Source organism: Acanthochromis polyacanthus, chromosome 6, assembly GCF_021347895.1.
Source record: "Acanthochromis polyacanthus isolate Apoly-LR-REF ecotype Palm Island chromosome 6, KAUST_Apoly_ChrSc, whole genome shotgun sequence".
Taxonomy (NCBI): Eukaryota; Metazoa; Chordata; class Actinopteri; family Pomacentridae; genus Acanthochromis; species Acanthochromis polyacanthus.
In genome coordinates, this window is record NC_067118.1 from 11,597,982 (window position 1) to 11,842,967 (window position 244,986).

The 244,986-nt window shown below is 39.8% G+C and overlaps 1 protein-coding gene across 1 annotated transcript; it reads left to right on the plus strand.

Moving 5' to 3' along the window:
* Positions 1–2,659: 2,659 nt before the first annotated feature.
* On the plus strand, positions 2,660–241,159 carry celsr3 (cadherin, EGF LAG seven-pass G-type receptor 3). Its single transcript, XM_051949438.1, is given in 38 exon segments — positions 2,660–8,642; positions 49,402–49,745; positions 53,019–53,307; positions 85,334–85,556; positions 88,962–89,077; positions 90,323–90,411; positions 90,692–90,706; positions 91,103–91,260; positions 95,937–96,100; positions 98,213–98,338; positions 101,666–101,779; positions 101,782–101,830; positions 103,035–103,224; positions 110,623–110,733; positions 110,933–111,101; positions 133,183–133,324; positions 135,740–135,860; positions 142,549–142,732; positions 153,162–153,263; positions 153,378–153,472; positions 158,043–158,252; positions 167,842–168,040; positions 175,749–175,940; positions 176,015–176,201; positions 187,566–187,733; positions 199,256–199,382; positions 200,552–200,758; positions 204,059–204,233; positions 206,952–207,064; positions 210,438–210,517; positions 217,567–217,693; positions 217,772–217,891; positions 223,962–224,059; positions 225,570–225,661; positions 227,958–228,131; positions 233,012–233,206; positions 234,616–235,636; positions 235,807–241,159. Coding segments are annotated over 38 exon segments (11,817 nt in total). The 5' UTR covers positions 2,660–3,139; the 3' UTR covers positions 235,835–241,159.
* The last annotated feature ends 3,827 nt before the right edge of the window (positions 241,160–244,986 follow it).

Genomic DNA, 244,986 nt, shown 5'->3' on the forward strand with positions numbered 1-244,986 from the left:
TTTGTGGATAACCCAGTACTGTGTTTATTATATTATTTAAGGTTAGAACCAAGGTGTAGTATTTCCACATCAGGTGATTTATGAGATGGCAAATGGTGAAGTTCTTGACATTGAAGTGCCTGGCTTCAGCTTTAACTGACATGGCAGCATATCGTTTTCATCTTTCTCTTGTCATCAGTGACTTCATTTGGATAAAACTGCATTATACGGTGTTTTAAGGTGGACTTCTCATAGTTGCCGGTTGAAAGACAGTCTCTATATTGGTCACACAATGAGATCTTTGTCCTTTAAAGTCAAACCTGATCAAACTCTTGATGAACTTGGTGTTTGTGAATTTACCACCAGTTTTCCAGCTTGAAACTATTTGTGCACAGCTGGCTACATTTAAACCCTTTCCAACTGAAAATGATGGAAATTAGATTTTTAAAACATTTTTTTTCGAAGTTGGAAAAGAAAACATTTTACAAGCTGTATTTAGATTTTTGTTCAGTGTGTGCCTACGTTCTCAACTGCGGTCTGGTCAGATCAGATCCACTTTGATCTGAACTTTTGCTGTTCAACTATTTGAGTTATTCTTTGAATACCGTATTTTTTCTTATATTTAGCATGTGTGAACTGGTACCTTGAATTTCCCCCCAAAAATGTCCTTTATTTGCTATGTAATTTCTGGAAATAATTGCCACCAGAATTAAAACAAGACAGAAAAAAAAGCAATCTTATGTGCGTCTTTATTGACACAGTTACTTTTAAAAAAAAATCATTTGCCACATTTTTGATACTTGGGACCTGTGTCAGTATGTGCCATTTTACTTAAGGAAAATGTGCTTTTCTCAAGTTGTCCATCAAATTAAACATTTTTAAAAAAAAAAAAGTCAGTTTATAAAGGTGTTGGGGTTCAATATTCAGCCCTGGTTCCTCAAATATAACACTTAAACCTGACTTCAGCCCCAGTTTAACAGTCAAAGTTAGTTAAACAAACCCAAAACAACAAGAATAACCTTAAAGAAAGTGAGAAATATGAGAAAGTCCTCAGTTTGCAGGATTTTCCCTAATCTTTCCATCACTGTGAGGACATTTTCTCCTCCTAAATGCCAGAGAAACCTATCAGACAACACCAGACATATGAGAGACAGAGCAGGAACACTGGATGGATGTGGATGTGTGTATGGATGCTCGGTCACGCAGCTCCGGGCCTCAGACTCAACTTCTCCTTCAGCCTCTCCGTTCGTCCCTGGCTGACATTACTTGTGTATCTCCTCCCATCATCCACGGGAAGGAATCATATTCAATTGAGCCGTGTCATTAGAAAAAAACTACCTCACCCTACCCCCATATTCCAATAAGGAATCAGGAAATAGCTCTGTCCATTTACCCATGCTCTAATTAGTGTTAAATTAGGTTGATTGAGTGCATGTGCAAACACAATAATCCTATAATACATTTTTTTGTAGGAAACTACAGCAAATACACAAATCTCTGAGGGATTGTGTGTGTGTGTGTGTGTGTGTGTTTGCACGTGCGCATGTATGTGTGTGTGTGAATTACTCATCGGTGATAATAAGGGAAATGACGTCACTTTTGCCAGAGCTAACTGGAGAGCTCAGCTTTATGCACGGGGTTAACATCAGAAATGGAAGTCTAGAAAAAAAAAAAGGAAAACCAGAGTCTCATCCATCATACATCATATTAAACTAAAATGTTTCATCACAGCTGACTTGCAATCCTGATATTTTTTGTTTTTCTCACTTTCTGTCAGTTTTATCAGTTGATCTAATTCGTATTTTTATTTCATATCTATCTATCTATCTATCTATCTATCTATCTATCTATCTATCTATCTATCTATCTATCTATCTATCTATCTATCTATCTATCTATCTATCTATCTATCTATCTATCTATATGCAGTGCCCTCCATAATTATTGGCACCCCTGGTTAAGATGTGTTAAAAGCCTTAACATAAACTCAATTTTTATTGCAGAAGCATACTCTCACATTGAAAATTGCAGAAAAACGTATTATAGGAGAAGATTAGGTGCTGTTTTGTTGGCCAAAGGGGATTGTATAAAGTCTTAATATCAAGGGTGCTAATAATTGTGTCACACATGATTTGATGTAAAAGAATTATTTCTTAATGTGCGATTTTTTTCCCCACTGAATAAATGCACTTGAATTAAAGTTTGGATTGTGGTCCTATATTATTTAGAAAAAAAATGAATTAATTAGAAGCTAAAGAGCACATCTTAGCCAATAATTATGGAGGGCGTTGTATACACACACACACACACACACACACACAAATATATATATATATATATATATATATATATATATATATATATATATATATATATATATATGTCAAGTCTTGAAATGACCAGGATTCCTGGGTGTGAATCTCACCTTGGTGAGAATAGTGAATGGTGGATAAATAAGGTGAAAACGGTGTGATTGTGTAAGATACAGGCTATCCACCGCCTCCCCTCCTCTCCAACCTCCAGCTGTGGATATGGCGGCCGTCACGGGTGTAACAGCCCTGCGCACCGGAGTCAACCATTATGAGAGAGAGGGGGAGGGAGGGGGAGAGAGAGAGAGAGAGAGCGAGAGAGAGAGAGAGAGTAAGGGAGGGAGGGAGAGAGATGCAAGCAATAGGGGAGGGGTGGAAAAACGGAGAGAGGAGGAGAGCGTGATTGTGTGAGTGTTGGATGGATGGATAGTGCTACAGGAGCGCGCACACACATGCACAGAGGCAAACGCACACACTCCGTGAAGGATAGTGTGTGTGAGGCAGCCAGCCAGTCAGTCGGTGCGAGTGTGTGAGCCATGTTGGATGTGAATGAACGGGAGGAGAGATGCTGCCGTTGCCGCGCCGCTCCTAACGCTCAGACCTCCAGCTCCACGGACCACAGCGGGTAGATGCCAACTCTCCAGGCCGACAGAGAGACGGGGGAGCCTGGGGGAAGGTGTCGGGCGGTGCTGGCGGCCCTGGAACTGGCCACCTAGCCGGTAAGAGGGGGAGAGAGAGAAGTAACGAAGAGGAGAAGAAGACAGGAAAGAAGGAAGGCGAGAAAGAGGGAGAATAGGCAGAGGTGGAAGAGGGAGAAAGGAGGAGGAGATACAGAGAAAGGAAGAGACTAAATGGCTGCACCGCTACCGGGCTTCACCCCGCTCCTGCTCTCTTCTCTGGCACTCCACCTGCTTCTCCTCGGCCCTTTGTTCGCCTTCGCCCCGGGGACGGTGAATACAGGAGGGGCTTCCAACAGATGGACCCCGGGCCTCTGCTACCGAGACGCCGGTAAAGTGAGCCAGCAGCAGCAGTGCGAGGAGACAGGGGAGTCGCCGAAGGGCAGCTGGAATCTATGCCCAAGCAGGTGGACCGTAGTGCGAATACAGACTGAGGGATGCTGTGGAGTGCAGCGTACAGGAGGATATCAGACGGATGGTGCGAGGGGGACACGGGAAAAAAGACTGAAAGGAGTCGGGACGTTTTGGAAGAGTGCAGGCGGTCCACTGGCTCCATCACTGCCGCCGTCTCCACCTCATCCTCTCCATCCCGGATTTAGGAGCAGGTCCGATGGCGGCGCGGGAATGAAGGAGAGAGGAGGGCTGGGGAGGAGGAGGAGGAGAAGGAGGAAGGGCGTTGTTTCACCTCCCGCTTCACCTGCTTTCACCTCCTCGCCGGCTCAGAACGGCAAGAAAAGGGCAGTACAAAGGACTAGAACGTGCGCGCAATGGTGGCCGGCGTCGAGGCCACACCTCGCCAAACGTGGTGCCGCTGGAGCCTTTGTGCACTCCTCTGGTCTGCGCGGGGCACCCGGAAGTGAGGGGGGAAAGGTGTGGGAGAGGGGCCGTGAGGTGAGGCGAGGGTCATTTGCAACACGGGTCTCCTCGACATCCGGCCAAATCCACCGGCCAAGCTCCGACAAACGAGCCCTCTCCCCAGCCAACAAACCCCTACCTGGCCCCCTTCCAACCTGCAGCCGTCCTCTGTCTGGATATGTTTCACCACAAGCTGATGCTACAAACTACACCTTCAAACCCAGCCTCATCCTCAGCAACACCTTACATTCTATCCCTGCATCCAAACTGGACTGCATATATCATTTTTCAACCTCTGATAAAATCCATCAACAACCGGTTTTAAGGAAGGAGGTTTGGGAAGCTGGCGTGGACAGGAGCGCTGGTAATTATTCTCATTTGGGCAGGCACAATGTTATCGATCCCAGCAGCAGCAACTGCATCAGAGAGGGAGGTGATGATAGCTGGTTTCCTGGGTGCGTTAGGAACACAGAGAATGACAGAGTGGCGAGGGCTTGGGGAGGTGATGGGGAGGGCAGGGTCGCGTGCAGATGTGCCAGGGCGCATCTTGGGTTTTGGTTACCACCTCTGCGTAATGCAGCGTCTAACCATGCCAGAAATATGGATAAGAGGAGGGCTGAGAGCAGAGAGATAAAGGGTGGGAGAGGAGGAAGGGTGAAGCAAGGCAACAAACACATTCATTTATCTAATTACGCGGATAATGATTTGTCCTTTCCGATTCTGACGCTCTTATGTAGCTCTTTTAATGAGCTTCCGCAGGGGAAATCAGTACCAGCGACCAGGGGCCAAACCCGGGGAGAGCGCAGGGAGGCTCCCGATGGTGGTTTGGACAGAAGAGAAACGGGGAATGGACATTTAGGCGAGTTTATGGTCCCCGAGGGAGGCGTAGCTCAGAAGAATCTCCTCATCCAATTTCCCCTCAGTAGCATGGCGGAGACACGCAGCCAACAGTTTATATCCAACAAAAACGCCATTTCCGAAATCCTAGCAGAATATTCTGGCCCGGCGCTCAGTCCGCCCACTCAGACACAAACAGACGATTACGCACAGAGTGGAAAACTCTCCACAGCGCTCCGTGCTTCTGCAGAAAAAATAGAAGCAACTTTAGAGAGGGAGTCTGCCAGTGACTCAGTCTTTTTTTTGTCTGCTAAGTTTCCTGTTGCATCTCCGCGTCCTCTCACGCAGTCTGATCCGATTACAGAAACGCATCTCTCCTTTTCCTCACAAATTAACCTGACCGGATGGCAGCACGACTCCCCACTACACTCACACTCCTCTACTGAGGACGTGATTTCAGCACAGCGGACAGCTCCGATTGTGCTATTGTGGAGCAAATTCAACAGCAACGGTAATAATAACAACAACCAGGAGGAGGGAGAGGAGGAAATGAAGGGCTACAGCCGTGAATCTGAAACCCAGAAATCGCCTTGGCACGGTCAGACAAGACAGGGAGATGTGTGGGACAATGGCGCGCTGCAAGACACGGTCCCCGCAGCTGACAGCGTCTCTACCGACTGTGGAAGGGACAGTAGCGCGCGTATGCAATTAAAATCCGGTAAGCAAGTGCCATTAGAGTCCGGAGGTGTTAGACATCCAGATAGGCAGATGGGGGAGAGGGACGCGGGGAGGGAGGGAGAGGGCTCCGAGGGGCCCGCTGATGCTGCCGAGGCTGTTGCTGCTGCTTGGGGAGGAAAATTACAGGTGGGGGAGGGCGAGGGAGAGGCGCGGCTGACAGTGGGGAGAGAGGAGGAAGAGGGAATAACAAAGCAGGCAGTGGAGAGAGAGACAGACGGAGGGAAGGGTCAAGATGGGGGCAGCAGCAGCAGCAGCACCACAACCATCATCACACAGCCAGATAGCAAAATAGGGAAGAAAGAGGATGAAAGTCATGAGGGGGGTGAGGGAGGAGGGGAGGAGGGGGAGGAGAGGCACAGTTCAAGGGGAGAGAGGAGCCTGGAACGCCTGATAATGCCACCAGGTGATGAAACCTCACAGGGAGAAAGGGAGGTTTTGATGCCTCGATCCAGACGTGCAGCCAACAGACACCCGCACTTTTCCCTGTATAACTACCAAGTGCAAGTAGCTGAGAACCAGCCGCCCAGCACGTCCGTCATCCTTATGTCCGCCTCAGACTCAGACGCTGGGGATGCAGGCAGGGTTAGCTACAGCATGGCCCCTCTGATGAATAGCAGATCCTCAGATTACTTCCACATCCACCCAGACACAGGCCTCATCACCACCACTCAGGTTCTGGACCGAGAGCACATGGACCTGCATTACTTCCGGGTCACAGCGACCGATTATGGCTCTCCTCGCCTCTCCGGCACCACGATGGTCGCCATTACTGTTGCAGACAGGAACGATCATTCTCCCATATTCGAGCAGTCAGAGTACAGGGAGACCATCAGAGAGAACGTGGAGGAAGGTTATCCCATCCTGCAGCTGAGAGCAACAGACTCGGATTCCCCCTCAAACGCTAATATTCGTTACCGATTTGTGGGCGACACAGCTGTGATTGCACGAGCAGCCTTTGAGATCGACCCTCGCTCTGGTCTCATTACGACTAGAGGATTGGTGGACCGTGAAACAAATGAGCACTACACGCTTCAGGTGGAGGCCAGCGACCAGGGGAAGGATCCTGGGCCGCGATCCGCTACTGTTAAAGTTTTCATCACTGTGTTGGATGAAAACGACAACGTGCCACAGTTCAGTGAAAAGCGCTATGTGGTGGCAGTGAAGGAGGATGTGCGGCCTCACTCTGAGATCTTGCAAGTTAGCGCCACCGACCGGGACAAGGACAGTAACGCCGCTGTTCACTATAATATCATCAGTGGAAACAGCCGTGGACAGTTTTCCATTGACAGCGTCACCGGTGAGATCCAGGTGGTGGCGCCGCTGGACTACGAGGCCGAACGAGAGTACACACTCCGGGTTCGAGCACAGGACAACGGGCGACCTCCTCTCTCCAACAACACTGGGATTGTCAGCGTGCAAGTCACAGATGTGAATGACAACCCACCTATCTTTGTCTCCACACCATTTCAAGCATCTGTGCTCGAAAGCGCCCCAGTTGGAAGCTCCATCCTCCACATCCAGGCCATTGATACAGATTCTGGTGATAACGCCCGGTTGGAGTACAGGTTAACTGGCACCAGCTCTGACACTCCATTCGTCATCAATTCTGCAACAGGGTGGGTTACTGTCAGCTCCATTCTTGACAGAGAGTCTGTAGAGCACTATTTCTTTGGTGTGGAGGCCAGAGATTATGGCATGCCGCCTCTTTCTGCTACAGCCAGCGTTACTATAACAGTGATGGATGTTAATGACAACCGCCCAGAGTTCCTCCAGAAGGAGTACTATGCTCGGCTAAATGAGGATGCAGCGGTGGGCACCAGTGTGGTGACGGTCACGGCTGTGGATCGAGATGTCAACAGTGCGGTCACCTATCAGATAACAGGTGGAAACACCAGAAACCGCTTTGCTATCAGCACAGCAGGAGGGGCCGGACTTCTCTCCTTAGCGCTGCCTCTGGACTACAAACAGGAGCGACGTTATGTTCTCACCGTCACTGCCTCGGACCGGACGCTGCATGACACTTGTCAGGTGCATATCAACATTACAGATGCCAACACGCATCGGCCGGTCTTCCAAAGCGCCCACTACTCTGTCAGCGTGAACGAGGACCGACCGCCTGGCAGCACTGTGGTTGTGATCAGTGCCACTGATGATGATGTCGGTGAAAATGCTCGAATCACTTACTTCCTTGAGGACAATATCCCACAGTTCCGCATTGATCCAGCCACAGGGGCTATAACACTCCTAGCCGAGCTGGACTACGAGGACCAGATGACCTACACATTGGCTATAACAGCTAAAGACAACGGAATACCACAGAAATCAGACACAACATATGTAGAGGTGAATGTGAATGATGTGAATGATAATGCACCTCAGTTTCTTAGTCCGAGGTATCAGGGAACAGTGAGTGAAGATGCTCCTCCATTCACCAGTGTCCTCCAAATCTCCGCCACTGACCGTGACGCCCACGCCAATGGTCGGGTTCAGTACACCTTCCAAAATGGTGAAGATGGAGATGGAGATTTTACCATCGAACCTACATCTGGTATTGTCCGAACTGTTCGACGTTTGGACCGTGAGAGCGTCCCGTTCTATGAACTCACTGCCTACGCTGTGGATCGAGGTGTTCCCCCTCAGCGAACCCCAGTCCACATCCAGGTGACAGTCCTGGATGTCAACGACAATGCCCCCGTCTTCCCTGCTGATGACTTCGAGGTTCTGGTGAAGGAAAACAGCGTTGTTGGCTCCGTGGTCGCCCAGATCACAGCCACCGACCCGGATGAGGGTGCCAACGCTCAGATTATGTACCAAATTGTTGAGGGGAACATCCCTGAGATCTTTCAGATGGACATTTTCTCAGGAGAGCTCACTTCGCTCATTGATCTCGACTATGAGGCCCGAAACGAGTACGTCATCGTAGTCCAGGCCACGTCTGCACCTCTGGTCAGCCGGGCCACCATCCGGATCCGACTGGTGGACCAGAACGACAACCGGCCGACCCTGCAAGACTTTCAAATCATCTTCAACAACTTTGTATCCAACCGGTCCAACAGTTTCCCCAGCGGGGTGATTGGGAGGGTCCCCGCCCACGATCCGGATGTGTCAGACAGGCTGTACTACACCATCGACAGGGGCAACGAGCTTCACCTGCTGCTGCTGAATCACACCAGCGGAGAGATCCGGCTGAGCCGAAAACTGGATAACAACAGGCCGCTGGTGGCTCCCATGCTGATCACCGTCACAGGTAAGAGACCATGCAGGGGAAAAATGTGGGGGAAAGATGGGAGGAAGCGAGGTAAGGAGGGAGGGAGTGTTTAGTCAGTTTAAACTCCCCTTTAGCTTTATTCAGTGTAACAAATGCTGTGAAGATAAGGACTCCCAACACTGCAAGGTTGTATGTTAGTTTCTGTGAAGGAGCTCTGTGCCTTGCTTCTTGCATTTTCCTTTAGTATCATGCTCTTTAAAGAAAAAGTTTGATTCTGAAGCTGAATGTGCGTACAGGTTGTGCTGATTGACTGAGTGGGAGGGAGACAAAGCAAGAAAGTTTTGATTGTTTTCTGTATATTTTTAAACTGTACATATTTGTGAGAGACATAAAAGCAGTGGCAGAGCTGTTTTCAATTTATATTTACCTGAAAGCACATGAGATGACGAGGCTTATGCTAGAGTTGAAGAGGTGAGAGGTGTGTGAGAAAATGTGTGCTGTATCTTTCAGAAAACATGACAGAGTGGAGACAAAGTGTTTGGAGAATTAGATTGTATGAATGTTTGAAGGCGTTTCTCTTGTTGTCAGATAGCTGGTGACATGTACTAATTCAGACATTGCATTGTTTTGCATTATTGCCCTGCAGTTTATGAGATGCAAGCAGCTGGTGTAAAATATGTCATTTTTTGGGTGTGTTACATCCCCTAGAACTAGGGGATGAATAGAGGAGTAGCAAATATACAGAAAACCAGGTAAAGAGGCAGGAGAACTGATTGTGTAGCAGAAGAATTATTTATTTTGCAAAAAGGAAACAAAACCAAGATTCAATACAAAGTGAGCTTATTAACACAAAGCCGCTCCAAAATCAAAGCACCACACTTTTGATTCTAGCAGAACGCAAGACACCAACACGGCACACTAGCTGCTGATCTGGCCCACTGGCAAAGATGAGATTAGGTTGGCTTGGCTTTTCACTGTCTGTTTGTGAGATAGCTGTAGGTGTACCTGGCCACTCCCACCAGGGGTAACCTGAGAAATAAAATAAAGAGGGGAGAGAAAAGGTTAATGGTATTTCTTTAATTATTTGAAATCTTTTTATCAGGGAAACAGGAAAGTGCATAACTCTCCCTGACAGAAATATCCAATGAAATTACTTTTTTATAGTCATGCATTTCCTGATGAAACAGGACAGTAAGAGTTCGCTTTAAAGATATTTCACATTTCAGAATCAATTGTCACCTTCTTTAACTCATTTTGTGGCTCAAAGTTCAAATTGCATTTAAGCTGGTTTTTAGATGATGCAACCACACAGGACTTTTATTTTTTTCCTGTCTACAGCTCCCTGCTTTGGGATTTCAAATCCATTCTTGTTAAAAGCTTTTCAGGCTTCTTTGCTGTCACTGATCAAAGCCTGAGAAACCAAATAAGCAAAAGAGGGAGAAAAAATGAGTTCAGCGTTATTGCTTTGAAGACCTGGCTGGTAGTGTTGGTCTTCTGTCAGAAAGCTTTAGCGCCAGCCGGGGAGTGTGTGTGACCCGCTACCCTATTTACACTGTTCTTAAACGAGCTCCACTGCCGATGATGTCAGCTTTTGTATATTCGCTTTGGTGTCATTTTGGATGATCGAGTGGGGAAAGAACTGAGCGAGCGCGGAAAGAAGTGACTGAGTGATCAATGGAGAGAGTGAGTTAAAGAGAAAGAGACTGACAAATGAGCAGACGGGAAACAACAAATAAGTGGGGGAGGAAGCAATGGAGTGAGTGAGTAAGAGAATGAACGAGTGAGGGTAAGTGGAAGTGACTGAGTGGAGAAGTGAGAAGTTGTAGAATCAGAAAATGAGAAAGTAGCGGGGCAGTTAAGTGAATGAATCGATGAAAGAATTGACGAGTGAAAAATGGTGAAATGAGAGAGTGCATACAGAGAAAAGTTTGCATATAACACAAGAAATAACTTATAATGAATTAAAATGAACATTGAATGAGTGAGTTGATTAAAGAAAAAGAGACTGACAAATGAGCAGATGAGAAAAGCAAATGGGTGAGTAAATAAGATGCTAAATTAATTGGTAAGAACTTGCAGAGTCATGTCAATGAGGAAGTAACAGAGTAGGGACGTGAGTTAATGAGACACTGATAAGACAAGTGAACAAGTGAGTGAAAAATGGTGACGTGAGATACAAAACAAATGCACGAGTGACAGAAAAGTGAAGGATTGAGTGAACAAAATGTAACTGAAATAATGCATAAATGTAAATATGCATACATCACAAGAAATAACTCAGATGAACAGTGAAGGAGTGATCCCCGAGTTAGTGAATCAAAAACAAAGAGCCGGATAAATGAGTGAGTGAGCAAGAGAATGAACGAGTGAGGGTGAATGAAAAAGACAGAGTAGACAGATGAGTGAAATGTGTGAGTGACTGAAAAGTGAAGGAATGAATAAGTGAATAAAATTTCAAAATTCAAATGCATGGATGTAAATGTGTCCACATATAGCAAGTGAAGGAATGCGATGAATTAAAAATAAACAGTGAATTTGAGGCGTGCACAGTGGATTGGTGGTTAGCACTTTTTGCCTTGCAGCTAGAAGATCCCTGGTGGCATGGCAGTAAATGAGAAAGTAGCAGAGTAGGGACATGAATGAAAGAGAAATTGACAAGTGAACAAGTTAGTAAATAATAAAATGAGAGTACATACAAATATTTGACAGAACAAATTCACAAGTGACTGAAAAGTGAAGGAATGATTGAGTGAACACAAATTAAATTGAACAAATGCGTGTCTAAATGTGTGCATATATAGCAAGTGAGCTAATTTGTAATCAATTAAAATGAACGAGGAAATGAGTAATAGGAAAAAAAAAATATATATATATATATATATGTATATGATACTATTCAAAAGTTAAGGTCGCTTAATCACTTAGAATTGTCCATTGTTGTGTGTGTGTGTGTGTGTGTGTGTGTGTGTGTGTGTGTGTGTGTGTGTGTGTGTGTGTGTGTGTGTGTGTGTGTGTGTGTTTGTGAGTGTGTGTGTGTGCACGCATATACCTCAGACAGTATGCATATATATCATGTGTCTCCATGTGCATCTCTAAATGCATTCAGCTTGGTTGAACCCGATGTGTGGATTCATTTCCAATTTTCTCACTCTTTCTCTCACACTATGAAACTCCTCTACCCTCTCTCTCCCTCTTCTTCCCATTGCTCCAGGATTTGACAGTTATGAGATTATAATGAAACAACAGTCAGCCGGAGTCGGGCTTGGAGCAAAGCTGTCACTTTCATTGTGTGCAGTGTGTTATCTGTTACCCAGCCGTCCCTCCACAAACCCCTCACTTCCTTCTTCTTCCTCTCCTTTATTCTACCCATCTTCAGATGGATAAATGAACTGATTCTTCCTCTTTTAATCCCTTTGCTCCTTCTCAGTTTTCTTCCTCTTTTCCTCACCTTTTCCCATCCCTCTACCACACCTCTATTTGTCTACCTTTCCCTTTTTTTCCATTCAATAATCAATCCTCCTCTTCTTCAGCTCCTCCCGTAATCCTTCCACTTTTCTCCTGGGCTGTTTTTCCTCCATAGCATCTTCTTTTCAACCCCTCTGCTCTTTTTCCTGCTTTCTTCTCTCAATATTTCCTCCTCCTTGTGTGTGTCTGACTGTGTTGTGTGTTTCTGCAGGCATGTGCATGGCTGATTTGTATGTAAGTGCACGTTTGAACAATGTTTTCTTGTAGCACAAAGATTTTTCCATGCGTTCGTGCTTCTGCATTATTTGTGCTAGTAGTTTGTGTGTGTTTGTAAGTTAGTGTGTGTTTTTGTGTTCTCTCAGGTGGCTCAAAGTGTCGCACTTCAGGGTGTATTTGCATCTTCTCAGTGAATTATATCTGTGCATGCCAGAGAGTGCTGGGACACCTCTCTTACTCTTTCACTCTGTCTGTCTTTGCCTCCCATTTTATTTCCACTTTCTCCTCCTCTATCTCTTCTTCTCTTTTCATTTTATCTGTGATATTTCATCTCAGGCTGCTGATTCTTGTATTTATGTTGCAACAGAGATAAAAAACCAGCCTCCACGCTCTTGTTTCCAGTAGTTTTCAGCACACACACATGCATAAAAACTGGCTTCGGGGTTAGCTGATTGAGGCGGTAGTGGTGCCGTTTTGGCAACTCGAACAGCATCAGCTCAAGGTGCCCTTGAGCAAAGTACTAACCCCACAACCACTCCAGTAGCCAGCAGCTGAGGTTGTGATTGTACCGGCCAACTCCCAGTGGTGGATGTGTGTAGCAGCGTGAATGCAGAGCAGAGCTTTTGCTGGAACATGTGCCGAACTAGAGCAGACTGTGTAAATGAGGGTTGAAACAAAGACACCGTGGAGCAGACGTGTCAGAAAGGCTTCGTCCGCAGGTATAAATAATGAAAGATGACTGAATTCCATTTCAGTTTCAGGGTCTTACTTTTGTGCTTGCTGGCTCACTGTCACACTGTGAAGCCTTATTGTAATACTAGAATGCAAACAAGTCATTGTTGTCCATCTTTTCTTTAATATTGACAAATTCTTCTAGGTTGAAATCATCTTAACATAGACCCACCTGTGCAACAGTGTGTCTGCTTGGTCAGTTGAAGGAAGAACAAAGGCACTGCTAGCTGTAAAACACACCCATGGATATGAAGAAACATCAGCATTCAGTTGGAGATGTCTTTGTGTCCACTTGAATCTAAATTTTTGTTAACCACTGTCCTCCAAATTCTAAGAAAAATATCTGGCTCTCTGGCTAAAAGATCGACTGGGCAGTCTGTATATGGGGTTTATTTGAATGTTTTCCATTTGGGAAAAAACACATTTTTGCTCCATTAATCAAATTTAAGAGCACTGAGACTATCAAACTGTAGCAGTGTTTAACACAATAAATTATGAAATACTAGCATTCAGTTGGAGATGTCTTTGTGTCCACTTGAATCTACATTTGGTTTGTCTCCACCAAATTCTTAGTAAATATCTGGCTCTCTGGCTCTCTGGCTAAAAGATCCACTGGGTAGTTCATTTATGGGGTTTATTTGAATGTTTTCCATTAAGGAAAAAAACACATTTTTGCTACTAGAATCAAATTCAAGAGCAGTGACACTGTCAGATTGTAGCGGTGTTTAACACAATAAATTATGAAATACTAGCATTCAGTTGGAGATGTCCACTTGAATCTGAGATTGTTATTCACTCTCCTCTTACATTTGGTTTGTCTTCACCAAATTCTAAGAAAAATATCTGGCTCACTGGTTAAGAACTCCACTGAATAGTTCATATACAGGGTTTAACTTTTTCCACTAAAAATATCACACTTCTGCTGCTGGAACTAAATTAAAGACTCCACAGTGTCAAATATGGTGATTTATTGACACAATCAGAGGTGAAAGTAGTTTTAAATTCTTGCCGGAACTATTAGTAATAGTTCTGGACCGTTCCGGCTTACTTTCACCCCATTCCGTTGATGTAAACCATTGTAAATCCTGTTGAAAGTTTTTCAGCCAATCACAAGAACGTGTGGAATTTCAGGTGTAATTTATTGCTCGCCCCGTCCTGGAGGAAGCGGCGCTTATTGACGTCTATTGAATAGTTGTGGAAAATATCCCATTGCAATAAATCAAGCGCACCTATTTGCTATTGGCTGCTACTGGCCATAACAATCGCTGTGTTACGAAAGTAGACACGCATGCGCACTCACGTACTGCTGAGTGAACTCCGGTTGATATCTATGGATAGCAGGCAGCCAGGCGGCGTACCGGCATACCCATAGATACCATTGGAAGAGCGGCGTACCGCCACCAGATCTTTTCCCGGAACTGCGTTCCGCCACCAGATCCTTTGCCAGTAGGCAGTTCCGGACCGTTCCGGCTTACTTTCACCCCTGGACACAATAGATATGTAAGATTATTAGTTGATTTGTGAGTTACTGGTTTGAAATGGGGCTGCACAGTGTTGTAGTGGTTAACACTTTCGCCTTGCAGCAAGAAGATCCCGGTTCAAATCCCAGGCTGGGCCTGGGATATTTCTGCATAGAGTTTGCATGTTCTCCCTGTGCATGTGTGGCTTTTCTCCGGGCACTCTGGCTTCCTCCCACAGTCCAAAAATATACTGAGGTTAATTGATCACTCTACATTGCCCGTAGGTGTGAATGTGAGTGTGATTGTTTGTCTGTATATGTAGCCCTGCAACAGACTAGCGACCTGTCCAGGGTGTCCCCTGCCTTCGCCCGAGTCAGCTGGGATAGGCTCCAGCCCCCCGCGACCCTAGTGAGGATAAAGCGGTGCATAAAGAATGGATGGATGGATGGTTTGAAATGTCACTTTTGTACATTTTGTGGACATTAAAAAACACAAGCATTTTTCTCTTGCTTTTGGATTGATCACCACCAAATTCCAACGAAAATATCTGGCTTGCTGGCTAACCATTTCACTGGTTTATTTGAACTTTCTCCACTTAAAACAGAAGATTTATGCTGCATATCAACATTTTTATGAAGATTTTTATTAATTTAGTGTTATAAAGTTGATTAAGTTAAATTAAAGACTGCAGAGTGTCAAACATGGTGGTTTATTGACACCATAGATATGTTAGACTACTAGTTTATGAGCTGGGTTGTCACTTTAAGCAATATACCTCCACTGAGTAATCCGTATACAGTTTTTATAACCTTTTCTGCTGAAAACGGCACAGTTCTGCTGCTGGAAGCAAATTTCAAAGTGCTGAGATGGAAGTATACACTCTAAATGCTTTAAGACCAAAGCAATGAGCTAAAAGGGGCTAAAAAGCTCAGTAGAGCTCAGGACTTGGTGATCATCGTTGTTCCTTTTTTTGTTTAGTATGAAGATTTTAATACATTTAGTTTTAAAAAGTTGATTAAGTTAAATGAAGGGCTTAATTGTGGCAAATTATGGTGGTGTATTAACGCAGGACTACTAATTTCTTTGTGAGTTGTCAATCTGAGCAGTCACTGTTGTGCATTCTGTAGATATGAAGGAGCGTCCTCCATATCTCTTAGTTTTAAACATTTGGACTGGTCTACACCGAATTCTAAGAAAGACATCTGGCTTGCTGACTAAAAAATCCCCTATGTAGTAATGGAAAGGGCACACTTTTGCTGCTGGAAACAATTTTAAGACTACTGACACTGAATTTATACACTCAGTATCCTGTAAAAACCCAAACAATGAGCTAAAAGAGGCTAAAAAGTCAGTGATCATTTTTAGCGTGTTTGTGTCATTTCATCACAGTGAAGATTTTGATTAGTTCAGTTGTAAAATGATAATTAAATCAAATAAGGACTATAGCATGTCAAATTATGGTGGTGTCTTGACAGAGCCAATTATGTAAGATTGGTGGTTTATTTGTCAGTTGCTGGTCTGAGCAGTCAATCTCATCCAGTTTGTGTGGTACAGATACTACAGTACGGCATTAATCAATACACGAGGGCTTTTAATAAACTGATTTGACAGTTGACCCAGTAGATCAGTGGTCAGGGTGGATCCCATGAGGGTGACAATGTCATCAACAGTGAGTCCCTGGTTTTAATGCCTGTCATTCCTTTGCATTCTAGCATCTATCTGTGCTCCTTATATCAAAATAAAAGCAAAATGCCAAGCTGAAGGTTTGATGAAGAGCTGTTGAAAACATAACAAGACACAAAAATAATAATAAAAAATAAATTAGGCATCTCTTGGTGGTTTTATGTATTTGCTCAGAGGAGGTTTTTCGCCAGGCTATGATGCCGTTTTGCATGTCTCTGACTCTTGTGCTTCTGTAGCTCACTGCAAAACTCAAAATCTTACCAAGTCTGTTTGTCTTATTTTTAGTCAAAGTGTCTCATCCCACTTGATTTAAGACAAATTCACTTAAAAAATGACATTTCAGCAAGATAGAGGGACTTGCTTTAAGCCAATGCATCTAAAATATCTTGTTAAGTCGAACAATCTTGAAATTATCTTGTTTTGAGTTGAATTTTATAAGAAAACTCAAAATAAGTTTAACCCTTGTGTTGTCCTGCGGGTTAGACTGACCCGTTTTGAAGTTTGAATATTTGGGAAAAAAAATATTTTCACAGTAAACTTCACAATTTCAACATTTTTGGAAAATCTTTGAACATTTTTTGGTGGAAAAAAGAAATGTAAAAAATGTTTCTTTAAGAACATTCACATAAAAATCAACCAAAATCCACCAAATTTTGCTGGACTTGGTTAAATTTTTTTGTGAATGTTCTTAAAAAAATAGAAGTTTCAATGATATATATGTAGTTACGTTAGATATATTTAGGATTTTTTGGTAGATTTTTACCCATTTTTTGAAAATATATACAAGAATTTCCTTGCCAAATTAGGGAGATTTTTTAAAATGAAACTTTTAAGAGAAACCATTAAAGAATTATTGGAATTTTCTTCCTGAAAATTTTGCAAATTTTCAGAAATTTGTTGAATTTTTTTGCTGATTTTTGGGATTTTTTTCAGACAAGGAAACAATATTTTTTGGTGCCGTAAATGAAGACAACAGGAGGGTTAAGACACCTAAGCTTGACAATCCTGGTAAAATATAGCTTAAAATAAGTTTCCCGATCTAATTTTAAGATTGCAATATTCTCAATATCACATCTTATTTCAAGAAATCTTACCAAGTCATTTTCACATGTTCTCTTGTCAGATTTTTTTTCACTTATTTCAAGGTAAAAGTTTCTTAAAATAAATTTTTTTTGTTTTGAGTCAAGAATAGGCATTTTTTCCAGTGCTGCACAGCTGCTGTGGTTTCATCCCTGTTAGGCTTCAGAACGATCTCCTTTGGAGTCTGTTGGGTGGTCGGTAGTGTGGTGGGAAAGTGGTTTGCAGCAGTAGTCTCGGGGACACATATGAGGGCCTGCAGGAGTTCAGTGCGTAAATACCCACCACAAATACCTCCTGAAGACTAGGGAGGAGTCCATTTAGGTTCTATTTGAGGCAGTTAGAGGGACGGAGCCACGGTAACAAGTCGGCTGTTTTAGCTGCAGAGGTTTTGCAATTAGAGAACAGTTGTGTTAATCAGGTTTGCATCAGTTTGTTTAGTAGGTGACAGGCGACCTGTCCAGGATGTCCCCTGCCTTCACCCGAGTCAGCTGGGATAGGCTCCAGCCCCCCTGCGACCCTAGTGAGGATAAAGCGGTGTATAGAGAATGGATGGATGGATGGATGTTTAGTAGGTCTGTTTGGTTCACGAATTCTGTCGAGGCTAGTTTATAGACTAGACTCCTGAGTCTCCTGCTGATAGTGAAGCTGCTCAGAGGAGCTCAACTTTAACATTTGAGCAGCGTGGGAGGTTACTGTTGTTACAAGTTGAACTTAAAAAACAAGCTGGAGGAGCGCATGTTAAGCCTGAGTTCTGCTGGTGTCGTGGGTCAGACTCCTGGGGTTCGTCTGGTCCTTCACAATCATTTGATGTGTCCACTTGTCTGTATTTGGTTCCTCAGTTTTGTGAATGAGATCCTGATGTGTTTTTTTCTCTGTTGGAGCATGTGGCTGAGACCAGAGGCTGGTCAGACGCTGAGAAGACGTTACTCCTGCAGCGTATTCTGACAGGTATGGCCCAGGAGGCCTATTATGCTCTCAGTGTGGCAGACAGTAAGGTCTATGCTTCGATCAAAGTGGCTGTTGTAAAAACGTATGAGTTAGTACCTGAGGGCTACAGACAGAGGTTCAGATCTTGGGAGAAGTTGGGTCGCCAGACTCACCTGGAATTTGCCAGAGAGGCAAATTGCCTGCCAGAGAGACGACTCATTTTAATTGATGGTGTTCTTCACTGAATGTTCGTACATACAGTGGTTTGTGTGACTGAATAATCCTGGAGCGGTTTAAAGACTCAGTTCCTCTTCAGATTGCAGTCTATATTGGTGAACATAAGGTGAGGACAGCAGAGGAAGCAGCGACTCTAGCCGACGATTATGTGCTAACACATTGACTTGACTACAACACTGAGGACGGTAGTAAATATCAGTCAGCAGGTCAGATTGCAACCAGTAAAATAGAATATATATTGGCAGGAGATTGCATGCAAGCAGCATTAGAACCAATAAAATTAAGGTTGTTAAACATTTGAAATGAAGCAAAAACTTATGTGCAGCTTGTGTGCATATTTTAGTGCATCGTCAAACATAAAGCCCACGGGCCAAAACCGGCCCGTCATGGGGTCCAACCTGACTCGTGGGACGACTTTGCAAAGTGTGAAAATAACTAAGACGACATTACCTACAGTTTTTCAATAAAAGTAACTGCTATTTTAAATTTGTCAACTGTACTGCCACAACCTTTATGTATATTTATGCATAAATTTCATAAATTTACAAGGCAGAAGTATAACTTAACCTTCCTAGTAAATAGTTTCCATTTAGTTTGTTTGGTGATCAGGATTACTGCACAGATGTGGAAAACTAATGTAAATTTAAAATAATTTCTAGCTCTTGACAAGTTGTTTTGATCATAAAGTAAAATACCATACTGGTTAGTTCCAGATACCTGTAATAAATGTTTTGTGCCTTGTAGATACACTGTGATCTGTAAGTTGTTATGTGTAAATGATAAACTGAGGTACAATATTGTTACCTCTGCCAAGGAGGTTATGTGACACCTGGCGTTTGTGTGTCCATCTGTCTGTCTGCCTGTCTGTCTGTCTGTCTGTTAGCAAGATAACTAGGGCTGAGTACCGAACTTCGGTTCTTTAATGGCACCGACCGAAATGTTTCGGTACTAATGAGTATCGAAATAAGCCTCGTCTTTCGGTTCCATGTTCCGGTACTTATCACGTGATTATGATAAAGCAAACCTGTGACTGGCTGTAACATTACACGTGATTGCGGCAAGCCGGAAAAAAGCATGCTGCCCGTTCACAGACAGGTTTCACGTTAGGTACATTGAATTTACTGCAGTTGTTTAGCATGTCGTCGAAGTGGGAAAAGATGCCTCTGAGGTCTAAAACGTGGCTCTACTTTTGTAAAATGGACGCTGTAACAGGAGAACCTGTCTGCGGCTCTGCTCAGCACAATAACCACGGCAGTTCGGCCAATGCAGACAAAGTCTTTTATTCACCACACCGTCTCAATGTAAATAAAACAGTCTCTCTTCCTTGCCCGGCGCTACACCGGACCTCGTCCGGTAAACAGTCTCAACGTCCGCCGGTTCTCCTCCGGTAAACAGTCTCAGCGTCAGCCGGATCTCCACAGGATCTCGTTCGATAAGCTGCCCGCTCCACCGGACCTCGTCCTGTCCGCTGTCCTCCGCTCGTCCGTTCCCCCGTCCTCTCTGTCCGTCTGTCTTTTGTCCTCTGCTTCAGTCTGTCACTGCCGAGAGAATCAGGTGAGTCTAATTGGTGCCAGCTGCGCTAATTAACCTGACGCTGGTTCCACACACTCTCCTCCACACCTCTCCCCTCTGCAGCTGAGCTCTCCCACGCCCATCGCCACAGACGCCAATAGTGCGCGGTGCAGTATATGCCAAAGCGGGTGGTAAACTCCATCTAAGGCTAAATACCGGCATGAGACCGATAGTCGACAAGTACCTTAAGGGAAAGTTGACAAGAACTTTGAAGAGAGAGTTCAAGAGGGTGTGAAACCGTTAAGAGGTAAACGGGTGGGGTCCGCGCAGTCCGCCCGGGAGATTCAACTCGGCGGGCCAGGGGCGGCCGCTCGGTGCGGGAGGATCCCCTCGCGGGACCTCTCACCGGGTGCGGGCCGTCCCCCGCCTGGCGCATTTCCTCCGCGGCGGTGCGCCGCGACCGGCTCCGGGTCGGCCAGGAAGGGTCCGGGGCCGAAGGTGGCTCAGAATGTACTGAACTGTACATTGCTTGCAAATGTTCTTTTGCACTGGAAATCACTGGAAAATTAAACTCAAGATGTGAAAAGTAATGTGTAATGCAATTTTCATTCTGTTAGAGTATATATTGTAAAACTGGTATCGAAAAAAGTATCGTTTAGGAACCGGTATCGAAGTGAAGGTATCGGAATTGGTACCGGTATCGAAACTTTTAGATTGATACCCAGCCCTAAAGATAACCCAAAAACGCCTGGGCAGATTCACCTGAAATTTTGAGGGGATGTAGACTATGGTAAGAGGAAGAGCTGATTTAATTTTGGTGGCAATCCGGAAAGGATCCTGGATTCTGGATCACTTTGAATTTTTTTTGTATGTTTTAGTACAGTGATTCTGAACCATTGGGCCGCGGCCCACCAATGGGCCTCTAGCACAGACCAGTGGGCTGCAAAAAACTTTCAGTTCTGCACATGTGGGCTTGGAGAGGGCCGCAGGACCGCAATACAGCTTCCCACCACTTGGTGGCAGTGAGACGTCAGCCAGTTGTTTACACACCCCAAAAGGAGCGACAGTAGAAGAGGTTAAGTCATGGGTCAACTACGAAGGTCTCGGCAGCATTATGGAGAAGTTTATGAAACGAAAAAATGAGGATAAGTGAAGTCAACCTATCATCAAAAACAAAATGTGTGCGCAAGTATAACCCAGACTTTATTAAGTTCGGCTTCGTGAATGGAGGTAGCGAGGCAGAGCCGAGGGCGCAGTGTGTGGAGTGTTGGCTTACGCTATCAAACGAAGCACTGAAGCCTTCAAAATTAAGGCGGCACCTGGAAATGAAACACGCACAACTAGTTGGAAAGCCGATGGATTTTTTTTAAGAGAAAAGAGCTTGGGCTACAGATGCAGAAAAAATCTATCATGTCGCTGACTGGCAGTGCTAAGTGTGCTTTAAAAGCCAGCTACCTCGTAGCCAGACGTGTGGCACAGAGTAAGAAGGCGTTCACCATCGCAGAGGAATTGGTTCTGCTTGCCGCTGTGGACATGTGCCGTGAGATGATCGGGGAGGCTGCTACAAAGAAGCTGATGACTATTCCACTCTCAAACGACACAATGAGTCAACGTATTGCTGACATGGCCTCCGACGTACAACATAAGCTTCTGGAGAGAATAAAAACTAGCCCATGTTTCTCTTTGCAGCTAGAGGAGTCCACTGATGTAACAAATGCAGCACTGCTATTGGTTTTTGTTCGCTAATGCTGGGACAGCAGTTTGCAAGAAGACATGCTCTTTTGTGGAGAGCTACCAACCCGAACTACAGCTGAGGAATGTTTGCGCTGCATGGATAACTACTTCATGGAGAACGGCCTGGACTGGCAAAACTGTGTTGGGGTGTGCAGTGATGGTGCAGCGTCAATGACTGGTAGACACCGAGGCGTCATCAAGCAGATACTTGAGCGTGCGCCAGAAGCTAAATGGACCCACAGTTTTCTCCACTGTGAAAGCCTTGCAGCAAAAAGGATGTCACCAGAGTTCCAGGAGGTGATGGATGTAAGTGTGAAAACTATCAACATCATAAAAAATAATGCTGTTACCTCCAGATGTTTTGCTAAGCTTTGTGAGGGCTTGGACGCAGATCATGTCCAGCTGCTCTATCACAGTGAAGTGAGATGGCTCTCAAGAGGGCTCGTCCTCAAGCGTTTGTTTGAGATGAAGAATGAGGTTTTATCTTTCCTCACTGGGAAAAAAATCTCCCCTTGCACATTACTATACCAACACCAAGTTCACAGCTAAACTTGCCTAGCTCTGTGACATTTTGTCACACATGAACCAACTGAACATCTCACTTCAAGGGAGAAATAGCAACATATTTTTTGTTGTAGACAAAGTTCAAGCTTTCAGGAGGAAACTTGCTTTGTGGTTTAAACGGACCCAGGAAGAGAGAATGGACATGTTTCCACTTTTGTCTGACATTTTGGAAAACTCTCCTCAGGTGAACGTCAGTCAATCCTTCAGCACCTCACACAACTGGCAGAGAAATTTGATTAATACTTTCCACAAGATCCCAGAGAGGGACACGTGGGTTGTGGACCCATTTTCAGTGGATCCCACTTTAAATGATGTTGCCTTACCCTCACATCTGGAATCACAGCTTCTGGAAGTTTCCACTGATAGCACTCTGAAGGGGCAGTGGGACAAACCGGACCTAGGCTACTTCTGGATTGTTGTTCCAAAGGAGTACCCCATTCTGGCACTGAGGGCTTTGAAACTCCTTCTCCCATTCACAACTACATACCTGTGTGAATTAGGGTTCTCCATTGTGGCCACAACCAAGACCAAAGCTCGAAACAGACTAAGAACATCATTGGAGGCTACCCTGAGAGTGAGCCTTTCCCCTATTCCACCCAGACTGGATCTGATCATGTCTGAGAGGCAGGCCCAAGTCTCTCATTGAGAGGTGAAGATGAAATGGGAGTTGTAGCATGTTAAACTGGACTGTTGTGACTGTTGTTATTGATCATTTGTCACAGATTTGAAGAGCAACTTCTAGTTCTGCCGTGCAAAAATGAAGACTGCTAAATTGTCAAATTCATCAGCAGGTTACAATATTTTAATTTGCACTTTATTTTTTATTTGCAGTTTGTTTATTTAATTTGAAAGCTTTCTTATAATTTATTTATTTATTTTGGTACAACAGAATTTTATTTTTCAGAATTTCTCTTCAGTTTTTTAGTCAGTCGAAATCTAAAAGTTTGGCTTGGAGCCATTTGCTGTTTTAGCAATTTGAATTGTTATAATTGCAATAATTGCAATGTTGTATGTGCAGGTTCATACACTTGACTATAAGTAAATGTCTTTGAGATGATTGCAGTGTATAAGATTATTTATTATCCCCCGCCTCCACGAAGTGGAAAAGGGGGATATAGGTTTGGCCTCCGTCCGTCCGTCCGTCCATCCGTGCGTCCGTCCGTCCGTCCGTCCGTCCGTCCGTGCGTCCGTCCGACATGAAAGGGACAGCTTTTCTCGGAAACTATTACAGCTAGGATTACGAAATTTAGTGTGTAGCTTCACACCATGGACACCTTGATCAAGTTCGAAAATGAGACCTGTGCGATAATATTTAACAGAGTTATGGCCCTTGATCACTATTTTGGATATAGACTCATAGACATCACATGTTGCGGGGGATATTGATGACCATGTCGTCTTGTTTCACAAGGTTTTAACTTGTTAAACTATAAAGCAACTTGATTTAGTTATTGATTACAAATCGAACCAAGACTCAGATGAATTACAATGAAAGTGCTAGTATTTGGATGGGTCCCGGGTCACCGGTCAAAATTGGGCCCAGAGGTTAAAAAGGTTAAGAACCCCTGTTTTAGTATGTGGTCCAAAATATGACAAAAACATCATAGGTTAGTATGTCGTCCAACAAATTGGAACGAGGTGTCCAGATAACTCAACTGGTTAAGAAGGTGATTTGTAAACAGAACTGTGTCAGACACGCAGGTTTGATTCCAGCTCATGGTCCTTTACTGCATGGGTTTCCTGTTTTCCTCTCTATCCTTGGCGGAGGTCTGCACTCTCTGAGTGCTTTTCTAGTTGAAACTGCACTTATTCTTCCTAAGAAATTTCAGTTTGTTCATAATGTTTTGTAAAAAGATAGTTCATTAAAAGTGAGCATCTTCAGAATATACTTTTTTGCACCAAAACAAAGGAAAAGTTGAAGTTATTTATAGGTTATTATGCTGTGATTTTAATGGTCACTTGAGATCAGATTGGGCTGCATGTGGCCCATGAACTAAATGAGTTCGACACGGCTGTTTTAGTGGATAGAATACTGAAAATATGCAAATCGGTTCTATTTTTTAGAGATTAATGGGTCTTCTGGGTCTTCAGATGGCAGATGAGAATAAAGTTCCATCATCTACTGTATCACACATCAGTGCACCGTGAATTCACTTACAGTAGGTCAGTGCACTGATGTCGACTGGGATATTCTGGGTGAACACGCTAATGCTTCCTCTGCAGAGAAACTGTTGCGTTTCCATGTGGGTCAGCAGAGAAAGGTCACCACCCAGGAGCATATACACTCTGAATTATGCTCATTTTCTATAATGACACGTTTTTTTTTTTTTAACCTGATTTAACAAGCGTGGAGGTGAATTTATTCAACGGTAGAGTCGTCATTTTTCTCCTATTCCATCCTTGCTGTTGATTCTCTGGTTAATAGCTGCCACTTTTTCTATTCTATGACGCTCCTTTTGTAGTGAAACAAGAGAATTTCATTTCAGAAATGAGGCAGGAGAAATTAACACCACTTTTAATGTCATGTTGTGATGAAAACACAGTTTGTCCCCTGAGCTCCAGGGATGCCCCAGAGGTTTAGCTTCATGACCCTCACCAAAGGGGCTTTTACACAACAGGACTTCTAAAGGCTCTGTATGTGTGTTTGTAATTTATACAGAGAATGTAAAAGCCAATATATTTAGCAATCTGCTGACTGTTTTTTGTGACTAATAAACAAAAACAAAGTAGGTTTTACTAGTTTTTCTAATCAAAGGAGTTTTAAATTCTTAGTATTTGTCCACCTGGGCAAAGAGTTCACATCTCATACATTGGAGCAGGACGAACAGACTCCAAGAAACACAAAACATCCATAAACCAAGTCATTTGTAATTATTTATTTCAACAAGTGTCTATCCTGCAGGTGTTTTGTAATGGATTTGCTTGTCTATGCAGTTGTTCTGTGTGTCTTTATGTCACTTTGTGTTCATTTTACATCTGTTTGTGGTCGTTTTATGCCACTTTGTGTTCATTTTACATCTTTGTAGGCACTATACATCTCTTTGTGGTCATTTTGTGTGACTTTATCCTTATTTTTATGTCACTTTGTTGTTCTTTTTGTGTCTTGGGTTCTTGTGCTGATGGGTCTGTGCCTTATAGACCCATTGTGGCCCAATGATCCATGACTGTCGCTTTCAGACATGATTGAATGATGTGGTATGAAGTAATTCTTTCCTAGCTCAACAGTATTACTTCCTCCTCTGACACACCCAGTGTGAACATCAAGTTATGCAGAGTTTCCTTGGTGTGCTGTTTTTCTTCACAAGCTGCAGATGATAACTTTTAACCCACCAAATCTTCACATTGAAAAAAGAAAAACACAGCATGAAAGTGAACCAGACTGGCTCAAACTTGAAGCAGCAGCAATACACAGCACTTGCAACAGCTCACTTAGCGACCACAATGACGTACATAGCCTATACAGTTCATGCTAACCGACCACAATGTAGCAGCCATACAATAGAGGAACTTTCACTAACCCATTAAAATCCATTAGACGCACTTTCTCCATCTTCTTCCTGTCCAGTTCTCGATGCATCCGCCACCCCGTCACAAGCTAAATGGTTCAAGTGTAGGTTTGTGGAGTTGGACACATTTTCCACATAGCAGGTAGCTCTGGTGGGTAATTAGAGTTCATGGTCCCAACACTGAATCTTTGACCACTAGAGGTTTTTATTTATAAATGAGAACTTATTTGTCCTCTTTTTCAGGTTTAGTTCAGCGTTAGATGTGTTGAATTTGGTCAGGAAGTGATCATTTCTGCATCAGAATTGGGGCATTTGGATCTGACAAGGATCCAATGTCTGTATAGGAACATTTATGTGATTTATGCAGCAGCTTTAACTCAAAGAAGGATGGATGGGTCGCTTCATCACCATCACATAGTTCCTGATAATTTCAGGCCCATGTTGAGAGGAAAGCATGCCGTTATTCAGCTCAAAATGACATCTGCTATTTTATGCAAATAGCTAAAATAATGTATTTTTCCTCTGTAGAATGAGTGGACAGTCAAATGCACAGATAAGGTGTCTGTTTCCCAGGTTTTTTTTAAACATTATTTGGCCTCAGTTCTCTTTAAAATCCAGTCTGAGTTACTTATCCAGCTGTTTGCATTTACATCTGGGAGCTGCCCTCTATAAGTAAAGTCCATTTGATAAGTCTGTATCTCTTTGTTAGCAGTGTGGTTCGAATAGCTACTGGAAAGTGGTGATTAATAAGGCATAATGTGTGTGTATTCCACTTAAATATCTCAAATATGGTCATTTAATTATATTGAAGACAAAAAGGTCTTCAATAAGCAATTGTCCAGAACACAACTGAAGAGTCACATTTTAAGGTCAAAATAGCTGTATTTCAACCTTTTTGTCAAAAAAAAGTCAAACTGACCACCAAATATTTGGTAGATAAGATTCACTGCATGAACCCCAAGTAGTTTCAGGAATTTTTTTTTCGCATTTTTATTCACTGTTGGCTGAGTTTTCATTGCAATATAAAGTCCTGCACCTCTATGGAAACAGAACAACCATGGCTAGATGTAGAAATAAGTCAGAAATGTTTTTATGTTATAAAAAAAATAATTTATTTTGCAAAAATCTGAAAAAAAAAATGTAATCAACATGTAAAAAATGGTTCCAAGAACCCCCAGTTGTTATAAATACTGGGGAAAAATGGCAGCATTGTGTAGATAAATAGATATTTTACTGCTTCTCTCTTTTGTCTCTTTCTATACTTGTCCCCGGTATGCTCTGTGTCACATTTCTGAGTCAACAGACTGCTATATTTGAACCTTTTTATAATAGAAAATGAAAACCGTTTTTGGTAAATATTTAACATTGATTGATGTTGTATATGTTGGCTCACATACAGATGTGGTTTTTCTTTACACAATTCCTGAAGTGCAAGTAGTTTCTGTATTTTGTCACTGATGTATTTTCTCATTTTTCACCTCAATATAAAGCCATGCAGCTATATAGAAACAACACAACCATAGTTATGAGAGAGAACCCAAAAATATCTTTGTGCAATATTATAATAGCATGAATCCTTAAAATATTCAAATTTTCTGATGATTTACTTAGCAAAATTTGAAAACACAAGCTTTTTTCAATTACCCACAGGTGTTATCAGCACAGAGGGAAAATGGTAGCTTTACATAATACAGATATTTTACTTCTTTCCTTTTTTATTTCTTTTGATACTTGTCCGCTATCTGCTGTTTGTCACATTTTTTAGTCAACAAACTGCTGTATTTTAACCTTTTTATTGAGGAAAAGTTGAACTCTTACGTCCAGAACTTTGATATTTGGAGTTTTTGCTCACGTACAGACTTAATTTTCCATTACATACTGCCAATAAAACGGGTAATGCTATGTTATTCAAGAAGGCTCCTGACCAATGATAGGAAGAGGCCTGGGGCCAAAATACAACTTGCTCTGTAAGCAAAGTTTCTTTTAAAATACGGAATGATAATTGCTTTTCTGGCTCTTGAAAGAAAATACGGAACACTAAACACATAAGTGCCTGGTGGACACTAAGGCCTACAGTGTTTACTAACCTCTCAGACATTTAAGAGCCAGACGCTGAAGAGCAAATGGAAATGTAAGTGTTTACGAACAGCATCTTAATGGTTTGTTTGTGCTGGTCGGAGGCTAAATGAGAGGAGACTCAGGCCCAAGCAACCACTGGAGAGGAGTAAGATGTACAGAGCAGGGAACATACGGGAAAAGATCGCTAACGACTGGAACTTCACTGCTATGTTTAGCGATGTATCATCAATAAATCATTACCTCATTAGCTTGATTACATTAACATGATTACTGTAAACAAAGAAGATCACTGCATAGATGGAAGCTGGACGGCCAACCAGTTCATTTTACATGTGTTTCTGGTTATTTTATGTCTCTGTGGTCATTTTATGGTTTGTTGTTGTCATTTTACATCTCTCTATGTAATTTCATGACTTTTTGTGACCATTTTACAACCACTTCTGCTCATTTTTATTCGGTTTGTGGATATTTCATGTCTTTATAGCCAATTTAGATATCTTTATGTTAATTTAACTGCTTATTGTGTTCATTTGCCAGTGCTTTGTGGTCATGTTATATCTCTTTGTGGTCAATAAACCTCTATTTTACATTTTTTGTGGTTATTTTGTGTCTCTTTGTGGTCATTTTATCTCTTGTTGCAGTCATTTTCTGTCTTTTTGTTGTCATATTACATCTCTATGTAATTTCATGACTAGTGGTCATTTTACAACCATTTTTGTTCATCTTAAGACTGTTTGTGGATTTTTCGTGTCTTTGTAGAAAAATTAGAGGTCTTTATGTTAATTTAACAGCTTATTGTGTTAATTTACCAGTGCTTTACAGTGATTTATATCTCTTTGTGGTCATTTTATATCTCTTTGTGGTTATGTTATCCCGCTTTGTGGTCATCAAACTTCTATTTGTGGTCACTTTACCACATATTGCACCTATTTGCCATTTATCTGAATTCACATGCAGCTTTTATCACATGGTGCGTCATAATTAATCATAATCATAATAACAGCTGATTTTTCTTTTTTTTCTTTTTCAGTGAGAAACAATTGCAAAATGCTTAAAAATGAAACACACTGCCAATTCTGTGAACTGCTGCTCCTTTTATATGATAGTTTGTTAAGTGCCGGTGTTCTCTCTTTTTTGGGCCTTTTTAGGTTGACTGCATTTTGAGTTTGGTTTCATTATTTTTGGATAATTCTGCATTTAGTCTGAGTATCCTCAGGTACATTTCAAATCTGTTTTTGTTTTTCTGAGAGGTTGGTTTTGGATTGGAAACCCTGGTGTCCTGATATATTATTTGATGTGCTTCTGTTTCTTCTTTTGATCTAGGATTTTGCATTTCCTGAGAAATCCGTACGCTGCAACCGTCTTTGTCCTGTAGGGACAAGAGTCGAAGTCCTGCATAAAAATGTGATTTAAGTCAGAGGTGCTGTGTTTAACTAAAGGACTGATTATCTGGTGTTACCTACAAATTTTTGGTTTTGGCTCCTATCTGTTTTTCCCCCGCCATGCAGGGAGGCAGGAACTGGGTGTTTGCGTTCTCATGTTGATTTTGTGTATCATTTGTCGTTTGATTTGCAGAATAATTGAAAAGCCAGACTCGTAACAATGTTGCGATGATAGCAGCAGTTGTGCACATTGCTGCCACAGATAGGAAGCCATAGCACTGATTATAATGTTGGAATTCTGAGACACATTCTTGTCGCACTGGTGATAAATTTTGCCGAAATACAGCTGCAGGAAACAAAGCATCGTTTCTCCAATTTTCTTCCAAAACTTTAATACTCAGAGGATGGATTCCAACAGATTTGTCTGTCAAGACTGTAATTCATGCAATATACAGCAGAGAGAAATCCACAAGGGGAAAAACAAAACAAAAATAAAAGCATGCAGATGGATTATTTTAGAAAAAGTACCAACATAGGAAAATTCAAGATTTCATTCAAGAACTTTGCCATACACAGAGCAGAGACATAGTGGTTACCCTGAGTGATGAAATTCTCATTTTGCAAACTCCCGTCACATAACTGAAACAAATAAAATGAGATTAGATAAAAATGAAAGAAGAAATAATAATAATAATGAAATAAAATAAAAAATAGGTACAAATAAATTATGTGTGCAAATATTGGCAATACTGCAGTACTGTCATATGTAAACAGTAAAGGGATGTGTGTAAAATATTGCTATTTCTAGTTATTGCAGGTGAGTCGGTCATTTAGTAGCCTGATGGCCTATGGATAAAAACAGTTTTTTAGTCTGGTGGTCCTTGCTTTCACACTCATGTAGCATCTGCCAGACAGCAGAAGTGTGAAAAGTGTGTGCTGTGGATGGGTGTGGATCTTGGTGATCCTGTGGGCTCTCTTTGTGACTCGGGTGGTGTAAATGTCTTGTAGTAGGGGGAAGGCTGCTCCACAGATGAACTGTGCTGTGTTAATGACAGGCTGGAGAGCCTTCCTGCCCTTAGTGCTGCAGTTCTCATACCATACGGTGAAGGAAGTGGTCAGGACACTCTCCACTGTGGATCTGTAAAAGTTGCTGAGAAGTTTGGAGGATAATCCAAATTTCCTCAGCTTCCTTAGGAAGAAGAGTCTCTGTTGAGCATTCTTGATAATCTGTTGTGTGTTGTGAGTCCAGGAGAGGTCCTCGTTGATGAGAGTGCCGAGGAATTTGAAGGTCCTCACCCTCTTCACTTGAGTCCCATTGATATTGATCATTTTGCATTTTTTTTGGCTATTTTTTCTTACTTTCTGACCACCTTATGACTTTTTGTAGCCATTTTACCACGGCTTGTGCAGCTGCTGTGCTGCATTTAAACTCGGAGACGGATTTGATGAGTCTGTTGGATTCTTTTTAAAGATATAGGCACATTATGTGCCTCTTTCTTAGGTAAACTGGGGCTCTTGCATGAACAGTGGATCTTCTGTGTTCCACATTTCTGAATACTGAGTCCTAGTTTGCACATGAAGTCTACTTTTCTTTTTATTTTCAGAGTGATATGTAATGGGGCGTGTTGGAAAATACTATTTAAGAAGTAAATTCCTGCATGTAAAATCCAACTTGAGTATAATTGAGTAGAATTACATAAGTTTTAGCAGCAACATTTAGTTTAAGTATTCTACGCTAGTTACTGCTGCAGATTCAGCTAGTCTGAAGTATTTTATGTACAGTTATCTATACAGGGGGAGTAAATAAATACGAAAAATGGTTGTATGTGCTACAGGAAATGTTGGAAGGAAACACAAATTTATTTTAGATTTTTGAGCTTTTTCTTAAGGCTTGGAATTTTTTTTTATTCAAATGAAACCATGTGAGGTGTTCAGAAGAAAAGAAAAATCACTATTTAGTGGAGCTGTTAACAACTCATAGACATTAAACACTTGTGTTTATGCAATTGATCATTAAGTAAGTGGTAATTGCCAATACGTTTGAGTCTAATGGGTCCATGTAGTTTGTTGGTTAAACATAATTTTTGTAGAAGTTGGAGTAACTTAATAAGATTGATGCAAACTGTTGCATTCATTTATTGTTCAATCAAAAGGACTATTGAAACAGTAGTCGTACTGATGTTGCACATCTGAATTTTGCACATTGCTGAATATATATGAAAAAGCTAACGGCCTAAAATACTGCAAGAATTACATAAAATTGCAGAAAACGTATGTAAACGTGTAGATTCAGTAAATAAATACAAGGTGCAAAAGGTGTAAATATTCCCAGTTAATGTTAATGTAACAGTGGGAAAAATAATAGTGAGTAAATTAAATTAAATTGTTTTGAATTGGTAGTAAGCACTCAGGTCCAGGCAGTTAGTGCATAAAACTACGTCGTTGCTGCTGCTATACGCAGCTGCTAACCAATGTCACGTCTGCTTGATAGAGGGTCACTGTGGATTTGTTTCATAAGTACAATGGTGTGTGTGAATGCGATATGGGCTAAAAGTGACATTTACATGCGAGCAGGCTTTTTATGTCTGTGGAAGTTAAGTGTCTCGGGTTTAATGTAACGGATTAGTGCTTCTGTTTGGTTTAAATCATTATGTTGCTGCTGCTGTGTATGTGTGTGTGTGTGTGTGTGTTCTTGTACTTGCTACATGGTGAGTACCATTTTCTGCATTTAACTATCAAAGTGAGGACATTTTTACAAAGTGAGGACATTTTGGCCGGTCCTCACTTTGAAACAGCCATGTTTGAGGGTGAAGACTTGTTTTTAGAGAACAGGTATGAATTGAGGTTTGGTTAGGGTTAGGGTAAGGATTAAGTTTAGGCAATCAGTTGTGATGGTTAAGGTTAGGGTAAGGCTCTAGGAAATGCATTACGCCTATGGATGTCCTCACTAAGATAGAAGTACAAACGTGTGTGTGTGTGTGTGTGTGTGTGTGTGTGTGTGTGTGTGTGTGTGTGTGTGTGTGTGTGTGTGTGTGTGTGTGTGTGTGTGTATTGGTGTTGCTCTACTTTACACCGAGTATAATGAGTGCCCAGACCTCAAGGGTAGAAAAGGCTTTAACAAACAGAGCGCAGAAATCAGTAGTCAAGCCAGCGCCTGGATGTTTGTAGGTTGTAATGATGCGTACACGCTATTGTTAATGCTTGTGTTATTTTACCGGCAATAATGTATGCCCTGTTAAAAAAAGGGCAGCTTTACTATGTAGATGCTTTGCTACTTATGTTTTTGATTTGTTTCCATACTTGTCTCCGATCTGCTTTGTGGAAACACGGCCTGCAGTTCATCCAATATGCCTCAGAATTTTTGTCATGTGACTGTTGGTCGCAGCTAAATCAATAATAGCTTAACTTTTGTGCAGAGGACCATAGAAGTGTTGTGTTTTTACAGAATCTGGATTGAGCAATGGCTTTATTTTTGGCTATTTTTAAGATGAGACTTGTAGAACTAGGTTAGTTTTGATGAAATTGAACAATTTTAACCTCTGATTTCCTGCAGGAGTAGTTTAAGGACTGTTGGTATGTTGAAATTGAAGTTGGGATTAATGTATGACCTGTACAAAAAAAGAGAACAAAATAAACAAAGCCAGCTTGACATACAATATTCTCCTATTTCGATTTTTGATTTGTTTCCATATTTGTCTCCAATCTGCTTTGTGGAAACACAGCCTGTTCAGCCACAAAGTCTCAGAATTGTTGTTGCAGAAGAAAAAAAAAAAGAATTGTTGTTGCAACTATTGGTCACATCTGGGGCTGCAGCTAATGATTATTTTAGTAATCAAGTATTCTAGTGATTATTCTGGCAATTAATCGAGTAATCGCATTCTGCACTTGGAATTATTATAGGCCTATATATAATTATACAATGATGAGCAGTCTTGGCGGAATACTGAGCTGTCTGCATGCCGGTATGGACTCAAATGCAGCTGGATCTTAAAGCTGCTGTCCGGAGTTTGAATCGTAGCGTCTCCCAAAACACTGTTGGTCCCTCCCTCCCTCTGATTTCGCCCCTTTATTTGTGCACGCGCGCAGTACCTGAGAGAAGTGCCCGGAGTGCTGCAGCGTCTTGCCTGTTTTGCTGTTTTCCACTCTTCTACATTTAGTACATTTAGTAAATAATATAGGAATTACGTTAAAATGCTGTATTGAGTCTAACTTGTCCTAATACCAAAATAACATGAATCTGCTAGGACGAACGAGTAAAGTTTCAATATGTGATTACACTCGTGTATCCCTCTCGATGACGTTGTTTATCAAACTTAGTGCATTTACGCGTGTATATGTGTTAGATTGTTTATTTATTTCTATCTAGAGTTCAGAATTGCATGACTCCTCTGACGAAGAGTATGTCCCAGACGCCCCAACATCTTCCTCCAGAGGTCGGGCATCTAAACGAAGCCGTCAGGCGGGCTATGGAGGCCGTGGTCGGAGAGCGACGCGAGCACCCCGAGCCAAAAAACGTCCTGCAGTCTCTTGGCCTGACAAGCCGTGGGATTGGTAACTTTTCTGGAAGTTGCTGAGCCCTGATGCTCTCTCCTCCACAAGCAAAACAAATGTGCGCGCGGTTGCGTAGTGCGTAGCTCGCCCACCTCTGCATGGGCTTGCTTGCTGTGCGCGTAACCGTTGATTGACAGCATGACAAAGCTGAAGCTCGAACTTGATTGGTCGGCAGCGACCGGCGCTTTTTGGAATAACATGGGGGTCTATGAGAGGAAGGCGGAGCTCAGGAATAAATTTTCATATCGCGTTATACTAACATTATATTATAGTATCGAACTAGACTAACACATTTGAGCTTTGTTAAAAAATGATACATAAATTGAAAACAAACGGAAACTCCGGACAGCAGCTTTAACGTCTTTCTAAGACCCGCACCCACTCTACTTCCTGTTGGCTACTGATATTTGTTTGGTTGAGAGTAAAGGCCGCCTTCCCCTCATTCCATTGGTAGAGGAACTCGATTGACAATGCAGACTTCTCTTCTTTTTTTTTTTCGAACCGGAATTCCGGTACGGTGCCTGAATACTTACAGAAACCATACAGTGAAGGTACGTGTCCACTATATGCGTTTTTCCTGCATGTACACGCACTGCATGTGAAAATTGCACGCACGTTTTGCGGTCACTAGCGGTTCACAACATTGTCACATGACAGCGCTGGAGCGACAGCGGGCCACTACGTGGTCATGTGACTGAGCTTTCAGCTTGACAGTCAAACGCGTCGGATAAACACAGCGGCTCGACCGCAAACTTTCTTTTTTATTTCAAAAACACTTCATGGAAAAGTATTTCTGTAAGCATTTGAGGCGAGAAATATACTGTGCAGTAGTTGAATCTGTCCTTTTGTTTTAGTTCACCGACACCTCGTTTAGACGAGCGTGTAGACCGCGGGCTGGTTGGGCACTCCTGACATAAACAATAGAAAACAGGGCTCGTTAAAATAGAAGTGTCAAGTCAAATTTAAGGACCCAGTTTGTATTGAATGAAGCCTGGGTCCGACCTTGGACCGCGGTCCCCCATTTCATGACCTGGGGTCTAGCATGTACTTGATTTAATGAATCCTCGATTCAGAGACCTTTGCCTCCAGGAATTTCAGTAATCGAATTACTCGAGTAACTCCAGGAATCCTTTCAGCCCTAGTCACATCTAAGTTAAAAATAACTCAACAGCTGTGCAGAGGACCGTAACATTTTTGACTTTTTGCAGAATCTAGATTGAATAATGGGTTTACTTATGACTATTTTTAAAATAAGACTTGTAGGACTTGTTCAGCTGAAAAGTCCAGGAATTTTTGTTGCATAGTTGTTGGCCACACCCAGTCAGTATAGGCCTTTCAGTTGTGCTGAAGAAAGTAGGATTTTTTTGTTTTTTACAGAATCTGGGTTGACCAAACGTTGTCTTTTCAAATGAGACATGTAGAATAAAGTGATTTTAAGTTCAGATTTTTATTATTATTATTATTATTATTGTCAATTTATTTAAAAAGGGACCGTGTACAATGTTAAACATAAATGTTACTATCTGATGTATTGCACCAGAGTTAGCTTTAAACTAATTTTCATCTGCAGTCCCTTTTTGGTTGAATGCGTGAGTAGGAATATTGCTAAGTTGAAATTGAAGGTGCTATTTACCGGCACTAATGTACCGGGAATACTAGTGCTACTACTATACAAACTATAGATATTTGCTGCTTACATATTTGGACTTGTTTTCATATTTTCCTTGTTCTGTGTTAACAGCTAAAAAGTCCTTGTTTTTTTTGTCATGCCCCCACTTGGGTCAGTAATGGCTCAACAGTTGTGGTGAGAAACAGAATATTTTTATTTTTTACAGAATATGGGTAGGGGATATGGGTCATTTTTGGTTATTTTTTTAAGTGTGACATGTAGAATTGGTTGGTTTTTATGAAATATCATGATTTTAATCTCAGATTTGGTTACATTTCCAAATGCATGAGTTGTTCAGGGAAGCTGAATTATTGTATAGCCCATCTCTCTCTTTTCAAGTATTCATTTTTTCACTTGTATATCTGTAATGTCGATACGGCTTTGTCTGTTCTTACTTTCTCTTGGAGCAGTGAAGTCATTATTTTCAGGTGACTGTTCAGACTCGTCTGTGGCTCCAGTAACAGCGTTATGTTGTCTTTGTTCAGCAGCTGTTTATTTATTTATTCTGCTGACCTGGGGCACCTTACATAGCAGAAATTGCCTCCCGACTTTTAAAAATGTAGCCTGCTCTCATATTTTATTAGGGGTTCTTTTTTTGAGGTTGGCAAACACAGAGGAGAGACAGGCAAAGGCCAGACAAAGGGATGTGACAACCCAGTGTGAAATGGGATTTAAACCCTTGTGATTGTGAATGCACGAACTGCAAAGTAATGGGCTGAATGCTCAGTGTTTAGTGTGTTTCTGAGCAGCGACATGCAGTTTTCTTGGATGCAAATCCAATTTTACTGTTTTTTTAGTTTTGCACGCTAGTTGTAACTAGGGCTGGACATGAATATCCAAATATTTATTTTAACCACTAACCCTGGCAGTGTTCGCCTTTCACACACAGACCCACAATGAATAACAAAAAGAAACATGGATTGTTGAGCATATATGCCCCACTATCCACCATGCAAAGTTCCAGTTTTTAAAATGACACTTGAATGTCAGATATTTACTCACTGAGGACTCATTTTTCACTGCAGCTTAAAGTCCTACACTTCTATAAAAACAGCACAACCATGGCTAGAAGTATAGAGAACACAGAAATGTCTTTGTGCAATGACATAATGCCAAAAGTCCTAGTTTCCTTTTTTAAATGTATGCTGATTTTCTTTGATTATTTACTGCAACAATGGAATCAACATGTTCAACATGTTTTCAAGTGCCCACAGATGTTGCCAATACTGAAAAAAATGCCAGCTTTACAAACTGTAGATATTTTATTGTTTACATTTTAAATATATTTCTATACTGCTCTGTGTAAACACTTCCTGGAGTTTAGTTGAGAAGTCTCAGATTTTTTTTTGTGATGTGACTGTTTAAAAAAATTGCACTTGAATGATTGTTGGGATGTTCATAACTTAAGCCACTGAACCTCAAGTAGTTTCTGGGTGTTTCTTTGCTCCTGACACATTTTTACTCACTGTGTACTCAATGTTCACTGCAATATAAAATCCTGCATCTCTATAAAAACATTACAACCATGGCTAGAAGTAAAGAGAACTAAAAAATGTCTTTGTGCAATGACGTAATGCCATGAATTATAATATTTTTCTAAAAATGAACTAGACGAGCCCTCAGTAGAGGGCAGAACCACGCCCATGCATGATACTCTATCAATTTTGATCACCCTACATATATCCCTTCCTACTTGATCTGCTGACCTGTAACTCCACAACTGAGCAGGGGACCTTAGACTGATCGTCAGTGCCAAGTTTGATGATCCTGACTTCAGCACTTGCAGAGATATCTGACTGGACGTACACACACACATACATACTTATGCAGCCAGATACCCAAGCGAATGCAGTAACCCCAGTGACGTACGTCAGGCGTGGTTAATGATGATTTTCTTTGATTATTTACTAAAAAAAATAAATCAGCATGTCCAGCAAGTGCGCACAGGTGTTACCAATACTGAAAAAAATACCAACTTTCCAAACTATAGATATTGTATTGCTTACATTTTTAATATATTTCTATAAAGTCTCACATTTTTTTGTGAGGTGACTGCTCATCACATCCGAGTTAGTCAAAACTTCACAATTTTTTGTATTTTACAAGATTTATTTGGAGCAAATGATTTAGTTTTGGGCATTTTTTTTTCAAATGAGACATACAATAAAATGGTTTTGATGAAATATGATCATTTTGTTCCATATATAAATTAGATATGGCAATTTTTCCCCAAAGCATGTGTAGTTCAAGAACTGTTTCTCGGTCTGAAAAATGAAGTAACTTTGGTGCTATTTAAAGAAGACATGCCTTTCAAACCCAGCTAGTTAACTGGTATTAATGGGCAAAGACATAAAACCGTTTCAAAAAATAACTGATTGCTTTTTTTCCTCAGGTATCAGACTCAAATTAAACAATTTCATAATTTTTTTCAGAAAAATGGTCGGTTTTTTATTTAATATTCTTTTTTTTGTCTCAATGACATTCTCAGGAATGACTTGAAGTACGTCCAAAATTACTGAAAAATGGTACAAAATGAATCAAAACTTGTGCAAAAAGACTCAAGATTTGTGTAAAATGACTTCAGGTTTTTCCAGTATACCTCAAAATTGGTGCAAAAGGCCTCAACATTGTCCAATATGACTCAAAATATGTGTGAAGTTACTCAAAATTTTTACAAATTAAGTTAAATTTTGTCCATAATGACACAAAATCTTCCAGAAATGAAATTTTTCAGAAATTATTCCAAAACTTGCCAAAATGACATTTGTCCAAACAGACTCAAAAAATATCCAATATGATTCATCACTGGTGGAATATGACTCAAAAATTCCCCCAAATTTCTTATTTCAAATTTCAAATGTTTTTTAATTCCTCTCTTTCTCTGCCTGTTTCACTAATTTCTGCAAGACAACATACAGCCTCCTGCATGCTTATTCTTTTAACCACCTTAAAATCAAACTATAAAACTAGAAACGCGTGTTGTGTAACCACTTCTACATTATGTGTGTGTTTTGTGAAGTTACCGAAGCCTTTTTAAATCCCAGAACTTTCCCCTCACAGACGAGGCGAGCATATCTCCAAACTTTTGGCTGCTTTTTGCTGTGACTTTCCGGCTTTCTCCCCCTTAAAGTAAAATGCCAGGGCTGTGCTTTGTGACCCATCCTGCTGCCCTATGTTGCAGCTTTAAAAAAAATAATAATCAAAAAACACCTTTCTGGGGTTGCTTTCAGTTCCAGCTGTGGGGTTCAATTGTATGCTACTTTGCAGACTATTTCCGTCTGGATTTCCAGGGAAGTGAGCTTGGGATGCTCTGACATTCAAAAGGCTTTGAGTGTGGTATTAGTCAAGCTACCTGCTGCAGAGAGATAGCACTGAACTCCTTCAACCCTTTGAAACGCCGGGGACCGTACAACCCACAAAGCGTCTTAGAGCTGCGGCACCGATCGGAGGCCGGCCTCTCTTTCACGGTGATGCTGGTGTGCACGCATTGGGGGGAGCTCGCCTGCGATTCCAAATCAGTCTTTATTCTTGGAGTCTTTATGCGTGCCAGCCCCAAGCTCTCCTCCCTCTTTGAAAAGGGGGGAGAAAACGTTGGCTCAAAGCCCACAGGAGCCGTGAAAGCATCTCGAAGTTGTTGTTTACGAAATGCTTTTGTTTTCCCAGTGGTGCTAAACACACCAAAAATAACCTTCCATTTGTAGAGTTTTAGCGTTTTTGGAGGTCATCAATGTTTTATTGTTTCCGTGCACACCAACGTGGAAATGGCATGAAGATGGGATGATGCATTAATTATGACTTCCTCAGGGAAAAAACAATCACCTTTACCCACCTCTCACCAAAAACTAATTTAGAATTCCTCCGTGGCCTTGATAGTCCGCTGATGGTCCTGATGCTGCAGAATTAAGTGCTGCAAATGAAAAGGTTTGATCCGAAATGGCACATCGGTGTCGCAGAGATATGAGGAGTCTGTTGACTGACAAAATGATTGACACCTAAGAGTCTCATAAGCTATCTTAGAAACTCAAAAGACAGTTAGTGACTTATGTCCTTGGGTGATAAAATGGCAGTTTTATTTACAGATATCCCCTCAGATTGATGAGTTTCTGCTGCATGTGTTTAAGCTTTTCCTTGAGTGTCACTTAAATCAGTTAGAAATGAATGTCTTCAGTGTGAATTTACAATCTGAGGTGCCAGTTTTTCACTTCAGTAGTTTTTTTGCAAATCTGCTCTCAAGTAGGAATAAAAATCTCCATTTTAGTGACCTGAAATGCTGTTTATGTGTGGATAAGAGACTCCAAATGTAAAAATGAAATGTCTGTTGTGTAAAATATCTGTTTTAATGTTCAGATGAGTTGCAAAGTTGAAACCTAAAGGATAAACTTGAGGCAAAGTAAAGAGTTCCTGCACACATTCTCTCACTTTTTAGTATCTTTGGTTTGTTGAGCTTTTAGAAAAATGTGCTTTTTGTTTCTTTTATGCCCCAGTTGACTCACCCCTTGAGTGACAGAACTAGAAAAAACAGTTGCACAAGAATTTTCAACAAAAGCTTTTACTTTTTCACAGGTTTATTAATCACAACATTTTAGCAGAGCTGTAATTAGCCTATTAGATCATACCTGTGCATAATTTGTAGCTGACCACAGAGAAAAAGATGCTTTGTTCTGGTCTTAGTGTGCAGAATTTTGTTTTTGTTTCTAAGAGCCCTGTAATGTTAAATTTCTCCTTTGTGAGATTAATAAAGTCTATCTTATCTTATCTTAGCTTTATTGCTTAGTAATAACCATTCGAAGGATTCAAAGGTTTTATTGTCATATGCAGCAAATTGTGCAGTAAAATACTTTGTTTTGTGTCTCCATTTGGTGCCTGATTGATCTATTTACACTTAAATACATTCATTCAGACACACAGAACACTCACATCTGGTGCAAAAATGTTGAACTGAGGTGCAGCTGCAGTGCATTTTGACTTGTTTTCTTTTCTATTTCTAGAAAAGGCAGAACAATAGCTGGTACTAATACAAATGTACATTAAATTATCTTTACTGCAGCCGTAAGAGTAAGGAAGGGACAATTGAGACAATTTACTGTTTTTATGTGCATTTACCACATTTACTGTCAGATTATAATGGTTGCTTGGGGCAACACATACCTCCAAAAGGCGATAAAATCACAGCCAAGTTTAAAACCATTGAGGAAAACAGGTGCTAATGCTTTTGAGTGCCATTTCTCATGTTTTGCCTGTTATGTGACATGTTGAGTTGTCAGATGTTCTTCTTTGAATGTCGCTGGGAACCACTGAGAGGGATTCCCAGGAGGCTTGGGGGAAATTTTCAGTGTGTCTGAGGAAATTGTGTATTTTTTTCTTATCAGAAGATCATGTGCAGGAGGCTATAACGTCCCTGTTGCACACAAAACAGTGTGTCAACAAATAAAATACAATTGATCAAGACTTCCAGGAAGTCTTGGGGCTCCAGGAATTCAACAACTGTGGAACAAAGTGGCAAAAATAACACATAATTTAATTCTAGTTTATTAAATGTCACATGTAATCTAATTTCTGGAATCGGATCATTGTAGTGCATCTGTCCATACAGTCGATATGCTGTCATTTTGAAGCCATATGGGTGCTCTAGAGCAGTGGAGAACTAGCAGAAACTTGTTATCCCAAACAGGACCCAACTGTTGAAAGGTCAAATGCTTAATTACATCTCTTTTAGAGAGAACAATTTGTCTCATGTTTCCTCCATCAAAGAGCTGTTTGAGGTTTAAAGCTTGAGGTTTTATGGTTAAAGGAACATTTTATGTTTGCTTTCTTGATGAGGGTTGGATTAAAGCACTCTTGTACGACATAAAAACTTTGTTTGAAACCAGGACACAACAGAGTGAACAAACACAGATATCACTTACTATTTAGTGAGCTTTCTTTGGATATTGAACAGAATCTTTATGCTTGTCATGGTCTTGAGTTTTGTTCTGTTTATTTCCTGTTTTGACGTTCCCTGCCCTTGTGTGTCTGTTGTTGTTTCATTTCTTCCCTTTGTCCCTGTTTCCCTCCTCTTTAATTGCACTCATTGGTGTCACCTGTTTCTCATCTCCCCAGTCAGGCTTAAGTGCACAAATAGTTACAGTTGTGTATTTTGGTTCTGTCTTCATCAATTTGTCCTGTTTGATTTTCTTTGTTTGTGGTTTGCATTTTGTTGGGTTTTCTTCCACTAGGTTTATGTTTATTGCATTGGTGTTTTGGTTTTCTCTGGGTTAGTTACCTTTATTATTCGCTTAGACCTTTAGTTTGGATTTTTCAGTTGTCTTTTGTTTGCCTCCCACCTTTTATCAACAACTGTAGTTTGATTGGTGTCATTGTTTGCACCTGCCTTCCTTCCTGAAATCGCTCTGAAGTGTTAAATTAGCATACAGACATGGTAGTAGTATAAATATTCTTCTGTACTGTCATCGAGAAAGCAAGTAAATGTACTTCAGATAGTTAAGTTATGTTGCATTAATATTACTATTACCTGAGATTAGATTATAAAGATTCCCTTCAGGCATGTTCAACAATATATAAATGTATTCAGCTTTGACAAATGAAAGCATGTGTTCAAGATTTTTTTTTTTCAGAAAAATGTTCAGTTGTTTGAAATGCTTAATTCTAAACATCTGCTTGACAGGGAGTGGTCACGTATGGAACCAGGTGCAGAAGAAATAAATAGTGGGTAAAGAAACAAAGGGCAGCTGGCAATCCAGGGCAAATTAAGTCCATGGGTGAAGAAACTAATACAAAAAACATGAAAACATGAAAACTGGCTGGCAGGAGACAGACAAGATTCAAAAACTAAACTCACAAACCAAAATCTGAAGTCTTTCCCTCATGTTCCTCACATGAGGGAAAACCTGATGATTAACAGGGATGGGGGATACCATGAAACGCACAGATATATACAGATTCACAGACAAATGTACGCCGATCATCACATAACTCCGCCACGTTAATTGGAGGAGTAATAAACTGAGCAACACCCAATACTGTGACCCTATGCCTCCTCAATCCAACCCTGGCTCACAAAAATTACATCCCAATAGAACTAAACTGCATTTACGACTTGAAAGAAACAGATTTTCCCCATGACCAGTTAGAGAATGATGTACTAGGAAATAGGAAACGTAGTTTTCACCCAAAAGTCTGGGAGGATAATTATTCTTGGAGTTAGGTTTCATTGTCATTTGCTGTTTGGTCAGGTTTAGGGACCAAAACTTGTTGGTTAGGATTATTAAAACACATGGTTTTAGTTTAAGTACAACCCTTTTACTGCATGTTTGAAGCTTTTACTTCATTTTCTGGATGGATATTAGATTCTTGTCTAACATAACAGGTTGGCTGAAAAGTAAAAGCAAAAGAAATGCAATAAAATAAATGAAAAAGATATGTTTATTTGGAATGTATTTGTGATACGTCACAAACAAATAGGATTCCTGAAAATGTTATTATAAATGCAGTTTAACACTTCAGAAATGTCATTTACTTCAGTATTTTACCTGTGTCATTGTATTGCTTCTAATTTTTCTATCCCAGTCTGACTTATTTTTGTTTTTATTAAAATATAATGCTTAAGCCTTGTTGCTTTTCTATTTGACACAATATTTATTCTTATGAGGAAAATCTCGCTGATGTCGCACAGACAAATCCTGAATCTATAAATATGCAAATAATTCCCAAAGTTGAATTACCAAAAGCAAAATCCCCTCTGTTTGACTAATATGGGGCTAAAATTTAAAGTGTGTAAGTTACCAGTTGGACCAGGACTGGCCTCTAAACTGGTTGTATGTCAAAAATGCTTGTAGGTTGACAAATTACACTGTAAACACACATCGTTCTGCACTGTGATGGTTCTAAGTGTGTGTGTTTGAGAGAAAATGAGAGATTGGGTCCCACTCCAGCAGATTATCTCGGGTCTTTTCACGGATCCCCGTCTCATTTCAATGACAATGGCAGATCAGTGTCAATTAGTGCTGCTGCTTTTACGTTGTGATCCAGAAGGTTGATAGTAAAGCTGGCTTTTAGCCTCACAATACATGGTTACATTTAATTACTGCACCTAATGCGTCAAGTCTACTGTCTGTCTGTTGTATATGTGTGTGTGTATATATATATAAGCATACACACACACACACACACACACACACACACACACACACACACACACACACACACACACACATATATATATATATATATGTCAGGGTTGAGACTGCGATTTGGTAGAGTTGGAGTCTCTACCAGTAGAGATTGCGATTGGAGTCTCTACCAGTAGAAACTCCAATTCAGTTCAAGTTGCATTGCCTACTGGTGCAGCTCTGAACTAAAGTCACACTTCAGTTTGAAACCAAAAATATCAATATTTAATGGCATTTCTGGTTTGCGTCCACTTGATTCTAGTATAATTGTTCTTGGTTATTGATAAGATAAATAGCATAATAGCACTGTATGCAGGTGTCGGATGTTTCCTTTCAAACTGTTGTGGTGACATTATTCCATGAATGGCTTTTACTTATGATATCTAAACATCCTCACTTTGAACTAGGTGAGCTGCTCAAGAATTATACAGTGAGACCACGCCTATTGGAAATAACATATAGTGCTATTATGCTATTTATCTTATCAATAACCAAGAACAATTATACTAGAATCAAGTGGACGCAAACCAGAAATGCCATTAAATATTGATATTTTTGGTTTCAAACTGAAGTGTGACTTTAGTTCAGAGCTGCACCAGTAGGCAATGCAACTTGAACTGAATTGGAGTTTCTACTGGTAGAGATTACAATTGCAATCTCTACTGGTAGAGACTCCAACTCTACCAAATCGCAGTCTCTACCCTGACATATATATATATATATATATATATATATATATATATATATATATGCTTATTCATAGATGCATGCCCAGTGTATTCTCAGTATTCTCAATATTTTTCATTAGAATGTTCCCTAAAGATTTTGTGGTTTCCTTTCCTGCCCCCTTCATAATGTCAGTCCTCCCTCTGGCTGTTCATTTATTATGATGGCTTCTAGATATGACTCTCTCTCTCTTTCTCTGTGTGTGTGTGTGTGTGTGTGTGTGTGTGTGTGTGTGTGTGTGTGTGTGTGTGTGTGTGTGTGTGTGTGTGTGTGTGTGTGTGTGTGTGTGTGTGTACGTGTGTGTGTATGTTGGAGGTCAGTGGGGAGTGAAGCTCCTCATAATCCGGTAATCAAACCAGCTGCCACCAAACCCAACCCCCAGCCTACATACCTCGTCTTCCCTCTCAGCCTCCTTCCAAATCCTCCATTTTTTCAGTTTCTTGATTTCTGTCAACATCTTCCTGTTTTTATGATATATTCTGACACTCTCAGGCCTCCCTTCCTTCCTTTCTATGTATTATCCTTCATCTTTTTCTTCTTTAAACACTTAAATTTTAAATAGAGGGATTCATTTTTATCACCGCCTAAACAACAGAAAAGAATTTACCAATCAGTAAAATCAGTATGTGATTTAAAGTAACACCTTAATAGCAATACAGTTTTTGTCTTACTTGTGTAACTTTAAGGTCAGATAATATAAATAATAGCAATAATATTAATTACCATATATAAAAAGACAACAACGTGGACATTATTTATAGTTTTGGCTTGTTTTGTTTCAATAAAAAAATCTAAATTAATACTTTCTTTCCTGTGATTTTCCTAGATATTATCTAAAAAAAATTTAGCTGTTACTTTACAGGAAAAGTATGTAAAGTAACAGTTGAAAAAATATTTAGCATTTTTTATACTTTTTCTCCTCAGTTATTTGCAAATGTTTGTAAAATATCAATATTGTTTGGCTGATTTAAATACAGTTGAAATAGTGTAATTTTTCAGTCAAACATTGTTTGTCATTGTCAACAATTTTGGCATGTTTTCTTCCACTGAACATGTAACTTATGTAACTTAATAATTCTTCTCCCCTACTTATATCTGAATTTATTAGATATTATCTATGATTTATGGAAACAGGGAAAATCTGTAAAATAACAGGTGAAAAAATGATTTGCTATTTTTCACCTCTAAATATAGATTTTTTTAAATTATTGGCAGATATTTGTAAAATAACATTTTTCTTGATTTAAATACAGTAAAAATGATGTAATTGTTGGGCACCTGGATGGCTCAATGGGTTAAGCGGGTGACCCAGGGGCCTCCCCAACGCAGTGGCCTAGTTTTGATTCCTGCTTGCGGTGCTTTGCTGCATGTCTTCCCCCCCGTTCTTTCTTCCTTTCCTGTCTGTCTCTACTGCATGAAAAAATGTATTTTTTCATGTGGACATTGTTTTTTTTTGTTTTTTTGTAATTCAAATCTTTATTTAAGCACATGTAGTAACAGCTCAAAGTGGTACATCATACAAAATGCAGAAAAGGAAAGAAAAACCAGGAGGGCCTCCGCCATAGGGATACATTTTCTAAAGTTCAGGTAGATCCTGTCAAAAGGAATTTAACAGCAGGAAGGCAGTAAAGCAGATAAGTAGAAAATATAAACAAATAATACAGTAGTAAATATATATATATATATATTGTACAGATAAAAAATAATCCGGTACTAATGACAACAAGAATAATAAAATTTAAAAAAAAAAAAGGTGAGGTAGACAAACATTGCTTCAGGCGGGTCTCACCATCACGGCTCTAGTTAGAAGTGAGATGTTCCATGAAACCACCCCAAGCCCCCAGTTCCACATGACCTTTACCCCTTATCCTCACTAACGTAACCTCATAGGATGTGGTCTCACCATAGACTGTATATATAGTGGACGTAGCATCTGGCTCCAGAATTGAAGCCAACTCGGAAGTGTCAAAAACTTGCAATATCACGCCGTCCGCTAGGGTTGGCTCCAAAAAGCTTTTGCTCCATAGACCCCAATTCATTTTTGGAAAAAATAAAATTTGACAGACTGATGTTCTACAGCTCAGGATTTTTTTCCCGTTAGTTTTCATGGTCAAAATGAGAGATCAGGTGGCCGATCTTAAAATAAATCAATACTGAATTTTAAATAAATCGTTGAAGTTGGCGGAGCCAGGGGGCGTGGCTATACTTGATTGACAGTCCCATTGACTGGTCCTACCCCGAGTTGCTCTCCGGTCCAGCCTGTTTGATGACGCTTTTTACGTCACTGGCTCTTTACGTCACTGGCTCCAAAAAATCCAAAATGGCGACCAGGAAGTAGCAAAATCCGGGCTTCATTTTCTCGGCGTTGAAACCAACGGGTGACATCTGAAATCTGAATGAAATCTGTCAAACAATACTTAAAAAATGAAAACAGTAATGAATTTATTTACTTTTTAATCCTTAATATACCTATTTTTTCTTTCAATTAATGGCAAATACCTGTAAAATAACATTAGTTTTTGCTCATGTAAATGTAGTAAAAAAAAAGTGTAATGTACAGTCATCCATTGATTTTTCATGGGACATTATTTATAGTTTTGACCTTTTTTTTTTTTTTTTTTTTACTATTGGTTCACTGGTAAATTAATACTCTGTCTTACTGATTTTTTTTGTCTGTTTTTGTTTTTTTCTTTCTCTTCCTCTTCTTTTCCATGTATTTTTTCTTATTGTAACACTATAATTTTACATTGAAGGAATCTTTTTATCTAACATGAACAGTCACTATGTTATTTGCAGTAAAACCTAAATGTCTTGTTTTGTTGGTTCCTTCATTATTATTAATGACTGTCTTTTCTGGCTTCACAGTTGTCTCTTTGCAGTTTTTAATAAACCTCCTTCACACTCCGTTGCCTCTATGTTCCTTTCTTTCACCCCTCACCCTCCATCCATGACTGTCATGCTCTGTTCTTTCTTTCTTCATGTAATTCTTTCCTTATTATTTGCATCAGGTCCACTCGTGTTGCTTTTTTCCTCCTACTTTTATTCTCTTCGTATCTCCTGTCTCATCCTGGTGGTGCCTCCTCACACCGCGGTTGTGTGCATTCTTTTATGGCTTTATCATCCAGCTTGTGGATCCAGATTGCTTTATTGTGCTGTATTTGTATCCAGAGTAAATGAAACCTATTTCTTGTCCGTGGATGGAGCAGATGTTGTCATATTTGTGGGGGGTTGTGACCTGCTGCGATCCATATGAACTCATTCAGTGGGCCTCTGAGAGGAAACAGCAGCAGTGGTATGTTGGATTTGTCAGAGATGATGTTTCTCTCTTGTTCAGTCTCATCCATGAGGCTGGAAAACAAATTACCCTCTCACAAAACCCATATAGATTTAAGAGGATCAATTTTGTCTTTCTTACTGTAACATATGATTAAAGAATTGCATCATCCTTGGGAGCCATTGTGAAGTGGATTTCAGAAAAAAACTTATTTTTTTTCTTTTATTTTCAGCCTGGTGACACATGATGACTAAACTCTGAGAGTCCACAGTCATGCACATTCCCCTGTGAGGCTTTAGGCAGCTAAACGCTTATGTTAGCATGCTAGGATGCTAATTATGACGATGCTAGCATGCTGATGCTTACCAAGTGCACCATCTTAGTTCTGCATTTTAACATTTGCTGTGTTGTTTTTGCCCTGATTTTGGCACATGAAAAATCCGACGTTCACCAAAGTCGGCAGCCTTCTTGTAGTGGAAAAATACAAAATGATGTTATGAAATCTGCATAAAAACATGCATGCAGCTGCTTTTATGACAGATATAACTCAGTTAAATCACACATGCATTCAGAAGAAGCACTTGCATGGCTAAAATCCATTCATTCTGTCCACAAAAGAATGAAGTGTGTCTTGGTAAAAAACAATAAATAGAAAAAAAACACTGATATTGAGCTGTCTGCAAACTGGCAGCGCATAATGTTCGCTGTCATCGTGCTTTTTGCTCCTGGCAGCTAAAGCATGACAAATGTTTTAATTTGATTGCTTTATTTACTGATTACACAGTTGGTGAAGCTGCGGAGAAGAATTGATTTTGATTAAATATTTAAGGCGACAAAGTCTTGGATGGGAAAATTTGACACAGCAAACTGAACTGTTGTGTTAGCTTTTAAACAAGTGTCTGTTTGGTGTAAACAAATTGTATTTAACTGACTGGGTTTGCTATGCTAATATGTACATTAATATTGCTGTTGGTCTTGGTGCTCCAAGTTAGTCCTATGTGTATTTTTAAGTAATAGTTTTGATCATTTAATGCTGTTTCATCTGATTTTGGATTTAAAAATGTGCATCTAGATAGTTTTTTTTAATAGATTTCCTTCATAAATGTATTATTTAAATCTTATTTTTTTAGTTGAGATGACTATTATAGACTCATTTTTTGGATTTTATTTTAGAATTATTACAATCACTCACATTAAAGGGTAAATATTCCACTGTTACTCAATATAAACACAACTTTTGTTGCACTAAGACTATACTAAATCCAACAAAACTAGTGACAAAAACATATTTGACTGCTGGTTGTGTTTTTTTTGTTTGTTTGGGTTTTTTTGTTTGTTTTTTGATATTCCCAGGAGGCGTTTTGACTTTTAACTGCCTGCAGCATGAGTTTGTTCACTTCAGTGACAAAATAATGAATTTAAAAGCAGCGTCAGATGTACCATGTTGTGTTCTTTTTCAAACACAAAGCGGTTTTGAAAGAGATTTGGGGTATTTTTTTTTGGTATTTATTCCTCACTTGTATTTAGATGTATGTGTACAATGTGTTGTAACATGGAGAAAGCTACACTACTGCATATAAGCTGCATATCTCCTGACATGATGATGACCTTCTCACCTTTATTCTCTGGCTTCTTTTCATTTATCTTTGTCCCTTTATGTTGCTGTCTCGACTGTTTTCTGTTTATCGCTGCCCTTCCTCACCCTTTATCTTTTTGCTTTACCTGTTCTGACTCTTTTTTTTTATCACTTTCTTTATCTCCTGACGCTTCGTTTTATTTGCTAACCAGTTAATTTACCTATTTTGTCCTCCGCTCTCTTCTTTAAATCCTCAGACGGCGTTCACAGTATCTCAGCCCAATGTGTTCTCCGTGTCCTCATCATCACCGAGGACATGCTGGGCAGCAGCGTCACCGTCCGCCTCCAGAACATGTCCCAGGAGCACTTCCTGTCGCCGCTGCTGGGTAACTTCCTGGAGGGCGTGTCGGCCGTGCTGTCAGTGCCCGTCGAGGACGTCTTCATTTTTAACATCCAGCCGGACCTGGACGCAGCTCCAGGAGGGATTCTGAACGTCAGCTTCTCGGCCGCTCTGCCAGGTGGACACTTTTTCCCCTCTGAGGCTCTGGAGGAACAGCTGTACCTGAACAGGCCAAGGCTAACGTCACTAACGCAGATGGAGGTTGGTCCACGTACAAAACACACTCACACATGTAGAAATCAGTCTTTTTGGTGCTTCATTTTGGTGTAACTACACTGTAAAAACACTGAATTCTGGCAGAAGGATTTATGAACTATACAGTTTCTGTCAAAAGTTTGGACACACCTTCTCATTCAGTGCTTTATTTGTATTATTTTCTACTTTGTAGATTAATATTGAAGACCTCAAAACTATAAAAGAATACTTATGGAATTATGTTGTAAACAAATACGTTTTAATATGCAGTATTAATCTTAAATAAAAACCATTGACTGAGAAGGTGTGTCCAAACTTGTGACTGACAGTGTACATTAAAAACATTAGCAATATTGTAGAAACAGTTTCTGTGATTTTGCTATATATTATCTGTAGCTTAGAAAAACTCTAAAACGATAGTTGAAAAAATAATTTCTTTTTTTCAATCCTTAATAATGTAATATTATTTTAATACAAATGAATGTTTCACTTTTCATTTTATTAATGGCAAGTATCTGGAAAATAACAATATTTTTGCTGATTTAACCCTGTAAAACCCAGTTTTACAAAAATACATCAGTTTTATTTCCTTTTGTATTATTAGTTTTTATTATTTATTATTTATTTTTATTATATATATCTAAATATATATAGATATGAAGAGTTCATTTGAAAAAACAGGTAACTCCGTTTTATAAATTTTCAGAAAACTAATTTTTTATTGTTTACTTCAGATAATAATAATAACACTAATAATTTATTTTTTCTCTATTTTGTCATGTATTTTTCTACTGAATCAAATCCACTCAACTTCAGTTTGATTGATATTATCTCAAGTAAACAATAAAAAATGAGTTTTCTGAAAATGTATCAAAACAGAGTTATCTGTTTTTGCAGATGAACTCTTCATATATATGTATATAGATATATGTCAGGGTAGAGACTGCGATTTGGTAGAATTGGAGTTTCTACCAGTAGAGATTGCGATTGGAGTCTCTACCAGTAGAGTTTGCGATTGTAATCTCTACCAGTAGAGATGGAACTTTTAATCTAACCCCTGCCCTGACCCCTGACCCTAACCTTAACTGACCCTGACCTTTTAATCTAACCCCTGCCCTGACCCCTGACCCTAACCTTAAAAGTCTAACCTTAGCCCTGACAAATCTCTACTGGTAAGATTGGAGTTTCTACTGGTAGAGATTGCGATCACAGGGTTAAATACAATAGAACAAAGTAATGTGACCATCAACTATTAAAAGAATGAATTAGTTAAAATAAGTTTTGGACTTTTTTGGTTAACATGTAAATGATTTCCTTTAGTTGTCAGATTTTTTTTTTTATATTTACTAACATAAAAAGCAAAAAACTATATAAAACAAAGAAAGTTGAAAAAATTGATTTTCACTTTACAATCTTTAATATAAATTTTTTTCCAGATAAATGTCAATATTTTTGTTGTCTTAAATACAGTGAATTTCATGGTCGGACGGTAAAGAATTTTTTTTGTGAATGCATTTTGCTCAAATAATGCAAAGAGACTTGTGCTTCAAGGCAGTCATCTGAGCATATTCCATGTGAACTGATAATAATACAATACAGATGAGCACCCATATGGCTTCATGCAACGATACACAGATATGATCGCTGAACGTTCTCATGCATGAAATCATGCCTGGATACAGCATACGCATCACTTACATACATGTTTAAACAATCCCCGAGCATCTCGACAAACAGATGAGGAGAGCTGAAACCAGAAGGAGAAAAGATTTATGAAGGGGTGTGAAAGTGCACGCGGTGTGAATCCTGTGTGTATATATGCAGGAGCTGTCATAAAAACACATGAATCTATATGCTCTTACTGTCAATGGGAATAAATCTGAACCAATGACCCAAACAGCAAACAACAGCAGTAAATCATCATTTCTGGAGAGGTGTTTTTACAAAGCAAAGCAGCACAAATTTTTCAGGCGAGTGAATGAAGATGGATATCTGGACAATGACTCTGTACTGTCACCAAACTAATTCAGTCAAAAAATCTATAATCAATTACTTTATCTTTGGCACCCTTTATTCAGACCTACTTTTTAAACTCTTATATGTGTGAGACAGTAATATTTGGAGGCCAGTCAGTACTTTTTTGTCATCCTAAATCTTTTGTCTCATCTGGATTATGATGATTTGACAGCAAGTGGACGATGTCGACACAGATTTTGGATTGGAATTGAGGTGTACCCTACTAATAGAGATTTGATTTTCTGAGGCTACATCTTCCCGTCTTTCTATATCTGATTGTCTGCAAATGTATTACTACGACATGGTTATATAAGCATGATGAGGTTTTAGCATTAGCACGGTACCATGTAACTATGGTTCTAAAATGATCCTGCTGACATGCTAAAAGGCTTGTGCCATGTGAATGTAGATCCAGCTGAACAATAGACTGTATTTATAGATGTAGATTTCAAGCCGAAACTTTTCAAAGCTCAGTACGGTGACTTCAATTGTCGATATCTCAGCTCTGCCTGACTCCTCTTCACTCCAGAATAATTGAAAAATGAAGCAACGATGTGGAGTGTGAGTAAATGGTAGTCAAGCCATGCAAGCATCTTTTTTTCTGGACTGTCCTGTAATGGCACTCATCAGTTATTTAAAGTAACATCACCCTCAATTCTGCATAATTTTAACCATTAATATGATTTAAATGTGTGACTGAATGAATACATTAGCCATAGAAAGCAAAACTGTTTATGTATCATGGTGTAATTGTGTTTTTTCTGCTGTAAAGTTGGTCATTATAACATGGAGGTCAATGGCGACTGATTCATTTCTAAAGGCGGCCTCAAGTGGCCCTTTGAGGAACTGCAACTGCTTTTTTTTTACTGTTTCTTTTTTCCTCCGCTTCCTTCATTGTCCCTAATTTTGTAGAATTTCTCTTTAAAGATGTGAAAATATACGCACATTATAAGCGAAATAGGTTGCTTAACTTGCTAGTCAAATTTGAATGGACTCATAATGGAGTATAGCCTTATGTGCTTTTATGGCATGGCTTACTGGAACTACTAAACAGAAAAGAGAAATTCAAAATGTTAGTAGTGCTTTCACTGCTCTGACACATCAATGCTATGAAGTTTCTGCTATAGTGAGAGGATAATGAAAGAGATAGTCTGTGAGAAAATATGCTGAACAAAGACACCTAGCGCCACAGAAGCTGATCCGACTGGGGAAAATTCTTCACGACGAGCTGCATGTTTCATCTTTTCCCTCCTGTCACTACAGGTTCTGCCGTTTGACGACAATGTGTGCTTGCGGGAGCCCTGCCAGAACTACATGAAGTGCATCTCGGTGCTGCGCTTCAACAGCTCAGCCCCCTTCATCTCCTCGCCCTCCATCTTGTTCCGGCCCATCCACCCCATTGCCGGCCTTCGCTGCCGCTGCCCCGTGGGTTTCACGGGCGATTACTGTGAGACGGAGATCAACCTGTGCTACTCCAACCCCTGCCTGAACGGAGGAGTCTGTGCCCGCAGAGAGGGAGGATACACCTGCATCTGCCGGGAAGACTACACCGGTGAGTGGGGAGGAGAGAGAGGTGTTTGTTTGGCTTTGGTCAGGATGAGCTGGCATAAAATCTTGCCAGTTCAGCTGATTTTGTTGTGTTCATATGGATGTGTGTATCTAAGAAGTGGTAAAAATTGCAGTAAACACAAATGAAGAATAAATCTTACTGAATTCACCAATATTATGGATGGATCATTAGGTTGAAGAGCCATATTTCAGGCTAAAACTAATAGAAATAACCCTCATGTAACTGGATGTGTCCTCTGTCTTTCTAGTTGGCTCACTCTATACTTGCCTTACAGTCGGCTTTAACATTGACCTTTTCAGTGCACCTTGTGACAACATTTACATCTTAGATGTAAAACCTTCAGGCACTTGGGAGCTATTGTGCAAGTTAAAATGTCAGCACTAAAGTGGCCTTATGGTATCACACAGCTTAAATAGGATTGTTTAAATCTGCTTAAAAGTGTGGTCAATACTATCTTAAATTATTAAACACAGATGCAAAATGTGTCAAGTTAAAATGATGTGAAGTTGTCAATGCAGTTGTCACAAAGGTGGAAATTGGCTATAGAGACCAAAACCAGGCTTTAAAGATGTTTCTTTCTGCTGTAAATTTAGACCTTGTAACATTGAAGTCTATGAGGACTGACTGGTTTTGGAGGCAGCCTCAAGTGGCCATTTGAGAACCTGGAGCTGTGCATCTGTTTTAATTAAGCAGCACTTTGATGTGACAACGTTTGCAGCTTTGGTGTAAAACCTTCAGGCACTTTGGAGCTATTGTGCAGATTAAAATGTAATGTGGCCCTATGCTGTCAGAGTTTAAACAGGAGCCTTTAAAGCTACTTGAAAGTGAGATCAATGCTATCTTTAATTATTAAACACAGTCAAGTTAAATCAATGCAAACATTTCAGTTTTATACATATTTCTAAGTTCTGTAATCCAGCTTTATCTACAGTGACTGCATTGGATAGAATCAAAGGAAAAGTAGAAGCCAAAAAGTCAAAAAATATACATAGTATTAGAATATTTATCAATTATTATTCATTTTTACACCTCCAGTTGTATCTTGTCATGGGCTTCAATCTGAATTTTTCTGAAATTTTACTTCTATCTCAGAGAGCTGTTACTTTTTAACCCCGTAAAACTCAAAACTTGGTTTGAAAATCGCATTATCTTTAACAAGAAAAGCACTCAGAGAGTGCAGTACTCTGGCAAGGCTGTTCAGTTGACCTATCATGTGTCTAAACTTAGAAGCATCTAGCTGGAATTGGGACAAGCTCTTACGGTGTTTCCTGAAGAAAGGAGTGAAGGACAGAAAAAGGTGAATTTGTGTTCAAAATAAGGCTGACGGTTGAATGTAAATTAAGGCTTTGTGAAACACCAGAAGTTTCACCATTGTCTGGCTGAGGTTTGCTACATTGCATGACCTAAATATGTCGAGGGCGGCAGGAATTGATGGGACTAAGAAACACCCCACAGTTTAATCAATTGTTCCTTGTATATTTCCAACAGATAAATCACAGTCAATTTGTAGTAGGTAGGTAGTAGTAGATCGTCAGTAGGTAAATGACACAGTGTTCACGTCATGGTTACAGAAGTGCGGTGCGGGCAGCTTTATCTTGCAATGGGAAATCCTTAACAAAGTCATGGATCCAGACTATAAGCCACATCACTGCCAAAATCTAGTCACTTGGCCCTTGTGTCACTTCTGACTTTCCCTGAAAATTTCATCCAAGTCCGTTTTTGAATAATGTTTCACACAGACAGACAGACAGACAGATTCACAGATTCATAGAAAAACTGGATGCCGATCGTCACATACACACGTGGACAAAATTGTTGGTACCCCTCAGTTAAAGAAGGAAAAACCCACAATTCTCACTGAAATCACTTGAAACTCACAAAAGTAACAATAAATAAAAATTGATTGAAAATTAAATAATCAAAATCAGCCATCACTTTTGAATTGTTGATTAACATAATTATTTAAAAAAACAAACTAATGAAATAGGGCTGGACAAAAATGATGGTACCCATAACTTAATATTTTGTTGCACAACCTTTTGAGGCAATCACTGCAATTAAACGATTTCTGTATTTGTCAATGAGCGTTCTGCAGCTGTCAACAGGTATTTTGGCCCACTCCTCATGAGCAAACAGCTCCAGTTGTCTCAGGTTTGATGGGTGTCTTCTCCAAATGGCATGTTTCAGCTCCTTCCACATATGTTCAATGGGATTCAGATCTGGGCTCATAGAAGGCCACTTTAGAATAGTCCAACGCTTTTCTCTCAGCCATTCTTGGGTGTTTTTGGCTGTGTGTTTTGGATCGTTGTCCTGTTGGAAGACCCATGACCTGCGACTGAGACCAAGCTTTCTGACACTAGGCAGCACATTTCTCTCCAGAATGCCTTGATAGTCTTCAGATTTCATCGTACCTTGCACGCTTTCAAGACACCCTGTGCCAGATGCAGCAAAGCAGCCCCAAAACATTACTGAGCCTCCTCCATGTTTCACCGTAGGGACAGTGTTCTTTTCTTCGTATGCTTGGTTTTTGAGTCTATGAACATAGAGTTGATGTGCCTTACCAAAAAGCTCCAGTTTGGTCTCATCTGTCCAAAGGACATTCTCCCAGAAGCTTTGTGGCTTGTCAACATGCATTTTTGCAAATTTCAGTCTCGCTTTTTTATGAGTTTTTTTCAGCAGTGGTGTCCTCCTTGGTCGTCTCCCATGAAGTCCACTTTGGCTCAAACAACGACGAATGGTGCGATCTGACACTGATGTACCTTGGCCTTGGAGTTCACCTTTAATTTCTTTGGAGGTTGCTCTGGGCTCTTTGGATACAATTCGAACGATCCGTCTCTTCAATTTGTCATCAATTTTCCTCTTGCGGCCACGTCCAGGGAGGTTGGCTACTGTCCCGTGGGTCTTGAACTTCTGAATAATATGAGCCACTGTTGTCACAGGAACTTCAAGCTGTTTAGAGATGGTCTTATAGCCTTTACCTTTAAGATGTTTGTCTATAATTTTTTTTCGGATGTCCTGGGACAATTCTCTCCTTCACTTTCTGTTGTCCATGTTCAGTGTGGTACACACCTTTTCACCAAACAGCAGGGTGACTACTTGTCTCCCTTTAAATAGGCAGACTGACTGATTATGAGTTTGGAAACACCTGTAATGTCAATTAAATGACACACCTGAGTTAATCATGTCACTCTGGTCAAATAGTTTTCAATCTTTTATAGAGGTACCATCATTTTTGTCCAGGCCTGTTTCATTAGTTTGTTTTTTTTAAATAATTATGTTAATCAACAATTCAAAAGTAATGGCTGTTTTTGATTATTTAATTTTCAATAAATTTTTATTTATTGTTACTTTTGTGAGTTTCAAGTGATTTCAGTGAGAATTGTGGGTTTTTCCTTCTTTAACTGAGGGGTACCAACAATTTTGTCCACGTGTGTAACTCCGCTGTTCCTTGGCGGAGTAATAAAAATCACCAAATTACACCTTTTATCTGAACTAGAAAGTGTAAAAACAGAAAGAATCATTGTGTTTTGGGGTTTTTTGAGCTATTTACCCATGACGTGCCTTTTTAACTCTTCAATTCAATTTTATTTATATAGCGCCAATGACAGGTCAGATTGTCTCAAGAAGCTTTACAGAACCCATTTGTCAGTAAAATTATCCAAACCTAAGCTTAAAAATGTGATTTTTCATCAAAAACACTTCATTCTGCTTGTTTCATGTAAACATTTGCAGAAAATAAAGTATTTGCACTAACCAGATACTGTAAAAAACAAAACGGTTGCACTCATCTCTGCAACTGTGAAGCTATTAGTGACTCAACCACAACCAAGAGTCACATGGCAAAAATTCAGGGACTTTTTGGCTGAACTGCAGTGTTTACACAGAGCAGATAGGAGACAAGTATGGAAACAAATGAGAAATGAAAGTAGTCAGTCTATCAATATGTCATTTTTTCATTACTCGTAAAACTTGTGGACTCTTGGAAAAATGTTTAGTCCTAAATTTTAATTTTTGATAAAATTAATAATCACTCAACTTAATTTTTCCCATTTTTGTTGAGTTATGGCATTATAACTGTGTTGCACTGCACAGAAGATATGTTTGACATCTCTCTGCTTCTAGTTATGGTTGCGGTGTTTCCATAGAGGTGCAGAAGCATAAAATACCCAGACACTGCTTGGAGTTCAGAGGGTTAAAAGTGGATGTTTATGATTCAGGTATTTGTGATGATAAATTAGATTGGTTATTGGTATGTTTGTGTTAGGTAAGCATTTGAAATGGAAAAAAAGACGATGCTGCATGTGCAGTTTTCTATGTTTCGTGTTTGTGTCGTAATGTAGTCTTTAACTCTACCCCTGTATACTGAAACTGTCAGTGCTTTGTTGATATCCCATGTTGACCTCTCATTTGATCCGCTCTCACTTTTGTCGTGTCGAGCAGAACAACATGAAAGAACACATCCTGCCACCTGGGACAGCTTCATCTTTCTCCATTCTGCTGGTTACTTTCACACACACATGCATCCACACAAAACAACCAACTCCTCCGCCGCCACCAAAACCCCCTGATCTTTTTTTAATTTGTTACCTTTCTTACTCAACTTTACCCAATACCCCAGACTCATTTCAGACGGTCTGCCCTTTTTATTCCATCCCTCCACACCGCAGCATCACTCCAGTTATTGAGTCGATGCAGGAGAGCAGAGATGTCGTGAATGTCAGCATTCGTGCATCTATCTGGGGGATATTTCCACGTTGCCTTTTATTTCGAATCAAAAGCGAGCTCGGGGAGTGAAGTTATTCTTTCATAAGAGAGGCAGAGTGTTTTCCAGACTCCTGAGACAGATGGAAAGAGAGATAAGGAGGAAATGAGCAGCGGAGAAATGGTGGTAGAAGGAAAGCAGAGACTGAGTGGGAGGGAGATAAAAAGTAGAGTGTGATTGGAAAGTGAAAGAGCGAGTCGGGAAAGTTTAGGTAATAGAGAGAAGTGTGACAAATAGAATGAAAATATGTAGGAGAAGAGGGTGTAAAATCACAATGAGGAAGAAAGTCATTGATAATAAAGGATTCCCTTCAGATCGCTGGATTTAGGGTGAAAAATTAATGAAAAACTTAGAGAAATCTTTGCTCATGAATACAAAACAGTGATCTTAGATCTCAATGTGACGCATTTTCACCAATGGCTGATTTACCATTAATATCCTGAGTGACCAATGCTAGTTACTTGACTGGTTAGCTGGACCTTTTAGATTAAAACATATACAATAATGGTGCAGCCACCGTGGTTTTAGCTAGGATGGTGAATGACGTGTCTCTGATCGCATATTTAAATCAATATCTGTGATTCAGCAAAAATAAAAAATAAAAAATAGGTGATTTTCCAGGAATGAGGTAGGAAACAAAACAATGGAGGTTAGGTTTTAACAAGAACAACAACTACAACAGCTGCTTTGACTGTAACTACAACTATAACAGCAATATCAAAACAAACTTTATTTCTATAACTTCACCTTTGAAATTATAGAAGTAACTTCAAAGGTGAAGTTATTTGAAGTCGCACACGGGGGAGTGCAAAGATGGCACTAAGATGGCAATCCCCTGTGTGCGATGTTGTGTAGCTCTCTGAGTCAAGTTATAATGGACAAATGTGTAATACTCTCACGATGTGCAATAAATATTTTATAGATTGTTGTGTTTTTTTAATCTATTTATGCTAACGTCTGTATTTAACTTTCATTTATTTAAACTTTAGTGTGAGTTATTTCAGGGTTCTTGTTTCTTTTTAATTGTTGCTAAACTATTATTATTTTGACTTGGAGTTACGTACAAGAATTCCAATGTACCTGTACTGTGATGTACCTGTGCAAATGGCAATAAATTCTATTCTATTCTATTCAAAACTGGAGTTACTACGTGCTTTACAGAACATTAAAGAAAAAAACAACAATAAAACATTTTTAAAAAGACAGTACAACCTTAGTAAAGACTGTGCAAACCTTAAGAAGACCAATGAAAGAATAAACTTTTATAAAAATGAAAGTAACCGAGCTGTTCTAAAAGTTAAGGGGAGCTTGTTCTAGATTATCGGGACTAAAACAGTAAAAGCACAGTCCTACTTAGTTTTAAACCTGAAGCATGAGACTTTTAACAGTACCTGATTCTTAGATCTCAAGGATCGAGGTGCAGAATATGATGCTTAAAGGTCAGAAATGTGGAATGGAACCACACTGTTCAGTGTTTTAAAAGTAATCAACAGAATCTTAAACTGAATTCTATAATGAACAGGATTATCATTGTTGATAGTCCAGACAAGAGAGAATGAGGGCATCTATAGTATGCTCATTGATGATTCTGGGAAGAACTGATTTGATCTTTGCAGTGAGTTGTTGTCTTAATAAAACTGAGATCAAAAATTATTACCAGATACTTGTTGCTGGTATTATATTGGTTGATAGTGGTCCAATGTGTGCGGTGATATTGTGGGAAACAAGGAAGATGGGTGAACAAACAAAAGGCAGTTGGTGATGTGGGAAAAATAAGTCCACAACGGAAGAATGAAATCCAAAAGAACCGAATCCAAACAATTCTAAAGACAACTTTAATCAAAAACTTACTTGAACAAGATAGACGTGTACAAACCAGAGACGGCTGGTGGTCCAGGAAAAGTATTTCCATTACAGAAAAATGAAATCCAAAGCAAAAACTGAATCCAAAAGTAAAGTAAAGATACGGGGCCTGAGCAAACAGGCAGGTGTATTTGAGGTTGGCAGACAGGTGGAAAACAGGAAGGTAATCCATGAGAAAAGATGGGAATGAAAACTAAATACACAAACCAGATGCAGGCAAGGAGAGTAGCAACAGGATGAAGTGACAAAAGACAGTGAAAGATGCAAGGTTATTTATCCACAGACGACTGATTTATGAGACAAGACACAGCTGACACTGATTATGATGACCAAAAGAGGAAGAAAGCAGTCAAAGGGAGGATGTTAAACAACAGGAGACACATGCGGGCTGTGTTCGAAACCCTCCGCTCATTCCCTCCTCCCTGTCTAGGGACCTAAAAAGTGACCTATTTACAAAGCTTGCCAGCTGAAGTAACACTTTTTGACACTACTCGAGTCTCGGAGCGATTAATTACATCACCGCTGTCGCTCAATTAAAACATATCAGATCAATGCCAGCTATGGTAATGAACCGAACTGCATTTTTGTGATAAATTCATATTATGTTGTATATGTGCATTTTCCTAAATTTAGAAATGAAAGGCATTTTTTCTTTGTGTTGATACATTGTTCTTTTTCTTTTGAACATGTTGTGATTTATTATTTTAATTTTAATATTTCTGTTACATAACTCATGGATTTGTGTTATGCCTCTTGTCAAACATACATACATACACACACATATAGAAAAGATATATTATCTAGAAACAAAGCAAAATTTGTCTTAACACTATAAATGAATCAGAAATCCATTGAAATACCACCAACCCTCAGTTTGCCATTGGTACATCGGCTGTACATTATTTTTCTCGGTGCAGTGTGGGGAAACTTTGACTGCACCCTTAGGATTTAACAACTGTAACTTGACAATCAGACAACACTACAAAATGACTGACTTCTGACACAACCGAAGACAATGATATTTACAAAATAAAACAAGAAATAACTGACGAAAATTCAAGATCACAACGCACAGGAGTAGGTACCTTTATTCTCCTCTCAGAATGACGATAAAGTTGCTTCTGTGCACAAATGTTTGGACATCGTCTATGTTGCATTTTTAGCCATAACTATTATGTGGTCACATAAATTCTGAAAAACATTTAGTTTCACTCATTTTGCATATTGCGGCATGCAATGTACCTGCTAACACTTTGAATGTATGCTGGTCTTAAAACAGAAAATGGCAAAGCAGATTCATAGGAGACAAAAGGACGAGAGAATAAATGAAAGGAATGAGAAAAATGAGTGACATATGGTACAGAGAAGGTCGAGACAAAGATGGAGGGAAAGTAATGAGCAGAGATAGCTGTAACAGCAATATGAGAGATGAGGGAGGTGGATGACTTCACAGGGAATAACATGGGAGGAGGGCTGCAAGGGGAAAACTGAGAGAGAAGTAGGGGATGAGAGGGGAGAGATGGAGCGAAAGGAAATCAGACAGGTTCTGGTTTAATCGTTGTTGTGCTTTTCCTGCGTAGGCGTCAGGTGTTGCGGTGTCTCGTCGACGCCCCTGGGTTAGTGGTAGGAAGAAGAGGAAAGACGATGAATAAATGGGGACGAATTGATTCTGCAACACATAGAAATCTCCTGACGTCTCTCAACCAAGTTCGCTCTATCCCTCAATTTTTTCCATATTTTTTTCCATCCAGCCCGCCTTTATCCCTCTCCTCTATGAGCTCTTTGTGGCTTTGAATTGATTTTCCTTTCTGAAACTCTATGGATCCCTCCCACAGATGGGAGCTAAGCCCAGGGTTTTGACCCAGACTGAAAACTTTCTTTCTCAACCAAGGGAGGAATGTTTTTTGCAGCTTCTGACAGATCTGATTCAGGCTGTTTCTTTGAGGGCCTTGCACAAGGTGTTTCCATCCAGGTAAAATTGGATCTTCACCTCCTTTGCTTGTAAGACAAAGTCAGGCTTTATTACATGTAACTTCAGGCTAAATCCTCTCCACATTTCACTTTGAAGGAGGGTTTTTACAGCTGGCACAACTCTAGATGCTAACACTGCAAAGATAATGGCGTGAAAAAATGCATCTACAGGTGGCATGCACTGTTCAACTCCCCAGTGTTAGTCCAGGCTTTAAATCAAATTCTCCAGTGTGTTACAGTCCATAATAGATCAGTTTTTGCTTCATTCACCATGAAAAGCAATTTAAGGTATTGATGTTGTGTTAGGGGACTTCTGACTGACCAGTGCTACGGAACTGTTAATGTGGCAGTGGACTTTCTGAGCGGGAATAGCAGCAAAAACTGAGTAATTTCTCATTTATTATTGGTCCTGCTGCAGCTATGACTCATTTTTAGAAGGACCCTAAAGCCTGCTCAACAATTTTATTATTTACACCTGAGGTTTCTTTACTGTGACATCCCAGCATGTCTCCTGTGAAAACCAAACATTTAAGGCTTTGCATTTGCAATCGTATTTTGAGGTTAAGGTTAATTCAGTTCCCCACTGGTGTTCCTGTGACTCACTGTGGCAAACTAAAGGAAATAAAACAGCTCTAGAGCAAAGTCCAAATAATAAACTGGAACCATAAATGTAAATTTTGAAGCATCTGGACAAACAGAATCATGAAGTACTGAAGCATCCAGATAGATATCACTAAAAATACTGCCAACAAATGAGTGCATCTTTACAACAGTAACATCTTCCTTTCCTTTAATAATAACCTTTAATTACACTACCGTTCAAAAGTGTGGGATCACCCAGGCAATTTCATATTTTCCATGAAAACTCACACTTATATTCATGTGCTAACATCAGGGTTTTCTAATGATCAGTTATAATCTTATTAGTTGCTCCATTATTTACTGGCTACAGAACAGCTTCAAATTTGTACATGTACATGATATCCACCACTTTGGTTTTTGTGTCTCTGCTGTGTGGAATCAATTCAATCAATCAGTGTAACTCTTTCAACTCCATGCAGTTTGTGGGGGTTCCTTGTGGGCTCATTTGTTGTTGCAATATAAAGTCCTGCACCTCTATGGAAACAGCACAACCATGGGATCACAAACTAAAAAAACTTATGGTTGATTTTTTTCATTATTTATTTTACAACGTTTGAAAAGCTGAACAACATTTGAATCCCAGAATCAACTTGTAAAACAAGTTTACAAGTGCCTACAAGTGTTACTGATATTAGAAAAAAAAAATTTCTACATCCATCCATCCATTATTTATACACTGCTTTATCCTCATTAGGGTCGTGGGGGGCTGGAGTCTAGGACTACATATAGAGACAAACAGTCACACTCACATTCACACCTACGGATAATTCAGAATTACAAATTAACCTCAGCATGTTTCTGGACTGTGGGAAGAAGCCGGAGTACCTGCAGAAAACCCACACATGCACAGGGAGAACATGCAAACTCCATGCCGAAAGAGCCCGGGAAAGCCAGGACACGAACTAGGGATCTTCTCGGTGCAAGACAACAGTGCTAACAACTGAGCCACTGTGACACCCCAGCATTCTAAATACTACAAATAATTTTACTACTTACATTTTTAATCCGTGTCCATATGTGGACACAACTGTTTACACAACCTGCAGTTCAACCCAGTTCAGCCTTAAAGTCCGAGATTTTTTTTATCACCTGACTAATATTCACAGCTGAGTCACTAATGGATTCATGGTTTTGATAAGATGTGGAAATTTTTCATTATTTATTTATTTTTACAGAATTTGGTTAGAGCAATCATGTAATTTTTGGTGATTTTTTTTCTATGGCACATTTAGTAGAAGTCATTTTTGTGAATTATCACAACTTTAAGCTTCAATCTGATTAAGTTTCCTGATGGAATAGCTTGTCATATGTGATTAATTTAGAAAGTTGAAAATTCTAAATTATTAATCCTTTGTTTTTGTTTGTGGATCTGGTAAATTGATCATTTCTGTGATTCGGAAAGTAAAGCAGTGTTCTTAAACTAAAAAAGTAAAAATAAATTGAAATGTTTGAACTAATTATTTGCATTAAAGAAGCCTGTTTTTCCAAAGGGACTCACTTTAGAGTTTATCGAATGTAGCAAGGAAATCATATTCCCTCCTCCTGGTGTGAAGCTAAACTCCACCGAAGCTTTGCTCTCATATTCATAAAAATTTCAATATTCCTAACTGCGTGCGCTCACTTCTTTGACAAACATGCTAAGCTTGCAGCGCGAACAAGAATGTGCAACATTTATTAACTCTCAAAACAAGGAAAAGACCTCAGTGGTGTAAAGAAAAGTTCCCTGTGGACAGTGAATCCTAAAGCTGGAGATAACAGTAGGCAGAGAGAAAGGATATCTGATCGTTCTGACAAACTTAGAAGTAATTCAGACTCAGAATTGATATAGAGAAATGCACATTATGCAGATTATAGTAAGATATAATTCAGGGAGGATTCGCCTCAGAGAGCTACAGAGAGGAGATGAGAGACAGACGGAATGCTGGATGGATGCAAACTAAATTAGTTTGTGAGGAGATAAAAAGGGGAGTGGTGAGCAGAGAGGACAGATAGAAATGAAATCTGCTGCTTGTTGTGAAGTGATTTGTACTTCACACTGAGAGACAGAGAGGCAGTAGGCCAAGGTGGGATTAGTTTTAGATGCGATAAATCAGATCGGCGTGCTGCACCGAGAAATTTAATCCAGCTGATAGGTTGGGGGAAACGGATCACAGACAAAGAGCAAATTAGCAGCGAGAAGCTTGTGAAGAACAACGCTTAAAGTGAGTTTCAGCTCTTTGAAGGAGGGGGTTTGAAAGTTAGAAGTAGAGAGGAGTGGGAAGAGCGACGACATTTAGTGAACTGCACAGAGACTGAATTGGTTTGGTTAAGAAGAGAGAATGAAGTGCAGAGTGAATTAGTTCGGGGAATGAGATGAAGGAGGTGGGTGATGAACATGGGAAAAGAGGTGATTAAATTTTTGGGGGGTTAGACAAACAGGAAATTATAGAGGCACTATAAAAAAGATATGAATCAAAGTCAAAGATAAATTCCAAAGACCTGCAGGGAGGGAAAGAAAAGGGAACACGTATATAGAAATTGAGAATGTGTTTTGGTTGACTTTGAGAGTTTGTGAGAAAATATGAGTGACATGTCCCTGATATGCATGCAGCAATTCTACAATTTCATTTAGCAGACATTTTTATCCAAGGCAACATACATTTGAGAGTAGATACAACACAAGCAAGGATCTAGTCTGGATGCTTTTTTTTAATCCATGGATTGTCTTTCTTTAGAGCTTTACAGTAAATTTTAACTGAATTCTGCTGCCTCATCAGTGTGCCTCATAAAAGAAGTAAAAATCCCTAATTGTTTTGTACATTTAAGATCAGAGAACATAAAAAAAGAGCATGAATTATTTGGAACCATGGAACTTGGTGCGTTCATTTGGTTTCTTCGTGTGATTTACAGATTTTTACTTGAGATTTCATGAACTGAATCATAATGCACCAACTCATTTTAGTTGCAAGTATGATCAGTAAACTTTAATTTGAAGTAACACTTGCATCAATTTGGTAAGAGGCACACTTCATCCTACTACATTTCTGCACGACTTAACTTTATTCTCAATCACCTGCAATGAAAGAAACCTATTTTTCACCTAATTGGCAACAATATGACACAGTAAGAAATAGTTCCACTTTCAAAGAGCGGCAAAGTCCATTTTAGGAGGTGCAAACTGTGATGATTTCCTAAATTTAACCAAACTGCAAATGAGAATGAAACTTACACTGGAACCATCATGTTCCTGACTTAACACAGAGCTTGAAGACTTTCCTTCTACCTAACAGCCTTGGCTGTCAGTGAGAAAATATGTTCCCTTCACAACATAAATGTAAAGTCAGCTTTGTTGCACAGTAACTTAATTTTCACGATTTTGCGGCATGCAGCATACAGCTAACCAGATTATTCGTAACATGAACACACAAATTGTTTCAAGAAGAGGAGCTCTGCTATAGCTACTCAATAAAAAAAAAAACTTTAAAAAAAGGTTAACCCGTTGAACTTCAGTGTCCCGCCGGCGGTACACCTACTAATTTGCATAGGAATTTCAAGAATGTCCGACGGCTGCAAACGCGATTATACAAACACTATACGCCGATGGAAAGCTTAGATTCTCATGAATCCGCCGGCATAAACCACTTTCAGATGTGATTACCACAGCGGGTAATATAAACACATTTGTCCGACAAACAACGAATATCCATCCATCCGTTCTCTATACAGGGCTTCAACGTACACAGCGCGACTCGCATTTCCGGGTTCATTATTACACACAGATGAAAATATTCCACAAAAAACGGCCATAATCCAACCTTGGACATCCAGACGAAACAAGCCAGTAAACTATTTTGTCCAAAACATGTCTTGAAGCCGGTATATAATCCACGAATCGGTCGTTTTCAAGGAAATGCACCTCGCGATGCGCGTCCAATATTCCCTGTATTTCTTGTCATATTTTTTATTTACAAATAGAATATTAGCGATTTTTTGTACTGAAAATGGCTGGAATTGACTGCAGCTTTTAACCCTGAGTGATGCAAATAAAATTGCAAATTTCTTCCTTCCCTTGGTCACAAAAACATGCCTGTGACAGGTCCTGCTGTTGATAGTTGAATGCCTGCATCCATTTCAAAGTTATAACTGTTAAAATCATCCATCCATTATCTATACACTGCTTAATCCTCATTAGGGTCATGGGGGGACTGGAGCTTTTCCCAGCTGATTTAGGATGAAGGCAGGGAACACTCTGGACAGTTCACCAGTCCATCACAGGACTACTTTTAGAGACAATCAGTCACACTCGCATTCACAGCTACGGACAATTTAGAGTTACCAGTCAACCTCAGCATGTTTTTGAACTGTGGTAGGAAGCCAGAGTACCTGAAGAAAACCCATGCTGCACAGGGAGAACATGCAAACTCCATGCAGAAAGATCAGGAAGGCCGGGACGTGAACCAGGGATCTTTTAGCTGCAAGGCAAAAGTGCTAGCAACCAAGCTACTGTGCAGCCCTTGTTAAACCCACACATATGAAACAAAACACGCTATCCCCATGCCTTCAAAAAAAAACTTGTATCATATGTTTCTGAAAAAATATATTGTGGGCACTGAAAACTTTAATTCATGATGCCAGGGCCAAAAATCCCTTTTCATTTTTGGGGGGGACAGTAAACAGTAAAATTTCAGAGAGTAATTCCTGGGGGGAGATGAAAAAAATTGCTCTCTCCCTCTCTCTCTCCTGCTCCTTTGGAACTTGCCTTGCAGGGTTGAGCCCTTAGCATCTTATTAAAAGTAATAATAGCAGTTATAGCATTGTTCTGTCTTAGTGCATATTCTACCTGCATACAGGTTTTTCTATGTTCAACCAGCAAAATCAACAATTTTATTAGGTGGAAGATGGAAATGATACACTTTTATGACCATATCTAACAGAATTTCTTTGCACCCTGCTCTAATTTTCACTTTAGTCCATCAAAGTAGCTTTACAAGAAAGTGAAGCTCAAAATAAGTTAGTCATTAATTTCCTCTATAGTTTTGATTCCAAAACTATAGAGGAAATACCATCAAGAATAATCCAATAACTACTGGACTAGCTACTAGCCTACAAAAATATTAAAAATCTTCAAAATCTGAATATCTCTATAGAAACAAATCTAATGTCAGTAAAATATAAATTGGGCTTATATCTGACATTAATATCCTGACAGACGTTTTTGAAAATCCTGTCATCTATATTTCCTTCCCTCTTTTCCCTCATCTATTTGAGCCTGTTAACGATCATAAGCTAGGCTATTTTCTTACCGGCATGCTGATTTAAAAAAAAAAACCATTTACACATTAGCATAATTTCTCATCCTTTGAAAGATCATCGTGGAGTGTTGGCACATGAAGCTGCCGGTAGCCCAGCACGCTGGAAGCGGCGTGTGGACTAAACCACTTGAGGAATTAGGGGGGGGGTCATAATCTTTCAGCAATTAAAAAATATAAAGTTTTACGTTTATAATTTGCAGTGCTTGTGTTGTGCTTTTATTAAACATTATTATGTTATTATTCAATTGTTTTTGTGTGCGTACAATGATTTTTTTGGGGGACAGCTTTATGGAAGGAGGGGGACACGTCCCCTGTGCCCCCGCCCCAGGATCTCTGCCTATGCATGATGCACACAACAGTTCAAGAGTTTGGGGTCACTTAGAAATGTCCTAATTTTTAACAGAAAAGCATTTTTTTAAATTAAGATTACGTTAAATACAGTCTAGACATTGTTAATGTGGTAAATGACTATTCTAGCTGGAAACAGCTGATTTTTAATGGAAAATCTAGATAAGGGTACAGAGGAACATTTCCAGCAACCATCACTTCTGTGTTCTAATGATTCATGTTGAAATTCTAATCGATGATTAGAAAACCCTTGAACACAAAAAACTTTTGAATGCTTGTGTATAGGGGTAGTGTTTTAAGTCAAACTATGATGTTTTTCAACCAATATGTATTGTAGTCTACTAAAAGTACCAAACAGCGTCTGACTTTCAAAATAAAACATGCTGTCAACTCGGAACACACAGGACAGCTTCAGAATCCAAAGCAGCTCCTGTTACGCTCACTTACATGCCTATTTACTGGATCACACACAATGGATCATTTTGATTAACCCTCATCAGTACATGTGGCAAAACCTACTTCATCCGTACACTTGGGGTAAAGCCGTACCCCAGTAGTATTTCATCTGTTTCACATTTCTGTATCTGTCCTTTTTCTCTAGATTCATATTTTCCTAAAATGTGTGTCATCTATAGATACAAATATTAAAGAAACAATGATATTACTATTGATTACAAATGTGTATTGCTTACTATATTAGTGTAAGAACTCCTGAACTGAAATGAAACACAATGTAACTGAAGCTGTCATCACAAGAGCAACATAACGCAAACATACATAACAGATGCACAGTCTGGCTGGGGTCTGGCTGGGGTCCCCATGGACCCCAATTGATTTTTCTATTTATACACCACAAACCTGGTTGGAATCAAATAAGCTTTGGTGTATGTGATGGCAACTATGTGGGTGACAACTGCCTAAAGGGACTGAAAAATCCAACTTGTAAATTTAAAAAATGTGACAAGTTATATATACCTAGGATCCGTGGGGACCCCAGGTGTACTGATAAGTTAAACAAAAACAAATCAATGACACAGCTGAAATCTGACTGGACACTGTAAAATCATAGATTATTGTTTTGCACTTACAGGAACCACCTCGGCCATCTGTGATGAAGCAGAAAAAACTCACGCCTTTCTAAATATGTTCCCAGAGGCAGAAATAAGCCATGAAATCAGAGCGATTACTATTAAGCTAATCTAAGCTAATTATGTACTTAGCAACTTGCAACTCCTACGTAAAGCCAAGAACTTTGATGTTTTGGATTAATTCTTTTGCAGAAGCAGCGACATTTTCCAACTTCTAATCCGATGGGTGACTTAGAAAGCGGACATATTTCTATTTTATTTAATCTTTTAGATTAATGCATTTAAATTAAGCTCTTGACTATGAAAAATCAAACACGTCATTTAATAAAACTAATGAAAGAATTAATGAATTAGCCTTAGTGTTGATATGTATCGTACACAGTGTTTACCAAGAATTACACAGCTAATTATTGTGAAATTTATTACAGCACGGTCACAAGACGATTACCATTTACTGTGTAGAGAGTGGAGTAGTTTAATGTCAGCACAGAAAGGAAGAAAAAAAGACAAATGAAAACTCAAATAATTAAAGACAGATAAGACTTGGTATGCCAAGAAAAAGAGTGTCAGAGACGAGCCCTTTAGTGATAAGACGGTGGCAATATTTGAGGAAAGACTGGGGAGAGGTCGCGGAAGGTGGAATTAAGATTACTTTTCATAACGGGAAAACGGCACGGCATGTCTTCTAAAGAGAAAGAAGACATTTGAAAAAAGATAGAATGGGAATAAGAGAAGAGGTACAAATGCAAAAAAGAGAGGGTTAAACTGGAAAAGAATGTTTGTAGGGGAAAATAAAAACCTGTCTGGACAGTGGGGGAGGTAGAGAGATAATAGCATAAGATGGATGTAGAAGGCGACGTGAGTTCCAGAGGTCATTCAATAGAGTAAATTATTGTGTATGTAAGATAAAGTGTAAAGTGTCCTCCAGAGCAAGCTTGATTTTTTGGATGAGTTTTTGGAACAGATGGTGTAGGAGGAGAGAAGAGGAAACAGAGACATCTAAATACATAATAGAGTCAATTTGAAAACGTGCATGTTATATAAAGGAAATGCACTGCAGGGGACAGGATTTGCTGAGTTGAGTGGGATAAATGCATTAAACAGTGTGAGAGGAAGGAATGAGGAAGCTAAATTAGTTTTTGGGACGATAAGCCGGGGAGCAGCAGGAAGGAAAAGGGACAGAGGTGAGGGAAAAATTGTGCAAGCTGATGCACCTCCAGCCTCTTTCTGCTGTTACTTATTAATGTACACAATCTGGTTTTCCTCCTTTGAGCACAACCTCAATCTTGTCAGCTGCTTATTGAAGTAATTTGTAGTGATGCTACGACTTTCCATTTGTGCTACTTTCCCAAAGTCTAACAGAAGCATGGAATCACTTTTATTTGCCAAGTATGTGAGCACATACAAGGAATTTGACTCCGGTATTTTACAGTACCCTCTTGTACTCGACAAATAGAAAAACAAATAATAAACATAAATTATGTAACAAAAAGAAAAAAAATATATAAAAAAATACCAGCATAACTTTAACATTACGTAATAAGAAAAATTAACATAACGTAACATGACATGACATGACATGACATGACATAACATAACATAAAATAACCTAGTTTAAAGTGATCAGTGGAAATGGTGGAGCTTATGTACATTATACACAGATGTAGATAATTTTTATTTACACAATGTATACAGAATGTGTTTAGTTATAATTTTATTGTTTATAGATCTGTTTGTTGAGGTTGTGGATGTTTATGTTCATGATTCAGACTGTGACTGGTTTCAAATGTTCATCAGAGCAACAGCCTGTGGAAAGAAACTGTTCATGTGTCTGGTGGTTTTGGCGTACAGGGCTCTGTAGCGCCTGCCGGAGGGGAGGAGGTGAAACAGGTTGTCCAGGGTGTCACGGATCTGCAGTGATGTTGCCTGCCCTTTTCCTGACTCTGGACATGTACAAGTCCTGAATGGAGGGCTTGCTGGCACCGATGATTTTTTCTGCAGTCCTGACTGTCCGTTGCAGTCTGTGCCTGTCCTGCTTGGTGGCTGATCCAAACCACACAGTGATGGAAGTGCAGAGGAAGACTGGATGATGTCAGTGTAGACCTGGATCAGCAGCTCCTGTGGCAGGTTGAACTTCCTCAGTTGGCGCAGGAAGTACATCCTCTGCTGGGCCTTTTTCCTGATGGTGTCGATGTTGGACTCCCACTTCAGGTCCTGGGAGATTGTGGAACCCAGGAACCTGAAACTTTCCACAGCAGACACCGTGTTGTTGTGAATGGTGAGGGGGGCAGCACAGGGGGGCTCCTTCTGAAGTCCACTGTCATCTCCACTGTCTTGAGCGTGTTCAGCTCCAGGTTGTTCCGACCACACCAAAGGACCAGCTGTTCCACTTCTCTGTACGCAGACTCATCACCATCCCGGATGAGGCCGATGACAGTTGTGTCGTCTGCAAACTTTAAGAGCTTCACGCTTGGGTCATCTGAGGTGCAGTCGTTGGTGTAGAGGGAGAAAAGCAGTGGGGAGAGCACACACCCCTGGGGGGCGCAAGTGCTGATTGTCCGGGTGCTGGATGTGATGCTCCCCAATCTCACCTGCTGCCTCCTGTCTGTCAGGAAGTCTGTGATCCACTCACAGGTGGAGGCTGGCACAGTAAGCTGGAGAAGTTTGGAGTGGCGGATGTCCGGGATGATGGTATTAAACGCCGAACTGAAGTCCACAAACAGGATCCTTGCATAAGTCCCTGGGGAGTCAAGGTGATGCAGGATGTAGTGTAGTCCCATGTTGACTGCATCATCCACTGACCTGTTTGCCCGGTAGGCAAACATGGTTCCACACTGGCGTCCAGGTACACAAAGTGAACAATTATGGGAATTTAACAAGCACAGAGGCTTTCAGGAAGTACTTGTGCACAGTCCTCCAACAAGCCAACAGCATGTCAGCCCTCAGAGATGGAACTATATTAGGTCAAATGCTTATTGGTTCCAGGATTGGCTTGAACCAGAAAGAGAATGAGCACAATAAAATTCAGATTAAGTGGAAAACTGCACAATGAAGCAACACAAAATACCCCAAAAAACAAGAACAACAACACACACACACACACACACACACACACACACACACACACACACACACACACACACACACACACACACACACACACACACACACACACACACACAAAAGGGACACTGGCAGAAACTGGAGAAAAAAATGGAAAAAGGCAATTGCAGTTCCTCCAACTGCCACTTGAGGCTGCCTCCAAAAGTGATTCAAGCCAAATAAACCCCTACATTAAAATACACAACTTTATAGCAGAAATGGACATGTTTACAGCCTGATACAGAACCCAGTTTTGGTCCTATAGCTAATTCTCTGTTTATGAAACCTGTACAGTTGGCAAATGTTTATTTAACTCACTCATTTAAATTGTATTAAGGTTTAAAGATATGTAGAATTAACAGTGTGGCAGCTTTTAGTGACGAGTGGGTGCCTTAATGGGACAATCCATGGTCCATCTCAGCTCCACTCACACCTCACCTCTTTGCTCATTTTAGGATTTCCCAAAGTTAGGAGGAGTTTATCACTGCCAAGATGGTGACGATTGGAGCCTCCACTGTAAGGCTGCATACCAATATCCATACTTTCATACTATATAGGATACCAGAAAAAGATTTAGTACATTGCAATACATAGTGTGTCAAACGTAGTATGCCAAAAACACATCTGGTCATGACATGCTTTTTTGTGCATTCTGACCCACAATCCTCTGTGCAGTTACGGCATGTACGTCACAGTGTCATTTACGAATATAAACATGCATGACAGTTCATTTTTCACTAAATGCTGTGGAGGTCAAAGTTTGACACAATATTACAATCATGTAGTATGTCCTATTAGTATCATAGACTGTATATATAGTGGACGTAGCATCTGGCTCCAGAATTGAAGCCAACCCGGAAGTGTCAAAAACTTGCAATATCTCGCTGTCCGCTAGGGTTGGCTCCAAGAAGCTTTTGCTCCATAGACCCCAATTCATTTTTGGAAAAAATAAAATTTGATAGACTGATTTTCTACAGCTCGGGATTTTTTTCCCGTTAGTTTTCATGGTCAAAATGAGAGATCAGGTGGCCGATCTTAAAATAAATCAATACTGAATTTTAAATAAATTGTTAAAGTTGGCGGAGCCAGGGGGCGTGGGTATACTTGATGGACAGCAACAGAAGCCTCTGCGGTAAAATGTGGGCGGGATAAGAGAGTCCTCAGCCAATCCTGCCCCTAGTTGCTCTCCGGTCCAGCCTGTTTGATGACGCTTTTTACGTCACTGGCTCCAAAAAATCCAAAACGGCGACCAGGAAGTAGCAAAATCCGGGCTTCATTTTCTCGGCGTTGAAACCAACGGGTGACATCACGGTTAGTTTACGCCTGATTAGTATACATACTGCATGAAACAGTACTCACTTCACGAGGGCATCTGCCACATGTACTTAGAGTAAAAAAAGAAATGTGTGATTCTGAATGACACTGTAAGGAGTGATGTTGTAGAGGTTTTGTCCATCTTCAAACATGGTTTATGGTTCAGTTATATCAACAGTAACATGGTGCAAGTTTATACTTCTATTCTAGCACCATGTGTGATAATTTTAGCCCTGTACATCCCACAAAAGGTTTGTCTATCCTTGTATACAGTGTATGGTTCACTAAGCACTGCTTGTCAGTATTGCTCCTTAATTTTGACCCATTTTCAAAGTCTTTTGCCCAGTATGACTTCTGACTTTTGTGGGTGAAACAAAAGTACCAGCAGCTGCAAAAACATGAACAAAAGTAGGTTACATTTCCACTTGTTTCTCATGTTTTTGACACTGTCTGTCAGTGGCAGCCAACATCTACGACAGGTTGATGTGACAAAATTGACAAATTTTGCAAATTTTGACCATATGCTGTCCTGTGTTTTTGTTTCATCTCTTTGTGCTGCACAGAAACTGCTTGAGGTTCAGCTGTTTAAATTGACTGATTGAAATGACAAACCAAAGTGATGATATCATGTGCATACAAATCTCAGAGCTGCTCAGTAGCCAGTAAATAATGGACCAACTAATCAGATTACATGACATCAGCTTCCCTTTGGATGACGCATCTCAAATAAGACGAGCATGAATAGTCAGTTAGTCAAAGTCACCTGATGACAGCATCTGTATTCACGTCTGCAAGCTCTGATTTCCAGCTAAAGGTCATAGCAGCCTGTTTTCATGGGTATTGACATTCCTCCCCAAAGTGTTTTCTCTCAAAACACACGGATAACACGTTTGATTGTGTCTTATTTTTAATAACAGCAGAGGTTGTGGCCCTACTTACACCATAGTGCCTTTTAGAGAAATCATGCCTTTAGAGCACAGGCCATGTCTTCCTATTTCCTGAAATGTGCAAAGACTTTTTATTTGTCATTTAGTCGACCTGTATAATGCTAAAATGTACTGTAACCTGTAAGCTAAACACTTTCTGAATATGTTTTCTTTGCTTTTTTTTTTAGCCATGGCTTTTGTTACTTTGCAATCCTTGTTCCCAATAAACCAGAAATAGTCAAATCCATCCCTTCCACTGCACCAGATCAGGCTCAAAGACTGAGTATTTAGAACACCACTTATAATATATGGCTTAAATGCTTAAAAATTAATTAAGACATGATGCATTAATATGAAACATCACAGATATACATTGCAATAAATGAGGAGTTTTCAGACTCATTATACATCTCTCAAAATCGGTGGAACCCTTAAAGGTGTTTTTTTTTTTTTTGTGGGGGTAAAATAAAAAAAGGCAGCACCCTAACAAAAAATGCAGCAACACGAATGGAGAGGGGGAGGCAACAGGGAGTGTGTCAGCCTCTGGGGACGCACCATGTGTTGGGTGGAGGAGGGTGATGAGGCGGGAGACTGGGCGGAGCGAACTAAGATGCCGGGGTGGTTGAAGAATACTGGCTTTGATGAATAAAACATCGGCATGAATGAAGGGGTGGTGTGAATGCATTAAGCCAAGCACAGAGGAAGAAAAAAAAAGAAATGGAAAGAGAGGAACAGAGGAAGGAGAAAGGGAAAGAAAAGCATTTATATATAGACATGTAAAGTGGAGGGATAAATGGGAAAGAGTGAAAGGAAGGAAGATATAGGAAGGGGAGGGAGAAAAATAAATCAGGTGAATGAAAATAGTACTGTGCTTTTAAACAACAAGGGAAAATGTGAGTTTGAAGAGTTGGAAAGTGCTTTTAAAGTTGCTAGCATGGACTGTATTTTGGATTTTTATTTGTGGACGCATCTTTGTTGATGTGTTAGTCGTAAATATTTAATAGATAATAAATAAGAGATAAATAAAAGCTTGGCATTGAAATTGTCTCTTAAAACTCATTAAAGCATCAAAAATGAAAGTACTCACAATGCAAAATATCTTTGGTGGGAATCAAGTGTTTCTAATGTGTCCATATGGTGGTGTTTATATGCTTAAACATATCATGAGTGAAATAAAAAGCCAATGCCATGGTTGAGCATTTTCACTTTGAGACTTCAGATGATTTCATACAAAACAAACCTAAAACATCGATCCTATCAACATGGATTTTTCTGTATTGTTATTCCTCTTTAGAATCGGTTTTGGTTATTTTCTTGTTTTATTTTTTTGCTGGTAGACATATCATGAGCCAAAAAATGTTATTGTTAGTTGCAGCCCTGGTTGGACAAAAATCAATGTTTTGTGTGAAAAACTGTGATCTGAAAAGCAACTTAAAGCCGCAGAAAGAATGGCTTAAATCCTGGGAAATGTTGCTTTCCAGCAGTGGGGTGTGGGCAGGATATGCTGAGTTGTGTTTATCTGTACATGTCTTTGTTTGATTGCATGTATGCATTATTCGTCTTGCCTGCGTGGCCGTTTGTTTCCTTACTGGTGGGCTCATTAAGAGCCATCTGTGCGTGTACAACTGCGAAAGTCGTGTCTGCGTAGAGTTTTGTGTGCCTTCTCGCTATCAGACACCCGCTGCTGGTAGTAATCGCTTGACTTTTGTGTCCGTGTGAGTCTAAAGACAGAGCCCAAAGACGAATTACACACTTTATCAGTCCCTCTTAGGTTGTGTTTATGTCTCCTGTCACTGCCGGTCAGCTTAAATGTCTCGGTTAGTGGAGTGGACGCCTTCACAATGCCTGGGCGACAATAAAAAGCCTCTCGTGGAGTCAGTCTGAGATTATGTCTGCTCTGCTTTACTTCCCATAATTAGAATTAGTGCGTGTTTGTTGGGTTTTTCTGTAGTATGCAATTCGTATTCTTGATGCTATGTGTGCGGGCATTTGTTTTTCTGTTTGTCTTCCAGTTTATTTCTTCGTATTCTGTGAAATTGAATGCATGCATAATGAACTGAGCATGTGGAGGTGTATTTGTATTTGTCTCTGGTTAGGTCTCACCACACGCATAATTCATGAGTATTAATGTCTATTTATTTATTTTAATATTAATGAGAGGGTCTTTATGGTTGGGTGGCTGCAACAGACAAAGTAAGAAAAATGGTGTTGTGTTTGTGTGTGTGTGTGTGTGTATTTGCTCTGATCATTCATGCTTTCATTAAAGAATGGAGCACATTTCTGCCAGGGTATGTAAACTTATGAGCACAACTGTATATGTTTAATGTGAGAGGGGAAAGCTGGATGAGAGGAAGCTAAACAAGGATGGACAGAAGTGATAATTTCAATGTCCTTGGGACGATTGTAAGCCGAGCTGAGTGTTTGACTCCATGTGTGTCTTCAGGGTGATTCTGTGGTGTGAGAGAGTGTGGTTTGCCAGCCAAAACTGGCAGATATCAGCTGCCCCATGGCACTTTGGAGAGGGGAGTTGGTGAAGGGAAATGGGCTGACGAAAAGCAGGCTGGACAAATGAATAAACTGTGAGTGAATGACAGATGGAGAAGAGACTGGTGAGATGACTGCAAAGTATTTAAAGTGGTTTATATTTTACAAGCTCTGAATGCTTTCGCACATTATACATTATGATATGCCTTTCTAATTCTGCTGTATATGTCACAAATACACGGTAAAAATTAACAAAAATTGCTGCCAAACTAAAACTGTTAAATAAAAGTGAAATATATCCAAGTAATGTGCAAAAGTATCGTGTTTTGCATTATTTACTCATAAAATTAAGCCAGTGTAGCATCCAAAAATCTCTGCACTGCCACTGCAAGGTTAGTCTAGGTAGAGAATGGGCAACATGCCCTAAAGATTCAACAATGCATCTTTGTATTCTTAAAAAAACCTCTATGCATTATGTTGGATGAAATGAAGCATGGTGGTGGCAGCATCATGATGTGAAGCATGGTGGTGGCAGAATCATAATGTGAAGCATGGTGGTGGTGACAGCATCATGATGTGAAGCATGGTGGAGGCAGCATCATGATGTGAAGCATGGTGGTGGAGGCAGCATCATGATGTGAAGCATGGTGGTGGTGGCAGCATCATGATATGAAGCATGGTGGAGGCAGCATCATGATGTGAAGCATGGTGGTGGTGGCATCATGATGTGAAGCATGGTGGTGGTGGTGGCATCATGATGTGAAGCATGGTGGTGGTGGCATCATGATGTGAAGCATGGTGGTGGTGGCATCATGATGTGAAGCATGGTGGTGGTGGCAGCATCATGATGTGAAGCATGGTGGTGGTGGTGGCATCATGATGTGAAGCATGGTGGTGGTGGCATCATGATATGAAGCATGGTGGTGGTGGCATCATGATGTGAAGCATGGTGGTGGTGGCATCATGATATGAAGCATGGTGGAGGCAGCATCATGATGTGAAGCATGGTGGTAGCGGCATCATGATGTGAAGCATGGTGGTGGTGGCATCATGATGTGAAGCATGGTGGTGGTGGCATCATGATGTGAAGCATGGTGGTGGTGGCATCATGATGTGAAGCATGGTGGTGGTGGCATCATGATGTGAAGCATGGTGGTGGTGGCATCATGATGTGAAGCATGGTGGTGGTGGCATCATGATGTGAACCATGGTGCGGTGTGCACCATGGACAACCTATACGCATTTTGCATAGCAGGTACGCAATTTGACATCAAAATACGCTGCTACGCTCCGTCTCATTAAACTACTCAAAAAGCTGCAGACATCTGTGAGTGCTGTTAGAAATGTGGACGTGCAATACTCATACCTGACAACACGATGCAGCAGTGTAGTGGTGCAATTTCAACCATTCATCATAGAGTAGTGGAGAATAATGAGTCTGCCAAACCCTTGTTGACCCGCTCTGCCCCCACCCGCAGCAGCTGGCGGTTAAAACGGTAAAATGGTGTGTGTGTCTCTGTGTGTGTGTTTGTGTGTGTGTGTGTGTGTGTGTGCATGCGTGAGTGTAGCAAACAGACATAGCAAACAAGTTTAGCCAGTTCTTCAGTCATAATCACATTAGGACCAATGTGATTATTATTATAGAATGTCCATGCACCTTAGGTAGTTTGATATAACTTTTTTCCTATCACTACATCACAATGCACCACCACCATGCTTCACATCATAGATAGATACCTAGTTAAATAGAGATAGATAGATAGATAGATAGATAGATAGATACTTTAATAATCCCAAGAGAAATTCAAGTGTTCAGCAGTTTACATACAACAGAAAATAAAAAAAGAGGTTAGTAACATTAACAATAAAGGTTAGTATATACTCTGAAAATCTTGCTGTACAATACTATACTATAAAACAAAAATGCTCCTCAGATACTATAGAATACTAAATGAAATTAAAATTCAGTATTTACACATTTAAAGGAAATGTGATTTATGTGAATTTAGTGATTTGAAGTGACTTTGACAGGTAGTAGGAAAAAAGTACTGAACCCAGGATTACTGAATTTTGTTGCACAGTTGTTACTTTTTGCAAATTTGTATGTAATTTAGTAAAGCAGAAATGTACTGCATGAATACCATACTAAATGTTGTTTGTTGGTTGTTCATTTACAGATATTTTACTACATATTGCAAAAAAAACAGAAAAATACTGCAAAAATTCCAAAAATAGTTCTATTCTGTGAAATTTAGTTTTTTTTAATCGTCTAATCTGCATTAGAGTGTGTTTCCAACCTGACTGTGTGTGTGTTTACAGTGTTGGTGTCTCTCCCTGTTTATGACTCATGCATTTACGACTGTGGTCATAAGTTGCCCTCAAGTGTCTCCAATGTGTGGCTCAGCGTTAACGGCGTGCGAAGGATCGTCTCCGTGTGTTCATGTCTTGTGTGTGTCGGATAATATTTGCGTCCGAATGATCATGAGGAAAGGTGAAGACTTTGTGTGTTTGTATTTGTGTGTTGTTGTTAAGATGCCAGTGGGCACTTTGGCATCGTAGAGCACCACAAATAAAAGCCAGCCGAGACAGTAACATGATAAAACCCGACAGCCTCGAAGGTAGGGGCAGTGATCTTTGTGTGTTTGTATAATTGTGTGTGTGTGTGTGTGTGTGTGTGTGTGTGTGTGTGTGTGTGTGTGTGTGTGTGTGTGTGTGTGTGTGTGTGTGTGTGTGTGTGTGTGTGTGTGTGTGTGTGTGAGAGAGAGAGAGAGAGAGATTGAGAGGGAGGAAGAAAACCAAGGAAATATGAGACTGGATGTGTGTTTATGTCGGTTTGAGTTAGGAAAAAATGAGTATTGCATTCATTATTGATGTGTTTGCATTTTGGTTTGTTTATTCTGCGTCTTACTTTGTGTTTATTTGTGTGTTTGGAGCAGCAGGTTCTAAAGTGGGTCCTTAAGGATCCATCTGTCTTGAGGCGAGTTTCAAACCCTGTCTGCTCTGCTTATGTGGAGGCCACTGGGTGTGGGTGGGATTTTTTTGTTTGTGTGCAGCTGCTAAGTGTCAGACAATGTGTGTGTCCAAATACGCTCAAGGAGAGGCGAAACTGAAGAGAGAAAGTGAGCATGTGTTTGTACACACCTTTTAATGCAGAAAGAAGTGTGTGTGTGACTGTGTGTGTGTGTGTGTGTGTGTGTGTGTGTGTGTGTTGCGTGGGTGTTTCTGCCTCTCGGGACTCTCCACACTGGCAGCCAAATCAGTGTTTACTCTCTTCTGTGCATTTGTTGTTTTTTTTGTTTGTTTTTTGTTTTCCGCACAATTCTGAAGAAACAGAATCGAAAATCAGCAGGAAAACACTTTCACCCTGTTTTCTGTCCTGCACAGATGCATTTTCAAATACTACTCACCTTTATCGCTGCCAGGTGAAAGCTTGCAACTGTAATTTAGTACGGTGGTTCGTTTATTTTGTCTGAGGTTGCCCTGTGCAGAAAAATTGCTCTTACTGCTGCCGTCTCAGGAATCAACACCCCGCTGATTTCACCCTCTAATCATGGGCTGATTGATATCCAAAGATATAACATGCAGCTCTCACTTAAACCTGGGGGAAAAAACAGAGCCACTGATTTATATGTTGGAGAGGTTTCAAGACCCTCACATGAAGTAGCCTCCTTCAACACCAGCTCTTAAAATGGCTCTTAGCTGAAATAACACATCCTTTCCTGAGTGTGTCAAATGCCCTCAAAGCAGCGATGATTGTGAGTAGCTGATTGCATTTCTGAATGCAATGCTTACATATTTTCAAAGTGAAAGACACAGTCAGCCTCTCTGTCCTTTTGTTTGTGGGGTCTGATCATTTTCCCTTTGATAACTATTCATTCATCAGCTAAGCTTAGATTTTGTTTTTTTCCCCAGACTTAGCTGTGATTTTCTAAAGACAACATGCTGTTTAAATCTGTCATTTGGTTTCTTGGTTCAGAGATTTATTATATTTTTGCTAGCTTTAGCAGGCGGCATGCAGTTTTACCCAATTCTTTCTTGCAAAACTGCTCACCCTCTCTCAGGTTTTTCAAGCCTTTTTTAACGCCAGCCACAGATTTTCAGTTGGATTTTTGTCTGGACTCTCACTCTCACAGGCTGCATCAGTCTTGTCCACCAGTATTTCCTCAATACTTTGCTCCATTCATTTTACTCTCTACCTTTACAAGCCTTCCTGGGAATGCTGCTGAGAAGCATCACAGCATAAATGTCTGTGGATATACCAAAGTAATGGCTGACAAGATGACTAACAGCCTGCAGAAGCTTGACAGAGGAACTTCATTCCATTTCCAGCATGAAAACTATCCAAAGCACGCTGCCAAAATTAATCAATCAATCAATCAAGTTTATTTGTATAGCCCTTTAGAACAGCCCAAAGGGTGACCAAAATGCTTCACAGTAAAACAAAACAAAACAAAACAAAACAAGAAAATTACTTAAAAACAATACAGTAACAACACAGGACAAACAATCACACTTCCACTCACACCTACAGACAAATGTAGAATAATGCCGCTAGGCCATTTCAAACAGGAGGGTTTTGAGTTTTGATTTTAAAAAAAAACCCAGGTCAGTGATGGCGCGCATATCGGAGGGGGAAGCTTGTTCCAGAGACTGGGTGCAGCTGCAGAGAATGCCCAGCCATCCCAGAGTTTTAAGAGGAAAGCTGTCGTTAACAAACGTGATCAATAAATCAATTCTACTACTTAGGAGGACTGCTTAGTGAGAGAGTATTTATTGAAGTAAGAGGGGTAAGACGTTTGGAAGAAGACAGTTAGGACCTAGGCGAGTATTCCTCGACACCAGCGTAATTATTCTACTGAATCTTGTTAGGTAAATTCTAATAGGCAGATAGAATCTGACCCTTTAAACGGAGAGCTGGTCCTGAATTAACCTGAGGAAAGGGTTAAGGAAGGCTATACTGACCGACAAAACGCAACATTTTTGTTTTTGCTCCCATTTTTTATAAGATGAACTCAAAGATCTAAAACTTTTTCCACATACACAATATCACCATTTCTCTCAAATATTGTTCACAAATCTGTCTAAATCTGTGATAGTGAGCACTTCTCCTTTGCTGAGATAATCCATCCCACCTCACAAGTTTTCCCTATCAAGATGCTGATTAGACACCATGATTAGTGTACAGGTGTGCCTTAGACTGCCCACAATGAAAGGCCACTCTGAAAGGTGCAGTTTTATCACACAGCACAATGCCACAGATGTGGCAAGATTTGAGGAAGTGTGCAATTGGCATGCTGACAGCAGGAATGTGAACCAGAGCTGTTGCTCGTGTATTGAATGTTCATTTCTCTACCATAAGCCGTCTCCAAAGGCGTTTCAGAGAATTTGGCAGTACATCCAACCAGCCTCATAACCGCAGACCACGTGTAACCACACCAGCCCAGGACCTCCACATCCAGCATGTTCACCTCCAAGATCGTCTGAGACCAGCCACTCGGACAGCTGCTGAAACAATCGGTTTGCATAACCAAAGAATTTCTGCACAAACTGTCAGAAACCGTCTCAGAGAACCTCATCTGCATGCTCGTCGTCCTCATCGGGTCTCCACCTGACTCCAGTTCGTCGTCGTAACCGACTTGAGTGGGCAAATGCTCACATTAGATGACGTCTGGCATGTTGGAGAGGTGTTCTCTTCACGGATGAATCCCGGTTTACACTGTTCAGGGCAGATGGCAGACAGCGTGTGTGGCGTCGTGTGGGTGAGCGGTTTTCTGATGTCAATGTTGTGGATCGAGCGGCCCATGGTGGCGGTGGGGTTATAGTATGGGCAGGCGTCTGTTATGGACGAAGAACATAGGTGCATTTTATTGATGGCATTTTGAATCCACAGAGATACCGTGACAAGATCCTGAGGCCCATTGTTGTGCCATACATCCAAGAACATCACCTCATGTTGCAGCAGGATAATGCATGACCCCATGTTGCAAGGATCTGTACACAATTCTTGGAAGCTTGAAAACGTCCCAGTTCTTGCATGGCCAGCATACTCACCGGACATGTCACCCATTGAGCATGTTTGGGATGCTCTGGATCGGCGTATACGACAGTGCGTACCATTTCCCACCCATATCCAGCAACTTCGCACAGCCATTGAAGAGGAGTGGATGCAGTCACATTTTATATTTTCAATTATATGAAATATAAAATGTAGAAATCTGTTTTAATTAACTTTTTGTGAATTCTTTTCTTCACCAAATTATACTGACAATGATTTATTGTTGAAAGGCAATGAAAGGGAAATACTTCGAAGCAGGTCTAAATATTTTTAGAGACACTGTACCTGTACTTTACTTGCTGTACCGTTTTCCTGGTGTGTTTGCTAAAATATCTAGAGGTTTAAGGCTTGAGATGTTGCTGAATAATTATGAATGCTCTTTGAGTGCACTAAGCAGGTTGATTTGGGGTAAACGCTTTTAAATCATGGAAGCCACGAGGGTGTGATGAGGGAGCCAATATATGTTTCTTGAACAACTGTAAATTGATATTAAATGTTTCTTTGAAGTTGAGGTAGGACATAAAATGAGAGCACAAGAAGAGCTTTTTAACATACAGTAAATATTGCTCCAATAACTTGCATTAAAGGTGGAAAAACATTGTGTTCCACACTGACAGTACAGTCTGATTGTATCTGGTACCCTCCAAGTCTGTTTCATCATTTAACTTAAAGTATGACTTTCTTTGGCTTTATCAGTAAACTCTTAAAGTCATGTCAATATTTAATCTCAACTATAATTTAAACTGAACATGTGAATCAGAGGAATTTGAGTGGAAAGTAAAGTCCTGCCATTCTGAGCTACGCTTGGCTGCACAGCGCTGTTTGTTTTGAAGGACTTGTCAATGAGTGCAGTGAGGTCAGAGACTATGACTTTTAATTGCCTGAAATCTCTGTAAGCTGTTTAGATAGTGAGGGAAATTTTGTCCTTTTTAAGCATTTTAATACTTACGCTGCGGATGCTGAAAATGTTCATATTCATTTAGTATATGGACACTGTAAAGAAATCCCAGTTGTATAGAGAATGAATTTATGCAGTTTATTTTTTCCCTCTAATTGTATAGAAAAGTCTGCAAAGTTACAAAAATCATCTGTAAAAAATTAGCAGCTCACCAGTTATTTTATGCCAATAATCCCAAAATTACATTCATAATTTATTTGTGTTATATATGTATTGTTATTATATATGCATTATTCTTATAATTCTTATTCTTATTATTCTTGTTATTCTTATTGTTTTTTTGTAGTATTAGTATTAGTATTATTATTGTTACTTTATTCATTAATAATTGCTTGTAATTACAATATATTTACTACATTTATATGCAGTATTTTTTGCTGTCATAATTTACTGAAACAATACTTTAAATGACAATAATTATCTGTAATTAAATATTTAGCTCTTTAGATAAAGAACAATGTACAGAAAATTATATTAATATTTTTCACTGTAATTTTAAAGTCTAATTAGTGTGCCACCACACTCTCATGGCTACTTATATTTTTAGAATTTGTCCCCTTGATATTTTACTTAAGGTATGTATTAAAGTAAAACTTTTTCTTTTTTTTTTTTTTTTTAAATTTTGGTGCTGGTGTCGACTTTCTGGTGCCCACAACTCAGGTTGTAACACAGACACTATTAGTTTTTCAACTCTTCCCGGGGTCTCTGCATAATTATTCATGAATAATTGGATGATATTGTAAGCATTCTTCTGAATAAATTAAACAGAAATGTTTGGGAATCAATAGCACAGTGTCACTTTGTTTGTCTTGAGCATAACACTGCTATTTAACGATCTGGAGCATGTGTTGAACTTTTAGGTCTGTCAGTTTATTAAAGGTGTTTTAATTGCAGTAACTCTCTAACTAAAATAATAGTGTATCTCTGCAAAATATATGATGGAATTGTCTTTAAATTAGTTATTTTGCTGAGAGATTACCTTAATTTTACTGTTTTTGTGTTGCATTCGTTGCTCGTTTTGTTTTTCTTTCAGTTTTAGTTTTTCTACAGTTTATCTGTAATTCTTCTGTTTTATTGTTTTTTACTACTTTTACTATTACCGAGTCACACTACAGATGAAGTGATTGTTGGCTATGCACTTTTTTGCAACGACAATAAAAAATTAAATAATCTATATATTTAGTTTTTTTTTTTTTTGTTTCAGGTGACCGCTGTGAGTTCGACCGACGGCAGGGCAGGTGTGTTCCAGGTGTGTGCCGTAACGGAGGAACCTGTCGGGAGCTTTCAGGTGGAGGTTTCCGTTGCGAGTGTCCTGCAGGAGGCTACGAGCGTCCGTACTGCACCGTCACCGCTCGGTCCTTCCAGCCGAAATCCTTTGCCATGTTCCGGGGTCTCCGTCAGAGATTTCACCTCTCCATCTCATTAACGTGAGTGCACCGAGCAGACTTAAAATTCAGATTTTTTGTTATGATTTTATACCTTTCTGTCTCCTCTTCTTGTTCCTCCCTCTTGCCTCCTGTCTCGCAGCCTCTCAGAGATCCATAAACTCAGTTTTTGTCCTCTTAGGGAGTGTCTCTCCTCTTTGCTTTAATCTATTTATCTCATCTCCATCTCAGAGATCGGTCCTATTATTCATGCCTTCTCTCTCTTCAGCGAGAAGTGCGGTTTCTTCTCTAGCTCCTCTTTGATCCATCAATTAACCGGTTTCCCTAACATCTCATTTGCTTTCTCTCTCATTTTTATCTTACATCTGATCATGCTTTCAGTCTTGAATGTTTTAGAGAAAGGCTCCATAGGATGGTGACCTCACGATATTTCTGTAAAAACAGGTCAGAACTCCTTATTTAAAGTGATAAAGCAGCTACCAAGCTAGTCTGCTGGTGCATAAAGTTCAAATGCTCAACTTAATGCATCAAAACATAATCAAACTTTTGATGCTCAAATCCAAGCTTCCTCTCTGATTTTTGAAAAGATTCTCAAGCTTCTCTGAACATTTCAGCTAAAATTACTTTTCTTTTTCATTCTACTTCAGTTCGAAATCTCCAGATTTGATCAATAGTGCACTGACCCATTGATACACAAGAATTAACACAGTCTTTTTTTTTTTTAACTTGAACTCGATTTGCCTTAATTACTGGAGAACAAATGTGCTGCAGATGCTAAAGCAAAGGTTAGTGGTTACTTTGTCTTTCCCGTCCACCATCTTTCCCTTGCTGCTCCTTTGCCTTTTCACATGCCGAGTGGGAGATCTGAAGTGGTAGCCTAGCCGCGCTAGACAACCCACGGCAACAAATTGAATTCTCTGCCAGGGTGGGTCTAGTTACCCTCCATAAGGCTCGAAGCTGGATTCTCCTAAAACTGGCCGGACGAATCACCATGAAGTGTAGAGTCAGAAGGCGGGCGTAACGAAGTGACGACAGAGGCGCGACGATTCTGACAGAAACAACCGGCGTACAATAAACAGTTATCTTTCGACTCGGCTTTGGCCACTGCTCTTAAAGATTTGAAGCTAAAATTCAACTTGAAAGATAAACAAAGGACAGCACTGAAGTGTTTCATTGAGAAGAAAGACGTATTTGGACTTATGCCGACTTATGGCAAATCCTTAATACACCAGTTGGCTCTGCGGCTCCGCTGGATGGGAAGCTAACGGGACTTAGCCACATTCCGCCGGTGCTCTCGGAACTACGTCAGCCTATTTGTTGCGTTGATTGGTTGTATACCTACCCAATTGCTGCAGAGGGATTTGATAGACAACCTTTTAGCCCGCCTCCCTCCCTGTCGAGCTTCCCTAGACCCTTGTGCCGTCAGAAACATGGGTGTAGCGTGGCTAGGCTACTGAAGTGGTGCTTCAGAGCAGTCAGGCTGGGCAATGTCATTTAATGATAGTTGCTAAGGGGATGATGGCCACCGTCGGAACGGTTGCTACAGGACAGGACTTTACAGTATTTCTCGACAAATGACCATTGTTGGAGAGTGAAAGCACAACATGTGATTTGTTGTGTTGATTGCTGCATCAATCCGCCTGTTCACCTCACACTCCATTTTCCCCGTGAACAAGATCCCGAGACACTTGATCTCCTTCGGTCAGGGAAGCAGCTCTCCCCCAAACCCAGAGGGAGGCGTCTTCAGTATTTCACCCGTCAAACGTGAAGCACATCAGGTGAAGGGTTGCTGAGAACAGATTTATTAATAAGATTTTTGATAATTTTTCAATTATGCTTGGGTTTTGAGAGTTTAGCTTTCTAAATTCCAAGCAGTTTCACCTTTATGGAAACAGCACAACTGTGACTAGAAATTGAGAGAACTCAAACAACAGTGGGCGGATGCTTCTCCATTGGTCGGGCATGTTTGAGTGACAGGTGTCCATACCAATGACGAATCTCTCTCCAGAAGAAGCTACTTACGTGCGGGGAAGTCAGTCTTTTCTATAGTCGTATGTTTGTGCAGCTGGCGCTGCATCTGTGGTTGCAGGCGCAGACCACTACTTATTCCACCACCAGCTGCAGCTGCATTGTAGTATCCACAATACTGAATTTACTGTGAGTACAATGCCCTCAGCACACTTCATATTATAGGCTATATAAACACTGTTAAACACGTTATATTAACCCGTTGCACTTCAGTTGCGCTTCAGTGTCCCGCCCGCGGTTCACTTTGAGATCTGCATAAGCAATTTGCTAAATCCGCCCACTGTGGGATGTTTGTGTCAAAATGATTCAATCGAAAAAAACAGGCTTCAAAACTTTTTTCACTTCGATCGGAAAAAAAGGTGTTTGAATGCCAAAACAAAGTCGAAACACTCCGAACACTTTTTTATTTGCTTTGATTGAAAATAATTTTCTTGATTGAAGCTATATCTTTTGTGATTGAGTAATAAAGAAACAAACGTCCTACTCATTTTATGGCTCAAAACCAAAAATATGACTTCAATCAGAAAATATATTTTCAGTCAAATAAAAACTGAATTCAATAATGAAAACATTTCAATCAAAGAAAAACGTGTTCGAATGCATTTGTTTTTTAGTCTCAAATATTTTTTTCTATTGAGAAAACGTTTATTTCTTTGATTGAATTTTTTTATTATTATTGAAGTGACCTTTTTTTATTGAAAACATTTTTTGAGATTGAGGATGCTTTTGTTTTCATTGAGTAATAAAGAAACAAATGTCCTACCCATAATATGGCTCAAATCCAAAAATATGACTTCAATCAAAAAATGTATTTTCAACAAAAACAAAAAATTTCTATCAAAGAAAAAACGTGTTTATATGCAATTTTTTGGGTCTCAAATATTTTTTTGCGTTTGAACAAGAGTTTTCTTTGATTGAAAACGTTTTTTTTTATTGAAGTGAAGTTTTTTCTGATTGAAAACATGTTTTGCGATTGGAGCAACTTTTTTTTCGATTGAAGAATAAAGAAACAAATTTACCTCCATATATTCAATGTCTGAGCCCAGGAATTAGAAGTGCAGCAGTTGTGAGTCATGAAAATGGTGCTCTTTTTAAAATCTGGTTGCATTTACAGAGGACAATACCCTTTCTAAAGTGGACTTTTTATGCAGTTGGATTCTTTTTGTATCTTGTTGCCAGGAGGTAGCATTTGTTATCAGTGCTACAGAAAATAGACCAGGAATATGGTTTATTAACTCCAGTACAGTTTGAACACCTTTTGTTCTTCCATAATAAGCGGGAGTCTCCAGTTTTTGCTTTGCTGTGAGAAATTAGGTTTTGTATTTCCTGCTGTATCAGGGTCAAATGCCGCATTATATGAGCCAAGAGTTAATAATCTCCTCTGCAAATGTATGAGCTATGTGTCATCGTATTTTCCAGTTTTGCCACGTTGGAGAGCAGTGGTCTTCTCTTCTATAACGGACGCTTCAATGAGAAACATGACTTCATCGCTTTGGAGATCCAAGAGGGACAAGTGGTGTTCAAATACTCCACAGGTACTGCATTTCAATATTCTGCTTACACTTGTGTTCTCTGGTCCCTTGAGGGAAGCCTGTGGTTGTATAAATAGACATGATTTGACCATATGTTCCCTGCATTTGGTTGCATGTGTTTGGATGTTTTTTCAGGAACATGTGCAGCCTGTGAAAACATATTTGTCACTTGGAAAATAAAATGTATTTATCTATCTAGTTGTGGCCTCAGGGACTGAATACTGCCAGGTATGGTTCTGGTAGACACAATAATGATGACAGAGGTTTGGGGTATCTGTACTTATTGTATGTATTTGGTGCATGCTCACATATAAAGCTGGAAACACTAGGATACATAAAAGCAAAGTAAGTGTTGTGTTTGCAATCTCCTCCTTTTCTCTGCATCATAAAACATGGACATATCTGGTATTTAGGAATTCCTTATCTTTGCGAAAATATAATAGATTTTCTATTATTTCTTATGCATTTTACACAAGAGCTGCCAAAAGGCACACTGTTCAAATTTGCAAGAGCTTCTGTAAATCAGGTTATGCAACATTTTGATAGCCAAAGTTGTAGGATTACAAATATTACTGAACATATTTATGCAGAATCTTATCTTTTTTATTGCATACAGGCTGTTTGTATATCATTTCGGGGCTTTGTGATGCTTTCACAAGAAACTTTAGGGAGTTTTTTATTCTGGCAAGATCTCATTCATATGGAAAGTTTGACATTTTCAGAAGCTACAGCTTAAATTTGAGTATATTGTTGCATGTTTGCAATTGCCTTCTTTCTTATTGTCAAAAAACATGGACATATCTGGTATCACAGTATTTAGAATTTTCTCATATTTGCAAAAATAGAATTGATTTTCTTTTATTTCATGAGCTTTTTGCACAAGAGTAACTGAAAGACGCACTCTCAATAGTTGTGATGGCTGCTGTAAGTCGTGTAGGTGAAGGTATTGTGTGAAGGTTTTACAACGTTTTGATAGTTAAAGTTGCAGAATTACAAATGTTCGGGAAAGTATTTATGTAATTTTTTCTGATTTTAAACAGGGAAATATCTTAAATGTTTACTGACTGGAAAGACCCACATCTCTGTTTAACAAGTTTCGCAAGAAACTTTGGTTGGTTGTGCAAATGGTTTGAATCTTTCAGAAGCTTCAGTTTAAGTTGTTAAAAACACTAAAAGTCGATCCAATTGTATGAACTTATTGGAAGATTTACTGCATGTTTGACACAAACTCCATCCATGTGTCTGCAGGTGAGTCGTCCACTCAGGTGAGTCCCTACCTGCCTGGCGGTGTAAGCGACGGAGACTGGCACACCGTTCACATCCACTACTACAACAAGGTGGGTTCACACCTCAGTGCGTTTGTGTCTCTTAGACCGTTTTGATCTCATGTTTGATCTTCCATTTTGCGGATATCTGTTTGATGAGAGATCTTTTGAAGTGATTCCGTGCTGGTAGTTTCGTTGTTTTTTGTGCTTCTATGGATAATAGTTCCTTGTACCGACTTTGCACTTTGAGTTAAAGTGTTTTGTTGCAATTATGTGATCGTCACCATTTTATTCATGCACATTCCGCCGCTCATCTCCTTTAATTTTCTACATGTTCTTTCATGTCCCTCAGCCAGCTATACGCTATGTGAGTATGAGTGTGCATCAGGGTGCACATCCATTTCTTTACCTCTTTGTTCCTTCGTCCCTTTTCTTTTTCTGTTCTTCTTCCACCTGCAGACAGTAAGTGGAGAAGTGAGCGTGTTCGCTGTCTTCGTTTGGTCTGTTTTCTTGCCCAAATGTTGTTATTTCTTATCCCACTAACTCAAATTTTCCCCTTTTTCTTCCTAACATAATGCACAGTAGCAGTGTAAATACTCGTGTTGAACCTGTTATCTTGCTGTACTGTCTGACTGCAGTGATATAAATTTTAGATTTAGTAGAAGCTGTTATATTCCTTGCATGTCGGCTTCTGTCATGTTGTTTGTTTCATGTTTTCTGTTTCTTTGGGCTCAATCTTTTGTGCATCTGTATGTTTGTTCAGCCCAAGCGCAGTATGAGCGGTGAAGCCCAGGGTCCATCGGATGAGAAGATTGCTGTGGTGAGCGTTGATGACTGTGATACTTCCTTGTCGCTCCGCTTCGGCACGCAGCTTGGAAATTATAGCTGCGCGGCTCAGGGCAAACAGACCAGCAACAAGAAGTGAGTTCTTCTTTCTGTCAGACCTCCATCTTCTTTTATTCTCTGTGTCTTTAGTGTTTCTGTGCCTTGAAATGGGAGTCCATCAAGAATCCTGAATGGAAATCGATGCCAAAGATGGCAGTTGCATGAAAAATGTCACAATTTTCCCCTCAATACGCCAAATTCTGCGCTTTTTAACAGCCAAAGTAGAGAATACTCAGACGTGTTGCTGCACTGATGCAAATATGCTGCTGGGAAACTGTACATAAACATAGAAAACTGTTATTTTAGGGTGTGTTAGTGTTATTTTGACCAGATTTCACTTGCTCAAGATGGACTTGACTTGAAAGCAGCATATATCTAGGAAATCACCCCAAGATATCTGCTAACATACATATCTATAACGATAGCAAATTCCAGTATAATTCATTCTGGTACTAAAACAAAAGAATTAGAGAGCACTGTCACTCACATTTCTTGAAAATCTGGAATATGTCCTGCAGCATGAACCCAAATACTAAAATATACTTCAAATTGAAACGGGCTCAAACAAACCAAAATTGGAATGCAAATGATGATTAAGAAATTAGCCATAATTCTGTTCCTACAGCAAAACTGATAACAATAAAGATGCTTAGAGATATTTAAACTGTCTTCCACTCCTTAATTAACCTGGCAATAGCCAGATTAATAATTGTGTAGTACTTGATAGTACTCCACAATATCAATCTGGGACCGCTCCATGTAAATCCGTTCGGAGGAAAGAGGCCCGGATTGGACAATGCAACAGTATGTCCCGCCTCTGACAGGTTTGTTTTTAGCCAATCGCGGGATCTTCACAACGAGCGGAGCCAATTGGTAGATTAAACTCTTACCAAAACCCGTAGGTAAAAAAGCACAAACATCTTTACCATCCAGAAATGCGCAAAGCGCCTCTCGTTGTTCTTCCTTCAAAGAAGCGATAGGAGATTCAGCTAAAACTGACTTAATAGCAGCATCTACACGATCGTTGTCCTCCGTTGCCATGTTTGTTTTGATCTACTGGCGCTTGGTGTCGTCTTCACACCCGAATATCCTGCCCCACACACGAATACTGCTGCATGATTGGCCCGTGCCAACTTGGCTCTGTACGAACAGTGAATGCGGGAGCAGTGCAAGATGGTTTCTTGAGAGATTTGTGAACTCACAAATATCGTGAGAAATCAACTTGCTGGCAAGGTTACTCCTTAATGCTTTTAGTATTGTGATAAACACTCAAATCAGTTCAAATAGTAATTGTAAAAGCTTCAGTAGAAATCAACTGGACTTCTCTTGTAGATTCTTGTAGAAGATGGTTCACTTCTCATCCAAGAGGCTTCTTCAGTTCTGACAAATGGGGAGTTACCGAATTTAGTCACTCCAGGTCACATGACTAATTAATAACTATTAATGACTCAGGACCCACCTGCCTCAAGATATGAATTGTTGTTAAAGCAGGTGGTCCACCAACAACGGCAGCAATCATGGTGATGGAGCTGCCAGTTTACACAACAAAGGATGTGAATCTGACTCAAGATGTTCAAAGTCGCAATGCAGTTATTGATTAAACCTCTAAAATCTCATTCTGTGGATCAAAATGACATCTTTAATGGTGTTTCTATAAAAATACACCATTTTGCTGTCTCTAGAGTTTGCTGATCTACCCAAAAAGTCCTTGCTATTCTTTAGATTCCCTGCATGCTGCAGGTGGAGCGTGCCAGCTCACCTATATCTCTGCACTAACACCGTACAAATAATATTCTACACAACACTATGGCAAGCAGAATTTCACTGATAAACTCAGCTTTGAGGTCGAAATTCTAGTGTTTACCTCACTCATGACATCAGACTCAGAGAGGTTTTATTGCCAAGTAAATTTTCACATACAAGGAATTTCACTTGGTGTTTAAAAGCATAGTAGGAAACAGTAACATGTACAAGGTGTGCTTAAAGTCTGGGCACATAGGAAATCTTATGAACTATAGTTTTTTTCCTCTGCAGATTAACTATGGCTTTGTCAAAAGAGTTGAACTGGTATTTCTCAGTGGACGTGAAAGATGGACATATGGAAAGATAGCAGATGAATTTAATGCACGTCATCCAAGGAACATTCTACTTGGCTTTTCCTCGGTGGCAAAGGTGATTAAAAAGTTTAAAGAAACGGTCAGTGTCATGGACAACCAAATATATCTGCTGAAACTAAAGAATTCACTAGGGCTAAAATTCATGCTAGCCCCAGAAAAATCACTTCCTTAACCCTAACCCTATCTTTCATATGTCCGTCCTTCACGTCCACTGAGTAACCAGTTCAACTCTTTCTTCTTTCGATGAAGCCACATTTAATCTGTGGAAGCAAAAAAATGATAGTTAATCAGATTTCCTATGTGTCCAGGCTTTAGGGACTCCCTGTAGATTAGAAAAGTGTTGCCAGTCAGTTGGCAAGCAAAATTAGCAGTAACTGTAATCTAAGGTTTATAAATCCCAAAAAGTAATAGAGATATTTAACCAATCTGCTGGGATGTCCACATTAATCACCTGAGGATGTGCAATATTACATCATATGTGATGTAAACAAGTTGAAATGTGCATAATAATCTTATTTAAAACTGTGCATATGAAAAAACAAAGTATGATCATGTTAATAAGATGAAAAAGAAAACTTAATTTTTTACCAGAGGGGGCTTTTAAGTTTAATAATAATATTTAAGTACCATTGCTGTATAAATGTTTAGCACAATGAAACCTAAAGTGGCTTACTACTCATCTTTTGACTTATTTATGGTGGAAGAATGAAACAATTTTGTTTTGTTCCTTTGATCTCTTTTATCAGCTGTGAACAGTCATTGACCCTGAGTCTTGGCTGATGTTTGCCAGCTTCTTTGCAAAGACAGCTTTCATTAAAACACAATCTGCCACTGATGAAGGCTTAACAGATATTCAAGGCACTTTTCACTAAGCAGAAAACCAATAAAGCCGTGTAGCTGCACAGCGACCAGCTAGCAGCTGCTGGAACACTGAGGATGTTGGACTGTAAGGAGTCGAAATGTAAATCATGCAGAGTGATTGGTGGAAACATTTCTATATTCAGAGATATTGGCCTGTAGAATAAACAGACTCATTGCAGATCGTATCTCAGCATTTACAGTCAGTTCAATAACTATAATTGCTGGAAGGTATGCTTCCAAGCAGCTCGCCGTGTTGATTTTCCTGTAAGGTCTGAGTCATACTGACTTATCTTCTATATTGGATTCCCAAAATGACATGTGCATTTGCATTTCTTTAATGTTTATTTTCACTTTACTGACTGTTCAAGATGTGAAATACTGAAATTTCAAACTGAAAAGTACAGTATGTGTTGCATATGATTTAATGCAGATTTAAGTAGCCTCATCTAATAAAATCCTGCTGAAACTTTTGAAATCTGCTGGAGTTGATTTTCTAGAGGATTGATCAGGATGCTGAGGTGACTGTGGAGGAAATCTGTGGAGGCTTTAATGAGGCTTTAATATCTTTATACTGCTTCTTTCATCCTGCTTGTCTTCAGCTCATTCATCTCTTTTCATTCCTCTCTGCTCTCCAAAATATTCAAATTGTGTGTTTTCAATGTACTCCTCCATCGCGTTGTCTGCTCTGTTTGACCTTGCGAGAGTTGTGTATTTTTTTTGCGAGTCTGAACTGTGCAGCTTTGCATCTCTGTGGACACCCATATGCTCTCAGAAAGCAGCCTGTCGTGGGGCTGATGTCTGGCCTCGCCTATGAAAGCTGTAATCACGTTGGCTGTGTTCTGTCAGCGCTAAGTGAAGGCGAGAGACGAAAAGATGAGTCAAAGATGAAGGCCAAATGCTTCAACACTCTCCATCCTTTTTCATTTGTGCATTAGCAGCCTCCTCTGACTCAGTCTCCTTTTCTAATGACTGTTGATATTTGCGGTAACTTGCACTTAGTCTTTTGTTTTATCGACTCCAGCACCTTTTGTCCCCTCAATTTTGTATTCCATCAGCTTGAAACGTGTCTCCAAAGTGATCTGAAAGGGAAAAAACACTCAGTAAAACAGGATAATGCTCTCAGAATGACAGTTGTTTCTTCTTTTTCCCCACGACTGTCATTTGCTGGTTTTTCCTCCTCACATTTCCCCCCTATTTCATTCCATCTGTCTCATCATCCGGTTCCCTCTTGACACTTCCTATAACTCACGCTTAATCTCTTGTTTGTTCATCTGCCTCCCCAGCTGCAACCACATGTCACTTTCACTGTTTTTTCGTCTCCTTTTCATGCAAGCGATTCCATTTGTTGACATCCCTCCGAACACCCTACGTCTCTTCTCTCGCTCTGCCTCGTCATCCACCTTCACCTCGTCTCTCCAGACATCCACTGAAACTTGTATTTAATCTCCCGTTTGTTCATCTGCCTCTCCATCTGTCTCCTTCTTCTCAATTTCTCTCCTCGTCTGGTGTTATCCTTGAAGAAAATACATAAAATCATCATCCAGTTTCTCCTCGACATGTACTGTTATTTTCTGATTCTTGTTCCATTCGACACAAATCTCTGATGACACATTTAATTTCTGGGTTTCTTTAATCCTTTGTTCTGCATTTCCTTTCTTCCTCATCTCCATCCTTAAAGGGATAATCCTGTGTTCCTTCCTTGAATTCTTTCCTCTTTTTCCTCTCATTTCTCAGGTCTCTGGATCTGACTGGTCCGTTGTTTCTGGGCGGAGTCCCCAACGTGCCTGACAACTTCCCCTTCGGCACCAGAGAGTTCATCGGCTGCATGAAGGAGCTGCACATCGACAACAAGCCGCTGGATCTGGCTGGATTCATCGCCAACAACGGAACTCTTCCTGGTCAGCATTGCTAAACATATTTAATGTCAAATACACATAATTGGTATTTATTAAAGCACGTCTTTGGGTATTGTATGCTGTGAATTGCCTATAAAAAGGGGAAAATCTTCAGATATTTGGCCATCAGATGACTAAACCTGACACTAAAGACTGATATGCAATTAAAGCCTGGAATAATCTTAAAAACAAGATATTTTAACGATACTGAAACACCGGCTGTTATGCCTTTTGCTTTAAGATGATCAGAGTTTGATGACCGATGAGTCGGTTGAATTGTGTATAGATATGTTGTTTGAATTTGATTTCAGAAACTGTCGTCAGAGCCAGAGTGTAACGTCCCTTTATTGAGGATCTCTTTCTTTCTTTTTTTTTTTTTTACCACAGAGTGGGTGTTCATTTCAGATAGAGAGGATCTTTGTTTTGTACGACAGGGAAGGAAAGCTTTTTTGAGACAGTAGTTTTGTTCTGTACTGTTGAACCTGGAGAAACCAAAGTCTTTTTACCATTTGCCGATTACTGGCTTCAAGAAGACTTGATAAAGCTGATAAAAGGAAACCCGGCGTACGGAGTCTTTTTTGAAAGGTTCGCTGGCTGTATAGCAGCACACAGGTACATGTTGTGAGGACAGCACACCGGCTGTAATATTTAAAGTAATATCTTATAGAACACACACAAAATTTCATGTTTTCTTTGTGGTCCTGATGATGTGTATATGCCCTTTGGTATTTCAACATTTTATGCAGCTGAAATCAATTCATTAACCAATGTAACACGCAAGTGCTTTACAATTTAAAAGAAATGAAAAGAAAATGCAATAGAACAGTACAAACAACAGTCCACTCTACTTTCCTACTCCATCATCATGTTATAAATGAAGAACACATAAACACGGACTAAGGAACAGAGGAAATGCTCTTTAAATTACACATACAGGAAAGATAAGATAGGATTTTAACTCGTTACATTGTTTTAATGTCAGAGTTTCTGGCTGTGAGATAAGTTATTCTCTCTGAGCCTCAGCTTTGTCCTGGTGAGCTGTAAAAGGTTCAGATCACAGATTACTGTTTGACTCACTTACTGATTGACTATGATATTATAGTCAGAGCAGTAGTGTATATGTACACTGCTGTTCAAAAGTTTGGGGTCACCCAGGTAATTTCATGCTTTCCATGAAAACTCAAACTTTTATTCTTGTGCTAACATAAGTACACAAGGGTTTTCTAATTATCAATTAGCCTTTCAACACAACTGACTAACACATTGTACCATTATAAATCAGGAGCGATGGTTGCAAAAACAAGTACTTAAAAATCAGCTGTTTCCAACTAGAATAATAATTTACCACATTAACAATGTCCAGACTGTATTTTGATTAATTTAATGTTATCTTCATTAAAAAAAAATTATTAAAAATAAGGGCGTTTTAAATGACCCCAAACTTTGAACAGCATCCATCCATCCATCATGTATACACTGCTTAATCCTCTTTAGGTCGCAGGGGGGCTGGAGCCTATCCCAGCTGACTTGAGGGGAAGGCAGGGGACACCCTGGACAGGTCGACAGTCTGTCACAGGGCCACATATACAGACAAACAATGACACTCACATTCATACCTACAGGAAATTTAGAATAATCAATTAACCTCAGCATATTTCTGGACTGTGGAGGAAGCCGGAGTACCTTGAGAAAACCCATGAATGCACAGAGAGAACATGCAAACTCCATGCAGAAAGCTCTCGGGAAAGCTGAAATGCGAAACCAAGGATCTTCTTGCTGCAGCCAGTTACACTGTACAATGAAATTCTTACTTGCTGATGCACCAAATGTACCCAGTGCAGGAAAAACTAAAGTTATTCCAAATAAATAAGCAGACCTAAACTAACAGCAGCAGTGGTCATAAAGTGCATTGTGCAGTTGTAAACACTGGTTTGATTGAAGTGAGTATGGCAGTGGTAGAGTGATGACAGTGGTGATTAAAAGTGCATTGAGGTAAGCACTTAAATATTATGTGTGGGGATAACGTTTGGTGAGATTATGCAGCTGAAATTGAAAGCATCATGATTTATCATTGTGATTTATTTTGAAAATAAACTTCCGTATTTCTTCCTGCAGGCTGCAGCGCCAAACTGCCCTTCTGTAAGTCCAACCCCTGCCAGAATGGAGGAACCTGCAGGGTGAGCTGGGAGACTTTCTCCTGCGACTGTCCATTAGGATACGGAGGGAAGGACTGCAGCCATGGTGAGAGGCTGAATTATTCATATTCTGTGTATACCCGCAGTAGGATCAACCTTTAATAGTGTCACTTCTATCAGACCACTTTCCTGCAACAGGTGACATAACTAGCAGTTTGTGCTTTTCCTGCCGGCGCGATCAGACTGGTCATTATTTTACATAATGCAGCAAACACATGTGATCTTCTGGGACCTTTATTTGCTGCTGGTTGTTATACTAATGCCTCATTAATAAGTTGATAACTTGCCAATGTTAAAATGCTGCAGGTTACAGTTTTGAAATTATCCCTCTGAACTCCAAGCAGTTTCTGGCTATTTGTTTGCTCACTGTGGACCCATTTCACTGGAAAATAAAGTCCTGCAAGCTATATGGAAACAGAACAACTGGAAGTAGAGAGAACTCAGAAATATCATTTTTTTTCAATATAACAAATTATATCATGCAAAATAAATGAGAAAAGTGGAATTTCTTTGATTATTTATTTTACAAAATTGCAAAAAAAAAAATGGAATTGGCATGTGTGGCATGTGTTACTATTTGCATTTTTAATCTGAGCACAGCTGCCAATTCACCTGAACTTTCGTCATGTAATCTTTGGTCACAGCTGAGTCACCATGGCCTCTCTGTTGCATCAACAAAGGCAAGGATTTTTTTGTTTTTACAGAATCCTGTTGGAGTAAACAGTTCATTTTTGACAAATTTATAAATGAGACATGTAGAATAAAGTGACTGATGAATTATCACCATTTTAGGCTCACATTGGTTAATTTTTCAGTGAAACAGTTCATTACCATTGGAGAGCTGATGCAGTTATTCTTTCTATTTTATGGTTTCCTGCTTTGATATATGGTGTAATTTGGATATATTTTAAAAACTACGTGCTTTTCAAACTCACCAGTGGGTTTTGGGGTTCAGCAGTTTAACAACTTACCAGTTATAACAGGCTCAAGATAACACTTTAACCTTAATATGCTGCTTGTTGTTTAAATATTGGTTAATTTGCAGAGAACACTGCACTACATTGCAATAGTTCACATTCAGAAGTGCTTTTCATTCACACCTCAGGTCCTGAGGTCAGGACTCTGTGCAGGCCAGTCAAGTTCATCCACACCAGACTCTGTCATCCATGTCTTTTATGGACCTTGCTTGTGCACTGGTGCACAGTCATGTTGGAAGAGGAAGGGCCAGCTCCAAACTCTTCCCACAAAATTGGGAGCATGGAATTGTCCAAAATGTGTTTGGTGTGCTGAAGCATTCAGAGTTCCTTTCACTGGAAATAAGGGCCAAGCCCAGCTCTTGAAAAACAACCCCACACCATAATCCCCCCTCACCAAACTTTACACTTGGCACAATGCAGTCCGACAAGTATCGTTTTCTTGGCAACCGCCAAGCACAGACTCGTCCATCAGATTGCCAGATGGAGAAGAGCGATTGGTCACTCCAGAGAAGGCGTCTCCACTGCTCTAGAGTCCAGTGGCTGCATGCTTTACACCACTGCATCCCACGCTTTGCATTGCACTTGTGATGTATGTCTTGGATGCAGCTGCTCGGCCATGGAAACCCATTCCATGAAGCTCTCTGCTGAAGGACTGTTCTTGAGCTAATCTGAAGGCCACATGAAGTTTGAAGTCTGTTGCCATTGACTCTGCAGAATGTTGGCCACCTCTTGACACTATGTGCCTCAGCATCCGCTGACCCCACTCTGTCAGTTTACGTGGCCGACCACTTGGTTCCTGAGTTGCTGTCGTTCCCACACACTTCCACTTTCTTATTATACAGCTGACAGCTGACTGAAATATTAGGAGCGAGGAAATGTCACGACTGGATTTGTGCACAGACGGCATCCTATCACAGTTCCACGCTGGAATTCACTGAGCTCCTGAGAGCGAGCCATTCTTCACAAATGTTTGTAAAAAGCAGTGTGCATGCCTAGGTGCTTGATTTATACACCTGTGGCCATGAAGTGACCGGAACACCTGATTCGGATTATTGGATGGGTGAGCCAATACTTTTAGCAATATAGTGTAACTGAACTGAGATGAACCCGGATTGTTCCTCACACATGGGTGGACTTGCTGCAGTCCAGGTGGATTCAAGATGAGCTTTACTGTATATATGTACTGACATGTCTTGATGGCGAACACAGATGTCCAACTCTGAGGGGAAATCGGCAGCGAAAGAAATGTGCTCGCGGGATAAAACAAAGCTGTTTTTTTTTATCTTTTTAAAGGAAACGTTCTCAAGTTCATTTTGTCCTTGTTGAATCTGTCAGTACAACAGAGCAACATCCCTGAAGTGTGACATGCCACTAATTTACTTTTTAAATAAGTATTTTGGGTATTGCATGCTTTTATTTTCAAATGAGGGAATGCTGTTTCCTTTGGGGTATTTTGAGAGATCTCATTTGGTAGTTTTTTTTAAAATTCATTTGACCCAGTTCATGTCAATCTGCTCCTTTCTACCATTGTGCAGACTTGTTTATCAGACCAACTATTTTCTGTTATGCAAGGCTACAAATGTGAAGAATAGCTGTAGGTGTTCTGCCTCAGAGATAAGATTTGTCAAATTGCAGATTTATGATCTAGTGTCTTTGTCAGTTGTTTAGCTAAAACTTACACAATGATGAGTCCATGCCAGAAGCCTGGTTAGGTTGAAGCAATAAAATTGCTTGATTGGGTTAAGGAAACATTATGGTTTGGGGTAAAATGCAGCCATTTCTAAACATGTTTCTAGACATGAAGTTCTCTTTCATTTCTGAGTTCTGAAAGAGATGAATCTTCTTCCATTACATGATTGTTTTATTTTAAAGGAGCAGTCATGTTGACTTTAGACATACTTCTGATATGTCACAAACAAATATAAACAAATGTAAATAGAAACATATTTCCCCCAAATAAAATGAGAATCAAGTTTAGTGTACAGGAACAGAAGTTTGTGGCGACAACAGGGCTTCTAGCTCTCGTGAACTGGCCAGTTCACACGCTTCTGTCTGGTTTTTATCATCTTATGCAATGAAAGTAAACGGCATAACTGATAATATTGTGGTGCAAAAAGAGGACAGTGATGGTGACAGTGATATTTTTTATGAGGTAAATGTGCAGAAAATTATTTTATTTTAAATTGCTTTTTTCCCCTGACCGAGGTTGCTCACAAGCCTCAGCAGTTATGTATCTTTCCAAGTTTGCTTGTACCAATGTTAGCATCTTAGCTCTAGGCTACCAGCACACCCCTAATTAATCACATCAGAGTCCAGTGAATAGCCACACCTTGAGACTGTTCTGGATATTGCAGTATTTTGTAATTTACAGGTTTTTTTCTCACCTATCCCCTCAGTGATGCCACACCCACACCGCTTCCTGGGTAACAGCGCCCTCTGGTGGGACCTGAAGAACGATGTGACCATCTCCACACCCTGGTACCTCGGCCTGGTGTTCCGGACCAGGGCGAAAGAGGAACCCTGCTGCAGGCCCAGGCTGGGCAGTACACCAGCCTGTTGTTCCAGGGTGGCAACCAAAACAGATTCAATCATTTTTTCTATTAACACCCATAATATAGTTTGTTTGACCATTAGCATTAGCATTGGCGCAAATTATTTGAGAAAATGTTGTATGTCAAAAATGAAACTATGGTTGGGATAACTGCTGTTGTGAGAATACTGATATCATTCCAAGTGCCTTAGATAATAAAACAAACACAATACTGTATGCATTATGATAAATTTGGTGTAAAAAGGAATAAATCATTGCAGTGGAGGTGAAGAAAAATAATAATGTTGCATGAATTTAGACCCTTTGGTACAGTTTTCCTATCATGTAAAAACTCCAAGTCATACTTCATCTTGTAGAAGGTCCTGTAGCTAAGGTTACCCTTCATAATTCGACCCAAAGAACCTCAGAACTCCATTTTTGACTCTCATTGTACAACAGGACATATCGTACAGTACTATAGCAGGGTCAATGGTAACTGTGAAAATGTAAAAAAATGTCGTTCTTTAAGTCTGATTAAACATATACGCAGCTGATCATTAACTGAAGTCTAACAGATGATAATGTTTATATAAATGATAACCCAAGAGCTTACAATTAATTTATGTTCACACAGTTGCTTTTCAAATCACAAAAAGGCTCATTGGAGCTTCAAAAAACTAATTTCTCAAACTTGATTGTTTTTGCAAAATTAGAATGTTGATCCTGTGTTAGTGCCTTTTTATTTATTTTTAACATGTTTAAGATAATAAACTGGGTTTGTTCCTTTTACTTTCCTTTTATCATTGCCAAATGATAAGAGCTATATGCATGGTTATATATAGGTCGCAACATCTTATTGCAGTTTGATGCTATAAACAATTTAATCTTATTCTTTCAAGTGCTGTACATTTTAAGTCAAATCTCACCTTGTGACATAAACCGATGATGAGACTTATACTCATGCCACATTTGTTTAGTGTTTTACTAAATTATTAGCCTCTATATGAGACTAAACTTACAAAAATTCTGGTATTGTCCTTAAAATATATATGTTGTGCATGTTTGCGTTGTCAGCAGAATCTAGGCAGGAATGCAGTCAAGATATTTAATTTCACTCTCCGGCACACAAACACGCATCTAAAATCATACATTTGCAGTTTGTAGTGCATCATTTGTCTTCAGATTGACACTTTTTTACTTGTTTTGTTCCTCTGGTGTTTGGCTTCGTGTCTCTCTCAGGTGATAAATGGTCAGCTGGTGTTCTCGGTGACCCGCGGTGCGACCAGACCGGTTCGTCTGCGGCTGGATCAGGTTTCAGTGGCAGACGGCCGATGGCACGACCTCCAGCTGGAGCTGCGAGACGTTCGCAGCGGCCGCGAGACGCGATACGTCGCCACGCTGAGGCTTGACTTTGGACTCTATCAGGTAGGCTAAAAGAAACCTTAACGTAAACAGACTTAATGTCACTACCATGTAATTGTTTTGTTGATCTACCTCTTAGGAAAAAAATAGGTAAACAGTGAAGCTTTTTTTTAAATACGACACAAAAATAACTACAATAAAGATTTGCTTGAAAGAAACATAGGTAAATGAATAGAAAGAAACATAGGTAAATGAATAACTGGTTATTGACATCTTCATATCCTTTAATAGACTATTCATAGTCTGTTAAAGAAAAAAGCTTTTACATCTTCCAAAGATAATTCTGTTTTCTCAATTCAATCAGTTCTCGATTTATAGTTGTTTTTTGAAGGATTATGAAATGGAATAATAAAGTGAAAGGGGAAGACAAAAACTTATAACCTGTTTTTGTCTTCTTAATACCCCCCATTCAATTTGCATTTATATTGTTTATTGAAGTAAACTTGCACTTTTTTTACTTCAAAATATTCTCAATGTTTTTGTTTTGGTTGACTTCTAATTTTCTCCAGTAAGGACTCACTACTAAAGGCAGATGATAGAGCAGTCGTGACAATGGCAGCAAATTTAGGTTCTTCAATAGTATAAAATAGTGTAAATGTAGTTAATAATCAAAGTCTATTTGCCCAACAAGCCCTGCTGTAAGTGAATTACAAGGCTTTCATCATATCTGCTTTACTAAAACAGCAGGACTTAATTTCCATGAACAATTAATTTTCTGCTGTCTTTTTTTCTACCCAAAAGCAGATTCATAACCTTAATTGGCCGAGTGAAATTAGAAAACTCGTCTTTGTTTCTTGGTTTTGATTTAATTTGGCAGTTTGGAATCTGCAGCTACTCTGATGGAAAGCATTATTCAGTCTAATCACTAGAGATCTCACTAATTGGAATTTTGAAGCGCTAAATATGAACAGAGGCAAGATCATCTCTCTAAAATGAAGAAAATTAGTTCAGATTTTAAGGAAATCTTGAAAGTACCACATTTTTGCCTCTATTGATTTGTTACAGTTTCTTCAGGAGTTAAAGTCACATACATGTGACATATATGTGTACATTTTGATCTGTTACTTTTGGCCTCCTAAAAGATAAGTCTGAGTTTAAATTGTGGGATGAATCTTGTTTGTTATTATGTTGTCATTTCTTGCCGTTACTTTCTCTCGTCCTTTTTTTCTCCCTTGACAAACCTTCCATTTTTACTCCTGAGACAAATACTCATACAAGCACATATACAAATGTTTATAACACACACAGGTTTCCAATTATTTTTATTTCGAACACAGGGGTGGAACATATTGTTATAAATAAATAAATACATGAATAAAAATGAGTGGTTTTATATGTGCATGGGGGGTGTAGTGTGTGCATGTTTACAGCTCTATTCAGATAGGAAATTAATACATCTGTGTAAAAGGCGATAAAGGAAAGGAGAAAACAACTGTGGTGTTTCAGTTGTTCCTTCAGTCCTTAGCACTTCTCATGTTCCTTCATCCTCATGTTAGTCTCAGCTGGGATTCCCATTTCTACCACAACAACTTCCTTGTCATCCACAAATATCTCAAGTTGCTTGGCCGTATAGCTGGTTGTGGTGGACTGGTCTTTTCAGTCGTGTGTCTCATTATGCCCATGATCTCTATCCTTTAATATCAGAGCCTTTGTGCTGGCCTTCAGGTCAATTGCTCCACTTCTAGCAGAAGAGATCATGTTTCTCCCATATTGGCGTCTCTTCATTGGCTCCCTGTAAAATCCAGAGTTGAATTCAAAATTCTTCTCACATACAAAGCGCTTAATGACCTACCCCCATCATACATTAAAGACCTGATAACCCCATACCATCCCTGCAGAAAACTTCGTTCCCAGCATTCTGGCTTATTGGAGGTTCCTAGAATTTTAAAAAATAGAATGGGAGGCAGAGCCTTCAGCTACCAGGCTCCTTTCTTGTGGAACCAGCTCCCACCTTCAGTTTGAGAGGCTGATAACCTCTCTCTTTTTAAGACCAGGCTTAAAACCTTTTTATTTGTTAAGGCTTATAGTTAGGTCCTTTATTATTATTTGTTCTATTGTATTGTTGTTTGTGTTTTATTATTGCATTTCCTCCTTTTGTATTTATTCACTATGATAGCGATGTTTTAGTTGATTTTAACATCTGTATTTTATGATTGTGAAGCACTGTGAGGTGCATTCTTGTATAAACGGTGCTTTATAAATAAAGTTATTATTATAGTTATTATTATTATTATTATTATTATTATTATTATTATTATTACGAATCCTTGTCCGTAGTCACTCTTCGAGGAGATCACATTGAGGGGATTGAGGCCGATGTAGAACAGCAGCAGGGACAATGCTTCACAATGGTATATGTTGCACTCAGTGGTGGCTTGTGCAGTGGCCTTGGGTTTGGCCTTCAGTGTTGTTTTCCACAGTTGCATTGAATTTCTGATGAAGGTCGTCAGTGCCCCATTACTATTGCGTAATGGTAAGCACTCTAGTGTCCATGCATAGGGCGGTGCATTGTAGGATTTCTTGTGGTTAGTCCAGGTTTTGCACAGGTTGGTCTGCTTTATCTTAATTGAATTCAATTTTATTTATATAGCAGTAATTGCAATTCAAATTGTCTCAAGGTACTTTACAGAACCCATATGCCTGTCTTAGAGTATGGAGTGAGGGCCCTGTTGACTAGTTGATGCTTTGATCCTTCAGTATTGTTTCCAATTCCCTCCTTAGTTTTGTTGATGTGATGACTCGTTCCTGCTCCAGCTGATATGATGCCTTAGAAGACCATTCATGTTGTGGAGAAGCAGGTTATCAATCAGTAGTTTGAAGGTGTTGTACCCTTATGGGGGTCATTCACAGTCAGGATTGTCTTGCCAGTCTGGGTGGGTGCCTGTTATTAGCAGCACATTCATTGGTGCTGCCAGTTGATCATGGAATACTGTTTGCTTCTTTAGGCAGTACGAGTTGATAATGTCAGGTCCTGATGCTGATAAGCTTGAGGATTTGTGATGATGGCTGTTCTTGTTTTGGGAGGTTGCTCTAGTCTACTTTTAGGTCCATCAGCCACTTGCTGTTGGTGTTGTGTGTTGCCTCTTTTTCCGATATGTCCTTTCAGTCTTTCTAAGTCTCAGCTTGGGGGTGGATCAGTGTGCTGTTGTTGGCTTGCAGCTGAGAGGACATCCTGGTTGGGTCTTTGGAGAACAGGCCGTATTCTCTTGGCCTCTGCTCTTCTGGTGGTGTAGTCTGGTAGCCAGAGCTGTGAGTCTTTGTTTGCCAGTGTCTCGAGCTTTGCTTGTGGACATTTTGTTAGACTCACAATATACTTCTGCACCACTATTAGCCAGCTAACTTCTCTCTGGGCTATACTGGCTTCTAACCTTCTCCTTCGTGAAGGGCAGTTTGTGCATGTTGTGATTTTATACCCAAGTGCCTTCAGGATTACCAATGCAATGCCATAAATGAGTTCACTAGTTTCCATGAGGGGCTGCAAAAAGTGGTTGGTGGTTAGCGCTGTCGCCTCGTAGCTACAAAAGCCCCGGTTGGCTGCCCAGCCTGGGCTTGGGATTTTTCTGTGTGGAGTTTGCATGTTTTTCCTTTCCAGCTTCCTGCCACAGTCCACAAACATGCTGAGGTTAATTGGTGATTCTTTTTTTTAATTTAATTTAATTTTTATTGACATCAGAACATACATTCCTCGTACAGCTGGCACATGACTCAGTTTTTTTTCTTTTTTCCTCCCCCTCTGTTCTCCAAATGCAGTATCTTTACATGAATCATGACAGTCAAAAAATAAAACCAAAATACATAAATAAATAAACAGAAAACAAAAGAAAGGTAAAGATTTCCTAATTATTTTACATTAAATCAAATTAAAGAATGACCGTACCTTTCCAAGTACACAAATAGCGTTATGCCCAGGATTTTGTTGTTCTTTGCATTCCACCACACATTTTGACTGGTTAAACTAACAAAATTTTTCTGTGTTATATATAGTACAATATAATAAACAGGAACAAACATTCCAACTTCTGTAGCTATGGACTAGGGGTTTTTCCCCACAATGTACATCTCAGATAAAATCAGACCTAATCAGTTTTATGTGCTCCATCCAGTTTTCCCAGATTCTTTTAAATCTATGCAGTCTCATAGAGAAAATAAACTTTTCCATCACATATATATTGTGTATTATGTCAACCCAGTCCTCAACCCTAGGTACCTCATTCTTCATCCATTTTCTGGTAATTGCTTTTTTCTTGCAATCAGTATTATTGTTTAAATACGTTGTCCTCAAATCTTGTAAAATTTATGTCCTGTTTCCCCGGGTATAGTACTTCAAATATACATGGAAGGTCTACCTTCAGTATTTTGTCCATACAATTCTTCAGCTCATGCCAGTAGTTGCCAATGGAGGGGCAACCCCAAAATATATGGAAATGGTCTGCTATATTAGCTCCACATAATCTCCAACACTATACACTAAAAATAATTACACACTAAAAATTCCATATGTGTTCATTCATAGTGTTGATGCCTTCAGTGAGAATCTACGATGTAAATAGTCATGAAAATAAAGAAAAACTATTGAATGAGCAGGTGTGTCCAAACTTTTGACTGGTACTGCACATCAACTGCATACAACAAGTGTGATGCTTGTTTGTGCTTCACAGATCAAAAAACGCTCCCTTCAGTTTCACATATAAGGAGATGCAATGGAGAATGCCATCCACCAATTAAGAGTCCTCACACCAGAAATCATTCTAATGTTCAAGCAAAGTCCAACATGTAAATATGAACAAGTTGTAGAGGACTGATGTAAGAAAATTCCACTTTTGCAAGTTAAAAAAAATTCAAAAGTTGTAATAGCATCATTTTCTTACAGTTTTTTTATTATGTGGAAGTGCATTCTAACGTGGATTACAATTATAGTTTTGACTTGTTAAATTAATTTGCATTTTATTGTGTCATATTCAACAATTTAATATCAATGAAATTCATTTTAAAATAAGATTATGTTTTAATATTATTGAATCATCAATGCCTAATCATCTGTGGACTTTTTAAAAAATAAAACAGTAGTATATGTTTATGCCAAGACCCGCTGCTGCAATTTTGTAACATTTTCACAAAACCCTGAAAAATCCAATAAATGAAAAAGTCTAATTATTTTCTTGAAATATGTGTGTCTTTGTTTGGATGTGAATAATTTTACTCAAAATTGCTGAATTAATGGGTGGTTCTTGGGTCATTACTGTTGTAATAAAGCCTTATTGTTTGCACAACCACCATTATGAATATTTAATAACAACTCACAAACAACACAGAATTTGATATTCCAAAAATGGATTCTGCATACCCAAATCCTTCAGGAACATTACTTACACTTGGAAATGCCTTACACTTTTAAAGTAAGCTGTTTTCTGGGAAATAGAACCAGTCTACACTTTAAGTCATGATACTTTGTCTGTGCTGGTGTTCTAAAGAGTCTTATGATGTTCTTCCACTCGTGTTCTCTCCTTGATAAGGAGCAAGTTGTTCTCCACTGCTGTTCATTTATCTCTTCCCATTCATCCACTGATATGTCAATGTTTGCCTCCCTCTCCCACCTCTTTGGTTAATTGGTGATTCTAAATTGTCAGTAGGTGTGAATGTGAGTGTGCTTGTTTGCCTCTATGCGTAGTCCTATGATAGATCGATGACCCGTCCTCCCCTGTCTTCACCCTACGTCAGCTGGGATAGGCTACAGCAACCCTGCGACCCTAGTGAGGATTAAGCGGTATATAGATAATGGATGGATGGATGGATGGTTTCCATGATGGTGGTACCTGTGGCAGTGAGTAGAGCTGTGTTAACATCTGCAAGCATCTCCTCTTGTGGGACTTTGTCAGGGAGTTGGGGGAGTCACATCCAAGTTGTTCACTGTCTTTGTCAAATTTTCAACCTCAGTGGTCACACCTGTCATGACTGGTGATTGGGAATCATCTACTTGCTTGACACTGCTTTCCCGTATCAGGGTTGGCCCAGTGTGTCCTTGCTGCTCTATAGTGTTCCCATTCTGTTGAAGGCTTTCCAGCTCCAGCTTTCTGATGTTTGAGCTCTGGGCTACCAGCTGCTTCTTAGTCAGTGTGGAGGCTGCAGTTTCCCACATTTGTTTCATGTATCCTCCTTTCATTAGACCCCCTGTTATTCTCAGTCCTTGTCCATGTTTGTCTTCTAGTTGTCCACTTTTAATCAGGATATCCTCAGAATGTCTTGGTTGACAACATCTGCATAGAGCAACCAAACAACCAACATTCAGTTGTGCTCCATGGTGTATAAAAAACACTGAGCAAGGTCAGTTGACTGATCTCTTGTATCAAGGTGGCAATGGGGCAGATCCAAGTGACTTCGAACAGGGGTCACCACTGGGGCACGGGTTTTCCTGCATCCCTCCTTAGCATCAGACTCACAAAGATGCAGCCTGCTAATCGTAGTTCTTCTAATCTCCAGTGGATTATTCTGTCAGATTGTGCTGGATGATGTGCTTGATGTCTGTGTGTTTGTACAAGGTTTGAGCTGTATATAATTACGTGACAGCAACATGAAAAAGCACACACGCTTTCACAGTTCTACTATTGTCATCTTTGGCTCGGTTTAAACAAACAATTTTTTGCTTTGTTTTCATGTGTTAAATCTTAACTCATCTGCCTGCAAGTTACGTCTTTCATCTTTTTACTGTACTGTAGTTCACTAGGCTTCTCTTCAAAGTGCATCAAGTAGCACTCTGAGTAAACGGAGCTGAAAACATTTTAAAATATGAAATTATTAAACGCCATAGCTGCCAATTAAACGCTAACTGCCCCTGAAAGGGGTTTGGCACATGTGCAGCTTTTATCAGACATATTTCATCCTCTTTTTTAGTGTGCTCTGCTGCTGCTGAAACAGTGGTTTCGTATTCATGGTTCTCACAAGCTAAGTTGCCTGTCAAAATTGCTTTGCATGTGTTGACCTTCTCTACAGTGATTGCAAGTTAGTTTTCTTTTCTTTATAAAGTCAGTAAATTAGTTCCCTCCTTTTTTCCTCCCCTTTCCTCCCCCTAACCCCCATAATAACCTGAATGGAAGTTATAGAGGTTCAGAAAAAAACAGCAATATTAACAGAAATAAGAAAAGAATTTCTCCTTTGACATTACTCAAAACCCTTTGGTGCTGATGATCTTTTTATTCATTATAACTTTTTTATAACCCATTAAACCATTTAAAAAATGTACAATTTCATGTAAAAAATAATGTAGAGGTCTTCTGCTGCCACATAATGGTATTTGTAGTACTTCTTGTGTATCTCTGTCAAGGCATTAAGTTTGCATACGGCTGTTAATAACAATAATCTTTGCCCTTTCTGTCTCCACATGCCCCTCTCTTCTCTCCCTATTAGGGTACAGTGATAGTGGGAAATGAGATTCATGGCTTAAAGGTGAAACATCTGCATGTGGGAGGAGTGCTTGGCTCCGGAGAGGTTCAGAATGGGATAAAAGGATGCATACAGGTGAGGATAGATGGCTTTTAATATTGATGGATGGATGGATGGATGGATGGATGGATGGATGGATGGATGGATGGATGGATGGAGGCTTTAAATGTGATCACATATGGAATGAAAAAGAGTCAAGAAATAAGTCTGGGATTGACAGGTTTCAATAAATTAATAAAAATGCCATTGTTAAGTTACTTTTTCCCGTCTAAAGGGTGTTCGTTTGGGTGTTCGACCGGACTCTCCTGCCCTTCCTCGCCCATCCAGAGCTGTCAAAGTGGAGACTGGATGTAGTGTTGGGAACGCTTGCATCTCATCTCCTTGCCCATCACACAGCCGGTGCGCCGACCAATGGGAGCGACACACTTGTGTATGCGAACCTGGTAAGTAAACAGAAAGATGGTTTTGCTTTTTTGGTTAAAGATGCTACAACTGAGAAAATGACCAAGACCTTCTGTTGTGAAATGATACTGAACTAGACGAGCCCCCAGTAGAGGGCAGAACCATGCCCATGCATGATACTCTGTATCAATTTTGATCATCCTACGTATATCCCTTTCTACTTGATCTGCTGACCTCTAACTCCACAACTGAGCAGGGGACCTTAGACTGATCTTCAGTGCCAAGTTTGATTATCCTGACTTCAGCACTTGCAGAGATATCTGACCGGACATACCCACCCACATACATACATACTTATCCAGCCAGCCAGCCAGCCAGCCACATACCGAAGCGAATGCAGTAACCCCGCTGACATACGTCAGGCGTGGTTAGTAACATGACCACCTAATTGGAGACATGGGGTGGGACTGTTCATGAAAAATTGAATATATTGTCATCTATATACTTGCAACGTAAAGTATTACAAGCTGCAGAGAAGGATGGTTGCTGCTTGGCTGCAGTGACAATAAGGACAGTGAATGAAGTTAATGACAATGACAAATGTTTGTTAAGAGGCTGCATAATTTAAAAAAGAATGAATGTGTATGTTGTTCGTGCACCACTGATACTGTGGTGCAATGTGAATGAGGATTGCACTGATGGGTATTGCAGTAATGTAATGGAAGTCTTATGTATAGTATTCACTAAGGTAGGACCCGTAAGATGGTGTACTATTGTTGGACAGGACGAAGCTAGAAGACACTCTTGTGGAGGCTCGTAGTGGTCCCAGGGCTCCAGACTAACTGTTTTTTCTGGGAGCACAGTGGCCTCTAACTTAAAATCTTAGGAGCGCAAGCAGAAAATTTAGGGACACACACCGAACTCGACTTGCAAAAGTAAATGTTCACATTTCCTCTCATTTTCACTGTATTACTGATAACTACTTGAACAATAAATGCAGAAACTATCACTAACTATCTGTCAGTGAACTAAACCAAGGACAGATTCAGCTACTGCACAGCTTATTTCTCACCTCAAATGCTTTCAGAAATATTTTTCACTGAAGTTTTTTCAAAACAAAAAGGAAAATTTGTGGCCAAGCCGCTGTGTTTATCTGACTCATCTCCCAGACTATCAAGCAGAAAGCGCTGTCACGTCACCACGTAGTGGCCCACTGTTGCTCGAGCGCTGTCATGTGACAATGTTGTGGCCCACTAGTGTCCGCCCACCATCCGTGCCATTTTCAGATGTGGTGCGTTGCCGTGTGGGAAAATCACATCTAGTGGACAAATCGGTTGTTCGACCTGGGTACAGGGGCAAAAGGCTAATCAAACCATCTAGTAGCTGGTTCCCTCCAAAGTTTCCCTCAGAATAGCTGCCACTCAGAGTCTTGCAGTTTTATCTGATAAAGCGAATGACTCGAGGTTTTGGGGCCAAAACGATCTCAACCTATTCTCAAACTTTAAATGGGTAAGAAGCTCAGCTCGCTGGCTTGGAGCCGTGCGTGGAATGCAAGCCGCCTAGTGGGCCACTTTTGGTGAGCAGAGTTGGCGCTGTCGGATGAACTTTCTTGAATTAGGATTTGCCAGTAATCTAAGTTTGGGAAAACAAAGTATTATCAACCATTTGAAAACAGCACAACCATGGCTGGATTTGAGAGAACTCAGAAACGTATTCTGTGCAGTTTTGATGTTATAAATAATAAAAACCATTACAGCTTTCTCATTTGATTCGTTATTTTCCAAAAAAATAATAATAAATGGACTCAAATTGTACGCCATTTTTTTGAAGTGCCCACAGGTATTACCAATACTGGGAAAAAAATATCAGCTCCATGTAGTATAGATATTTTGCGACTTGCATTTTTAATTGTTTCCACTAATTGTCTTCTATCTGCTCTGTGTAATTACAGAAAAAATACGTTGAATTTTATGTGACTGTTGGTCACAGCTGAGTCACTATTGGCTTCATGGTTACGCCAAAGAATACAGAATTTTCTTGTTTTTATAGCTGTATTTTTTTTCTAAAATTTTCATTAAGACCCGTAGAATAAAGTGATTTTGAAGAGCTATTACAATTTAAAAACTTTGATCTTTAAAGTGTAGTTCAAGGCCCATCTGAAAGTTAAAAATCTGACAACTCTTTGTGTCATTTTGGGAACTGTTGTGAAGATAATACACCATTTAAACATGGATTTAGGCCCCATCCACACGAAGACAAAACGAGGTCTAAACGCATAAGTTTCTTGCCGAATCTGTGTGTCATCCACACGAAGACGGCATTTTGGGGGCCTGACAGATCATTTTTGAAACTAGGTTCCAGAGTGGAAAGATTTTGAAACGCTGTATATGCAGCTCCGTGTTTACTGGCTATCCGCTACTTTTCAGATATGCTTGCGTCATAGTTTCGTATCTTCATTGACACGCATGCGCCACACGTGGCAACGAAGCTTAGTGACCCTACTATCCCTGTTGCAGCAAAATCTCCTTCTTCTCAATCACCAACGAGTTGAACAAACAATTATTGAGGACACATTACAGCACTTTATTTACTTCCCAGCTTGGTCTCTGTTTACAACTTTTGCCGCAAGTGCGCATACCCACTGTTTTTTCTTCTGTTTGCGCATGTTTCTGTCATATCGTTACAGCGCCCCTAGAGGTCTGGCATGTGTTTTACAGCGTTTCCATGCATATCGAGTGCATTCATGTAGACGCACACATTTTCTGAGACACCTTCGTCTTTATGACGATTGTTTTTGAAACTGTTAAGCGTTTTGTCTTCATGTGGATGGGGCCTTAGGGATTTAAAGAGTTAATCAAATAACCAATTAACAAAAAAAATAAACAAAACCCAACAAGATCACAAATTTATAAAAAAATAAAATAAAAATTACATGACAGAACAAAATAATAGTTAAAGTCATATTAGTATGTAAAGGTTATATTATTACTGACAGAACTTAAGGCTTGGAACAACTGGCCATTTCTGTTAATCTTTTGACACAGCCAGGAGCAATTTTCAGTCATGCAAGTTAGATTAAAAGAACATAACTTTTGAACCAGTTAAATTTTCTTCATATTTTAAGCCCTCTGGACATTGGATGTAAAAGAAACATCCATCCATTCTCTATACGCCGCTTTATTCTAACTAGGGTCGCGACTCGCGGGGGGTGCTGGAACCTATCCCAGCTGACTCGGGCAAAGGCAGGGGACACCCTGGACAGGTCGCCAGTCTGTCGCAGGGCTACATATATAGAAAAACAATCAAACTCGCATTCACACCTACGGGCAATTTAGAGTATCCAATTAACCTTAGCATATTTTTGGACTGTGGGAGGAAGCTGGAGTGCCCAAAGAAAATCCACACATGCACAGGGAGAACATGCAAACTCCATGCAGAAAGATCCCAGGCCCACCCCGGGCTTTGAACCAGGGATCTTCTTGCTGCAAGTCAAAAGTGCTAAACACTACACCATTGTGCAGCCCATAAACAAAACATGAGAGAGGAAAAGGTGAAAGAAAGCCAGCTGACTTAGAAAGAAAGAAAAACAGGGAATAATTTTTAAAAAAGTGTCATCTGTGTAAGTGTCTGCCAATGCCCCAACTGGGTTAAACAGATATTTGGGTTCGTGTAATGAGTCTCCATCCAACTGAGACCAAAAGAAAGAGACCGACTGCAGGCTAACTTCCAAAATCTCCTTAGTAAGGTGAATATAATGAGGCAGAATTATTGTGGATGAAAAAGACATGATTAAAAGAGGAGGAGAGGAAAAGGAAGTCATGGAGAAGAGAACATACTGTATAGAGATAGAAAAAAAACAACAGGAAGATGAAAAAGAAGCAGAGGAGGAACAAAGAGACTGAAAATGTTAATGAATAATGAAGCGACTGACAGAAATAGTGTAAAATAAACACCAAGTTTTAGGGCAAGAGGAAAGAAGAAGAAAAAAAGGAGTCAGATCAAACAGCATGAAAACACTGGTAACATGTTTGTGAATTTATGTACACAGAGATGCACATAGAAGTGAGAAAAATTAACATGACAGTTGCACATGCAGCGAAAAAAAATGTGAAAGAAAGAGACAGGATGAAAATCAAGACAAAAAGATCTATATGCAAGAAAAAAAAATAGAAAAGAGAGAAATAAAGTGGCCACTTTCTGAGATTAGTGTGATATTAGATATTGATACATTTTTTTCCTTTTCTTTGCTTCTGTATCTCAAACAAGAGCTGATTTTCTCCACTCAAAACTTAAATATTTCCTCCTCAGTAAAAGCGAATTAATCTACAGGAGAATGATCCAATGCTGCGTCTGCATTATAACACAAAAGAAACAAGAAAAGTGATGGACTCCCTTTGTTGGTTTTTGTACATATTTTCTGGATGACCATAAGCAGCAACCATTTCTAGTAGGATAACGTTGCTTTTTATACCGACAAATCAGTAAAGAAAGGATGGTTTTACCTTACTGACATTTTTCAACTGACATGTCCTTTTTATTAGGTGACCGGTTTGACAGATCTGTCAGAATCTGTCAAACCGGCCACGCCCCCCGCCGTTCAGTGGTCTCCGGAGGATGGAATCCCAGGTATGTGAGAGGGTGTAGGCCTCCTCGTCCCGGTTCATGGAGCATCCTTTCTTTACTGATTTATCAGTATAAAAAACAACGTTATCCTACTATAATAAACAACATAATGAACATCTTTCAACTAGCAACCATTTCTGCAATTATTGCAAATATACACATTTCAACGTCACTTTCACTTGAGTGGTAACAACTCATTTACCATTATGCACAAGCGCAGGGTGTGATTAGACTGCCACCTCACTGCCACAAACACAGAAAAGCACATTACTAGTATTTCAGCCACAAACAGTCCTGTGAATTAAACAGCTTCGCTTTGTAAGGCAAAACAGCAAGCTCAACATAGTCTCCTTTAACTTCAATTTACTTGGTTCAAGAGTATTCAGAAGAAGGTCACATCTTGAGTCCCCATATAGTCCTTAAATTGCATTCATGACCTTTTGATCAATCTGAAAAGGGCGACTACCTAAGTTTTCAAAACAGATGGAAGTCAGATGGTGTCGTAAGGTGGAAGAGGAACCATTCAAAGCTACATTTGGCTGCTTCTTCCACCTGGTGCTGTGGGGTTTTAGGGTGATACTGAAACTTTTATTTATTAAATATCCTTGTAGGACACATTTTCATCCATAAACCATGCTTTCTACAGCAAGGCAGCAAACCATGTGTGTTTTTGTATGAAATGACTACCAATGACTTGTGATATGTTGCATATTTCATCCTTCTTGTAAACAAAACTACCTCAGCAGTCCCACCTCTGTTGCCAAACAGCCCAAATAAAATGTATCCTGTGCACAGGCAGCTAGCACAGCATCTACTTCAAGAAATTCTCAGCTTGACCAGAAAACGTCACAGGACTGTAATTGCATTACTTTTCAACATAGTCTTGTTTAACTTCAACAAACTTGGTACACTAATGTCTGGAATAAGGTTACATCTTGAGTCTCCAGATAGTTCTTCACATGCATGTATGACCTTTTCATCATTCTGAACATAGCAACAATGCAAGTTTAGGAAGCCGATAGAAGTCAGATGGTGAAGTTCAGGTCACTAACATTAGTGGAGCAACAGTTCAAAGACAAATTTGATCTTCAGTGGTCAAAAACAAAGCTGTAATCTCCTTGTTTCTTTAATTGCTTCAAACATTTGAGTTTTTGTGCTTGGTGATATTAGGTTTTATAGCAAACAGCTTCTTGTTTCTGACCCTCATATGATACAATTCTTTCTCAGCTGCAAACGGTCTTGCAAATCACAGTAGCATTCTTTTGTGGGGTGAAGCAGCAAGCAAAGGGTGCTTTTGTACTGAAATGACCACCAATGACTTGTGCTATGTTGCGCATTTCATCTGCAAATGCCTTCCTGTGAGGCCATACCACCACTTGTGCACAAGCTACTGCAACATCTATTTTCAGGAGACAAAACAAAGTTAAAGAAAAGTATTCTAAGAAAGACAAGTTGGTGAAGTGAGAGGGTGAGATTAAAGAGGAGTGAGGATGTTCAAGTTAGAAAGCCTCAGGCCTAACAGCATGAGAGAGGAAGCAGAGAGGCGCTGCTATCCCTGTAGTATCCTGCACCAACCCGCAAGCTAATGCTAACACCTTGGCTTATTAACAGGGAGGAGCACACACACACACACACACACACACACACACACACACACACACACACACACACACACACACACACACACACACACACACACACACACACACACACACACACACACTGAGCACACCCTCAAACTTAATATGCATGCACCTATTTACAGTAAACACACACAGCCTAGCGCTCATTATCATTACGTTTCATCAGCACAATGAGCATTAAAAATGAAGAGTGTTATACAATGAATGTCGCTAAGAGACAAATCAAAGTTTAATAAAAGAGAAGGAGGGGTAAAAAGAAGAAGAAGAAGAAGAGAGGTGCACTATGAATAATTCTCTTTCATGTTTGTGTTTGTGTGTTTTGGCCTGATGCTGAAACTGGCTTAATGGGTCTCTTATAACTGACAGCAGCTCTAATTGGTGCAGCACAACCTCCTAGAAATCACAAGACGTCTTCCAGTTGGCACATTAACACAAAGTTCTGCACATCTGCTTTCTTAACTCCTCATTTTCTGTATTTCTGAGTTTGCATTTGTGTGTGTTTACATGACTGTAGCTGTCAGTGGCTACAGGCAAATACGCTGCAGTGTAAACCTGAACTTAATAAGATAAATTACAGTAATGTTGATTTATGTCAGCTTAAGTTCCCTGAGCTGTTTAAAAATCAACGTGGCCACATGCAGGTTTGTAATATCTGGTTTTACTCCAGTGATGAGCCATTTATCAGAGTTTCCATCAAGATGCCTGTGATTGAAAACAGCCAACACCGGATGAATATTGCTTTAAATGGACTTTGTGAGAGAGCTGCATCATATGAGCTGCTGTTCTGGGCGCGGTTTGCAGCTGCACTATATTAAGCCTCCATCCCTCTGGGAGAAAAACAGGAGGAGAGATTTATGAGTTTCTAGCCGTATTCCTGTTTTCTAACCTACAGTATACTCCAGGGGCCTCATATATAAATCTTGCGTACGCACAAAACAGGGCTAGAAAGTGGCGTATGCCACTTTCTACGCAAAGGTTGTGATTTATAAAAACATACTTGGCGTGAGAATGTGCGCACCGGTGCGCCAACCTTGATGCTTGATGCTTGCTTATGCACAAAACAGGGCTAGGAAGTGACGTAAATCACAACCTTTGCGTAGAAAGTGGCGTACGCTGTGTACGTTGTGATTTCTAAAAACAAACTTGGCGTGAGAATGTGCGCACCGGTGCGCTAACTTTGATGCTTGCTTACGCACATTTTGGAGACAGAGGGAACGGCAGTGCCGGAGGGTGAAGTGGTGAATTGAAACCAGATTGATCTCAAACCTTTATTGTTATCACATATTAGACTTGTAGAGCCGGATAATCATAAACCCTCATTGTTGTCGATGTTCATATAGTGGGCCATTCGGCCTACGACTGTATTTGCAGAACTATGTTCATATATCAAACTTCCATCTTCAAATGATATAGAGTGGTGAGTGGCACTGATTGATTACTAATTTGGAAAAGGCATGTGACAATCAGTCCAATCGCTGATCAAGCGGATAAATAGCGGGTGACAGCCGTGCGTAATGTGGCACAATGCCGGAAGATCACGTTAACAATGGAGAGAGATTTTAGGGATGACGGGGATTTCCTGGCCCATGACGATGACTAGCTAATAAGCCGATTCAGATTCCCTAGAGCAGTACTCTTGGATCTATGTGCTGAACTGGGCCGTCTTAGACAGACCGACCCGCCGAAACCACGCCATCCCGGTACAGACACAGGAACTGACGACTCGGGGGTTTCTGGCGACACCGGCTCCTTCCAGCGGGAATTGGTCGACAGATATGTGTTTTATATGAAGAATATATGAGGTTACATTTGTTGTCTAAATCCTATCTGGGTCTGATATACAGTTAAATGATGTCCTTTAGGTCGGGGATATCACAACCATCCCTCAGCGCAATAATGCCAGCTGTTTTGGATGACATTATAAACATGACCAGTCAATACATCAGGTTTCCTTTCACTGTGGGTGAACAGGCCAACATTAAATGGCAATTTGCAGCGATGTCCGGTTTTCCAAATGTAATCGGCGTAACTGACTGCACTCATGTTGCTGTAAGGGCTCTGAATGAAAATGAACCGAAAAAATGTACATTCAATCAATGTACAAATTATTTGTACGTCGGACATGATCATAACAAATTTAGTGGCACGGTGGCCTGGGTCAACACATGATTCATTCATCCTGACGCAGAGCAGTGTGGGGAAAAGACTGCAGGCCGGCGCTGCGTAAAATGCCGTGGATGAGCAGCTTATTTATATACAGATACATTCATGAGTTACTTTGCATTGACCATTCATGGTAAAATGTGGGTGTGTTGTGGACGGAATGTGAGGTGGATCCAACTGTGCAATCTTCCAGCTGGTGTGTGATTTATTAAGAAATTGCGTGCAGCTGTGCTTACGCAGTTTTATAAATCAGGGCATACGCCCATTTCAGATTTTCGGCGTACGCAAACTTTTAGTATGGATCCTACGCAATGTTTTATAAATGAGGCTCCAGATCTTCCAGGTGCTGAATCAGGGTAAAGTTGTTCTCTATGACAAATGACTCCTCAGCTCAGAGTGTCAATTACTGATCAGGTTTGATATCAGAACCAGAAATATACAGGTAGGGCTCTGTTTTATGGCTGTATAAATGGTGCGCTGGATTTACTGGGAGTTCTCAAAGTTATTACTTAAAGGTCCATGTCTGAATTTTCTTTAAGCTCAGAGGTCTGGAAAGATTGGTGACAACAAAATAGGATTTAGTCCACTTACTTATAAGCCCAGGACAGTCAAGATAGTCAAAATACACTTGAGGCTGATGGGAGAAATGGAACTGTATGTTTGCAATCAGTTGCATCAGTCTGACAGACTCATGATTACAGACGTCCCATCTCCTGTGATTGGGTCAAACCGAGGCAGACGGCTCAGACAGTTGGTCCATATTTATTTTTAACTCAGACATATTCTTATATTGATACTAGTGGCAGAAACTCAGAGACATTCTCTCATAATTTTATACAATCTCAAATATCATGAAATATTTGCGGAAAAATCTTTTTTGTGTTTCAAAAGGTGTGGCTGCATTACACAGACAAACAAACAAACACAAATGATATTTGTTTTGTTTATTGTTTAAAAGAAAAACTAGCAAAACTAAATTCTTTACAGTTTCAAAAAACTTTTTCCACCACTGTATGTGGATTGACTAATCATTTTATATGGATACGGACTTGAGGAAGTCTTGGGATTTATGGTTTAATGAAGATAGTAAAGGTATTGTACTCATTATTTAATCTCTAATTATCAGGGACATTTTACTCAACCATCTCTGAACTGTTTGAAGCTTTTCTCCCATGAACTATGAATATTTTAAACTCTATCTGTGCGTAACTTCAAAAATGATTTTTCATTTTTAAATGGATTTCTGTTCTACTTGGATTAGACTATCTCGCAATATTTCTGTTTTTGTGGTGCAGCTTGTCTTACCTGCTCGATCAGTTATGAATTTTAACCAAAAACAACTTTCCTTTTCATTTTTGACAGAATATTTGTTATTAAAATGTATTCTGTAGTTTTAGTTTTGTGTTGTGACATGTGGTTCAGAAAATATCACAGGTTGATTCTGCATTAATGTGGGCTAAAAAAGAGTTAGCTTAAATTTGTTTTGTATTTTAACCCACCTATAATCAGAGACTGTTGGATCTACATGTCTAGTACTGCACAATATGAATCAACATGATGAGAAATAGCAGTGAAAATTTCAGGCTTGTATCTATAATAGTTTCTGAGATCTTGTCTGTCAAACAGGGGCTGCACAGCGGAGTAGTGGTTAGCACTTTTGCCTTGCAGCAAGAAGATCCCCAGTTCAAATCCCTGCCTGGGATCTTTCTGCATGGAGATTGCATGTTCTCCCTGTGCATGCATGGCTTTTCTCCGGCTTCCTCCCACAGTCCAAAACTATACTGAGGTTAATTGATTACTCTAAATTGCCCGTAGGTGTGATTGTTTGTCTGTATATGTAGCCCTGCCACAGACTGGCGACCTGTCCAGGGTGTCCCCTGCCTTCCCCCGAGTCAGCTGGGATAGACTCAGCACCCCCCCGTGACCCTAGTGAGGATAAAGCAGTGTATAGAGAATGGATGGATGGACATCAAACAGCCTCAAATTTCAGTGTGTAAAAAAATGTGCTGAATTAAATGTATTGTAATTACTTATTATTAAATTCGGAAAGTCATTTGTATGTCAATCTAAAATTTGACAAATATCTTTAGAAATGTTTATGTTTTATGCTCTAAAAACTCAAGCAAATAGAGAGGATTTGAGCAGAAACTAAAAAAAAAAAAAAAGACTTTTTGAGATGGAATGATTTTTTAATCCATTTGTCCAATATTACAGATTCTGAATTATTGATATGAGAAAAAAGTGCAAAAAATCCAATCTTTTATCATTAATAGTACATGAGATATTGTCATTCAAACAGCTTCAAACTTTACCCTTACTGAAAGTGTGCTGACAGCCTATTTGTTTTGTTCATTACACCGCCAAGGAATGGCGGAGTTATGTGATGATCGGCATACGTTTGTCTGTGAATCTGTGAATCTGTCTGTCTGTGTGAAACATTACTCAGAAACGGACCAACAGATTTGGATGAAATTTTCAGGGACGGTCAGAAATGACACAAAGACCAACTAATTAGATTATGTCACTGATGTGGCTTATAATCTGGATCCACTGATTTTTTTAAAGATTTCCCATTGTGAGATATAGGTGCCAGCACAGCGTCACTGTAACCATGACGTGAAAACTGAGTTAGTTACCTGCCGACGATCATATGATTGCAGTCCTACTACAAAATCATTCTGATTTATCCACTGGAAATCATGCAAGGACAGCAACAGCATGGAACCGTTTTCTTTCATGTTTACACGAATTTTCGAACTTTTCGGCAGCGTCTTTGTCATGTCAAGGAACCGCTTCTTAGATAACCACTTCCTGTGCCGCTGGAAAGTTACAAAATAAAACCCTATAGCATTAAAAATATGCCTTCAAAATAAAAGCATGGAGTGAATGGATATTTTAACACTAGCAAAACAAAGGCTTGCAAAAAGTAATGAACTGATCAACAGACCTTTATAAGAGTAATTTACATGCAATTTGGTATTCATACATAGCATGCAAATGCATAACACATGCCTGTGCTCAGTGCAAGGTAATTTTTTATTAAATATTTCATCCGTCAGAAATGATACGTCAACTGAGCAGCCTTGACGGAGTACTGCGCTCTGAGTGCTTTTCTAGTTCAATCTTTGATCATTTTTGTTGTTTTTGCTGGATAAAAGTTAATAACTTTTTACTGTTTTATTGGAAAGTTGAGGAGAGAACTTAAGAAACTAAGGATAGAAAGGGAAACTAAGGTGGATTCACATTAGTGTAGAAGAAGCTAAATATCAGTTAATGAAGTAACCTAAATATTAATATTGAATATGAAATTTTATAGTTTTACAACTGGAAATAATACAGTAAATATTTAGTGTAAATGAAAATTCCACCAGAAAATATGACAAACTTGGAGAATGCTTGGTCAAAATGGCCAGAATTATTCAATTTGTGATCATTTTTACTGTTTTTCTGTTTCTGTGTGAATTTTTTATTGTTTTGTTGCAATGGTGGAAAGAAAGTTTTTAAGCTAGAGATGAAAGAGAGAAATAAAAAATGAGAGAATATTTTGTCAAAATGGTTATTGCGACTAAAGCTATCAATCCATCCATTCTCTATACACCGCTTTATCCTCACTAGGGTCGCGGGGGGTGCTGGAGCCTATCTCAGCTGACTCGGGTGAAGGCAGGGGACACCCTGGACAGGTCGCCAGTCTGTGGCAGGGCGACATATACAGACAGACAATCATACTCACATTCACACCTACGGACAATTTAGAGTTATCAATTAACCTCAGCATATTTTTGGACTGTGAGAGGAAGCCGGAGTGCCCGGAGAAAAGCCATGCATGCACAGGGAGAACATGCAAACTCCATGCAGAAAGATCCCGGGAAAGCCAGGACACGAACCAGGGATCTTCTTGCTGCAAGGTGAAAGTGCTAACCACTATGACACTGTGCAGCCCTAGAAAGCAACTTAATAAGCAAAACGCTGTTTCCTGAAGCTGCTCGAGTCTTCGTGCAGAAATTAAATAAATGAAGTATAAGAGGAGAAAGAGCATTTGGTTCGGAGAAACAGAGTATCCGCTTCCTGAGATTCTAAGTTCAACATACACCCACCAAAATGACACCTTCAACCTGCCCATCAAACTGCAGAAATGTTCACCGATATTCACTGATACCCATTTTGTTGTAGTGTTGTCAATCTCACTCCACTCCAACATTTTCCCAGAATGTTCTGTTGATTTACTTACTTTTCAACAGGTCATGGCTTCAAACTGTGCACAAAAAATTGAAATGGCAAAAATGAACACATTCATGGTGGAGTTCATCAACTCCTTCTCTACGTATAGGGTACAAAGTACTTTTTATATGCCCATGAAGACTTTATTCTCTCATTAAATTACATTTCAACCTTAGCTGACCTCAAATTATGAGTAATATGTAGAATAGAGTTCAATTTTCCATCCATGTGCCACATATCGTATCCACGTATAGTATGTATAACCTGTTCACCAGTTTACATCTGAAATATCAAGAGTTGGCTATACAAATGTCACCTGGTATGACATTTTCAGTCATTTTTACCAAATACTGAGTCACACAGACAGAAATATAATATATAGACAAAAATTATTGTGAACAAACTTCTATGTTAACTTTTTGTTGTCCAATTGGAAAGATGAGGACAGAATTTAAAAATTAAGGACATATGATGGTGGATTCACTACATACTATGTCATTTTGTTACTATATGAGAACCATTTTAGCACATAGCCTTTGCAAAAATTCAAAAATATGCAAAAACTACAAAAAATATGACATGTAGATTGGCAAGAGATTGAATCATCAACATTGTGTAGACGTTAGCAGACAACCTGCTCTACCACCTTAGTCACAACCATCTCATTTATGGTAAAGCAATCAAAATATAAATATTGAACATATGACATTCTAGTTTTACAAATGGAACTAGAAAAGCACTCAGAGAGTGCAGACCTCCGCCAAGGAAAACAGGAAACCCATGCAGTAAAGGATCATGAGCTGGAATCAAAACTGTGTCTCTGACACAGTTCTGTTTATGAATCACCTTCTTAACCTGTTGAGCTCTCTGGACACCTTGTTCCAATTTGTTGGACGACATACTAACCTATGATGTTTTTGTCATATTTTGGACCACATACTAAAAAATTCAAAGTGATCCAGAATCCAGGATCCTTTCTGGATTGCCACCAAAATTAAATCAGCTCTTCCTCTTACCATAGTCTACATCCCCTCAAAATTTCATCTGAATCTGCCCAGGCGTTTTTGAGTTATCTTGCTAACAGACAGACAAACAGACGGACACACAAACGCCGGGTGTCACATAACCTCCTTGGCGGAGGTAATTAATATGCAAAACTCGTAATTACTTTGAAAATCCAGCTAGAAAATTAGACATAATTATAGAATATTTGGTCAGAATTACGATGGAGAACTTCCCTGTACGCGTCATCGTGAAGTAAGAGCCCGACATGACAACTGTTGAATTTTTAATATGCAGAACAGCGCTCTGTTTTCCATCCCTGCTCCACATATAATAACCTGTCAGTTCGCCAGCGAGCATGTTCAGCATCAAACAGCGATTATCAGAAATGCCACCCTCCTGACGCACTCCGGCTGGGTGAGCTCACTGCTAAAACAAGCCACAACTGTGTGTTACAACACTGTCATTCACTGGAACACAACATGATGCCTCCTCTGAAGGAAAATTACCACAACAACCTCTGTCGGAAAAAAAGCCTTAAAGAAGATTGCAATTTATTTCAATTTAACAGGAACTTGTACTGGATGAGGGAAACATTTCACAGTGAAAACAGAAGCTTTGTGTTGCAATCTGTGCATCACTTACATGAAAATTGAGATATATGGGCACAGAACAAGTATAAATTAAAGATTCCTCTTAGTTTAAGAAGTTCAAACAGTGATTTTAATACCACACAATGACCTGAATAATCACAAAATGTGAGGTGCACATCAGTTGTGTCCTTCGTTATCGAGATTTATTGATCTTTTTTCTATTTCTGACACAAAATGTCAATGTTTTTGAGCTCAGTGAAACAGCATCTGCTCATTAAAAAGTTATGTAGTATTGCTTTTTGCGATGTATATCCTTAAATCTTTCGGTTTTGAACCAAAAAAGTAATATTTTATTACAGTTTTCTAACATTGTATCTAACATTTTAATAATAAATCTAACATTTTAAAAAGATATATTAATATGTAACAGTAATCCTTAGCTGCAGTTTTGGCTTGTTTTAAATACTTATACTCAATATCTGACCCTAAATTACAGTTGTGTCATGTAGATGAAAAAATAGGTGAGATCCATACATGTTGTACCCTTCATAGATTGTCATAAGTATAGTTTGCATTTATTGATCATTTCCTATTTCTGGCACAAAATTTACATGTGTTTGAGCTCAATTAAACAGCATCTCTTCATTAAAATTTATGGTTACTATTTGCTCTTTTATATCCTCATATGTTTAAGTTTTGAATAATATGAAATAATAAATCTAATATTTTAAAAAAGACATGTTAATTTAAAACAGTAATCATTAACTGCAGTTTTACATAATTACTCCCAATAACCGGCCTTGGATTTCAAGTTGCAGGATATAGATGCAAAAATACAAAAAGAAAGATTCAAATGAGTTTTGTCCTTTGTGGAATGTTCATAAGCAGATTTTAAAGAGATTTATTGAACTTATCTTATTTTTGATACAAAATTCATGTGTGATCTCAATCAAACAGCATCTGTTCATTAAAATGTTACATATTTTACTTCTTGCTGTTTTATATCCTTAAATCTTTGGGTTTTGAACCAAAAAAAGATTTATTTTTACTGTTTTCTGTCATTTTATAGACAAAATTATTCTGACATTTTAAAAAGACATTAATATAGAACAGTAATCATTAACTGCAGTGTAAGCATGTTTTCGATAATTACTCAAAATATCTGACCTTGAATCCCAGTTGTGTGATGTAGATGCAAAAATACAAAAGGTGAGAGCCACACAAGTGGCACCCTTCATAGATTGTCATGATCAAATTTTAGACAGATTTATTGATTATTTCTTATTTATGACACAACATTTGCATGGTTTTTGAGCATCTATTCATTAAAGGTTATTAATATTACTTTTTGCTGTTTTACATCCTTTGGGTTTTGAAATAAAAAAGTGTTATTTTTCACTTTTTAAAATATTTTATAGCCAAAATAATAAATCTAAAATTTAAAAACGAAATATGAAGAGTTCATTTGCAAAAACAGATCACTCCGTTTTGATAAATTTTCAGAAAACTTTGTTTTTATTGTTTACTTGAGATAATATTAGTCAAACTGAAGTTGAGTGGATTTGACTCAGTAGAAAAATGCATGACAAAATAGAGAAAATAAATTATTAGTGTTATTATTATTATCTCAAGTAAACAATAAAAAAATGAGTTTTCTGAAAACGGAGTTATCAGTTTTTGCAAGTGAACTCTCCATGCTAATATATAGTATTCATTAACTGCAGTTTAAGCATGTTTTACTCTCAGTAACTAGCCTTGGATTTTAAACAGCATGATGAAACACATTAAAACCAGGTGAAACCAAAGTGAAAACTAATTTTAAAAAATGTGAAGCCATCGCAGAAAAAGTTTAAATACCTCTCTGCCGTAATAGTGCAGGAATTAGGGACAGTCAAAGCAACGACTGCACACTTGAACAGTGCTGATCGAGCCACTTCAGCACCGACACACACCTGCAGAGGTGATGAACGAAACTGGCACAGACTCAAAAAAAAGAGCATGATTATGGTATTTCATCTTTTAAGGTCCATTTTTTAATAGCAGGATTAAAGTATTGCAGCTATAACCCACAATTTAAGAACCTACTTTCATGTCAGGGTAGAAATAAATGTCATAAATCTAATAAAATCACACCCTCACTGCCTCATATGGAAAAAGAAGATGAAAATTTAAAAAAACAATATTTGTTAGTTTTTTTAGATTAATAATAATCTATATGTTCAATGATCTATTTCTTTCTGCATTTGTGTTTCTAGGTTAGTGAAATGACTTTTACATAGCTTAGCATGTTTGTCTACAGGTTGCATCAGGAAAAGGGTTGAGGTTCAGCTAAAGAGAAATGTTTTCATCCCTAAAAGGACTTTTCCTTTGCAAGGTTGGACTCAGGATTTCTTATATAGAAAACTGAGTAGAGCTGAGTTGAACTTTGTGTACTGAGTTTTTGTTCACATAAAAGCTGCAACATCTGTGCTTCCCCTGTGAGAATCTAGACAACCTACTTGTTGTACATAAAGTTGAATTCACTTGTTAAGTGATTTTTACAGCCATTTTCTCAATAAACCAAACCACTTTATTTTAATTTACAGATTATCTAGCTTACAGAAAGAAAGGAAGGAGTGATCCTTCACTAAAACCTCATGTAAAACAAACAACAAACAAAAACAGTAGAGTCATGCTGCAAGTGTAGCGGAAAAAAAGCTGAATTTTGTGTTGCTAAATTAGCAAAACTAATCAAAGTTCAGTGAGTCAGCAACATAATTTTTAAAGTGTTCAAGGGGTGTTACAGATTGGAACTTTGGTGATTTGATTTTCGTTTCCCTCACATAAGGAGGACAACCAGAAAAATCAGCAACATGTTGAAAAAACTAAATAAGTAAGGAATTGATTGTGGGATGATTGTTCATTTCACAGAGTTCAAGCTGAACTGATTCAACAACCAAAGACAAACTAGCTCAAAATGTGGATTTGTGGGGCGGTTTTCACAAATGTGTCCAAATAATATACTGTTGCTGATATTGGGGTTGAAGGTATTTGTTGTATTGATTGAATAGTATGAGAAACTGATCAATAGTCAGTCTAATACCTGCATTTGGACCTAAAAAAGCCTAATCCATTACTGTTTGTGTTAGATTTAGCATCTTTTCACCATTTTGCATTAGTATCAGACAGCCTTTTCTGTTTTTGTTGGTTGATTTCCATTGAGAAAAACCGTAACTTCGCAATCTACAGTTAGATCAGTTAGTGTGTTTGTGTTGTTGTGTGACTTTAGTGTCTTTACACGTTAGTTTAGATCCAAACCAGTGTGTTAAAAACTCCAAATTAAGACAGTTAATCAGCTCCTACAAAAAAGGTAACTTGAAAGCCTGAGTGATTCTTTGACACACGTCAGCTTTCATACATAAAGGATTTTTCTTAATTTCTGCAATTATGCGCTTGTATTTGCTTTGTGAAATGTGATTTTCTTATATTAAAGAAACTATTTCTGTATGATTTCCGCTCAACAGCACGTGCAGATTTGTGTTTCTTTCTTCTAGCGACCTGCAATAACATAAAAATGCTCACATTAACATTCACATCAACCCTGCAGTGCAAAAACAGAAAACAATACGATCTCACATTTTACCCAGAGCATTGCACCAATCAACAAAAACTCGCCTCCTGAACCGGTTCAGCTTTCAGGCTTCCTTTTTAATTTACCAGCACTGAACAGAAGGACATCTGTATAGATTGAAATGTGACCGACATGTGAGTGTGTGTGTGTGAGCAGCTTGTTGAGCTCTGAATTCCTGATGTGTGAGTTCTGCTTTCACGTCTATAGAAATCACAGAAAGCACTTTGCTTTCAATCTGGTGGCCTTGACTGCTGCTGCTTTGGACACACACAAGCCTTCCAAAGCTTCCATTTCTTTAAACATCTCTTCTGCTTATTCTGTTCTTTCTTCAAACCTACACATACTGTAATAAAAAAAAACATACACACTGGCCTTGCTTTTTCCTCCATCTTCATTTCTGTCTCATCCTCGGTTGAAAATACTTCAGGAATTACACAAACAAAAGATAAAAAGATAATCGTGGTTATTGTTTACTTTCCAGCGATTCATTTCTCAGTTTAGTCTCACCAACAAACAGGTATAGGATCGTGGAAAACACATTTGAAATGACTGCGATCCTATTTGTTCTCCCCTCTCCTTTGTTCTCCACTTCTTCACAAACACACAGTCAATCATCTGCTATCAGCCCTACACATCTTTACACTTTCACCATGGCAACTGACAGAGTGAGGCGATGGCGGCCTTGGCTGTTTTTCAAATGTTCATAATGACACTGGCCTCGTCACAACAATATGAGAAAGAAAGAAGGAAAGAACGAGATTCAAGGCGGTGAGAACAAAGAGTGGTGCATCATCGGTGTGTCTGTGTGCATCTTTTTTTCACGTTTCACAGTCAGGGTCAAGGAGTTTGTTTGGAAAAGTTCGGTCTATCAGGCAGCTTGACTCACAGCTTTACTGTAACATCAGCTTGATTTCTCCACAACCTTACATATCACTCCTTACATACTGAATAAGATGGATTGCCAGACCTCTCCCTTATCTAATAAATGTGGAAGAGAGGTCGGAACCTGTTGTCACTATTTCTGGCAGTGCAAACTGATCAAAACATTCTGGCCTTCCATCAAAATCAGTTGCTTTGACATGACCACATTTCAAACTATTTGACAAACTGTTGTTACTTTCTAGAAAATGCATTTTGATAAACTGGACTGAGGATAAACCACCAAACGTTACACAGTGGTATAGAGAGTTATTTAGGGTCCTAACATTAAAGTTGAAAAGCACTCAGAGAGCGCAGGACTCCGCCAAGGCTGCTCAGTTGACATATCATTTCCAATGGATAAAATCTTTAATAAAAAATGACTTTGCACTGAGCACAGGCATGTGTTATGCATGTGCACATTCTGTATGAATACCAAATTGCATGTAAATTACTCTTATAAAGGTCTGTTGATCCGTTCATCACTTTTGGTAAGCCTTAGTTTTGCTAGTGTTAAAAGACGTATTTTTAATGTTATGGTCTTTTATTTTATAACCATTCCAGCATCACAGGAAGTGGTTATCTAAGCGGTTCCTTGACATGACAAAGACACTGTCAAAAAGTCCGAAAATGTGCGTAAACATGAAAGAAAACGGTCTAAATATGTAGCGGGCGGCAGGAATTGATGAGACTCAGAAACACCTCACAGTTTAATTATTTCTTCCTTGTATGATTTCCAATGGATAAATCAGAGTGATTTTGTAGTAGGACCACAATCATGTGATCGTCGGCAGGTAACTGACACAGTGTTCACATCGTGGTTACAGTACACCTATATCTCACAATGGGAAATCTTTTAAAAAATCCATGGATCCAGACTATACGCCACATCAATGCCAAAATCCAAAATCTAATCAGTTGATCCTTGCATCATTTCTGACCTTTCCTTAAAATTTCATCCAAATCTGTTGGCCGGTTTTTGAGTAATGTTTCACACAGACAGACAGATTCACAGATTCACAGACAAACGTACGCCGATCATCACAAAACTCTGCCATTTCTTTGCGGAGTAATAACCTTGCCATTTTGACCAAGCGTCCTCTTCTTTTGTCATATTTTCGGGTTGGATTTTCCAAGTTTGATATTAATGTGTTATTAGCAGTTGTAAAAAAAAAAGTAAAGTAGCACTAGTCAGCCCATTTTAGTTTTGCTTTCTCTCCTTCGTCTCTAGTTAAATAAAAAAAAAAAAACTCTCTCACCATCTTTGCAACAAAGCATTAAAAAATTAACATAGACACAGCAATAACAAAAGAAAAAATTATCAGATTGAATAATCTTGCCATTTTGACTAAGCGTCCTGTAAGTTTGTCTCATTTACTAGTTGAATTTCCAGTTATAAAGCTACAATGTTTCACATTCTATATTAATATTTAGGTTGCTTTAAAAAAAAACTATGTAGCTTCTTCTACACTAATGTGGGCTCACCTCAGTTTCCTTTTCTATCCTTAATTTCTTAAATTTTCTCCCCACCTTTCCAATAAAACAGTAAAAACGTTATTTACATATACCCAGCAAAAACAGTAAAAATGATCAAATATTGAATAATCTTGCTATTTTGACCAGGTGTCCTCTCATTCTAGTTGAATTTTCCCAATGTATTGCAAATTAATGTGTTATTTCAAGTTGTAAAACCAGTATATTGGTACTCATCAGCTCGTTTTAGTTTTACTTTCTCTTTTTTGTTCTCGAGTTTAAAAGAAAAAACAACCTCTCTTCCCACCTTTGCAACAATATACTCAGCAAACGCAATACAGATAATCAAAAATTGAATAATCTTGTCATTTTGACCAAGTGTTCTCTAAGTTTGACACATTTTCAAGTTGGATTTTCAAAATAAATCAAATATTCAATGTATTATTTCCAGTTATAGAGCCAGGCCCATGCAGAGGTCTTTGGAGGGGCAGGTGCTCAAAGTTTTAGAGGGCACATGGAGCAGGAATTTGAAACACCATACAGAAACACACCCTACAATATAAATGGCTGAATTGTAGGAACCCATGTTCATGTAGCATGTACTATGGAAGCAGTGGCACTGTGGTTAAGTATTTGGACTGTTAATCAGAAGGTTGGTGGTTCAAACATTGATGTGGCCACCACCAGGCCCTTCAAATCATCTTCATTACTTATTTTGAAGTTGAATTTAGATCACCATTAGACACTGGACAGTTTAACTGTGACTATTCTTCTTGGAGTCCTTGCTTTTAAAATTTGTACCTTTTCAAGACACGTACTGTATAGCCATGAATTTGCTCCATGGTGCTGATTGATAGTCTTCCCTTAATTATTCGTAGTGCTCATAATAAAGTTAAAAAAATACAGAAATAGTTTTAGTTCACCGTCAGGACCATCAGCTGCTGAAATCCTCCCTTGGGTCTCCGGCTTCTAGACTAGCAGCGCTAGCGCTGAGCTACAGGGGACGTCAGACCAGTGAGGGACATCTACGTAAATCATGTGACTAACCGAGGGTAGATCTGAATTATTATTATTTTTGTTTTATTTATTATTTTGGGGCTCATATACTTTTACACACACAGACAGTTACAAATAAAAAAATTAATTCAATAAACATTTTTAAAAAAGCAAGTTTGACAAAAGGGCACTTTTGGCATCAAGGGGCAAAAGAGGCAGGTGCTTCAGTGCCCAACCGTGCCCATATAAAACTATAATATTTCATATTCAATATTAATATTTAGATCACTCCATTAATTAACTGGCATTTAGCTTCTACAATAATGTGAGTCCATCTTAGCTTCTCTTTCTGTCCTTATAATAGTTTTTTAGCTCTGTCTCCATACTTCCAATCTAACAAAAATTCACATAGAAACAGCAAAAACAATAAAGATGATTAAAGACTACATAATCTTGCCATTTTAACCCAGCATCCTCTAACTTTGTTACATTTTCCAGTTGGATTTTCAAAATAAATCAAATATTAATTCCATCATTTCCAGTTGTAAAACTAGAATCTTATATATTTATTATTGTTTAAAAAAAAAACAAAAAAAAAACTCTGTCCTCATATTTCCAACGTAACACTGAGAAGTTAAAATAGATTTTTGTTCACTGCAGCAAAAACATGATTGATTGTTTTTCTGTCTGGGTGACTCAGTACTTGCTGTCTGAAAAACTCAAACGAGCTGACATTTGTACATCTAACTGTCCTCCTCATCCTTTTTCCTGTATATCTGTCTGTGCAGCTTTAAGGATGTCAGACCTCCGGTGACTGCTGTCCACTTTCATAGAGTGTGATTTATGCCTTAATAAATGGAAATTATCTCTGTGTCTCTCTCAGGTTACTATGGGACTGGCTGCACTGACGCCTGCCACCTGAATCCGTGTGAAAATGAAGCTCAGTGCCATAGGAAGCCCAGCTCCTCCCACGGATACATCTGCGACTGCGGCGACAACCACTACGGCCAATACTGCCAGCACGGGTACACAAATTAAACACACAACCGCTGCGACATTTCAACCGCTATCCACCTGTGAGACAGCCGCACAGTTTTAAAGCCCTTTGGCGTCTGCTGCCCATTTAAACTCTGTTCAATTGATGGCTTTTTTCATCCTTGTTGGCCCACATTTCCACTGTTGTGTGTTATCCACTGTGAGATGAGCCCTGACTAAAGTTGTAACACGCTCTAACGTTATCTGTGTGAATGTTAAACTGTGCAAAGGGAGCACGACCTCAGCCTGACCTCCTGCTACTTTCCTGCCTGCGAAATCCTCTCAGCTTTAGGTTGATCTCATGATCTGCTCATTGTGCGAGTTTGTGTCTCAGACGTCCATCTTTGATCTGTGTTTTTTTTTGCAGACACCCATTGTCGGCTGCTGCTGCTGAAATATGTGTCTGCAAGTCTATCTCTCTCCCCTTATTTCCACTGATATCAATCTCTCTGTTGCTGTGAATCCTTCTAAAAGTTTGGCTCATTAATCTTCTCCTAGGACCATCAATTCTTCTCCATGATTATTCGCCAAGTTGCTACCTGCTAACTCACAATAATTACACAAGTCAGTTACTAGATCAGCAGAAAGATGAAAAACAGTGAAATTTTCACATACATTTTCACATACATTTTCACATACAAGGAGCTCCCTAAACCCTCTGATCTTCTTGTTAGGATACACTAATAGTGGGTAGGATCCTATTGGAATGCAAGGAATTATTTTTCGCCCAACAGAATCGCATTTTTGAGGGACTAAACATGCTCAAAAACTCATGAAAATTTGTGCACACATCAGAACTGTCCAATTTTTTAAAATATTTTATGGGACTTGCACATCTGTGTGGCACAATGGCTGCTCTTGCAAAATCTGTAATCTACTATGGGCAGGACGTTTCACCTACATCTACGAAATTCAGTGTGCATATGTAGCATGTCAGGGCAAGCAAAAAGGTCTCTTGGACCTATACTCGAAACACAACAGGAAGTCCGCCATTTTGCTTTTGTTATTTTTGCTCATTTTCAGGGGTTAGGTCTTCTTAGGGAGTAACTCCAAGGCACCTCAAATTTGACCAGTATATTCAGCAGGCCTTAACAATGAAAAGTTTGCAAAATCATACACAAAAGTTTGAGGTCATGGCCGTGGCGGCCCCCTGAATTTTGATGCTTTACCATGAAAAAGAAGGTGCTGTATAACTCCTCTGTACATGCTCAAATCTGTCTCAAACTTTACATGACTGATCATATCCATATGCCAAAGTACATTCATGGTCATAGTGCCACTTGCTCGTAAAAGGAAATTACATGTTTTACACTTTGATGTCCAAATATGATATGCTGGACAAGAGTCCAGGTTCGAAGACATCGACATTCCAAAAGTGAGTCATTGTCAGTGTGTCAACTTTTGCCACACCGCGACGTGCTCCACATCCGAACATGCGTGAGCGTGCAAGGACTCATTCAACGCTGCTTTAATTTTAGTTTGAACTTTTTCTGATGCAATCACAGCAGCCCAGAACTGAAGAAGACTCCTGGATAATCCCAATAAGCAGCTCTGAAAGATTCAAATTTAGCAAAATGACAAAGATTGGTTGACTTTTCGGCTTTTTAAATGGAAGCTTGTACTTGTTGGTCTTTCAGACATCCGAACATCATAAATTATTTTATTCACATTGTAAATACAACCCAGAGAAAATGCATCTTTCTGTCCTGATTACAGACTCTTGAATTTTCTTTGTGGAGCCACTTTCAGATTCTTAAATGTGCAGCTTTTCTCATTTGCATTTCTCAAAAATGAGAAAAATCTATTTTGCATATATCACTTCTGTAGCTAAGATGAATCTTAAAAGACTTCAATCAAATTTCTCATTCAGAAAAGACTCCTACAAGACATATTTACCAGGTCATGGAGTTTCCTGTTCAGGTCCAGGCTTTGTTTCTGTGCTTCTAACTTCCGTTTGCACTAGGACTTTCAAAATTAACGTGTTAACGCGGATGAAGCCATCTTCATGATTAATGTGATTCAAAATTTTGATGCAATTAACGCATCTGCTGCGCAGAATGAGTCTAAATCCTTGAAACGTCTCTGGCAACGTATTTCAGGCAGTTTGTACAAGTAGACTTGCCGTCGCACACGCACAAATGGGCAGTTGATCCAATAGTGGCATAACCAAGCAACTGAAACGGAAGACAGTAAACAGTAGGGCCCGACTGATTTGTTGGCCAGCTAATTTTAATCGGCTGATTATAGCCCTTTTCAAAAATAATCATCATCGACTGGAGTTTTGCTGATTAAACATCGATATATTCTTAATTTCTCATGAAACAGTAAATACTGTTAAATGTCTTTTGTTATTTTTCTCCATCTATGTGGTGTTATTGACTGGACCTGTTGGTGTGTTCATGCAGGATTGATCACCAGTGTCCCAGGGGCTGGTGGGGATCTCCAACCTGTGGACCGTGTCACTGTGACACCAACAAAGGCTTCGACCCCGACTGCAACAAGACGAGCGGACACTGTCACTGCAAGGTAACCAAGAAACACATGAAGCGGTCAACACACAAACACATGAAACAGCTTTCAGACAAGGTTAGAATGCTAATCTGCATGTCACTGTGCAACCAGCATGAACAGATATTATGGCGTTTGCCCTTGAAGGAGAAGATGTGATGAAAGCTGGTGGAAACTAAAATGCTGGATTATTAACATGGCAGCAAATACAAGATCAAGTACTGAGCTTTTAGTGGTTTTGAGTTGCACAATATACAACAGAAGTGAGTACAAACCTGTGCAAAATCTCTTTAATGCCAACTGCATTCCAACTGAATCACCCCTCAACAGACAATACAACTAAGACATACAACCAATCAAACAGTTTCATATTAATGTCCCAATTGAGTTTTGTAATCACAATTAAACTATAAATGAAAGGAGAAAAAAGGTGACTCTGGGCTCTGATCTTACAGTTTAGTCATTTTAGTATGTCACTGCTAGAATTAAATCTAAAAGACTGAAAAAATATTGATGTGAAAGGTTATAATTAATGGTAATAGTAATGTTATTTTCTTATTTATTCTTGTACTGCCTTTATACTTTTATCTTTTGGAGTTGCTGTAACGATGAACTTTCCCCACTGTGGGATCAATAAAGTTTATCCTTAACTTTATAAGGCTCACAGCAGTGAAGAACGTCAGCAGTAATTACATATTTGAAGACATCTTGCATTATTATTGAATACTTGTGCATTATTAGTACACAGGTCGAGTATTTCCTCTTTTTCCATTAAAATCCAAATACTTTTGAAAGGATATATTAAAAATGCAGACCCTAAAGAAGAACGTCAATGCAGCAAAAGTGAATACACACAATTAAGAAAACTTCTGAGAACAATGAATACAGCTGTGATTTCATGAAACCCTAAACGCATAGACATGGTTACCAAATGACCTGTAACATCAGACACCTCTCAGTTTTGGTCCTATGTACTGTGACTAATTGCATGTCTACATCATAGCTTCACAGAAAAGAAGAACTCAAAGAGGAAACTAAAAATCTAAATGTGAGAGCTCTAAGAAACAGACAATAAGTGCTTTGTCACCAGAGTTAGCAATGGAAAGCAGAATTTCTGTGACAGCTCAGACAGTATGAAGGGCATTGCATGATGTGAATCTCAATAGAGGTCATTCAAGAAAAAAAAAAAGCTTGCTCTTTAGCTGCAATATCAAACCTGAAAAGAAGCCTGATGAATGCTGGAAGCACATTCTTTAGTCAGATGAGAGAAAAATATTTAGTTTTTGGGACTACCACAGCGAATGCATAATTCTAAGAGTGAAGCACGGAGGTGGTAGTCTGATGATATGGGGTTGCATGAATGCAAAAAGTGTTGGAGAGATGACATTTATAGATGTACCATGGATGTCTGGGTATAAGCCAAAATACTGGCTGATAAGGTGACTTCCAGTGTGCATACGCTTTGCAGAAAAGGAATATTCCAGCATGATAATGATCCAAAGCACACTACAAAGATTTTAGAAGAAAAGTGTGTCACCTGGGTTTTTAAAAAAAAAAAGAAAAAGAAAAGAAAGCCAGAGCAAACAGTTTCAGCAAAGAGCAGCTGTAAACAATGACACAACATTGCTCCAGATATTTGGCATCCTCCATGCTGGAATGAAAATATAATTAAAGTTGGACATATAAAGTATTGGAAAAATAAATGATTTGAATCTCTGTAATGACCTTTGTTGTATTGCATTCCTACTGTGGGTCACGCTATTTTTAATATAATAAATATAAACTGTTAGTTTTTCATTTTGTTCAACTTCGAAGCAATGCAATTACTGGGAGGAGATGCAGCCTTTGATCGTTTGACATTTAGGTAATATTGCTCAGGAGTGAATTCACTTTTGTTATATGCTTTAGCTGTCTAAAGCTCTATTAAATAGTTGCAGACTTCTGGTATAAAGTTGATAACTTCAGATGGTCATTTATAAAATGAATGCTGTTTGGATTAGAAAGACTTTTGTGTCCTGTATTGATTACTTTAACTGTGGCTTAATGGAGGCAATCAATCATCACACAGACCGATAGTCTCACTGACTAATCCAGACATACGATCCACAACAGCCATGATATAATGATCCTGCTCCATATCGATTTTTCTGCCTTATTTCAGTGTCTGTTAATATGTTTGTGTGTAGTCAACATGTTTAACCCTGTTTTATCCTGGCTTTAATCTGGTATTTTGACCTTAATCCTTAATCTCTGATACTGATCTCAGATTTAAGCCAAACTCACACACAAACACCCACTTCAACACAGCTGTGCGGTCACAGAAACAGTGCTGTAAGGCATATTCAGGAGGATTTCCATTGTGTTTTTACTGTGGCATCGAGGGGTGAGATATGGAACTTTTATTGTACAGTTACTATACTGTTACTGCTGTTACTATACTGTGTTTCCAGCTGGCAGGAAACACTGAATATAGGTAGTTTAAAGTCCTCCGTCCTTCCTCTTTAACTGTTCGTGTTGATGTGCCCTTGGGTAAAGTATTTTACATCAGTCTAGATGGAAATAAAAGATTCCCGATGCTTGTCGTGCTCACACCGTCATAATAATGCTTTTATTTCACACATGAAACAAGCCTCTCGGTATGTATCCTTCAGGTCAAGGCTGACGCACACATCTGTAACAAATGTATGGCATTTTGAGCTGTTTTTTTCTCCACAGTGAGCAACTTGCAGCTAGTAGTCACCATCTTTTATGGATTTATCCATTTATCCTTTAACTATTTTTCATGGGGCGGCATGGATCAGTGGGTAGAGTGGCCGTCTTGCAACCGGAGGGTTGCCGGTTCGATCCTCGGCCTGTCATGACCAAACCCCTAATTGCTCCCGACGGGTTGTGGTTAGCGCCTTGCATGGCAGCTTCCGCCATCAGTGTGTGAATGGGTGAATGTGACGTATCATGTAAAGCGCTTTGGGTACCTTGCAGGCATAGTAAATGCACTATATAAATACAGACCATTTACCATTCATGTTTCAGTGTCATGCATCATCCTTTCTTTCAGTACTGTTGTGCCATAGTACAACGTCAAATGTGCTGTATATTCTCATGCTTACTAAATAATTAATTCCAATGCATGGGTTGTTGTTCATGTTTCTGTTACACCCATGTCCCTTTTTCCATGACCATATAAATCTAATGCATATAGTCATGTACACTCACAGGCCACTTTATTACCTTGCTAGTAAAGTTGGACCAACTTTTACCTTCAGAACTGCCTTAATTACTTCGCCAAGGAATGGTAGAGTTATGTGACGATCGGTGTATGCTTGTCTGTGAGTCTGTGAATCTGTCTGTCTGTGTGAAACATTACTCAAAACCGGACCAACAGATTTGGATGAATTTTTCAGGAACACAAAGGCCAACTAATTCGATTTTGGCATTGATGCGGCTTATCATCTGGATCCACGGATTTTTTAAAAAGATTTCCCATTGCAAGATATTGGTGCTGGCATAGCATCACTGTAACCATGATGTGAACACTGTGTCAGTTACCTGCTGACGATCACGATTGTGGTCCTACTACAAAATCACTCTGATTTATCCATTGGAAATCATACAAGGAACAAATGATTAAACTGTGGGATGTTTCTGAGTCTCATCAAATCCTACCGCCCACTACATATTTAGGTCACACAATGTAGCAAACCCAAGTCAGACAACGGTGAAGCTCCTGGCGTTTCATAAAGCCTTTATTTACGTTCAGACGTCAGACTTATTTTGAACACAAATTCACCTTTCTGTCCTTTGCTCCTTTCTTCAGGAAATACTGCAAGAGCTTGTCCCCATTGCAGCTGGGTTCTAAGTTTATACACATTGTTTGCTAGACAGCAACAGTGTGGAACCATTGTCTTTCATGTTTACGCCAATTTTCGGACTTTTCGGCAGCGTCTTCATCATGTCAAGGAACCGTTTCTTGGATAACCACTTCTTGTGCCGCTGGAATGGTTACAAAATAAAAGCCCATAGCATTAAAAATATGCCTTCAAAATAAAAGCACAGAGGGAACAGTTATTTTATCCATCCATCCATCCATTCTCTATGTACCGCTTTATCCTCACTAGGGTCGCAGGGGGTGCTGGAGCCGATCTCAGCTGACTCGGGCGAAGGCAGGGAACACCCCGGACAGGTCGCCAGTCTGTCACAGGGCTACATACACAGACAAACAGTCACACTCACATTCATACCTACGGACAATTTAGAGTAACCAATTAACCTCAGCATATTTTTGGACTGTGGGAGGAAGCTGGAGTGCCCGGAGAAAAGCCACACATGCACAGGGAGAACATGCAAACTCCATGCAGAAAGATCCCAGGCCCACCCCGGGATTTGAACCAGGGATCTTCTTGCTGCAAGGCAAAGTGCTAACCACTTACTCCACTGTGCAGCCCACGGTTATTTTAACACTAGCAAAACAAAGGCTTGCCAAAAGTGATAAACTGATCAACAGACCTTTATAAGAGTAATTTACACGCAATTTGGTATTCATACAAATGTGCATATGCATAACACATGCCTGTGCTCAGCACAAGGTCATGTTTCATTGAAGATTTTATCCATTGGAAATGATACATCAACTGAGCAGCATTGGCGGAGTACTGCGCTCTCTGAATGCTTTTCTAGTTCTTCATGGCATACTTTCAACAAGGTGCTGGAAACATTTCTCAGAGATTTTGGTCCATGTTGACATGATAGCATCATGCAGTTGCTGCAGATTTGTCAACTGCACATCCCAAAAGTGCTCTAGATCTGGTGACTGTGGAGACCATTCAGAAAACTTATTGTGAAGTTCAAGAAACCAGTTTGGATGATCTGAGCTTTGCGACATGGTGCATTGTCCTGCTGGAAGATTCGAAGATGGGTACACTGTGGTCATAATGGGATGGACATGTTTAGCAACAGGGCTTCACAGTGGCGTAGTGGTTAGCACTTTCACCTTGCAGCAAGACGATCCCTGGTTCGCGTCCCGGCTTTCCGGGATCTTTCTGCAAGTAGAATGCATGTTCCCCCTGTGCATGCGTGGGTTTTCTCCGGGTACTCCGGCTTCCTCCCACAGTCCAAAAATATGTTGAGGGTAATTGATTACTCTAAATTGCCCGTAGGTGTGAATGCGAGAGTGATTGTTTGTCTGTAAATCTAGCCCTGCGACAGACTGGCGACCTGTCCAGGGTGTCCCCTGCCTTCGCCCGAATCAGCTGAGATAGGCTCCAGCTCCCCCCTGCAACCCTAGTTAGGATAAAACAGTTTATAGAGAATGGATGGATGTTTAGCAACAATACTCAGGTAGATTGTGGCTTCTCGACAATGCTCAGTTGGTATTAAGCGGCCCAAAGTGTGCCTAGAAAATATCCCAAACATTATTACACCACTGTGAGCCTAAATTGTTGATACAAGGCAGGATGGATCCATGGTTTCATGTTGTTTACCCTAACTTTTGACCACATCATCCGCTGAAATTGAGACTGATGAGACCAGGCAACATTTTTCCAGTCTTCTTTTGTCAAGTTTTGGTGAGCCTGTCCCAATTGTAGCCTCAGTTTCCTGTTCTTAGCTGTCAGGTGTGGCACCTATTGTGGTCTTCTGCTGTAGCTCATCTACTTCAAGTTTCAGCATCCAGAGATGATTTTTTGCATACTTTGGTCGCATAAACTGGTTATTTGAATTACTGTTGGCTTTCTATCATCTTGAACCAGTCTGTCCATTCTTCTCTGACCTCTGGCATCAACAGAGCATTTCACTCACTGGATATTTTGTCTTTTTCAGGTCATTTTCTCTAAAACCTAGGGATAGTTGTGTGTGAATATCCCAGGAGTTGCTGTAAAAGTCAGACTAGTCCATCTGGCACCAACAAGCATGCTCCTGTTAAATAAATTATCAAAGTTCCGAAAATACTTGCAAACGCAAGATGGTCCACTTTGAGTTTCATTAGATGTACCAAGTGGACCCAGTCAGTCAGCGAGCAACCTCAGTTCTTTAAACAAACATTTTCATACATTTTTGACGGAAATAAATAAATAAATTCTCCTTAACTATTTCTCCATCTTTCAAAGAACACTAGCTTAAAGTATTTAATGCTTTCCATTGGGCCATGACTAGATCCTGTACTGGTCAATTTACAGTCATGATGTCAAGTCTGCTAACAGTGGTTTCTATTGCAGACTTGAGTCTGAATTGCTTATGCACATGCAGTTCATGCACTTGTCCAGTTTCCTGTTTTTTGAGTATCAGAACAACCAAGCGATTAATACCGACATTAGTGAGAAAGAAACATAATATGTGCATCATCAAGAAGGCTGCACATGAGTTGCTGGAAAAACACCACACATGTCCAACACATAAGGTTCTGTACAGATAGAAAAAAACTGATTACATGAGTAAATGATTACATTAAGAAATGATAAACTGAGAAATTACATGAGTAAAAAATTTAAAAAAAATCACTCACAGCTCCATTCAAAGTCTCTTAAATCACATTTTCCCCCCTATTCTGATGCTGGGAGTGAACTTCCGCAAGCATTGAGTGGCTCCCATGTGATTGGCTAATTAGGTATTTGTATTACTAAGCAGTTTCACACTTGTGTTTAATAATGGTATTCTTGGCCCTGTGACATTTTACATTGAGTTTGAGTTTATTTGTGTTTTTGTGCATATTCAGGAGTTTCACTACCATCCACGAGGTTCCGACACCTGCCTGCCGTGCGACTGCTATCCAGTTGGCTCCTTCTCGCGGTCATGTGACCCAGAATCGGGCCAATGTCAGTGCAGGCCCGGCGTAATTGGTCGCCAGTGCAATGCTTGCGACAGCCCCTTCGCTGAGGTCACGAATTCAGGCTGTGAAGGTAAGAAAAGAAAGAGTCTTGGTCCTCTATTCTGCACGCAGATGATTCTGAACTGTGTTGTTTTAAACGATGCATCTCACTGTTGCATCTCCAAATTACTATGGTTTACACTACAGGGGTTCACACCATTGTTTCGTTAATTTGTGAATGTGCTCAGCATCGCATCTCAGGCGGATTGAATTTTTAAAAACAGCTCCAGAATAACAGCCACCTGCCTCACAAGAGGTGCAGCAATCACATATTAGAGCAACACATTTATTATTGACTAAGGAACTGAATCATTCATCGGAAATGACTCGTTCTAACAGCCACTTTATCGTGATGGTGTGTCACTATCTTGCAGCTCCTTTGTAGCTTCATTGACAAAAAAAGCAAACAGATAAAAGAGGAAATCTGTTTTTGAACAATATAGTAATTTGCTGATGCTGGATTCAGGATGTGTACTATGTGTAACGTCTTCCAGCATGATTTGTCACTGTGAAGGAAAAATTATAGGTAATAGGTCACCCTTTGACCCCAATTGAAGACACACAGAAGCACACCAACTGCTCAGACAGACAACTATTTCCTGATAGTGCAACAATAGCAAGGTTAGATCCTGCCTCTTTTCTCTCTCAGACAGTATAAACCCTCCAAGGACAGAGAAACTCCTCAGAGTTGATACTGGCAATGCACTTGTTATATCAATTCTCCTGAATTCAGTAAAGCATTTTTCTCTACATCAGCCATCTGAGTCTCCTGAGTGTCCCTGTGTTTGCCTCCTGTGTTTCCTCACCAGACATCGCAGAAAATTCTCTAACATTCACATTTTCTGGATCTTTAGTAGAATTGTCCCGATGCCAGCAGTGCACTAAAGAAAAGATGGGTTTAAAACCAGTATTCAAACAGAATAAATTGCCCACAGAGACATGAATGAAAACAGAGACCCTTCTGAGCTTCTACTCTATTTACTGCTCACCATGTAATCACAGAATTTTTGTTTCTGCACTTTTTTGTCTTTATAAATTGTCATTCTTGTAGGATTTCTTAATATATGTTTGTAAGGGTTAAATGGTTTCTCCACTATAAGATTAGTAATAATGTTTCTCCACCAATGTATAAAATTTAGGATAAATGCTTGCTCAAATGGGGTTAAGGTTTTTATGCAGAATTATTACATAGTCTACCTGATATTCGACTAGCGAAGTATTTAGATTAGACAAATACAATATAATATGTACATAGATATATACATATCATATAAATATATAAATATAAACATTTCTCGTTGTGCCATCAAGAAGAGCTTCAGGAATTGTAAGGGGAATTATTTAGCTTGAGAGGTTATCTATAAAATTGAGGTACGTAGCCGGAATCTATACAAGTTAGGGACCAAAATGTGAACAACAAAACAATTGAGGCACTGAACTTATATTTGTGTACATTCATTAAATTAAAGACCATTAAGCAGAAATTCATTAAACAATAACAACAACAATAATATACATTAAGACAAACAACAACACAAAACAAATAAGATGGTGAGATGTGAGTGAAGGAAAAGGGAAGGAAGAGAACACAATATATTAACATAACACTGGGATTAATACAGTGGGTATGGACAACCCAGTCTCACATCAAATTGTGACATAGTCACGTTTGTCCACGATGCAAAACGTTACAATCTCACAATTTGGCCCTGAAAATTGTGAGATGCTCACGTTTTTCCCCCAATTCTTTTGTATTGGTCTGACGAAGGGTCATGTGACTGCTTGCTGCAGGCTTCTCAAAATGAAAACATGGCGGCTATTCCTTTTATTTTCCGTGGAAAATGCATTATTTTAAGATAGTTTGGACAGAAAAAAACATTTTGAAGACATTTTTAGTGAGAAATATATATAATACTTTCACATTATCCATTCAGTTATTGGAAATGATCTGTGGTTTGGTTTGTTTTTACGCTGAATTTCACTTCACGGCATTAAATTGTGACAGTGTCACATTTTGTGCGTTATGTTGGTTGATTAGGACGCTGCCAAAAACGAAAACAAGCGGTGTGTTTATTTTTGTATTGTTGCATTGTGTAATTTTTTGAGTTGTTAAATCATTTATGTAACTCTTGGTGATTACTGCTAGTTACTGAGATGTCTTCCCCGGCCTTTCATCAGTTGACGCGCTTCGCTCCCTTGTTAACAAGTTGCATTTCAATGATCCACAAGTCTCTCGTTGTCAATGCAAACAACCGTATTTATTTCCATGAACGTGCTTTTACCGCAATCATTTGTTGAGCTCATCCATACACCAGTCAGCGCACAGCGATCTAAAAACTTTATTCCTGCCCACAACAAGATCCCCCTGTCTTTCTTTAGCCCGTGGAAGCGTCCATAGCAACCACCATAGCAACGGTGGGAAACGTAACAGTTCCACTCCAAGACGTGAAAGATTCATCGTAATAACAAACCAAAGATCATACACAAGAACTGAACGAATATTGTGAAATTAAAATGTATATATTTTTGGTGTCGCTGTAATGCCTGAGGCTTTGCTGCTGTCCGCTTTCTGACCGTGGTCGGCAAAATACAGGGGAGAACTACGTGCAGAACCTGCTGCACCTTTCTTCTTCGGTGGTGTCTGTGTAAAACAATGTCCAACATGCAAACAGCACACCTAGCGCCATGAAGCACAAAATGCAGGTGTAAATCAATGACATCTTACAATTACAATGTCCTGTCTTTTAACTAATAAAGACACATATATAAAGAACTTTACATCAGTTTGTTTGTTTTATTAAGATCCCCTATTAGCTTTTGCAAAGCAGCAGCTATTCTTCCTGGGGTCTTCATAATTTCATTTGTGACAACACCAAAAAGCAACATGTACACAAAATACATACAAATCAAATTACAAAATACATAAACAATACATACAAAATACACGTATACAATACAAATAACATACATATACTAAACCTGTCCTAACCAAAAGCATACAACACATAATACTCCCACCTTGAATTATAAAAATAAAATGTTCTTCTTCAAAGATATCATGACCTAATAGTAATAATTAAAGAATAATCTACCTCAGAAACCAACCATAACATAAATCACATAAACAGTGACATTACAGTCACTACATTTAAGTTTAAGATTTAATTTAATGAATTATTGTATTTTACAAATTTCTATTCCCAAGCAACCCACTAAATTAATAACTAAAATGTTGTGCTACGTAATGCTCTTTTAGTTTTATTTTAAAGTTTTCAATATTCCCCGTTTTTGAGAAAATCCGGATGTTATCGCTCGCTCCCGACAAAAGCATCAGTTTTTTAAAATATTTTGGATTTCGATTAATTAGACAATGAACAAATTGACGTAATTTCCTGGTGGGTGTGTTTATGCAGCCTATTAAATACTTTTTTCCCCATGAAATAAAGTACAATCCATACATCATGGTCCGGTGTTCATTGTTTGTTTTGTTCACTGACATAGTGCAATAAAGTTTTGTTTTTAAACCATCCAGTACCGTAATGAATATTGAATGAATATGGCATCTCGTTTACATCTCTAATTAAGGAGCAAGAAATTTACTGACGTTGATTTATGATTCAAGACAAGCAGAGGACACATTGTGTGCCCCTTTAATGTCCAAAAGGCCAATTAAGGTCAAAATCTCACAAATACTTTGACCAATTTGGACCAACCTGCACATGCTTGATATTGGGTCCTAAAGCAATACTGGTGTGCGTTTTCAGACCACCAGGACTTACAACGGCAAAATAGGAGCAAAGAAGACAATGGAACAGGGGCCTTTGTTAAAATGAATGAGAAACAGTGTGAGAACATCAATCAAAGTGCACCAAAGTGCATAAAGTCATAGAACAGGGTGTGCTGAATGCTCTGGGAGCAAGTCTGCAGTGAAAACACCTTTTATGGGGTCAAGGGTCACTAAATCTGAAGACTTCAAATGAAGGAGACATTTTGTGCAACATATTAAGTATCATAAAAGTCATTCCCAGTGGAATTCAAGTCTGATATTGTGTGGGCCTGTTCAGAGCAGTCACATGAAGCACTGTATCTGTTTACAAGGGTCTAGCCCAACGGGAACCTGCTTTTTTCAGCAGTGAGGCCTGCTAGTAGTGATGAAGCCTGAGGCCTTCAAACATGTAAAAAACATTCCTGCTCGGTCATTTTTGGGTCTAGTGACACCAAATCGGACACACTCCTACTAGACCACCCCCTGACCTTGCATATTTTTTTCAGAGTTAGCTCAAAAGGGGCCCGAGCACGGCCCTGTTTCTTACTCTACGGTTAACCCTTTAATGTCCAAATGCTTCAAAACGGGCTAAAAAGGTCAAAGTCTCACACATTCCTTAACCAATTTGGACCAAACTGCACAGGTTCTAGATATAGAGGCTAATGTGAACGCTCATGCACGTTTCAGACCTCCAGGGGCCCTGAAGAAGGAATGAGGGCCAAAAAAAAACAAAGTGCATTTTTTCAGTTCTCTATACTTCTATCCATGGTTGTGCTGTTTTCATGGAGGCACACAACTTTATATTGCAGTAAAAACAATGAGCCCAGGGGGATTTAAAATACGACTGGAGCAACTAGAAACTACTTCAGGGAGTTAATGACACACCAGCATAGCAACACAACTACAGCAACAACAAATACCACAACATCTACAGAAAAAAATATCATTACTGCTCTCCTCATTATTACAAAATATACAGACTCTTTATATATGAGGAACCATAAACACGCTAAAGACACAATAAAGTAGCCAAAAAAAGGTAATGAATAAATTTTCACACAAACAGACCTAAGTTTTGTGTGTGTGGGCAAAGTGTTCTTTTCAGAGTCAGTCAGCGCAGCACAGTGAGGTGCACCAAAGAAAATGAATGATAAAATGATGACTAAATGCTGAGATGTTATGATGAATAAAACAAAGATTTTTCAGTGATGGAATATTCTTTTCCACTTGTACAATGACTGCAAGGAAATTGTGCTGCAACCAAACAGCAAACTCTTTGAATGAACAATAAAGGCAACATGGAAATGCAGAAAATTACAGTTTGTCAAATGTCTGCTTGAAGCTGCTTCAAAAACGAGTTAATCTCTATGGATCCCTGCGTTAAAATGTCCAAGTTTACAGCAGTCTTTTTTGCTCCTATTTTGCTGTTGTAGGTCCTGGTGGTCTGAAACCGTACACCAGTATTTGTTTAGGACCCAATATCAAGCATGTGCAGGCTGGTCCAAATCGGTCAAAGAATCTGTGAGATTTTGACCTTAATTGGCCTTTTGGACATTAAAGGGACACACTTCAAAACTTCAACATGGTACCATCTGGCCCCCTGTTGACCTAGGAAGCTGATATTGTGTATACAGACTCACAGGGGGCCCTAGTACTTGTGGTTAAAATTTCGTCCCGTTCGGGTAAAAAATGAGGGTGAGGGTCTAATTCCACTGGCAGAAGGCTCTCAGGGTCAATGAGTCTAACAAGACCTGATTTTCCAACATGAACACTTGGTCAGATTTTTCTACTGGGACCCTGGGGCTGATCTTTTACTATGTTATACTAGGCTATATTTGGAGCTGAACTGTGGTGGTTTGGTGTCTCTATGACCTTCCTGTGACCCCTGGCGCAGGGTCAAAATGTCACATTTTTGGACATTGAAGCCCCATAAATTAGTAATTTTTGCATCAAATGAGCTGAAACTTTTAGGGGTGATTTAGGTGACCTTGGTGAACAATTGATTTGAAGCACAAGTCTCTAGGTCGTTCCTGGAGCTACTTCCGGTTTGGGAGGGGCTAGGAAAACAGTTCCAGTGGATTTAGATTTTAGATGTTTCAGAGGTACCAGATCCCAGGTTTCAGCTCTCTGAGTGTAACAGAAGTGAAATGAGAGCAAAAGAGGGACAACTATTGAAAAACATGGTTTTTTTGCCCCTCATTCCTTCTTCAGGGCCCCTGGAGGTCTGAAACGTGCATGAGCATTCACATTAGCCTCTATATCTAGAACCTGTGCAGTTTGGTCCAAATTGATTAAGGAATGTGTGAGATTTTGACCTTTTTAGCCCGTTTTGAAGCATTTGGACATTAAAGGGTTAACCGTAGAGTCAGAAACAGGGACGTGCTCGGGCCCCTTTTGAGCTAACTCTCTGAAAAAAAATATGCAAGGTCAGGGGGTGGTCTAGTAGGAGTGTGTCCGATTTGGTGTCACTAGACCCAAAAATGACCGAGCAGGAATGATTTTTACATGTTTGAAGGCCTCAGGCTTCATCACTACTAGTAGGCCTCACTGCTGAAAAAAGCAGGTTCCCATGGGCCTAGACCCTTGAAAACAGATACAGTGCTTCATGTGACTGCTCTGAATAGTCCCACACAATATCAGACTTGAATTCCACTGGGAATGACTTTTATGATACTTGATATGTTGCACAAAATGTCTCCTTCATTTGAAGTCTTCAGATTTAGTGATCCTTGACCCCTTCAAAGGTGTTTTCACTGCAGACTTGCTCCCAGAGCATTCAGCACACCCTGTCCTATGACTTTATGCTCTTTGGTGCACTTTGATGTTCTCACACTGTTTCTCATTCATTTTAACAAAGGCCCCTGTTCCATTGTCTTCTTTGCTCCTATTTTGCCGTTGTAAGTCCTGGTGGTCTGAAAACGTACACCAGCATTGCTTTAGGACCCAATATCAAGCATGTGTAGGTTGGTCCAAATTGGTCAAAGAATCTGTGAGATTTTGACCTTAATTGGCCTTTTGGACATTAAAGGGGCACACAGTGTGTCCTCTGCTTGTCTTGAATCATAAATCAACGTCAGTAAATTTCTTGCTCCTTAATTAGAGATGTAAACGAGATGCCATATTCATTCAATATTCATTACGGTACTGGATGGTTTAAAAAACAAAACTTTATTGCACTATGTCAGTGAACAAAACAAACAATGAACACCGGACCATGATGTATGGATTGTACTTTATTTCATGGGGAAAAAAGTATTTAATAGACTGCATAAACACACCCACCAGGAAATTACGTCAATTTGTTCATTGTCTAATTAATCGAAATCCAAAATATTTTTTAAAAAAAATGATGCTTTTGTCGGGAGCGAGCGATAACATCCGGATTTTCTCAAAAATGTGGAATATTGAAAACTTTAAAATTAAACTAAAAGAGCATTATGTAGCACAAAATTTTAGTTATTAGTTTAGTGGGTTGCTTGGGAATAGAAATTTGTAAAATACAATCATTCATTAAATTAAATCTTAAACTTAAATGTAGTGACTGTAATGTCACTGTTTATGTGATTTATGTTATGGTTGGTTTCTGAGGTAGATTATTCTTTAATTATTACTATTAGGTCATGATATCTTTGAAGAAGAACATTTTATTTTTATAATTCAAGGTGGGAGTATTATGTGTTGTATGCTTTTGGTTAGGACAGGTTTAGTATATGTATGTTATTTGTATTGTATACGTGTATTTTTGTATGTATTGTTTATGTATTTTGTAATTTGATTTGTATGTATTTTGTGTACATGTTGCTTTTTGGTGTTGTCACAAATGAAATTATGAAGACTCCAGGAAGAACAGCTGCTGCTTTGCAAAAGCTGATAGGGGATCTTAATAAAACAAACAAACAAACAAACAAACTGATGTAAAGTTCTTTATATATGTGTCTTTATTAGTTAAAAGACAGGACATTGTAATTGTAAGATGTCATTGATTTACACCTGCATTTTGTGCTTCATGGCGCTAGGTGTGCTGTTTGCATGTTGGACATTGTTTTACACAGACACCACCGAAGAAGAAAGGTGCAGCAGGTTCTGCACGTAGTTCTCCCCTGTATTTTGCCGACCACGGTCAGAAAGCGGACAGCAGCAAAGCCTCAGGCATTACAGCGACACCAAAAAAATATACATTTTAATTTCACAATATTCGTTCAGTTCTTGTGTATGATCTCTGGTTTGTTATGACGATGAATCTTTCACGTCTTGGAGTGGAACTGTTACGTTTCCCACCGTTGCTATGGTGGTTGCTATGGACGCTTCCACGGGCTAAAGAAAGACAGGGGGATCTTGTTGTGGGCAGGAATAAAGTTTTTAGATCGCTGTGCGCTGACTGGTGTATGGATGAGCTCAACAAATGATTGCGGTAAAAGCACGTTCATGGAAATAAATACGGTTGTTTGCATTGACAACGAGCGACTTGTGGATCATTGAAATGCAACTTGTTAACAAGGGAGCGAAGCGCGTCAACTGATGAAAGGCCGGGGAAGACATCTCAGTAACTAGCAGTAATCACCAAGAGTTACATAAATGATTTAACAACTCAAAAATTACACAATGCAACAATACAAAAATAAACACACCGCTTGTTTTCGTTTTTAGCAGCGTCCTAATCAACCAACATAACGTACAAAATGTGACACTGTCACAATTTAATGCCGTGAAGTGAAATTCAGCGTAAAAACAAACCAAACCACAGATCATTTCCAATAACTGAATGGATAATGTGAAAGTATTATATATATTTCTCGCTAAAAATGTCATCAAAATGTTTTTTTCTGTCCAAACTATCTTAAAATAATGCATTTTCCACGGAAAATAAAAGGAATAGCCGCCATGTTTTCATTTTGAGAAGCCTGCAGCAAGCAGTCACGTGACCCTTCGTCAGACCAATACAAAAGAATTGGGGGAAAAAACGTGAGCATCTCACAATTTTCAGGGCCAAATTGTGAGATTGTAACGTTTTGCATTGTGGACAAACGTGACTATGTCACAATTTGATGTGAGACTGGGTTGGTATGGAAAGTATTCAGACCCCTTGAAATTTTTCACTCTCTGTGTCATTGCAGCCATTTGCCAAAATCAAAAAAGTTCATTTTATTTCTCATTAATGTACACTCAGCACCCCATCTTGACAGAAAAAAACAGAAATGTAGAAATTTTTTTACAAATTTATTAAAAAAGAAAAACTGAAATATCACTTGAAATATGGTGTTCTGAAGAAAAGGGATAAATAAATCACACCTGAAAGTAGCAATCAATTTGTAAATTTTATGTTTGAAAAAATAATTTGGGGAAACTGCATCAAGTTCCAGTGACTGAAAAGTACTTGCATGCTGTGATGATGGTGATGATGATGATGATGATGATGATGCTACCTTGGTGGATGGTCTGGTCGGCCTTTGTTGATGTGAGTCGGAACAATGGTGGACAGAGCGGAGCCTCGGAACAATGGATTGTTCTCAGATAGGAGGACACGATGGTCAAGGATTGTTCTGATGGTAAAGGAGGACTCAAAGTGGTGCTTTCAGATGTGGTCTTTTAAATTGACTTTTGTATGTCATTAAGGAAGGGGGGCACCTCCATTAGGGAGGGCTAAAGCCCAGATATCCCTCGCATATTTACATTTGCAGATAATTTTGTGGTATCTCTAACTGCAAAAATATTGTAATTTGGTGAACAGGATGTACCTAGGTGTATCACTGACAGACGGGATCAGAATGATACCAAATATGATCATGTGAATGACAGACATGCTACAAATTATTCTGTTGATACCAATCAGGAGAAATAAAAGACTAAAGGCCAGGCAAGATGTAGATTGACCATGAACTTATTGAAAAGTTCATTTGTTCTGTGAAATGGATGTACATAAAAAGGAATTGAGTCCAGAATTGTGGGATGATTGTCTTTTTTGGTTCTGATGTGAGTCCAGAGTTCCTTTGTCAGTGAGAGGAATATCTTTGAAGTTGTCATCCAGATTCCTGAGCCCCCCTTCAGGAATCAGTCCAAATGTTTATTGGCAGCCATGTGGTCCCTTGTAGGCCTGATAGTGGCTAGGGGTTTAAACCAGTCTCTTGACTTAGACAGGCCTAACCTACATCCTGGAGGTCTGTGTGGGGGAATCCTTGAAAATCTGGTCTCATGCTTTCCTGCTGATTCGTTACTTTGCACCTTCGTACCAGATCTGGAAAGCGTCTCGCTTGCAGTATCTTGGTGTCTTGGCTTGTCAAAGCGAGCCTTGTCTCCAACCTGTGGTGTTAAACCCAGAGCAGGAAAGGGAGAGACAAAATCTGCTCTTGTCCTGTTCCACTGTGTAATAATGGCTGGTGGATTCTACATTCTTGTCAAAATTTGTGACAAAGTCTGAAAACACAAAAAAACTGTTAATGATATTCATCGTCTATTTAATATTTTCTCACTGCCTTTTTTCTCCTCTGTGCAGCTTTTGTTCTGTCCCATTTTTCCTTTTTATAATTACTCCTCTTAATTTGTAGCTGCTGTTTTATTCTGTTTTTCATTTTCTTTTCTGCAAAATGAAAAGGAAACACTTTCCTTTTTTAACATTGTTAAAAAAGTTTTGTTCTTTTTTAAAATGGGAAAGTTCAGCAAACCAATAAGGGTGATTACAGTAATGTTCTCTCTGCAGTTATTTACGATGGGTGTCCTAAGACCATCACTCAGGGGATATGGTGGCCTCGGACCAAGTTTAACCTGCCGGCTGCTGTGCCCTGCCCCAAAGGCTCTGTCGGTTTGTACACACTAACATTCAATCACATTCTTACGGATGCATGTGAGTATAATATAATTCATATATGCCACATCCTTGTGAAAAGACTTGAATAGAAGTTTGCCCTCCTCACAGGTGCAGCCATCAGACACTGTGATGTGGAGAGAGGATGGCTAGAACCGGATCTTTACAACTGTACCTCACCTCCATTTGTGGAGCTTAATGCTGCTGTAAGTAAACTAATATTGACATCATAATCATTCAGCACTGTCCTTCATGAGTCCCAAAGCTTGTATTTGAATGGGAAAGCATCAAATTAGCAAGAATCTTGGACAAATTAAACAAAATGTTATTTTTAAAAGCAATAGAACTGAATGAAGCTGCCAATAACTGAAATAGAGGTGGAATGAAAGTGGCTTTCTGTGGAGTCTGTTTGAGCACTTGCATCTGTTCTTTTTTGTTTGTTTGTTTGTTTTAATCCAAAACTTGTTAGTTTATAAGCATTTAGATCATCACATCTCCTTGTTGAAACTGCTGGGGTTCTTTTGATTCTGCAGCAGAAATAGTCAGATCCTGCCTGGCATAAAAATAAACTAGGTAGTGGAAACAAGATTCTTGTAGTAATGCTCCAGGTTGAAAACTTTCCAAGGTTGTCAAGCAGAGTTTTGACTCATACATGTATATATATACATACATATATATATATATATATATATATATATATATATAAGTATCATGAGTAATCCTTCCCAGGTTAACTGCTATGTCCAGTGGGTTAGAAATTACATTTTCAACATGGAACTGCAGAGGGTTGCAAAACTCAAGAAAGTAAAACAAGTAATGTGTAGACTAAAAGATATACAGTATAAAATATTTTTTCTTCAAGAAACAAATCTGGCAGTGAGTGAGGAGTTAAGGTTCAAGAGGAGGTGGCGCGTGGCCGTGTATTCAGCACCTTTCAATACCCAGGCGAGAGGAGTCATGACACTTGTCCATGGGTCCATTCCACTGAATGTCACAAAGGTAATATCAGATTAAACAGGCATACTTTTAATAATCCAGATTACCCTCATTACAGAACGTCTCAATTTGGTTAATATTTGTGCTCCAAATCAGGACGACCCAAACTTTTCAGCAATATATTCCTTAATTTGTCATAACTCAGTGGGCATTATATTATTGCGGGAGACTTTAACTGTACAATTGACCCCAGTAAAGACAGATAAACTCATTTAGATACAACCTATACCAAAAGTAGAGCGGTTATACATCAATTCATGAAGGAACTAAATCTGAGGGACATATGGAGAGATAGAAACCGTGATGTGACAGCGTACTCATGTTTTTCTGGAACTCATAACTCATACTCATGAATAGATTACTTCCTAATCTCTGCTAGTTTAACATGTAAAAATAAGGACTACAACTATGAGAGCATATTCATTTCAGACCATGCTACAAGTAACCTGATTTACATTGACCCAGGACAGCAATGTGACCCCCTCCAAGTGGAAATTTCAACAAAAGTGGCTTCGTGACGCAGATCTGATCAGTTTCCTTTGAAAACAAATAGATGAATACGTCACAATTAATACTTTTGAGACATCTGCAGGCATTAGATGGGAGGCGTTCAAGGCCTTCCTTACAGGCCAGATAATTAACTTCATAAGCTCCAAATCTAAAAAAGCTAAACAGAAAAAAATATTATTAGAGGCAAAAATTAAAATGATGGAAAATATTCATTTTAGAAACCCTTGTACTATAAGACCCATCAGGTCTTATATACTTCTGAGAGCACAATACAATGAAATTACAGCATCAGAAGCTGCTGCTAACCTATGAAAACTAAAACAGTGCATTTTTGACCAAGGGAAAAAAACAGGGAAAATCCTAACTTGGCGTATAAAACCACAGCAGACTGAAAAGTCTATCACCAGTCTTAAAAATGATAAAGAGACGAAGACATTGTAGATCCTGCTGCCATAAATGACCAATTTAGAGTTTTTTATGAAAGACTCTACACTTCTGAAGTAAATGCAGGGTTAATAGATCATAGCTCAGATTCATTTCTAATCAAACTTAGTTTCCCCCAAATAGAGGAATGTGAAAGGTCAGCGCTGGAGGCAAACATGACATCGAAAGAGATCTCAGTAGCCATACCATGCATGAATTGTGGGAAAGCAGCAGGCCCAGATGGCCTACCCATTGAAATTTATAAAACATTTGAATCAAAACTCAGAACACCCTCCTCGAAATGTTTTCAGAATCTCTTCAAAAAGGTATACTCCCTCCCTCCTTGAGGGGCACCCTGATTACTCTAGCCTGGTAAACCCAATGATAAGTGCGAGAATATGAGACCAATGAGCCTTTTGAATTCGGATCTGAAAATACGCTGCAACATCTTAGCTAAAAGATTGGAGTCTATACTACCAGGTCAAATAATGGAAGACCAAAATGGCTTCATGGCTGCCCATCAGAGTTTCCACAATGTGAGGAGGGTCTTGAGCATCTGACATGAACAGAGGGGGGTGTCAGATACAGCCTTCTTAGCACTAGATGCTGAAAAGGCTTTCGACAGAGTGGAGTGGACCTATTTACTTGAAATTAATAGACGTTTTGGCCTGGAGGAGGGTTTTAGTAACTGGGTTAAACTTTTGTACAAAGATCCCTATGCAGAAATTATTACGATCAATAATATTTCAAAACCAATAAATACCAGTAGAGGCTGTAGACAGGGCTGTCCTGGCAACTGAACCATTTGCAATTGCTGTGAGAGAGCATAACACGATTATAGGTAAAAAGACGGGAGAAATTGAACACCGAATCCCTCTTCATGCCGATGATATTTTTTTTTTCTTAGAAAATTGGATAGTTCTATCCCACCCCTTCTTGATCTTATCAAGTCATTTAAAAATCTTGGACTATAAAATTAACAACTCAAAATCCTCCATAACCCTTCTCAACTCGGAGGAGAGGATTAATCCAAATATCCCTGCTCACCATTTTAGAATAGTGGATTCCTTTACTTACTTGGTTATCTAAATCACTCTTAAACTAGAAAATATAGTCAATGTTAATTACAACCCAGTGATTACATCTATTTCTAAAATGATTGAAAGATAGTCCAGCCTTCACGTCTCTCTCATTGGGATAATCAACATACTTAAAATGAACATACTCCCCAAACTCCTATATTTATTCCAAAATATCCCCTTACCACCTCCACCAATTTTTTTCTCCAGAATGACAAATTTATTCAGTAACATCTTATGGAACAATAAGCGCCTCAGGCTTCGTTTATCTCTCCTGTACTTAACCTATGACAGAGGAGGGCTACAGTGCCCTAATATGTGATGGTACTGCTGGGCAGTCCAGCTAAGGATGCTTATGTTTTATTTCACCACACAGGGATCCCTTCCATGTAGGATTATTGAGTCACATTCCCTAAGGCTCCCATTCCCCACTTACCTGTACTCAGATGAACCTAAAAAACTAACAAACTTCTCTACTAATCCTATAGTCCAAAACATGATAGGAGTTTGGCAGGAGGTCAGTAAATATCAAAAAGATTCCCCCTCCTTTTCCTGTTTCAGCCCAATCTGGGGTAAGAATTTTTTCACCCCAGGAAAAGCAGATGCAGGTTTTAAACTGTGGGCAGACAGAGGGGCGAAACAAATAAAAGACATTTGTGGAATCAATGAGTATATTTTAACATTCGAAGAGCTGATCAAATAATACAATATCCCTCAGAAACATTTTTTCAAATGCCTTCAGTTAAGGAGTTTCATTAGAGCAAATCAAAATCAATATGTCCTGTCCGCCCCTGGAGAAAGCTCCTATAAAGAATCCTTTTGGAAAGGGCATCGTCTCTGAATTTTATGACTTATTGAAAGCCTCCTCAACTGAGTCTCCTGACTCTAAATTTAATGCATGGAAATCTGATTTACAGGACGATTTAACACCGAAACAGTGACATAGCCCATGTAAGGCAGCCCAGACTGGGACGAGTAATACTCGCTTAAAACTCCTACAATACAACTGGATGATGAGGGTGTATCCCACTCCAGAAAAATGTAACAAATTTAATGTGAATATTCTGGACACTCGCAATAGGTGTGGTATAGATAAGGGCATCAAGTCTTTATGGCAGTGCCCAAGAGTGGGGAAGTTTTGGGAAGAGGTTAGATTAAATGTGCAGGACATCCTCTCAGTCAGATTAGAGCTAAATCCCAAACTGTTTCTACTTGACCTCTACCCAGTTGTACATAATATAAAACGTCATGAAAGAATCTTTTTTAAACATATGTTTTTTACAAGCAAAGAGGACAATAGCTTTAACATGGAAAAGTATGAGTAAGCCTGGTATTGCAATGTAGTTTAGGGAACTATCTTCCTGCCTACCTCTGGAAAAACATTCTTGCATTCTTAAGAACAAACAGGAGACATTTCCATTATGCAAAAATCAATGATCGGCTCCATTTTGTCTGCACTGTTACAGTGACCATATGTGTGTAAAAGAGAAAACCTAATGTAGGGTCACAATATTTTTGTTTCATTGAATGTCTCCGTCCAACGAGGACCTGTGTGCTCACACATTGTTTTATTTGTGTCACTTTGCTGACCTTTTGGTTTATTGTGTTCTCTACATTTGAAAAATTCAATAAAGATATTGATGGAAAAATAATTTCATTTTGTTTTTATTTTATTTTACGACAACAGGCCTTTCAAATCTGCCGCCAAATTTTGGGATTCGTGTTGTTCATTTTTTCACGTTTTTCATGTCTGTCTATTTTTGTGCAGCTTGATTCCCTGGAGCGTAATGAGACGGAGCTGAACACCATCCTGGAGAAGAAACTTGCCCACCAGCTCCGCGACGTGACAGAGTCCACCGCACGTCTCTATGGCAACGACCTGCAGATCACCGAGCGCCTGCTGTCCCGCCTCCTTACGTTCGAGACCCAGCAGAGCGGCTTCGGACTCACGGCCACCCAGGACGCTCACTTCAACGAGGTAAATTTAACATTTTCCTCAGTTTTACTTCACTGCTTGATCAGCAGGCTTCTCCCAGGTGATGGCAAGAGTAATGGGAAACAATCGAGATGTTAAAATTGACTGCAGCTTGGGATTCTTTGCCAAATTATCAAAAAATAGGTCATCATATTGAGCTTTTGAGGATTGAAAATAATCAAAATGTCTCATTAAATGCTAGAAACAGGTGAACTGATGAAATTTAATCATATTTGAAATGTAGATAATGTAAAAGTTGTGAGGGTCTGTTAGACAGAGATGCTGGGGAGGTGTGAGAAACCAATCATCAGTTTGCTGTGCTAGTTTTTTGATGTGTGAAAATATAAGCATGTTACAAAACAGACTTTGGCAGACTTTATTAGAATTCAAACAAGTGCAATTCAATGTTTTGGGAAAGGAGATCGAGAATAGCACTTCTAATGGCAATAGACATGTCAGTTTTTGAATTTAAATTCTTAACCATCGCAGTTTGTTATATACTGTTTTACTATGATATAATATTAGGAAATTTAACTTTAGGTGTTCAGGAATAGGGCTGCACAGTGGTCTAGTGGTTAGCACTTTCGCCTTGCAGCAAGAAGATCCCTGGTTCGAGTCCCGGCCTGAGCCCGGGATCTTTCTGCATGGAGTTTGCATGTTCTCCCTGTGCATGTGTGGGTTTTCTCCGGCCACTCTGGCTTCCTCCCACAGTCCAAAAATATGCTGAGGTTAATTGATTATTCTAAATTGCCCGTAGTTGTGAATGTGAGTGTGATTGTTTGTCTGTATATGTAGCCCTGCGACAGACGGCGACCTGTCCAGGGTGTCCCCTGCCTTCGCCCGAGTCAGCGGGGATAGGTTCCAGCAATGGATGGATGGATGTTCAGGAATACTCCAGACTTCCACTTTGTATATCTGCTGCTGGGAGCAACAAATCAGCCAGAAAACTCCAAAATAGCTGCTGTTATTTAAAACAGCCCATATGATTGATATACTGGACCATTATGGAATGTGGGCCCAGTGAATAGACATCACAATGAGGTGTCTTTTCTCGGAAACTGGAGGTAATGTTGCCATGGCGATGCAGCTCATGAAATATTGTGACATCATCTCTGCATATTATCTGACAGGACCTGGTCTTACCTGATATGAGGATTCAGGAGGTGAAGCAGAATCATTTTAGAGTGCTGAGGCTTTGACATAGAGGTGCGAACAGATATCTCTGTTTTTATTTTGCTGTAAATATTTTGCTCCTACATCGTATTTAACTGACAAGAAACAAGCGCTCCATAGGTTAGAGCAAGTAGACAAAAATAAAGTGAAAACGGTTTTTGCTATTTCATTTTACAGGCTTGAATGTCAAATCGCTTGTTGCTATGGTAACAGTAATATGAAGCTGACATTCCACCTGCTCATTATACCGTATATACATTTCTTCATTCATTCTTTTATTTATCTTGTAATTTTCATTGAACCTACGTTTCTGTCAATCAAACACAGCATATTATTGCTTTCTGCATTTACAAAAAGGAATGTTCTTGTTTTATTTTACTTTTTCTGTATTTATTGCTTAAATTCTAAAAGTTGGCTATGAATTTAAAATATGAATTTAAAAAATGTAAAACACTGTGAATTGAGGCACTGTGAATAACAATGAAAATATTTTAATTATCATTTTATATATTATTTTAGGGGTTTTTTTTTACTTTAAAAGACAAAGATAAATTTATTACAAATTTATTATAAATTCACAAATATTTACTTATTATTTAATAGATGACTCAGGTAAATTCAAATTTAATACTGTGAATTTAAACATGTAGCCTAAAATTTGATTAAAAAATAGGTATTTGTCAATATCAATGAATATTTTTTCTTAAAAGAATTTTTAAAAATTAATGTTTTCTTTTCATTTTTTTATACAGAAAATTTAAATTTTGACATTAAAATACATTCACAAATTCATTGTCTATTCACAAATATTTAGATTTTTTATTAAGTAGATAAAACTGGTAAATTCAAATTTGATATTGTTTATATATTTCTAAAATTACATTCAATTATTCACAATTGGTATAATTTTAGTCATGTTTGTTAGGTAAATATGAGATATCTTGTATAATTTTAGGATTTGTAACGTGTCAGATCTATTGATTTATCCTCATCTTAAACATTTAAGTGCCAACATACACCTGATTCAATGTCATAAAGATATGTTTCTAACTTGTAATATAGTTTCATAGCATTTTCTGGCACCCCAGCTGCAAAAATATTAGTTTTTTTTTCTCTGCAGTGCAGCAGCACCAGCAGCAGTAATGACAATAACAGCAGCACGTGTAGGAGTAATTGAGGTACAGTGTGATACTATATTTCTGTCAGAAACTGGGGATTTCCATGGCTATGAACAGTAATCTCACATTCCCTGACGTTTTCGCTCCTTAATCTTTTGCTGATTAGTTAGTTCTGGCCTGGTTTTGCGGCTGAAGGGTGATTTATTCATATTAATTAAGGGCCTTTGTGGGCAATAAAAAAGCAGCATTTTTTCTGCAGCATCTACAGCAGTTAGAGGGAGGCCTTCAATAATTTATAGCAACAGCGAGGACTTTAGCCACCTGATGACAGCAGCAGCAGTAGCAGCCACACCCTGCAGAACTGGAACAGACCAAGCAGTAATAGAAGGCCAGAGGTTGTTGCAAGAGATGCTTTTTTATTACAAATCTCCCAGTATGGGGCCACTGACATTAAATCTGTCACTGCTTAAATTCTGCATTTCAAGTAATTAGAGCTTGTTCTAGTTTATAAGTTACATCCTGGCTTTTAATTTTATCACTAAGCGGGCAAAAAGTGTACAATAACAGAAAAAAGTCCCTCATATTTATCTGATCTAAAACAAAAAAAAAGATTCTAACACACTAGAGTTTTATTTCATCAAGCCACTGCGTTTTTATTTAAAAAAAAATCATTTTAAATCAACAATTTTGATTTCATAGTTGCATTGCTTTATGTGATTAATACATTTATTTATTTTTTGCCCAACAAGCACAGTTGCTATGGCAATCTGCCAGTAGCATTAATGATGTCCAATAATGAACCTTTTCATGCCAGCTGACATTTCATTCAGCCATGCAGTCAGTCAAGAACATGATTAACCAACTGGTTTATAGAGTCAGCTCCATAAATATTTGGACAGTGACACAAATTTCAGCATTTTTGCTTTGTACTCCACAATAGTGGATTGGAAATGAAACAATCAAGATGTGCTTATAGTATTATTATGAGAGATTATGGTGTATATATAGCTGGTAATTGGACAAACACCTTTTATCTGCTCCTCTTAAATGAAACAATGATTGAATAACACGACTGCACAGTGGTCTAGTGGTTAGCACTTTCACCTTGCAGCAAGAAGGTCCCTGGTTCAAGTCCTGGCCTGAGCCCGGGATCTTTCTGCATGGAGTTTGCATGTTCTCCCTGTGCATGCGTGGGTTTTCTCCGGGCACTCCGGCTTCCTCCCACAGTCCAAAAATATGCTGAGGTTAATTGGTTACTATAAATTGCCCGTTGGTGTGAATGTGAGTGTGATTGTTTGTCTATATATGTGGCCTTGTGACAGACTGGCGACCTGTCCAGAGTGTCCCCTGCCTTCGCCCGAGTCAGCGGGGATAGGCTCAACCCTAGTGAGGATAAAGCGGTGTATAGAGAATGGATGGATTGAATAACACACACCTGTACATGGAATAGCTGTGCAACCAACTGTCAAAATTACTTTTGGTCCCTTCAACAGCTGGAGGGCGCATCTAGAATACAGTATGTTGTAATTCTTCACACAATTTGGATGTAAATATCTTCAAATTAAAGCTGAAAGTCTGTACTTCATGCACATCTTGACTGTTTCATTTCAGATCCACTGTGGTGGTGTACAGAGCAGAAATGCTGAAAATTGTGTCACTGTCCAGGAAATTTATGGATCTGACTGTATAAACCAGTTGGTATTAGCTGGTATATACAGCTGGTAATTGGACAAATTAACATAATCCTAAATCAAATTGTCTGTCTTTTATCTGCTCTGTGTAAATGAAATAATGAGGTAATAATAATAATAACTTTATTGATATAGCACCCTCAAGAACAGCATTCACAAAGTGCGTTGTCAGTTAAAACATGCAACACAGACAATCACGTAATATAGGATATATAATAGGATATACTAGAGACAAGTCAGAGCAGTCAACTAAAATAAATAGTAAAAAATGATAAGAAATTGAATGAATAATTAGCTAGATTGTCACTCATATCAAACAAGGGAACTAGGCAGTTTTAAAAATAAAGAATCAGATTGAGGGTTAAAGTTACAACATTTAGAGAATTTAAAAATGAGAGCGATGACATCACACCAAAGAACCAGGCAACGGAGAGTAAAATAAAACAAGAGAGAACATCTAAAATGAACAGAACATAATACAAAATAGAACACTAAAACTAAATAAAACTAAAAACTTCACATGAAGGCAAGTTTGTAAAAATGGAGTAAATCACTTCAGAAGTGATTTTAAAGAAGTTACTGACTCTGCAAGCCTGATCTCTTCAGGCTGGTTGTCAGAATAACACACACCGGTACATGGAACAGCTAAGCAGCCACTTGTCTAATTCCTTTTGGTCTCTTAAAAAGGTAGAGTGCACATTTAAATATGCTGTTACTCCTAAACGGTTCACTCTCAAACTAAAGCTGAAAATCTGCACTTAAAGCATATCTTGATAGTTTCATTTCATTGTGGTGGTGTACAGAGCTAAAATGCTGAAAGTTGTGTCACTGTCCAAATTTTTACAGACCTGACTGTTGTTTTATAAAGTGTAATAAAATCATTATTGTGCTACTGTGGCAGCGTATTGCAGATATGCTGCCACAGTTGTACAATAATGATTTCTGTCGTCAAACCTCAACTCAGCCTGACTTGTAACCTCAACCTGTGGCTGTAACACCGCCCACCTCTCATCATTAGGAGGTAACGAGGTAGCTCCTGATTTAACGCGTAGCGACAGACAGTGGAAAATTTCCGTCTGATAATACTTGACACCTCACCTTAAACAGCAGCTATTATTGCCAGGTAATGCTGAACACAGTTACTATAGTAACCCGGCGGTGGTGGCTGCAGGAGAAACAAAGCCAGCTGGGAGAGGAACATAGAGGTTTAAAACATCAGGGATGTGGAGATGAACGGAAGGAGATGGAAAACCTCCATGTTCACTTTGCAATCAAACTGGTCTGAATCTGATTCACTGCCAGGAGACTGATGGAGCTCACATGTCGTCAAGAACACGAAAAATCTGATTAAGAAAGCTTTATTGTAATTGTATGAAACAGTACTTGAGATTTTCTGTGCAAAATTAAAAAAAAAAAAACTATAAATACTTACACATAGACTATTTAGCACACCTGTAGCCACGTTCAGTAAATAGCAAAGTTTGTCATGGTCAAGTCACGGACTACCTCATGACAGTTTGCTGATTATTGCACATACAGTGGATGAAACACTACTCTTTATACATCCATTGCCTTTATTTCTGGTTTTTAATCACTTTTTTCAATTTTTATTTTTTCATTTTCTTATTTTATTGTATTGTATTTTTTCTATTATTTTATTTTAGTTTCTTTTATTTGTATTTATCTTTCTTTCTTTCATCCATTTTGGCTTAGACGTTACACTACCAGTCAAAAGTTTGGACACACCTTCTCATTTAACAGTTTTTATTTATTTGTAATATTTTCTACATTGTAGATCAATACTGAAGATTAAAGAAACACTTTATTGTTTACAATATAATTCCATAAGTATTCTTTTATAGTTTTGATGTCTTCCGTATTAATCTACAATGTAGAAAATAATTAAATAAAAACGATTGAATGAGGTCAGTCGCAAGTTTTGACTGGTACTGTATATTGTTTGGCATCAGTTGTGGTTAGCAAAGAAAGAATTCAATAGTACAGGGAAACATGTTTCTTTACTGTTTATATGACAACAAACATCGAACCTTAAAAACTTAAGAGCATCAGCAACACAATAAGAACTCAATGGAAACTGTATGAAACATTGCACATCATGTCCTTTACAGAGCAGAACAAACTAATTTAAATGTGCCAGATGTTTTTAAAACCAGTGGGAGAACTTCAGTCATTATACCTCACAGATTAATATTGTATCTTTTGTTACATCTCTTACATTTAAACTCACCTTTAAATCTCTGGGATTCTATTCAGGTCACTTCTGTCCCCACTTTAGTTATGTTTTTTTCCCATTTTTTTCTTCTGTTGAAAGTCTTGCGATTGCCATAAATATTAGCTCCCTAACTTCAAACACTGGCAAAAGAACAACATTAACTGAGAGAAAGTGGTTCTTGTGTTCAGCAGCCAATACTTCCTGGCTGTACATGACTGATGCATGTATTCAGCAGTCAAAGTAGCAAACAGGAGTGTCCGTTACCAGGCAACAGGACAGGACCGGGCAGGCGGGCACACAGAGACGCAGACGCAGAAGTCTGAGGTCTATCTGCTGTACTTCGCATCGGGTCCTCGCTACATCGGTCCTACAAACATGCACATACATTACTGTGCATGTTTGTGAGTGTCCGTGGGGGCAGTAACCAAGAAATGGGGAACAGTGGCGTATCCAGGACTTTTTTACCGGGGTGGCCTTGATGGGACACAAAGCTAGTGTGGGGTGGCTATGGCATAGCGGAGTTTAATGCCATGTACGCAGCCAACCACAGTTCAAACCCCAGTACTTTGCTGCATGTGACATCCCCTCTTTCTCCCATGATTTCCTGTCTGTGTTGAATAAAGGTGTCTATTCTGGTTTATTTTTAAATTCCATTTCCCATTATTACAGTCCTCAATTATATCTGGTTATCAGTAAAATATGTTCAGGATAGGGTACAAATTTTCTAAGAGCCATTTCCTTGGATTAAAGTCCTCATCTCTTCACAAATTAGATTAGATTAGCAAAATTCAACTGCTCTCAACTCATCCTGTAGAATAACATTATCAGTCATCAGCTCATCAACTGTGTCACCTGTATTGTTGCTTTACTAACTGAAGCGCCATCTTGTACCAATTACTGCAGTAAGTTGCTAGGAACGCTAGATTCATAACATCGAATTTTAAACAAAAAATTGTCTCAGATTAGTTAATTCACCGGTAAGCAGCTGTGTAATACACAGGATGATGTAGAGAGCTGGTTAGATCATGGGTAGAAGCCAGACACGGAGCTGATGGGGTTCTATCCATCTTCTCGGCGTTTATCTCACTCTAGCTATGACAACCTGCTAACAATATATTATTCCTTACATACATCTTACATGTGAAAAGTAACCCCACGAGCTCTTGTTTCCTTACAGCGCTCATTAGAGCATCCATAGGCTGAACAGAAGTCCGGCATCTAAGTGTTGAGTGGCAAAACCAGCATTGTAAAAAAATATCCGAGCACCTTGCATAGTAGCTACACGTGTGATGTTTCTATCATTGATTGACAGAATATCTCTTGTTTCTCGTGTTGACGAACTTGACCAACCATGGGCGTAACTACCATCTCAGAAGTGAGGGGGACAAATTTTTCAGAGCGATTTATCATTCTCTTACATTTAATTGCACCGTCCTTAGTGGCTAAAGAACCACATAATCCCTAACAGCCACAGTACAATACCAGGGGACCAACTAGGCTAGTTCTTTAAACTATAAAGTATAAAACTTTAAACTATAAAATCTAAAGTTTTAGTGGCCAAACTCTAGTTGAGTTGACAACAATGTCCCTGGAACATCTACTGGACGAGTAGCCAAAGGTGCCAAACACTGAACATGAAATGATCAGTACTGCCTGGTTTCTCCCTGCAATAGATATCTTATTTTCAGGAAGTTATAATCTCTCCTTACCTGTAAAGACCCTACATCCTTGTCCCTGCTGCTGGCCTCTGATCCATCTCCTCCCTGACTCTGCTCTTTCTGTTATGGCAATAAACATTAAAAATGTGGTAAGAAAAATTCTGAAATAGCATTAGGAAGAGTAAAAATTGCAGTAGAATTTAACCTCAAAATCACTTTAACCCATAGATACATATTTTTTTCTCAGCCACTTATATATTTTTTCACCTCTGCAGACCCTGCATGGTCAACATTACTGCTGGCCGCCGCCTCTGGTCCATCTCCTGGCTGACTCTGCTCTTTGTTATGGAAATAATCATTTAAAAAATCTGAAAATCAAAATTCTGAGATAGAATTTTAAAGAGAAGCAGTAAAAATAGTTGTAAATTTAACCACTTTTATACCATAGATAGCCTATTCTTTTTTCTCCTCCCTGACTCTCCTCTTTTGGGACCAAAAGACTTAAATACATGGAGAGCAATTGTGAGCACATCTTCTGCCCAGAAATGAAAGAGGACTGGGTTTATTCCAAGAATAAATTAATTAGCAGTAATGTAACGGAGGCAACAGCATTTAAATTATTGTTAGCTTAACATATTGATATATTGCCACGTTTTACCTTGTCATCATTTAGCTAACAAGTCTAACATTGTTTACATCCAACAAGGTCACACAACTTACACGGTTTGTTTGGAAAGAACTGTGTAAAGTTTTTTGCTTCTTGCTGGCTCTGGCTGGTTTGCTAAACATTACTCCAGACGCACGTTCAGCACTGCTCAGCACAGCAGCACGTCTCCTGTAGAACACCTGCGTTAGCATGCGCTCATGGTGCATTCAAAGACAGCTCGGGAAAACACGTTACTGGATGCTAATAACGGGTTTAGCTGTTGTAACGGCTGAAAAAAGTGCGGGGGACAGAGGGGACAGATGTGGAAAGTGCGGGGGACATGTCCCATGCGTACCCCGCGTCCGTTACGCCCATGTGACCAACTACCTATCAGATCTGGGGTGGCCGCAGGGGTGGCCAATGAGATTTCAGGGGTGGCCCCGGCCACCCCAGGCCACCCCCTAAAATCGCCATTGATGGGGAAGTGGACTGGTCCTGGAAAAGGACAAATGTGTTTTGCTTTATTGTAGAGAACTGGGAGAGAATCAAGAGGGGTTGATAGCAAGCCCAAATAAGCGACTCCACTTTAGAAAGCAAGCCCAAAAATGCTCAACCTGTGACTGATGAGATTTACAACCGACTTTACAGAAAATCAAGCCCAAAGTCGCTGATAGTAAGCGGACTTGGCAACACTGATTCTGAAATCTTGATACTAGAACCACTGTTGTTGTCAAAAGGCACTACCAGCAACAATAAGAGCTTCAAATCTGTGTTAAATATTGTAAATGATCATCACTGGTAAGAATATTGTGTTTAAACATTTGGTTTTTGGTATAATGAACATCAAATATCCATTTTTTTGTGTGTGTGCCATTAAAGAGATTGAATGTTTTTTTCCTACTTTGTTTGCCGTCATATTTCTGTTTTTTTTCCTTTATTGTCTGAAATGTTCATTGTTATTTCTTATTACACTGACAAGCACATGTGGTCTATGGGGGAAACAGACCTGTAAAGCAGGTGGAGCCCCTTCTTGAACCCTTTTACGAATAATTATTCCTATTTGCTGCTTGCAGAACATTGTCCGAGGCTGCAGCGTGGTGTTGGATCCTGGTACCTCTGGACTCTGGCGGGCTCTCACTCAGAGTCAGAACCACATCCCGGGCGGTGGTCCGGCCGAGCTGACTGAACTGCTGGAGCAGTACGCGCAGAACCTGGCCCAGAACATGAAGCTCACCTACCTCAACCCCGTGGCTCTGGTTGCTCCCAACATAGGTGAGTTTACTGCACTGATTCACAGTAGCGTGATCCAATAACTAACCTCGAGTCAGAGGCAATAAAATAACACAGTAACAAGTAAGAAAATCTTAATCTTTACACATTATTGGCAGTCATTTTCCCATAATACTGTAAATAATTGCTGTGAAATCGGCTTAAATGACTCATTGTGAAACGGTAGATGAACGGCACTAATTGAAACAATGATGACGATGATGATGATGGTGGTGGCGTAGTTGGAGTGTTGGCAGCAGCACAGAGCAATGAATTTCACACTCCCACACATAAACAGCAGCTAAAGCTCTCAGCTCATGCACACGAGCCCTGGAGCGCCGTAACGCTGGCCAACATACTTCATTTAGATTTACAGATGCCAGAAATACACACCGGTACACAGACAAGACATTACAACACACACACACACACACACACACACACACACACACACACACACACACACACACACACACACACACACACACACACACACACACATTACTGAAGACCAAGGCTTATTAACCTTCTGAACCCTGAGCAGTTGCTTTTCTCCTGTCACATTTTTATTCACTGTGGGCTCATTTTTTTTACTCTAATGTAAAATCCAGCACCTGTATGGAAACAGCACAACCATGACTAGAACTAGAGAGAATTTTAAAATGTCTTTCATGCAGTATGAGATGGTTTTAAATTTCATAAATCAGAAGCAGGGGGGCTGTGACTAAGTTAAGTGTAATCTAATTTTAAATTTTTTATTTTAAAATAATGATTTACCTTAGAAATACCATGTTGAAATGATCACCTTTTGGCCAATTTGACTGTGTGAAAATCCTTTTAATAAGGATTGCAAACATTGCAAACATGTCAGTATATTTGAAAATTAAATTCCAAGTCTGTGTTCTGCTGTTGACATTGGATTATTTCTTGTTTTTGAATATATGGAGACTAACCCCAGGAATGTGATATTGTTCCACAATGCGAACTTTTTTCTTTTTTTTTTTACTGCAGTATAAAGTTCGGCAACTTTACGGAAACAGCACAACCATGACAAGAGAAAATTTAAAAAATTACTTCTGTGCAGTGCGACACAATTGTAATCCTTTAAATCAATTTTTAAAAAGTTACATTTGATTGCTTATCTTACTTAAATTTTCAAAACTGAAATCAGCCAACAATATGTTCCAGCTGTTACCACTCCTGAAGAAAAAAATGGCTGCTCTACATATTGTAGATATTTTACTATTTACAATTTTAATATTGTTTCATACTTGTTTCCTATTTGCTCTGTGTAAACACTGCCTGCAGTTCAACCCAGTTCAGTCGAAAGACCTGGGATTTTTTTTTTTTTTTAACATTACTGTTTTACTCACTGTGGGCTCATTTTTCACAGCAGTATAAAATCCTACACCTCTATGGAAACAGAACAACCATGACTAGAATTAGAGAGAATTCATAAATGTCTTCGGTATAGTATGACACAATTATAGTACCATAAATCATTTAAAAAAGAGGAAAACACTAAAGTTAAGTTACTTTGATTTTTTTTTTTTTTAGAAAAGTGTTTTTACAATGCTGAAATCATCACATCCAACATTTTTCAAGTACCCACAAGCGTTCCTAATGCTTCTCACTTCATAGACTCACCACTTGCAGTTCAACCCAGTTCCACTGAAAAGTCCCTAAGTTTTTGTCACATCGCAGCACAGCTTCATGATTGCATCAAGGAGTGCAGAATTTTTAGCTTTTCACAGAATCTGGATAGAGCAAATGATTTATCTTCTGCACATTAAAAAAAAACAACACAAGGAAAAATGTTTATTTGATGAAATATCATGATTTAAAACCTATATTTTATTAAATTTCCTGAATGAACTGCATGCCACAAATTGATTAGTTCATGGACTCCTGGAAAGTCTTTTATTCTTTGTGTTTTTACAGTTTCTGGTTGTTATAAATGGTGTAATTTTGGTTATTTCTTTTCAGCCCGCATGTCTTTCAAACATGCATTCAGGTTTAGGCATTCAGGGGATTGAAGTCATGTTTATAAATTGCTTTTTTTTTTAACATTTACTGTAAATGAAAGTGTGTTAAATACAATAACTTTTCAACTCACACGTGCACAGACACTCCTTTGTACAGTATAAACTCTACATCTGGAGAAATGACCATTCAGCCTGTGTTGTGTCATTTCTGTCATTCTGTGCATTTTGCTCTTTTCCACACTTCTCTGTCACTTTAGCTATGTTGAAGATGTTGCTAAATAATCTGCACAACATACAGTAAGATGAAGTGTTGAAGCAGCAGCAACAGCAGCAGCTTTTGGCAGGGTTGAAGCAGGCGACAATGAATTTCACACTGGACTGCAGGTTGGGGAAGGTAGTTAGGGTTAGAAATATCAGAGTATGTGACTTGTTTAGACGGGCAGTTTGTATAAGCTGCTTTTAGGGTGTTTTTTGTTGTTGTCAGTCTTCAAAGCACTTAATTGCCAAATTTTCAACATGACTTCATTAATAAACCAGTAAAATCCTCCAGACAAACACTCATTTCACACACGTCTATTAGAGTGAGTGATTTCTCTCTTCTGTCTGCATCGAGTGCTGGTCCACTTGTGTTGTCTGGGTCAAGCGTTTAATCATTATCGAAAACTTCATTGACTTCCTGTACACCACCTCATTTTTTTTCTAATACCACAGTTATCCTCTACCACAGTGGATGTGTTTGTGGCTTATATATTGGATTTTCAGAATAAAATTCACAGAGTAAAAAGAAATGGTTTATTGATGCAGCTACTTCAGGTTCCTTTTAGATCTTCACAGTGTAAAATGTTGTACACTATATTGCCAAAAGTATTGGCTCACCCATCCAAATAATCAGAATCAGGTGTTCCAGTCACTTCCATGGCCACAGGTGTATAAAAATCAAGTACCTAGGCATGCAGACTGCTTTGACAAACATTTATGAAAGAATGGCTCGCTCTCAGGAGCTCAGTGGATTCCAGTGTGGAACTGTGATAGGATGCCAGCTGTGCAACACATCCAGTGGTGACATTTCCTCGCTCCTAAATATTCCACAGTTAACTGTCAGCTGTATTACAAGAAAGTGGAAGTGTGTGGGAACGACAGCAACTCAGCCACCAAGTGGTAGGCCACGTACACTAACGGACCGGGGTCAGCGGATGCTGAGGCGCGTAGTGCCAAGAGGTGGCCAACTTTCTGCAGAGTCAATCACTACAGACCTTCAAAGTTCATGTGGCCTTCAGATTAGCTCAAGAACAGTGCGCAGAGAGCTTCATGGAATGGGTTTCCATGGCCGAGCAGCTGCATCCAAGCCATACATCACCAAGTGCAATGCAAAGCGTTGGATGCAGTGGTGTAAAGCCCGCCACCACTGGACTCTAGAGCAGTGGAGACGTGTTCGCTGGAGTAATGAATCGCGCTTCTCCATCTGGCAATCTGATGGATGAGTCTGGGTTTGGCGGTTACCAGGAAAACGATACTTGTCGAACTGCATTGTGCCAAGTGTAAAGTTTGGTGGAGGGGGATTATGGTGATATATGATTTTCAGGAGGTGGGCTTGGCCCCTTATTTCCAGTGAAAGGAACTTTGAATGCTTCAGCACACCAAGACATTTTGGACAATTCCATGATCCCAACTTTGTGTGAACAGTTTGGAGCTGGCCCCTTCCTCTTCCAACATGACTGTGTACCAGTGCACAAAGCAAGGTCCATAAAGACATGGATGACAGAGTCTGGTGTGGATGAACTTGACTGGCCTGCACAGAGTCCTGACCTCAACCCGATAGAACACCTTTGGGATGAATTAGAACGGAGACTGAGAGCCAGGCCTTCTGGTCCAACATCAGTGTGTGACCTCACAAATGCACTTCTGGAAGAATGGTCAAAAATTCCCATAAACACACTTCTAAACTTTGTGGACAGCCTTCCCAGAAGAGTTGAAGCTGTTAAAGCTGCAAAGGGTGGACTGACGTCATATTGAACCCTATGGACTAGGAATGGGATGTCACTTACGTTCATATGCGAGTCAAGGCAGGTGAGCGAATATTTTTGGCAATATAGTGTATTTTTGACTATAAGAGACTGTTTTTTTAAATTAAAAATTGGCAAGTCATGCAGTAGAAACAAAAAGAATAAGAATAAATGCTTCTTTAAACTGAAAGTGACATACATATTTATTCATGTGGCCCCCAACACAGGATCGGATTAAGTTCTGTTGAGCTATTGCACACAAATTTCAGGTTTTAAGGTGGAGTTATTTGTATTACATCTTCTTAGGATGGATCATGAGCTTCACCAGAGCTCTCAGGACATTTTTAATGTGATAAGCCTGTGTTGTATTGAGGGACTGGAACTTTTAAATAAACCTCAGTCCCTCCGAATGTCTGACTAAAGATTATGCACAGTATATATATATATATATATATATATACATATATATATGTATATATATATAATCATAAAACACAAAACTCTACAGAATAACAGAATGCATTCATTTTGAAGTTTAGAAACAAAAACCTTATCAGTTTAGAGAAAAATGAGATAAAAATGGTTGAGAACTTCATTCACTTTGTAATCTTCAGTCAGACACTTTGGAGGATCCAGGTTTATTTAAGCAGCAAAAAAGCTTACCCTCATTATTTTTCTTTTAATACTCTGGACTGTAATTTTGTGCAAATTAACAGGCTTATCTTAATAAAAAAATCTCCTGACAGCTCTGATGAAGTTCAGGATTCATCCCTTTAAATAAATAATTCCACTTTATAATCCCGAAAACTGACCTGTCAGATGTGCAGAAGAACCCAATTTACTGTCAGATGCTGTGATAATGGAGTTAAACCTGCTAGGCCACATGCAAGTGCAAACATCACCATCAATTTAAAGGAATACTCATTGTTTCTGCTGCCATGTCAAGCTGCAGGTATTTATTGAAGCCAAAGGAAAGAAGCTGACACACAAGACTTCAGTAGGTCTATTATGTGCCTGCAGAATCCAGAATAAAAAGATCAAGTGCTCACTTTGACTCCTTGTTGTGGACAACTACAAATCAAGCATGAAATCTTAAGGTAATTATTGAATCAGAGCTGAATTTTAGCAATCACCTGAAAGCTATCACTAAGACCAGCAATGAATATAAAGTCCAAGAATAAAAATGTATGGCAAGAAATTGGAAGTAGCTTTGCACTGTAGATATGACTTTTTAAAAAATCTGCCAACCAGATACTTGCATTTGGTTGAGCAAACAAACATATTGTTCAGGGATTATATTTTTTATCCTGATTTACAGCAGTGGAGGAGAAGACAGATACGTAAAGATTCACTATTTCCAACAGTGAATGTGGCTGATCATTCATATCAGGTTCAACCTACCACACCCAACTAAACAACAAACAGGGACAAATGCTGTCGTATTATTGGAACCTTTTTGTTATGAAGCCCCTAATGCCGGACCCGCTTATCCACAGTAACAGTATCTGTACTGTAAGTGAAGTAGGATAACACGATATCTGTGCGCTCCTGTGAGTCCATATGATTGAATACAGACCACTCTGTACTCTGGAAGCAGTCCTGTAGCTGGGCTGCTGCTGGCCAGGTTTTAATAGTCTTAGTCACTGGCTTTGTTCTCCTCCTTATGGTGGTGTATGCAGGAACTAGGAGCAGGGAAAGGTGGTCTGACATGTCCAGGTGGGGGAGGGGAATAGTTTTGTATGCCTGCTTAAGGTTAGAATAGACCCTGTCTAAAGTGTTCTCCCCTCTGGTTGGACATTGCACATATTGTACAAATCTGGGGAGCACAGTCTTTAGGCAGACTTTATTAAAGTCAAAGGCTTTATTAAAACAAAGGCTCCATTTGGGTGATCCTGCATCTGCTTATTGATGTTTTCATGCAGGTACGAGAGGGCTATAGAGAAGAAAAGAGATTCAAGTTGTGTGCTACTTGCTGAATACTTACGAAAAGGTAGTTTGAATGTACTTGAAATGTACATTGTTATCCTTTGAAAAAAAAATTGAAAAAAAATGTAATAAAATTTTTTAAAATGTAAAGAATTTAAAAAAATAAAACAAAAGATAAATAAAGGCAATGGACTGTACAAAAAAAGATTTCTTTTTTTTTCTTCTTTTTTTTGTCTGCATTTATTCTCATTGTTTAACTCCACAGAAGGGGTGTCAACATTTTATGAGATTAATGCATATTTTAGTCTTGCAGCCCAATATTTTATTATTTGGTGCATGCGTGTGACCATCACCAGCCCTCCCTGAAAGCTAAGCTGACATTTTTTATTACAATTCCCTGTTAAGAGCCTGGGAGGGCAGTGCTACACCTCAGTGGTGATGCGCAGGGAAACAAAGGGTGGACAAGACGAAACAGGACGGACAGGGATAGGGACTAGCAAGCAGTGCTATTACATCTGAAGAATATCAGGTGCTGTGTTATTCCCGACTATTAATTACCCATCAATAAGACAAACAAACACACACAAAAAAACCCCTGAAAAACCAAACAAAAAAATAAACAAATGAATAAATAACCAAGCAGTACTGAACACCATAGTTGTGGGTGTCATGTCAGAATAAAGTTGAATAGGCCAAAAGAAGATACTAGAGAAAAGGAGAGTGGGTTTAGTGTAAGTTTAGACTCTGGAGAGAGTCTCAGCACATTCTGGCGGGTCCCATCACTGCTCAGTGGAACTCCACAGGAGCTGATGAGACCTGATCAAACATGCACATGCAAGTGTGAAGGACCCCGAAGCCCAGAACAGCTATCACGGCAAGGTAGGGCCAAGCTGACAGGGTGCCCCCCAGAGTATTTTTCAGATTATTCCTAAGAACTTGAATTAATTTGCTGCCTCTATTTCTTTGTTCCATGTCTCAACTGAGGCTTTTTTCCTAACAGAGAAACACAAAGAAGAGCATAAAATAGACACAAACTGACATTGTGAAGTCTGCAGTTTTCATTCTGGAGTGATTTCTGTGCTGAAATGTGAAGAAAATCTCCGCTTGTATGGGCTATAGATGTCTTTACATTTTAAATTTACTCTGTATTTGAAGCATTGGCGACATTTTTGTCAAAACAACAGGAACCATGAGGTGTTGGCAGGCTTTTTAACTAAAATATGTGGTTTAGTGTACAATTTGCTGAACTCCAACATGATCATTATTGTTTTATGTCTATTTCGAGTCCTTTACAATAATTTACTGTTATTTATCTCAGTAAAATCCAAATGTGGTTTAGAAATCTTGATAATTCTGGTAATGGTTTCCGTATTTTTCCTGAAACTTTTTTCTTTTTCACGGTGAAAACTCTTGTTCAGTTGTGCTGGCACACGAAAAAAGTGTTAGTTTTCATGAAAAACATGAAATTGTTTGGGTGATACCAAACGTTTAAGTGGTTGGGTATGTGTAGTATGCCCGACATCTTACTGTTAGTACATTACTGATTCCTTCTAGCATTCAGTTTAATTTATCATATTTATGTATTTTATCTTTTATTACTCTTGCCAGTGATTTATTTGAAAATTTTTTGAACTTCCTGTTTTGATTGGTGTTTTTTTTTTCACTCGACTACATGAGAAAAATGCACAAGAATTCCTATGTGCCTAGAATTTTGTGTTTCTGCACAAATGGTAAATAAAAATCTTCAATCTTGAAAAATGTACTTTACTGTGTTTATTGCATCTGCTTGCTCCTCAGTCATGAACCTGGACCGCGTGGAGAACCACACCCATGTGCGGCGGCGTTTCCCTCGTTACCACACCTCCATGTTCCGGAGCCAGGTGGTGTGGGACCCCTACACCCACGTCATACTGCCCCCTGCTGCCCTGGTGCCACAGCGGCAGCAGCAGCACAGCTGGAAGGAAAAGGAAAGAACTACTGAGAAAGAACGTAAGACCAGAACAACAAACAGAATTAAAGGCAGAATCCAAAGGCACATACTCACTCTGACTTTTTATTTTCAGCCTCGACCAATCAGAACGCTGTGTCAGCCCCTGTCAGCATCTCGGCCAATCAGACAGGAGAATACGTGGCGGCCAGACGCACCGTTTCACTACCTGAGCCTCCGTTTACCATCGTCATCTTGCTGATCTATCGAAGTCTTGGTGCTGCTCTTCCTCCCAAATACCACACCGACCGACGAGGAGTCAGGTGGGAATCAGTCATAACAATAAAAGTATGATTGCAGCCACTCACAAAACACCTAACGAATATGGAAGGCCATTTTATTCGATATATAATAAATAAGTAAGTCCAAAAATCTATAAATTTTCCTATAAAATATATAGAAATGGCTATTAGATAAATAAAAGAAAATATGTAAAAGTCCCATACAATAAATAAATGTGACATTAAAAAAGTCCTGAAATGTACGACATCACAGTATATAAAAATATATGCTAAAAGTTAATTATTACATACATTTATATTAAAATAGATATGAGATAAATCCTGAAATCAAATAATTGTAAACTTGTGAAATTAAAGTCTTTTAAAATTTAAAAAAATGTGGCATTATGGAAAAAAAGTTATTTAATTATCACATTAGATAAATCCTGAAGTAAATAAATGTGACATTATGAAAAAAGTCTCCTATAATAAGTAAATGTAACATAATGAAATAAAAGTTCTTTAATTACTACATTTATTTATGTTAAAATGGCTGAGGTAAATACATAAATTAATAAATATGACATTATAAAATAATAGTCTCCTGAAATCAATAAATGTAACATCATTAAATAAAAATCTTTTAATGATTACATTTCTTTACATATAAGAAAATTGCTCTGAGAACTCATGGAATAAATAAATATGACATTATGAAATGAAAGTCTCTAGAGATAAATAAAAAGTAAACAAATGAATGTCACATTAGAAAATACAAGTCTGTGGAAATACACAAATATGACTTTCCAAAATAAAAGTTGTAAAATACATAAATGTTAGATTAAAAGATAAAAATCACCAAGAATAAATAAATGTGAAATTATGAAAAAGTGTTATTTAATTATTATATTTATTCTTATTCAAATGGCTATGAGATGAATCATTGAATAAATAAATGTAACATTATAAATTAAAATGCCTCCTTAAAGAAATAAATGTGACATTGTGAAATAAAAGTTTTTTAGTTATTGCATTAATTTATATGTATAGAATTATTGTTGAATATATTTATTTCCCAATTTACGTCATAACCACATTTATTATTATTAATTTTACAATAACGCTTATTTATAAAATTTATTTGTTTTTGAATAAAATATTTTAATACACTATAATTTTATCAGAATTATAATAATTCCATACATGAAAGATAAAGGCTTGATGTAGAAATCTGGATTCATTGTGTCCTTTATTCAGAAGCGATTAATCAAATATCACATTATGACAGTGGTATTATCCTCAGAATAAATTTAAACTGTAATATAATATTGTTTGTTGAGTCTCTGTGACAAAATGTGAAAACTTGCACATTACAGTTTCCCAGATCCCAAACAGACATCTTCAATAAATAAATCCATCCATCCATTCTCTATACACCACTTTGTCCTCACTCGGGTCGCAGGGGGTGCTGGAGCCTATCTCAGCTGAAGGCAGGGGACACCCTGGACAGGTCGCCAGTCTGTCGCAGGGCTACATATACAGACAAACAATCACACTCACATTCACACCTACGGACAATTTAGAGTCACCAATTAACCTCAGCATATTTTTGGACTGTGGGAGGAAGCCGGAGTACCCGGAGAAAACCCACGCATGCACAGGGAGAACATGCAAACTCCATGCAGAAAGATCCCAGGCCCAGGCCAGGACTTGAACCGGGGATCTTCTTGCTGCAAGGCGAAAATGCTAACCACTAGACCACTGTGCAGCCCCAATAAATAAATCATTACAGAAAAACAACAAAATGATAGCAGCTCTTTACATTTTAGAAGCTGAAGCTGGACAATTTTTGGAATAATTTCTTGATAAATGTTTGAAATTACAGTTAATTAAGTTTCTGTCATTTGAGCAACACGTCAGTATAGTATCAGCTTCAGGACTAATTCCAGTATTGACTGACTAGACATCTGTTCTTTCCTCTCTTTGCTTCTTTTCCCATCATATATAGACACACACACACACACACACGGTCAAGCCCGAAAGTATTCATACCCCAAGCAAATTTTGACTTGAAGTTACTGTTATTCAACCAGCAAGTTTTTTGTTTTGATTGGAAATGACACAGACTTCTCCCAAAAGATAATAATGCAATGTCCAGCTTTTTTCTCAGCTTTTATTTACATTTAATCAAAAAGTGGCATATGTCGGACTTCCGGTCGAGGCACGAGGAAAGATGGTGACGTGGCGCTGAGCAAACCCCCCACTCTTTTGCATATTTAGTAATTCCGAGCAATGTTTTTATTTGATTGGAGGTACGCCCTTACTTATTTTTTAGCAATGTTGTCGAGGAGAGACCCAGGTTCAGTAAAAAAACAAGATGCAAACAGCACCAAACAGCCCCAACCCACAGAGCTGACGGAGGAGCTAGCTGTGCTAATCAAGCAAACACTGGCAGGCAAGATGACAGCTTTCAACAAAATGTTACCAAATTGATTTAAGAGTCCATCAAGAAATCTCTGGTACCCATTGAGAAGACTCTGGCCGAAAATAGTGCCATTTTGCGGTCATTGAATGATCAAATGAACTCTCATGGTGAGAAGATCACTACCATGTTTGGAAAAGTAGACAGAATACTAGCTAACCTAACAAAGAACGAGACCAACACAGCTTACTGCATGACGGAAATTGCAAAGCTGCGTGAGGAATTGATTACCCAGGAAGATCGAAATAGGAGAAACAATTTGGGGCTGATTAATCAGCCAACCAGGGCTGAAGGCGATGATCACCTGGGATACATTCAGAAGATGTTACCCACCTGGATTCCATCGCTTGGTGGCCCCCACCGCCCACTGGTGGAAATCGACAGGGCTCATCGGATCTACTCATACAACACTTCGAAGCCTCAGACCATGATTTCTGTCTCCTGTGCTACACGAACCGGCAGGCTATACTGGACGGAGCGAGAAAGGCCAAACCAGTTGTTCCCGACGGCACTCTAATGTGGTTCTGTCCAGACAACAACACATGGACGAGTCGGAAGCGGCAAGGATTCAACGACATTTGAGTCAAACTTCGCAGGAGAGGAGTGGAGACGTTCCTGATTTACCCAGCCATTTTGAAAGTGAATGGCGAGAAGATGTCCTTTGAAACGCCCAAATAAGTTGAGGATGCTTTGGCCATGCTGCTATGGGATGACGAAGAGGAAGAGGAGGGCGAGGAGGAGCAGCATGGTGACTCTGACTCTGGGTGAAATGATCTACTGTCAGGACTCAGATTTGGAAATGCTTATCAGAGATAATGATGTAAAGTTGGGGATATAAACGCTGGGACTATTTCTGTTATTAATTATTCTTAAGGTCACTCAGCTCCTATTCTTAATTTTTATTTTATTATTATTGTTTTTATTATCATTATTTTATTACTATTACTTTATTTAAGAAGTGTTCTTATTTCATAGTACTTATAAAGGAACAAAAAAATTACATGAGTTGTTAATTTAGAGTAATTATTATTTTATTCTATATAATTATACAGACCTTTTCTGTATTCGCAATTTTGAAAGTACAACTATACTGTAGCATTTTGGCGCTGCTTTTGCAGTTACCTGTTACGTTTTGGGTTTTATTGTGGTTAATAAGTGGAGAGGGGGGTAAGAGGGTGTCATGTTGACCTTGCCAAGTGACGCTCACGGATGCAACAGGAGGGTAACATGGAAGGGAGGAGAGGGGCAAAAGGGGAAATGATGGGTGTTGGGAATGGTGGGGTGGGTCGGAGTGCCATCATCATAAAAATAATACTGATACTTTTAAACTGAAATGTTTCAGCATAATTTCTGTTAATGTTAAAGGCTTTAGATTTTCTCAGTGGAAAGAAAGTTGATATAGCAATGTTTCAGGAAATTCATTTGAGACCAAATGATGTAGTTAGAATGCAGAGTCAATTGTACAAAACCAGTTGCTTGGTCAGCCGATGGCATGCGTACAAAAGGAGTCTTGATAATTATGAGGCAAAATTTTAATGTGTCGATTGAGAAAACTGGTTCAGATGAAGCAGATAGAATGGCATATTGTTACATATCTGCTCAGGGCAAAAAGGTTGCGTTTGTTAGTTTTGTATGCACCAAATACTTTTGAATGTGACTTTTTCTAGTCAGTAAAATTTTTCTGATGCTTTCTTACTATCAGCTATTTATGAATGCTGAAATGAACATGGATCTTGATAAATCAACTTCAGTGTTCTCTGCTCTCAAGACGCTGCCTCCAGGGCATTTAATCTTTTTCTGAGGGACTTAAATATAAAGGATGTATGGAGAATACACAATCCATCAGCAAGGGACTATACTTTATATTCAGCTAGGCATAAAACATTTTCAAGCATCGATTATATATTAGTGTCTACTAGCCTTCTCCCTTTAGTTAGCAATATAGACATTCTGCCAAGACACATATCTGACCATAACCCAATATTGTCAACCTTTAATTACAGTATGGTAAAGAACAAAAATAGTCAATAGAGGTTCAACACTACTCTTTTAAGTTGTGAGGACTTTTTGAAGCACATATGGACCCAACTAACTGAGTTTATTCCTATAACCAAGGGGACCATAGCAGATAAGACATTAATATGGGAATCGGTCAAGGGATGTATTCGTAACGTGGAAATACAGTTTGGTTCAAATCTTCACAGATGTAGATTACAAAAAAAATTCAGATCTGGAAAATGAATGCAGGCATCTGAAAAGGGACTTTAAAAAAGACCATAAGGTGGCCATAGCGAACACGCTTAAATCTAAAGAAGTAGAGTTCAATGTTATATTAAGAATCAGAGTTGAGAATATGATGCAAGTAACAAGGTCAAAATATTATTCAGAGGGCAGCAAGCCAAATCATCTCCTAGCTTTAGCCTTCAAACAACAGGAGGCTAAGAGAGCCATCCCAGCTTTTAGATCTACCCAACGAGGAATGTTAACCTCCACACATAAACAAAGCATTTCAGGAATACTTTAAATAGCTGTACACTAGTGATGGGACTGCTTTGAAGAATGACTTGAATGAATTTTTTTTGCAGGCCTGAGTCTCCCAACATTAACACCAGAAGAGACTGAAAATGTAGATCAACCCATAACACTGGAGGAGCTTTTAGAAGCAGCTAAAAGCTCCAAGAAGGGCCATACACCAGGAATCGATGGGATTCCAGTTGAATTATATCTGAAACTATGGGACCTCCTTTGGGCAAATTTGGCTTGAAGCAATAAATCATGCAACTAATACTGGTTCATTTCATCGAAGCCTCAACACCACCCTAATAACTGTAATACCAAAGCCTGGAAAAGACCGCCTTGAATGTGCAAATTATTGTCCAGTTTCACTGATTAATGCTTAATGAATTAATGATTAAACTAATGATTAAAATTTTTCTCTAAAGTTTTAGCTTACAGGATGGAACAAGTAATAGGAAACATAAATAACCCTGACCAAACAGGCTTTCTGTAAGGCCGATTCTCTTTGGATAATATTTGACACCTGCTCCATATCCTCAGCTCATCACACAGGATACCTCCAGCCTGCGGGTTGTTATTTTTAGATGTTAAAAAGGTCAGAGGTGGGTAGAGTAACCAAAAATTGTGCTCAAGTAAGAGTAACGTTACTTCAGAATAATATAAGTAAAGTAGAAGTAAAAAATTAGTCATTCAGAAAATTACTCAAGTAAGAGTAAAAAAGTATTTAGTGAAAAGACTACTCAAGTACTGAGTAACTATTTGATTGTAATATCCGATTTATTTTTTTTTATAAATGATGTGATCAGACAGACAAAAATGAGAAATAATGTCCAAATTCTGGTATTTCCAAATAATAAAACAAAAAAATAAATATCAAAAATAAGTAACATCTTTACAAAATGACAAGTTAATGCAGAAGAAACACAAATTTCAAAATCTCAGTTTTTCACAACATAAAGTTTTTGAATCAAATACTTGTAGTATGGTAACATTTTTATGTTTGAACAGTGCAAACTACTTCCAGTGACAAGATATACTGTATGCTGTATGTGCGGCAAGAATCACAGATGTCCTGCTGTAATTCACCCCATGGCATTAATGGAGTCTCACCCTTGGAAAAGGGAGGGTTCCCCATTCTGTCCATCGTCCAAGGTGGCAGCTTATGTGAGTTTTACCTAAACATCCAAATAACAGAAAAGAAAAGATTTCATATCTGATGTGGCCTTTCCCCTTAGCATTCCAACAACCAAGTTGTGTTCGCTACAACATTGATAAACACTCTTTATTTTTCTACTTCAGAATAAGATGTGCATGTAAAGCCTATGGAATTCCCTGGGGATCGGAGCGGAGCTGAAGGAGCACCCCATTTCTGAGTTGTTACTAGATGCCGCCAAAAGGATAGTGTCATTTTTTTTATGATCAACTACTGAAACAAAGTTTTTGACTTCAGTGGGGATAAAAACATGGAAAGAAGACATTTCAACAGACACATTTAAACCAGACTGATAATTAATTTGGCGCAATATCGAAAGAGGTTCCAAAAATTCTAATCACTGCTATACACATCTGAAGTATTTCCATGGAGCATATCTAACTCCATTGGTGAGGCATAGAATAGGAGCAGCACCTGATCCTTACTGTCTCCCGGGAACCTTAGACTCCTTTATTCAAGTTGTATAGGAATGCCCAGCAGTTCACGAGCACTGGGTGAAGGTGGTGAACTGCCTTAGTGCGTAAGCAGGAGTCCCTCTACCAATGGATCCCGCTGTACACGTTTTGGATGATGACTCTCAAATATCTCTTCACAGGAAGATGCAGAAAATCTGGCTGGCAGATCTCACTGGGGCCAAAAAGATTATTGCTCAAAGATGAAAAACTAACGATGCATCATTCACTCATTGGCGTCACTGTTTTCTGGACATTGCTTATATGAAATTATCTTCTGCAAGGATTAACAATGCAGCATCTAATACAACTGAACTGTATTCACAACTGATAGCAGGTCTTGGGAAAATACTCTCAGAATTAAGTGTTATGTAACTGTCATGTTTTGTGGTAATGTAGTTGCATGACATGCATATGTACTGTAGCTGGTAGATGGCGGATGGATGGGGGGTGGGTCAGAACGTGCATTATTAAAAATGATAGAAAATCATCAGTTACGGTTATATTGTATTGTTTAATGTACATGCTTTAAGTATATGTTGTGATTTTCTCAATAAAAATTGATGATTAAAAAAAGTGGCATGTCAAAAATTATGGGAAAATCCAAGGTTCCATCCATTCCAAATAGTCCAAACTGTTCTAAAACATCCTAATTACCCTGAATCACTAGGAATAGCTGTTTCAATCAACTCAACAGGTGATAAACAGCAACTTTTTGCACTTTGTTTGTGGATAGTCATGGCTAAGACAAAGGAGCTCAGTGAGGACCAGCGGCTGCGCATTGTGAGTGCTCATAAGTCAGGAAAGGGCTATAACGCCATATCTAAATGTTTTAGATATGGCGTTCCAGTGGCTACAGTACAAAGTATTATTAAAAAATACTGTGGAAAATCTCAGTGGACGTGGTCGAAAGCCAAAAGCGACACCTGTGCTGGCCAGGAGTAGCCTAGCCGCGCTAGACAACCCACGGCAACGAATTTAATTCTCTGCCAGGGTGGGTCTAGTTACCCTCCATAAGGCTCGAGGCTGGATTCTCCTAAAACTGGCCGGACCAATCACCATGAAGTGTAGAGTCAGAAGGCGGGCGTGACGACAGAGGCGTGACGATTCTGACAGAAACAACCAGCGCACAATAAACAGTTATCTTTCGACTCGGCTTTGGCCACAGCCCTTAAAGATTTGAAGCTAAAATTCAACTTGAAAGATAAACAAAGGACGGCACTTAAGTGTTTCATTGAGAAGAAAGACGTATTTGGACTTATGCCGACGGGATATGGCAAATCCTTAATATACCAGTTGGCTCCACGGCTCCGCGGCTCCGCTGGTTGGGAAGCTAATGGGACTTAGCCACAATCCACCAGTGCTCTCGGAACTACGTCAGCCTATTCGTTTGATTGGTTGTAAACCTACCCAATTGCTGCAGAGGGATTTGATAGACAACCTTTTAGCCCGCCTCCCTCCCTGTCGAGCTTCCCTAGACCCTTGTGCCGTCAGAAACATGGGTGTAGCATGGCTAGGCTAGGCCAGGAGGATAGTGAGAGAGGTGAAAAAGGATCCAAGGATCACCGCCAAGGCCATCCTGGAAAATCTGGGCCCTGCTGGCAACAACATCTCAAGGCAGACAGTCCAACGGACACTGCACACTACTGGGTTCCATGGATGCAGACCAAGGAGGACGCCACTTCTCCAGATAAGGCACGCAAAAGCTTCCTTGGCCTTTGCAAATGCTTATTTGGAAAAAGAAGAAGACTTCTGGTCGACTGTTTTATGGTCAGATGAAACAAAAATTTAATTGTTGGGCCACAATGATGTAGTCTTCATTTGGCACAAAAAAGGAGAAGCTGCCAACCCTCAGATTACCATCCCCACTTTCAAACATGGTCGCGGGAACCTAATGCTTTGGGGTTGTTTTAAAGCCAATGGAGCAGGGAACCTTATCACAGTTAACGGCACCATGAAAAAAGAAGAACATATGAAGGTTCTCAACACCAACATCAGGCAGTCTGCAAAGAAAATTGGCTTTGGGCACCACTGGACATTTCAGCACGACACCGACCCAAAACGCACAGCAAAAGTGGTGAAGAAATGGTTAGCAAACAAAAACATAAATGTTTTAGAGTGGAAAAGCCAGAGTCTGTCATGTCCCCTCCTGCTCCTGTGTGCAGGCTCATCAGACTAATGATGAGCCCACACACAGCAGGGAAAAAGAAAACATAAGCTGGTTTTCCATTACAGTTTTTCACAAAATGAAAGCGATATTTCTAAAAATTCGACAAAGTATATTTGCACTTTGAACGTGTTTCTATTGAAGGCTGTTCTGGACAGAAGCATCGTAACTCTCGTAAAATATCATCCCGTGAGATTTCGATGTCAAACCCTTTCTCCCTCATTTCTGCTTCTGTCTCCTTATAACACTCTGCATTCCTCTGCTGTTTGCTGTCTAGTATGGCAATGATGTTTTTCTCAAGAATAATGGCAAGAAAAGTCTTGGTCTCCTCTTCTGTCCACACGTACCGCGCCATGTTTACTCCGAGAGAACTGGTCATGTGACCAGGTACATCACGTCCAATGACGTATAATTGCGGAAAAAGTGTTTCCATTGCGCTTTTGCGATACTTTTCAATATTGAAAAGTCTGAAAAACCACCTCATGAGAGCGTAAAAACTTTTTAGCGATATTTTAGTCCTTTTTTGAAATTCAGGTGTTGCCATTACCAGTTTTTTATTGCGCTTTTCACATTTTGCGCATATCTAAGGGTAATGGAAACGCAGCTATACACTTCCAGTGTATGTTTTCTTTTTCCCTGCATTTTTTTTCAAGTTTTAAAAGATCCCCTTTATTACAATGCAAGCTAAGAGGTCTTTTCCACACACGCACACACACACATTCACACATATACACTGCTCAAAAAAATTAAAGGAACACTCTGAAAATACATCATATTTCAATACGGGGGAAAAACAAACTGAATATTAGCATTGATATGGACTGGTTAATGTGTTAGGAATGAAAAGTGTCACATTGTTTGATGGGAATGAAAATTATCAACCCCCAGGAGGGCTAAATTCAAGACTGGGCATTGCCATGCACCAGAAGGAATCCAGGACCACTGCACCAATGCAGGGTCTGACAATGGGTCAAAGGATTTCATCCTGATACCTAATGACAGTCAGAATGCCATTGTCCAGCCTGTAGAGGTCTGTGCGTCCCTCCATGGATATGCCTCCCCACATCATCACTGACCCACCACCAAACCAGTCATGCTGAACAATGTTACAGGCAGCATAACGTTCTCCACGGCTTCTCCAGACCCTTTCATGTCTGTCACATGCGCTCAGGGTGAACCTGCTCTCATCTGTGAAAAGCACAGGGCACCAGTGGTGGACTTGCAAATTCCTGTGTTGTGGGCCAAGCTCCACGGTGCCAGTCAGCGAGCACAGCGGGTACTAGAGGACGCTGGGCCCTCAGACCACTCTCATTACATCTCTTTCTGATTGTTTGATCAGAGACATTCACACCGGTGGTCTGCTGGAGGTCATTTTGTAGAGCTATTGCAGTGCTCGTCCTGTTCCTCCTTGCACAAAGGAGCAGATACCTGTCCTGCTGATCGGTTGAGGACCTTTGACAGCCCTGTCAAGCTCTCCCAGACTAACTGCCTGTCTCCTGGAATCTCCTCCATGCGCTTGAGACTGTGCTGGGAGACACAGAAAACCTTCTGGCAATGGCACGCATTGTTGTGCCATCCTGGAGGAGTTGGACTGTCTGTGGAACCTCTGTATCTGGTCCAGGTATCGCCTCATGCTACCAGAAGTGACACTTACCCTAGCCAAATGCAAAACTAGTGAAAAACAGTCAGACAATAGAGTCTGTCCGCTTCGGGGAAGGTCATCGATGCTCTGTGTGGTGTTGTATCGACACTGGAGACGGTAAATGGTGGTGATGTTGACATTAAAGTGACGGGCAATGTCTCGGACAGACTCTCCAGCTTGCAGACGTCCGAGGGCTTGGTTCCTCTCAATTTGGTTTAAGCGTGGTATAGTTAAACAGCAAGTGAAATGCCTATGATCTTGAATAAAATTTATACCCACTGAAGGTGTCGATAAATCGTGCATATTCAATAGCACGTGCAAAGTGTGAATAATGTCCACATCATCAATGCATTGGTGTATTGCAACGATTCGTTTTCCGTTTTCCGTTTTCACACCAACCTTACAAAATGCAACAGAAAATGTTAAGAACTCACCATGCACCACAAAGTACCAAATGCATTTTTGTTTTGGGAAACCAAATTTAATTTTTCATCGGGTAAAAGAAACTTGCGTTTCTTTTGCGTGTGAGTATATATATATTGTTCAGTCATCCTGTGGGTCGAAATGGACCATCTGGTGGGCCGGTTTTGGCCTGCAGACCATATGTGTGGCACTCCCGGTAAAAATAGTTGGAGTAAATGAGCCGAGGTGGTGACATCAACAAGTACGCAGGTGTTCCAATAGCACATTAACGATGTGTTCTTGGGAGTCAGTACTTGTGTACTTGGTTTTGAGAAATGGCCGACACAGTTTGAGTATTGTTGTGTGCCACGAAAAACAGGCCAACGTTCAGAAAATAGTTTAGCTAATTAGTTAGGCACAGACACACCTTTTCCTCCCAGTCGCTCACGAACCCTTGTCTGCACCCACCCATACTATGAGAAACACTGATTTAGTGGTTATGTGGTAACTCTGTTCTTTCTCTTCCTCCAGGCTTCCCAGACATCCAGTAATGAACTCTCCAGTGGTCACTATTTCAGTCTACAACAACCAGACATTTGTTGGTGGACACTTGGATCAGCCCATCCTGCTGGAGTTCAAGCTGCTGGAAACAGCCAATCGTAGCAAACCTCTTTGTGTGCAGTGGAACCACAGTAGTCCGTGAGTAAAGATTAACCCAATGAACCCAGTCGCGTTTTTACTTACTTTGGCCTAATTTTTCACTGCATTAAAAAATTCCTGCATGCACCTCTATGGAAACAGAGCTACCATGACTAAAAGTAGAGAGAACAGAGCATCTTCTGTGTAGTACAACACAATTCGAGTTTCATAAGAAAAAGAAGAAAAAAACAGAAGGAGAATTTCTTTAATTACTTCCCATATGTGTTTTCACAACTACACTGCTCAGTTGTATCATTTCCGACAGATGAAATCTTTTTTCTCTTCTTTTTTTTCGTGAACAACACAGAAAAGAACAAAGTGAACAGGCCAAAATCAAAAAAGTTCATTTTATTTCTCATTTATGTACACTCAGCACCCCATCGTGACAGAAAAAAAACAGAAATGTAGAAATTTTTGCAAATTTATTAAAAAAGAAAAACTGAAATATCACATGGTCATAAGTATTCAGAACCTGTGCTCAGTATTGAGTAGAAGCACCCTTTTCAGCTAGTACAGCCATGAGTCTTCTTGGGAATGACGCAACAAGTTTTTCACACCTGGATTTGGGGATCCTCTGACATTCTTCCTTGCAGATCCTCTCCAGTTCTGTCAGGTTGGATGGTGAACGTTGGTGGACAGCCATTTTGAGGTCTCTCCAGAGATGCTCAATCGGGTTTAGGTCAGGGCTCTGACTGGGCCAGTCAAGAACGGTCACAGAGTTGTTCTGAAGCCACTCCTTTGTTATTTTAGCTGTGTGCTTAGCGTCATTGTCCTGTTGAAAGGTGAACCTTTGGCCCAGTCTGAGGTCCTGAGCACTCTGGAAGAGGTTTTCTCCAGGATATCTCTGTACATGGCCGCATTCATCCTTCCTTCAATTGCAACCAGTCGTCCTGTCCCTGCAGCTGAAAAACACCCCCACAACATGATGCTCCCACCACCATGTTTCACTGTAGGGATTGTATTGGGCAGGTGATGAGTGGTGCCTGGTTTTCTCCACACACACCGCTTACAATTAACACCAAAAAGTTCAATCTTGGTCTCATCAGACCAGAGAATCATATTTCTTATAGTCTGGGGGTCCTTCATGTGTTTTTTGGCAAAACTCTATGCGGGCTTTCTTGTGTCTTGCACTGAGGAGAGGCTTCCGTTGGGCCACTCTGCCATAAAGCCCTGACTGGTGGAGGGCTGCAGTGATAGTTGACTTTGTGGAACTTTCTCCTATCTCCCGACTGCATCTCTGGAGCTCAGCCACAGTGATCACAGTGAGCGGCGGCGGCGGTGGCAGCAGCTCGGTGCTGGGCCAGGTGGGAAATGGTCCTCTTTTAGAAGGAGAGTGGGGCAAAATCTGGGGAGCAGGACTCGGCAGGATTCTCCAGGGGTTTGGCGGGACTTTTTCAGCAGGACGCACAGGCAGCATGACCGGTGGAACTGCAGAGAAAAAGAGACTCATGTTAATAAGAGTTTCCACCTCACCTACTTTTGAGCCAGTAATGTTTGAGTGACTTCTTATGTTATGAGCCAGAGGCTCGAGTGCGATTGCAAAGGGGACGGGTGAGAGAGGCAGCCTTGCTGGATAAATATGAAAAAGTCACCAAATCCAAACCTACATAGCGACTCAAACATATAGGACCACTCAACCTGATCAAAGACCTTTTGCGCGTCTAGAGATAGAATAGCTGCTCCTCTGGTATTGCCATGGTCAGCGTAAATGGCATTTAAGAGGAGCCTTACAATGGAAAAACAGAACCTGCCTGGAATGAACTCTGTTTGACTGGGGTGTATGATAGGTGACAAATGTTTGTTTAGCTGGTTAGCTAGAAATTTAGTAATTACCTTTCTATCAAAATTCTGGAGTACAATAGGCCTGTAACTTGCTGGATCCGTCTCATGTCTGCCCTTCTTTAAAATCAGTTGGCTTTGTATAACATTTTCGGTAGGGCATCGTTACTCTTAGACCTGGTTGTCATCCTGAGGAGAAACGGAGCAACAATGTCACATAATTTTTTGTAAAATTCACAGCCGAGGGCTTTGATTGATGGAAATTAATTTATGGCAGACTTTATCTCATCTAGAGTGAAATCAGAGTCTTGGTCTCTCCTGGCAGCGTCATCGACTTTGGGTAATACAAGAGACTCAAAAAATTTGCTTAGATCTAAGTGTGAAGGGCAGGATTTGGAGGTGTAGAGTTCAGTATTGTCGCTCCGCCTCTCTTACAGCTTTGTCGAGGCGTCCCGCCTTCCCCGCAGCTTTGGTGAGGCGAAGCGCCTTCCCCGCAGCTTTGAAAAGGCGAAGCGTCTCCTCGGCAGCCTTGAGGGAGCTTAGCTCCTCCTCGGTAGCCTTGAGGAGGCATAGCGCCTCCTCCCAATACCTGAAGAGACTCAGTGCCACCTCAACACCAAGTGGTCCTCCTGCAGTGGCCACTCTAACACCTTGTGGCTCCCCTGCAGTAATAGTCTCCCCTGTCCCGTCCCTCGTTCCAAATTCTGTCCCGCACCCTGAAAAATCTCTGGCCCTTGGTTTTGTTCAGTCCCCAGTCCGGCTTCCCATGGAGTTCCCAGTCACGTGTCCAGTCCTGCCCTCCGTCCTGCCCCCCAAGGGGCCCCCAGTCCTGAGTTCAGTCCTGTCCCCATGTCAGGCCCCCGGAAGGGCCCTCGGATGCAGCTCTGCCCCCAGTGGGGCCCTTGGCTCCAGCTCTACCCCCAGTGGGGCCCTCGGCTCCAGCTCTGCCCTGGAGGGGCCTTCGGCTCCAGCTCTGCCCCCGGAGCGGTTCCACCATCGCCGGTTCTCAGTCCGGCCACCGGCCCGACCCCCGGAAAGGATCCCACTGCCGTCGGTTTCCAGTCCGGCCATCGGCCCGACCCCCGGAGGGGTCCCACCATCGCTGGTTTCCAGTCCGGCCACCGGTCCAACCCCCGGAGGGGTCCCACCATCGCAGGTTTCCAGTCCGGCCACCGGCCCGACCCCCGGAGGGGTCCCGCTGTCGCCGGTTTCCAGTCCAGCCCCCGGTGGGTCTTCGTTGCTCTAGCTGCAGGTTTCCAGTCCGGCCCCCGGAGGGTCCGCGTTGGTCCAGCTGCAGGTTTCCAGTCCGGCCCCCGGAGGGTCTTCGTCGGTCCAGCTGCCGGTTTCCAATCCGGCCCCCAGAGGGTCCTCGTCGGTCCAGCTGCCGGTTTCCAGTTCGTCCCCCGGAGGGTCCTCGTCGGTCCAGCTGCCGGTTCCCAGCCCGGCCCCCAGAGGGTCCCCGTTGGGCCTGCTGCCGGTTCCCAGTCCGGTCTCCAAGAGGCTCCAACCGACTCCATTGCCGGATCCCCGCCCGACCACCGGAGCACCTTCGTCAGCCTGTCTGACTCGAGCCTGTCCAGTCCCGACCTGTCCAGCCCTCGGGCCGTCCTCCGGAGCGGTCCGTCCTGCCTGTCCAGCTCCAGTATGTCCAGCCCCTGAACTGTCCTCCGACGCTGTCCCTCCCGCCCACCCGGTCCCAGCCTGCCTGTCCCTCGGGTCGCCCCTGGACCGGACCCTCCTGCCGGATTTCTGCCAGTCCCAGAGTCGCCCGCCAGCACCCCGACTGGTCTTGTGTGTTCCAGGAGGCGCACCTTGAGGGGGGTACTGTCACACTCTGTCCTGTGCCAGTGCTCTGACGCAGTTAATTAGTCACAGCTGGGGAGAAAGCACAGCTGAGCACGATGACAATCAGCTCAGTATAAAGCCTGGCGCTTCACTCAATTCCTCGCTGCGTCATTGTCACATGCCTGCCACATACCTGCCATTGATCTCCTGCATCATGCTCCCACCTGAGACTCACTGCACCCCGCCGCGAGCACACAGCTCCTTGGACTAATGGATTACCTCGTCGGCCAACCCTGCTACGTTCTGCATCCCCTCACACGCCCTCCCTCGTCTGGACTCAGTTCTCGGAGAGTTACCTTGCCGGCCCCCTCCTCCCTCTTCACCTGGAATCCCTCGCCCTCTCTGCATTCCTTCCCGTCTACTCCCTGTCCGCCTGTTGCTCAATCCTCACACCGCCTCCACCACCATCTCCCTCAGTTCTGCCCTCCACCTGGTCTCCTGGTTCCCCTCCTGGACACTTGTGAGTTTTCCCCTCTCCCCATTTATTTTAGTCTAGCTTTCATTGCGGCCCTAAGCCGTCGCCTTTTGTTATGTGTAGTTTAGTTTAACCCTCCACCACGGTCCCAAACCGTCGTCCTTAGTTTAGTTTAGTTCGTTTGCCCCTTCCTGATTTATTCCCCTGTGCCTCCCTTATGGAGTGCTTCTTGGTTTAATATTTTTTGTTAATAAAACTTTATTTAACCATACTGCCTGTCTGTTGCCTGCTGCATGGGTTCACCCACTCGAATTCCTGACAAGTATAACATTCTTAAAAGCGACTGTTGATGTCTTTGTGGTCTGTCAGCAACGAGCCTGATTTTGACTTAATGCAATGACTCGATCTTGAGACCTGGATGCCTCTAAGTTGATGTACAAGGAGTCTTTCAGGTTTATCGCCTATCTCAAAGTGCTTTTGCCCCAGTATTAGGAGGCGGTTGTTTATTTGACCTCCCAAATTACAGTTATACTTATATTTAAGCTATACAATTATATTGTAGTCTTCGGCAGAGTTTGAGGTAAGCCTGGGCGATTACATGATCGTGATCGCTGATCGCAATTAATTTCAGGTTGATCGCGGTGATCAGCTGTGAGCATATTTGCGCGATCAGACATAGCAGAAATGTGTCGTTTTCCTCTGTGGTAGTACTGTTTTTAACCATTTAAGGCAGCAATGCGCAATGAGACACCTAGCCTGCCGAAAACGCATCAGAAGAAGAAGGAAATGCAAGTGTGACAGCCAATCAGAGTCGACCTTTTCCTGCCCCACTTCCGCTTCTAACTTACCAGTGAGCGCAGAGCCCTAGAGATAGTAAGAGTTGCAACACTCATGCTCTCGCAGCGGGGCGGTCACGTGGTTCATGTAAGCCTGAATAGTTCCAAACAGGCAGCGCTGTCATTTCCTTCTATGGGACTGAGAGTGGCGATTTCACGGTAAAAAAGGAATAAAATCACACCTCCAAGTACTTGTTTGATTATTAATTCTTTGGAGTATGTATGTAAATGTCAGTTTTACATTTTGAGCCGTAAGGTGACATATTAAAGACACTTTTGGGGTTTTGGAGGGAATGTTTCACATTCGTGTTAGCATGGAAAATCGACTTTTACACAGAAATGTAAGATGATTGAAGATGTTAATTTTTGCCCAGCTGGATTATTGTATTTCCAGACAATGTCTATATTTCTCTGATTCACTTACCCGTAGTCTGGGAGTTATTGAAAAGCAGAGTAACAACAGTCCATTCAGCAGATAGTGTCCAGGCAGGAGTTGACTCACTATAACCATTTTAAGACATACACAAAATATATATTCAAGAATAACAACTCATTATGCTTTGATGAATGAAATAGTATGTTTTATTGACAATGGGAGAAACAATGAGGGTCTTCGTGTCTTCAGTGAGGGCTCTCGGGATACTTGCAGATAGATAGATACGATAGATATTAATAAATATATTTGTTAAATACCTACAAGTATAAGTTTATGCATTATAAAGGGTCTCATATAAAGGACGTAGTCTTGGCAATTAAAAAGAGGTAGCGATGTAGCTAGGTAGCTTTCAAAGAAGAGCTAACAAGCGCATGGCAATGCCTGAAAGTCGTTCATCTGCTAATATTCACAAATACAGATAAATGCATGCACCACAAAGGGCTTCTGATATAATATAAAGACGTTAAAATTAAAAAGAGGTAGCGACTCATCAACAATTAATCCGTCAATATATCCCTGGAGATAACTTCACAGCTAACAGCAGAGTCGAGCTAAAAAAAAGTAGCAGAAATTCGGTCGTCTACCAAGATAAAAAATATATATAATTACGCTGCGCAAATACAAATAAAGCTCAGCATATGCATCATAAAGAGCCTCTGATAAAATATAGGCAGTTGACAATTCAAAAGAGGTAGGCATTTCATCAACTTACCTCCACATATACTCAATGACCTGCAGTGCAAATGAACGGTGGCTATCACTGTTGAAGCGGTGCTTGGAACTAAACAAGCCTCCACAACCCGGAAGTAGACTGGAAGAAAGCATACAACGGCACCCGATGGGAGTGTCGCAACTCTTACTATCTCTAGAGCTCTGGGTGAGCGTAAACAAATGGCAGAGGAAGGATGAGAACATGCACCCGAGGGCAGCGAAACAGATGTTAGCCATTTGGAATTATCCTCCACAGATGAGGATATTGTTGAGAGAAAAGGTGCGTCGGTTGTGTGGCGGTGGTTTGGGTACCTTCAAAATGATGTGGAGCAAACGAAGCCGATATGCAAGGTATGTCGGCGGTCGGTGCCCTCAAAAACGGGCAACACTACAAATCTCTTCAATCATTTAAAGAAGTACCACCCTAGTGATTACACAGAGAGCATGAAAGCGCGAACGGAGTCTGCACGGCCTTTTGCTGCTGCTTCTGACACACCTAGGATAAGCAGTTTAGCCACTACTAGCCGTGCAGCCACTGGACCAAACCAGCAGTCAATAGTGTCATCTTTTACGGCCACGGCACCATACGAGCATCACTCCAAGAGGAAGAAAACAATTACACAAGCGATTACTTTTTGTCTTGCAAAAGACGTGATGCCCCTAAATCTAGTGGAGAAAGACGGATTTAGGTATTTAATCAAACTCTTTTTTGGCGGCAGACTCATATGAAATTGCATAACTAACTACTAACAAACTACTTTTGAGGTCCCCCAGAGGGTGGTTTCTGCCACCTTACCATTATCTTTGATCTCTATGAAATCTTTATTGGCTACTAATATACTTGGTCAATTTGTTGTCAGAGAGCAGCGATGGGTTGAAAAGCCAGGACTTTTGTTTGTTTGGGGAGGGAGAGATTTGGGGACATTGTCAGGGGACTATGGTCCGAAATCAAGATGTTATGATATTATGATTAGAGGAGAATCGACCAGAAAGTAATCCATCCTACTGTATGATTTGTCAGCATTGAAGTAGAAGGAGTAGTCTTTTTGGGTTGGGTGCTAAATCCTCCAAATGTCGAGAAAATTTTTGGATTTGGTAAGATTGTTCAGGACCTGTACAGATGTTATATTTGGAGGTGAACGGGAGGATAATCTGTCCAAATCGGGGTCTAGGTAGCAGTTCAAATCAGCACCAATTATAATATTTGAGTTTTCTTCATCCAGGAGTGCATTAAAACTTGGCTGAAAAAAATGGGGTCATCTATGTTTGGGCCATAGATATTAAGAAATGTTAGTGGGAATGAATTTATGGTACCTGAAACCATTAGATATCTGCCATGAAGGTCTGTAGTCAAGGAGGAGAGTTGGAATGGGATATTTTTCCCATTCCAACCCTCCCTGATTCACTGATTCTGATTTTGGTGCAGCAAAGGAAACATTGAACTAGGAAACACAAACGTCCTCCCCCTCATTCCCTAGTGTACAGACATATCTTTACATTGAACAGCTGACATGAGTGTGTGAATCTACTCCGTTTCTCTTGTGTTGATTTTTTTCCATGAACCGCGCTGTCTCCTGTGGATTGTTGAAAATCAACAGTGCTTCTCTGTCATGCTGATAAATGTGCAGCCTGGTCGGGTACCACAGGGTGTGTTTGATTCCTCCTTCACATAGTAACTGCATCACATCCCGAAAGGCTCAGTGTTGCATCATCACCTCGTTAGTATACTTTGGGAAAATCAAAAGTTTGTTGCCCTTATACTCCATGTCATGCAGTTTCTGTGAGCGAGCCTCTAGGTCTAGCACTTTGGCAGGAAGTAGTTTGTTTTGGGTAGTTAGCTCTGAGCACTTAGCTTCTAACTCCTGCAGACGTGCTTCATAGTTGTTAGTTGCTAGTTCTTGGTTAGCCGCATGGACCTGGAGTTCGGTTTGTGTTGTTGTGTCTGGAAGCAAGCTTGAAATGCGTCAAAACGCTCGTTAATGACTTGACATAACGTGGCATAGTCCGGTGGCTTCTCCATGCTAGTGGGAAAGTTGATGGGTCCATCGTCAGCTTTGACGAGGCTTTAGTGACTTGGCTGTCGGTGGCTTTTGCCTTGTTGGTAGCTTGAGATTTTGGCATTGCGATTCATCCACTTGCTAACAAAGGGAACAATCACACTTTGTCAGCCTGTTAGCGGATATTTGTGGATATTTAAAAACTTTTGTTAGGACCACGGAGCAGAGCATTGGCTGAACACATCTACTCCATCACACGCTCACTCCGATAGATGAAATCTTTAACAAGAAATAACCTTGCGCTAAGCACAGGCATGTGTTGTGTATGTGTATGTTATGTACAGATACTGAATTGCGTGACCTAAATATATAGCCGGTGGTGGGAATTGGTGGGACTCAGAAGCACCCCCACAAATTAATCAATGGTTCCTTATATCATTTCGGACGGATAAGTTCCAATAAGACCACAATGGTGGATTTGTAGTAGGATTGCAATCGTGTAATTGTCAGCAGGCAGCTGACGTAGTGTTCACTTGTAGTCATACTTACAGTGACGCCGTGCCACTATCTTACAATGATACAGAAATCTTTAACAAATCAGTGGATCCAGACTGTAAGCCGCATCCCTGCCAAAATCTAATCACTTGGTCCTTGTGTCAATTCTGACTTTCCCTGAAAATTTCATCCATATTCATCCATCCATTCTCTATACACCGCTTTATCCTCACTAGGGTTGTGGGGGTGCTGGAGCCTATCCCAGCTGACTCGGGCGAAGGCAGGGGACACCCTGGACAGGTCGCCAGTCTGTTGCAGGGCCACGTATACAGACAGACAAACAATCACACTCACATTCACACCTACAGGCAATTTAGAGTTATCAATTAACCTGAGCATATTTTTGGACTTCTTGCTGCAAGGCGAAAGTGCTAACCACTACTCCACTGTGCAGCCCTCATCCATATTCGTTAGTCCATTTTTGAGTAATGTTGCTAACAGACAGACAGACAGATGGACAGACAAATGTATGCCAATCATCACGGAATACCACCGCATTCCTTGGTATTCCGAGTAATGAAATTCAGTTAAAATAAAGAAATGTGACATTATGAAATAAAAGTCACTTGATAGTTACATTTATTTATATTAAAATAGCTATGAAATACATTTTGAAATTGAATAAAAGTGACATTATGAAATAAAAGTAATCAAATTTTTACATTTAAGTGAAATTAAAATGTTATGGCCAGAAAATCTGGTAGCGGATTTTTTTTTAAATGTAAAAAAAATAAATAAAAAGAAGTCACGTCACTCATTAAAAATATTAAAAGTAGATGACCAGAGCCAGTTTCATCTAGTCACTGGTTTAAATAAAATTTGATGTTTTGTATCATTCATATTAATCATGTTGTTATTTCTTTTAATTGCCTCTCGATAAAATAAATTAAACATTAAACATTTACTTCACATTGCAGTTTGTATAATAGAAACTCTTCTGACATATTTAACTTTTTCACTCTTCTCACCTTCTCTATCACTACTTTATAGGGGTGTAACGAATTTTCATGCCACGAAATTTCGCGAAATAAAAAATGACGAAATAAAATTCAAAGACGCACGAAATAAAAACCAGAAATAAAAAACACGAAGGGGCACCGCGCACCACTGAGACTGATGATTTTTGACCCTCCTTGCCTACCGTAGCAAAACACTCACTTCAAAACGGAGGAAGATGAGGTTGAGGAATTAGCTGATGCTCCTTCGTCAAATAAATCTGTTGTGGCTTCCTATGTAAACAACGAGAGAACAGTGAGAAGATTGCAGATAAAACAAAAACTGTTTGCAAAATATGCCGCTACAGTTCGCCGTATACTGCGGCGAGTACAACTAGTTCACAGTTCAGACATTTATAGGTCTAGACTGCAGCTCCTAGGACTGCTATTTGTTTTCCTTTTCATTCAAGAATGTAGTTATCCTGATTGTTACAACAACAAAGCACTTTTTATTGAGATTTTATGTTTGTATTTGCAATGTAGTCTAAATAAGGGGGAAAAAATACAATTTTGTTTTTCTTAAAGAGCATTTATTTTGTACTGATGCACAAGGGCGTCAGTTTGTTTTTAAAAGTGGGGGGGACGGAGACCACAGCACTTTGAGAAAATGTCGAAGAACGGCGGCAAAATGCCACAAGCTGGACTCGAACTCACAACCACCGCACCAAAGCCTCCGCCTGAGGCTTAAGCTGTTGAGCTATCCGTACATGCAGGTAGAGGGGTCTGTGGGCCGCTATAGTACTAATTCTCTCGGGCCGAAATTTTGCCCCTGCATGCCTCTGGTCGGAGCTTCCACTTGGCACAGGCGCAAATTTAGCATCTGCGCGTTTTTTTTGTTTTTTTTAACCTCACGAAGGTGTGCTGCGTGTCTGTGCAACTCTCGGCCGAGTGCGGATGGTGCGTTCAGGAGCGTCGGAATTTTCTATACTACTGAAAATAGCTGGGTTTACAACGGCTTACATGTGAAGAATTTGAATGTGTTGGAGACAAAAATGACCCCTGACAAAAAGTGGGGGGGACACGTCCCCACCGTCCCCCCCTAAACTGACGTCTATGCTGATGCAGCATTATTTTTTGTATGTCTGCATAAGGTAGAAAATAAAGAAAATGAGATTTTTGCATAACGTCCTGCTGTTGGGGATTTTCTTTAATCTTTATTTCATATCGTGAATATTTTGTATCGTGAGCCCTGTTTCGTATTTCGTATCGTTTTGTGAGTTGACCATTTCGTTACACCCCTACGATTTTATGTTCACACTGTAAAAAAATATCTAAAAGAAATCAGAAAATATGGCAGCAAAAAAACTAGACAAAACAAAAAAAACTAAAAATGTCTCAATCAGTAAAACAGAAGATAAAAAATGTAAATTGAACTTTGGGGATTTTACAGTCACATCCTTTGCTAGACAACAACAGCGTGGAACCGTTTTCTGTCATCTTTGCGAGAATTTTTGTACTTTTCGACATGTCAAGAAACCTCTTCTTAGAGGGACATTTCCTGTGCCGCTGGAATGTTGACAAAGTCCAAAATCCAAAAGTCCACAACATTAAAAAATGCATCTTCAAAATAAAAGCATAGAGGGAACGGCTATTTTAACACTAGCAAAACAAAGGCTTGCCAAAAGTTATGAACTGATCCACAGACCTTTATAACAGGAATTTACACACAATTCGGTATCCCTACATAACATGCACATGCATAGCACATGCCTGTGCTAAGTGCATGGTCATTTTTTATTAAAGATTTCATCCGTCGGAAATGATACGTCAACTGCGCTGCCTTGGCGGAGTACTGCGCTCTCTGACTGCTTTTCTATGCAAACATAAGCCCATTAAAAACCCATTGATTTTAAACACACAAATGTGCACATACATCTTTGCAGCTGCACATACGTAATCTTTTAAACATGTTCTGTCCTTATTAACCCTTGTTTTCCTTCTGTTTCCCTGCAGACATGAGTTAGGAGGCTGCTGGACTGTCAGAGACTGTATGGTTGTCTACAGAAATACATCTCATGTCCGCTGTCAATGCCAGAGACTGGGAACCTTTGGCGTGCTGATGGATAGTTCACATAGAGAGGTTAGCTAAATTACAAATCAGTGTTTTATTATCATCTTTCCATCATCTAATAGATTTCCCATCACTGAACTGTGCACGTCACTTCGCCTTTTGTTTTCATCTCAGCTGGTAATAGCTGGATCTGGTTCGGAGTAAAAATGTGAAATCCCACCGACAGAAATCCTGACTGACATTGGCAGAGCTAAAGGAAGCCTTGCTACAGCTGTAGCAGATTTTCACAGCTTACTGCAAACCCCCTCCAGAGTCTGCACAGAATACTAAGTCTGATAATCACAAGACAAGACGAGGCCAGTTTTCTGCAAACTGTAGCTCGTGTGAAATTATCCATCTATTATCTAATAGGTCACCAGTCTATGACAGGGCTACATATGCAGAGCAGTCACATTCACACCTATGGACAATTTAGAGTTACCAATTAATCTCAGCATGTTTTTGGACTGTGGGAGGAAGCTGGAGAAAACCCGCGCATGCACAGGGAGAACATGCAAGCTCAGTGCAGAAAGATCCCAGGAAGACTGGAACGCAAACCGGAAGTCTTATAGCTGCAAGGCAAAAGTGCTAACCGCCAAGCCACTATGCAGGCCCTCGCAAAAAATTATTCTCAGTGAAATGTGTCCTCGTTATCATAAATCTGGCGCTCTGAGAAAGGCGAGTATTTGATTTCCATTCGTTGGAGGCACCGAATGAAATCCTGTCTGCCATGTTTACGGGCATCAGATGCGATGAATTGATCCCAAAGCTTTTGATACTCTGATAGATGCTTGATCTACCATTTCAGTCATCCAGCTTTATTTATTTCCTGTCTTACTTAAAATGAAGACATTGTGGATATTTATATGTTTTTATTTGGGACAACTTGCTGGCTGGTGCAGCTTTTGTTTCTTCAGGTCATTTACTTGCTTTCCAAGAAATTTACCATCTCTGGCAGACAGACAGACAGAAGGGTAGACTGAAGCAGCTGCGTTTTAAAATAACTTATTTTCATCTTATTTCACCTTGTGATATTTCATTTTTTTTGCCTCAGTCTTCATCTGTCGCCTCTGTGTCTGCACACTTTCTTCCTCTGCTAGCTTCCCCCCTCGTTTCCTCTCCTTTTTCATCTCCTTCCATCAGAAATGATATAAATCTGGTAACACCTTCTCTCCACTTTATTTCTTCTGGATGAGCAGCAGTTGGAGGGGGATCTAGAGACTCTGGCCCTGGTTACGCATTCTTCTCTATGGGTCTCCATGCTCGCCCTCCTCCTCACCGTCTTCGTCCTTTCCTGCCTCCGAGGCCTTAAATCCAACACCAGGAGCATCCATTCCAATACAGCGGCGGCCATGTTTCTGTCAGAGCTGGTGTTTTTGCTGGGTGTCAGTCAGACTGAACAACAGGTAAATACAGTATTTTCTTCCGACATCACCTAATATTGTGATTCAGGAACACATTTCTCATAAATTTTTCACCATCTTTTGGAAATTTAGGAGTGTACTTGACTGCAGATGTTGCTTGATTGTGCAAACCCCGATACTCTGCAACATTACACATTGTAGCCTCTTTCCCTGGTGCATCAATAAAGGTCTTACCAAGAGATTTTCCAAAGCAATATCCTAAAATATTCATTCTTCTCACCCTCGAAATCATCTTATTATGTCCTTGCTCTATCTATCTATCTATCTATCTATCTATCTATATATATATATATATATATATATATATATATATATATACTACATATTATTACTGTTTTATTTCATTTAAATCCTCTAGAAGTAATATATATAAGTATATATATTACTTTTAGAGGATTTAAATTAAATAAAACAGTAATTTTATCATCATACTGTAAGAGAATCAATTACTATTTATAAAACTACAGATTTCTGATAAGACAGTATGACAGCATAGCATAGCATTGTATAGCACTTCATTAAACCAGAAGGAAATTTCTTTGCAGGATTAAGAAAGATGATGTGGCTATTGCTTTCAATATTGGCCTATTTTAGGGTTCACAGGTAAATGAATACTTTCTTTCTGTATTTTTGCCAGTTATTATCTGTCATTTAAAAAGATTGGGAAAATATGTAACATAGTGGAAATTTATGTGAAAAAATTTCAAAACTTTTTAAAATGTTAATTTTGTACCATTGCACCTCTGTACATCAGGTGTGCTATGATTCTTCATTTACTTTCAGTTGCCCTCCTGTTACTTTCAATTCTTTCTACATTTCCCCTCTTCCTCCAACCTTTTTTCCCCTTTCTTTTCTTCATCCCTCCTGACCACAGTGTTGCTGTTTTTACTCCCCACAGTCATGTGTGCCTGCAAGTATGTTTAAAGAGCAACACGTCGTGTAGAGAGGCTACTACAAACGTGGTCACCCAGCGTGAAATTCAATTAATTAAGCTGTATCGCCCACATAGCTGACTGTACGCCTGTTTACAGTGCAACCAGTTACTTCTAGCTAAACATGTTTTCTAATTCTTGTACATCATGCTTGGAAGATCATGTTAGCACTCGCAGCGTGTGTTCGTTTTTACATTCTCTTGCATATTGCGGGAGTGTTGTTCTGTTGGTATGTGTAAGAATGTGATATTCATTGTCTGACTGTATTGCTGTCAAGACTGCATCATCTTCAGCTGCTGTTTGGACTTTTGCACTGAGCTTCTTTTTACTCTTAAATGCCTCCTTTCCTTAACTTGAGAGAGCACACAGATGAAGGCTTTTCATGAAGCTTGAGCAAGTAATTTACAGCTTAAATATGTGGCAGTCATATTTAAAAAGTGTTTCTTTGACACAGACTGAAGTGGAAAAGTTCCATTTGATGCATTTCTGTATTTAATAAATGGCTTGAGGGCAATGAGGGACTGCTTTTAAACTGTAATCTACCTTGTCTGATGCTTGTATTCGAGAAAAAATGCATATAACTTCAAACTCACACCACATTACCGCTTATTTTCTGTTCATGTAGTCATAATTTTATGTATTTAACATAAAACTGACCATCATATTCCCACAGCCATCTATTGAAACTCACGAACTTGTGCATTTACAAGTTGTTTTCTGAAGTTAGTTCAAATTCTGTTCTTACTTTAAACAAACAGCAAATTTATCGGTCTTTAATTCAGCTCCACTTGTGTTTGAATGGCATCACTCATGTAGTCAAACAAACAGATGTGAGGCTCCAAGGTTCAAACACACTGCTCCAGATGTTCTCAAATGCAGTCTGAAGGTAATTTCTCAGAAAGCTTAAATGCTATTGCACTGCATTATTCATGGGGATGTTTGGCGTTAATGCCAAATCAAACCACACTGGAGAAAACATTTCGAAGTTGTAGCCCTGCCTTTACAGAAATCATTGGGATTCATTCTTGATTATATGCAATCTACATCACAGAATTGGACTGACCTCAGAAATCCACGGTAGACCAGAATTTACTATTTAGGCAGCATCATGGTTATGGCAAGAAAGACAATGTTTCCCCTCTGCATCAGTACAGTCTCTTGCGTATTTTAAGAGATAAAGAGAAATAAATCAACATTTGACTAAACTGAAATCTTCAAAACAACTTTACAAAACTATGATATGGTTCAAAATATGTATTACAATTCAAACATTAGGTTTGTAGATGATCAAACACTCTGAACCCCAAGATGACGCCATTTGCCAGAGCAAGAAACTGTAAAAACAGCATAATTTACCGTATTTGCAAATTTCTGATGACAAATGAACGTATGTATCATCTAGTTCCATCAGGGGAAGTGATCAAGAATGAGCGTTACACTGTAACATTACATTGAAATCGCTTTAATTTACATATCTGATTCCAAAAAATGGCAGAAAGAAGCTGTTTGAATGAACAAGATTCTGTAAAAAAAATAAATAAATAAATAAAATAAAATATCAATAGTGCATGGAGCCACTATTGTTTCCAGTGTTGGTGGAACTTGTAAAAATGTTTTAGTTTCTAAATAATATTTTCTTTTTTTAATGATTTATGCCATTAATGTGTTATACTGCACACAAGAAATGTTTGAGGCATCGCTGCTTCTAGTCATGGTTTCCATAGAGGTGCAGGACTTCATATTGCAGTGGGAAAATGAGTCCACAGTGAGTAAATATATGACAGGAGTTAAAAATAAACCTCCAGAAACTGTGTGGAGTTCAGAGACTTCATCATTCCTGATAAAACTAGAAAACAAGTTAGCATTATTTATGTTTAATTGCAGTTTTAACCATTGTAAATAGTGTGTGAGAGTATCCTTTATTATTGTACCTTCCTCTATGAGGTCATAATTAAAAAGCAATTTTGCATGTTAATGCTACAGTTCAGCACTTTTACAACATTCATACACATTCCAATCAGTTATTTTGTGCTTTTACCCGGAGATGAACTGTGATATGCATCAATAAGCTGCGTTCATTTGCCACATGAATTAACTCATGAGCAGCTATTACTTCACTGCTCACACCTGCTCTGCTGTAATAAAAACTTGTTGATTACCTGCCAAGATGTCTGCATTGCAACTGTCACATAATTAGCTTACAAGGGATTAGATATTTTTTTAATCTCATCTTTTTTCCTTTGCCTCTTTTCGTGCTACTTTCCTGCGGCTTCACACTTTTCCTTCCTCAACTTCCTCTTCTAAATCTTTCCTCTTTTTCCTTCTTCTATAAATGTTCTTCCCCCTCTAGTTCCTGTGTACGGTCGTTGCCATTCTGCTGCATTACTTCTTCATGTCCACGTTTGCCTGGATGTTCGTCGAGGGTCTCCACATCTACCGCATGCAGACCGAGCAGCGCAACATCAACTACGGTGCTATGAGATTCTATTACGCCATTGGCTGGGGCGTCCCCGCCATCATCACAGGTAATACACACATGCTGTAAGGATTTCAGAGATATATTAAATGTTGGATACATGACAATGGATCAATGTTTACTATAGGTCATCTGGAAATATGACAAAATCTGTTGGGTCAAAAATATACATACAGCAGCTTGAATTATCAGTTTTGGTGATGGAAAAAGTTGTATTATTCAAATTATTTTTTGTTTCATGGCTTCTGAACTTCTCGTGATTGACTACAGCTGCTAACTCCTCTGAGCCAATTTTAATTGGGGCCCATTTGCTCCACTCATTAGACTCACACAAACACTACCGTGGGAAAGTCTGAGTCGCTCAGCAAAGATCTGATAAACCAAATTGACATTGACTTGAACAAGTCAGGAAAGTAACTTGGAGCTATTTCACAGCAGCTACACAACCCAAAGTCAACTGTGCACACAATTATTTTCAAGTATAAAGTACAGCATAAAGTAAAGTACAGTCGTGCCACTGCCACAGTCACGACTGTATGTGCAATCACACAGGTTGACATAGTCTGGCTGAGTAGAAGTGTCTTCCTAACACTTGAATTAAACAAGTTTCAGTGGCATTTTAATATAGAGATTGCAGAGATACACATGCAAACAGTTTCTGTCATGACATACAGTGCAAGCAAGTAATATCTGCCTGCTTTTTTTTCTGTCCTTCCTTTACAAACACACACATGTTTTGCACTTTCCATCATGACTCATATCATGCTGTCAGCTCTCCTCTATCTGTTGCCATTTCTGTCAGTCATGATCACTGTCTTGGCCTCGAGAATGACTCTGTCTCCCAGCAGCACACACATTAGCACGTCTCCATCCTCGGGCTCCGAGGTGTGTTTATCTGTCTGCCTGTCTTAATTTAGGGTTTTCCCTGCCTCTTTTTTACTTTTGCAATTCTATTCGAAACGTTTTTTTTTTACTGACAAAAGACAACTTGTCACAACCTTGACAGCGGCGTTTGAACAAGGAGGGAGGGAATATAGACACATGGAAAACCTCTCAGGCACCACTGTGGATGTGGAGAATTGGTTTTGCAATAGAAAACAGATACCTGAAGGCAGCTGTAAACAAACTCTGCTTGCAAAATTCAATTAGCTCAGTTATTTTGACTAATGAGCAGCATATTTAAAATCAGTAGCATCACTTTTTCTGCCCTGAGCTCTCGTAGGAGGCGGTCGCACTTTTCCTCTCTCCGTCTCTATCTCTGTCCTTCTCCCCTCACTCTCATGTTTCTGCTTGCTGCATTTTTGTTCGTCTCGTCTGACTGGAGTGATCTCTTGGCACTGGACCTTCGAAACACCGATCATGGAATTGATTAGCTGGTCTCTCAAACGCGATTGACAAGATTGTCGGGACAAAAAGCACAGGCTTAGGGGAGCCTACCTGCCCGGATAGGAGTTTACCCCTATCCGTAGAGGATGTGGAAGATGTTTATATATTCGGATTTATGATGAGAAGTCTGCTGATAATTGGCTTGATTGCGGGCCTGAGCTTCTGGAAAATTAGGAGGACCGCAGAGAAAAACGACATCCAAACTCTGCTGATCCTTGCAAACGATTGGATCAAGGCTGCTGGTGACCGGAATGATGAACTCAAACGTAAGATGGACAATTTGCTTGGTGTGACTGTTGATTTGAGTCGCAAAGTGGATGCCATCAAGGTGCGGATCACAGCGACTGAAGTCTAAGATGTTGAGAGCAGCCAGGGGAAAGGTGAAATTGCTCCTCTCCCCGCCTAAACAAAAAGGATACTGATAACATTCCGGCGCCCCTGGAACAATAACAAACTCCTCTGGAAGTTTTTCATGGCCAAGACATAGCTCTCCTAAACCTTCCCCACTTTCCCAAGGACACCTGTTGCCTTTTGGACTGGCCCATCCAAGGATGTCTCCATGGCAACCTGCTATGTTATCGCGCTCCACCTGCGAACTGAGACACCTGGGGGTCTGGGACGGAAGGAGATTAGCTATACGCATACACGCACACTTTGGACTCATGAACTGGGGACTGAGCTCACATTCACACACACATGCCCATCATCCCCTCCAAGGCCGCCTCCAAAGCTTCCCACTCGCGATGCACGGTGGCGGAAATCCCGTGTGTAGCGCGCCACCATATGGCGCAGCAGTTGCATAGGAGGCCGACTACTGTGTGGAGCCACCCTCCCATTACCCCTCATCCTTATCCCATCTGACCTTGTCTAATGTCATGCTTTGACTGTTGCGGGTTTGTTTTTTTCAGGTTCCTTCTCAAATTGAATTTCCCAACTTGGAGGTTTTCTTTTGGTAATAATGAACATCTCATTTACCCTCTGCTATTGCTACCCCGATTCCAAATGTCTTTGTTTTTCCTTTTCCTCAAGACAGGCGCGCTCCCAACACTGCTGCAGCCCGAGCTGCCATTGGCAGGGCAGCTCAAATGAAATTTCATTGTATATGAAAGTGTGCAATGACAATAAAGGTCTGATTGATTGATTGATTGATTGATTGATTGATTGATTGATTGAAGCCGATTACCTACGATGATTATTTTGCTGGTGACTGCTACCGTTTACTTGTTTCTTGTTATTGCTTCGACCTGTTATTCAGACAACAGCATGCTACCACCTCCCTGTCTCGCCGTTTTGCTGTTTGCCATCTGCCTCTGATTGACAGCAGAGGACATCAAAGATCAGATCTTCCTGTGCGACCCAACTGTCTGTGTTTTTCCTGCAGGGCTAGCAGTCGGTTTGGACCCAGAGGGTTACGGGAACCCAGACTTTTGCTGGATCTCCATCTATGACAAACTCATCTGGAGCTTCGCCGGTCCCATCGCCATTGTCATACTGGTAACTGTGAGACTTGTGGCAGCTAATTCTGTATGCACACAAATAAAATATAGTGTGAATGGTGTCGTACAGAAACTGTAATAGAAGCAAATTTTTATATTGCTTAATATGTATATTACGTTCTAGGTTTATTTTCATTTTATTTCTTACTTAAATAAGCCTATTTCACCATACTACTAGTTTTACGAAAACTGCCAGTCGACCCCCCACTTTGGGCATGTTTTTTCGCACATTAGAATCTGAGGTTGTCTTAAGCACAATATGTCAGGAACTGTTCAGAATAAAAGTCTGAAAATTTCACTGTTATTTCTCATCATGTCATTCATTCAGAATTTGAAATACTGGAGAAGTAGATCAAATAATCTGTGATTATGGTTGAGTTGAAATATGAAAAAAAAAGTGAAGCCGTGATTAAAAGTCCTATCTTTGAACATAGATTAACAAATATATTAATTATGCACAAGTCAGCTGCTTTTGAACCACATGTAGCTACATGTTACAATGATACAAAACTAAAGTGCGATATAACATGATCACAAAAAAAGTCATTTAACTTTCAGAACTGATTGAGCAGTATAAGAAATTGTACCAAAGAACTAATGGTGGGACGTGATTAATAAATTAATATAATCAGTTAGAGGCTTTGTAATTGATTAATTGTGAATTATCACATTTTTTGTCAAATAGCAATATTTGACACAATAAGTAAAGTTTTTCAATTGAAATAACTTTTGGTTGACAGTTGAATCAAGGAATAGCCATACGTGTTTATAATTTTAAATATAAATGATTATAATTGATACAATTTTAAAGTGTGTCATAGAAAAAAGTGATTTTGATGATTTAAAGCCTGGATTTAGTTAGGGTTTCCATTGTTTGGCACATAACATACACATAAGTAGGTCTAGGACCTTCAGAAAGTTGAAAATTCACAGATTCATTCTGTTTTCATTGTTTTAGGGTCTGACAAATGGGGTATTTTTGATGTTTCTTTTTTTAGGAATGTAAATTTTTATCTCTAAACAAAAAAAAAATCAGAAACTAAAAGTTTATAATTAAGTTATTAAAATACAGACATTATTGTTGTTTAATAACTTAAACAACAATAATGTTTTCTTCAGTTATATTTATATTTATCTGCATTTTTCATCTGTCTACTACATTCACAGATGAAGTAGACATAAGAAAGTCTGTTGAACACTAACGGAAGACCTGACCACATTGAGCTTGTTGGGTGGAAAGTTTTCTTTTAAAAATCTTCCCGATGGTATCTTGGCTAAAAGCGTGGTTGTGTGCAAATTGTGCAACAAAGAGTTTTCTTATCACTGCAGCACTTCAAGCCGACGGTATCACCTGAATGTAACACATGCTGCTGTTAGCACCAGAGCTCATGTTAGCTGCAACAGTTGTACTACCGGCTAACGGTGTAGTCATCTCATAGTTGACCACTTTAGAAGACACTGAAAGTGCTTGAGTTTACAGAAAGTCTTAATATGTTGAATAAAATTGCTAGAATTGCACTTTGAGTTTGCAATCATCTGTGAATGTAGTAGACAGATGAAAAATGCAGATAAATATAACTGAAGCAAACATTATTGTTATTTAAGTTTTTAAAAAATGTCTGTCTTTTAATAACTAAATTGTAAACTTCTAGTTTTTGAAAAGAAAATTGTTTAGAGATAGAAATTTATATTCTTAAAAAAAGAAACATAAAAATACACCATTTATCAGACCCAAAAGCAACTAAAACAGAATGAATCTGTGGATTTTCAACTTTCTGAAGGTCCTAGACCTACTTCTGTGTATGTCAATCAAAAGTTATTTGAATTGAAAAATGTGAAGCTCTCTGCACGGTGTTCTTGAGGCCGCATGAAGATCGAAGGTCTGTAGCGACTGACTCTGCAGAAAGTTGACCACCTTTTGGTACTATGTGCCTCAGCATCGGATGATCCCGGTCCGTCAGTTTACGTGGTCGACCACTTGGTGGCTGAGTTGCTGTCGTTCCCACACACTTCCACTTTCTTATAATACAGCTGACAGTTGACTGTGGAATATTTAGGAGCGAGGAAATGTCACGACTGGATTTGTTGCACAGGTGGCATCTTATCACAGTTCCACACTGGAATTCACTAAGCTCCTGAGAGCGAGCCATTCTTTCACAAATGTTTGTCAATGCAGTCTGCATGCCTAGGTGTGTGATTTTATACACCTGTGGCCATGGAAGTGATTAGAACACCTGATTCTGATTATTTGGATGGGTGAATGAATACTTTTGGCAATATAGTGTATGTCTGACCATGCTCGATAGGACTAGTAAGTCGCAAGGCACTGGTGACTCTTCTACTGAAGCTTCATTGACATTGCTCACTCAGTTCATACAATACACTAGATTCCGTCCTCTTAATGTGTCCCACTGGATAGACACCATCACATTAGTTCCTATCCACATGCCCTCAGTACACATATCAAACTAAAATTGCAGCTATATCATTTTAAATATCCAGAATTTACGATGAAAAGGTTTCAAGCAAATCAGAGATAGTTAAGCAGAAGGACCCTGATAGTTTTAGATGGAATAAGCCTAATTCTTTTTCAAAAAACCACTGATTCAAGATAGGAAGATAAGATAAACTTTATTGATCACACAGTGGGGAAAGTTCACCGTTACTCCAGCTCAAAAGACGGATATAAGGGCAGTATAAAAATATATTGAAGACACAGTATAAAAATTGCAAAAAAAAAAAGATATATACAAAAAATTTAATTTTTAAGAATGCTACATACAAAAGATGAGGTTGTAACAAATTATTGCACATAAGTTACAGTAGCAGTGTCAGAGGAAAAGTGCAGCAGTAAATGTGATAGACCAGTGAAGTTAATATAATGATATAATGCAGACAAGCTCAGCATTTCTTTTTTAACTTCTTGTGAATATTTGACTTCTAAAATTAGCAGAATCATACCGTCAGTCAAAAGTGTCAGCGTTGCAAATGAATTTCAGAGAGGAAACTCACTTAAACTCGACTGGACCATGATTTTAATTGCCTTCACTTTAAGCTTTACAACTTCACTGCAGGAATAAATGATCACAGCTCAGTCTGGTCAGTAATCAGTATCACTCATTGGTACAGCTTGAAACCTTAAGCTCAACTTAAACCCTTATTTTAATTTACTGTTTGAGCTTAAACAGAATCAACAGAACTTCCCCCTCAGACTTGTGCATCTCAGCCTTTAATTGATTTATCTTCTCCCTTTTGGATTTTATTCATATTGATTTTGTTTCATCTGTTTATCCTCATCCCACATGTTGCTCATGGCAATACTGAAAATGCATTAAAGATGTACCCTGACCATGTGCATTGATCCTACACAGATGAATGGAGGAATTTTCATGATCGTAGCCAAGATGTCATGTAACCCGTCACAGAAGGAGACCAAGAAGCTTCCTGTCATGTAAGTACCTGCCGCAACAAGTGGTTTTTCCTGCTTTGGAATCTTTATTTCCTATGTTTTGAGCTTGTTCAGGCTTCAAAGGTGAATGTATAAATGATCAGGTGACTGAGAGACACCAGAGTATTATCATTAAAGAAGCCTTTACTTACCTTTAATTACTTCTTTTCAGTCCTCTCAATCTCTAAATGTCTTCATCTTCCTAGTTATGATGATGTTTTTTGCGTATTAATCACAATATTATGATGTGCAATCTTTCAAAATCTAGTTATGAGATAAAGGTGAATTATAGTGGCTAAAGAGCTGCTTAACTAGCCAGCAGACTGATTAGGCAACTCAGTAAGTTAGTGACTGAAAGCACATTTTCATTTGAACTATACAATTCTGAGACAGTTGTTTTTAATTTGAATGCTTACCTTTAATACTACTTTATATTTCTACTTCACTACTTTTATCCAACAGCTTTAGTTACTTTTTAGATAAAGATTCTGAACAAAGGTAATATAAAAAACATTTAAAATACAACATGTTGTTGCATGATTAAACCAGTTATTTCCAACATTTTTTGTTTTTTCTTTCAAAAATAATGCTATTTTTTTTAGATGTCTCTGAGCAGTGAACAGCTTCACCCCCTACCTATTTTTCCTCCAACCTTCTGATGTGGTTTAATTTGAATACATTTTCCAAAGACCCAATAGCTCACCAGAATCTTTTTTAAAAAAACAAACAAACTAAGAACTGAAAACAGAATTGTGTATCTCAATTTTTTTCCTCCGTTTTCTCCCATTCATCATCAGATTGCCATCTACATTTATCTTATTTTTCTGTATATGAAGTGGCTGAAAGTAGCTTAAGCAGCACTAACATGCTGCAGACAAACCGATGCTTCTTTATAAATAATTATATCTTTATTTTTACACTTATAGTGTTTTTGTAATTCTTGTCCTGCTTCTTCCATACTTCATCTGTGTCCAACTGCTGTAATAAAGTTTATCTTTTCCTAATAATCTAATGTCATAAATCAAACTGACTCTTTCACTTTGTTTTACCTAAAAAAAAGCACAAAGAAAATTAAAAGTGACCCATATTTCTCAAAATTTGTCCATAGTGACAAAAATCTACCAAATTGCCCACAAATTGTGCAAAATAAAATGAAAATTGCCCCCCTCCCAAAAATTTTTTTAAAATTAAACCTGCAAGCAGCGTTGAATGTGTCCTTGCACACCCACACACGTCGAGGTGTGGTGTACGTTGAGGTGTTACACAAAAGTGAAGGTGTTGAGACGTAACTGACCAACTTCAGGGACTATATCTCAAAGTTTGTAGATACAGTACTTGCAAAAATAGAGCATTTGCCAGAGTTACAGTGTGCTTTCTAAGGAGGCAAAATGGCACAGACAAGTCTTAGAAAAACTAAAACTCAACTTGGTGTTTAAAAAGGAGGAGAAAATATACTGAAGCCAATCTAACGAAACTGACGCATACAGTATATAAGTCTAAACTATACACAGCACTTCCTCTCTCATGGCAAAGCAGCAAAGTACAGAGGGCTGCCATGGCTACAGCCTTTGACTTTTGTACTGTTACACTCAGTGTGACTCCTGTCCTATACTGGGATTCACAGCCAGGTAAACTCTCCCCTGTACCACAGCCTCCAAGTAACAGGCCAGTGTTGTAGTTAAACGGATTTAATACAGAGAAGTGTGAAACTGAAATAGACATACAGAAATGCACTGATCAATACAACACAAATTACTTGTGACATTACACAGATCAGTATTACAGGTAAGTACAGATTAATTTAAATAATAAAATTGCTGTAGGTAACTGGTGTATTCAGGTAAGTAATAAGGTAAGAAAATTGAATTAAAGCTAAACTACCTTGAAGACAACCCTAAAACCTGAAAACCACTATTATATTACAAACGTACTAACAGAATGACACTCACAACACTGCAAATATGTCATAGCAACTATAAATATACATTCTAGCAATATTATCAACATCTTTACTTAGTTATTTTGCCACTCAAAGGGCTAGGAACAGTTGGTGAAAATTAATTAGCATTTTCGCGCTAATGAAGCTGGGAGAACTTCCTGTCGAGCCTATCATTGGCTGAGGCAGCATCATGTGACGACTAACTGAAAAGCGATAACTAAGACAGTTATGCCCCCTAAAGGCCTGGTGGTTCAAACAAATAAGTGGGATGTTGCAATACTATTTTTGTGTATGATTTTCAAAAAATTTCAACAATAAGGCATATACTGTCCAAATTTCAGGTCTTTTGAAGTGATGAATTAATCACTGAAAATTAACAAAAACACCAAAAATGTGACATTGAATTCAAAGTGGTGGACTTCCTGTTGGGTTTAGAGTTTAGGTCCAAGAGACTTTTTTTCTTCACTCTGACATGCTACATATGCATACCAAATTTCATATATGCAGATAAAACTTGCTGCGGGGGCTATTTATTAAAATGCTGCTGGGGGCGCAATGTCACATGCTGTCAATGTATTTTGGCATATGGATGTGATCAAAGCAAGACTACTATCAAATATGTAAAGTTTGAGCCAGATTGAAGCATGCAGGGAGTAGTTAGACAGCGGTTGATGTTTCATGGTGATGGATCAAAATTCTGGAGGCTACCATGGTCACTCATTAAGACCCGTTTTATATACTGTCCAAATTAGAAATCTATTGAAGTTATCCCCTATGAGTGGTTAACCACTGAAAATTACCAAAAATTACCAGAAATCTCACAATTAATCCAAGATGGCGGAATTTCTGTTGGGTTTAGGTTTTGGGCCCCATTGAATTTTTTGTTCACCCTGATGTGCTATATATGCCTCCCTAATATTGTGAATGTTGGTGAAACGGGCTGCGGAGACAATTTTTTAAAAATGCTGCAGCGCACATGCAGTGTATTACTGGTATTACAAATATTACTAGCGTGTCAAAAAGTAGTTACTGTTTTATGGCTAAGAGTTTTCAGGGAGTGTCATGGCCACGCCCCAAGACTTTGCAGAACATTTTGATAACTTTTCATCACTATGTCCTGTTGTATATACTGGCCAAATTTGAGGTCTCTAGGAATTGCCCCATATGAGTTTACAACTCTTGAAAATGGCAAAAATCACCAAAAATTGTTGAATTAATTCAAAATGGCAAACTTCCTGTTGGGTTTAGGGTATGGGTCCAAGAGGCTTTTTTTGTGCACCTTGACGTGCTGCATATGGCTACCAAATATCGTGGATGTAGGTGAAATATGCTGCAGGGGCTATTTGTTAAAAATGCTGCAAGGGGTGCTATGACACATGCAGTGCCCTTCCTTGGGCCAATTGTGACGTGTGTGACAATATTCGTGACTTTCCAAGCATTGCTAATGTGTCAAAAAGTATGTATTGTTTTATGGCTAAGGATCAAATTTCCTGGGGCAGCCATGACCACGCCCTCAAACGTTTGCAGAACATTTTGATAACTTTTGATCACTAAGGCCTATTGTATGTGCTGGCCAAATCTGAGGTGATTTGGAGTTACGCCCTTTGAGTTTATAGCTCTTTAAAATGAGCAAAAATCATCAAATTTCAAACAGTCAATATAAAATGTCGGACTTCCTGTTAGGTTTAGGATATCGGTGCTGCTGACTTTATTGTTCAGCCTGGCATGCTGCATATACCTACCAAATTTGGTAGATGTAGGTGAAACATTCTGCCTGTAGTAGATGGTACAAATTTTCCAGGTGGCCCTATGAAGCCATTTTGTCTCACATCTATGCATTTCCTCTAAAATATCCTTTTTTTTTTTTACCAGTACTGATTTGTGTGCAGAGTTTCATGTGTTTGAGTATATGTAGGGCAAATTTGAGTTTCAAGAAATGGGAAAATAATTAACAAATGGGTCGCAATAGAGTCTTCGCACCCTTGGTGCTCGGACCCCAACAAGATGGCAGCATGCGTGGATGCTGCGGCCCCTCCAGGAGACAGCGAGAGTGACACTTTGGAGTGTCTTGCCTGTCCAACACATTCATTCTACAAAAACTTATAGCTGAGAGACTTTGCTGAACATCAGGGCAATGAATGGAGCTTGTGATTTGGACATATTCAAGATTCAAGAGTTTTATTGTCACATACTAGAAATTACATGAAGCAATTGCTGGCAGTGAAATGCTTGCGTCTCTCATTCCCAACAACAGTGCAAAAAAAGAACACACAACAATCAAGATAAAGTATAAAAAGTGCAAATGAGGTGGGTTGCGCAAATGTTCAGGTTATTTGGAGTTTAAAAGTCTTATGGCCTGGGGGGTGAAACTGTCTCTGAGCATATTTCGCCAGCACGGAATACTATTGGAGACTACACTGATAGTTACTTGAGAACATAATCAAAAGAGGGAGAAGAGAGCCGGGATCCATGTTAGACTAAAGGCTAACCCCTCTAGACCAGCACTACCGTCGCTTCTACTCTCCAATGTCCGCTCCCTCCACAACAAGCTGGACGAGCTCCTTTTGCTTAAAGAAACCCACAAAGTGGAAAGACTGCTGTGCCTTTGCTTTCACAGAAACATGGGTCCATAACAACATCCCAGACGCGGCCATACAGCTGGAAGGGATGACATCACGAACCGAGGCGGGGGCCTGTGCATCTATATTAATAAGGACTGGTGTTTTAATGCCACATTAGCCGCTAAACACTGCTCTCAGTTGGTGAAATTCCTCATTGTGAAATGCCAGCCATTCTACCTGCTGAGGGAATTCACCAATGTGCTTATAGCCACTGTTTACATAGCTCTGAACGCTAATAATAATAACGAGGCACTCGGAGGGCTGCATGATGCCATCAGTGAACTTCTGACGAAACACTGACAAGACTGTTAGGATTTGGGGGGTGGAGAACCCAAACGCAGGCACAAACAGACATGTGAAATGGTTATAATGAAAAGGGTTTTATTCAGTCAACTTCCAAAAACTCTACAACTGTGACCAGCACTGGGGAGGCAGGGCAAAAACCAAATAAACTAATGCTCAAGGAACCAAATACTTAATATAACAAAACTAAGGGAAGGTACTCAAACAACGGAGGAACTAATAACCGAGGGAGCCTAAAACAAACTGAGGTTATCCAAAAGGCAGAGTCCAAGAGGGGGTAATCCATGAAAGTGCAAAAGCACAAAAGTCCAAAAACCAAAGCAGTCCATATGTAGAAACTCTTGCAGGGGACAGAGGCTGCGGTGAAGGCAAACAATGAACCGGCAAAGGCAGAGGGAAGCAGAGGGCTTAAATGTCTGAGAGAACAGGTGAGTGGAATTGACTGATTACTGCAGCTGATGCCAATGAGGGCAATCAGCTAGCAGAGCGAGAGGGCAAGTGACCGGGAGAGAGAGACAAGAGGGAAGGCTGGTAGACAGAGGGAGACAGAGACACACAAGCCAAAACACACACAAAGGGCAATAATGGGGAAGAGAAGGAAAAGGGGAGAAAACGGGCAGGAGCAGGACCATAATCATAACACAGACAGCTTTGTAGTGGTTGCAGGAGATTTTAGCCATACCAGTGTAAAGACTGTCCTCCCCAAGTTCAAGTAATTTGTAGACATTAAAACCAAAGGAGAAAACATGCTGGACTTGGTGTATACAAGCTTCCCTGATACATACAAAGCAACCCGCTGCTCCGACCTCTGCCACTCTGATTATCTTTCTGCTATGCTGGCGCCTGCTTACAAACCCCTACTGAAGTGCAGCAGGCCAGTGAAAAAACAAACCAGAATCTGGCCAGAGGTTGCATCCTCAGCACTGCTTTATGAACACTGATTGGGAGGTTTTCAAGACAGCAGCCTCCCAGGGTAATCAGAATGACGTTGAGTATGCTAAGGCAGTGACCAGCTACATCACAAAATGTACAGAGGATGTCACTGTAATTAAGACCTTCACTGCACGTCGCAACCAAAAACAATGGATGACTACAGAGGTTCGCTCACTGCTGACAGCCCGAGATACCTTCAGGGCAGGAGACAGGATTGCTCTTCACTCAGCCAGGTCTGCGCTATCAAAACGGATCAAGGGAGCGAAATGCACCTAAGCAGAGAAAATCCAGGGACACTTCTGTGACATAGGAAACACCAGATGGATGTGGCAAGGAATCCAAGCACAAACGGACTACAAGACTAGGCAGAGGGTCGACGATGACAACAACTCTTCTATTCCAGACAGGCTCAACAACTTCTTTGCATGCTTTGAAGTATCGAACCTGACAACTAGAGAGAGGGCTGGTCCTTCTCCTTCATCTGTCGGGCCAGCTTTCGCCATCAACACAGCAGACACACAGAGGACCCTAACCAGGGTTCACCCGCAAAAAGCAACAGGTCTGGACAACATTCCGGGCCGTGTGCTCAGAGTCTCCGCAGGGGAGCTGCTTCACTCAGACTTGACCAGACGCTTGCTCAGTTAAAGTTGACATTAAATAACAAAATTACAGAGTTCTGGACATTTTCCACATGAACATTAAAGACACACATTTTTAATAAAAATCATTTGGATGCATTCACACATGATGCTGATATTTAAATAGATTTTTATGTGCAAAACTTTTACTTGTAATGTAGTAATTCAACATTAATATATTAGTACTTTAGCTTAAGTAAAGGATATAAATACTGGTTAGCATGCACTGCTACTAATCAGAGTAATCACCACATTAATTGAAATATTAATGTGGTGTAAAATAAAGAAATTTTAGGTGTAAAATATGAGATGTAACATGTTTATGTATATAAAAGGTGCGCCATGGCTTAGTGGGAGGCCATCTTGTAACCTGAGAGTTGCCAGTTTGATCCTGGCCTGGAGAGCTCATGTTGAGGTGTCCCTGAGCAAGACACTGAACTGCTCCTGATGGGTTGTGGTTGGCGCCTTGCATGGCAGCTTCCGCCATCAGTGTGTGAATGTGTGGGTGAATGGGTGAATGTGACGTATAATGTATAGCGCTTTGGGTATAGTAAAGCGCTATATAAATACCATTACCATAAGGGTCCGCAGATATCTCACTTTTGTCTTTCTCTGCAGTGCTACTATCCGAAACGCCTTCCTGCTGCTGCTGGTGGCCACCTCCACCTGGCTGTGTGGTCTGATGGCCGTAAACAACAGCATCCTGGCTTTCTACTACATATTCGATGTCCTCTGTCTATTTCAGGTATCACTAAAGTCGACAGTACGATCGGAAACTAATGCCTCAGACTCTGGTGCTCACTCTGTCTTCTTCTACACTCAGGGTCTGTCGGTGATGCTCGTCTTCACAGTGTTCAACTCAGAGGTTCAGGAGGCCTGGAGAGTTGCCTGTTTAGGTAAAAAGAGTCCTGGAGAAGAACCACCGAGACCACCACAGAACACAGTAAGTCTTACAGCTCCTACACTCCTGTAGCTCAATCTTCCTCAGACTATATATCTAGAACTGAATTAGCAGCAAAAATTAACCATAATATTAGAATAGAATGGACATTAATGTGCAGTAATGACTGGCAGAATGACTCCAAGAAGCTATAAACCGTCTCAGTGCGTGATCCCGAAGCCTTTTTCCATGTTCTGTGCAACTGTAGAAGCACATTCTCACCGTATCCATTACTAAACAGTACAAAAGCCCTGCTGCCCTCCATTTCTCCTTCCCTCTATCCATCCATCAATCTTCCTGCCCTCCCTCTCTCCTCCTTCTGCCTTCAGGGTTTGTTGTTGACCCACATAAAACAATCTACCGTCCAGCAGCGGAGCCCTGCCTGCTCTTTAGCCCACTTCTACAAAAGCACTGAGCCTTTTTCGTGACTGTGTGTGCATGTGTGTGTGAAACTCTATCCTACTTTCATATCTCCTCTGTCTTGTCTGTGTGTTTACTGGTTCATAGCTCACTGCACATTAAAAAGAGCACTTATTATCTCTGCTGTGTGTACATGTTCCATATTTACTTTAAACTCCTCTACTATGCAGTGAACTCCATATGACAAGGTTCGAGGTTCTAGTTAGATTTTAGTGACATTTCGGACAAAAAAACAATTTCTGTTTCATGGACCCAAAATATATCAGTCTCGGGTCAAATTTTCTCAGGAATCTGAAAATGGAATCATTTATGCAAAATCTTTTATGATTTCCACAATACCAGATGCACCACTCACACCCTCATTGCATTTTGTTCTTCCTTGCTGAAAGGCACATTTAACAATTGATCCAATACTGTCTGAAATGTTTTTCCCTTCATTGGCCTCAAAGTACTCATATGAAACTTCATAAGATTGAAGTCTTTTCTGGAGGAAGCTTCTGTAATAATATATAATATACATATATATATATATATACACACACACACACACACACACACACACACACACACACACACACACATATATATATATATATACACACGTGGACAAAATTGTTGGTACCCCTCAGTTAAAGAAGGAAAAACCCACAATTCTCACTGAAATCACTTGAAACTCACAAAAGTAACAATAAATAAAAATTTATTGAAAATTAAATAATCAAAAACAGCCATTACTTTTGAATTGTTGATTAACATAATTATTTAAAAAAACAAAATAATGAAACAGGCCTGGACAAAAATGATGGTACCTCTATAAAAGATTGAAAACTATTTGACCAGAGTGACATGATTAACTCAGGTGTGTCATTTAATTGACATCACAGGTGTTTCCAAACTCATAATCAGTCAGTCTGCCTATTTAAAGGGAGACAAGTAGTCACCCTGCTGTTTGGTGAAAAGGTGTGTACCACACTGAACATGGACAACAGAAAGCGAAGGAGAGAATTGTCCCAGGACATCCGAAAAAAAATTATAGACAAACATCTTAAAGGTAAAGGCTATAAGACCATCTCTAAACAGCTTGAAGTTCCTGTGACAACAGTGGCTCATATTATTCAGAAGTTCAAGACCCACGGGACAGTAGCCAACCTCCCTGGACGTGGCCGCAAGAGGAAAATTGATGACAAATTGAAGAGACGGATCGTTGGAATTGTATCCAAAGAGCCCAGAGCAACCTCCAAAGAAATTAAAGGTGAACTCCAAGGCCAAGGTACATCAGTGTCAGATCGCACCATTCGTCGTTGTTTGAGCCAAAGTGGACTTCATGGGAGACGACCAAGGAGGACACCACTGCTGAAAAAAAGTCATAAAAAAGCCAGACTGGAATTTGCAAAAATGCATGTTGACAAGCCACAAAGCTTCTGGGAGAATGTCCTTTGGACAGATGAGACCAAACTGGAGCTTTTTGGTAAGGCACATCAACTCTATGTTTATAGACTCAAAAACCAAGCATACGAAGAAAAGAACACTGTCCCTACGGTGAAACATGGAGGAGGCTCAGTAATGTTTTGGGGCTGCTTTGCTGCATCTGGCACAGGGTGTCTTGAAAGTGTGCAAGGTACGATGAAATCTGAAGACGATCAAGGCATTCTGGAGAGAAATGTGCTGCCTAGTGTCAGAAAGCTTGGTCTCAGTCGCAGGTCATGGGTCTTCCAACAGGACAACGATCCAAAACACACAGCCAAAAACACCCAAGAATGGCTGAGAGAAAAGCGTTGGACTATTCTAAAGTGGCCTTCTATGAGCCCAGATCTGAATCCCATTGAACATATGTGGAAGGAGCTGAAACATGCCATTTGGAGAAGACACCCATCAAACCTGAGACAACTGGAGCTGTTTGCTCATGAGGAGTGGGCCAAAATACCTGTTGACAGCTGCAGAACGCTCATTGACAAATACAGAAATCGTTTAATTGCAGTGATTGCCTCAAAAGGTTGTGCAACAAAATATTAAGTTATGGGTACCATCATTTTTGTCCAGCCCTATTTCATTAGTTTGTTTTTTTAAATAATTATGTTAATCAACAATTCAAAAGTGATGGCTGTTTTTGATTATTTAATTTTCAATAAATTTTTATTTATTGTTACTTTTGTGAGTTTCAAGTGATTTCAGTGAGAATTGTGGGTTTTTCCTTCTTTAACTGAGGGGTACCAACAATTTTGTCCACGTGTGTATATATATATATATATAAAGCCTTTCCTTAGTTGTTCTGGCTGGATATATTGACTTTATCATTGAATAAGTACGTGAATACATGCAAAATTGGCAGACGTTTTCTAAAACAAATATGAAAACTTGGCCGTAAAAAAAACTTGATCTCAATTTATTAAAGTTATTAGGCTAAAACAATGTAAACTGCTTATAGCCCATATAAATGGGTATAAGTGATTCAATATTGGTTGCTCTACATTGACAATTGAGTGAGTGCAAGTTTTTTTTTTTTTTTTACGACAGCATGCATTTTTTTTTTAACAAACTGAAATTGATGGGGTTAGGGTTAGTAAAAGTTATGATTTTACTTAACTAATGTTGGAATACACTTATGTGTTGGGTACTGCTTTATTCCCAACTAAATTACAAATAGATTGATGTATAGTACATGCAGATTTACAATTAAATCAACTATATAGGGTGAATCAAAAGCCAAATTCTTACCTAGAGTCTCAAAATTTCCAAACAAAATTGTCACCGGACATCTTTGGAAGAACTCGCTGGTATGACATCATTTCTAATTGCAACCACTGAAACTGATACTCATTCAAAAGAACACAACATTGAGCTCTTATTCTAAGGTTAATAGTAGGGTCATTCCAGGTGAAACGACCAGATATTCCGTGGGGGTGTTGCTGCACCATTTTCAAATTAGTCCTGAATTTGTATGCCATTAGACAGTCACAAAAGTACATTCTACGCAAAATTGTAGGCCTGTAGCTCAAATAATTTCTGAGCTGTGGGGGTCTGAAATTTTCAGAATTTGGGCTATAAAAAGCCTCGCCAGCGTTTTTTGCATCTTTAAGTGGTTATTGCTCAGCCTCTAGACATACCAGAGAGCTGTGAGTTGGTAAACAAGGCCTCTGCATGTAGCTAGTGCCCCACAAACATCCTCAGGTGTTTCCTTACCCTCTGCAGGCCATGGGGGCTTGCTAAAAATGCTAAAAATCAAGAGATACCTACTCACGAGTGGGGTTTGGGACCTTAAAAGTACTAAAAATACTGCACAGAAGTGTTCTAACACCCCTGGGTTCCGTTCTACATAAACTTGTGTGATAACTTAGCAAACTGGAGCTTTCCAGGTACCTCAGTTTGGAAAATATGATCTCCCAAAGTTGGACGAGATTTTTAATTGGCTATTTTTGGTGGCAAAAATCTCACTGTGGGACAGGTACCAGAGACCCCAAATTTTTCTACAAGACAGTTCCATCTGTCTTCTATCACTGTACAAAAAAGCAGCAGGGTTATATTTGTAGTTACTGAGATATTCTTACTCAAAATGACATGGGTAATGTCAAAATCGTTTTTTGCTTTTCAGTACTTTAAATTGGGATACAAGCATTAGTAGTCATTCCAATGGTAGTATTATGTATGTTTTGTTCTTTTTGAAATGTTAGTTGTTAAAGGTGACTACCTTCAAAAAGTGTAATGTAACTCAGAAACTATTTGAGCTACTGTCATCTCCCTCGGACTGGGCCTCCATGCAAGATCTCACCTCGTAGGGTCTCAGTGATCCTAAGACAGGTGAGGAATCAGCCAAGAACTACACAGGAGGAGCTGGTCAATTACCTGAAAAGAGCTGGGACCACCGTTTCCAAGGTTACAGTTGGTAATACACTAAGACGTCATGGTTTAAAATCATGCATGGCACGGAAGGTTCCCCTGCTTAAACCAGCACATGTCCAGGCCCGTCTTAAGTTTGCCAATGACCATTTGAATGATCCAGAGGAGTCATGGGAGAAAGTCATATGGTCAGATGAGACCAAAATTAAACTTTTTGGTCTTAATTCCACTTGTCGTGTTTGGAGGAAGAAGAATTATGAGTACCATCCCAAGAACACCATCCCTACTGTAAAGCATGGGGGTGGTAGCATCATGCTTTGGGGATGTTTTTCTGCACATGGGACTGGACGACTGCACTGTATTAAGGAGAGGATGACTGAGGCCATGTATTGCCAGATTTTGGGGAACAACCTCCTTCCCTCAGTTAGAGAATTGAAGATGGGTTGTGGCTGGGTCTTCCAACTTGACAATGACCCGAAGCACACAGCCAGGAAAACCAAGGAGTGGCTTCGTACGAAGCATATCAAGGTTCTGGAGGGGCATAGCCAGTCTCCAGACCTAAACCCAATAGAAAATCTTTGGAGGGAGCTCAAACTCCGTGTTTCTCAGCGACAGCCCAGCAACCTGACTGATCTAGAGATCTGTGTGGAGGAGTGGGGCAAAATCCCTGCTGCAGTGTGTGCAAACCTGGTGAAAGATTACAGGAAACGTTTGACCTCTGTGATTGCAAACAAAGGCTACTGTACCAAATATTAACATTGATTTTCTCAGGTGTTCAAATACTTATTTGCAGCAGTATCATACAAATAAATTGTTAAAAAATCATACACTGTGGTTTCTGGATTTTTTTTAGATTATGTCTCTCACAGTGGACATGCACCTCTGATGAAAATTTCAGACCCCTCCATGATTTCTAAGTGGGAGAACTTGCAAAATCGCAGGGTGTTCAAATACTTATTGTACTCACTATATATATATGTGTGTGTGTGTGTGTGTGTGTGTGTGTGTGTGTGTGTGTGTGTGTGTGTGTGTGTGTGTGTGTGTGTGTGTGTGTGTGTGTGTCAGTGTGTCCTCTACAGTGATTTAGGAGTGGCAGGCCACCATTCCTACATCCTTTCACAGTAGAGTCAGGTACTCGCAAGCATAGATATCTATCTATATCTATATCTATATATATATATATATATATATATATATATATGCTCGCGAGTACTAAGGTAAACTACAGATACCTATCTTGCTCAGTATGTACTCTTTGATACGTCGGGCTAATATGACGTTAATTACTCATGAGAGCGGCCTTGTAAGTGACGACACCAGAGTTTCGTCTTGGAAAATAGGTTAGAGACTTATGGGAGAAAAGTTATTAGCTTAAGATAGCTCATAATAGCTTTTACAAGTTAAATAGACATTCGTAGAATATTTATAGCCAGCTAACGTAACGTAATGTATCGGTAGCTTCACTTAATTGGGCCCTGTGCCAACCCAGTGTCGCTAAGGTGAGTAAACTAATTGATAGCATTAAGCTAATATCTACACACCATGATGTAACTGCTGACTGCATTTTCAGATGAGCTTGTTCAAATAGTTTTGTTTATTTGGTTTTAATTTTACAGTTAGTCAATAAATACATTTTAAAATTAAAATCTCATGTATATATGTGTATATATATATATATATATATATATATATATATATAGATAGATAGATATGGACCAAGTTGGTCAATGTAGAAGTTGGACTATTGCTAGTTTCTGTGGCTTGTACTGATAATAAGCTATTTTCTTAACTTCCTCCTGTGTTTGTGTTGTGTTCTCAGGTTCAAAACCCCTATCATAATGCATCTCTGTTGGAGCAGAGCGGCCTCCACCGGATCACCCTGGGAACCTCCACCATCTCCTCTGTCAGTTCTGCCAGGTATCTGGACACACATTAATTCATAAATTTATCACAGCTGTTACCAACAAACTAGAAATCAACATGAATGGGACACTTGCAGTCAAAACAATCAGAGATTAAAGCTGCTGTCCGGAGTTTCCGTTTGTTTTCAATTTATGTATCATTTTTTAACAAAGCTTAAATGTGTTAGTCTAGTTCGATACTATAATATAAAGTTAGTATAACGCGATATGAAAATTTATTCCTGAGCTCCGCCTTCCTCTCATAGACCCCCATGTTATTCCAAAAAGCGCCGGTTGCTGCCGACCAATCAAGTTCGAGCTTCAGCTTTGTCATGCTGTCAATCAACGGTTACGCGCACAGCAAGCAAGCCCATGCAGAGGTGGGCGAGCTACGCACTACGCAACCGCGCGCACATTTGTTTTGCTTGTGGAGGAGAGAGCATCAGGACTCAGCAACTTCCAGAAAAGTTACCAATCCCACGGCTTGTCAGGCCAAGAGACTGCAGGACGTTTTTTGGCTCGGGGTGCTCGCGTCGCTCCCCGACCACGGCCTCCATAGCCCGCCTGACGGCTTCGTTTAGATGCCGTGGTCGGGGTGCTCGCGTCGCTCCCCGACCACGGCCTCCATAGCCCGCCTGACGGCTTCGTTTAGATGCCCGACCTCTGGAGGAAGATGTTGGGGCGTCTGGGACATACTCTTCGTCAGAGGAGTCATGCAATTCTGAACTCTAGACAGAAATAAATAAACAATTTAACACATATACACGCGTAAATGCACTAAGTTTGATAAACAACGTCATCGAGAGGGATACACGAGTGTAATCACATATTGAAACTTTACTCGTTCGTCCTAGCAGATTCATGTTATTTTGGTATTAGGACAAGTTAGACTCAATACAGCATTCTAACGTAATTCCTTTATTATTTACTAAATGTACTAAATGTAGAAGATGGGAAAACAGCAAAACAGGCAAGATGCTGCAGCACTCCGGGCACTCCTCTCATGTACTCCGCGCGTGCACAAATAAAGGGGCGAAATCAGAGGGAGGGTGGGACCAACAGTGTTTTGGGAGACGCTGCGATTCAAACTCCGGACAGCAGCTTTAAGACCAGAACAGAGACAAAAAATTATTAAATTAATGTTGATGGCAACTGATAAAACCGAAATAAATGCTAACTTGTCCTTCAAACAGGAATCTCTCTGGTTTGGAATAAAGTCGCTTCATGGAGGAATCTCCCTCACTAATAAAAACCCTGTTGTGTCTTTTGTGGGTCAGTGGGGTAAAGATGAATAAGATTGGATGGGACAATGTATTGTATTATATATAGAGCAGGACTAATGTACTCTGAGAGCGACTGTTGATGTCTTCATGGCTCAGTGGTCTTCTGTGTTACTGTCAGAGTGTATTTACAGTATATGGGACAGTATTTGTATGGGTGGATGCTCTTTATTTTTAATCTTTATTGGCTTGTTTGTATGTGTGTGTGCTTACAGTAATGTGTGTTTCTTTTGCTTCCCCCTTTAGAGAAAATCTTTTAGCTCGACAGACTCTTGAACAAAACATCGTCCACACCGGAGCCACTGACCTGGATGTAGCCATGTTCCATAGAGATGGAGGTAAACATGCACACACTGAGATGAGCTGACATGGACATATACACACGTGGACAAAATTGTTGGTACCCCTCAGTTAAAGAAGGAAAAACCCACAATTCTCACTGAAATCACTTGAAACTCACAAAAGTAACAATAAATAAAAATTTATTGAAAATTAAATAATCAAAAACAGCCATTACTTTTGAATTGTTGATTAACATAATTATTTAAAAAAACAAAATAATGAAACAGGCCTGGACAAAAATGATGGTACCTCTATAAAAGATTGAAAACTATTTGACCAGAGTGACATGATTAACTCAGGTGTGTCATTTAATTGACATCACAGGTGTTTCCAAACTCATAATCAGTCAGTCTGCCTATTTAAAGGGAGACAAGTAGTCACCCTGCTGTTTGGTGAAAAGGTGTGTACCACACTGAACATGGACAACAGAAAGCGAAGGAGAGAATTGTCCCAGGACATCCGAAAAAAAATTATAGACAAACATCTTAAAGGTAAAGGCTATAAGACCATCTCTAAACAGCTTGAAGTTCCTGTGACAACAGTGGCTCATATTATTCAGAAGTTCAAGACCCACGGGACAGTAGCCAACCTCCCTGGACGTGGCCGCAAGAGGAAAATTGATGACAAATTGAAGAGACGGATCGTTGGAATTGTATCCAAAGAGCCCAGAGCAACCTCCAAAGAAATTAAAGGTGAACTCCAAGGCCAAGGTACATCAGTGTCAGATCGCACCATTCGTCGTTGTTTGAGCCAAAGTGGACTTCATGGGAGACGACCAAGGAGGACACCACTGCTGAAAAAAAGTCATAAAAAAGCCAGACTGGAATTTGCAAAAATGCATGTTGACAAGCCACAAAGCTTCTGGGAGAATGTCCTTTGGACAGATGAGACCAAACTGGAGCTTTTTGGTAAGGCACATCAACTCTATGTTTATAGACTCAAAAACCAAGCATACGAAGAAAAGAACACTGTCCCTACGGTGAAACATGGAGGAGGCTCAGTAATGTTTTGGGGCTGCTTTGCTGCATCTGGCACAGGGTCTCTTGAAAGTGTGCAAGGTACGATGAAATCTGAAGACGATCAAGGCATTCTGGAGAGAAATGTGCTGCCTAGTGTCAGAAAGCTTGGTCTCAGTCGCAGGTCATGGGTCTTCCAACAGGACAACGATCCAAAACACACAGCCAAAAACACCCAAGAATGGCCGAGAGAAAAGCATTGGACTATTCTAAAGTGGCCTTCTATGAGCCCAGATCTGAATCCCATTGAACATATGTGGAAGGAGCTGAAACATGCCATTTGGAGAAGACACCCATCAAACCTGAGACAACTGGAGCTGTTTGCTCATGAGGAGTGGGCCAAAATACCTGTTGACAGCTGCAGAACGCTCATTGACAAATACAGAAATCGTTTAATTGCAGTGATTGCCTCAAAAGGTTGTGCAACAAAATATTAAGTTATGGGTACCATCATTTTTGTCCAGCCCTATTTCATTAGTTTGTTTTTTTAAATAATTATGTTAATCAACAATTCAAAAGTGATGGCTGATTTTGATTATTTAATTTTCAATAAATTTTTATTTATTGTTACTTTTGTGAGTTTCAAGTGATTTCAGTGAGAATTGTGGGTTTTTCCTTCTTTAACTGAGGGGTACCAACAATTTTGTCCACGTGTGTATGTATATTCATGTATAGTATTTCATTTTCATGTGGGCCATTTAGTTTTCATGTGCACTATTTTCATTACATGTGCAATATTTCACCGTCATGTAAAACACTGTCAATGTCATGCAATATTTCACTTTGTATTTCATTTCTTAGGTGCAATATTTATGTGCAAGATTTCTTCATAGCGTGCAATATTACGTATTACCTTAATATCACTGCCGGAATTATTTTTTACTTTTCTATTCTCGCCTAATCTTAACTCATTTAATTTGCTTCAGTAATTTATCATACTTACATCTTAACTTTTTTCTGCTAGGTAATGCATTTCCTATGTTATGTAAATTTGTTATTGCTAAGCAATGCCTTGCCCAAGAATTTCCTCTAGGTTTAATGCAGTTTCTTTTTTATCTTAATTTATTTGACTTTATCGTATCATATTGTATCTTATCTTATATGTACATAAACAAAAACTTAATAAACAACAGTGACACATTCTCCATTCTTGCACCTCTCTCTATTTGAATTTAATTAAATTCAAACATCATAAGGGACAGTAACAGCACATCAGTCATATCTTTCCCTCTGCTTCCTCTTGCTTCTCTCCGACTACTTCTTCCTGTTCTTCCAGGTAAGGACTCCGACTCGGACTCTGATCTCTCCATGGAGGAGGAGCGTAGCCTCTCCATCCCTTCATCTGAGAGCGAGGACAACGTCCGTCTCCATGGACGCATCCAGCGACGGTTCAAACGTTCCAATCACGGCGAGCGTCTGCTCACCGAACCCACCAACAACGGCACCAAAGGTAGACAAATCATTTCAACAATTTTGGGTTTTCTAGGTGCCACAAAGCAAGGACACAAAGTTTAAGGACACAAACACACTGATGCCACAAAACAGTAGATGTATGAAGGTGACACAGTGCTGCAGTGGTTAGCAGTGTTATCCGACAAAAATAAGGTTCTTCTGTTCAGCTGGAAGGTTTTGCATGTTCCCCCTTTTCCTTTGTGGCTTTTCTCTGGTTGCTTCCTCTCCCGGTCCAAACACATGCGTGTTAGGTTAATTAGTAGTTCTAATTTGGCTGGAAGTTGGAGCGTGTATGCTTATTTGTCTCTTTACGTTACCCCTGTGGTGAACTTGCGACCTCTTCAGCATGGATGGGTTATGTGTCTGCCTTTAAAAGAAAACTCTACATAAAATGTATGTTTTAAATATCAACTATTAATCCCCTCAGGTTGAAAGCTGGTTAAAGTGCACCTTTGCAGAGAAATGACACTTCAGTCAGGTTGAATTCATAGCAAGTTGCTAGGGCACAGTTCCAATGTCAGCGCAAGCTTCTCAACTCCTGCAGCATAATTCTCCTCTCTGCAACTGATACCCATGTTCAGTAACTTCTAAACACCTGTAGTCTCTTTACACCAAAGTGAACACTATTTACATTCTGTGTTAATGCCACCTGAGAGCTTCATAGGTCTGTAAAATAGCATTTTATTTGTAGGAACACTAGGATACACCTACAACAAGAGGAAATGTCAGTGCCATTCATCAATACCTCAGATATCATGCATAACATATCAGCTTATGCACCTCAGACTGTTTGGTATAAATGTCATGCATGCGTGGGTTTTGTGAAAGGTTTCACTGTGAGAAAATGTCAGATACATGCACATCTATAAATCCTTAAAAGTAATCAATTTTTAGCTTAATAAGCTATGTTCAGGTTAAAAGTGGACTGGTAGAAGAGGGCAGAATCCAGAGGGCTGGTAAAGTCCAATCAATGCATCTGTGCAGTCAAACTGAAGGACTTGAGTGGTGCTGAGAGATGTTGGCTTTTTACTGAAAAGGTCACAGTCTGAAGGCGTCTTATTCATTGTGACGAAGAATTAACAATGCGCTAGTTTTTGGAAAACACACTGAAAGTAACAGCTCCAAAACTGTAAGGCTAGAATAAATAAACTTAGACTTTATGGGCTAAAGACACTTTTGGGAATTATAAAATACAACAAGCCTCCGTATGATCATCGGGCCACCTAATCAAAGAGTAAATAACAAGAGACACTGTTGTTATTGGTCCTGTTTGATGCAACAGAAATGAAGAAGAGCGCTACAACTACAATAATTTTAGCAGTGCTAGGAAATCTCTTCACTGAAAAAACTATCCTCTGAAAGCTTTGAAAAATGGTGGCGAGTTGTATTTTAATAACGGATGCAGCATGATCCAGGTGGAACAAATTGAACCCGTCAATGCTGCAGCGTTAGACGACTGTGCTAGGAACAAGTATTCAATGGTTGGGTGAAAGAACACAAAAAAGTAATAGATGTGTTTTTTTGTAACCTCTTGTTGCTGTTGTTAGCAGCATGTTACAGAGAGAGACATGCTGGATACTAACAGAACAAGATGTGATTGTCAGAGGACGCACTTTACAGCAATGGTGTGATGGTGTCGAGTGTTTTATAGCTGGAGAAAAGAAGAGTGGACAAAAATTAATTTTCAACAGATTAACACAGTGGTTTCTGGGTGTTTGTTTTTTGTTTTTGTTTTTGTTTTGTTTTTTGCTCCTGTCACATTTTTACTCACTGGAGGCTCATTTTTCCACTACAATATAAAGTCCTGCACCTCTATGAAAACGGAACAACACCGAATAGAAGTTCATTTTATTCATCTATTCATTTGATCAATCTTAAAAACTCCTGGAGTGTTTTCCAAGTGTTACCAACACTGCAAAAAGTAATATCTCTACATACGATAGATATTTCACTACTTACATTTTTATTTTGCTTCCTATTATCTCCAATCTGCTCTGTGTAAACACAACCTGTAGTTCAACCAAAAAAGGCTGTGAATAATTCTCATGTGACTGTTCACATGAGAATTAGTGCTTCACTGCTACACTAAGGAACCTAAAATTTATTTTTTGTTACAGAATGTGGTTACAGAAAACTTTTGAAAACTTCAACAAAGACATGTAGAATGACGTGATTTTGATCCTGATTTTATGCTTAGATTTGATTAAGTTTATTCTAATTAGTTCAAGGAATGCTGAAAAGTTAAAAATCTGGTCAGTTATTTCTGTTTTCACAATTTCTAGTTCTGATAAATGATGTAAATTTGGCAACTGTTTCTAAAGATAGTGCTCCTTTCAAACCTGTAGGCTGGTTTTGGGGTTCAGAAGGTTCATTATCAAGTTATTCTGTCAAATAAAAAATAATGTCTGGTTCCATCTCCTCAAATCTGAAAATAAACTTTGTGAATTTCTTATTATTTAATGTGATATATACAGTGCCTATCATAAGTATTCACCCCCTTTGATGGTTTACCCTTTTATTGCTTTCATAAATCAATCATGGTCAATAAAATTTAGCTTTTTTAACAAAAAAAATATTGGAAAAAACTCTTTAATGTCTGAGTAAAAACAGATTTCTATAAAGTAATGTTAATGAAAGAAAATTATATATAAAAAAATAATTATTTGCATAATTATTCACCCCCTTTTTAATTTAATGGTCTAATTCAATAGAGGTCCATCAAATTGTTGCCAATAGTCTCACAATTAGTGAAATGAAGATCACCTGAGTGGTGTGGGTGTGTTTCAAGTGACTGAGTTGTAAAACACCTGTGTCTGAAGGGTCCAGAGAGTGGTTGATCAGTATTCCTGGTTACCATTACACCATGAGGACAGAAGAACACTCTAAGCAACTCAGGGAAAGGGTTATTGAGAAGTACAATTCAGGGGATGGTTACAAAAAGATTTCCAAGGCACTGAACATCCCCCGGAGTTCAGTGAAATCAATTATCAAGAAAGGGAAGGAATATGGCACTTGTGTGAATCTGCCTAGATCAGGCCGCCCTCATAAACTGAGTGACTGTGCAAGTAGGAGACTAGTGAGAGAAGCCACCAAGACCCCTACAACTACTCTGAAGGAGTTACAAGCTTCAGCTGCTGAGATGGGAGAGACTGTGCATGTAGCAACTGCTGCCCGGGTTCTTCACTGGTCAAAGCTTTATGGGAGAGTGGCAATGAGAAAGCCACTGTTGAAGAAAAGTCATATTAGATCTCGACTAGAGTTTGCCAAAAAGCACGTGGAAGACTCCATGGTCAAGTGGAAGAAGATTCTTTGGTCTGATGAGACCAAAATTGAGCTTTTTGGCCATCAGACAAGACGTCATGTTTGGCAGAAACCAAACACTGCACATCACCAAAAACACACCATCCCCACTGTGAAGCATGATGGTGGCAGCATCATGCTGTGGGGATGTTTCTCAGCAACTGGACCTGGAAAGCTTGTAAAGATAGAGGGCAGAATGAATGCTGCAAAATACACTGAAATCCTGGGGGACAATCTTTTTCAGTCTGCAAGAGAACTACGTCTTGGGAGAAGATTTATTTTCCAGCAAGACAATGATCCAAAACATACTGCAAAAGCTACACAGGAATGGTCAAAAAAGAACCAGGTAAATGTTCTGGAGTGGCCGAGTCAAAGCCCAGACCTCAATCCTATAGAGAATTTGTGGCTGGACTTGAAAAGGGCTGTTCATGCCCGATACCCGCGCAACCTGACAGAGCTTGAGCAGTTTTGCAAAGAAGAATGGAGCAAAATTGCAGTGGGCAGATGTGCAAGACTGATTGAGACCTATCCAGACAGACTCACTGCTGTGATTGCAGCCAAAGGTGCATCTACTAAATACTGACTTGAAGGGGGTGAATAATTATGCAAACAATTATTTTCATTTATATAATTTTCTTTCATTAACATTACTTTATAGAAATTTGTTTTCACTTTGACATTAAAGAGTTTTTTCCAATATTTTTTTTTTAAAAAGCTAAATTTTATTGACCATGATTGATTTATGAAAGCAATAAAAGGGTAAAACATCAAAGGGGGTGAATACTTATGATAGGCACTGTACGTTCATCCATGTACTGTCCGCAGATCTCATTGGTAGACATTTAAGGTACAGTGGATTTTTGTCATTAAGAGTTTTTTTTGTTTGTCTGTGTGGGGAATGATTTTAATCTCTATTATGGATTTTCCATGGAGAGAACCTGATATCTCTCTTACTGTTTTTTGTGAGAACTCTGGCTGCAGGATTTAAGATCAGCTGGAGTTTTTCCAGAGAATTATTAAGAAATCCTGATAATAAGGAGTTACAATAGTCCAGCCAAGAAGTAACAAGTATGTGGACTCATTTCTCACCATCACTCTGAGACAAAGACGTTCCCCTTTTTTTATTTACAATTTTACGCAGGTGAAAGAAGTTCGTTCTAGAGACTTCATGTAGAAGTTAAAGGACATATCCTGTTCAGGTATTAACTCCAGATTTCCTCGAAGTGGTGCTGGAGGCCAAGGCTATGCCATCCAGAGAAACCGCATAGCTCAGTCCAAAGAACTTTAGTATAAAGCAACTGGACTGGACTCAGAACTGAAGAAGTCTCTTGAATGAGATGACAAATGTCTTCAAGAACCAAAAAACTCCAATTGCTTTATATCGAAGCTCTTAGGATTATAATGACTTGGATGACTCAGAATCTGCACAAACAATCAGATGTGTGTTTCTGAGGTGTTTCAGAAAACAACAACGTCACTATTTTCTGAAAATTACAAGTCATCCAGGCCTTTCTGTCATTTCACCTCTTATAATTTTCACTAAAACTGACCAGAAAGTGTTCTTTTTCTGTGTGACAGATCTGGATGGCAATGACCTTTTGTCCTACTGGCCAGCTTTGGAGGAGTGTGAGACACACACTCTGCAGAAGTGGGGCTCAGAGCGCCCCCTGGGGGCAGATTACAGCAAGGATGCTGCCAATAACAACCAGCCAGATGCAGCGCTCACCAGTGGAGATGAGAACGGCCTCACCCAGCCACACAGGCACCGCAAGGGTGAGAGAGACTCTAATACAGGCGTGGACAATTGAATGAAGAGGAAATAAATCTTAAATAAAACTACACACAAAATACACAAAAGTAGAAAAAACACTGTGCAAAATCTTGAATCCTTGATAGTTTCTGGATTTGTACCTTGAACACAGTGCGTTTTTGTTTTTTATTTCCCGTTATTAATATCTACTTGACACCATTCACTGTCACATTTGCATCTTTAAGGGCAAAATTTATGTGTAGTCACTTTCTGGTCCTGCATCTTTGGATATGGGTGTCTTGTTTAAACAACAAAATTCTATTATCTTCTTCTCTTCTTTTATATATATATATATATATATATATATATATATATATATATATATATATATATGTATGTGTGTGTGTGTTTGTGTGTGTGTGTGTGTGTGTGTATTTGATGGTTACAAGTTCCAAGTTGGGTGAGCAGGACTTTGAGAGATAAACAAAATCTCTGCACCAGTTGTTGTTGGTCATGAGACAGATACCCCCACCTTAGACTTTCCCAACTCAGCCGTTCTGTCCATACAATGAACTGTGAAGAACTCCGCTGGTTGAACGGCATGGAGGACCCTGCCGTTGGGTCAGCCATGGGGTGGACGTTCACGAGCAGGATACTGGGTAGTGGTGGTCAGTGTGCTCGCAGCCTCAGCCTATTCCTAATGCCGGCTCATTTCTCCTGGGACCTGGTATGCTGCCGGCATCCTTTGTTTTTGTTTGAGAGCCCCCCTTGGATCTCACTTGGCCAGGACACATCTGCAGTAAAAATCAGAGAATATGGTGATAAACCAATATTCACCAGTGTGTCTCTGTCGTATTTGATATGACTAGGTCACAACATGGTGAATGCCATGCAAAACGTTGAATAAAAAGTTAAATAACAATAAAAGAAGTTGTAGTGGTGCTGGAGCAAGTGGTCGCACTCACCGGTGCCATCTTGGATGACAGGAAGTGAAAAAGAAAAAGAAACACCAGTAAAGTGGAAGTGACTCATGTGGCCTGATAGCATGAGTAATGTTTTAGGGAATGTATTAACACACGACACATACGTATATTTATATATGTATGCAAACACGCACTCACACAAACATATAAGGTTCTTGAAAGCAAGAAGTGCTACTTTTAGCAGTACAAGGTATGTACTGGAGTTACATGACTCATTTTAGTCTCCTTCAGGATTACCCAATGCAACATTTTGATTCATGTTAACAGACCATCAAAGGAAGATTTCAAATGTCCCAAATCAAAATGAAGCATCTTTCTTACTTTTGCCTTCTTTTCTCATCACCTCCTTCCCTCATCAACCATCTTCGAGTTAAGCTTTTCTTTAAAGTTCTTCCATTTCTGCCCAATTTACCATCCCCTCTCCTGACATTCTTAATCTCTTGTCCTAGGTATCCTGAAGAACCGCCTCGGCTGTCCTCCAGCTCTCCAGGGTCTCTCCACCATGGGCCGAGTCCCCAGTGAGCTCAACTGGTATCGGACCTCTACTCTGGGTCACCGAGGTGTTCCTGCAGCCTCGTACGGTCGCATGTACTCTGCCACGGCTGGTGCTGGTGGAGGTTCTGGTTCTCTGTCCCAGCCAGCATCCCGCTACTCCTCCAGGGAGCATCTGGACTCTCTTGCCCGAAGGCAGCTGTCTAGGGATCCACTGGGGAGGCAGACGGTTGGGGGTTCAAGGGACCGACTGGACTCCCGGGGTTCCAGGGACAACCTGGATCTCTTGCCCAGGAGGAGAGACCTGGGACTGGGGCAAGGAGCCGGGCTGGGGGGCCTGGACCACCAGAGGGTGTCATCGTCCAGAGAGAACCTGACAGGATCCAGGGACAGACTGGACAACCACCACGCGAGCAGCTTCCATGCCTCGAGGGAGGACTTGAGTGGAACTGTCGGACCCGGGATGGAGAGCTACCTGAGTGGGTCGAGGTCGCAGCTGAACACATTGACTCGGCGGCAGGCCTCATCCCGGGAGCACCTAGGGGGGGCGCTGATGACCAGCCGGTCAAGGGAGCAGCTGGAGACCAACGGAGTGGGAGCTCAGGTTCAGCCTTGTCGGGAGTGGCTCCGGACTCTGCCTCCTCGGCAGCCATCGCACACAGACCAGCCTCCCTCGTCCTCCCCACCTCCCCCGATCTCCGAGGAGCCCCAGCAGGAGCAGCAGCCTCCCTCGGCTCATGCCAGGGGCCGGCTGGACTCTGCACCTTCATGTAGGTACTCCCAGGGGCCGGATGCAAATCCAAACCCTCTAGGTCGGCAACCATCCAGTGAGCAATTAGATATCCTGACCTCCATCCTGGCCTCTTTCAGCTCCTCTGTCCTCACTCCTCCCCATGCTGCCTCTAACCCTGGTCCCAACGGCTCCGTCCAAAGACCCTCACTTTCCCCATCACAGTCGGCCACCTCCCCCGACTCCGAGTAAGTCCTTTGTGTGGCTAAATCCGTCTTAACCAACCCTCTTTCTGTCTATTTCTGTTACATCTTCATCTGTGTTTTTAATATCTTCTTGGACTTCAATTTATCATCAGTAAATGGAGGAGTTTCTGCATAACTTGTGATGACTAATTTTCCTTTTCTTTTACCTTTAGAACCAACAGAAGTGAAGGACAGTCTTGATGACAGCCCCCACATCCCATAGTGCATTACAACAGTGCTGGAGACACAAGGGACAAGCTCAAAGGTCCACTGGGACATTGGAGGACTACAAAACAAGCTTTCAAATTAGACAGAGACACTGATAAAAATAAGCATCATCTGCATATGATGGAACTGATAGAACTCTATCATATGCAGATGATGCATCAAAAACTTGATTTGTACAGTTCAACTTGCCCACAAACTTGTGGCAAATCAAGTTTTTGACTCCTACCGCCTACTCAAAACTGCAATGGTTCTTTGGACGTTGAGTCAACCACCACTACTACCTAAAGAATGCTACGGACTATGACAAAACTTCTCAGATTTCAAACATTAACCTGAACCATGCAAGATCAGTTGAAAAGGAAAAAAAAAACAGAAGCGACTGTAAATAACATTTTTATACATTTTGTATCTTTTTCATTGGAGATGAAGAAGAAATCTCTTGTGATGTTTCTGTTTTGTTTTCTGATTTTTCAAAAATGATTGTGTCCGTGTGAGGTTGTGAGTGAGGTTGGTGCGAGTGCAGTCTTTTTCATTTGCTGAGGGAGAGATTTTCCCCCGACGAAGAGTTTAAAAAAAAAAAGAATCCCCCAAATGTCTCCATGAAAAGCATTTTTTCCTCAGAAACTTCTCCTCACACCCATCCTCATCTTTATGTATAGCGACAGGGCTCCAGCAATAGTATCAACTGAGATTACCGAAAAACTGCGAGATGTTGTTGGAGTGAAAATATCAAAGTATCAGGAAGTGATTGTAAATAAAGGAAGGGGTTATTATAAGAGATTTGATAAACGAGATGATTGTGCAGTGAAAGACTGCAAAAGTTCGTAGCAGGTGTTAAAGCTCAGTCACGAGTGTCAAAGTTATCAGCTCTGTCAGGAGACTGTGCTGTTATTGTGATCCACTGTTATATGAATGTGACCTCTATCTGTGTATCCTCGAGCCCGGTGCTGTCTGAACCAGACCATATCAGTCTGCTGATATTACCAGACCATATCTTTAGTGTACTGGAGGTGAAGGTTCATATCTCTGTCCGCTTCTCTGCATGAGGCCATATCAAGCAACGACCGTTTAACCCCCCCCACCACCCCTTCCTTTTTTGTAATACTTTGATCCATCACGACTCAACCTGCCTCAACGGGGACGCCTAAATTTGGCAACTTTCCAAAGCCTCCTGGTGACTTTTTTGGTCAAAGTGACTAGCAACTAATTTAGTGACTTTTTCTGGTGTTTTGGAGACTCTGACATGAAAGGTCGGATCATTCTGTAGCTACTGTCTTCAACGAGCAGCAGGTGCTGCTGTGAGCTCCTCCCCTTCACAAAGCACAGGCGGTCAGTCTAGTAACCCCACAGCAGTCCCACTGTCTGATTAGAGGAGACCCACATCACGCCGCGGCCAGACGGAAGATGAATCGTGCATGCACAAAGTCGCTGCAGATCCCGTCCTGGCTTACACAGCGGGATGTAAATGAAAATGTTGCTTCACTGTCAAACTAAAACAAATTACTGCATTTAGCCTCTAATTCAAAAACACATTTTGTGAGTTTCATACTCATTTTTTGTCTCTCTCACAACATTATTCCTCTCTCCTACAATGTTGACTATAGTTACATGCAAACAGGAATTATGCAAATTAGGCAATGACATCATTTAGCAACTTCTAGCGATTTTTAGGACAGCCAATAGCAACTTCCCTTACTGAGGAGTTGACAACACTGTTCAGGAGAGTCATTTGTCAAAGCTTCTCATTTACAAAGACATTCTTTGCAAATCTAAAGCCAAAGGGACTTAAAAATCAGTATGAAACATTGATGTTCTGCAGTTTTGTGTGATGACTTGTGCAGGTGTAATTTTGTTTTAATCTTTTTTTATTATTATTTTACAATAATTGTGCCATGGAAAGAAGTCTAAAGGGAAAAATTCTTGTTACTAATGAGGCCTTAGATCTGCACTAGAATATAACCCACTGTTTTGGTTATTTTTATTTGGCTGCATACTGTACAGGAAATGGATTTTGATTAGCTCAAGTAAGCAGATAAAGGATAACAGGGAAGACATGAGTCACACATTGGGAACATGAAAGCAGGCCAGCAGTAATGTACGCAGCATGGTAGCAACCTGAATATTTTAGCACATGAAGCCATTCCAGTTTTTTTTTTTTTCATCTTTTCTCTGGCTTGGCTGGAAACTGGGAAATTACCTCAGAATATCTTTCTGCATATAAAAAATTCCACACAAAGGAGGCACCTTCCTTTAAATCTAGACAAGCAATGTGATTAATATCCATTTTTCCCCTCTCATTGAAAGGGCTATTCGGAGATAAGGTATCTCTCAAGATCCTCAAGAGCTTCTGCAACAGTGAAACCTGTTTTGCAGAGACGTCAGCTATGTCAACACTAAAAGCTTCTTAAGTGGTTTTGAGATGCAGGTCTTTTCCATCAGCAGCTGATCCTCTTCTCACAGGTGCAGAACAGACCTGAAGGTAGCAACACACAAGACAGGCAGTTGCCTTGGATTGTGGTGAACATACAGTTGAGGTCAAAAGTTTACATAAACTTGTAAAGAACATAATGTCATGGCTCTCTTGAGTTTCCAGTTATTTCTACAACTCTGATTTTTCTCTGATAGAGTGATTGGAAGAGATACTTCTTTGCCACAAAAAACATTCATGAAGTTTGGTTCTTTTATGACTTTATTATGGGTTGACAGAAAAAGTGACCAAATCTGCTGGGTCAAAAATATACATACAGCAATGCTAATATTTGGTTACACGTCCCTTGGCCATTTTCACTTTGATTAGACGCTTTTGGTAGCCGTCCTCAAGCTTCTGGTTGAATCTTTGACCGCTCCTCTTGACAGAATCGGTGCAGTTCAGTTAAATTTGTTGGCTTTCTGACATGGACTTGTTTCTTCAGCATTGTCCACGTTTTCAATGGGGTTTAAGTCAGGACTTTGGTAAGGCCATTCTAAAATCTTAATTCTAGCCTGATTTAGCCATTCCATTACCACTTTTGATGTGTGTTTGGGGTCATTGTCCTGTTGGAACACCCAACTGTGGCCAAGACCCAACCTTCGGGCTGATCATTTTAGGTTATCTTGAAGAATTTGAAGGTAATCCCATTTACTCTCTGTAAAGCACCAGTTCCATGGGCAGCAAAACAACTACACAGGATAATACTGCCACCACCGTGCTTGACGGTAGGCATGGTGTTCTTGGGGTCAAAGGCCTCACCGTTTCTCCTCCAAACATATTGCTCGGCATTTTGGCCAAACAGCTCGATTTTTGTTTTGTCTGACCACAGAACTTTCCTCCAGAAGGTCTTATCTTTGTCCATGTGATCAGCAGCAAACTTCAGTTGAGCATTAAAGTGTCGCTTTTGGAGCAAGGACTTCCTTCTTGCACGGCAGCCTCTCAGTCCATGGCAATGCAAAACACCCTTGACTATGGACACTGACACCTGTGTTCCAGCAGCTTCTAATTCTGGCAGATCTGCTTTTTGGTGGTTCTTGGTTGACTCTTAACCCTCCTGACCAATTTTCTCTCAGTAGCAGGTGATAGCTTGCATTTTCTTCCTGATCGTGGCAGTGACAAAACAGTGCCATGCACTTTATACTTACAAACAATTGTTTGCACTGTTGCTCTTGGGACCTGCAGCTGCTTTGAAATGCCTCCAAGTGACTTTCCTGACTTGTTCAAGTCAATGATTCGCTTTTTCAGATCCGTGCTGAGCTCCTTTGACTTTCCCGTTGTAGCATTTGTGGGCATTTGTATCCACTGAGCCCTATTTAAATGACCTCAGAGAAGTAACCAGCTGTAGTCAGTCACTCACAAGAAGTTAAGAGGCAATGCTATGAAGCTCATTCATTGACAACTTTCTAAGTCACCAAAATTGCTAATTCATGTTGCTGTATGTATATTTTTGACCCAGCAGATTTGGTCACTTTTCCTATTAACCCATAATAAAGTCATAAAAGAACCAAACTTCATGAATGTTTTTTGTGACAAAGAAGTATCTCTTCCAATCACTCTATCAGAGAAAAATCAGAGTTGTAGAAATAACTGGAAACTCAAGAGAGCCATGACATTATGTTCTTTGCAAGTGTATATAAACTTTTGACCATGACTGTAAATGTATTTTTTTAAAAGAACAAAAAAACAATCAATGCAAGATTGGATTTTTGCTTTGCCAAATGTGAAGTGGATTAAAAAAACATACACACAAAGGCTCAAATGCAGCACAATGAGCAGAAGATAACAGGTTGTAAGGGGAACAAACTGGGTCAGAAACTCTGACTGCAAAAATGCAACTGCCTTCCTAGGCGTGGAGGTTACTCATCAAGGGATGGAAAAACATAGTGAAAATAAACACACACCTCACAAACAGAAAGTGCGTATCCCCCTGTGTGACAGCATTTTTGCTAAATAATAAACACTCCAGTAGGAAGAACCCTATCCATCAATCTGTTAAAGGAGTAGTACGCTTAAAAAAAAAATCTTCATTTATTTTTTAACAGAACCGTTTTTCTCCAATTAATATCTTTAATGTCTACAGACATGAAATCTATTTTATTTATTGCTATTCTATTTGATGCCATGTGGTATGCGAGGCTGTTGTTATAGAAGTATGTGTGATTTATATTTATTTTTTTGTCCAAATGTTCCTCTCTCTTTTTTTTTTAAATGTAACTTTCTTATGATCTGAGTCTCTCAATGCAACAATTTCGCAGATGGAAGAAATGAAGGAAATGTGATTTTACAATGTATCCACACCCAGAATTAAAATCAAATGAGTTTGTTAGATATTAAAATTACATTCCAATCAAGAATCTGGCAAAATCTGACAAAAAAACACTCAAAATTCTGTCTTTCCGTGGTGCATTTTTCCTCTATTGAAACAGATCGAGATTAATCATTGAAAACTGGGTGTAAATACTGCAGTTTTGTCTCAAACCAGTTGATTTCTTCTCCCTGCCCACTTTCATAGATCCAAAGGTTGAGATTTAAATGACAATAATTTATGATTTGGACCAAGTGAAGGCAGAAGAGTTGAGACTGAGACATTGTGATGTGCTCTGCAAAAAAAAAAAAAGAAAATAAAAACCAGGGGATTTTGTTACAGCAAGAAACAGAGAGAGATGAGGAAGAGGAGCAGAGATGATGATGATGGGAGATTGTCTTTGTTAGCTTGTGTGTTCATTATGGGATGCCTTCTATCCCGCTGTCGGGATGGAAACAGCTGTTCCCCGTTACCGCAGAAACAAGAGAAATGTTGGACATTAAAAAAAGACTTATTCCTACAAGGCTGTGTGCGTGTTTTGTATTTATCCTGACTGAGGCAGAAAGAGTTTTTTATTCCTCCTGTTTCATATGCAGGCATTAGAGATGTTCAGCTGCCACCTTGATGCCGTTGGCTCAAGGCAGACACACCCAGCTGAGACTTAACATCACCACTTCCTGCATAAACCATGGAGTTCTAGAGGTTGAATCAAAATGCTCGTGTTAAGTTTTTTTATTTCTCTGTTGCAGGTCCATGACACAGTTGCAAAGCCATAAAATAGAAATTACATATTTTCAGACATGGCACACGATTGGATGTGATCTAATTTGATCAGATCCTACTTTAATTACTTCAACGTCTTTGTGTGAAGTGCAAAGCTGGAGCCAAGGGGCATATCGGAGCAGATTTGAAAATGCTCTTTAATTATTTTAGTGTCAGTGGGTTTCACTATCCATCCGTTAGCGTCTCCGTCTTCACTCATCCGGTCCGCAAAGTCCCTAGCCTAGCCGCGCTAGACCCAGCTCTTAAGACACAAGGGTCTAGGAACGCTCGACAGGGAGGGAGGCGGGCTAAAAGGTTGTCTTTCAAATCACTCTGCAGCAATTGGGTAGGTATACAACCAATCAGCGCAACGAATAGGCTGACGTAGTTCCCAGAGCGCCGGCGGATTGTGGCTAAGTCCCATTCGCTTCCCAACCAGTGGAGCCAACTGGTATATTAAGGATTTGCCATATCCCATTGGCATAAGTCCAAATACGTCTTTCTTCTCAATGAAACACTTCAGTGCCGTCCTTTGTTTATCTTTCAAGTTGAATTTTAGCTTCAAATCTTTAAGGGCTGTGGCCAAAGCCGAGTCAAAAGATAACTGTTTATTGTGCGCCGGTTGTTTCTGTTAGAATCGTCGCGCCTCTGTCGTCACTTAGTTCGAGTGCCTTGTGAAAGTATTGGGCCCCCTTGAACTTTTCAACCTTTCGCCACATTTCAGGCTTCAAACATAAAGATATAAAATTTTAATTTTTTGTCAAGAATCAACAACAAGTGGGACACAATCGTGAAGTGGAACGAAATTTATTGGATATTTTAAACTTTTTTAACAAATAAAAACCTGAAAAGTGGGGCGTGCAATATTATTCGGCCCCCTTGCATTAATACTTTGTAGCGCCATTTTTTGCTGCAATTACAGCTGCAAGTCGCTTGGGGTATGTCTCTATCAGTTTTGCACATCGAGAGACTGAAATTCTTGCCCATTCTTCCTTGCAAAACAGCTCCAGCTCAGTGAGGTTGGATGGAGAGCGTTTGTGAACAGCAGTCTTCAGCTCTGCCCACAGATTCTCGATTGGATTCAGGTCTGGACTTTGACTTGGCCATTCTAACACCTGGATACGTTTATTTGTGAACCATTCCATTGTAGATTTGGCTTTATGTTTTGGATCATTGTCCTGTTGGAAGATAGATCTCCGTCCCAGTCTCAGGACTTTTGCAGACTCCAACAGGTTTTCTTCCAGAATAGTCCTGTATTTGGCTCCATTCATCTTCCCATCAATTTTAACCATCTTCCCTGTCCCTGCTGAAGAAAAGCAGGCCCAAACCATGAGGCTGCCACCACCATGTTTGACAGTGGGGATGGTGTGTTCAGCGTGATGAGCTGTGTTGCTTTTACGCCAAACATATCATTTTGCATTGTGGCCAAAAAGTTCCATTTTGGTTTCATCTGACCAGAGAACCTTCTTCCACATGTTTGGTGTGTCTCCCAGGTGGCTTGTGGCAAACTTCAAACGAGACTTTTTATGGATATCTTTGAGAAATGGCTTTCTTCTTGCCACTCTTCCATAAAGGCCAGATTTGTGCAGTGTACGACTGATTGTTGTCCTATGGACAGACTCTCCCACCTCAGCTGTAGATCTCTGCAGTTCATCCAGAGTGATCATGGGCCTCTTGGCTGCATCTCTGATCAATCTTCTCCTTGTTGGAGGTGAAAGTTTAGAGGGACGGCCGGGTCTTGGTAGATTTGCAGTGGTCTGATACTCCTTCCATTTCAATATGATTGCTTGCACAGTGCTCCTTGAGATGTTTAAAGCTTGGGAAATCTTTTTATATCCAAATCCGGCTTTAAACTTCTCCACAACAGTATCTGGGACCTGCCTGGTGTATTCCTTGGTCTTCATGATGCTCTCTGCACTTTAAACAGAACCCTGAGACTATCACAGAGCAGGTGCATTTATACGGAGACTTGATTACACACAGTAGCGGATTCTATTCATCGTCATCCGTCATTTAGGACAACATTGGATCATTCAGAGATCCTCACTGAACTTCTGGAGTGAGTTTGCTGCACTGAAAGTAAAGGGGCCGAATAATATTGCTCACCCCACTTTTCAGTTTTTTATTTGTTAAAAAAGTTTAAAATATCCAATAAATTTCCTTCCACTTCACGATTGTGTCCCAATTGTTGTTGATTCTTGACAAAAAATTAAAATTTTATATCTTTATGTTTGAAGCCTGAAATGTGGCGAAAGGTTGAAAAGTTCAAGGGGGCCGAATACTTTCACAAGGCACTGTATGCCCGCCTTCTGACTACACTTCATGGTGATTTATAGGAGCATCCAACCTCGAGCCTTATGGAGGGTAACTAGACCCACCCTGGCAGAGAATTAAATTCGTTGCCGTGGGTTGTCTAGCGCGGCTAGGCTACAAAGTCCCCTCTCCTCCTCCGCATATACAAACGATCCTTTTTCTTCTCGGGCTTAACTCATAACTCTCTACGTTAATGACTTCTGACAGCATGTCACGTTATTCAACACTGTATGAGTCCAACTGTACTGTTAACGTAACTTTACTGCACTGTCAACTTCCTGTTGTCTGTCTGATTCCCGCCAAAGTAGAGAGCCAGGGATCCAGAAAAGCACAAATGTGTGTGAAGCTTAACATCAAAATAGCAAACAGGAAGTGACAACTGTCATCAGACAGCTTCAAAAATAAAGGCTTTTTCAAAATAAAAGTATGATAATTCTGCCATAAGGGCAACACACCATGGAAGGGAAATTAGTAGGGCTGGACCCGAATATCGTGACGGTGGTATCTGGATATTAATTTTGAGATCTGAATATCGCCCCACCCACCAAACAACAGTGATGTTTTATCGCTATGCCTCTCAGATTGACTTCATGGCACCTAAGTTTTACACGCTAATGATCAAAACACTATTTCACAACATCCTATTATGAGTGAGCTAATTTCTGATGACTTTAGTATGCGGTGGATGTTAAACTTGCATACATACAGTGTGGGACCTTCGCGCTCGTCCGCTCGTCCGTAGCGACCTGAAACTCGGCTGGACGACTCGCCATTACGATATCTACATTCTTGCTCGTCCGCCCGGACGACTGCCGCTCAGAAAGACATCTTAAACTAGAAAAGCACTCGGAGAGTGCAGACTTCCGCCAGGCCATCGCTCAATTGTACAGATGACCAATCGGAGTTTGTTTGTCTGTCTGTTTGTCTGTTAACAGCATAACCCAAAACGTAATGGACGGATTTAATTTAGTTTTAACAGTTTGTACACAAAGCATAACATGCGTGTACAGTGTAACAGCACAGTGTTTTGACGCACGCACATAACGGTAGCGTTGCGCGCGCGTGTGACGGTACCGTACGTGTCGCCGCCGCTTCATTTCGTCGGTCCCGACTCGCTAGGGCAGCCCGAACCGGCCGCGTGGAATACGCCCGTCGCCTGGGATCGATCCAGCGACCTCTGTCTGTACAATTGAGAGATGGCCTCGCGGCCATCCCTCGCAATTGTCCTTCGACCTTCAAAAAAATCCTGGATCCAGACGGTGATCCGGATCACCT